Genomic DNA, 288,358 nt, shown 5'->3' on the forward strand with positions numbered 1-288,358 from the left:
TTCAGACAGCTGTTGAAATCTGAGTAATGAACGGTTATGCTGTCTATAACAGTTATATTGCAGAGTTGAGTGTAACACTGTCTACATGAGAAGACTTAAAAATCAGTTGGAATATGTATGGAGAAATGCAGAACAACAAGGACTTGAGGCATGTGATTTCATTTCAACTTGAACTTGATTTAATTTTGCAAAACAGGCCAGAATGATTCATGTTTGTGTTCAGTTGCTCTTTGAAATGCAGTAGCAGTTTGGTTTTCTGCAATGATGTTTTTCTGTTTGTGAAATCATGGCATTACTAATCAGAGTGCTAATGTAAAACCACAATAACAATCATGTGTCAGTGGCACATGCCACCAGATAGTGAGGGATGGCCGAGAGAGAGAGAGAGAGAGAGAGAGAGAGGCAGGGTGGGAGGGATTGAGATGCAATAGGAAAAGAGACTGGCATCGCTCTTGAGTTATCGGCATTCTGTCAGCCTGTTTACAGTCAAGACGTCTGATAAGGTAAGTCTGATCTTTTTGGCAACTATACATATGCCAAGTGACATTCGTGAGGTTAAGAAGTGCCATAATGTTTATCTGGCATGTCAATTTATTTTGAGTGAAAATTAAGTTTAGATTTTTCACTGCTATTTTCCTTATTTAATATATTTTTGATTTTATTAATAAATATTCATTTATCAGATATTAGATTTTTTTATTTTATATTATGTGCAAGTAGTTTATAGACAAATAAGTGATAAACACCTATTATTACTTTATCTAACTTTGTGAAATCTTTTTTCCCCTTTTTTTTTTTTTTTTTCAATCACAAAAGCTGCTTAGTTGTTTGGTTATTGTTGCTGTACAATATATCAGAGCATCAAATGTGATGACACTGTAGACATGGAACAAAAGTTAATGCCTTTCTTTCTTTCTTTATTTATTTTTTTTACCAAGGCAGAAATAATCATGTATCCTAACCAGTGAAATGCATAATGATCCAATGTTTTTGCTCATACAACTCAAAATGATTTTTTCATAGAGTAGGATTATAATGTTGGCCAGTTCCTCTCTTGGTTATGTGCCAGTGAATCAAACCCCACTGTGGATGAATGTCCAATAGTTTTTGGAGATGTGAAGTGTGCTGTCATCTGGCATTTGCACTTGTCCAAGTGCACAATATTAACTGTATGACCTATTATTCAGTGCCAGCTGCCTCATTGGCAACTTCTAGTTAGTGTGTTTGTTTGTGCACTTCAGTTCAGTAAATTACATTTTATTAAACTGTATTTGCTTTGGACATTTTTTGATGCTTAACCCACACTTAAAAGTGTACCAGTGTCATTGTAGTAGATAACACAATTTCTAACCAAATGTCATTTACTTTAAATAATTTGGCACAAACAAGCTAAACATTTAACAAAGAATTTGTCAGGGTTTTAAATGATAAAATTAACGATCTTACTGTTCAAAATGAAGTATTGTGACACTTCTTGGTTGTCAAACTTTAGTGGCTCATGTTCTTGATGTGATTCTTTACACCTGTGTGAACTGACTTCATGGCTGCATCTGAAAACATAAAGGCCCACTGAAGTGTCTTGGAAAGCGCAGCATTATTCAATGTGTTGAAGTAATAGAGTACCTCAGAGATGACGTGTTTTTGTAAGCCAACCCGGAAGTTAGCGGCGCACGGGTTCCCTCGATCGAAAGCCAATGAATTTTTCCCATAGACTTTTGGAAAATCGCAAAAAATAAGCTCTGTGTTTAACAAAGGGTTATGACACTTACACGTTTTGTCTATCAAGATAATCTTTACAAGTTAACACAACATTTATACATTTTGAAGCCTAAATAAAGTGGTCAGATATAAAAAGCTAACAGTAGGCTATAAACGCACTACAGCACACCATGGTCGCGGATCAACGTCACCACCACCAAGCTTCCTCAAACATTATTTAGAAAACAACTTTATTTAAAAACATGCTCGCTGATTATGATCTGCGCTGTGTATGAATACTTATCCACTTTTTCATGAGAAATGCTGTCCAAATGTTCTGTTTGTCATGATGACGTCTAAAGTTCCCGCCAAAGGAAGTAGTCCCTTTTAGCAATTTGTTAGCAACCGCCGTTTTTAAGACACAATAAAGGTTTAAAAAAAATCACAAGCGGGTTATAACTGGTGTGTTTTATGTCATAGATCAAAACGTGAAAATATTTAGAGTTAACAACAGACCTTATTTCAGGCGATTTAGCAAAAACCCATTGACTTCGGGGCGATGGAACCGGAAATCCTAAAATGCTAACTCGCTTCCGGGTTTTGCCTACAAAAACACGTCATCCCTGAGGTACTCTATCTATTTCAAATGAAACAGGAGGACAGAGCAGGATATATCGAACAGCCTCGCCTCTTTTTTAAAAATAGCCAATAGCGTTTCGTTTATATCACAGCTCGGCCAGAGCGGCTGAGCTTGGTAAAGCTTTGGCTTCCTTCTAATTTCTAACCGTTTCTCCTCCATATTGCTTTAAAATATAGCATTGTTTGTAGAATTCAAATGTGTCCGAACGTTTTGTGGTCTGCGCCGACTCGTGCGTATGATCCGCTCTGTGCTCTCGTGTCTGTGGACCAGAGCAGACTGTGCTCGCGCTGCGGCGGTCACGTGACACTAACGCGAAAACGGACTTTATTCGCGTCAATGGAAAGCATATTTACACTGTCTGAATCGCTCCTTTTCCTCTATTTAGTTCACTATGTGCCGTTCACCATACAGAAACTACTAAATGTGTTAACAAATTACCTTTTTCAGCCACAGCTTCTGCATCAGTTTATAGTGTAGGAGGGGGCGGTACTTCAGACTCTAGAGAGCATTTGATTGGACAGAAGATCTGATGAGAAGCTGAAGTGCGCTGTGATATGAAAATCCGTGATCCATTTTAGAGGCAGTGAGAGACTGTAAGTAACTCCTAAATGCCAATTTTGTCATTGTTTTGGAACACACCAGCTTATTCTTAACCTTAAGGCTAACATATTCATACTAAAAGCTAAAAAAAACGTTAATTTTGAATTCACAGGGACTTTAAGACATTTCCCTGCATCCCAATGTGCATTCTATCCACCCGGCCTAAATAGTATTGAATATTACTAATGTCACATACTATTTAGGATTGATAGCATGCACATTGAGACGCAGGAATTGTTTTTTACACGTACGCTAGTGTACGCGCACAGTCAAGCATACAGCCTTGCAAAGCATACTTCATTCGACTCGTACACATACACAGGCGTTCGACGCATACGCAGTTTTGAACAATCTCTCGCCACGAGTTACAACCCGTAAACATCTTTGTATTCTTTCATGCTAGAGTTGTACAAATTAGGGTACTTCTAACCTTTTCGCACAATCCCTCGTCGCTGTAGCTTGCATGTGTTCCATTCTGTTCTGTTTATGCAGTTTTTCTTTGACTACCTTGTGAATCGATGCCCCTAGGGCACAGTTGCCACCTTGTGGATAGGTGAATTACTACAAAAACAATTAAATGAGCATGTACGACCTGCGCGTACAAAGTCCGGCGGTGCACGTACAGTATGCACATACTCTTCTGATGACGAAATTCGCGTCACGCTCACTGTGCGCTGACCCTTGCGTGCGCGTAAAAAGTGAACTATACTTTGGGCTTTAGGCAGCTGACTTGTTGCCTCGCATGAAGGTATTGGAAAGTCTTCTGAGGCAGAGTAACAGTTTACAGTAAAATAGAAAGAGCTTTGGTGAAAACTAAGCAAATGTTTAATTAATACAATATTAAATTATTGGTACAAATTACATTAGAAGTGTAAAACGTTGGTCAAAAATGTACAATTGCACACAAACTGACCAGCAACTTTCAGACGCCATCTTTATTTTTAGCTCAACTGTCACAGAATGGAAACAAAGTCCCTTTCAAGGAAAGCTTGGCAAACTCACAATTAAATAACATATTTCAAATCAGCAAAAAAATCTAACATGAACGTGAACCATAACGCTGGGTTTGCGTTTCAGTATAAACGGACCAAAACGGGGACTTTTGAAAACGATGGCGTGGCTACCCACATTCGCTCTGCGTATCCTTGATGACCGTGTAAAGAATAACATGGAGACTGAACTGCAATTTTTTGCTGACTTTGTTGTAATTTTTAGCACACATTGTGTAGTTAAACGCAGCAATTTTTAGTACTGTAGCTACATGCCCAAGAGGCAACTGTTTACACTTGTACGTGCATGAACGGTGTGCGTTTTTCGGAGATCATTTCTGAAACGCTGTGAAAATGCCAGTGTAAATGATGATCGTTTTCATTTTAAAATTAAAATGCACTAGTGTAAATGGGACCTTAAAGCCTGTACACACCGGTACGAATATTGCACGCGCTTATCGCCAGCGTTTTTCGAGACGTTTTTTGTGTTCATACCCAAGCGATTTTCACTGGCGATGCGCAGTGAACATGCAAATTCACTCCCTGACAGTATATGGCGCTTGTGCTTAACGGTAGTGCAAATAAACATATTTATGATATTAATAAAGTTAAAGAGGATAAAACGCAGATAAAATGGCATATATATATGACATATGAGAGATGGTAGTCAGAAACGGTAGTGCAAATAAACATATTTATGAAATAGACATTCTCAACTATATTTCTTGAATGTAAAAGAAAAAAAAAAACAGTAAAAATACAGAAATAATACACATCTATTGGTGTGGCCAAGAACTGGCAGAACACCCATCAGCTCCCTAGTTCAGTAATCAGGGCACTGATCAGGGAGTCGACCACATTTATTTACACGGTATACTGAGTTAAGTATAGTTAGTTGTGTGGGATATTAAAGGCAGTGAAGGCTACATCTATGCTGCCTCCTTCAAAAATCAATCAGATGAAGGTATCTCTGGAACAACTGGATTCGGACAAGCCTTGATGCCATCCTACCTTGGAATACATCCTCCAAAGACAGCATTTTTAAGTTTACGGTTGCAGCCCATAGCTGCTTCCAAAAATTTAGGCAGCTGACTTGTTGCCTCGCTGCCCTATCAGGCAATGCCTTTTCAGGCAGCGTTTCAGGCAGGTACCTCACGAAACTGATTTCAGACAGACTTCTGAGGCAGCATAACTGTTAAATGATCTACATCAAAATAGAGCCAGCTTTGGTGAGGGAATATGTAATTACTATAATTGTAACTTCTTGCCAGGAATGACATTAAGTGGAAAACATTGGTCAAAAACATTTATTTACACACAAACTGAGCAGCAACTGCAACTTTTAGATGCCATCTTTATTTTTTAGCTGTCACAGAATGGAACGCACAGGACTGTGGGATATCAGAGGAAGTGAAGGATACATCTATGCTGCCTTCAAAAATAGATCAGATGAAGATATCTCAGGAGACAGGAAGTAAGGCTAACACTGGATTTGGACGTGCCTTGATGCCTTCCTACCTTTGAATGCATCCTCCGAAGCCAGCATTTTTAAGCTTTCAGACAGCCCATAAATACACTAAAAATTGGACCATTTGGCTACAAGTGACTCAGGAAGGTTATTTCGGTCCACATTTATTTGCAGATGCCACTTGGTTTGATACGCAATATCTTTTTTAAGTGTGGCTTCAGTGTCCAAATATGTTTCGAGTCACTTTGCTTATCCATAATGAGTATTATATTAGAATTATATGGAACAAAATGCATCTATTCATTTTAGACAAGTCTTGGTTGTCAACGCAGTCGGTTTTTTCTCTGCAGATTATGACAATCTGGCTGTTACTCAACAGTATATATAGTCACTGTTTCCTGCTGTGTTTTTTCTCTGTTGATTTGAGTAAAAAAATATTCATCTTCATCTGCCATCCTTGTCTTTGCTGGACAGTTGTTTTAGGTCTCTTATTCTGACACTGTTTCAGACAGGAGTCATTAATTACCGTCAGAGTCACCCTGTTCCATGACCCCTCGTGTCCTGTTCTCCTCTACCTTTCCGTCGTGCCACAAACCATCTATACTGTCTGTCTTCCCAAAGACAAAAGGAGGACAATGGATCCTTTTTCGTCCTAGCGCTGAGTGCCCTCACCCCATATCTACAGCAAGGCAAGAGCTCAGTCCTCCAGGCACGCTGACCTCATGGCTCAAACCAGAGGCCTGCTGTAGGACGGTGTGTGTGTGTGACTGGTATAGTGAGTATGATCATAGATGCAGCAGTAATGGGGAAAAGCCTGACTCATGTGGGTGTTAGAGCACCCTGTTGGAGAGAAAGAGAGGCGGTGTTGGGGAGGCAGGGTCAGTGGGATGTATCTGCAATGCTTTAATGATGTTATATATTGGTGAACCCCCTGTTGCAGGAGGATGTTGCCTGCTTAATTTAATAATAAAATATATATTTTTATTTTTAATATTTAAAAATGATAATGCGGTAACCATCATTGTGTTCGTGCTTACGCCTGTTAATCGTGACTATGTACTATTTACAGTGCAGCACGTTAGTGCTTAATTATGACTGTAACATCCACGAGAGAAAGACAGTGAAATGGGAAGAGTGAATGGGTGATTGTTGTGATTTTTAAGACAATTAGCTGTGCGCTTCGACTTCCCTGTGTTGTGTGGTGTCAGGCTCCAGCCTGGCCGTTCTGTTCTCTCCTCGGGACGGCCTAAACAATAGGCACTATGTACAGAAGCACAAGGGGCAGGAGTGTGTGTGTGGTGTTTGTCGAGGCTCTGGAGCATTTACGCCTATGCTGATTGACTTATTTCTCTGGTGTGGTGTGTTGTAACTGGAATAACTGGAACAGTGTGTTTTCATCAAGACAGTTGGTTACAAAGCTGTTCATTTAATCACTTTGTTTGGAAATGACAACTAGATAGACCTATGTCTTTTAGATAGTCCTTAGTGGCACCTCAGTTGTGTTTGTTTCTGTTATGTTAGATTTTACTTCAACCACATTTTTTTTTTTTTTTTCAAGATTTTTGGTGATGTGCAGTGGTTAGTGTTTTGGCATAGAGACTTCTTATATATCTTTGTGTATAAAAATCAAGGTTCCTGTTAGAACCAAAAAGTTTGCAAAGCCAGATTCCATTGAAAAATCTTTACAATTCCACAAAGAACTTTTGATTTTCTAGTTCTTTAGAAAACCATCTATGCACTGGTGCTTTTAAGAACTTATAAGCCAATATGTTAATTAGAATAACTTAAAATGTGACCATTTTTCAAATCAAGAACGTCCAAGGAACTATCTTCTACATTGATTCTCTGAAGTGCCTTCACTTCTTATTAGGAGACATTTTTGCTTTAAAGTGTTCTTGATTTATGTACAGTATACAGTGTTTTGGAGATAGAAAACATTCTTGATGTTATATTAAACATTTGTTTGAAGGTATTAAGGTTCATTAAAGGTATTAAAGGTTCTAAAGCAGCAACATTTTGGGTTCCCCAAAGAACCTTTCAGTGAACAGTTCTAAAATAACCATTTTTTCTTAGTATAAAGACCATTTTATTAATCTGAAGAACATTTCTCCATTATAAAGAACCTTATGTGCTCTGGAATTGTTTCATGCACTCTTAAAAAATAAAGGTTCCAAAAGGAGGTTTTTCAGCGATGCCGTAGAAGATCCTTTTGGTTCCCAAAGTGAACAGTTCTTAAAGGAACCATTTTTTTTTCTTAGTGCAAGGAACATTTTAATAATCTGAAGAACCTGTGTCCACTCTAAAGAACTTTTGTGCAATGGAAAGTTTCCATGGATGTTAAAGGTTCTTCACGGAGCCATCGATACCATTAAAGAATCTTTCATTTTAAGAGTGTAGATGTTATAAAGGTTCTTCATGGAAACAGATGCTAATAAAGAACCTAAACTATGGAAAAGTTCTTTGTTCTTCTATAACATTATAGGTTATAAAACCCTATCAATTTTCAGTGTATAGCTAACCCATGAAAAGCATGATTTTTTTGTTGTTGTTGTTGTTGTTGTTGTTGGACACAATGTGCTTCAAAATAACCTCTGAAGAACCTTTCATTTTAAGAGCACTTTCTCTCTCTTTGTGTCACAGCAACACCCTCCATGCAGCTGTCTAATGAAAATGCTTGCATTCCTCTCATGTCATCCAGCGTAAATGATGCATACTAGTGTGCGGGGGCATCTTGATTCTTGGTTGCATTGACCTAGGTTGTGAACGCAGCCACATCCATGTGCTCTAGGCCGGGAGGAACAGTGCAGTGCATTGTGGGTTGAGTAGAGTGGGTGTCTGTTTATGAATGGCCTGAGTGGATGGAACAATGCTCCCTGCTCTGAGCCTCTGACATTTTCATACAGAACTGAGGAGTTGAAAGGAGGAGAGAAACAAGCCCACCTCCTCCTCCTGCCCCCATCCTGCCCGCCCCGCCTGGTACAGAAGGTGGCAAGAGAGGCCTCCATCCGTATGTGTGCATGTCATTGTGAGTGTTTGTCATGCCACGGTTTTTCTCTGCTGATTAATGCTTGATTTGAGCTAAGGACGTCTGGAACCTTTTGACTGGTGAGTCTTATTGCATTTTAGATTTGTTTTTTTATTCATTAATTACATTAAGGGTTACATTAGGGCTTTTTAAGTTTACTTTTATGTATTTCAAATGTGTTTGGCTGCACAGATAAGCTTAAAAGCGTGTATTTGATGTATAACAAAACTAGAGAAGTAAATCAAGTCATTGCTGCTGCTGTTGGTTGTTAGTTAAACTAAATGTGTTTTCATGCCGTTGTTGTCATTAAATGAATTGTGTATGGACTGAGAAAAGACACTGTCACGAGAATAAGATAAAAAAAAGAAAAGGATGTAAAGAGAGAGAGATGTTCAGGTACAGAAGGGAAGGGAATGGTGGTTTAGTCATGCATAGTTATGTGTCATGCAGTGCCAACATATTCCTGCCAAACTCCTCAATCACTCACTTGAACAACATAGTAGGGCTTCATCACATCCCACTTTAGGTTAGCAGCTGAGTGGCGTGATGTTGGATCTTTTCCGGATTACTCATGAACATTCTTTGCCACAGAACAGCAGCTTTTGTTTGTAATCATTGGCGCTGATAATTTTAGCAGATCTGAATTTTGGTTAGTGTTACATGCTGTAATTGTTACAAGGATTAGTTCACCCAAAAATTAAAATTCTGTAATTAATTACTCACCCTCATGTCGTTCTACACATTCGTTCATCTTCAGAACACGAATTAAGGTATTTTTAATGAAATATGATGGCTCAGTGAGGCCTGCATTGCCAGCAAGATTAACACTTTCAGTGCCCAGAAAGCTACTAAAGATGTATTTAAAACAGTTCATGTGACTACAGTGGTTCAACCTTAATATCATAAAGCGACAAGAATATTTTTTGTGTGCAAAAAAAACCAACAAAATAACGACTTTATTCAACAATATCTAGTGATGGCCGACTTCAAAACACTGGCTCATGAAGCTCCAAAATTTTACAAATCTTTTGTTTCGAATCAGCTGTTCGGATCGCATGTCAAACTGCCAAACTGCTGAAATCACGTGACTTTGCAGCGCTCCGAACCATTTAAGTATTCTTGTCGCTTTATAATATTAAGGTAGAACCACTGTAATCAAATTGGAAATTAACTTGCTGGCAATAGAGGCCTCACTGAGCCATCGGATTTCATCAAAGGTCTTGCGGGTGTAGAATGACATGAGGGTGAGTAATAAATGACATTATTTTCATTTTTGGATGAACTAACTCTTTAAATTCATGGGGCAATCAGCAAGCTATTGATCAATCAAATTGCCAATGACCCCCAAATGATGAAATAATAACAAGTAGTTAAAGATGTTCCCATAGTCATGGTTCTGAGTAAAGCCTGTTGCATAGTTTCATGCCTCATAGCTCAAAAATTCTAATAATCTATTCCATATAGTGTTACTCTCTATCCTAGCTGTTCCTAACAGATTTTCTGGGTAGCAGTATTCTTCGGGACTTGTTTTTTCAAATTAATTGCGTTACATTGTAGCATGAAATGCATGTAAAATTTGGCACTAGCTGGGAATCAAAAACGGTTTTCAAAATGAGGAGTAACTTCAAAAGGATTAGCATGGATTCTCCCCCAAGAGGTGGGACGGGCCTAGCCTTACTAAATTGGACCTGGGCCTCTGAAATGTGGACAGGAAGCTGCTATGTAGTGAAGGTAGACTACTGAGACTGCCATCTGCCCCTATGGAATGCTGAATATAGCAGGTTGTGGAATATTTCAGCCTAGAAAGCACAATTGTTATGTTTATATGCGCAAGAGTATATAATCTATTAATATATTCTTCTATTAACTTAAAATAAAAATAATGTATTTATAAAATTAAAGTTTACAGTATAGTTTTAGTTCATTTCAAAATAAAACCATGTAATATTTATATTTATTTATATAATGATAATAATAAAATAATATTATTTAATATATAATATGCACTTATAGTACATTTAAAAATATTTTTATTCTTGAATAGAAGATCTTCCCATTTTTGCATTTTGTGGATGGAAGCAATTCTGACTGATTCAGGGAAATTTAATAACGCAACAGGATATTGTTTCAAGCGGTAGACATTTTGACAATTAGCATCCCCCGTCCTGGCAGCGTGTTTGTGGGTCCCGGTTGTGGGTGGGCTTCTTCATGAAACTTTACACATGCCCGGATCAGATCATTTTGAATCCGAGCGATGTTTACAATCTGACTCATCGATGGATTGCAGCTCACATTAGCCCTTTATCCATTATTGCCTTGCTAATTTGAGTTCTGTTCTGAGATTTGCCAACATTTCTGCTTTATTAATCACCCCAAAGTTGTTACTCCATCCATGCTGAAATTACCTCCTGGTGATGATGCTGATAGTTTTTATCTTAGTATGCTGTGTGTTTTGACTCACAGGCATTTGTAATCCCTCCTACCAAAATTATGCAAGCCACTGAGAATATGCCCTACCAAGAGCACATTCATAAACACTCTCAGTCATAGTCGCTTATACAGCAAACAGTGTGGGAGGGCCAGCAGTCGTGTTTTTTACCACCATCTGCTCCTCTGGTAAATTTAGAGGGTGCCCAGGCTTATGGACGCAGGGCGCGTCACATGCTGACAGTAAAGCATGCTGTGAACAGACCTGTTCTGAAGAAAAAATCTATAGCACAAGGTACACATTTATACAGAACCTATTGAAAGATGTGCATGCACAACACAGACGTACTTAAGTAATGTTTAAAGGTGCAGTTGTTAATTTTCCCCTCATTTAAATTAATTGCACACAATTAATTGTTAATTACCTCAGTTATGCATAAACAGATGTTTAAAATGATTATATAAATCCTCCAGTCATATCAGTAGTGTTTTATTTTACATGGAGCAGGTTGGCTCATGGGGGCAGCCATTTTGCGAACACATGACCTGCTGAATAATACTTGATTTACTTCTGTAATCTCCCTGTTATAGAGTGATGCAGACATGACAAAGCGAGTTTTGTCACTTCTGGTTCCATCGTCTTGAAGTCGATGGGTTTTATTAATGGGATTTTGGTTAAATGGCTGAAATAAGGTCTGTGGGGAACATAAGCTCAAGACACTTTCACGTTTTATTGTACGACGTAAAATACATCAGTATTACCGCACTCATGATTTTTTTGAAGCTGTTATGTGTCTTGAAAAAGGCGGTTGCTAACAATCGGCTAAATGGGACTACAAAGGCTGTCCCTGTTGAAAAAAACAACATGCTGGTAAGGTATGTTTTGAAGCATGGCAGCTGGTTTGAGCTAGTTTAAACTGGTCCTTAGTTGGTCCTTAGCTGGTCATGAGCTGGTTTAAGCTGGTCAAGTGCTGGTCCTAAGATGGTCTTAAGCAACTAGCTCATGACCAACTAAGGACCAGCATAAACCAGCTCAAACCAGCTGCCATGCTTCAAAACATACCTCACCATGCTTTTTTTCAACAGGGGTCACGGACATTAAACGTCATCACACCGAACAGGTAAACTCAGTCTTCTTTTACAGCCTCATTATGCTTATAATTGTGCTCTTATAAACTATTATAACCATTATGGGAAAATGTTTTAGATAAAAAATGAAAGGGTTGTCGGAAGGTTAGTGATGGTGATGATGAATTAGTGTGACCATGGTGTAGTTCGCTTATAGCCTAACTTTAGCTTTTTGCTTCTGGCGACTGTATTTCAGGCTTCAAAATTCATAAAGTTGTGTTCATCTGTGAAAATTATCTTGATGGACAAAATGTGTTAGTATCATAAACATTTGTTGATCATAGAGCTTGTTTTTTTGCGATAATCCAAAAGCCTATGGAAAAATCCTATTGTGTTTTTGTCGAGGGAACCAGTGTGATGCTAACTGCTGATTGGCCTACAAAGTTACGTCAAGGGTGTAGGAGTCAAAAAAACCTTTTTTTGTAACTCACTTATGCGTCATCTTAACGAGACAATCAAGAAGGCGCCTTCGTCGCACATTTTGTACGGTGGTTGACCCCCCAAAAACACGCCCTGAACAATGAGTAGATTGTGCAATGTTAGTTTATTTATTTATTTTCAGTTTATCGCACCATATTGTATATTGTGTCTATGTATTTGAATGTTTGAATGGACTGATAAAGGTAGCTGTAAAGTATTTTTGTTGAAGTACAATGTTGTTTTGACCATAATAATGCAATGAATCTAACTCATATACAGTAGTATAGAAAAAAAATGCAAACATTTATAGATAAAATCGAACTCCGAGCCTCCTGTACCCATTCTGTGATGCCAAACAACTTCCCTGTGCAAAGGATCATGGGGGCCCGAAGTGTCCATCAGTTGTACCCTTCGAAATCCTTCATTCCGAAGGGCCCTTTGAAGTGGCCATTTTTGAACACTTTGGTTTGGAACTACCCTTCAGCATGGCAGCCATGATTGTTTTCACTCCGAAGTGCCCTTCGGAGGGTGATATATGCTGTTTGGAATGCACCGTGTATATATCAAAGCCACTTGAAGGCAAGCCTGCAAGGTTAGCAAAAAAATAAAGAAATAAATGGTGCGGTACTCAGGGAAGGAGACCAGAGGCCTTACTGGAGGTTAATGGAGGAGAGGCTTCAATACATTAAATAAACTGATTTGTGGGAAAACTTCTTATCATTTAGTGAATCGACAGCCTATCAGCTAATCTTCAACATGTTTGCTCTTTATTTTTAGAGCTTACACCGAAAAAAAAATACTTCTCATTCATTTCTATGGTATCCGCAAACAGTGATTGACTGTTGCTTATTAATGTTGTTGTATAGTCAATCTGAATGAGAAAAAAATACAGGCTTTCCTTCTTTTTTTTTTTTTTTGTCTTTAGCCGCATTGGCTGATAGCTGTTTCCAACACCCACTTGATTTACAAGCAGCCCATTAAAAGTATGAGACAGTACAGTATGGTTCCAGTATGGTTTTGGATAAACAAACTGCTCTTTAATATTAGACAGATTTCTCATTCCCTCACACACAGACACTCAAACACAAACTTTTCATTGAGTGAAGGATGCGGATTCAGAAGTGTAAGATTATTTTAATCTCTGTTTATTTTCCCTGTGCCTCATTCTCAGTTTGTCTTTTTCACTTATTGAATGACTATGGGAAAAGAGTCATGAACATGAAGCCAATCCGTTCACTAAACCTTCTCAACTTTTACTTCTGTACGTGGCTTTTATACATGTTCAGGGGGTGGTGTAGCAACTGTAACAACTGTCCAATGAAAATATACATTACATCATTATAGAATGCGAGACATACACTATATTGCCAAAAGTATTGGGACACCCCTCCACATTATTGAATTCAGGTGTTCCAATCACTTCCATGGCCACAGGTGTATAAAATCAAGCACCTAGGCATGCAGACTGCTTCTACAAACATTTGTGAAAGAATGGTACCGTGATAGGTTTCCCGTGATAGATAAGTCCGTTCGTGAAATTTCCTCACTACTAAATATTCCACGGTCAACTGTTAGTGGTGTCATAACAAAGTGGAAGCAATTGGGAACAACATCAACTCAGCCACGAAGTGGTAGGCCACGTAAAATCACAGAGCGGGTCAGCACATGCTGAGGCGCACAGTGCGCAGAAGTTGCCAACTTTCTCAATAGTCAATAGTTACAGACCTCCAAACTTCGTGTGGTCTTCAGATTAGCTCAAGAACAGTGTGTAGAGAGCTTCATGGAATGGGTTTCCATGGCCGAGCAGCTGATCCAAGCCTTACATCACCAAGTGCAATGCAAAGCGTCGGATGCAGTGGTGTAAAGCACACCGCCACTGGACTCTAGAGCAGTGGAGACGTGTTCTCTGGAGTGACAAATCATGCTTCTCTGTCTGGCAATCCGATGGACGAGTCTGGGTTTGGCAGTTGCCAGGAGAACGGTACTTACCTGACTGCATTGTGCCAAGTGTAAAGTTTGGTGGAGAGGGGATTATGGTGTGGGGTTGTTTTTCAGGGGTTGGGCTTGGCCCCTCAGTTCCAGTGAAAGGAACTCTTAATGCTTCAGCATACTAAGACATTTTGGACAATTTCATGCTCCCAACTTTGTGGGAACAGTTTGGGGATGGCCCCTTCCTGTTCCAACATGACTGCGCACCAGTGCACAAAGCAAGGTCCATAAAGACATGGATGAGCGAGTTTGCTGTGGAGGAACTTGACTGACCTGCACAGAGTCCTGACCTCAACCCGTTAGAATACCTTTGGGATGAATTAGAGCGGAGACGTCCAACATCAGTGCCTGACCTCACAAATGTGCTTCTAGAAGAATGATCAAAAATTCCCATAAACACACTCCTAAACCTTGTGGAAAGCCTTCCCAGAAGAGTTGAAGCTGTAATAGCTGCAAACGGTGGGCCAACTCCATATTAAACCCTATGGATTAAGAATGGGATATCATTAAAGTTCATGTGCATTTAAAGGCAGGTGTCCAAAAACTTTTGGCGATATAGTGTAGAATAATAAGTCTGTATATGGTCAGTTTCCGGCTGAAGCAACAGTCTTCCCGGAGCAGCCTTTAGGCCCTTTCTCCTAGACAAAGGAACAGGGACACTTTCTAGGCTACTTTCCAAGAAACACACACACACATACATAGAGCATACATTAAAACAGATGTGTGATGAAACAAGAACAACTCTCCTCTCACCCTTGCAACCTTAAAGTCCAGAAGAGAGAAAATAGGGAGAAACAGAGAAAGAAAGTCAGGCTGATAAGATTTATCTTACAAGAAGCATATAAAAGTTCATTTGGCAGCATTACTGATGTAATACACACATTGCAATGTGAGTGTGTTGGCATGTGCTGCACTATTCTTTTGTGTGGTGGTGCTTTACGGTACGTGTGTTGCAGCATGTGTGTGGGGTGCTGTGGCATGTTGTACGTCTTGATTTTACACAGACTCCCTGTTGTGTATTTGTTCCACACAGCCCCCTTCATCAACTTTGGGAGTCCCTATGTCAACTGCCCATCATAAATAGTATTTTGATTTATAATACTGATATACAAAATTTGATGACGTTGATTCAGAGGAAGAGCAAGCCATTACAATTTGATGAAAGATTACAAAGACTTACATTTTTATTTTATTTGGAATAACATGCACTGATGAATCATTCACAATAAGACAAGGAATATGCATTTAAAAATGAAAAAGGGTCCATTATGATTTCATGTTTAGTTAAAATGAACCACAACTGAGACAAAAAATATTTCACAGATTTATCTCATAAGGCGAGTCATGCATCAAAGAACAATTTCAGCAGATTTACTCAGTCTCAACTCATGCTCAACTGTGTCATCTGATCCCTAGCAGAAGTATACTTAAAAACCATGAGGAACAGTGATATCCAGACAGGCTGGAACAAGAGAGGTTGACCAGGGTAGAAAGGAGAGATGTCATGGAGAGGAATGTACGATGTGGGCTAGAGAAGAAGAATGCACTGAGGGAAATGTCTGCATATTCAAGGCTGCCCACGGCACACATTTGCCCATGCTGCTTAGCTAAAATCTCTATCCTCTCCTCTCCCTATCTGTCTATCTCCGTCGCCCTCCCTCTTTGTCTTTTCCCCCCATTCCTGCATCTCTGAGGAAGGACGAAGAGCAGGAGGACTTTGAAGAACCAGAACCGCAGGAGCAGAGAGACCAGTTCTTCCCCTTCAGGAGAGCCCAAGAGTGGAATCTGGATCTGGTATGAGGCAAGTGTCCTGGATGGTGCAAGGCTTGTTTGTGGAGTATGAATGGTCTGTTTGTTTGGCTTGGGAATGGCTTCATGCTTTCTAACGCGTGCTGCCAGGGGTTCAGCTCCAAGCAACAGCAGTTTGCTGCCTCTTAGATCTTGTGTGATGGGCATATAAATTAGTTCTGTTTTTCTGGAACAGCTGGTGTCATTATAATCATTTGGTTATGATTAACAAGAATAAAAAGGCTGCTTGGGATGTTTGTGTAATGAGCCATTTCTGTAGGGTTTCAATTGTAACAATATGCGCTGTAAAAGATTGTCAGGATTGACAAGATTCAACATTCATTATAATGAAATACTGTGAAATAGGGGAATGAAGCCTAGTTGTAAGACCATTTTTACAAGTTTTACAAGTTTTACAAAAAATGCTGTAAAAAAATAAACGTATTGTGCTGGATGGTGGGATAATATTATGTGTAAGTAGGCATATTATGAATTAATCTACTTTTAACTAACTGTTTGCTTAATATTTAAATATTAATGCATAGTTATTTAATCTTAAAGGGATAGTTTATCACAAAAAATTAAAATTATATCATGATTTACTCACCCTCATGTCATTCCAAACCATATGATCTTTCTTCTGTGGAACACAAAAGTCATTTTGAAGAATATTTCATTAAATATTTTATTAAACAACTGTATTATTTATTTATGTGTATTACTGTATTATTTAATTAAAATAAACTACTGCCGAAAAATTACTGTGAAAGAATGGCAACAAGTTGCTAGGAATATACTGTAGGCTTAAATTTAGGCTGTGTGAAGTATTTGTCGACATTCTTGACTGTTTTTATATATTAAAGGGTTATAACCGAACCACTGATTCAAAACAAATAATTCGTAAAGCTTCAAAGCTTCATGAAGCAGTGTTTTGAAATCGCCCATCACTAGATATTGTTGAATAAAGTCGCTATTTTGTTATTTTTGGCGCACAAAAAGTATTCTAGTCGCTTTATAATATTAAGGTTGAACCACTGTAGTCACATGAACTGCTTTAAATATGTTTTTAGTAGCTTACTGGGCATTGAAAAAGGAAGTGTTATTGCTGGCGATGCAGGCCTTACTGAGCCATCGGATTTTATCACAAATATCCTAATTTGTGTTCTGAAGATGAACGAAGGTCTTACGGGTGTGGAACGACATGAGTGTGAGTAATTAATTACATAATTTTCATTTTTGGGTGAACTAACCCTTTAAGAGTCCTGTCAGGCCTCTGTCATCTCGCAAAGTTTATTCGTTCGATAACTGCGTCAAACTCGTGAGCTATCAGGGGAATCTGCTAATATAATAATCGTGTTGATTTTAAGAACAATCCATTTATCAGCCACCATCTGTACTCTCCGTCTGCTCTAAAGTCTTGAGGAGATGCTCGCGCGTGTAAAGCGCACACACCGCTGACACGCGAGCGGAGCGCGTGAATAAAGTCAACAGAGGCAGCTGGGTGACGCTGTGTGAGCGTGGATGAATGTGCTATGGATGATGTGTCATATCATGAACAGTGATGTCTGTATGCCTGCCAAACACGCAAGGGCTGACGTCGTACACTCATAATGAGCAATTCTCCTCTCCCACACACTGCGGCCCTGTACGGCATGTAAGAGTGTGTGTCTGTGTGCGTTAAGAGAGCTAATGCTGCTTCTTGATACTGATGTCATTTTTTGTTGTTGTTTTAAGACAAATCAGAAGGGAAGCTGAGTTGATGTGCTGTGAGAGAACGCCCCCTTGTTTGTGAGGGAAGAACAGCAGCGGCTAGTACACCGTTGGAGAGGGGAATTAAAGTTAGTTGCGGTTCAGCACACTCTGCCAGCAGTTCAAGGTATGCCCCAAAGGTTGAAAACAAACACAAACAGTCAATCTATCCTATCTATACACACATACATATAAGCTCTCTCTCTCCCTCTTTATATATATATATATACAAACCAAAAATTATTCAGACATTTTTGATATATTTTTACTAGTGGGTGCAGGACACTGTAGATCATTTATGTAAGTGAGGATAGCAAAATAAAGTAAACTGTGACATATTATACCCAAAATTTCTTCATACAGTGGACTACCAGTAAAACCGATAAAAATTTGGGACCAAAAATTATTCAGACACTTTGACCTGACTATGTTTTGCTTAAGTGTTATCTGACATAATTAAGATAAAAAATTTTCTGACACAGTTTAACTCTGAGATCTTTTATTACCATTTTTTTTTTAACAATAGCGAATGAACTGTATTAATGAATGAAATGTTCAAGGTGTCTGAATAAATTTTGGTTTGACTGTATATATATATATATATATATATATATATATAGTGTTGGCTTCTTACAGTAATTCACCCCGTGACACTCCACCACCCCAATTCCACCTTTATTTTCTAATATTTATATCACATAATAGGGTGAATCTCACATAAAAACTTGTTTATGTCACATTTTACCCTAATATAAATTTTTAAAAAAGGAAAGAAATATTATATTTAGCATTTTTTCTTCAAATTGTCATTACTGTAATTTTGCATATTTGTATCTACGCATTTTAATGTGTTTTTGAAAATTCTTAAAGGTGACTGTTATTACTATAATATAGAAAGAAATAAACATGTTACAGTAAAAAATAAGATGAAAAAAAAATGTTTTTTTTCTTATTTAAATCAGCATACATTAAAGGCATTACAACAATTATTTATCCTTAAAATAGGATTAAATTTCTTTATAATAAAATAAATTTTGAATTCTTGATTCTGAGGTGAAATATGGCAAAAGCAAGTAGTTAAAACTTGTATGCAACACAACAATTTTTTTTTTACAGGAAGGCTCATGTCATATCCTGAATCTTCACGGCTTTTATCACCATCTGTTTTGTTTTATGAATGATAAAAATGCCAACAGATAAATAAATAAAACACTTACACAACTTATATTTGTAATTTAAACAACTTCATATTTTATTAATAACACTTTTTTTTAGAGTGAAACTACAAAAATGAGAGAGCTACAAGCTCTGTTGTATTAGTAGATGTCTGTTTGTCTTGCTGATGCATGTGCTGGTTTTGTAACAGAGGTCTATGGTCCAGATTTAAACTGAGACCATGAAAGGCTTGGAGCTGCTGCTGTTGCCTCTGCTGCTTTTTTTGAAAGGTAAGAACTTGTTCTAAATCAAACATGCTATTACATGCTATTACAAATATATTATATTTGGTTCCTTTTGTTATTGTTAAGATACTATGGTGCATGTCCAAAAACATTTTTTTTATTAGTGTTAAAAGATTAGGATTATTTTAATTACATTTCCTGCACTCTTCTGTTTTTCTCTGGACAGATGTTAGGGCTCAGTGGAATGTGTGGATGCCCAGAGACATTTCAGCCATGACAAACTCCTGTGTGGTTATACCTTGTTCATTCACATACCCCTCGGGTATCAGGCCTTACAGGGGGGTCCACGGGATCTGGTATTTCGGCCACCCCTACCCCCAGCTTTTCCCCCCAGTGGTGTACAAGTCACGCACAGATATTGTTCACGAAAGTTATAAGGGACGGACCAGGCTACTGGGTGACCTGACACAAAAAAACTGCACACTGTTGATAAGCAACGTCGGCGTGGAACATTCTGGGAGGTATTACTTCCGTGCTGACCTGGGCGGAGCGAACATCTACACTTTTCCTGACTTCACAAAACTACAGGTGTTGGGTAAGTATGCAGGCCAGAGTATGAAAAAAACATTATTTAATTATACTTTTTTATGTCTTCCAGTAATAATATTTAGATCTGCCAAATCTTTACCTGTGTTCAAAGCCATTTTAAAATCACATTTGCTCAACTCTGCCTGTAAGTTTTAATGATGGAGTTTGATTTTTATTGTGTGTATGTTTTCTTTAAGGTTATATGTTTGTTTATATCGTTTTATTATTTTTTTCCTTTAGTTTTTTTGGGGGGATTGTGAAGCACTTTGGACAACCAACGTTGTATTAAATTGTGCTATATAAATAAATAAACATAAACATAATATCCCAAAATCCTTAAAAAAGATAACTTGAGAAGCAACACCTGCATAAGATTAATATTAAAGGAGTGAAACATCTCTGATCATTTACTCACCCTCATGTAATTCCAAACCTGTAAGAAGATCTCTTAAGAAAAGTCACTGGGTGTCCAGTGTTGTTTTGGACAACATTGACGTGTCTTGTTTTCATAAATTGTATATTGAACATAAGTGTATTTTGTCTTACTACACTGGCAGACCTTTTCACTTTTTTGCTTCTGAAGTGTCTTAAATTAATTGAAAGGGTTTTTAGATATTTAATTACACTAAAATACCTAAGAATATAATTAAGAATGTTTTTTTTTTTTTCAGTGTGGTTACTGAAACATTGTTGGTCTAGCATTTGAAGTTGACATGAAACAGCATTTTAAACAACAACCAATTTTACTTTTGTAATAAGATGTATTTCTGGATCAAACAGCATATTTAATTAGTAAAATGTAGGGCGAGACTTTGGACTGTTAAAAGTGGGTGTTGTATAGAAGAATAGAGCCAGGTCTAAATGCAGGTTTGCTAAATCCATGCATAAATAGTTATTTGGCTTGAGTAAAGTATTAGGTAAAAAGGTCTATTTTGACTTATATGTCTCTCCCTGCTCTAGATCAGCCCAACATCGATGTTCCAGAGGAGATTGTTAGTGACCAAAGCCTGGACTTGACCTGTTATGTCCCAGACAATTGTCCAGACATGAGTCCAGAAATCCACTGGATGTACACGGACTACCTGCCCGACCCTGTTTTCACCCCTGACACTGTTGAGGACAGCAACACTGCTGTACTGTCCAGCACCCTCACCTTCACACCCAAACCTATGCACAACGGCCAGATGCTGGGCTGCCGGGTCCACTACCAAAACACCACCTTCGTCTATGAACGCCTCATTTCTCTGGACATCAAGTGTAAGTTCCGCCATTTTCTCAAACTTTTAGCTGCATAACTTTCATCAAAACTGATGCATAATTTTCTCAGACAATATCTACGGACTTATCCTGTAATCTGTAGACGCCCCTCGAACTGTGTGGGTGAACGTGTCTCAAGAGGTGATGGAGGGAAGCTCGGTGGTCCTGCACTGTGATGTGGACAGTAATCCAGTCCCCACGATAACTTGGTATTTTGGAGACAAAGAGCTGATGTCGGAAACAGCCTCAAATTCTTCACTGCCCCTGGAAAACTTGACCCCAGACGAGGAAGGTGTCTACACCTGCGTTGGTGACAATGGCTACGGCAGCATGAACACATCCATGTATCTGGCAGTAAATTGTAAGTAAAAGTTCATGCACCCCTGTGGATTTAAATATAAATCTCTTAAAGTTGCTGTAAGCAATTGTTTAGGGAACAGGGAGTGATTTTGGATACAGATTAATGGCTAAAGTTTTTTGCATTTTTGATTCAAGTTTGTGTTAATAAAGCCGTGTTTCCACCGCAGGAACTTTCCCCAGGGACTAGGGACTTTGGGGTGGTACTCTGTGTTTTAACAACAGGGACCAGGGTTTAAATGAAGTTACGAATACAAATTTCCCCCTCAGAAAGTCCCTGTTCACAAGGTAGTACTTTTTCAAAGTTCAGGAACTTTCGGGGGTGGGACATGGGCGCTGAACATGCTGATTGGTTGAGTTCACGCTGCATTTTGATTTGTTGACTCCACGCAGCATTTTATTTCAACCACCAAGTCTGTTGCGGTGCATAGAGTAAGAGTTTGCTATTTGAATCAACAATGGAGTTTTAAAAAATTCGACCGATGGACCGACAACGAGGTTCAGGCTTTATTAAGCTTATATGGGGGGATGAAATCCAGACTACGTCACCGGACTAATCTTCACGGTACTTTAGACCGTGATGGAAATGCAGACAGCAACAGGTCTGGGGGAAAAAAGTTCCTGGGACAAATTGTTCCGGGAAAAGTGGCTCAAGTCATATGGCAGCATAAGCCGTATGCTAGCATTCCATTATCCATCCGAACATTAATCAGGAAATCAGGTTTTCTTCTTTCTTTTCTTTCAAACTGGAAGATCCTCCACGGGAGCCATGGATCAATGAATCTCTGACCGTGATAGAAGGAACTTCAGTTGCTCTACAGTGCATCAGCAAGGGTAATCCAATGCCCACGTTGACCTGGCTGAAGGATGGGGAGCTGGTGGGCACCATCACAGCGGAGGAGGGGTCCGTGCTTGAGCTGCACGAGATCACACCGCAGGCCGATGGAGTCTACCGCTGTCTAGCTGAGAACGAACACGGACGGGCCAGCAGCTCACTTAACATTACAGTAGAATGTAAGTCGCTGTAAGAGTTTGACCAGTTTTGGTGCAGTAGATATTGAGCCAGTAGACTGTAATTATGCTCAGGGACCATTTATGAAGATTTTTCTCCAAAGAAAAGTTGGTTTTGGTTTGCGTTCAGCCTTAAGATGGCAAGATGTTACTGTTGTAGTATTCGAGTCCGGACAAGTCCAAATGTTCCTGAATCCTGGTCTTGGAGTCAGAGTCTGGTCTTGTCCGGAATGAAGTACTACAACACTGAAAGATGTGGTTTTTGAAAATTTCTTCTCAATTTTCCCAGTTGCCCCTATCCTTCTTGACGACTCTAAGTGCACTATAGTCCGTGAGGGCGTTCAGTGTGTGTGCATTGCCTCGGGAAACCCTGAGCCTGCGATCGAATTCTACCTGCCTGACCTCAACATTACCATCAATAGCTCCAACAACCGTTTCAACTACTACACTCACTCGGATGGGTACACATCCACGGGAATCATCAAGCTCCAGGACAAGGGTGAAAGGGGAAACAATGGTGATACCGCTGTCCATGTGCACTGCAGTATCAGCAACATGTACGGCTCCGATACCATCCGCTTGGAACTGCAGCAGGAGAGTAAGTAGACTTTCACTGAAACCACATGTGCAACCATTAATGTGATTTTGAGGTATCATCAGTTAACTCTACGCTCTCTTTCAGAAAAGTACATGATGGCCGTCATAGTGGGGACTATTGGAGGTGTGGCGGTCATCGCCTTCATCATCGCAGCTGTGAGATACGTGGGTCAGAACAATAAAAAGTGAGTATCCTTCACAAGAAAGACTGGGAGAAGAACATTTTGGTGGAGTTTGTGGGTTGGGACCGGGGTTTGTAGGTATCAAAACACCCAAGCCTAGTCATCCATGTTCAGTTTTGTTTTGTTTTTTTTGGCATTTGGTTTTCAAGTCATAACCCACTCACAGATGATCCAATTTGATTGCTTGGTAAGATGGTAAACATGCCACATTGTGCATGAAACTGCAGACTAACAAAACTATTGCAGGTTCAATTGCCCCATGCCATTGCTTTTCAGCCTCAAAACCGCTGAGCTCTGCAGCAAACATCCTGCTCCTATCTCATTTTGCAAGAAAAAATAAAACATCCCATTGGAAATCAAAATGAAACGATCCCAAACTTGACACTGTGGCACAATGCCGTTTTTATTTAGGGGTTGCAATGATCCCCTTGTGTTAAAATGGATGCCCAGGCTTAAAGGAATAGTTGACCTAAAAATTACAATTCTGTCTTTTACTCCCCGTATGGTTTTCTTTCTTCAGAGGAACAAAAGCAAAGATATTTTTTTCTGAATGTCTAAGCGGTTCTTTTCCATACAATGAAAAAGAATGTGGACTGTCAACTTCCCGAAAGTGACCAAAAATGTTCTATATGATTTTGTACATTAAGTTTCCTGCAGGCATACAATTCAGGAATATAGTTATTCACTGAAAATGTCTCACGATGTCACATACTAGCTTGTCTTGATAATCCAGATTCAAAGAGGCTTGACACAGATGAACGTTGAAATCACATTTAATAAACATGAGGAACTATACATAGAAACATCAGCATGAAACATTAACACAAGACCAAGAACAGAAAATATCGGAGGTTATAAATACACAGGATGATGAGGAACAGGTGAGACACTAATCAATGAAACAATACGGAACAAATATGGCAAACTGGAACTAAACACACAGGAACTGAACACACATGTCAAAATACTTTCAGAATAAAAGTTCATGAACAAGTGGCATATCATTAGTGAAGCTCAACCCCAGTCTCCATTCATTTCAATTGTATGGAAAAGAGCAGCTTAGACATTGTGCAAAATATCTGGGTATGGTTCCACTGTAAAAAAGGAAGTCATACAGGTTTTCAATGTCATGAGGGTGAGTAAGCAATGATAGAAGTTTGATTTTTGGGTCAACTATCCCTTTAAAGTGTTGCCGCAAGCCAGTTAGTTTACAGTATGGTTGAGTGTGAGACAGAGTCTGATTCTCTGACTCCACCCCCCAGAGAGAATGGTAACCCTGGGCAGGACGTGGGATCTAAAGTGGAGAATCCCTCAATGTTCTACAGCGCAGTCAAGAAGGACAAACAGAGTCTCAGGAAAAAAGTGGTGAGATATTACAATGATAAATAAATCACCTACACAGCATATACAGTACTTGCACACAGTGATAATACAAAATAAAAGCGAACAATAAAATAAACAACATTCTATGGTCTTTTCCATGCATAGATGTGGCAAATGATATTGTATACTGGCTCTTCTCTTGTTGTAATTAGTTTTCCACACTTAGCATTAACATTAAACCAATCAGGAACCACATATGAAAAAGAATGGCTTAATTTTGCTAATTGCTACATATTCAGTACTAAGTTTTTAAAGAATGATTTGAAGAAGGGAAAAAGTGCAGTTTTGCTATATAATGTTACACAGAACTGACAGAATCATCTGCTACGTTCAGAACGGTATGCTACTCACTAAATACTGCATAGTATACACTTTATGCTACTATTTTTAAAAAAAAATAGTAAGTGGAAATTGAGGCACTATTTCAGAATAAAGTTTTCAAGCAGACTTATGCTGTCACATATTTGTCACATGACCTTATCATGTTGCATGTAGATATCATCCAGTTATCATCTTGTAAATAAACAGTAATTTTCATTTTTCCAATTTTGTCTAAAAAGTCCAATGAAAAATGTTGTTTAATAATCACGCTAGAAATGGAAGGCCAAGTGAAAGACATTGCATTGTGGGATACAGTGCGCTGTGTTTTATACTGCATATTTTGGCAAATTAACTATAGTAGATCATCTATGCATATATAAAAAGTGGCATACTGTGCACAGTATACATACTAGATTGTGCAGAAATGGTAGTATGCTAGTGTACTATTCTGAATATAGCCACTGTCACAAAGCCAAGTGTGGATGGCACGTCACAACTGAGAGTCCCAGTGTGGCCTATGCTTAGAGCATTTCCTGACCTCTTTTCTCTCCTCCTTCATTGCTTCTCTGCATTCTCTGTCTCTTTTTCTTCCCCTAACATAGCTTAAGACTGAGCTCCTGGGCTCAAAGTTTAACTCCATCCTAGAGGAAGGCACGGTAAGGCTGAAATTTAAGATGAGCATGTAAACAAATGGGTGGAGGTGAAACGAACTGGCACTAGACAACAATAAGAGCATAATATGGAATATTTTTTAGAAAAAAAAAATCCAATTCTGACAATAAATAATTTATTGCTGTTTTTAACACTGCTGCCTGGAAGCTAATAGTTCATGCGCTGTGCTACCTCATTCTGTTTAGCAGCTAATTGCTAACAGTGCTTTTGAGTGTCTTGTTGAGAACTTTTATTTTGACATTACCAAAGTTTTCCTGCTCTGCCCCCCAAATTTGGGTTTAAATGTCTTTCCTACATTATCTTGACAGGGAGACGACGGTGATTACCAATCTGTGGGCCCAATGGCAGGCATGGAGAGGCAAGAGCTGAATTACGCCGCCCTAGAGTTTCTCCATGGACGACACCGGGAGGGTGGCTTCAGGAGGGCTGATGGTGACGGCAGCGATTATACTGAAATTAAGGCCAAATGAACCGCGATTCTTCCCTGATGCCTCGGCCAAACGGGACACAGTGGCCACTAGGGCCCAATCATCCCCCCTGCCCCACAAATTTTCTATTTCATCCATATTAAATGTGGCCTTTTCAGGGGAAAACGGTCTTAAACAGCTAGCGGACAATGTGCAGTTATTGTACAAGGTTTTTGAGCTCTCTTACGTCTCTGAGGTTCTGGGAATGACACTTTCCCTTACCTGTAAAAGATACATTAGAGTTTCTTTATATATTTATTAGTTTTTTGGTTATTTATACCCATTCTTGTTTGTAACCATTACCAGATATTTGTCTCTTAATCAGAAATGAGAGGGTTTCTCTTGGTTTAAAAGACAAAACTTTCCAAAAGTTTCCAAGAGTTACAGCAGAGACTTTCTCATAGTTTGAAGCAAGCTTAAGGGGATCGGTATGGTTTAGGGAGAGTCCCAGTCACTAGTGGTCCTTTTCACTGTGTCCGCTGTAAGTCGAAGCATCAGGGAACGAGGTGCTATGTGCGCCTCGACATACAGAATAAGCACTATCCCCAACTCTGGGTTTGTCCAGAAAGACTAATATTCTTTCAAATACAGCCAGACTACATGTACATTGATACTTTTATCACATACCCAGAAGTGATTGTTCAGGGGATAATTCACCCAAAAAATGAAAATTAACTCACCCTCATTTCATTCCAACTGCATGTTGCAAGAATCTCTATTCAATTCTTACCATACAACAATAGTTCATAGTGACCACATCTGTCAAACTTTAGAAAGGCAAAAAACATAATAAAAGTACCATTGCATGCTATTTTCCAAGCGTTTTGAAGACATTATTGACATCAATTATGCCAAAACTTCAGAAAGTGATGCCATTTTTTAATTCTGGACTCAAACGTGGACTAAATTTTGGAGTTTGTGATGGCTGAACTATTGCTTTGGATTCTTTAGATACTTTAGTATTTTCATATGAATTTGGAACAAAATGGAGGTGAAAATAACAGAATTTTCAGATTTGGGTGAAGTGTTCCTTAATTTTGGCTTAAATTTGTACTGTTTTTTCATTTCACTTTATACTGTATCTTAATTATTTGTATTTGTAAGTGAAAACATGCCAGTAACTGAATTCAAAACTGGTTTATTGAATGGTTGCTGGATTTTGTTTGTCCCAACTACTTTGTGCCCTTTTATTCAGATATATATTTATTTTAAATATGTTCCAAATACATTGAGGAGCAAAATCACCCTGTTAATAATTCAGCCAATCTGGTAGGAAGTAGTATATGATAATGCCTGATGGCCATCCCTGCCCCAAAACACACTGCAATCCAAAAGGGTTAAGCTGACATTTGATATCAATAGAAAGTCATATTTAATAATGGATGATTGTAGCTCATCCTTTGAAACTGAATAAGAAATAACCACCGTTTGGAACATATAGTAAGGTATCTCTTTACCTAAGGTGCTTGAAATAAATGTAATGTTTTATGTAATCATATAATCCTCTGGTAAGTTTGTGTCCAGTAGATGTTTGTTAAATGGTCAGTATATGCAATTAGCCCTTGAAATGCAATTTGACTAACAGATTAATGAGTCATTATGATATTAAATTAATTGCATCTTACATTCATAAAGCATTCAATGCACCTTGGTAGGATACCGATGTATGTAAATACTCTGCATGATATATAGTTCTTTGTGAAGCTTTGACTCCACAACAAGAACATACATTGTGCAACAATGGTGTATATTTTGCAGAAAATCACACACACACACAAATTGACATTATATGTGCATATACAATTAGTAACACAGACAGTCCATGTTTGAAGATAAATACACAGATATTTATTTGTAAGCAGAAAGATTTGGGGGCGCATTTCACTTTGAGTGTTGTAAAGAATATTTGTATGTATCTGACTGTGTGATGGCAATAATAATGAACAAAGTAATGTTTCCTAATTGACATAATAATGCAGAACAGAAAATCTCCAATCGTCATTTAAATAATAATTTACATGATGTTCTTTGCTTGTGTTCTTTTTATTTAATAAAAGTCTCCAGCCACAAATGATGCCATTCTTCTTTAAAAAAAAAAAAAAAAAAAAAAGTAAACAAAATTTTAAAAAAAAAGGGAGTTAATTTGCTTTATTTGTACATGTTTGCCATTACTTGGAGAAACTGCTTTTCCAAAAACATCAAAATTTATTTATTTAGAAAAATAATCCATCTGTGAGTCGAAGGCTGTGTCCAAAATCGCATACTCTCGAGTAGGTACTTATTTTGAATAATTACTTCACGGCCGCTAAAAATACCTAACCCAAGTAAGGCTATCTCGGCTGCCACGTAAACAAGCACCACTGAAGTCCATCTCAATTTGAAGGATCCTTGGAAGGCATTCAGCTCATTCTGAAGAATGCAACGAGTATATCCTTTACGTTCTTCAATCACCCACAATCCTGTGCACACATTCCAACTCACGAAAAAGAACTGGCAGAAAACGAGTCGGCACTGAGCTTGTCTGAGTTCATTATGAAATGTAAGACAAAAATAATGTTTTCGGGGATGAAGGCATACACGTTATCTTTTGTTTTGGTGTAGGCTAAATTAATCCCTTAAAGTACCCCTGTGGTGAAAATCAAGTTGTTGTTTATAGTTAATGTTGTTTACATGTGGTGTTTTTAATATTCTTTAAGACAAACCATGTGCAAATTCATAAGCCAACACCATTGCTGAGTATTTTCTCTTTAAAACTGCAGTAAACCAAAGACCCGCGGTTTGAAATCGCTGGTGTTTCTGACTTCACAAACGACTTTGTAACCAATCACGTCAAAGTGCTGGCGGACTTTAGCATATCATTAACTGACCGTGCAAGGGAGTCTCAAAAGATTTTTCTGTTGTTCGTGTAGATTGGCGGGTGTATGATGCATATTACCAAAGTTCCTTTCAAGGAAAGTCTGTTCACTTGGTGGCTGTATTTGCAACGCCTCCAGGCAGCTATTTCGGGCATCCAAGACCAAGTCCATTTGAATGGGGGAATCCTGAAATCTCAAAAACTGCTTTGCGAACTCACAATTCACTAACATTTCAAATAAGCAACAAAATCTGACATGAACCGTCCCATAAATGTTGTTTCTTATGCTCAAATAGCATTAAAAAAGCTTATTTTTCAGGCTAGACGAGCCAATGCGCATGTGCAGTCCTAAGCGAGAGTCTCGTGTTTCTATGGGAACCGGAGCCTCTAACGGCAGCTGCAGTAACGAAATGACTTTTATCAATCAGCGCTGTGTGAACGGATCCGCACTGGACAACTAGTTGTCTTTCACGTCATACAATGCGAGAGAGTGTGTGTTTTGTGTGTGGTTTCGCTTTCCGTAACTTACAGCAACAGAGATACGAGCTGTGTGTCATCTGAAGGTGTTAGATCCAGTCACTGTTCTCCACCGGAGCGGCTCCCGTCAGTTTTGTGTTTCTTTTCCAAATTCAAATACCGTGACATGCGCGAGACGTCTCAAAGTACGTGACACGCGAGTGCAACGGTTAAAGACTCAGGCCAGCGCGTGTTTACATGCTGCTGTTGGATAATGAAGTTTTGATGGACGAACTTGCGGTTCAGTTAGTCTCTTGTCATGTCAAAAATGATAATACTTTTCAGTTTTATAGACGTCGCCATCTTTAATATTACGTTGGTCACTGTCGTTATGGTTACTAGTAAGAATACAGGCTTGGCACTCGTTACAGACAGTGTTCCAGAAGCTACTGTAAGTTACTGTGTGAACGGGACATTTCGAGACTCACACCTGTAAGTACAGTAAATGCAGTTGTCAATTCCAAAAACTGACTGTGTGAACGTGGCCTTAGAAGGTGGGAGGTATGATTACGTGTTGCAGTTTCTCCCATTCAGAACTAATAGGAGTGAACCGTCTTTCTGTATCTAGTCTTTGATATTACGATGATGAACTATATAACGTTACCTTTCTCCACTGACATTCTGAGTTGTTCAAAGTATTTCTAAGGATACTGATTGTTAAGGCAGCTGTCTGACTGGTAAATGTGAACATGATTTGTGTAACATTAGCAACACATCATTAGCTGTTTGACATAGTCAAACAAAACGCTAATCATATTAATTACCGTCATGTGTCCGACGTTGTAAAAAAGCAATACCATTGTGCAGCGTTTAGTAACCCGTTTAGTGCCACACAGTGATTGGCTGATGGGGGAGGAGTCAGAAATTTAATCATAGAAATATTGTAGAATGAGGTGTCATGCTTCCATATTAAAATAAGGGTTTTAAAATACAAATGTTGCCATATTCAAATAAAGGTTTTAAAATGTAGGCTAAGTGTCACTAATTAAACTAGCATATACAGTTAATTGTCCGCCTCTTGGATGTCTGCATCTCGAGAGATTGCAGAATTCAAGCGACAAATTATGTTTTATAATTCAAACGATCTTTCTAATCAGCACGAGAAGAGGAATAAATACACAGACGAGAGCAAACTCGCATAGTTATCTTGACAGTTTTCTGCATCCCTCCGCCAACCCGCTCCTCCCTCTCGGCTGGGGATATGGGGAGAACTTTGGGTTTGGGGTAACTTCCAAGCTCGGAGCCCTCGATCCCCTTGGACAATACACCAAATCCGCTTATTATATATTTTATTACTCTATTCAATCATTTGTAAGTGTGAACTCATGAAAACCACTGCCACAGGTAATCGGACAATATTTATTTATTTGTTAAAGATTTATTTTTGGCACCTCATCATAGATTGGAATAAATCAAAATGTATTGCATTTATGAAGAAAAAGTTCAGCACCTAAGGCTCTATCGCTATTGCCTCAGTGGTGTACAGTGTCTGGGTGGATTAGGACTGTTTGTGATTTGGTCTTAGTGACTTAGGAGTCCTCTTGACTAGGCCTACTCCTAACGTTTCACAGATTTAGGAGCTAATTTTAGCACTAAAATGCTTTCTGAAGTACTCTTAGAGCAAAAATTTAGGACTCCTAAAATTAGGACTGACACGCCCATTATTTTTAAGAGTTTCTACTTTTAGCCTTAAGATGTTTTGTGAATACGGCCCCAGATGTGAAATCATTAAATCGCAAATGATCTTGAACTTGCATGCAGCTGAATGGTTTCAGTTCTCCGCATTTTAAACGACACCTAATTAATGTAATTTACATACAGTTGCAAGAAAAAGTATGTGAACCACTTGCAGATTCTGTGAAAATGTGCAAAATTTTAACAAAATAAGAGAGATCATACAAAATGCATGTTATTTTTTATTTAGTACTGTCCTGAGTAAAATATTTTACATAAAAGATGTTTACATATAATCCATAAGACAAAAAATAGCTGTATTTATTAAAATGACCCAGTTCAAAAGTTTGTGAACCATTGATTCTTAACACTGTTTGTGGTTACCTGGATGATCTACGACTGTTTTTTTGTTTTGTGATGGTTGTTCATGAGTCCCTTGTTTGTTCTGAGCAGTTAAACTGAGCTCTGTTCTTCAGAAAAATCCTCCAGGTCCCAAAAATTCTTCAGTTTTCCACCATCTTTCGAATATTTGAACCCTTTACAACAGTGACTGAATGATTTTGAGATCCGTCTTTTCACACCGAGGACAATTGAGGGACTCAAACACAACTATTACAAAAGGTTCAAACATTCACTGATGCATTAAGAGTCGGGGGGTGAAAAATTTTGAACAGGATGAAGAGGTCCAAATTTTTCTTATTTTGCTTGAATATCTTTTTTTTTTCATTTAGTACTGCCCTTCGGAAGCAACAGAAGATACTTGCATGTTTCCCGGAAGACAAATTAAATACAATTTACCTTGATCTTCAAATTCCAAATGTTTTCATCCCCCCATCTATTAATGCATCATGTTTTTTTCTGGAGCATCAGTGAATGTTTGAAATTTTTTAAAAATTGTGTTTGAGTCCCTCAGTTGTCCTCAGTGTGAAAAGACGGATCTCAAAATCATTCAGTCACTGCTGTAAAGGGTTCAAATATGCAAAAAATGCTGGAAAACTGAAGAATCTGCAGGACCTGGAGGATATTTCTGAAGAACAGAGCTCAGTTTAACTGTTCAGGACAAACAAGAGACTCATGAACAACCATCACACAACATAAAAACAGTCGTAGATCATCCAGGTAACCACACATAGTGTTATGAATCAATGGTTCACATACTTATGAATGGGTTTATTTTAATAAATTCAGCTATTTTTTTTGTCTTGTGGATTATATGTGAACATCTTTTATGTAAAATATCTTACTCAGGACAGTACCAAATAAAAAATAACATGCATTTTGTATTATCTCCCTTATTTTGTTAAAATTATTAACATTTTCACAGATTCTGCAAGTGGTTCACATACTTTTTCTTGCAACTGTATAAAAGATCACCAGTCATTGTCCAAATTAGCAAGCTGCAAGAATAGCTTAGATTTTCAAAAATTTGCAGTAATCTGACCAGGAAAAGTGCGTACGTCTGCTCAGACCCTCACGTGGCTCTAAGCACTTTTCCACGTCAAAGACCGTTTTTATAAATATGAGCGTTGGCGTGGATTTAAGCGTACGCACAATCTAAGATCAAATCTGTGCGTACGCACGCTTTATACATGAGGCCCCTGGGGTGTCGCTAGAACCTTGTGAAATACACACTGTGCCTCATAAAATATTACTGATAAATTCCTCTCTGATGTTGGAGACTTTATTCTGACCCAAGAATATTTTTTTCTGATCATGTCCTTTGTGTTTTCTATCAGCTGTTTAGAATCAGAACTAGCAATGCCAGAATAGTAAATGGATCACTATTGATCTAATCAGTCAAACAGGTTTAGAAAATTCGTTCAGACAGTTCATTCAATCACTGATTCGTTTGCAGAGGGTTCTGACATAAAATAATGGGATATTTTATTAGACAGAAAAGAAAAAGAGCCCTGGATGAGGTCCATATTTGCTTACAACCCATTGTAGGAAACAAACATGCAAATGTCTTCTGTTTGTCAATGATGAAGCAGCTGTGTGCAGCTTAAACCCCTCCCCTGATGATGACATCAATTAATGTCATTCTAATAACCTCAAACCGTACTACACAATACACTTATACTTTTATATAAATGAATTTGATTGTCCACAATGCACATGATTTACCTTATCAATGGTTTTATTAGTTTGAGGAGTGTTTCAAAATATTGAGAAGAGATTAAAGTTTAGAAGAGGTTTTATTTCAGAATAACATTTTTGTAAAAATAAGATCAGAAAAAGTAAATGTAGTTCAATCAAAGTAACTGTGGAACAGGATGACTGCAAATGATCTCACAGGTCCTTAACACATAAATAGCTCTTTAAGATTGAACAGGGCGCATCATTCCAGCAACGGTTAGCTGTAGGGTGGAATAATGAAATACGTTATTCTGATCATCATAGCGGTGTTAGAATAAAAATAATATAGAATGTTCAACTTAAGGCAAAAATCCACATGAGCCATTTCATGTTACTGTATGATAAGAAATTATAGTATTGTAAATTATAATTGAAAGTATTCAAAAAACAGACTGCATTCTTACAGGTCCAGTTGATCTCCAAACAGTTCTCGGGACGCTGATTGTTAGGTTCTCCAGAGCACCAGTTGGTATATAAAAATGGAGTTCCATCACTCCAAAACCACTGTCCTTCCTGAAGAGTGAAGAGAGTGAATACAAAGAGTGCGTTACTGTAGTCAGACTTAGAAAGATCTAATAAAGTGTTTAAAGCAGAAATTTCAGTTTACACAAACAAATAGGTCTCTTTAGGACACACAATTTAACTTACTTGTACACCATCATGAGCACCAACCCAAGAACGTGTGACAGAAGTAGGCAACAGACTCAGCAGGAAATTATTTTCCAGTTTATTACGCACAGATGCGAGATTCGCACCAAGACTTTGACAGTTTCTCTAAAGAGTATACAAAATACATCATCTAATTTGTTTAGTAAAAAGCATAAGTTTAGCATAAAGCATAAGACTTTTTAAACATTTTAGACATTTGCAAACAAAGTCTGCTCTGATTGATTATTTGCTCAGTATCAGTTTTCTTTATTATTTCTTTGCAGAAAAGAAAATTTTATCTATCTATCTATCTAGATGTAGTTAAAGGCACCTATAATAAAGTGTGACCAAATCACCTTGTTGTAACTAACACATTACCTCTGCTGTGATCCAGTTAGCCGGCTGAGAGATGTACTTGTAGCATCGGAGTCCAAAACTTGTCCATCCAACATGGCATTTTTTAGCTAAATAGGCTGCATCCAGTACATAAACATTAGGGTTCTTGTAATATTCACATTTATTTTTAATCTATGTAGCTTATTTTATGTTTGTGTGATTATGTAGTGAAAACATGTGTCCTTTAGACACTGTAAACCCCTCATTAATCATGCAAATATTAGTCAATGGAATATTGTACATTTCCAAAATGTTTTTAAATAGCAAGGGTTTTTACAAATAAGTCTTGTTTACCTTGTGCGTTCCCCATGGAGAAGATGACGAAAAGAAGCAGAAAACTTCTCAGAATTGCCATGATGAATCTGAAATGAATAAGCAGGTAAAGTTAGATGTCTGAATGCACTCATATGCTGCACACTGGGGATTCTCCAATGCATTAAAAGACAAAGAACAAAAATACTTTAGGTAGAAAATGTATTCAGTAGGTCTTTATTCCAAAAAACTCACCTTGGTTTCCAAACTGTTGCCTTCAGAATCTCAGAGGAAGATTTTGTGGAGTTCCAGAAACAGCTGTGCTTTTATAATATGTCAAGTGTGTACAGGCTAAGTGTTAGATTAATTTTCAGGTAGAATATCTGAATCCTCAATGCTATCAGTCATCAGTTGAAAACAGGCGCCTCAACCCCTGTGATGTGTGGCAACAGCAGCAGTGCGAGATATCTAGGGAGAATGATCAAGCCGACACGGAGCTTGTGTACCATAACATTCGCATATTTTTTGAAGGAAGATGTGTCATATTTATACACACAAGATCAGGCAATAAAATCCAGGATGTCCAGGGCAACCAATCATACTCAAAGATCAAACTTTAACATATATGGCATATTAAGAATTATAGTAACAATTAAGAGAGATCAAATGTTCAAATGTATGTGCTTATCTTGAGTTCCTGTTTGTACCTGAGTGTATCAGTGTTCAAGGTCTTCTTCACTGAAAAAAACACTAAGTAAAATTTTCTTAATTTTTCTTTTGCAAGTTTTTGCACTAATATTTTAAAGTAAATTTCACATGTATGGAATTTACTAAGTTAAATAAAATTAACAAAGAGAATAAGTAAATTTAACTTGGCCAATTTACTTACTCATTTAAAGTTTACTTTGTAATATTCTGTTTCAAGAACATTTTACTCACTCTTTGTTTGTAAATTTTACTCAACCAATGTAGCACTGAAATAAGACATACTTTTAAAGTGTATGGTTTACTTATAACAGTTAAGTAAACAACACAGTAGACTTTGTGTTACACTTTGTAAGACAAACATATCTACAGAATATATGTGATGAGGTACCCAACTGAACACAGACACCTCAATACATGGTACACAACACACAACAGTGACAGTGACACTCAAAAGGACCCATTTATTCAAAAATCCACTGTTTGTTACCACTTATAATAAATGGGTCATTTTGAGTAGAACATTAATTCCATATGTCATGAAACAGGCTGACAGAAGACTGTTAATAGAGTCTTGAGGTACCAGACAAGACTTTGACAGGTTTGCTGGGTTGCACACACAAACGGATATCTTTTGACAAGATCCGGTGTCCGGGGCTGGATTTGATATTTCTGATGTGGAGATTCCATCCAATCTAAACTACTTATTTATGCCAATCATTTTATAACACACCTCTCCATGATATGAAAGTTTTTGATCTTATTTTCACTTTAAGTAAAGTGCTACCATTTTTACTTTTCTACTGGCCAGTGACTATATCCCTTACGAAAAAGAAGTTTATTCAAATGTGCTATTAGTATACTTCTTTTAAAGTGGTCATGAATTGAGAAATCAACTTTTCCTTGAGCTTTTGATATATAAGAGGTCATTGTACTATAATAATTTCCTGTACATTTCAGAACGAAAAACTTCCTTGTTAGTACAATAAAAGCTTTTATTGACACCAGGCCCAGCGAACGACTGATCCTGAACGTGCCTATCCATAGATGTCATATCTATGTCACGTTCTTCTTAGAAATATACTTAAAATTGCACTTAAGTATACTTGACTTGTACTGACAGAAAGGTCTAAATATTTGGACTATACTGTACATGTACTCGATATACTTAAAAATATGATTAAGTTTTCTAAGTATACTTGGCTTGTAGTTGTGTGTAATCTTTTGATTGAGTAGCCCATTAAATACCTTTAACATAGTTTTAACTTACATTGTTTGAAAATACTGATTTATAAAGAAAACAATTCTTCCCCCAACACTGACTGAATTTTCCAGCTATCCATGTTTTCACTGTTATATGGGGCGCTATTACGCATCTTCCAGTACAGAATTTCTGGATCAAAACACAGGTGAAGAAGAAGCAGAAACAAATGATAGAAGATTGCTTACAGAAATGTAAAGTAACGCAATCATCAAACATTAAACAGCATATAAGAATGAAATGTTGAACCCATGAAGAGGAAACAACTGTGAAGCTTAGGAGGTGTTGATGGACTTGATCTACTCCATCTGTGTTTTGATCATCATTCTGAATCCCATCCAGACGTAGTCTTTGACAAAAATGCGATTTTCTCAGCTTTTTGTTTAAATTGTTGCTTTTTTAAATGAAAATTATCCACATTCAAGTGTTGATAAAAAAAAGGATGCGCAAAGCTTGAATAAAATGATTTTAAAAGGCAAGAGTTCATGGAAAGTATAGTTAAAGGTATATTTCAAGTATAAAAAATTAATACATAAATAGGAGCATACTTAAAGTGCAAAAATAATATATAAATAAATTATAAGTGTTATGTTATGTTCACTTAAAGAAAACTTACAAGCATACTTGCAGTATAATACTACTAAACTAGTAGTTTACTGAGAGATACTTCAAAATGTACTTTCATAAACAAAAACAATTACTAAAATTAAAATAGAAACTACTTGTATACTTATAAGTACACTCGTAGTACAGATGCAGTACAAATGAGAAATGTAGTTGTGAACTTTTACTAATGTTACACCAATAGTACACTTAAATATACAGTGGGTACGGAAAGTATTCAGACCCCCTTAAATTTTTCACTCTTTGTTATATTGCAGCCATTTGCTAAAATCATTTAAGTTCATTTTTTTTCCTCATTAATGTACACACAGCACCCCATATTGACAGAAAAACACAGAATTGTTGACATTTTTGCAGATTTATTAAAAAAGAAAAACTGAAATATCACATGGTCCTAAGTATTCAGACCCTTTGCTGTGACACTCATATATTTAATTCAGGTGCCGTCCATTTCTTCTGATCATCCTTGAGATGGTTCTACACCTTCATTTGAGTCCAGCTGTGTTTGATTATACCGATTGGACTTGATTAGGAAAGCCACACACCTGTCTATATAAGACCTTACAGCTCACAGTGCATGTCAGAGCAAATGAGAATCATGAGGTCAAAGGAACTGCCTGAAGAGCTCAGAGACAGAATTGTGGCAAGGCACAGATCTGGCCAAGCTTACAAAAAAATTCTGCTGCACTTAAGGTTCCTAAGAGCACAGTGGCCTCCATAATCCTTAAATGGAAGACATTTGGGACGACCAGAACCCTTCCTAGAGCTGGCCGTCCGGCCAAACTGAGCTATCGGGGGAGAAGAGCCTTGATGAGAGACGTAAAGAAGAACCCAAAGATCACTGTGGCTGAGCTCCAGAGATGCAGTCGGGAGATGGGAGAAAGTTGTAGAAAGTCAACCATCACGGAAGCCTCTCCTCAGTGCAAGACACATGAAAGCCCGCATGGAGGACTCCAAGATGGTGAGAAATAAGATTCTCTGGTCTGATGAGACCAAGATAGAACTTTTTGGCCTTAATTCTAAGCGGTATGTGTGGAGAAAACCAGGCACTGCTCATCACCTGTCCAATACAGTCCCAACAGTGAAGCATGGTGGTGGTGGCAGCATCATGCTGTGGGGGTGTTTTTCAGCTGCAGGGACAGGACGACTGGTTGCAATCGAGGGAAAGATGAATGCGGCCAAGTACAGGGATATCCTGGACGAAAACCTTCTCCAGAGTGCTCAGGACCTCCGACTGGGCCGAAGGTTTACCTTCCAACAAGACAATGACCCTAAGCACACAGCTAAAATAACGAAGGAGTGGCTTCACAACAACTCCGTGACTGTTCTTGAATGGCCCAGCCAGAGCCCTGATTTAAACCCAATTGAGCATCTCTGGAGAGACGTAAAAATGGCTGTCCACCAACGTTTACCATCCAACTTGACAGAACTGGAGAGGATCTGCAAGGAGGAATGGCAGAGGATCCCCAAATCCAGGTGTGAAAAACTTGTTGCATCTTTCCCAAAAAGACTCATGGCTGTATTAGATCAAAAGGGTGCTTCTACTAAATACTGAGCAAAGGGTCTGAATACTTAGGACCATGTGATATTTCAGTTTTTCTTTTTTAATAAATCTGCAAAAATGTCAACAATTCTGTGTTTTTCTGTCAATATGGGGTGCTGTGTGTACATTAATGAGGAAAAAAAAAAGAACTTAAATGATTTAACAAATGGCTGCAATATAACAAAGAGTGAAAAATTTAAGGGGGTCTGAATACTTTCTGTACCCACTGTATCTCAGATTGTGTTCGTCTGAAAGTAGATAGTCATATACACTTAGGATGGCTTGAGGGTGAGTAAATCATGGGATAATTTTCATTTTTGGGTGAACTATCCCTTTAAAAGTTGTTTGTGGTAATCATTTGGATGAGTTTGAGATTTTTTGTTTCTTGTTAGAGCCATGATTGTGACTGTTTGTTTTTTTTGATACTCCAGGGGGGAGTACTACAAAAGTGTGTCTGGCTCAGTACATTCAAATCAACTTTTATATTTTCCAGGGGTTTAATTCGCAGTCTGAAGTTTTTTGTTAGTTAATGTTAGTTAACACATTAACTAATGTTAACAAATGAGACCTTATTCTAAAGTTACCGATATTTTAAACTGCTGCATGAACTCTGGCAACAACATTTATTAAACCTATGCACTTAAAAAACTGTAATGCTTAAAGAGGTCATGAAATTGATTTTTTTTTGTAATTTTTTTTTTTTATAATGTTTTGTGAGGTGCACTTATAATGTTAATATGATTTTTACACCAAATAACTCATAATTTAGAAATTAATGCTGTTTTATACACTGATTTTAGCCCTCTGTTTTGGCAGGTCGCACTGCCACTTCCGGTGGCATCCCCAGATGCTACCCCAGGTGAAAAAAAGTACACTTCCATAATGTACTTAAAGTACTCTATTTTCACGCACCAATTTTGTACTTAATATAGGCCTACTAAAAATTCATCTTTAGTATTTCTTAAAATAATCTTAAGAACATCTAAGTGTACTCAACTGTGCTATTTTGAGACACCATGAATATGAATTAAAATGTGCTTTTAATATATTATCTCTGTATTTAAAAAAATGTATTTAGTTACCACTTGTAGTACACTATTGTAACGCAGCTGGACTCAGGCAGGGATCCATTTGCAAGCTTTATTATAAAAGGACGTGGTCGTACAGGCAGGGCCAAACGGGAACAAACAGGAACAGCAAGGGACAGGCAGAATCGTATTCAGGATACAGGCAATGGTCAGGACAGGCAGATATCACTTACAAAACAGAATACCAGGCAAGGATCTCAGGAACAAACGGTGATCGTGACAACTATGGGTTCAAATGTACTATAAGTGGTATCTAAATACATTTTAAATACATTTTAGAAGTTGCATAGACCCCATTAGTCTATTTCATAAGAGAATATGCCAGTTATGCCATGCTATATGCCAGTGACCATCAGCAGACCCTCGACTTGTCAGTGGTGGGTGTGTTTTTTTCTTAGTTTTGCTTGGCTTTCACAACAGGGCAATTCTACCAGGCCATAGAGAGGTTCTTCATTTGGGTCCACTTTGCCATCTGGACTGGCACCAAGGTTTGAATGAAGACACCACAAGGAAGAACATTAACGTCAAAGGTCTCAGCATAGCAGCGAAGAACCTCTGGCTCAAGATTCTGACCTCACATAAGCTACTCCATAGAACTTGCTTGCTTAACAAAACATGTATTTCTTGCACTACATTGTAATCTGATTTGCACATCATTATTTTTTTACATTAATTATTAACTCTTGTCAAAATAAAACTTTTGAAGAATGAGTTGTTTTCCTTATAGGTGGGACCTATGCCAGGCCTGCTGTTTACTTGTGCATGTAAGGGCAGCTAGAACATTTTTGGTTCTTCTGTGATTTTGTAACATAATCATATTTTTAAACATGTAATATCACCCACTAAATTGATGATTTAAGTCTACAGCTGATATGGTATTTTTTATTTATTTGCCTTCATAGTTTTGTATATAAAATAGCAAAATTTCAAGTCAAATTCACTGTAAAGATTTACATTTCTCAGTTTCATTCATGGTGATAACACGAAAAAAATGTGCCATAGTCTAGTGGAACACTGCTGCCATCTATTGGAAGACAACACCTTAAAATAATTTCAACTAAAGCCATTTAAAATCGGACATCATTCCAGTTTATTTGTTTATTTTGTAGGTATAGATATGGTAGGAGCTTAGTCATCAAGTGTCATGCCATTTAAATGAAAGGAACTTTTGTTTTTAGTTTAAGCAAACATAATTTGAGGTCCTGAAATACATACCGAACACTGCAGAAGTGTTAAAATGACCATTACTATATAATACAAAAGATAGGTCAGTAGGCACAGAACAGCATTTTTAATCACATGCTATGTTATATTAATCCTAACCGCAGAGGGTGCTGTTAATAAGCTATATATCTAATGCTGCTATAGACACTGAGACAACTAATGGTAACACTTTACAATATTCACCTGAATTAATAGTTACTTCAAAATGAACTCATGATTAATGAAGATATGAACTAATCATGAACCAGTGAAGAGCTATCCTTAACTACGACAGGAGTCATAAGGATTCATGCATGAAAACAGCAGCCTTAACTACGCTAATACATGTTTGATAATTAATGCATTAAACTAAACTAAATCAAACACTCTCCATGAGAAGGAATAAGAAATATTTGTACTTTAAAATAAATAAAAACAATTTATTATTGTCATAATTTAAACTACTGACATCAGCAGCTTCGTTATAAACATTACTGAAAGGCACAGGATTAGTTTGTCATTATTTTCACTGATCCTCCTTATATCAAACATATAAAATACTAAATCCACTAATAATTTATCTTAAAAGGTCTTCATCTGTTTTGTGATATTCTTTCCCATCAAACTAAACCTACTGTGACTTACAACAGTTCCTGAGGAATCGGTCAGGGAACGTTTGCTGGGATCAGATTCAGTATTCACTCTCCATCCAGTCGCAGGCCATAATGATACGGCACAAAAAGCATTCTTGTCACTTTATAATATTAAGATTATAAGAACCTCTGAACTCACATGAACTGTTTCAAATATGTTTTTAGTACCTTTATGGACCTTGAGAGTTTCAATGGCTTTGCTCTCAATAGAGGCCTCACTGAGCCATCGGATTCATCAAAAATATCTTAATTTGTGTTCTGAAGATGAACAAAGGTCTTACAGGTTTAGAACATGAGGGTGAGTAATAAATGACATTATTTTCATTTTTGGGTGAACTAACCCTTTAACAGTGAATTAATTATGATGTACCCCCTCAAGTAAAGTCTCAAGTAAAGACAGAGAACATTGTTTAGACTTGCACTGATTATCAGGGTAATGATATTTTCTGTCACCTAACCCAACCATTCTCCCTAAACTTGCTTATCATAGAAATGTGCATAACACTAGATTTAAATAAAAAAACATGTTTTTAACAAGTGAGGACCAGTAAAATGTGCTCACTAGTCAGCTGTCATAATATTTCACTATATAAGTGAGCATCGAAAGCATATGCCGCTATGTGGAGCCGTCTGATATCAAATCACTCTCGCAGTACTTTGATGTTATACTAGGATAGCATGAGGGTGAGTAAATGATGACAGAATTGTAATTTTTGGGTGGACTATGCCCTTAACATAAGCAAAAAATAGAGTCCAAAATATTTGTAAAAAAGAAAAGGTTTTGTTATTTCAGCTGTAATGTGCTGCTGAGCAAAGCACTAATATCTCTCTGAAGACATTTTGATTGTCTCATACGCAGATTCCTCTCTTGCCATTGAAGTCATGTAGACATGGTTGTCATCTTTTGGTTTCTTAAGTTTTTCTCTCCTTCTGTCAAAATGGTAATGATAAAATGTGTGGCATTAGTGACCGATGCAAACATTTAACACTATAGAAATGGCCAGCCAACATCTATTTCTTGAGTTTATGAAGTTCTTACCGTAGGACGACAGTCAAACAGGAAGCAAAGATGACATTTACAACAGCTGAAAGGGTAAAGAATATCCAAGGGGTGGACAAACTCCAACTTACTAAAAGATGATAAGAAGAAATTAGAGAACAATGAAGATTTTTGGTAACACCTTAGTTACAATGAGGTCTCATCTGTTAACATTAGTTAATGCATTAATTTGAACTAACAATGAGCAATATATTTTTTACAGTATTGATTACCCTTGTTAATGTTAGTTAATAAAAATGTTAATGTTCATGTTAGTTCACAGTGCATTAATATTAACAGATATAACTTTTGATTTTAATAATATATTAGTAAATGTTGAAATTAACATTAACTAAGAACAATAAATGCTGTAGAAGTATTGTTAGTTCATCTTAACTAGTGCAGTTAACTAATGTTAACAAATGAAACCTTATTGTAAAGTGTTACCAGCTTTTCATAGAAGTGATTTGATGATTTGAATACTTTACATAAATATCCACATAATAGTTGTGTCCTGCCTACCTTTGGGTTTTCCAATATGACTCTGGACCTGAATTTGCATTTTTGCCATACCCATGAGATTCTTACTGACACATTCAACAGTAGCGTTGATGTTACTGAAAACAGGAATGGAGACGTTGCTGATACTGATGGTGTTCTCTGCTGAAACAGTGTAGCATTTATTGATACCATCTAATATCGGCCAGTATATCTGTGGTAACGGCACACCACTGCTGACACACATGCAGGTCAATTCATCACCCCACACCAAACAACGGGAGCTATTCAAGATTTTAGGAGCATCTGAAGAAAAATGATAAGTTTATTGCAAAAGATGGTCTTTATCACCTTACTTCAAATTTGAATTTATGTGTCATAAGTGAAATGATACATACATCTTACTTCAAGGATCACAGTACTTTCAGTCTGTATGCTTTTTTGATAAATGACTGTGCAGGTGAGCTTAGTATTGTGATGTTCAGGCTCAGGATGGAAAGTCATTACTGAATACTCCTGTACACTGCCAGGCACTGCACTAACAACAGTTTTAATTTCATCAGGCTCAATCCCTGTCCAAACAATATCTACCGATGGATTCGTGCAATCCCCTGGAACTTTGCAGGATATCTTTGCCTTCTCTCCTGCTGTGAGTTGTGGGACGTTTATAGTTGGTTTCTGGGTGAGCTCTAAAACACAATTATTTATTGGAATCAGAAATGCTATGAACTAATTTGGATTTATATGTTTCTCTGTTAAGAGCATATAAACACACCTTTCACAGTAATATTCACTGTCTGAGAAAAGATATGCACTTTCCCTTGTCCCCACTCCAGTTTCAGTCTGTATTCACCATCAGATTCGCCCTGAACCAAGTTGTTTAGCATAAAGCTGCACTCTATCTCATTGCCCAAATATATATTAAGTATGTTAACACAAGGAACTTCAACAGTTGGGTTTTGTGGATCTCCTTTGAACCATGTTCTCCTAATGGGTTTTGAGACACTTTGAGGGACAGTGAAAGAACAGAACGCTCTGATGCACAAACCGGCCTCTCCAGTGAAGTTGTCTTGTACTCTGATGGAGAAGTTAGTCGTCCCATCAAGTTCTGAAAACCACAATCAAAGTAAGAGATCAGGCAGACTTAAGTTTAATTGTTTATCTTCTAAATTTTCTAAGTGTCTTAACTACAAATTTATCAATTTTATATCAACAAATTTTTGTGGTAATGCTTATACACAATTTTTATCTTTTCATCCAGAACAAATGAAAACAGGCAGCTTCTGTTCACTCGACTTTCCTCGTTTTGACTAAACTTGTATACAAAATCTACAAAGTTGTATTTTTAGTAGCTTGTGTAAATTTGATTGTAGTCATTGGTGAGAAATGTTGAAAACTACAATAAAAATTGTACTGGTTCAAATGGAGTAATGGACTCTTTTCACATTTCTGGGTTTCTCAGAAGGGGAAGTTGGGTAGAGATGGGTAAACTTCTATAGTGGTGAATGTGAGACGACAGCAAATATAATTTTTGTATTCCCATTTGCTTTAATAGCAATAGAAAAAAAATCCATGATAGCATTTTCACGAATTACCAAAAGAGGAAAAAAATATTGAGAGATTGATTAGAGTCTGAAGAGAGACTGACTGTCTCTCATTAGCCCCTTGTCATCTAGTGTTTTTATATCCCCAGATATCTTCTGTTCAGTCTTGTGTTCACACAGCAGCAGAGTACGGTTGTCAGTCCTGTATTTGGGTCCTTAATATGGTTACATTCTCACACACTACGGTTATTTACGGGAGTGACAACCGCATTTTATAACCGAACTCACACCCGTAAATTTTCATGACTCACAACCGCATTCTCAGAAAATCTGTGTTGTGTGAACAGAACCGCACTGTTGTCTGTCATGTCACACAGGGTGAGAGAGCCGCTCTGCTAAGGTGTTTTGTGTGTGGTTTCGCTTTCGGTAACGTAGAGCGACAGAGATATGAGCTGTGCGTCATCTTAAGGTGTTAGATCTAGTTATTGTTCTCCACCGGAGCGGCTCCCGTCAGTTTTGTGTAAAATTCAAATGCCGTGTCATGCGCGAGACGCTGCGAAGGACATGACACGCGTGTGCAACCAGCGGCCAGCGCGTGTTTACGTGCTGCTGTTTGTTAGTTTTGATGGATGAACTCACGGTTCAATTAGTCTCTTGTCATGTCAGAAGTAGACATGTGCCGATATTCGATAATTATGGAATCCCAAATCTGCCAAAATTAAAAATAAATAAATACATAAATAAATATACAAAGAAATGTAAACAAGCAAAAATATATAAATATACATAGAAAAGCAAAAAATAAATAAAAATAAATAATTATTTATACATTTATTTCCTTATTTATGTATATATTTATTTTTTTCCACATTTATTTATTTTTTCTTTTATTTATACATTTATTCATTTCGATTTTTATTTATTTCCACATTTATTTATTTCCATATTTGTTCATTTCCACATTTATTAATTTCTACATTTCTTTATTTTTACATTTATGTATTTTTACATTTCTTTGTCCGTAGGGTAATGAGGAGGGCGTGGTTTACTTCAGACATAGCAATCGAGCTCAGAGTAGGTGAGAGCGAAGTGTTGAGGCCACAGTGACACCTTGTGGTGTGCCCGAAATAGTGTAGCCTACTGACCTACCACAAGGTGTCACTGTGGCCAACCCCGCAAACAAAGCAGCTGCACTACTACAGTATTTAAAATGCTTCAAACAGACATTCATTTTTTTTTTTGTATTTGCAATGCTGTTCATCACAGCACCAAATACTTAATACTTAAAAATTTAATAGGCTATTTATTTTCAAACTTAAACATTTTTATATTTTAATCTGGACTACAACAAGCCCTATAATGATTGAAAATGTTCTGATTATTTGTTACCCCCGTACCTTATTTTACAAGGTAGGCCTAATATAACACAAAGAATCGCATTATAAATATATATAAATTAACTTTTTTTTTTTTTTACATGAAAATATGAAAATCTTTACTACATTTGCAATGTTGATAAAATGCATCATCACAGTCTGTGAAAAGGGTCCATCATATTTATAACAAGACATAATATAAATGTTAGCACTCACGTATATTCTCGCAGCTTGTCATTTTAATGACAGTCAAGATGAACAACAGCTTTTGGAGCATCCTAGACTAAAGTGATAAAACAAATACAGTCACTGGAAACCATACTGTCTACTTTTATTATTGTCATATTTGTCCTACAAGTTGAGGGCCATTCTTATATGATGCTCAACTGATGAATCAATTATTTGGGAAAAAAAGACTGTATGATCTTTATTTCTAGAACTGGTAAAATGATGTTGAAATAAAATGATTGCTTACCCAATATTTGAAGCTCTCATATAACCAGCAGTTTTTCTTCTTATCAGATTGGTGCTGTTTTTCTTGATCTAACCAATTTTATGCAGTTTTAGCAACTTATCACTACGAGCGGAAGTGATGTCTGCTGTTGCACGGTACTTGCGTGACACCACCATGCTTAACAGTAACCACACTAAACTAACACAGAAATGTGTGATTTGTGTGTGTGTGTTTGTTTAGGTTAGTTATGTGTTCGCGATTTAGTTAAATAAACTTTTGTGCACATTCTTGAGAGTTGATTGTGGTCTGCTTATAAATCAATGTCAATTTAACGATTGTGATCACAGCTACATGCTAAGAAAGAGTTATTTTTCTGTGGCCATGAAAAATATCCTTTCTGAAGAGTTGATAGACGATCAGTACTGTTGGCTGTAGGGTTTCCAATTGTGGTGTGATTTTCACAATCCAGCGCTGATTCAACTCAAATTTTTTGCGACTATTGGCTTCCAAGGTCAATATAAATAAGTGAAGAAACAAATCCATTCCTGCTCTGTTCTGTCCTTGTCGTATTAGATCAGGCGCGCTGCCATTTTTAAAAGTGTTGTGTTAATTTGTGGTGAATCATGGGTCAGACTCCAACTAAGCCAAAACCAGGGCAAAACCCTGTTAATTAGATTTATAAAATAAATAGGACATATATGTGCAACTGTTTTTAGTCAACAGACTTTCATGAGATTTGATTTATGTTCTGGCTCAGACGGATTAAAGACTATACATGAACTTGAGGAGCGGGAGCTCGAAAAGTGCAAAACTGATAAATGAATATAAAATAAAATATTAACTGCATGTCAACAAAGATATTGCTCTGTACTATTTTTTAAACTAAAATAACCTGTGCATTGCCAACAAGATTGGTTGACTAGGTTAAACAGAAGTCTTGAAAAGACATTTTACAGGAACCTTGATATCTTAATAAAATGAGTCTAAGATATTAAGATAAAAGAATTCTTTGATGTTGGTTAATGTTGTGCACCATTACTAGAGATGTGCATAGGCAGATTATGAATGGAGTCTGAATTTTATGATACCATACATAATGCTGATGTATTTGTAATATTATCATTGTAATATAGCTAATTAAGTAGTAGTTTACAGCTGTTTCCTCCATTCCGCAAAGAACTTGCTTTATTTAAACAGAATGAGGAACTATTGTAAAACAGACGAGACTCCTGAAATTAAGGGAGAGTTGAAAGAGATGATTAAAATGCAGAGCAGTTTGCTCATATACAACTGTGGTCACAATTTATAGGGTCAGTTGGATTCATGCTGTTCTCTGAGTGTTCAATTTCTAGATAAGACCATATGGCTTTTTGGACGGCTGCCTTGATGTAACTGAGAGCGACTAGACTGTGCAACAAGTGAGGGAGAGAGATGCAAAGAAGAGGCATTAGTTGACATGCCTTCAGCTTGCCCACAAAGAGGAAGTTCTTCTGAGGGGACGGAAAGACTTGAGTTAATGCAGAAATGACAAAGAAAACAAGCTGCCATTAGAAGCAGAGAAACACCTGTATCCAGAGTCAAACTCCTATGCTCAATGCAATGGGTAGAGACACTAAAACACTCAAACTTGTTCAACTGACTGATGATAAGCAGGAGGACTTCCATCTCTTCCCTCATGTGCAGGTACTGCATATTAAATAATCACAAAGAGACAGCTTCAAATTTTGTTGATTCATCATATATTTTGTTAAACTAACAATGCTCTATCTGCATTCTTTTGATTGGCATCAGTCTAACCCTATAAAAGAAATTAAAGGATTATTTCATTTTAGAATGAAAATTTCCTGATAATCTACTCACCCCCATGTCATCCAACGTGTTCATGTCTTTCTTTCTTCAGTCGAAAAGAAATTAAGGTTTTTGAGGAAAACATTCCAGGATTTTTCTCCATATAGTGGACTTCACTGGGGTTCAACGGGTTGAAGGTCCAGCTTCAAAGGGCTCTACACGATCCCAGACGAGGAATAAGGGTCTAGCGAAACGATCTGTCATTTTTTAAAAATAAAAATGTATATACTTTTTAACCACAAATGCTCATCTTGCACTGCTCTGTGATCCGCCACGCATTACGTTGAAAGGTCACGCGTGACGTAGGCGAAAGTACTGCGGTAGGGCGAAAAACTATCAAATTTTCTCCTCCAACTTCAAAATCGTCCGATATCGTTGTTTTACCTTTTTTTTGTAAAGGGCGTTTGGCTTAATCTTTGCACGCTGGCTATGTAGACACTGGATCTGTACTTTCACCTACGTGACGCATGGCCTTTGTAATGTGATTACATCATGCGTGGCAGATCACAGAGCTAGTGCAAGATGAGCATTTGTGGTTAAAAAGTATATAAATTTTTATTTTTAAAAAATGACAGATCATTTCGCTAGACCCTTATTCCTCGTCTGGGATAGGAATAAGGAATAATCAGCGAGCATGTTTTTAAATAAAGTTGTTTTTTAAATAAAGTTTGAGGAAGCTTGGTGGTGGTGACGTTGATCCGCGACCATGGTGTGCTGTAGTCCGTTTATAGTCTACTGTTAGCTTTTTATATCTGACCACTTTATTTAGGCTTCAAAATGTATAAATGTTGTGTTAACTTGTAAAGATTATCTTGATAAACAAAACGTGTAAGTGTCATAACCCTTTGTTAAACACAGAGCTTATTTTTTTGCGATTTTCCAAAAGTCTATGGGAAAAATGCATTGGCTTTCCATCGAGGGAACCTGTGCTAACTTCCGGGTTGGCCTACAAAAACACGTCATCTCTGAGGTACTCTATAAATGGAAACTGGATCTCAGGTGAGGTGGGTGGGTATGGTGGGTGGGACGATGTGTAGAGAGCAATTGGACACTCTCTTACAGCTGGAGTGGGCTTGGATTGGGCTGATCACCCTGATAGACAGGTCTCTAGTTACAGTGCGCCATAGAATAGGAGCGCACAGCTGACACAGCGCTGGAAAATCATCAGTCATCAACCAGGATCGTATTACTTGTTACTTATTCTATGTAATTATAAATATGTTTATGCTTTGTTGTGGCGTTTACACATATAAGTAGTTCTTATGATCAGTAAAACACTCAGATCTCTTGTTTGGAGAGTTTTTTTTTTTTTTTACTTTTGATAAAAAGACTACCTTGGTTCCAAATGCTGTAACTTTTGATTGCTTTGAGATATCAACACAAAATTTGACAGATGTAGTTGACATGATTGTGCACAAGTGCAAACTTGATTTTATGAGCTTCCATATATATTTTTTAATAGTCATCATGTCAATCATCAATAATAACAAAATAAATCAATAAATTGCATCACTTTTTCTGAGGTTCCCTTTCAGTCGGTCACGTTCAACGTATGTCTGTAGTGACCGACGAATTGGGATATCGCTAGAGAGCCTTATCAGCTTCGAGTAAACTACAACAGGCCAATGGAATTGGCATGCAATATTTGCATAATGCACACCGCCCCCGCCAGGTGGTATAAATAGGGAAGCAGGTGCAATCGCACTCTGTCTTTCGCTTCAGAGCCAACCTTGTGTTCCTAGAGCTTCTAAGAAGACTGAGAGTGAAACTCTGCAAGCCTTTGAAGAGCAGCGGCCTTTGTGTTGGTGTGACGGCACGTTGCAGCAAGGTCGCGAGCTTCAGAGGAGCCTGAGCTCTTTATTAGCTCTCAACTGCTGTTCTTACAGCATTGTTTTGCTCGTGCTTTGACGGTTGCGATTTGGACCGGTTCCTCTGTGTATGTGATCAGGGAGTGGTGTACCTGATCACATCGCGGCTGTTCCCTGTGTGCTTCGGCACAGAGATCAGAGCTGAATTTCCCCTTCTAAAAGAGCTTCACAGACGAACCCTGCGTCTTTTTCAAGATGTCATTTCGTCTGTGCGTTACAGGATGCGGTCGTTCCCTGGTCCCCGCTGACGGTCACAATTGCTGCATCACATGCCTGGGCGTTCAGCATGCTGAAGCAGCTTTTGTGGATAGTTCATGTTCTCACTGCAGGAACATGACTATCTCAGTGTTGAGATCCAGACTCTCGTTCCTTGGTTCTCAGGGAGCGGGGGTCCCCTCCCCGTGCAGCCGTTTTCTCTGGCTTCGGCCGGGGTGATGGTGCGTCGGCGTGTAGGCAGGGTGATCTGAGGATAACGGTCAGGGCTTCCCCGCCGAGCGCTGCTCCGCGGGCCCCTGCCCCCTCTACAACACTGCAGCCTGTGGTGTTGTTAATGGATCGTCCTGGTCCCTCTACGGAGCGACCAGTCGTGTCCTTCGGTGCGCCTGCGGACGACCAGATGTTGATTGCGGTATCGGAAGGTGAGCAAGAGTCCTTGGGAGATGAAGACTCGGCTGCGTTGCCTCCCTCCGGGATGGTAGCGTTGCCCGAGGCCGATCCTGAGTTGACGGCTATGCTTTCCCGGGCCGCCGAGAGGGTCAGGCTCATCTGGAATCCTCCACCGCGTCCCGAACCCTCTCAGCTGGATGATTGGTATCTCGGGGCGGCCCGTGCTGGTCCTCAGCGCCCCGCCCCAGTGCCATTCTTCCCGGAAGTGCATGAGGAGGTGACCAATTCTTGGAGAACGCCGTATAGCGTTCGTGCCAGGCCTGGCCCCTCCTCCGCCTTCACCACCCTGGATGGCGGGGAGGCCAAGGGGTACGCTGGGATCCCCCCAGTCGAGCGGTCCGTTGCGATGCAGTTGTGTCCGACAGCCGCCGGCTGGCGTGGTGAACCGCGTCTCCCATCCCGGGCCTGTAAATTCTCATCCAACCTGAATGAGAAAACTTACAAAGCCTGTGGACAGGCCACCTCCGCCCTGCATGCCATGGCCCTTTTGCAGGTCTATCAGGCCAAAGCGCTTATGGACATGCCCCAGGGTGGTCTTGACCAACAGCTTCTGGCGGAGTTGCGCTCCGCCACTGACCTCGCCCTCCGGGCGACTAAGGTGATGGCACGGTCCGTTGGTCAGGCGATGGCTACTTTGGTAGTCCAGCAACGCCACCTATGGTTGACCTTGGCTGATATGAGGGAGACCGATAAATATCAGTTCCTGGACTCCCCCATATCTCAGGTCGGCCTATTCGGTGACACGGTCGAGAGCTTTGCCCAGCAGTTCTCGGCCGCACAGAAGCAGGCTGAGGCGATCAAACACGTGCTGCACCCACGTCCCGACCTGTGGAAACTCCATGTGTGGTCCCCTGGACGGGACGCGGAGGTTCTAAGTGATCTCCCCCAGTCGGTTGTAGACACTATCACTTCCGCTAGAGCTCCTTCCACTAGGAAGCTCTATGCGTTGAAGTTGAACCTGTTCGTCGAATGGTGTTTCTCTCACCGAGAGGACCCCCGATCATGTTCGGTCAGGTCTGTGCTTTCCTTCCTGCAAGAGGGCTTGGAGCAAAGGCTGTTTCCCTCCACCCTCAAGGTGTATGTTGCCGCTATTGCCGCACATCACGATGCAGTTGAAGGTAAGTCGCTGGGGAAGCACAACCTGATCGTCAGGTTCCTAAGGGGGGCGAGAAGACTGAATCCACCTCGCCCTTCCTCTATACCCTCTTGGGATCTCTCCCTGGAACTTACATCTCTCCGGGGTCATCCCTTCGAGCCTTTGCAGTCAGTATAGTTAAAAGTACTGTCCCTTAAGACTGTCTTCCTGGTTGCATTGGCCTCGGTGAAGAGGGTAGGGGACCTGCACGCATTTTCGGTCGACAAATCGTGCCTGGAATTCGGGCCTGCTGACTCTCACTTTATCTTGAGACCCCGGCCTGGATATGTGCCCAAGGTTCCTACCACTCCCTTCAGAGATCAGGTATTGAACCTGGGCGCTGGCGCACGGCGCCTCGCTGACAGATATCTGTAGAGCTGCGGGCTGGGCGACACCCAACACGTTCACTAGATTTTATAGCCTTCGTGTGGAACCGGTATCTTCCCGTGTACTCACTTCCAGTAGCCGGTAAATGCGGAGAACCCATTCTAGTGTTGGCTTGCAATGCCATTCCCGCCCCCTGGGCCGGATATGTGCATTCATTACTCCAGTAGAGTTCCCCGCTTGGCGAACCCTGACGAGTTCCAGGCCAAACGTCCGTCACCGACGTTGATGTTTGGCTGGGTGCCATATGTCGTGACCCCTCCATGTGAGTGGTCCCATATGTGTATTGTCCATAGTCAACTCCCCACGGTGAGCCCGTGTCTTTCCCTTAGCAGATCCAGCTCTGCTGTCACCTGTCAGATGAGTCTCCCCCTATCTCTAGGCTGGAGCCATCCCAGGGACTCCATATGCATACTGCCCACGGCCAGTCCATATGTGTATCTCCACGTAAATTCCTCCCCTGCAGGGTAGGTTGTGGCCTCCACAGCGTCCCCTACGGGTTCGCTTCCCCAGTGTTGTCTAAGTCTTACTGTAGTGGGTCTTGCGGAACAGCAGTAGACTCTCTCAGTGTAAGCTTGCCCCCTTCTCCGCCCCCCCTGGTGCGCCAGGTGGCTAGAGCTTGCTTTGGGCGCTGGAAGGGGTCTGTAACTGTGGCGTTTTATTTGGGATCCCAATTCGTCAGTCACTACTGATGTACGTCGAACGTGACCAACTAAAAGGGAATGTCTCGGTTACGTATGTAACCCTCGTTCCCTGAAGGAGGGAACGGAGATGTACGTCCCGTCGCCACAGTTCCTGTGCCCTCACTGCAGTGCAGACCTAGGTTGTCTCCTCAGCTAAAAACAGAGTGCCATTGCACCTGCTTCCCTATTTATACCACCTGGCGGGGGTGGTGCGCATTATGCAAATATCGCACGCCAATTCCATTGGCCTGTTGTAGTTTACTCGAAGCTGATAGGGCTCTCTAGCGATATCCAAATTCGTCGGTCACTACATACATAACCAAGATGTTTTCTCAGCAGTGATGTAACATAAGAACCTCCAAACATGATACAAATCTATTTTTTTCAAAATTTGAAAGGTTTTCTATCAAATGAGACCATGCACTTGTTTATATCTTGTTTTTTTGTAGAGTTATAAGCCATTACTTTTAAGTGTGCCACTTAGACATGAAATCCATAAAAAACGCCTTCAGGGTGTAAGTGGTTAATGACAGAATTTTCATTTTTGGTTGAACTAACCCTTTAAACAGTACCCTTGCCAGGGATGTGCACAGACATTTTGGGGGGCAGGGGCTCAAGTGGGAAAAAAGGGCACTTCTCATAATTATTTATTTAAAAAAAATAATAAAAGGCCTTTGTTAAACACAGAGCTTATTTTTTGCGATTTTCCAAAAGTCTATGGGAAAAATGCACAGGGTTTCGATCAAGGGAACCTGTGTGTCGCTAACTTCCAGGGTTGGCCTACAAAAACACGTCATCCCTGAGTTACTCTATAGTGCGTTTCATGGTTTCGCATCCATTCCGGTATTCCGGTATTGACAGCCCTACAGATATCTTTACCATGGTTCAAAACACAATGCATAGGACATTAAAGTAATTGAAATTATATTATGACATAAATTGCATTAGTATCAAATCAAGCATATGCGTTGCTGTGGTCAAATTATTAACGTGGCGTTAAACGTATAGAAATAATCTCACCCTTAAATAGCCAAAAATTTCATATGTTTGTAAACGTACATAAGCTACCTGAAAAAGATGCACGAGATTCATCTAGGGCTTTTTCTTTTTTGCTTCTCATTGCCAGACAGCTGTTGTCTTTTCCCGGGCATAGTTGTCAGAAGTTGTCAGCCAGCAGCAAACACGAGGTGGGGCGGGGCGCGCGTGCGTGCGGGAATGAATGACGTGTCGTAGAGGGAAGGCATCTGAACTTGACAAAGCCAACCTGGACCTGATATATAGTATTGTTTTATTCAGTAAATATATTTTTTTGACAGGGAAGCTGTGCGCAAACAGGAATATATATTTATTTATTTTAAAAAGAGAAAGAAGTAAAAAGCACTTTCTCTCGTGGAAGAAAAAGGGCAGGCGCTCAAGCCCCCTTTTATGTCTATGTGTGCAAGTGCCTGACCTTTGCAGACAAATCTTCCTGGAACCAGGGCTAACTCAACTTTGTTGTCCATCAGAGCAAATCTAAACGGGTCTTCCGGAGGGATAACTGAAGATTTTTCACAGCTACCTGACAAATATAAATATTTTTATAGAGCAAAGTTTAGGGGGGGAAAATCACTTATAAATTCTTTTTTTTTTTTTTTTTTTCTTTACACATGCCAAGATCTAGACTGTTTTTTTCAGACAGCTTTCTCTGAATACTCTCCTTGCCTTCTATTTGCCTGCAAAACTAATAGTCCCTCCTTAAACGCAAGCGTTTAGTTGAGCCAAAGTTGCTGTGTCGGGCTGAAAACAAACGTTTTGCATGCGCAGTCACTGTTTGTTACATCTATTTGCAGAAATCAACTCACAAATGACTTTTTTGTAGTTGACTCTGCATATTATGAGACTAAAGAAAGTATTTTAACATTAATAGGATCTAAAAATGAAATTGGTTTGTTTTTAACATTTGCATTTATCTCAGATTGAAAAACACCCTTTTGATTAAGATCATGGGACATCTTTATATTACTCTCCAACATTGCGAAAAGTGATCTGACGAACAGATTCAAAGAGGAAATTTGAAAGTAGACCTGAGAGAATCAGCCAAAATACTCTTTTACAGTTTGAGTTTTGTCTCAAACTTTTTATCTTAAAGATCATTTTTTGCTGTATTGAAACAATCAAAAGAAAATGTAAGACCTTTGACTACAATCACAGTTTTTATTTTATTAAAATATATTAACATAAGGATTACAAACCTCTTCTAAAACACTGATAATAATACACAGAGTGTGAAAAAGCATTTTTTCATTTTTCTGGCATGAAGTATAAAAGACACACATATTAAAAACAACTGTTGTTCAGTTTGGAGTTTTAGGACATTAGCATGTGCTAATAAGCATGCTAACTGTTCCACTTTATGCTGATGTGTAAGAAAAGCCACTTGACATATAATCTCAACAAAACCTTCATTTAGCCTAAGCTGTAATGTGTCGATCAAAGCACTAAGATCTCTCTGAAGACATTTTAATTGTCTCATACACAGATTCCTCTCTCTTCATTGAAGTCATGTAGACATGGTTGTCATCATTTGGTTGCTTTTGTGTTTCTCTCCTGTCAAAATGGTAATGGTAGAATGTGTGGCATTAGTGACTAATACAAACATTTAATGCTATAGAAATGGCCAGCCAACATCTTGAGTTTATGAAGTTCTTACCGTAGGACGACAGTCAAACAGGAAGCAAAGATGACATTTACAACAGCTGAAAGGGTAAAGAATATCCAAGAGGTGGACAAACTCCAACTTACTAAAAGATGAGAAAAATTAGAGCAGAATAAAGGACATTTTCATATAAGAATCCATCTCCAGAATGATAGTGAATTCATACAGATGTTTGACATATGGGCACTATGGCAGAAAATGTAAAATGCTAAAACACATGATTGTGTCCTACCTTTGGGTTTCTCAGCATGATTGTGCACTTGGATTTTCATTTCTGTCCAACCAACGAGATTCTCACTGACACATTCAACAGTAGCGTTGATGTTCCTGAAACTAGCAATGGAGACGGTGATGATACTGATGGTGTTCTCTGCTGAAAAGACACTGTAATATTCACCATCCAGAATCGACCAGTATATCTGGGGTAACGGCACACCACTGCTGACACACATGCAGGTCAATTCATCACCCCACACCAAACAACGAGAGCTATTCAGGATTTTAGGAGCATCTGAAGAAAAATTATAAGTTAATTAAAAAGATGGTCTTCATCAATTTACGTAAAATTTGAATTTATAATGTGTTATGGGTGAAATAATACATACGTCTTACTTCAAGGATCACAGTACTTTCAGTCTGTATGCTTTTTTGATAAATGACTGTGCAGGTGAGCTTAGTATTGTGATGTTCAGGCTCAGGATGGAAAGTCATTACTGAATACTGCTGTACCCTGCCAATCACTGCATGAGCTCCACGTCTAGTTTCATCAGGTTTAATCCCTGTCCAAACAATATCTACCGATGGATTCGTGCAATCCCCTGGAACTTTGCAGGATATCTCGGCCTTCTCTCCTGCTGTGAGCTGTGGGACGTTTATAGTTGGTTTCTGGGTGAGCTCTAAAACACAATTATTTATTGGAATCAGAAATGCTATAAACTAATCTGAATCTGTATGCTTTCTCTGTTAAAAATGCATACATACAAACACACAACCAACCTTTTACAGTAATATTCACTGTCTGAGAAAAGATATGCACTTTCCCTTGTCCCCACTCCAGTTTCAGTCTGTATTCACCATCAGATTCGCCCTGAACCAAGTTGTTTAGCATAAAGCTGCACTCTATCTCATTGCCCAAATATATATCAAGTATGTTAACACAAGGAACTTCAACAGATGGTTTTTGTGGATCTCCTTTGAACCAGGTTCTCCTAATGGGTTTTGAGACACTTTGAGGGACAGTGAAAGAACAGAACACTCTGATGCACAAACCGGCCTCTTCAGTGAAGTTGTCTTGTACTCTGATGGAGAAGTTAGTCGGTTCATCAGGGTCTAAAATGAAAAAACAAAATCAAAGCAAGATATCAGAATACGGAAGCCCTGAACCGCATGGTGAAAAAAAAAAATGGTGGGGAGGGAAAAAAAATTAAAACTTATCTCGTTATTTCAACATATTAAGTCATTATTTCGAGATATTAAGTCGTTATTTCAACATAATAAGTCGTTATTACGACATAATATCTCGTTATTTCAAGATATTAAGTCGTTATTTCAACGTAATTCCAGGTTGCTATGGTAGCGCAGGTTGTTTACACATTTAACTCGTGGCCATGAGAAATAGATGTCGTTCCCTCAATATAATGAAGTCGTGGCCACGAGAAAAATATATCGTTCCCTCACCATATGATCTCGAGGCCACGACTTTACATCGCGTGGCCACGACATAAGGATGTCGTTACCTCGACAAAACGATCTCGTGGCCACGACTTATTATCACCAAAGACTATAGAATAACACAAGACATGTCACTCGTATTGTTTTGAATGGGAGAAAGTGTAACGCACAATATGGCGGAATAAGTCCCGCCTTCAAAATAAGAGCCAATCGCCGACCTGTAAAGTCATCGCGTCACTGCAGCGGCCGTTAGAAGCACCGGTTTCTATAGAAACAGTCAGACGCGTGCCTCAGAAATGAGGCAAAAGAGACGCGCATTTAGGTCTGCGCATGCGCATTAGCTTGATCCAGCCTAAATACTGTTTTTTTGTCATGATTCGAGCATTTAGAAACAAAATTTATGAGACAGTTGTTGTCAGATTTCATTGGTGATTTCAAATATGAAATTTAATCGAAAGCTTGGCAAACAGCTTTGGAGAATTTGATGTTTCCCCATTCAAAGAGATAGGAGCTGCATGATGCCCAGGATGCCCGAGAGGCGTTTCAAAGATGGTCGCCGATTGAAATGACTTGTCTTAAAGGGACTTTGTTATCACATTCCCACGAATTAATATCTTGACATATTATCACGTTCCCACGAGTTTATATGTCGTGGCCACGACAAAACTAAGTGAACCGAACATGTCCCCTCCCGGTCACCATATTAAACAAAAAAAATATGTATAGCTCTTTGATATTAGAGGCAAACACACTGCATTTTTATCATAATCCCAACAAAGATGTTATGCAAATGAGCATGAGCAGTTGTTTTTAATTTAAATTATTGAATAATTTCAAGATTAACAGCAAAAACTAGGTCTGGTCTGACTTTAGCTTTGTGAAATTATGCTACATAACAAAACAAAATCAGCAGACGGACTGAATGAAAATGGAACAGCAGTGATACAGCGTTTCCATGGTTACCGCTATACACACAGCAGTGCTTTTCGATAAATACAGGCTAATACTACTACTTTATATGGAGATAAGAGGAAAAGCCATCAAAACTTTTCTGAAGACAGTTCCCTTCAGAGATACATTCATATCAATCACACTGTAATATTTATATTATTCTTCCTATATTTCGTGAACAGTGAGCTTGTGCATGGTGCAGTTTTTTGTCTGCTGGCGCGTCTGTTCTCCTCTTTGTGTCCGTGTTCAGCGTGTGCCTGTGTTAAAGTCTTGTTTACAGACTTCGTAAATACACAAATGAAATTTTGGGAAATTATTACAAAGCAGTTTGTTTGCAAACCCGGAATAAAAAACGCTTAAAAAGGTTTTTGGCCCCTGGACTAGAGCATCTCTATGTTTTATTATAGTTCAAATCAGATTGGACAACGGGCCGTAAGTTTGACACCCCTGATATACAGCTATTTGCACTGTAAATTGTTTTATTTACTATGGGCTATTGGCTAATAAATTTAACCTCAATGTTAGCCTGGAATGAATGCAAATTCCAATGATAACCCTCTGGGATTTTGGAGCACCAACTTGTAACAGTAGGTCAACATAACTATTGCATTCTTTAATTGATTCCCTGTCTTATTCTGCCCTCTACCCAGATAGCACACATACATCTGCAAGATGTCTGTTAAAGATCACTTCATCTGGAAAACATCTGCTGTTTACAAACATCTGATAGACATCTTTAAGATGTCAGTTTTAGATACATTCTAAATCATAAACATCTTAAAGACATCTTCTAAACGTCTATTTGACATCTGACAGGAAACGTCCTATAGACGTATTGCAGATGAGCAAACGCTCTAAAAAATACGTCTTCCAGACATAAACACACACCTCAAATAGACGTCTCCGAGATGTACGTGTGCTATCAGGGTAGTGGCTAATATCGAAAGAGAACATGCTGCTAAACCTGCCCAATAAATGTTATTAAACACTCGTTAGGCAGGTTATTTCCACTTTTAGAACATTATTTTCATTTTTTTTTTAAATAAATGCCTTTCTGATATATGATGTGAAAATAGAGAAGAGCAAACTCGGCAAAAGGCGCCCTTTATCATACTTGATATACAATAACGATATATTATGTCGTAATAACGACTTACGTTGAAATAACGACTTAATATCTTGAAATAACGAGATATTATGTTGAAATAACGAGATATTATGTCGTAATAACGACTTAATATCTTGAAATAACGACTTAATATCTTGAAACGAGATATTATGTCGTAATAACGACTTAATATCTTGAAATAACGACTTAATATCTTGAAATAACGAGATATTATGTTGAAATAACGACTTAATATCTTGAAATAACGAGATATTATGTCGTAATAACGACTTATTATGTTGAAATAATGACTTAACGACTTAATATGTTGAAATAACGAGATAAGTTTTTATTTTTTTTCCCTCCCCACCAATTTTTTTTTTTTTTTTTTTTTTTTTTTTTTCACCATGCGGTTCAGGGCTTCCGTATCAGAAAGACTGTGGACTTAAGTTTATATCAGCAAAGTTTTACGGAAATGCATAGGCCCTATACATAGTTTTTATCTAACATTGTCATCCAGAGCTCAAAACTCACTTTTATGAGAAATGTCTAAAACAACCCAAAATATCCAGACACTAGTTTTGTACACTACACTAAAGGAAAACATGCAGCTTCTGCTCACTCGATCTCATTTTGCCTACTTCAAAATGTACAATGTTGTATTTTTAGTAACTTATGTAACTTTGATCATAGTAGAAAAAAATAAATAAAAAAAAAATAAAACTAAAACAACTGGCTGAACTGGAGCAGTCAAATTTAAAGCAAGAAATAATATAAAAGTTAGCACTCACGTGAAATCTCACAGTTTTTCATTCTGACGACAGTCAAGATGAACAGCAGCGTTTGCAGCATCTCAGACTAATGTGATGAAACGAGCACAGTCGCTGGAAACCAGGTCTGGTTATATTTAGCACAAATATTATGACAATAATAAAAGTATGTTGAGGGCTATTTTTATTTGACATACAGCTGAAGAAAATGAGAAAATTTGTATTTTGGTAATAACATTTTTGAGAAATTGGTGTAAAATCATTCATAGCAAAGAAAAAAAGACATGATGATAAAATGATATTGAAATAAATGATCACTTACCCGATATTTGAAGAGCTCGTATAACCTGATGTGACAGCAGTTTTAATTGTGATCAGATTGGTGCTGTTTTTCTTGATCTAGATGTCTCCAGTTTCAGCAGCTCATCACTACGTGCAGCGAGATGTCTGTTGTTGCACAATACTTGTGCTACACCACCTATCCTTATGGGGTTATTTTTTGTTCCATTTTCATTGAATGTGTCAGTGAGAATCTCATTGGTTGGACAGAAATGAAAATCCAAGTGCAGAGTCATGTTGAGAAACCCAAAGGTAGGCAGGACACAATCATTTTACAAGCATTTTACATTTTCTGCCATATACTGTATGTCAAACATCTGTATGACTTCACTATCATTCTGGAGATGGCTTCTTATATGAAAATTTCCTTTATTGTTCTCTAATTTTTCTCATCTTTTGTCCCCCCTTGGATATTCTTTACCCTTTCAGCTATTGTAAATGTCATCTGGGTCATTCCGTGTCAAATCAACCAAAGGTCCCCGGCTCAAATTTTTGAATTTGTTAATATTTTTTTCTGTAGTAAGACAAACATAAATAGTGATGAAAGCCAAAATATTAAATGTCACAGATGTATATTTACTGAGTAATCCACTACTTTGTAGAGGGGGGTCAAAATAAAAAGTACACAATTAAAAGTTTATTTAAGTTTATTTTATGTATAAGAATGAGAATCTAGAAGGATATTAAGATATTTTGAATACTTTTAGAGTTACAAGCCCACTACGTTGGAAAAAGAATATTTATGGCACTTAGACAGGTATGCCCTGCAATTGAGCTGATAGAAAAAAAAAGAGATACATTTCTAGTTTCAACATTATTTGTTCTTCAGATATTCCTCTTTAGAAAAAAAAAAGGTATCAGTTGTATGCAAAGTGACCCACATTTGGTTTTTGACCACTGAAAGTGTGTACAAATTACCAATTTACTAAAGGAGCCACATTAACATGTCCATATCTCTGAGATTGAACCATTGAGGCCCTTTAAAATGAAGATACTGTGATAGAAATATAGTTTATGTCAACATGAAATGTACAGAAAATGCAAACAAAGGATGCTCAGGTCAATGACCATGTACCCAAAAAGTGCTTAACACAAGAGAACTAACAGTCATATGATTAGCTTAGATCATTACGAACCAATCACCAGAACAAATCACAGTGAAGAAGACATTGATTTTTACTCAACTGTAAGACTTAAATGTGCTTGTATCTTTCTATTCATTGAGACTCACTCGGTTGTTGTGACCAGTGATCTCCCGGCCGTAAATAAAACTTCATTTCTGCAAAGAGCAACTTGGAAGTTGTGTCAGGTATATGCTGCGCAGCTAAGGAATACTAAAGATCCTACGCTCAAAAGACAACAAAAGTAACAGCTAAAGTGTGATTGAGGCAGTGAAAGTAGCTTCTTGATGGGACTCCGTCACCATACTTCGGGGAAGTATTAGATTGTATTGTAAGTATTCAGGAATTCAGTGAATTACCCTGAGATACTGTAGTATTACATTAACAACTAGGAGTTGCTTAAATTGTCCGTGGTGAAGTCAGATTCGTATTGAGAATTTCCACGACAATACCAAAAGGAAAGTTTGTTAAGAACCATAATATAAAAGGATATTAAGATATCTTTAATACTTCTTGAGTTCCAGGCATGCAAACTTGAGGCAAAAAACACAAGAAGTGCTTTTTGCCATTTTTTAACTGTCACCGCATACAATGAAACAATAAGTCAAAAGAGTTTACTAATAGACTTACCAGTCTATGTGTACAAATAAAATAATGATGCTGCCATCTTTCTAAAGTCATTTTTACACCCCTGTAAATCGGCTCCAAATCTCAGGTGAAAATTGTCATTTTGACCTCCTCTACAAAATAGTGGATTACTCAGTAAATATACATCTGTGACATTTAATATTTTGGCTTTCATCACTATTTATGTTTGTCTTTCTACAGAAAAAAAAAAAAAATTAACAAAATCAAACATTTGAGCCTGGGAAGTGTCTGAAATTTGGTTGATTTGACACGGAATGACCTATCTTTGCTTCCTGTTTGACTGTTGTCCTACAGTAAGAACATCATAAACTCAAGAAATAGATTTTGGCTGGTCATTTCTATAGTGTTAAATGTGCGTATTAACCCTTGTGTACTGTTGCGGGTCAATCTGACCCGTTTTGATATTTGAGTTGTCAGAAACATCAGTTAACCTATGTTTTTTTTTCTTGAAATTTTGTGACTTTTTCTCATTTAGGCCTATGAACATGCATGTAAAGTTTTAACACGCTGATGTGTTTTGACATATACACATCTAAATTTTACACACAGCTGTGTGCAGCTTAAACCCCTCCCCTGATGATGACATCAATTAATGTCATTCTAATAACCTCAAACCGTACTACACAATACACTTATACTTTTATATAAATGAATTTGATTGTCCACAATGCACATGATTTACCTTATCAATGGTTTTATTAATTTGAGGAGTGTTTCAAGATATTGAGAAGAGATTAAAGTTTAGAAGAGGTTTTATTTCAGAATAACATTTTTGTAAAGATAAGATCAGAAAAAGTAAATGTAGTTCAATCAAAGTAACTGTGGAGCAGGATGACTGCAAATGATCTCACAGGTCCTTAACACATAAAGAGCTCTTTAAGATTGAACAGGGTGCATCATTCCAGCAAGGGTTAGCTGTAGGGTGGAATAATGAAATAAGTTACTCTGATCATCATAGTGGTGTTAGAATAAAAATAAAATAAAATGTTCAACTTAAGGCAAAAAACCAAATGAGTCATTTCATGTTACTGTATGATAAGAAATTATAGTATTGTAAATTATAACTGAAAGTATTCAAAAAACAGATTGCATTCTTACAGGAGGTGCTGATCTCCAAACAGTGTTCGGATCGGTAATTGTTAGGTTCTCCAGGGCACCAGTTGGTATATAAAAATGTAGTTCCATCACTCCACAACCAATGTCCTTCCTAAAGAGTGAAGAGAGTGAATACAAAGAGTTCGCTACTGTAGTCAGACTTCAGAAAGATCTAATAAAGTTCTAGTTAAGTCAAACCATCTTCATTGGAAACTTTGCCTTTACTGTTTAAAACAGAAATTTCAGTTCAGACAAACAAATAGATCTCTTTAGGGCACAGTTAAACTTACTTGTACAGCATCATGAGCACCAAGCCAAGAATGAGTGGAAGTAGGCAACAGACTCAGCAGGAAATTTTTTTCCAGTTTATTACGCACAGATGCGAGATTCGCATCAAGACTTTGACAGTTTCTCTAAAGAGAGAGATTTTTTTATTGTCAATACAAAATCTAATTTGTTTAGTAAAAAGCATAAGTTTTGCATAAAGCATAAGACTTTTTAAACATTTTAGACATTTGCAAACAAAGTCTGCTTTGATTGATTTATTTGCTCAGTATCAGTTTTATTTATTATTTATTTGCAGAAAAGAAAGTTTTACTATAAAAAAACTCACCATTCCCTTTATATTAAGTGTCTATAACCAATATGTACTAACATTTAAACATTTAGATCTGTCTATCTATGGTTAAAGACACCTAATATAAAGTGTGACCAAATCAAATAACACATTACCTCTGCTGTGATCCAGTTAGCCGGCTGAGAGATGTACTTGTAGCATCGGAGTCCAAAATTTGTCCATCCAACGGGGCATGTTTTGGCTAAATCAGCTGCATGCAGTACATAAATGTTAAGGTTCTTGTAATAATCACAGCAAAGAATGTTTTTATTTTTATTTATGTAGCTTATTTTATGTTTGTGTGATTATGTGCTGTGTACTGTAAACCCTTCATTAATCATGCAAATATTAGTCAATGGAATGTTGTACATTTCCAAAATGTTTTTAAATAGCAAGGGTTTTTACAAATAAATGTCTTGGTTACCTCCTGCATTCTCCATGGAGAAGATCGTGAAAAGAAGCAGAAAACTTCTCAGCATTGCCATGATGAACCTGAAATGAATAAGCAGGTAAAGTTAGATGTCTGAATGCACTCATATGCTGCACACTGGGGATTCTCCAATGCAGTAAAAGACAAAGAACAAAAATACTTTAGGTAGAAAATGTATTCAGTAGGTCTTTATTCCAAAAACTCACCTTGGATTTCAAACTGTTGCCTTCAGAATCTCAGAGGAAAATTTTGTGAAGTTCCAGAAACAGCTGTGCTTTTATAATAGTGTGTACAGGCTAAGAATAATTAATGTTAGAATAATTTTCAGGTAGACTATCTGAATCCTGAATGCTATCAGTCATTAGTTTAAAACAAGCGCCTCAACCCCTGTGATGTGTGGCAGCAGCAGCAGTGCGAGATATCTAGGGAGAATGATCAAGCCGACACGGAGTTTGTGTACCATAACATTCGCATATTTTTTGAAGGAAGATGTGTCATATTTATACACACAAGATCAGGCAATAAAATCCAGGATGTCCAGGGCAACCAATCATACTCAAAGATCAAACTTTAACATATATGGCATATTAAGAATTATAGTAACAATTAAGAGAGATCAAATGTTCAAATGTATGTGCGTCTTGAGTTCCTGTTTGTATGCGAGTGTATCAGTGTTCAAGGTCTTCTTCACTGAAAAAAAACAATAAGTAAAATTTTCTTAATTTTTCTTTGAAGTTTTTGCACTTATATTTTAAAGTAAATTTCACATGTAAGGAATTTACTAAGTTAAATAAAATTAACAAAGAGAATAAGTAAATTTAACGTTACTCAATTTACTTGCTCATTTGAAGTTTACTTTGCAATACTCTGTTTCAAGAACATTTTACTCACTCTTTGTAAATTTTACTCAAACAATGTAGCACTGAAATAAGACATGCTTTTAAAGTGTATGGTTTACTTAAAACAGTTAAGTAAACAACACAGTAGACTTTGTGTTACACTTTATAAGACAAACATATCTACAGAATATAGGTAATGAGGTACCCAACTGAACACAGACACCTCAATACATGGTACACAACACACAACAGTGACGGTGACACTCAAAAGGACCCATTTATTCAAAAATCCACTGTTTGTTACCACTTATAATAAATGGGTCATTTTGAGTAGAACATTAATTCCATATGTCATGAAACAGGCTGATAGAAGACTGTGAATAGAATCCAGACAAGACTTTTTGTTGACAGGTTTGCTGGGTTGCACACACAAACGGATATCTTTTGACAGGATCCGGTGTCCGGGGCTGGATTTGATATTTCTGACATGGAGATTCCATCCAATCTAACACTATATTTATTTATGCCAAACATTTTATAACACACCTCTCCATGATATGAAAGTTTTTGATCTTATTTTCACTTTAAGTAAAGTGCTACCATTTTTACTTTTCTACTGGCCAGTGACTATATTCCTTACGAAAAAGACGTTTATTCAAGTGTGCTATTGGTATACTTCTTTTAAAGAGGTCATGAATTGAGAAATCAACTTTTCCTTGAGCTTTTGATATATAAGAGGTCATTGTACTATAATAATTTCCTGTAAGTTTCAGAACGAAAAACTTCCTTGTTAGTACAATAAAAGCTTTTATTGACACCAGACCCAGCGAACGACTGATCCTGAACGTGCCTATCCATAGATGTCATATCTATGTCACGTTCTTCTTAGAAATATACTTAAAATTGCACTTAAGTATACTTGACATGTACTGACAGAAAGGTCTAAATATTTGGACTATACTGTACATGTACTCGATATACTTAAAAATATGGTTAAGTTTTCTAAGTATACTTGGCTTGTAGTTGTGTGTAATCTTTTGATTGAGTAGCCCATTAAATACCCTTTTCCACATAGTTTTAACTTACATTGTTTGAAAATATTGATTTATAAAGAAAACCGATATTTTCCTTATATCTAAATTTTTGTTGGCTAGTCCACTGGTCGTGTACATAGGAATTTACTTCAGATCTACTTTACTCTTTCCCCAACACTGACTGAATTTTCCAGCTATCCATGTTTTCACTGTTATATGGGGCGCTATTACGCATCTTCTAGTACAGAATTTCTGGATCAAAACACAGGTGAAGAAGAAGCAGAAACAAATGATAGAAGATTGCTTACACAAATGTAAAATAACATAATCATCAAACATTAAACAACATATAAGTTTAAAACTGCCTGACTTTACTAAATGAAATGTTGAACCCATGAAGAGGAAACAACTGTGAAGCTTAGGAGGTGTTGATGGACTTGATCTACTCCATCTGTGTTTTGATCATCATTCTGAATCCCATCCAGACGTAGTCTTTGACAAAAATGCGATTTTCTCAGCTTTTTGTTTAAATTGTTGCTTTTTTTAAATGAAAATTACCCACATTCAAGTGTTGATAAAAAAAAGGATGCACAAAGCTTGAATTAAATTTTTTTTTTAAATGCAAGAGTTCATGGAAAGTATAGTTAAAGGTATATTTCAAGTATAAAAAATTAATACATAAATAGGAACATACTTAAAGTGCAAAAATAATATATAAATAAATTATAAGTGTTATGTTATGTTCACTTAAAGAAAACTTGCAAGTATACTTGCAGTATAATACTACTAAACTAGTAGTTTACTGAGAGATACTTCAAAATGTACTTTCATAAACAAAAAAATTACTAAAATTAAAATAGAAACTACTCGTAGTACAGATGCAGTACAAATGAGAAATGTAGTTGTGAACTTTTAATAATGTTACACCAATAGTACACTTAAACGTATACTTTTATATACTAAAAAATGGGCCAATTTAGTCCCAAGCTGTATCGAAATAGTACACTTAGTAGTACACAATAGTACACAAGTTTACTACTAGTGCATTGATATTAGTATACTTACTACATAAATTATACTTAAAAATATACTTAAACTTTACTTAAGTATACTTCATAAAATGAATTGGAAGTATATTTATTTTTCGTATGGGTATACTACATTATAATATATAAGCCTGTATACTATGACTCTCAGGCTGATAGAAGACTGTAAATAGAGTCCAGACAAGACTTTCTGTTGACAGGTTTGCTGGGTTGCACACACAAACGGATATCTTTTGACATGATCCGGCGTCCGGGGCTGGATTTGATATTTCTGATGTGGAGATTCCATCCAATCTAACACTACTTATTTATGCCAAACATTGTATAACACACCTCTCCATGATATGAAAGTTTTTGATCTTATTTTCACTTTAAGTAAAGTGCTACCATTTTTACTTTTCTGCTGGCCAGTGACTATATGCCCTTACGAAAAAGAAGTTTATTCAAGTGTGCTATTAGTATACTTCTTTTAAAGGAGTCATGAATTGAGAAATCAACTGTAAGGGTGGACCTCCTACAGGGGTTCAGGCTGTAGGGTTGCCGAGCGACTAAAGAAACGTTATCAGCAAGATGGTAGAAAACTGTACATTTCTTAATGTTAAGTGAAATGGACACGTGAAACTGCCGGTATTACCAGAATTCCTGGACTGACCTTATCATTTATATTTTTCTCATATTGTTTTTTTTCTCTTTCTTTCTCTGAGTTTAAAATTGTGATTTGTTGTGAGAAATGCTGATTTTCTCCCCTGATTACTATTTTTGCAAATATATTCTATTGATCTGCATCCAGTGTTATGTTATGATTTAAAGTGGTGTGTTTTCCTTAATTTTATGTAACTGGTGGTATATTTTGTACCTTTTTGTGATAGGATTCAACCGATCTGGCGCCCGAATTTAACTTACTTAAACTAAAAGATTATTTTGGACGGGCCACCACCGTCACAATGGGAAGGCTCCATCGAATGGTGTTGCACCGTTATGCAAATCGTCCATCGAACACTTCACACCTCCACAAGAATCAGGCATTGATAATGGTAGAACTCAGTTGTCCCTCTTTTGAGACGAGACACAGGATTTGAACTTTGGCAGCAGGGATCCTGTGATTTAAAAGAACATATAGCACAACAAACAGCAAAAGCATACATATGGCATTTGTCATTGGTCAGAGGTTTGATGTGGTCAGATTAAAATAGTCTCTGGCAATAAGCCAGAGTATTAATGTTAATTAATTAATTTGTATTAATGACAATACAAATTTTGTGCTTAGGTAGAATGAGAAATACTAACATACATTTTGATATTTAACTTGGTGAGACAAATGGTAACTAAGTGATGTAGTAAATCCAAAGAAAAAACAAAACAAGCAATAACTGGATGAAATTCACAGTTATAGTACAGTCTATATGTAAAGACTTAATAATATTATATGCATACATTTTGTGAGGCATATGTAGATTTGACTGTGTGTGAAGTTCAAATCTATGTGGCTGCATTTCACTGTGGCTATGTGTAAATGCAATCATGCTCCAAACAAAGGTGGGTTTAACAATCGTGATGCAAATTTGGTCCTGCTGTTGTAACAGGGAGCCAGCAGGAGAATGTGGGTATGAGGTGTGATCTGGCTCAAAATCTTTCAACACCAATGTTTTTGTTAAGAAGCATGATGAAGTGCAAAGTTCAGAGTTACTAAATCCTGTTGTGAGGAAAGCATTTTCATGGTTAATGCAATTGTGAATCACATTGTAGCCACATGGCAATTCTGTGCTCCTGTACATGGTTTTACTCCAGCTATATGGAAAATAGCTGAGTTTTCCACTTAGGAGACAAACAAATTCAACATAGTCACACATGCAACTAGAAATTGCAATACAATTCCAGTACTACACTTATTATTCCAATTTACACAAGATACATGGCCTAGAATGCATAACATCTACAACCTTTAACCTAAGTGTTTCAAACAACACTTACAGTAAAGCAATCATGTGTTTTAAAGAATAAACTCAGCTAATCTATGTGTACATATAGTATCACAAACAACTTTAATGTGTGTTCTATGCACACAATGTGTTTAGCACAATTATAAATTTGAAAATACAAACAGGATCATTGCTATTGGGCTGCTAATCCACTAGCAAGTGAAGTCAATAGCTGGAGGACTTGCATAAACAATGCAGTTAACTCACTTAGAGTTTTACCTGCAAATGAGCACTGATCTTTGCCCTTAGAATGTGGTTTCCTGTTTTTCTGAAAATAAGGTGGAGGTCTACCCCTACCCAGTGACCAGCATTTTTTCTCTGTAGGGCCTATTTTCTGACAGGAACTACAAAACCTGTTCTCTTTGCCACAGGGTTGTTTGCTGTGTTCTCCTGGAGTTTGAGGATTTTCATGCCTCTCTAATGCTTGTACACCATGCGTTCTGGTACAGGACTCTGCGCTATTCCGGTGCTGCATCACCTTAAGAACTGAAACAGGCACATTTTCTTGAGCAGTGGCCTCTGAACAAAACATTCCAGATTCATTACAGCAAGTCACCTCATCTAAGAAGTGAACATGCTTTTTAGCCCCATCGCTGTTGGGAGACTTTTGAGCATTTAGCTTAGCCTTGAGATCTGCAATGGTCTCTTTGTGTTTTTTACACTTTTCAGTCAGGGCTAACTGTTCAGCTAGTAATGTATCTAGCTGTGTTTGAAGATCCTGAATCTTTAACTCTGACTTTTGTGCCTCTGCACTTTTAGAATGCACTTCTTTACATTTAGCATCTATACTTGAAAATAGATGTGTTGTCACATCACGTAGCCATGCACAACTTATGAAGTTTAAAGCCTCAATTATTTCACCACGTTTTGATTTCTTTTGGTGTTTGCCAATTATGTCCCACCATTTGAGCATTTCATCTTCTGAACATTTAATCCCAATATATTGTTTCTTGAGTTTGCACAAGGTAGGCTCAAATCTTTTGCTCCATAAAGCAAACAATACGTCATTCTTTTCAGAAATTTTCCCTTCCATCCCTGAGGAGATCTGAATATCATACCATTAAACAATTAAAACAGACTTACCCATTCCTTGGTGAGAAGGTCAGCTTTAATCCATTCACAAGATCAACTGTGAAAAAATGTCCTCATTCTGACGACCGATCAAAGTAGATTTCAGAAAACTCACTGCAAGGGATCCCGGGTTTCGGCACCATCTGTAAGGGTGGACCTCCTACAGGGGTTCAGGCTGTAGGGTTGCAGAGCGACTAAAGAAACGTTATCAGCAAGATGGTAGAAAACTGTACATTTCTTGTCTATTACCACCCACTGCTACTTATACCAATGATGGAAATAAGTGCAGTCACAATAGCAAAATATGTAGGAGAGCGTTGCTATAGTGTGACAATATTGTATTGCAGTAGGTAGCACTTCAAAGTTAATACCAAATCAAAACTAGTTAGCACATCATTTGTAATAGAAAGAGTTTAATGACAATATCTGATTATGGTTACACTTAAAATAATTACAAAAGAGATGTATGAGATGATAAAATCATATACCATTAATCGTACCCAGCATGTATGTAAAAAGTTACCTGAGAGATGGAGAGAGAGAGAGAGAGAGAGAGGGGCCAGAGAGTGCCCAAGAAAAGAAGCGGAGAATAAAAAGACCCAGAGCAACAGTTACAATCTTCTTTTATCCCTTCCTTGACCATGTGACTGAAACCCAAATATGAGACATTCAAACTGACCAATCAGGAAATTAAAACTTCCCTCACTGTGCTAAAGGTGTGACAGTTCATAGACCCCCAATGTATATACATTTTGGCCTACAGGGCTTGATCACTATCAACACCTTTGAGCCTTCCAAATGGCCCTTGTAGCAAGAGAGAGGGGGTTGAAACAGTAAAGCAAATGTCTTTGTTCATTTTAAAATATCCTTTAGATATAAATTTTACACAACTTTTCCTTGAGCTTTTGATATATGAGGTCATCATACTATAATAATTTCCTGTAAGTTTCAGAACTAAAAACTTCCTTGTTAGTACAATAAAAGCTTTTATTGGCACCAGGCCCAGCGAACGTGCCTATCCATAGATGTCATATCTATGTCACGTTCTTCTCAGAAATATACTTAAAATTGCACTTAAGTATACTTGACTTGATAAAATTTACCCATGGCTGTTTTTCATATGTAGCCTACATAACAGATTTTCAATAAAATATCCAAGTCTCCCAGTCATTGACTTTTACTAATATTGTGCTATTTATAATCACCTGTTGTTAAAAATTGTTTAGATGAAACCCGATTTAAAAACAGGGCATTTCATACCTAAAACTGCCAGCAGGTCAAATATACCGATATACAGTATAATTCTTTTGTTTTTGCGCTGTGTTTGAGCAATGTGTAGGCTTACTGTCAACGGTCACACAATACATGTTCAGATAAAGATGTCTTAACCTACTCATAAATGTTCAACTTTGGATTAATTATTAATTTTTGTTTTGTTTTTATCATGTATTGTTTGCTACTGTGTTGCCATTTATTCAAGTTGGCCCATTTCCTAAAAAGAAATAGGCCTATTTCTGATCTATGATGTAATGAGTAAAACAATTTTTATGATTAGCCTACCCCAAGTTTATTGGTGTTGTTCTCTTATTCAAATTATAATTGATATAACTAAACAAATTAATAATCATTGTATCATACATCCTACGGTGGATTATTATTGTGCATTATTGTCTATGTAGGGTATTTTATACTTTAAATAACATGGATTAGCTTAATATTGTTAAGGGTTGGCTCCAAGGAAGACGAAGACAGTAGATACGAGTAACACGACGAAGTTTAATCTCATGGAATGGAATAACAGGCGACAGCAAACACATGTAACATTAAACAATACCGGACACTGAACGGAACACAGGCAGGAACTTAAATACACAATGCAAATGGCAAACAGCTGTGAGGGTAATCAGTGTCCATGGTGAATGATGAGTGGCGGGAACTGAAAACAAAGAAGCATGTGACAATCAAAACAAACAGAACGAGACGGTGATTGTGACATTAGCCCCCCCCACCCCCCGCGCCGTAAATGGCCGGAGGGGGTTCTGGAGGTGGACAGAGTGACAGTGATGGAGTGGTGAAAGGAGGACAACGATCCCCTGACGGCGTAGATGGTGGATGGTGGATGGCCGATGGCGCAGACCCAGAGCTCCCCAGAGCCAACAGTGGACTGACGGCATCTGGGGGACGACCGACGGAGACTCAGCAGGTGGATTCCAGGGCGCAGACGGAGAGACGGCGAGCTCCCGCGAGGTCGCTGGCCTGGGAGACCTTGGCGACGACAGAGGTGGAACAGGAGATCCCGAAGGCTGAGGTGATGCCGGTGCGACGGAGGACAGAGGCGACCTTGAGGGGAAGGAGGAACCCCCTGTAGCCGAAGGGGTGGAGGGACGGAGTGGAATGGACGGCCCGTAAGTCCATGGCGGAAGAGGAGGGACGACTGACCAAGGGGGAGCCGGCCGGACGAGGGAGACCGGAGGAGCCGTCAGTCGGAGGGTCTCCGGTGGAACCGTAGATGAGAGGAGCCTGGACGGAGCCAGCAGGTCGACGGGCCGAGATGGAGCAAAGAGGTCGGCGGCGGGAGGCGAAGCCACAGGATCCTCTTGCCTGGGTGCTGCTGGTGGATGTACGACCTGCGGCTCAACGTCACAGGGATTCCCCGGAGACGGCGCAGGGCTGTTGACATCCGGCATTTCATTCCGAATTTCAGCCTCCTTTAACCTTCTCTAATAGGTGCTCAAACTTCATTGGCCGATGGCGGCCATGTTTTTTGAGATACGCCAATGTCCTCATAGACTATCATTGGTTTGCAAGATCAGATGTCGATTGCTGCATCAGAGTGTGAACCAACTCTATCTGGGGATAACGATTCGGCTGCATTGTCTGGGTTGTGCGATGTCCACGCTTGTGGTCCAGGAATGCCATCTCTAGCTGTGTCTGGCGGACATCCGGGTTGCCGACAAGATTCGGTTTCTAAATTCCCTTGTCTCCCAGACCGGCCTCTTCGGTGACGCAATTGAGAGTTTTGCCCAGCAGTTCTCGGCTGCCCAAAAGCAGATGGAGGCTATCAAACATATCCTGCCCTGGTGTAGAGGTGTACAAAGAGGACCCGAGGACCTGGGACCCATACGGGTCTATATTTTAAATGGTCAGCCGGGTCCGGATCGGGTTTCGAATCTATTACTTCAGGTCCCAGGTCTGTTTAACATTGTGTGTAATAGCCGAGTCGATCGGAGAACATCCGGCCGTGTTCAGAGTCAGTCAGCGCTGTGTGTGTGTTTTGTAACTTGCAAAGTGTGAACTGGAAAATAAGGTGAAAAAAACACGAGCGACCCCAGCCGTCGGCAGAGCGGGCAGAGTTAATGTAAAACATGAGTTTTCCTGTTCCTCTTGTGTGCAACAGTAATGCAAACAAACTTCAAATCTCAAAAACTGCTTGCAGCCTTGCACACTCAAATTTAAATCACATATTTTGAAATCAGCAACAAAATCTGAGATGAACTGTCACGTAAATGTTTTCTTTGACGCTCAAATTGTGTTAAAAAGCTTATATTTCAGGTTTCCCCAGCTAACGCGCATGTGCAATCTCAAGCATGCACACTTTCTTTCTCCTATTTTTATAATAAAATTATGAATGAATCATCTTGTTATATCTAAAATTTTGGTCAGACTCTGGCGAGCACAGAAATTATAAAAAATAAGTAATTCTAACGTCAGCAGCCAAGCAATCGTTATTGTAGTTCAAAAGTGCAAACAGTCGAAGTTTCAAAATAATAGGTGAGTCCGGGTTGGTTCCGTGTAGCACATTTACGGGTCTCTTCGGGTATGAATTTTTGGACCCGTGAAGACCTCTACCCCGGTGATCAGCTGCTGCCAAGAAGCCACCGCCTGCAGCACCCCAAGGGCGCCTCCCTGCGTCCGCCCCGATGTCCGCCTCATAAAGAGAGCCCCCCCGAACTGGATCCCTGTGTTCCACCTTGCTGGCCCACTGGAGGTATGCCTGTGGTCCCTTTGGTCCCACTTGTACGGCCTCTGTGAGCCTGGCTAGCGCTCCCCAGTCCATCTCGCTGGCTCATTCGGACCATCAGGCTCGGCTATGCGATTCAGTTCGCCCGGCGTCCCCCCAAGTTCAGAGGCATCCAATTCACTTCTGTGAAAGCTGGCGATGCCCATGTCTTGTGAGCGGAGATCGCAGTCCTACTGGCGAAGGGCGCAATAGAGCTAGTTTCTCCAACTGATATGAAGTCAGGGTTTTACAGCCCCTACTTCATCGTACCCAAGAAAGGCAGTGGGTTGCGACCAATTTTGGATCTGCGAGTTTTGAACAGAGCCTTACACATGCTACTGTTCAAAATGTTCATGCAGAAACACATTTTTGAATACATCCGTCCCTGAGATTGGTTTGCAGCGATAGACCTAAAGGATGTGTGCTTTCATGTCTCAATTCTCCCTTGACACAGGCCGTTCCTGCGCTTTGCGTTTGAGGGTTAAGCATATCAGTACAAAGTCCTGCCTTTTGGGCTGTCCCTGTCGCCCCATATCTTCACGAAAGTTCCTATGAGAGAACACGGCGTTCACATCCTCAACTATTTTGATGACTGGCTCATACTAGCACAGTCCTGAGATCAGTTATGCGAACACAGGGAACTGGTGCTCAGTCACCTCAGCCAGTTGTGTCTTCAACTGAGAAAGAGGAAACTCTTGCCTGTGCAGAGGATCTCTTTTCTTGGTATGGAGTTGGATTCAGTTGAACAGACAGCACGCCTCACAGAGGAACGTGCTCAGTCGATGCTGAACTGCTTGAATATGTTCAAAGGCAAGACAGCAGTCCTACTGAAATTATTTCAGAGGCTCCTGGGGCATATGGCAGCCACAGCGGCAGTAACACCGCATGGTTTGCTTCATATGAGACTTCATGGACGAGTCCCGAGATGGGAGTGGCAACGCAGCACTCACTGGGTGGAAGTCACACAGGTCTGTCGCCAAACCTTCAGCCCGTGGTATCTGGGCATGAGTGCCCCTAGAACAAGTGTCCAGGCATGCTGTGGGATTCACGAGTGTGGGGCGGAGTTTGGCGATGTTCCTCAGGTGGAATAAAGAGGTCTTGCACAGATATTTGATGTGAGTCTTAAAGGTCAGATGAGAGTCCATTTTAACACCCAGGTTGGTAACTGATGTTGAAACTGGAATATCCTGGTCAGAGAAGGTAATGCTGGTAATGACAGATGCCTGGACCTGGTTTGGAGTGCCAACTAGGATGGCTTCAGTCTTGGAGCTGTTTAGCTGCAAGAAGTTTTGCTTCATCCACGCCTTTATCTCCTCCAGGCAGGTGGTCACAGTGAATGATGGCAGGGCAGCAGACAGGGTTGAGTTGGTCCTAAGGTAAAGTTGAGTGTCATCAGCATAGCAATAAAAAGAAATTCCATGCCGGCTGATGACATGACCGAGGGTGAGCATGTAAAGGATAAACAGGGTGGGGCCGAGCACTGAGCCTTGAGGGACACCACAGGTGACATTGTGTATCAAGGATTTAACCTCTCCCAAGGTGGCATGCTCAGTTCTCCCGGTGAGGTAGGATGAGAACCAGTTGTACACAGGATCAGAGAGAACGATGGTGGAGTGTAGACGATGAAGAGAATGTTTTGGTCCACAGTGTCAAGGGGACCACTTAGTGATCAGGGGACTTATAACACAGAGGTTAGATTTTTACCAAGGCTGTGGGAAAGGGGTCCAGGGCACAGGTGGATGGTTTCATCTTTCTAATTTATGTTCTCAACCTCTTGCTGTGAGATGTTAGAGGAACAGCAGAGAGGTTGGGAAATCCCAGGCTGTGGGTCGACAGTCGGGACAGGCAGGACAGGGGAGCTGGATAGGAGGGAGCGAATGTTTTCTACTTTGAAAAGTTTGATCAGGGCTGTGCTTTTCTTTCTGCAGCATGGGTAGGAGCAAAGGCTTTCTCCCTCCACCCTCAAAGTGTACGTTGCTGCCATTTCTGCACATCATGACCCTACAGGAGGTAAGTTGGTAGGGAAGCACAACTTGGTCGTCAGGTTCCTTAGGGGGGCAAGATGGTTAAATCCTCCTCGACCTTCCTCCATACCCTCTTGGGACCTCACTCTGGTGCTTAGAGCACTTCAGAATGTCCCATTCGAGCCTTTGCAGTCAGTAGATCTACAGATTCTGTCTATGAAGACTTTGTTTCTAGTTGCATTGGCCTCCATCAAGAGGGTAGGGGACCTGCAGGCACTTTCGATTGACAAATCATGCCTAGAGTTTGGGCCGGGTGATGCCCACGTGGTACTGAGACCCCAGCCTGGCTACGTGCCCAAGGTTCCTACAACTCCTTTCAAAGGCCAGGTGGTAAACCTGCAACCCAGCCCTAGCTTTGCTTTGTCCCGTCCGTGCATTATGAATGTACGTTGACTGGACTCAAAGCTTTAGGACCTCAGACCGGCTCTTTGTCTGTTATGGAGGCCAGCAGAAGGGAAAGGCTGTCTCCAAGCAGAGGATGGCCCACTGGATAGTGGATGCCATCACCTTGGCTTACCAAGCACAAGGCGTGTTCTGCCCGCTTAGGTTGCGAGCTCACTCTAATAGAAGTGTTGCATCCTCCTGGGTACTGGCAGATATTTGACAGATATTTGTAGAGCTGTAGGCTGGGCGACACCTAACACGTTCGCTAGATTCTATAGCCTTTGTGTGGAGCCGGTCTCCTCCTGTGTTTTCACCTCAACCGGTCAGAGACACCAAGAGGCCCTGGCCTAGTGTCGGCTTGCTGCGCCAATATGTGCGCTTATTGCTCCAGAGAGTCCCTACAGGCAGACCCTGTTGAGTCCTCCATCACCCCCGTCAGCCAGACTTGGCAGAGTGTCTGTTGCAGGGGCGTTTCCTCCGAGGAGGCAAGGGAGGCAGTGCCTCCTCAAAAAAACTGGATGAGAAAATAATCGATATTACAAAAATAAAACAACGCAAATGTAACAAAATTTGACATTAAAAAGTGTAAAAGTCACTCGTTTTTCTAAAGAAACACTGTCAAACAGCGACACCTGCAGGTGAAGTTACAGCAGGAAGTCCGCGTCTCTGTGCCTCCCTTCAGCCCATAGAAACAAAGCAGAGCCCCCAAAGCGTGTGGTGGGTTTAGTGGGGGGTAATTGAGAATGAATGGGGAAATGTCACGTGAGAGGATACAGTGCCTCCATCGTGCTATGATTGGATATGATCATGATTGGTTCGTGCGATAAATCCAGCCTCTTGTTTTTGTGCACGTTCTCGTCGAATCGGCCTGAATGAAGACAGTGATGGTGTTAATGGGAAGACTAATTAACTCGAAATGGCCTGAAAACATGATGACTGCGGGGGGTTTTAGTGAACAATCAGTGTGGTGAAATTAAAGGTACATCTTTGTGTCTGTGAGTGAGTGACCAGTGTGTACAAGCTTGATGACTGCTGAAAATAAATTGACTATTAAAAAGAAAAGCTTAATATTAGTTTATAAATAATATATATTGTTTAAATTTTGTTACTGCCTTTAGTTATTATTTTGGAATAAATGTAAAAATGTGTAAAAACATTAACTTGATGAAATTTATACTTGGTTTTAATAAATAGAACATTACATAGTGTAAAAATACAAAATAGAATTGTATTTGGTCTCTCTTTTTATGTAATGTTAAATTAACCAGGAAAATTGTGTAATAGGGACATAAATGAGGACGTTGCCTCCTCATTTTAAAACACCACTGCACACCACTGGTCTGTTGTATCCATGTGAACCAGTTCTAGGCTGGGTGCCCATATGTGCAAATATTGCATGCCAATGTGCATTGGCTTGTTTTACTTACACTCTAAGTAGATTGGACTCTTTAGTGAGATCCCAGTTTGTCAGTCACAACGTGATGTCTCCATTCCCTCCTTCAGGGAATGAGGGTACATACCTAATGGAGACATTCTGTGTAAATGGCTCCTAAAGATAAACAGCGCATTCTTAAAGGGGGGGTATCACACACAGTTTCTGCCAATCTCATGTTAATCTTGAGTAGTAGTGCATCCTTCATATCTCCAAAAAGTCTTTAGTTTGATCATATTTATAAAAGATACATACGCTGTACCAAGTATTTCTGAAAACAGCCGAGCGCCTGGAGGCGTGCCGTGTGAGAGGAGCTAAAGAGTGACGAGCATGCGCAGCTTTTAAGTAGCAATCGTCTGCAAGCTATCAATGATCAGCAAAACAACTGTATTTAAACACACACAATACACCATCGCATTATCCCTGGATAACTTTTGAATCACTATAATGAATATAGCGTATAGTGAATGATGAATAATGAATTTATGAATTAATTAATTTGCATTAATTTGCTTCAAAATAGCCCTTCTGAGCTCTCATGTCAAATTAATGCACCACATCCTCAGCTCTTTTTGAGCTATATCCGATCATAATAGCTGCTTTTTTTGTGGGGTCATGAGTGGTCTTCAAGGAACAAAGAATTCCACTGCAATAATCTGGCCACTGTTCACTGCATAAACAAAGGCCGTTCAAATTCGCCAGAAATCATGCACCACTTAAGACGCCTCACCTGGTTATCTTCCTGTAAACAGTTCATCTTCAAAGCTGTTCATATTCCAGGCCACCGAAACCAAATTGCTGATGCACTGTCTCGTTTTCTGTTTCAGAAATTCAGAGTATTAGCCCCGGAGGTGGACCCAGACCCAACCCCAGTACTTCCCTATTCATATTCCTGTAACTCACCCACTTAAACATCTCCAAACCTTATCTCTGGACTCAATATTCCACGCCATCTCACCCAGAACACTACAATCCTACTGGACAGTATGGAGAACTTTTAAACAATTCCATTCCTCCTACAACAGCCTCTTCCCAATTTTTCCCTCCTTTCAATTTCTTCATTCATCACTTCATTCATCTCAACCAGGTGAAGTCCATCCAACCCAGTACCATCAAAGTCTATCTTAGCAGCATTCAATTTTTCTTTAAAATAATCTATGGCCATCCATGTCCATCAAAGGAATTCAAAAAACCAACCCCACTCACCCCAATTGATCTTTTAGCTAAATGCCTGACCTTCCTCCATTCTGGTCATTTGCCCCTGGATACAGCAAGAACTCTGGATGTTATGTTTACCCTAGCTTTTTCGGATTCCTCAGAGTTTCTGAAATCACAACCTATTCCAAATTCAACCCAGCCATCCACCCAACCTTCTCCGACCTCCAAGTTTTAGACAAGGACACCATCTGTTTCCTCATTAAACGTAGCAAAACCGATCAATTAAAAAATGTCCATTTCATCCATATTTTTAATCTTCCAACCCCCATCCAGCCATATCAATCTCTTTCATTCTTCCTTGCACACAGGAAGGTTTAGATCTCCTCCCTTCTCGACCCGCTTTTCATTGACGATGAGAACAACCTTCCAGTCACAAGGCATTTGTTCAATAAAAGACTTAAATACATCCTCACCCACTCTGGTATCCAAGCTCACTTGCACTCGGATCGCATGTCAAACCACCAAACTGCTGAAATCACGTGACTTTGGTGCTCCGAACCGCTGATTCGACACGCTGATTCATAACGCTCCGAAGCTTCCTAACGCAGTGTTTTGAAATCGGCCATCACTAAATAAGTCGTTATTTTGTTTTGTTTTTTTGGCGCACCAAAAATATTCTCGTCGCTTTATAATATTAATATTGAACCGCTGTACTCACATGAACTGATTTAAATATGTTTTTAGTACATTAATGGATCTTGAGAGAGGAAATGTCATTGCTGGCTATGCAGGCCTCACTGAGCCATTGGATTTCAACAAAAATATCTTAATTTGTGTTCCGAAGATTAACGAAGGTCTTACGGGTGTGGAACGACATGAGGGTGAGTAATAAATGACATTATTTTCATTTTTGGTTGAACTGACCCTTTAACTTGATACTGTCACTGCAGTGCTTCGCTTAATTTGATACAGCCGCGGCAGTACTTTGCTTAATTTAAAGGGATAGTTCACCGAAAAATATCCCATGATTTACTCACCCTCAAGCCATCCTAGGTGTATATGACTATCTTCTTTCAGACGAACACAATCTGAGATATATTTAAAAATATCCTTAGTCCTCTAAGGTTTATAATGGTTGTGAATGGGGGGCCACATTTAAAAAAAAATATTATTATTATTATTTTTTAAATATGCATCCATCCATAATCAAAGTAATCCGTATGGCCCCAGAGGGTTAATATAGGCCTTTTGAAGCAAAGGGATGCGTTTTTGTAAGAAAAATATCCATATTTAAAACTTTATCAATTCAAATACCTAGCTTCCGGAGGATGACGGTATGTATACTGTGCAAGTCGACTTGCGCCAAATGAGTAACCCAAATTAATGCTGTTTTATACATTGATTTTAGCCCTCTGATTTGGCAGGTCGCAGTGCCACTTCCGGTGGCATCCCCAGGTGAAAAAAAAAAAAAAACACTTCCATAATGTACTTAAAGTGCTCTATTTTCACGCACTAATTTTGTAAAAATTCTTCTTTAGTACTTCTTAAAATAATCTTAAGAACATCTAAGTGTACTCAACTGTGCTATTTTGAGACACCATGAATATGAATTAAAATGTGCTTTTAATATACTATCTCTGTATTTAAAAAAATGTATTTAGTTACCACTTGTAGTACACTATGGGTTCAAATGTACTATAAGTGGTATCTAAATACATTTTAAATACATTTTAGAAGTTGCATAGACCCCATTAGTCTATTTCATAAGAGAATATGCCAGTTATGCCATGCTATATGCCAGTGACCATCAGCAGACCCTCGACTTGTCAGTGGTGGGTGTGTTTTTTTCTTAGTTTTGCTTGGCCCCCAAAAAACACAGTTTGTGATGCCTATCCAATGGCTTTCACAACAGGGCAATTCTACCAGGCCATAGGGAGGTTCTTCATTTGGGTCCACTTTGCCATCTGGACTGGCACCAAGGTTTGAATGAAGACACCACAAGGAAGAACGTCAAAGGTCTCAGCATAGCAGCGAAGAACCTCTGGCTCAAGATTCTGACCTCACATAAGCTACTCCATAGAACTTGCTTGCTTAACAAAACATGTATTTCTTGCACTACATTGTAATCTGATTTGCACATCATGCACTTTTTGGTTCTTCTGTGATTTTGTAACATAATCATATTTTTAAACATGTAATATCACCCACTTAACTGATGTTTTAAGTCTACAGGTGGTATTTTTTTAATTTATTTGCCTTGATAGTTTTGTATAAGTGTTTATAAAATAACAAAATTTCAAGTCAAATTCACTGTAAAGATTTACATTTCTCAGTTTCATTCATGGTGATAACACGAAAAAAATGTGCCATAGTCTAGTGGAACACTGCTGCCATCTATTGGAAGACAACACCTTAAAATAATTTCAACTAAAGCCATTTAGAATCGGACATCATTCCAGTTTATTTATTTATTTTGTAGGTATAGATATGGTAGGAGCTTAGTCATCAAGTGTCATGCCATTTAAATGAAAGGAACTTTTGTTTTTAGTTTAAGCAAACATAATTTGAGGTCCTGAAATACATACCGAACACTGCAGAAGTGTTAAAATGACCATTACTATATAATACAAAAGATAGGTCAGTAGGCACAGAACAGCATTTTTAATCACATGCTATGTTATATTAATCCTAACCGCAGAGGGTGCTGTTAATAAGCTATATATCTAATGCTGCTATAGACACTGAGACAACTAATGGTAACACTTTACAGTACATGAATAATCATGTACTAATACCTGAATTAATAGTTACTTCAACAAGAACTCATGATTAATGAAGATATGAACTAATCATGAACCAGTGAAGAGCTATCCTTAACTACGACAGGAGTCATAAGGATTCATGCATGAAAACAGCAGCCTTAACTACTTGTTTTGACAATTAATGCATTAATTAACATTTAGGGGTAAACTAAATCAAACACTCTCTATGAGAAGGAATAAGAAATATTTGTACTTTGAAATAAATGTAAACAATTTATTATTGTCATAATTTAAACTACTGACATCAGCAGCTTCGTTATAAACATTACTGAAAGGCACAGGATTAGTTTTTCGTTATTTTCAACGATCCTCCTTATATCAAACATATAAAATACTAAATCCACTAATAATTTATGTTAAAAGGTCTTAATCTGTTTTGTGATATTCTTTCCCATCAAACTAAACCTACTGTGACTTACAACAGTTCCTGAGGAATCGGTCAGGGAACGTTTGCTGGGATCAGATTCAGTACAGTTCACTCTCCATCCAGTCGTACTCCATCCATCCAGTCATTACCAGCCGTAATGATTCTGTAGCCTACCTCCATTCTCTGACTTTTTGAAAAGCCGCACATCTCTTCACTGGGCTCGTTGTACTAGTACATGTGTATTTGATAGTAAGTTAGAATTTGGTAAGTAGTTAACAGTCAATTAATTATGATGTGCCCCCTCAAGCCAAGTCATGACAAAACTATGCATTAACAAATCATGAGCTAATATATGAATAAACATCCTTATTCCTTTACACCCTGGTACAAAAAACAAAGATAAAAATTTTTGTATTTTTATTTTGTCTTTATTTTTATCTATATAATTAAACATATATGGACTTAAAAGCAAGCCATAAACATACCTGTAAAGACACATAAGGCACATTTAGGGCGCGTCCACAAGCTTATACTAATCGAAGCATATACATTTAAACGACATAAAATACAAATAGTTAATAACTGTACAAAACCTCCTGAAAAATCCCAATAAAACATACATGTAAACATGTCTTTAATTATTAATTTGGTTTACCAAAGCAATTTATTAGTGATAGTTATTAGTGTCAGGGTTTGTGGCATATAGGAAGCGCACAATGAAGGAGATCCTTGATTAGAACTTTTAATATAGTAACCAACACGAATAGGATAATAACTAGGGAAAAACACAATCAAAATAACATCAACGCAAGACAAGGACTAGACAGAAACTGAGGGCTTAAATACAAGGTGAACAAAGGACCAAACGAGATTAATTAACAAGAAACAGCTGAACTGAGGACACTAATCAAATGAGTAACCTAGGATACAAACAAGTAGCAGGAAACAAGGAACAAAGGAGAACATGTGACGAATTGAACAAGTTTAAAACAGACAGACGTGACAATTAGTCTATTTTCCACGTTTGATTAGACAGATCTATATAATTAATGGCTAAATAATCATGTGCCATTCTAATTATTTGTCACAAAGCTGCAGATGGCAGATTATGATTTACAGTTTTTCAAATTCAGAGTACATCTTATTTACTCTTACAGAGCCTGATTTATTTAGTTTACCCCTAAATGTTAATTAATGCATTAATTTTCAAACATGTATTAACGTGTAGTTAAGGCCGCTGTGTTCATGCATGAATCCTTATGACTCCTGTCATAGTTAAGGATTCATTAGTTCATGAATAGTTCATATCTTCACTAATCATGAGTTCATGTTGAAGTTACTGTTAATTCAGGTATTAGTAGCTACATGATTATTCATGTTGTAGCCTACTGTTATTGTAAAGTGTTCCCCTTCAAGCTGATGTGGTTTCTCATGCTTTCTTATTGATCTATAACACCTGGACCTAATTACTATTTTCCCTGCGATAATATTTAAAGTTAGTTTGATAATTAGAGAGGACATTGTTTAATTGCATTGATTATCAGGTTAATGATATTTTCTATCACTTAACCCAACCATTCCCCCTAAACTTACTTATCATAGAAATGTGCAAACGTTAGATTTAAATAAAAAACATGTCTTTAACAAGTGAGGACCAGTAAAATGTGCTCAATAGTCAGTTGACTATATGCACAGAGTGTTCTTTAGAAAAATATAAGTCAGCTGGAAAACTTCCGGTGAGATGTCACTTGCTGGTGTGTTGAGCATCAATAGGGTAATACTTAGTTTATAATCAGAATATAGTCACTTAAATAGTCAGGCATCAGTGGAGGTTCTACACTGAATTACATCCTGGGCGAGACACCCTATTTTCACCTAATAATGGCTTAATTTCTCATAATAATGAGAAAGTTTCTCGTAATAATGACTTAACATCTCATAATAACGAGAAACTTCTTCATATTACTTATATCTCATAATAATGTGAAACTTTCTCCTAATAATGACTTTGTTTCTCCTAATAATGAGAAACGTCTACGGAGCAGAAGGGCGTGGCACGCTAGCGACACACCGCGACTTCGGGTCTCGCTGGGCGAGCGTCTGCACTGCACTCCATGGCAGTGCTACAGGTGTATCAAGCTAAGCTCCTTCGCGCCATGGACGAAGCTGGACATGACTCGGCCACATTCAAGGAGCTGCGCAGCGCCACGGACCTGGCCCTGTGCGTCACCAAGACCACGGCTCAGGCTATTGGTCGTTTGATGGCCAGCCTGGTGGTGCTAGAGCACCACCAGACTCCAAAGTCATCCTGAAACCAAGACACGGATACGTTCCTAAGGTTCTCTCCACTCCGTTCAGGGCGCAGGTTGTCATTCTCTCTGTACTTCCTCCTTCTCAGGATGATCAGGAGTTGAACTTACTCTGCCCTGTTAGGGCCCTAAGGACCTACATTGACCGTTCCACCTCATTTCGTCATTTGGAACAGCTCTTTGTGTGCTTCAGAAGCCGCACCAAAGGTCACCCGGTCACAAAGCCTACGCTATCCAGACGGATAGTTGATGCGATAGCACTCGCCTACTCCTCTTTAGGGCTGCAATGTCCTATAGGTGTTAGAGCACATTTCATGAGAGGCATGGCCTCCTCTTGGGCATGGTCCAGTGGTGTGTCTATCACGGAAATTTGTGTGGCGGCCAGCTGGGCCTCGCCGTCCAAATTTGTCAGGTTTTATAACCTGGACGTCTCTGCGTTACAGACACAGGTTCTCTCTGCATAAGCCTCACCATGATGATCGGCTTTTCTTAGACTCCTGCCTAAGACCCCGACTACATCTGGGCTCTTGGCTCTGTGGTAGATTTTACCCTACGCACCTGACTTAAATTAAACCGGGTGTCCCAGACACCTATGAATTTATACTCTACTAGCGTACTTCAATACCTGTTCGATGTCGGCCGACGTCTCGGCCTGTTTGAGCACTATCACCTGGTAATAAGATCTTTAGTGCTCCACTAAACACTATCACTTATAGAAATAAGAAATAAGATTATGTAGTGTCTAGTCTGCTGCGCAGCCTAAAAACCAAACAGACTCCAGACTATGCCTTAGAATATGCTTTTATCACGGCCGGAGGACCCTTTTAGTGCTCTGGGCGAATACTCGGTCATCCCTCCTTCATAGCACGGCACGATTGTGTCTCAGCCTAAACGGCTTGACGCATTGGGGACAATACAATCGGTTCCCTTAGATACGGAATGAGTACTGCGTACTTTGCTGTGCTATTCACAGGACGCCTCATGTCGTCGCTGCAGTCGAATTAAATCAGTCAGCCTAGGTGAGATGCCCGTTTATATATAGCCTGATACCCCGCCCACCATAGGCTCACCATAGGCTCGCACGGCTCTGCCAGGCCGTCATTGGTTCGTTTTATTTAACTCCACGAACCAATGGCCATGCAGTTTCACTGCGTGATTGAAAAAGGCTTCAGAAATCGGAGAAAATCCCCCAATGCGTCTCAGCCTAAACAAGTGTAGTATCTAAGGGAACCGAGGTTACGTTAGTAACCGAGAACGTTTTCTATCAAATATTGACTTTCCTACATTTTGAAATGTTCAGTTTTACAAATGGGGACAATCTCAGAAGGATGACCAAGTAATTTTTGTGGTCATCACATTAAAAATAACATTTGAAGTGCTGGAAAAAATAATGCGTGTGCGTGTCTAATTACAGACACGACATTTCTTAAACGGTCCCAATAGCTTCGTCTTTATTGCAATCAATAAAACTGGTTTATTGGCAAATGAGGTAAATGTGATAACTGCATTAAAATATGAATACAACATTAAAAAGTCAACCACTGATGGTTTTGTGTCGATGTACAGCGAGTACAGAATGATCAGCTAACAGTTCACCGGAAATGCCCAAGCTGGCCTAAGGACAACCAGGAAGTAACCGTGCATATAGTCAGTTGTCATAATATTTCACTATATAAGTGAGCATCGAAAGCATGCTATGCGCAGCCGTCTGATCTCAAATCACTCTCGCGGTACTTTGATGCTATACTGGGATAGCATGAGGGTGAGTAAATGATGACAGAATTGTAATTTTTGGGTGGACTTTGCCCTTAACATAAGCAAAAAATAGAGTCCAAAATATATGTAAAAAATATATAAATAGAAAGTTTTGTTATTTCAGCTGTAATGTGCTGCTGATCAAACCACTAATATCTCTCTGAAGACATTTTGATTGTCTCATACGCAGATTCCTCTCTTGCCATTGAAGTCATGTAGACATGGTTGTCATCTTTTGGTTTCTTAAGTTTTTCTCTCCTTCTGTCAAAATGGTAATGATAAAATGTGTGGTATTAGTGACCGATGCAAACATTTAACACTATAGAAATGGCCAGCCAACATCTATTTCTTGAGTTTATGAAGTTCTTACCGTAAGACGACAGTCAAACAGCAAGCGAAAATGACATTTACAACAGATGAAAGGGTAAAGAATATCCAAGGGGTGGACAAACTCCAACTTACTAAAAGATGATAAGAAGAAATTAGAGAACAATGAAGATTTTTGGTAACACCTTAGTTACAATGAGGTCTCATCTGTTAACATTAGTTAATGCATTAATGTGAACTAACAATGAGCAATATATTTTTAAAGCATTTATTACCCTTGTTAATGTTAGATAATAAAAATATTAACGTTCATGTTAGTTCACTGTGCATTAATATTAACAGAAAACTTTTTTTAACAATAATATTTTAAGATTTTAATAATATATTAGTAAATGTTGAAATTAACATTAACTAAGAACAATAAATGCTGTAGAAGTATTGTTAGTTCATCTTAACTAGTGCAGTTAACTAATGTTAACAAATGAAACCTTATTGTAAAGTGTTACCAGCTTTTCATAGAAGTGATTTGATGGTTTGTATACTTGTACAAATACACATAATAGTTGTGTCCTGCCTACCTTTGGGTCTTTCAATATGACTCTGGACCTGAATTTGCATTTTTGCCATACCCATGAGATTCTTACTGACACATTCAACAGTAGCGTTGATGTTACTGAAAACAGTAATGGAGACGTTGCTGATACTGATGGTGTTCTCTGCTGAAACAGTACTGTAATATTTATTGATACCATCTAATATCGGCCAGAATATCTGGGGTAACGGCACACCACTGCTGACACACATGCAGGTCAATTCATCACCCCACACCAAACAACGAGAGCTATTCAGGATTTTAGGAGCATCTGAAGAAAAATTATAAGTTTATTGCAAAGATGGTATTAATCACCTTCAAATTTGAATTTATGTGTCATAAGTGAAATGATACATACATCTTACTTCAAGGATCACAGTACTTTCAGTCTGTATGCTTTTTTGATAAATGACTGTGCAGGTGAGCTTAGTATTGTGATGTTCAGGCTCAGTATGGAAAGTCATTACTGAATACCGCTGTACACTGCCAGGCACTGCACTAACAACAGTTTTAATTTCATCAGGCTCAATCCCTGTCCAAACAATATCTACCGATGGATTCGTGCAATCCCCTGGAACTTTGCAGGATATCTCGGCCTTCTCTCCTGCTGTGAGTTGTGGGACGTTTATAGTTGGTTTCTGGGTGAGCTCTAAAACACAATTATTTATTGGAATCAGAAATGCTATAAACTAATCTGAATCTGTATGCTTTCTCTGTTAAAAATGCATACATACAAACACACAACCAACCTTTCACAGTAATATTCACTGTCTGAGAAAAGATATGCACTTTCCCTTGTCCCCACTCCAGTTTCAGTCTGTATTCACCATCAGATTCGCCCTGAACCAAGTTGTTTAGCATAAAGCTGCACTCTATCTCATTGCCCAAATATATATTAAGTATGTTAACACAAGGAACTTCAACAGTTGGTTTTTGTGGATCTCCTTTGAACCAGGTTCTCCTAATGGGTTCTGAGAAACTTTGAGGGACAGTGAAAGAACAGAACGCTATGATGCACAAACCGGCCTCTCCAGTGAAGTTGTCTTGTACTTTGATGGAGAAGTTAGTCGTCCCATCAAGTTCTGAAAACCACAATCATAGTAAGAGATCAGACAGAGTTTAATTGTTTATCTTCTACATTGTCTAAGTGTCTTAACTACAAATTTCAATTATTTTATATCAATGAAGTTTTGCAGTAATGCGTATACACAATTTTTATCTTACATTTTCATCCAGAGCTTTTATTATAAATCTTTTTATTATAAAAAAAAAAAATATCTATTTTATTATAAATGTCTTATAACAAAATATCCAGACACTAGTCTTGTTAAAGTACACTACACTAAAGGAAAACAGGCAGCTTCTGTTCACTTGACTTTCCTCGTTTTGGCTATTTGTATCTATACAAAATCTACAATGTTGTATTTTTAGTAACTTTTGTAAATTTGATTGTAGTCATGGGTGAGAAATGTTGAAAACTCGGAAGGGGAAGTTGGGTAGAGTTGGGTAAACTTCTATAGTGGTGAATGTGAGATGATTGTATTCCCATTTGCTTTAATAGCAAAAGAAAAAATCCATGATTGCATTTTCACGACATACCAAAAGAGGAAAAAAATATTTAGAGTTTGATTAGTGTTGGAAGAGAGATTGATATGTGCCGTCTGTCATGTTTACTGTGTGTCTTTGTTCATGTCATTTTTGTAATTTACTGCCAAGGTAATATAACACGAAGTAAAGCATTATAAATATATGTACATTTTTAAAAATGAAAATACAATCATTTTACAACACTTCAGCTTGTGATTCTTATTAAGTGGGGGTCATTTTTTAGGATTCTTTACCTAAATTACTTCTGGAGACTCCAGGTAGGTTGCAGTTCTGAAAAATGGTGCTGGAGACTAAAGGGTTCCTGACGGTTTCACGCTTAATTATTCACCTTAATTCTTTTGCAGTTAACATGTGTCTTTTCTTCTCTACTTGTTTTTGTCTGACCCTGTTGAACCACTGAGCATTTTGCTGTCCAATGGTCATGCCTTAACTTTGCAATTTCTAGTATTGCATCAGTATTGCATCCTTCTCATGAGCATTTAATAATTTTTGACTTTTTAGTCTGAGTTAAATATCTTTTTTAAATCTCTTTTTTGCCTGTAAAAGAAAACCTGCCTAATAATTCTGCACACCTGAATATAAGGCGTTTTTCATTTCCAGCCTTCATGAATTACATCTCACTTATAAATGATTAAATGCAAAATTAATAGTAGTTATTAAGATTGATGTGGTTTGGAATTGGTAAAATGTGCTTGGAAAAAAAAATATGATCAGAAAATCAACGTACCTAATAATTCTGCACACAGTGTAGTCTTTGTTAAAGTACACTACACTAAAGGAAAACAGGCAGCTTCTGTTCATTTGACTTATCTCATTTTGCCTACTTTAAAATATACAATGTATGTATATTTTAATGATCATAGTAGAGAAATGAAAAAAAAAAAAAGTTAACAAAAACAAGTGGCTGAATTGGAGTAATCAAATTTAAAATAAGAGTATAAAAGCACTCACGTAAAATCTCACAGTTTTTCATTCTGACGACAATCAAGATGAACAGCAGCGTTTGCAGCATCTCAGACTAATGTGATGAAACAAGCACAGTTGCTGGAAACCAGGTCTGGTTAACCACAAATATTATGACAATAATATAAGTACACAAGTATGTTGAGGGCTATTTTTATTTGACATACAGCTGAAGAAAATTAGAAAATGAGCATTTTGGTAATAACATTTTTGAGGAAGGTGCAAAATCATTCATAGCAAAGAAAAAAAGACTATATGATTTTTATTTCTAGAAATGTTAAAATGATATTGAAATAAATGATAACTTATCCGATATTTGAAGAGCTCGTATAACCTGATGTGACAGCAGTTTTAATTGTGATCAGATTGGTGTTGTTTTTCTTGATCTAGATCTGCCTCCAGTTTCAGCAACTCATTGCTACGTGCAGCGGGTTGTCTGTTGTTGCACAATACTTGTGCTACACCACCTTTTTGGGGTTATTTTTTGTTCCATTATTCATTGAATGTGTCAGCGAGAATCTCATTGGCTGGACAGAAATGATTGTCATGTCATGTTGAGAAACCCAAATGTAGGCAGGACACAATCATTTTACAAGCATTTTACATTTTCTGCCATATACTGTATGTCAAACATCTGTATGACTTCACTATCATTCTGGAGATGGCTTCTTATATGAAAATTTCCTCTACTGTTCTCTAATTTTTCTCATCTTTTGTTTTACAAAAATGAATAAAATTCACAAATAAGTAAAATGAAATTTGCAGATTAAAAATATACATATTTACAAATGTGTTTTATGTCGCAACTCTGCGTGGCATTCATTTGTGAATCGCTTTCTGTGCATTTGTGGATCACAGCACGCATTTGTGGATTTTGAAACACTTCTAGCGTCAAGACTTGCAGACTGCAGACAAATCCACAAGTAGGCAGACTCCACCCACCGTTTACTCGAGCCAGTCAGATGAAGGCCACATTGCACTGGCCAATCGTAGCACACTACACCCAGAGTACTTATTTAACGGCTCTGGCTACACCCAATCACGTTTTGCTTTACAGGCGGGGCTGAAGTGTTTGGTGAAAAACACCCAGTTTCCAAAAGAGTTTATATTTCCATCATGATCAGTGAATTAATTTAAACTCAAGGATTATACACAAATTATGATCATTCATAGATCCCGAGCATCATGATCAGTAACACTCTCTCTACACCTGACGCAAGTGGCGTGACACAGCTTGTCAAAAGCAAATAGGCCTATAGTCTTTGGGCCTAGTCAGGGCTTATGCTGCCTTCACATGCTATGGGAAATTTGATAATTCCCACTTCTGAAATCGTGATTGCGAGCCCATCGCATTCAAGTTTCGAAATGGGAGGGCGTTCATATGCAATTTTTACCTAGAAAACTAGGCATTTATAATAATTCCGTGAGCATGTGAAGGTAACATTAAATTGGGATTATTTGAGGATTGTTGTGAGTGGATAATTACACAAACTCACACGTGGTTATTCATTAGTCAGCTACTTATTGAAGCTTTTCTGTTCTATCTTGAATAACATGACGCTTCCATAACACGTTGTTCCCATAACTGAGATGTAAAGTGCTGTTTCTCTGCCATTTTCAAAGGCTCATAAAATATAATACTGTGGCTTGGCTTGATACGGTCTAATGGTCTATCGAAATCCAAATTTTAAACATCTTTTACTGTACCAATTTTATGGGCCTTATATTTTCAATTTGAGCCAATGCACACAAATAAGCTAAGTTATTTCATGGCTGGACCACGCTGGTTGTAAAGCAAAATGTTATTGGTTGGAGTGAGAACGTGCTATGATTAGTTAGCAATATGGCTGTTATCTGATTGGCTTAAGTAGACGGTGAGTGGAGTCCACTTTTTTGTGTATTTGTGTGCGTCGAGATGCTAGAAATGTTTTATAATCCACAGATGCGCACAGCGATCCACAAATGTACAGAAAGCGATTCACAAATAAATGAATGCCAGGTAAAGTTGTGTTTGTGACATAAAAACATTTGTGGATACTTTTTATTGGCATATTTCATATTATTTATTTTTAAATCTAATTCATTTTTGTGAAACTCCTGCATATATCTGTGGATCTCATTCAATTTAATTGTGAATTAGTTTAATTTTTGTGATTCTCTTTACATTTATTTGTGCATCAATATCTTTTTATCTGAAAATATGCAACAATTATAACCCTAACTAACACAAACATTTCTAGCAGTGAAATGATTTTATTATTTACATTTTTAGAAGAAACTTCCTAGCAGATCTAAATTTAATAGTTTGAGTTTTGTCAACAAACTTTATATCTTAAGTCATTTCAAAAGGCATGAAATGTTGTATTGAATCTATCAAAAGAAAACACAAGACCTTTGAATACAATTGCAAATTTTAATTAAAGTCTTAACATAAAGATTACAAATATTTTCTAAAACAGTGGAATAAGAAACTGTTTTTTTAAAAAAAAAGAAAAAAGAAAGAACAAAAAAGGCATTTTGATGGCATAAAGTATAAAAGACACACATATTATAAACAAATGTTTAATTTGGAGATTTAGCAATAAGCATGCTAACTGTTTCACTTTATGCTAATGTGTAAGAAAAGCCACTTGATGTATAAACTCAACAAAAAGCTTCATTTCAGCTGTAATGTGTTGATCAACGCACTAAGATCTCTCTGAAGACATTTTAACAGTCTCATACACAGATTCCTCTCTCTTCAATGAAGTCATGTAGACATGGTTGTCATCATTTGGTTTTGTACGTTTTTCTCTGCTTTCAAAATAGTAATGATAAAATGTGTGGTATTAGTGACCGATACAAACATTTAACATTATTGAAATGGCCAGCCAACATCTATTTCTTGAGTTTATGAAGTTCTTACCGTAGGACGACAGTCAAACAGGAAGCAAAGATGACATTTACAACAGCTGAAAGGGTAAAGAATATCCAAGGGGTGGACAAACTCCAACTTACTAAAAGATGATAAAAATGAGAGCAGAATAAAGGACATTTTCATACAAGAATCCAGAATGATAGTGAATTTAGATGTCTGACATATGGGCACTATGGCAAATAATGTAAAATGCTAAAACACATGATTGTGTCCTACCTTTGGGTTTCCCAGCATGATTGTGCACCTGAATTTCCATTTCTGCCCAACCAACGAGATTCTTACTGACACATTTAATGGCAGCGTTGATGTTCCTGAAACTAGCAATGGAGACAGTGATGATACTGATGGTGTTCTCTGCTGAAAAGGCACTGTAATATTCACCATCCAGAATCAGCCAGTATATCTGTGGTAACGGCAAACCACTGCTGACACACATGCAGGTCAATTCATCACCCCACACCAAACAACGAGAGCTATTCAGGATTTTAGGAGCATCTGAAATGAAATTATCAATGAATATCATTTAATGGTAATAACTGCTATTAGGGCAATTTGCCACAACACTTTATAAACACTTCATGATGTGTTATAAGTGAAATGATACATACGTCTTACTTTGAGGATCACGGTACTTTCAGTCCAAATGTTTTCTTGAAAAATTACCCTGCAGGTGAGGTTAGTATTGTGATGTTCAGGCTCAGGATGGAAAGTGAATACTGAAAGTGTCTTACTTTGCACCATCCTTGGAACTTCATCAGGCTCAATCCCTTTAAATACAATATCTGCTTTGAGATTTACACAATCCCCTGGAGCTTTACAGGATATCTCTGCCTTCTCTCCTGCTGTGAGCTGTGGGACTTCTATTGTTGGCTTCTGGGTGAGCTCTTAAAACACAATGATTTATTGAAATCAGAAATTCTATCATTTATATAACTAATAATTTGTATTATTCTATCATTTTAAATAGTTTTATGCACACTGAGTAAGTGTTATTTTCCTGCTTATACCATGGTCACTTGCCAGTATGGACAAGTTGTTTGCAGCGAAATATTGCAAATAAAAATAATGGTTAATTTTATCTGCAGGTCATTAGATCTAAAATTCTGAAAAAAAAAAAAAAAAAAAAAATGCAGCATGGTAAAATAACTTTTATTTCAATGAATTTGAACTTGTAATACCTGTGCATTAAACACTGTTAACGCATGCATTCCAACTAGAGGTGCACCGATACTAAATTTCTCTGCCGATACCGATAGCCGATTATTCAGAATGATATCGGCCAATGCGGATACCGATAGTTTGGTTTTTCTTAAGGAAAAAAAATCTCTACCAAATAATGTTGCAAACTATACAGGGAACCCTCTCATTTGGTACGCTACAATATTAGAGGTTACAAATAACAGCAGAAGTTTTATATTCAGCTGCTGTTTATTTTCAGATATAATAATTACACTAAAATAAAAACTGAAATGTTTGTATAAAACTTAGTATCACATAAGGTAGTTTTCATAAGCACTTGTTGTCTTCATGGCAAATTTACACAAACCTAATTAACAGTAAATAAGCTCCTCTCTATTGTTATTGTATACACATATACATATATATATAGATAGATAGATAGCTAAGGAACTGTGAACATTGGAAAACATTCCTGAGGTAAATGTGACATAATGTGACATATTGTTCACACTGTTTCATTGACGTCTTTCCGCGGTTGAAGCACAAATAAAGTGATTACATGAGACGTGATACATTCTGGTGAGTTGTACTAGGCTATATCTTTCAACATACCTCTGATGATCATGCATGTTTTTCGAGATATAACTTGTAGCCACTGAAGAGGAAGAAAAGACTCGCGCTCCGAGCTGAACTGAGGCGTTACAGTGATCTGACACGTCACATTTAAGAGCGTCAAAACGCCATTTATTGTTTGAATTTCATGATAAAATGGACAGAATTTGAAAACTTAAACTTTTATTCTTATCAGAAGTAACAAAGCACAAAGCCTTTATTGGATGGGAGGCGCTACAAATAAAAACGCAGACCTGGCAACCCTGGCTTGAAATACTGGTGATTCACAGGGTCAAAAAGAGCCTGCTTTAGCGTCACTATTTTTAAACTGTTAATGCGTTAAAATTCAACACAAAAGCTGGTTTGCCAACCGCCAAGAAGAAGAAATTCAACACCAGAGTTATTTTCTTCACACAAAGTATGTATGAGTTGCAGTCTGAACACGTTTTTACGCACCCTTTTGATTGACAGGATATAATCGGCCCTGATCATCGGCCGTTTTTAAACAATCGGCCGATGGCCGATAGTGATAATAATAGCTTTTATCGGCTGATACCGATTGTTGGCCGATACATCGGTGCATCTCTAATTCCAACCCATCAGAATTGAACATTCGACAGACAATGTACATAATAATAATACTTTTATATATATATATATATATATATATATATATATATTGGATTTGTTGGATTTCTGTTTCTTAAAAAAACATACAAACACACAACCAACCTTTTACAGTAATTTTTACTGTCTCAGGAAAGATATACACTTTCCCTTGTCCCCATTCCAGTTTGAAGCTGTATTCACCATCAGATTCACCCTGAACCAAGTTTTCCAGCACAAAGCTGCATTCTCTCTCATTGCCTTTATCTCCAAAAATGTGAACACAGGAAACTTCAACAGATGGTTTTTGTGGATCTCCTTTGAACCAGGTTCTCCTAATGGGTTCTGAGACACTTTGAGGGACAGTGAAAGTACAGAACACTCTGATGCACAAACCGGCCTCTTCAATGAAGTTCTCTGTTACTAAGATGGAGAAGTTAATTGGTTCACCATGGTCTGAAATGAAAAACAGAAATCAAAAATCTTCACAATACTGTAGTTTTATTAAATGTATTATTTTCATATTTTTCAAAGTTTTACAACATGGTGATAAAACCAATGACATAAATACTTATATTTATCACACCTAGTTATATTTCTTAATCTGGAAAAACAAAATAAGTAATAAATAAATAAATGTCATAGAAGTGCAGCAGATGATGAGGTTTTCAGGCACTTAAGTTCAGAAAAATGTGTAAAACAATACAGAGTCAAACCATTTAATCAGACTTCAAAACAGGTTATATTAGAATGATGCCTTTTATATAGTGATTCTTGAATATTTGAAATGTTTTCATGACTAAAAACTCAAAGGAAAATGTTGAAATGGACTATGATGAAGTTACAATACAGAAGTTAACACTCACCAAAACCATAACAGTCTGTCATTTGAACAACAGTTAAGATGAACAGCAATGTTTGCAGCATCTCAGACTAATATAATGAGAGAGAAATATGGAAATCATGCCTGATTAAAGCACAATTATGACAATAATAGAAATACACACATAGTATTACTTGACATTATTAGTTATGAAAAAAGACAACAACTGCACCTTTATTTTCAGAACTGTTAACATGGTCGCTTACCTAATATGTGAAGAGCTCAAAAGAACTATTGTGACAGCAGTTTTTCTTCCGATCCGTTTCGTGCTTTTCCTTGATCTGACTGATTTTGTCATGTTTCAGAAATTTCTTATCATTACCATAGAGATGTGTGTACTTGATACCCCTCCCATGATTAACAGTAGAACTGAACTAATACAGAAACCAGTATTGTTAGCACTGAAATTATTTTCTAAAAAACTGATATTATCTTTACACTTCATTATTTGTTCATTTCTGTATAATGAATTATGATGATTACATTATTATTTTTATTATAAACCATCAATTCATGTTTGAAGACTAGAGCCAAGTAACTTAGGATCATCTTTTTTATTTGTATTTATTTTTTAATTTTGAAGACATTTTATCAAAACATCTCCTTCAATGGGCTGTGTGCAACAAACAGATTCTAAGAGCAAACATCCCAGTAGAGATTTTTAAAGACATTAGAAGTTGTGTTGAAACCATCAAAATGATTTAAAGGAAACTCTTCTTTCAAAACACCATTAACTATACTAGGCCCTTTCACCGTACATGAGCTCTGTTCAGAAGTTGTGAATAACGACAGGCTGACGTAGCTGATGGCAGATCACCTCATCTATATACAGAGAGTTGGTCTTCACTTGGATCTCCTCCTCCAGGCTCAGCTGGCTACTTGCTAAAGCTTTCAGTTCCATCTCTGAAAGTTCAAGCGCCTCGGCCAGTCTAAGAAGCCATAGAGGGGAAATTACTAGAATACGGGACATGTAATAAATGTTATATGTTTGTTAACATCCAAATCCTTTTATTTACCTCTCGATGTGGTTAGCGAGCTCCTTGACCTCTGCCAGCAGTCGGATTTGAGCCGGGTCATGGCAGAGCTCAACGTTGGGCCTTTGGCTGCGAGCAGACAGTCGAGTCTGAGCCACTTTCAGTGGAGCTTCTTTCTCTGCGATAGCCACTTTTAGAGCCTCCAGATTCTTTTCTTGATTTGCTATCTCTGCTAGCAGCTTTGAGAGAGCATAGGGACATACAAAACTAGTCAAATTATATATATATATATATTATATATAAAAGAATAAAACCCTATACATAAGAAATGATCGAAACTTAATAATGAGTAAATTAATAAATTAATGTTATTCTTAACATATACATGTAAATGGATATAGTTCACCCAAAAATTCTCTCATCATTTACTCATCTTCATGCCATCCCCATATGACTTTCTTTCTTCAGATAAACACAAACAAAGATTTTTAGGTAAATTATCCATCTCTGTGCATCCATATAATGCAAGTGAATGGGTGCCGCTCGGATGACGCTTGAAAAACCACACACAGTGATTGTAGCACAGAAGTAACACAGAAGCACAGAGGACCACCAGTTCTCACGCGAGAAAAGTACCCGAATTACCTACTACTTCCTTGAGATTGTGGAGTGCACATTCGATAGACGCTTCATTGTCCCATGAGGCCACTGGAGAGGATTTATGAATGTAGGTGAAGCGACGCAACTGATGATGGTAGGTCATGTGACAGTAACAACATGACAGATGTAATACATCTGAATTTTATTTATATTACCCATATTCATACTATATAGAACCTACTTTTTAATGGTCACAAAGTAAGTTCAAATTCAAATGTAGTACCTACTCAGATAGAATGCGATTTCTAGGTCTATTTTTGTGTGTGTGTGGTTTTTCAAGCGTCAACTGAGCAACACCCATTCAATGGCATTATATGGACTCACAGAGATTTTATGCCACAAGTGCAACTCACCTTATTGAGCTGGTTCTCAAGCTGGGTTTTGGCAGTTTTGGTCTCCTGTATGCGCAGTTCAAATGCCCTTCCCGTAGCCTCATACTGTCTGCGCATGTCTGCAGCCGTCTGCTCTAGCAAGCTTGCCACAAGAGCTCTCAAAGAAAAAGAGTTATTCTTCTCCTTCTCAGCTTTGCTAATGTTTAAGTTGCAGAGGCTCTCCCATTCCTCAGGAGTCACTGCAAATCTGGAAATGGTAAAGGAAATAGATTTGCAAAGGGAAGACGTTGGAAAATCTAAATCTGTTAACATTTGAATAGTCTGATTTGATATTCAAATGCCTTCATATAACAAAATTAGATTTCAAATACTGTATCGTAAACATTATCTTACCCAACGCTTGTAAAGTTTGAATTCCCTCCGTTTAAATCAGGCGATGTGTTAGTGAGAAGAGAGCAGAAATCATCGATGCGCTCGGCCTGAAATTTGTCCTGCAAGTCCTTTTCCAGATAGTACTTCACTGAACGAATGAGCCTGAAAAGAGCCACAGGAAAAATTTCTAACCTAAAATTTAGTTTTGAGCAAATTAATGTTTATATAACTAGAGAGAATTTTATTGAACACCACAATATACCAATAATTCATGGATTACTCACCAATTGCTATGTATTAATTCATTTAATTTGCAATTAAATTTAAAGCAGCCATATCATACACATTTTTTATTATTTGAAACTAAATATTGTTTTAAAGGGGACTATAATGCCCCTTTCACAAGATGTAATATAAGTCTCTGGTGTCCCCAGAATGTGTCTGAAGTTTCAGCTCAAAATACCCAACATATCATTTAATATAGCTTATCAAATTTGCCCCTATTAGAGTGTGAAAAAAACATGCTATTTTTGTGTGTGTTCCTTTAAATGCAAATGAGCTGCTGCTCCCAGACAGCTTTCCAGAAGAGGGCGGAGCTTTAACAGCTCATGCTTCGGTTGCTCAACAACAAAGCTGGAGAATCTCACGCAGCCAAAATGAGGATTGTCAGTAACGGTGTTCAGCCTTACATTGTTCAAACCGGAGTCGGACACTGATGGAGAGACTCAGGAAGAAGTTACAACTTTTAGAATGAAACTGGACGTTTCTGAATGGTTAGTGGATAAATTTATGTAGTTGCTGTGGAGTTGATTCAACTCATCGACTAGCATGTGCCGTCATGTTAATCTTTTGTGCAAAATAAATTCCTGTATGAACGCCCATTATACATAGAGTACCTGTTTGCCAAACAGAGCCATACACACCAGGCTAGCGTTTAAGATTGCTATCAGTATCAAATGCTGTGAATGGCCTAATATTTTTTCCAAAATATCGCTCCTTTTTTAGCAATCAAGCTTGCCAGGGTCAACTTGCAAGCTATCCAAAGACTCTAAATAGTGTTCTGTGCTCGTCTGTGGAGCCAGCGACAGAACAGTTAGCATGCTTTGCTCGAACTTTTGCAATGGCGTTAGAACTGGTACACCATTGTCGCTTGTGAAAACAAAGTGACGGCGCCGTGGCTGGAAAGGTGCAGATTAATGGACGGTAATATTATAATAAGATCCGCTTCCTACGTCACAAGGGGAGCGAAATCTGAGCAGCTCATTTTTTCACATGCTTGCAGAGAAAGGCTTGCCAAAACAAAGTTACTGGGTTGTCCGTTTTCTGGGTTGGTAGATGCACCGGGGACCCGATTATAGCACTTAAACACAGAAAAAGTCAGATTTTCATGATATGTCCACTTTAATAAATTATTTACTGAATTATTATTATTATTGAAAAATATATTGTTTTATAATATTATTTGTGACATTTACAGGTTTGACAGACTTTCTCATAGGAAATATTAAGGCCAATTTAATTCCTTCCAAGTTAGTCCTTGGAGTTTTGTCACTGTCCCACCAACCTGATCTGCTCATTGATCTGCTCCAGTGTTCGCTGTAGCAGGACCATCACTCCCTCGATCACCTCCTTCTCCTTCAACAGTTCCTCTTCCACCTCATCATGCACCAGGTCAATCGCCACACGCTTCTCTCTGAGGATGTCCCATACATATCACATGATTAGGCTACTGATGAGATTTTTTGTTAAAGGTTTGATGATGTCGGTCTAATCCAAATTGGGGTGGTTAATTTGGCTTATAACTTACACTACCATTCAAAAGTCTGTGGTCGCTAACATTTGTTAATGTTTTTGAAACTCTTATGCTCAAGGTTGCATTTATTTGATCAAAAATAAAGTTAAATATTATTACAATTCAAAATAACGGATTTCTATTTTTAATATACTTTAAAATGTAATTTATTCTTGTGACAGCAAAGCTGAATTTTCAGCATCATTACTCCAGTCTTTAGTGTCACATGATCCTTCGTAAATCATTCTGATATGCTGATTTGCTGCTATTATCAGTGTTCAAAACAATATTTTTGTGGAAACCGTGATACTTTTTACAGGACTCATTTATTTGAAATATATATATTTTGTAATAAGTAAAAGCCTTTGGTCATGTAGTTCAATACTTGATTTTAGCAAAGACTATAGAATATCACAAGACACGTCACTCGTATTGTTTTGAATGGGAGAAAGTACAACGCGCAATATGGCGGAATAAGTCCCACCTTCTAAATAAGAGCACTGCAAATAGAGTACCTCAGGGATGACGTGTTTTTGTAGGCAAAACCCGGAAGCGAGTTAGCATTTTAGGACTTCCAGTTCCATCGCCCCGAAGTCAATGGGTTTTTGCTAAATCGCCTGAAATAAGGTTAACAAAGCCTCTAAATATTTCCACGTTTTGATCTATGACATAAAACACACCAGTTATAACCCGCTTGTGATTTTTTTTAAACTTTATTGTGTCTTAAAAACGGCGGTTGCTAACTAAATTGCTAAAAGGGACTACTTCCTTTGGCGGGGACTTTAGACGTCATCATGACACACAGGACATTTGGACAGCATTTCTCATGAAAAAGTGGATAAGTATTCATACACAGCGCAGATCATAATCAGCGAGCATGTTTTTAAATAAAGTTGTTTTCTAAATAAAGTTTGAGGAAGCTTGGTGGTGGTGACGTTGATCCACGACCATGGTGTGTTGTAGTGTGTTTATAGCCTACTGTTAGCTTTTTATATCTGACCACTTTATTTAGGCTTCAAAATGTATAAATGTAAAGATTATCTTGATAGACAACACGTGTAAGTGTCATAACCCTTTGTTAAACACATAGCTTATTTTTTGCAATTTTCCAAAAGTCTATGGGAAAAATGCGTCGATCGAGGGAACCCGTGCGCCTCTAACTTCCAGGTTGGCCTACAAAAACACGTCATCTCTGAGGTACTCTAGAAGTCACTGCAGCGGCTGTTAGAAGCTCAGGTTCCTACAGAAACAGTCAGATGCGCGCCTCCAAAATGAGGCACAAAACGCACATTTAGGACTGCGCATGTGCATTAGCTTGATCCAGCCTGAAAAAATACAGTTTTTTGAGCGTTTAGAAGCAAAATTTATGAGACAGTTGTTGTCAGATTTCATTGGCGATTTCAAATATGAAATTTAATCGAAAGCTTGGCAAACAGCTTTGGAGAATTTGATGTTTCCCCCGTTTAAAGGCGTTTCAAAGATGGCCACCGAGTGAAATGACTTATCTTAAAGGGACTCTGATTTTAGTAATGACCTCTGGTTGCGCTCTAAAGTGAGAAGTACCTCTCAGTCAGACATTGCAGAGTCACTTGAAGAGGCTCAGAGCAGCTCTCCAAGGCTTTTTCCACACGGCTCTTGAAGATGACGAGCATCTCGATCTCCTGCACCATCTCCTCAAACTTCTTCTCCAGTTCCTGCCTCCAGAATTTGATATCCTGGATTCTCTGCTCTGAAGAAGAGGTGCAAGACTCATGGGAGAATATAAAGACTAAGTAGACCAGAACAGTTTATTAACTACATGTCTTATCAAGGAAATCAATAACCCTATCTGAAATGACTTCCTCTTTTCATCATTTCTACCACTAATCTTTAAAAGGTTAACTTAAGTGTCATCATTACACATCCAGCATTACTGCACATCTCATGCAAGGCCATTGACCTTCTCTGCATCCTGACACAGGCATTTTGCATACCCAGCCTCTTTTGTGCATCCTGTTGCATGTGTTTGGTATATTTGTTGCTCTCCTCTATGAGTCTTTGACACTCTGCAGCCAGTCTCTCTGAGTGCGCCCGTTCTGCCTCCGAACTCCTGAAATGCACCTGGTTTGCATGCTTCCACTCAGATGGTAGAAACTTATCAGGGGGTCCCATCAGCCTAGACATCTTTCTAATGAGAAAGAAAGTTATTCTTTGGTTTGGAAATAATTTAGGTCAATGATTACTAGACTATATGATAACTAATTTCAAATATGTAGTTATTTTATTGTTTTAAACACTTGAATCAAAGACATACCATTGCCAAAAAAACCAACTAAAATGACATTATAATACAAAATACTAACCATTCAGATATACAACTATGTCAGGATATCAGTTACCTGTTGTAAAACAAACATTTTTCTCCATAAACTCGTGTCTTAAACAATCTATTCAGTGTTTTAAACAAGATAAACATTAAATAATTAGAATTAAAACATTAAACTTCGATAAAATATCTTACCTGTCAGACCTAAAAGCCTATCCTGAAACACGACCGATGACGCTCTGCCGGCGAGTAAACACACGGTTACTATAGTAACATAACCCTTCCAACGCTAGGGGGTGGTAAATGCCATATTATTTTTCGTGAATGAAGCTTTGAGTGGATTGTATCAGAGATGGTTTTATTACTGCTGCTGTGTATCTAAATGTCGACCAACAATGACAAAACAATTTAAAAAACATATTCCCCAAACTTTCCCATCTGACAAAATACTCAAAAAAATTTTTTTTTTTGTAAATTAGACATAAAACAGGACCTCTATATGTTTATCCCTCACAACCTCGTTTTTTTATTATTAAATTTTATTTTAAATAGCATTTATTTCATGTCAACAGTATGCATTTGTAGTTGTTTAGAAAATAAAAACTTTTGTTTACAGAGAAATTTTGTTTCTTACAGTATTTTACCTTTTATACAGTATAATCTGATACAAATATATTCTATTTATACATTAGCATTAGTCAAACATTAAATAAACACATTCTTAAGCCAAAAGAGGGAATATCTGTTTACCGTTTAAACATTCTGTACAGTCTGTTTATACTTAAAATGAAAGTAATATCAAATTGTACTGACCACAAAAATAGAATTGGTCAAACTATTTCAGAACATCCTTCAGTTATTCACGCTCAATTTCAGTGAGACACAAACAATATAATAATACCACTTCAGTATGAGTTACAGTCATAAATAGATCCACATAAAGTAAACAAGTGCCATAAAAGTACTCAATTAAATTGTGCAAATGCAGCCTTTTCTTAACAGTGTAACGGTCTGCATTAAGTTTGAATGAAATGGAAACAAAGACAACATAAGCAGTAACAGTAAACATTGAAATTTTGACAAATAACAAAACATTTTTTTGAAAAAGTTAAACGCAGACTGAATGATTTAAGAGAATGTGGTAATAGTAAGGCTGTGGTGTGAATTAATTAATCAAATAATTAAATAAATTACATTACTGGTATGCTTTTCTTAATTTGTAACATCTGTTTTTGATTTAAATATGCTTACTTAGAATACCACAATCTATTTGGGACAGGTCCCACCAACTGGCTACAATTTAAAATATACTGGATGTGATTTATAATATTTCCTGGTTAAAAGAGGAAAAAAAAAGAAAAAAAACAATACTGTATCACATACAAATAAAAGCCCAATTTTGGATTAAAATTGCACTTGCTTAAATCCACAGGTATGTTTGGTTTGACATCTTTGTCTTGGTCTTAACTGGCAACTGTTTCATCAAGTCCATTGATATTTTCAGGCACTAAACCCTCTTCAATCGCCGCTCTGGATTCCTGCACCTAAAGTGAACATTCATTTGATTTTTATACCCTACTACATATAAAACACTGAAGCCAACTGAAAATATGCCTTTCAAAACATACAGCCATAACAGTATTTAAAACTAATTATTTACATAAAAACTGGACTGGTCATATGTTACCACAAATAAAATTAAAGCATTTAAATTATGTACAGTTTTGGGTGTAATGCATTACTAAGCAATTAATTACTGTAATTTACTTTTCCCTTGAAAAAGCAAAGTAAGGGATTACTCTTAAAGGCACAATATGTAATTTTTCACCGCTAGAGGTCGCATATTCAAAACAAAGACGTAGCTTGATGACGCCTTGATTTCGCGGAATCTTGGGAGGTGTTGTCTTCACGTCCACAGCTGGTGGAAAAGAATCCGACGGGACTCGGGCAGAAATATTCATGGATGAGCTAATGTATTGATGAAGCAGGGTGTGGCTAAAGCCGTTGGAGTGGAACGAGGCCGCTGGAGCGATTGCTAATGAGAGACGAGCATGACACACGGCTCGTGAGCAGTGGGACTTTTATTATGCCGCAGACGACCGCTTCCGCTTCTTCCGGTCATGTGTATGTGGAGTAACACAGCGCTGTTTATCATATTAGACACATTTGTGTGTTGAAAGTTGCTATAGTGCTACTCTGCGTTCACTCGGCGGCTGCTATGAGACACTTGTTGCACACTGCAATAAGCTAGATCAATATTAGTCATGGTAAAACATGGTACTCGCGGTAAATCAAGAAAACGAGATTTAAACAATAAGACTTGCTGTGTTGAGCTTTATAACATTAATTAGTTTTTTGTTGATGAATGTATCCAAACAGTTGCTCACATAATATATTAAAGCATCATTGGTGTTTCCATGGTTTCTACAAAATAAACCCGGAAATCGAGGGTAACGCGGGTATAATGTCACTGATAGGCGACGCATGGTCACGGCCCGTGTCCTGGATAAAATAGCTTATTTCTCTGGATTTAAACATTCTTGGAAACATTTGGGATAATATAAGTACACAAGTCAATAAAATATATAACAGTGTTCTAGTGGTTTTTGGATATTTTAATCCAAAATCTTACATATTGTGCCTTTAATCTTGTAATTAATTACAGTTACTTCTGATGTAATTTCATTAAATACTGTACAGATATAGAACAACTCTATATAAAACAATAATGGGTTTAACATCACAATTTTATGTCTAATGATAAAATGTATGTTTTTAATGTAACCTTCTCCCTTTAAATACTTTGGTCAGTTTAAGAATAATTTATGCAGTTTTATATTATTTATTTGAACGAATTAAAAGTGCAGTTTTAATGTCTATCCTTGTATTGTTCAACTTTTCGAGGTTGATATGAGTTTTAGAAAGTAATTAGTAATAAGTAATCCTATACTTTTTAGAGAGTAATTAGAACAGTAATCTAATTAAACTGATGTTATCAGTAGCTAGTAATTAATTACTTTTTTAGAGTAACTTACCCAACACTAATGTACATACAAAATACAGAAGTAAAAGTTTACTCACCTTGAAAGGCTGACTAATACCCACAATGCAATGCAGGTTGCTGCTGTAATAGCACAGCACACATTCTCCCCCAAGAACTGGAATTTCATCTTTGTTCACATAAACCTGTGAAAAAAGACAATATAATTAGCTAAATCTACTTAGTTGATTATGTGAAAGAAAAAAAAAAACTTTATCTAACATGAAATGCAGAGAGCAAATGTTGCAAACCTGAAAGAGCTCATCATTGACAGACACCTGGTCATCCTTCACCCAAGTGTACGTGATATAGTCCGAAACACTTTTAAAACCAACCTATGAAGTGACAAACACAAGTTCTATATTAAAGAAACCCCGGTTCACAATATTTTATTATTACTATTGTCACCATACACAATAATATACTATATATTCTAATTTATTATTTGCATTTACCATTACCATTATTTATTTTACCTGCAGTCTGTGACCCCATCGGGACAGAGCACATTTTGGGAACCTCTCTCACCTTATATAAACCGATCCAGTCCCAGGCACTGGAGGGAAAGGACTGAAGAAGTCTGTAGGTTATGAGGGCGTCGAAGTCGGCACTCCACTCTCCTTCAGCACAGACCTGCACCAGTGGCGTCTCGTACATCTTTCTCAACTGATAACAGATTAACAAATGGTCATTCTTGTAGTATTTTATGACACAATGGGTTAACGACAATTGTTTTAGCCAAACTCGGTGATGCCCCACCTCCAAGCGGAAGATGCCAATGACAGGTTTATGGTCGCTAACGCCATACTCCATTTTACTTGTGTAATAGTCCTGGGTCATTTTCAGAGGGAACTCATCCTCAAGTTCCCCCTCCAGTTGTTTCTTTGGATCCTCTTCATTGTGACCGTCTTCATCAATATCCTCCGGCGGCAAGGACTTGGGCTTCACTCGCCAGAGGATCCTGTCACACCACGCAGGCTTGCGTTTCTTACCACTAGCCAAACACAGAGAGAGGAAAGCAAGATTAAATCAAATTAAAAGTGGGGGGGGGGGGGAAAAATAAATCTGCATTGTTTATCCTTTTGATCTTTAATTCATAAAATTAGCAAAAATCTAACCTTTCATTGAAGGAAAAGAATTAAAAGTGGGGGGGGGGGGGGGGAAATCACATTATGAAATAAATGTTTTTCTCCAAAACACGTTGGCCACAATTATTGGCACCCTTTTATTCAATACTTTTTGCAACCTCCTTTTGCCAAGATAACAGCTCTGAGTCTTCACCTATAATGCCTGATGAGTTTGGAGAACACCTGACAAGAGATCAGAGACCATTCCTTCATGCAGAATCTCTCCAGATCCTTCAGATTCCCAGATCCATGTTGGTGCTTCTTCTCTTCAGTTCACTCCACTCATTTTCAATAGGGTTCAGGTCAGAGGACTGGGATGGCCATGGCAGAAGCTTCATTTTGTGCTCATTGACACATTTTTTTGTTGGTTTTGATGTTTGTTTTGGATCATTGTCCCGATGGAAGATCCAACTACGGCCCATTATAAGATTTCTAGCAGAAGCCGTCAGGTTTTTTTATCTGTTGGTATTTGATAGAATCCATGATACCAAGTATCTGAACAAAATGTCCAGGACCTCCAGCAGAAAAATAGGCCCACAACATTAAAGATCCAGCAGTATATTTAACCGTGGGCATGGGGTACTGTTTATCCATGTGTGCACCAAACCCATCTGGTGGGTTTGCTGCCAAAAAGCTCTTTTTTTAGTTTCATCTGACCATGTTTGAAGTTCCAGTCGTGTCTGTCAACTGAATATGCTGGAGATTGTTTCTGGATGAGAGCAGAGGATTTTTCTTGTATCCCTCCTGAACAACTTGTGGGGATGTAGGTGCTGTTTGATAATTTTTTTCTGAGACTCAAGACTCAACTAATCTCTGCAATTCTCCAGCTGTGATCCTTGGAGAGTCTTTGTCCACTCAAACTTTCCTCCTCACCGTGCATTAGGACGATTTAGACACACGTCCTCTTCCAGGCAGATTTGTAACATCTTTAGTTGATTGGAACTTCTTAATTATTGATCTGATGGTGAAAATGGGGATTTTCAATGCTTTAGCTTTTTTCTTACAGCCACTTTCTATTTTGTGAAGCTCAACAATCTTTTGCTGCACATCAGAACTATATTCTTTGGTTTTACTCATTGTAATGAATGATTAAGGGAATTTGGCCTTTGTGTTTCCTCATGTTTATACTCCTGTGGAACAGGAAGTCATGGATGGACAATTTCATGTTCATGATCACCCTGGTGTGATAAATAAATGTAAATATGAATGGGAATATACTTCAGAGATATTTTACTCATAAAAAATTCTAGGGGTGCCAATAATTGTGGCCAACATGTTTTGGAGAAAAACATTTATTTCATAATGTGATTTTCCCCCCACTTTCAATTCTTTTGGAGAAAAACATTTATTTCATAATGTGATTTTCCCCCCACTAATATATATATATTTATACACACACACTTTTTTTTATTTTTTTTTTTTACACCATAAATACATCCTGTAGGTCAAAAAGCATTTTCACTAAGTGAGCCGAGTCGTCCACATGCTTTATGACCGTGTATGTTGCAAAGATTTGAACAGCTACTAGAAACGACAACATAGGAACACAGATGACTAATACTTAAACACTTAAACTCTTTGCAACACACAACACCAACACCAAGTCCAAACACAGGCCGGATGTATATGGATGTTAATGGTTTATTTCTGGTGGTTCATTTCAGCAGTAGATGAATGGGTGTTACAGGACGGGATGGCCGGCACACAATGCATTGGTCTGTATTAAAGTGTGGATGAGGTCTGTCAGCTTTAGGGCAAAAAGAAAGTCTTTCAGGTCTTTGACGGAAATGCTACAATTAGGGAAAAATTCAAGGAATGCTGGCAGAAGGCTAGACAAGCAGGGGAGGAAGGTTCAAGTTAAGAAGCACATGGGAAATTTAAAGCTTACTTAAAACCAAACCATGTCTTCTGTACCCTGCAGGGGTGAAAAGAAAGCACGGGTCAACATCTGACAGGCAAAAACAGTCCTGGCAGTGGAGCTGAGGGTGTTTTAGGATATTATAGTGATTACTGTTTCCTTCACAGCTATTCGGGAAATGTAATTAAAGTCAACATGAAATCCATTTTAAAGGGTTAGTTCACCCAAAAATGAAAATTCTGTCATTAATTACTCACCCTCACCCGTAAGACCTTCGTTCATCTTCAGAACACAAATTAAGATATTTTTGATAAAATCCGATGAGGCCTCCATTGCCACTAAAGGTACTAAAGACATATTTAAAACAGTTCATGTGACTACAGTGTTAGCCTACAGTGGTTCAACCTTAATGTTATGAAGCGACAAGAATACTTTTTGTGCGCCAAAAAAAACCCCAAAAAACCTTTATTTGACTTTATTCAACAATATCTAGTGATGGGTGATTTCAAAACACTGCTTCATGAAGCTTCAAAGCTTTACGAATCTTTTGTTTCTGTCTTTCAGTAAACAAGGCTTCGTTACGTCATAAGTGTTTCGAAATTTCAATGGTTCACCACTGGGGGGCGTGACTTTGGCAGTTTGATATGCGCTCCGAACCACTGATTGGAAACAAAAGATTCGTAAAGCTTCGAAGCTTCATGAAGCAGTGTTTTGAAATCACCCATCATTAGATATTGTTGAAGTCGTTATTTTGTTTTTTTGGCGCACAAAAAGTATTCTCGTCGCTTCATAACATTAAGGTTGAACCACTGTAGGCTAACACTGTAGTCACATGAACTGTTTTAAATATGTTTTTAGTAGCTTTCTGGGCATCTGAAAGTGTTAATTGTCTTGCTGGCAATGCAGGCCTCACTGAGCCATCGGATTTCATCAAAAATATCTTTATTTGTGTTCCAAAGATGAACGAAGGTCTTACGGGTGTGGAACGACATGAGGGTGAGTAATTAATGACAGAATTTTCATTTTTGGGTGAACTAACCCTTTAAAAATCAAAATCTATTTCTGAGTCAAACAAAATATTTGACTGCATTATGAAAAGTGGTCTCTAATTGACATGTGGTTGGAATGGAGAGAATGAAAAATAATAATAAAAAAAAAAAGAAGCAAGTTATTAAATTTTAATTAAAATATTTTTTTTCAAATAACATACAATAATAAAAATAATTTACATTTTGACCAGGAATGTGCATTAAGAAATTTTAATTTCATGCTGACCTTAAAAACCAATGACTCTCAAAAATAATGACAATGTAAGTACAATACACTGCAATCATGAATTTTGTGCTGACTATTGATTGTCATTCAAATAATAGCGATTAAAGATTTAATTCTGTTTTGTTTATGTCACTTTTATGTCACTGTGAAAGCCTAATATTTTTTTTTACTTGGAATTGTATATAATAATACAAAATCTAATAATATATGCCCACATGATTTACTTTAATGTTTACTTTAATACTTGTTATTGTATTATATTATATTATATTATATTATATTATATTATATTATATTATATTACAGTCTGATTAAACACACAAGCCTTCATTTCATATGAAGGAAGACCTTCGACAATCTTTGTGTACTTTATAACAGTGCTTTTTTATTTTCTTGATTCTGTACTTTATTCTTTACTTTTCTAAATTTAATTTACAAAATGTAATTGAAATTTGAACAAATTATTGTGGTTATCTCAAATAATTTCAATTAGATAGAATAATCACGATCGTACAATTAATCAATCGTGCCAGCCCTATATACTGCAGGATATATTGTAAGAAGTTGTGTCATTTACCTTGTGTCGTAGTTATCCGAGCGCAAGTCAAATTTATAGGTGGGCTGAAAGTCGAGAGGTCCCTCTTCAAACTTCTGCAAAGTAGCTTCCTTCTGTTTCATCATGGTGAGCTGGTGAGATATTGACATGCACAGATGCAAACATACATTATGGCACAAATTAAGCGAGTTACTAATTCTGGAACTGCGAATAAATTATTCATACATTAATGCCTTTTTTTTATTTAAATGTATAGACATTGTTACTACATCTAATATAGAGTGACATAATTTATGTCACTAATAAAGATTCGAGAGTGATCAGTACCTGATCTTTAGGCCAAAGTAGACTGAAACGCTGGCTGGTGATGCAGTTCCTTACAAAGAGCATACCATGGTCCTCGATACGAAAATTCAAATCCCCAAACCAGAACACAACCCTAGAGAATGAGGTGAGAGAATTCATATGCAATAAAGAGCAATATAGATAAATGATAAGGAATAATGCTAATCAGTAAAATTGATAATAAGAACATAATCAATAAAAGAATATGCAAGAAAGTAAAGCTAAAGAAATATACAGTATGCTTTTTATGTGGTAATTATTCATAAAATATCGTCATGGACTGACTTGTGGTCCAAAATGTGCGGTGAGTTTTTGGTGTCAAAGGTCTGAGCATCCAGAATATACTCAAACTCATCCACCCTCTGAGAGGCGTAGTTCATGTGGGCGCTGAGGTGACAGTTCAGGAAGCAGAGCATGTGACCGTAGAGGGACAGACGGATAGACACGCCTCCTTTATTACCCTTTAATTTTAAGAAAATTAAGATAAATTTTCCCGCACTGCAATTTTTCAGTAAGTATATCAAGAGCTGCTCGCTTAAGTATTTGTATTTCAATAGTCTTACCCAGTAACCGTACAGCCCTGTGCGGGTGTAAGTGACCTGAGTGTCTCTGATAAAGGGGATGTGTTCCAGCTTGGAAAAGAAAAGCAAGAGTAGACCCTGCATCCGTATTGAGGACACCTGAATGGGCCACAATAAAACAGGAAATAAGACAACATAATTATAAAGTGTGCACTATTTTCTATGCTAAAATTATTCCTATATATATTATAAATATAATTTCTATCCTTCACACACTAATTGTCAATTGTTAATGGAAATCCAAACTGATTTTCAGTTCCATATTTTTGCCAACAGTTAAAATGATCTAAATTATATTTAATTATATGAATTATAATATAATTTTTATTAAATATATAAATAAAGATATAAACAGTTAATTGTAGCTATTAATTAATTAATTACAAATTTATGATAATTGTAATTATATAAGTGTGTGTGTGTGTGTGTGTGTGTGTGCATATATATATGAATTATAATATAATTTATATTAAATAAAAAAATAAAAAATTATATAAATATATATAAACAGTTAATTGTATTTATAAACTATATTTATTAATTTATTATGAATTCATAATTGTAATTATATAATTCAATATAATTAAAGTGTTTATATAATTTTTATTATATGAATTATGTTTTATATTAAATATGTAATTTTTAATTTAAATATTGTAATTGTAATGTATATATATATTATATATATATATTAAAATATTATATATATATAAACAGTTAATTGTAGTTATAAATTATATTTATTAATTTATTATGAATTCATTATAATTAAAGTGTGTTTATATAATTTTTATTATTTTGTTTTATATTAAATATGTAATTTTTAATTTAAATATTGTAATTGTAATGTGTTATATATATACAAATTAAAATATAATTTATATTAAATATATATATATATATATATATATATAAACAGTTAATTGTAGTTGTAAATTATATTTATTATTAATTCATAATTGTAATTATATAATTCAATATATAATTTAGTGTTTATATAATTTTTATTATATTTATATTAAATATATTTTACATTTAAATATTGTAATTATTGTAATGTGTATATATATATATATACACATACATACATACATACATGTATATACACACCATTATCATGAATTTATAATCAATTAATAAATATGTATGTTTGTATTAAATCACCTAAAATTTCCCATGCAAAATTTCCCTGTCTGAGCAGCTCTATATATATAAACCAATGAATAAAGAAACCAATCGTCCACTAGTTCACAGTGAATCACATGATTAGCATATGAACAAAAGCATGTTAGTATAAGGCAGACAGAATCAGCACCTTGATATAACCCAAAGGGGCCAGAGTGTTCATGAAGAGATGACTCCAGGAGTCCTCGAAGGCCAGATCTGTGACAAACTTGAGAGGTGCAGCCTTCACCTCCTGCAGACTGAACCAGAGCAGCATCACAGACATTCAGACCACATATTTCATTCATCATTATTTACTTTATGGTGTGTCTGAGAGACCTTAAGATATCAAAACTCACCCTATCACATAGATGTCGGGTTTCTTCGGGGAGCTGAGCTGAAGCAGAGAGTTCACATCTTCAGGAGGCTCAGCTGTGCCCACATTCCACGTGACAACATACAGCCTGTGGGTATATGAAAGAAAGATTTATTCAGTTCAATAATATAATTGTTCATTCCCCCTCCTTGTGTAATTCATTTGGAAAAACTGCAAGTAAATCTCCAGGTTGTTCTCACATAACTGCTCAGATTAACAATAACACCATTTCAACTAATTGGTCCAAGAAATTGTAAGCATATCAAACTGCAGATTAGCATCTTAAACAGCTCAATCCATTAAGAACTACAGACTAACATCTAAGGTTCAAAACATCTCATCCTCTAAAGATCATTGACTCAAACAAGATCTCTCTGGAAAAACAGAGAAAAGGTGTTCAGTCACCACAAAACCAGACTAGAAACTAGACACGACAACAAGAGAAGTGAAAGACAAAACCTGAACTGGTCTTTCTTATGTGGGGCCGCAATCTGCCTGCAGACGAGAAAAGCCCCATCTAACGTTTTAACTACCTGCGCGTCCAGTTTATCGTCAGGGTCCAGATCGTCCACGCAGGTCATGAGCATCGCCAGACGCTGTCGCACATGCAGACGGCTGCTAGTGGACTGTGTGCCGGTGCTGGCCATGCTGTCGGAGCGTGCTCGCATCTTTTCGTTAAAATATTCAGCTATTTCTTCCATGTTGCTCGACAATGGCTGGACACGTGAAAATAGCACTCAATTGTCTTGACAGATATTTCGTCCCGACCGTCAGGGAAGCAAAGGCAGTTATTCCAGAAATTATTAATGCAGTAAAGTGTGTGATATAGGCTGTAGGGGGAGTAGAAGGAGGTGGAAGCGTAGGCGGACCTTTAGATTTAAAGATTAAACCCCTAATCTGGTTTATGAAGGGCTTACATGGCCCACCCAACACATTCAATTTAAACTGTACAAGAGGAAACCTTAATACTGCATTTACCCAATGCAATGGACATTTTGTTGCTAATACATTTCTCTGACATCAATTTCTGATCTTTTAATGTTATTTATACTTACATATATATAATTTACATATACAGTGCTGCTTGAAAGTTTGTGAACCCCTTGTAGAATCTGCAAAACACTAACTATTTAAAAAAAAAAAAGAGGGATCATACAAAATGCATGTTATTTTTTATTTAGTACTGTCCTGAATAAGATATAATAAGATACAACTGTTTTTTGGTGTTGTTGTTGTTTTTTTTGTCCTGTGGACTATATGTAAACATATTTTATGTTAAATATCTTATTCAGGACAGTACTAAATAAAAAATAACATGCATTTTGTATGATCCCTCTTATTTTGTTACAATTATTAAAATTTTGCAGATTCTGTAAGGGGTATGTAAACTTTTGAGCAAGACTGTATATATGCATACACATAATTTATATAATACACATAAATATATATGTGACAAAAAAATGTAGAAAAAAAACATATATATATAACATATGGACTCGACTGGACTCGATGATGGTGGGATCAGATCTCTGTGTGGAGCATAGTGGCTGTTGTCAGACTTGTTATGCATACAAAAATCACTGGATTATTACAAATAATGGCAAAAGGAATGTTTGGAAATGTAAACTGATATTTCCTAGTGACACACTACAGAAAAAGATATAAATAGTTGGCTTAAAATTGCCTAGTTATATATATATATATATATATATATATTCGTATTAGGGAAACTGGTGGCCAAAATTAGGAATTGTATAACATTTTGGTTGAAACCTCCCACATGAACAGAAAACTTGACTCTATATATTATATAAATTATATTTATAATACATACACTATATATAGTATGGAAACGAGTGGCCAACTTATGGACCCGTAAAACAGTTTGGTTTTGCATAAACAAATGAAACCCCCCACATGTAAAACCGAAGTGTGTTGTGAAAGCTAATCCTAATGTGCTTATCCCTGCTTTATTCTTTCACCATTTCCGCAAACAAGAGACTAAACTGTTCACCTTGTGTGAGAATTCTGGATGTTGAAACATAAAAAGAGCTTGAGGTCTTTAATCGATAACCTTGTGACGAAATTACAACATCTAAAATTATTACAATGCGTGTTTGTGCTGAAACTCTGAATGGATCATTGTTTACCGATATCTGTGCATTGACGTAATGAGAATATATGTTAAAAGTATAATTTTGTGGTGCTAAAAGAATTATGCTAGAAATCCAAAGGTTGCATAAACCTCAAGATAGGGTGATTCTTGATCACTAGTGTGTCCTTGAACAAGCCACTTGCAATAGTAAAATATACAATACAATAACTTATAAGAAAGCATATGCTAAATGAAGAATAAGATGGAATATTTACCCAAAAGTGTCCCATTTGATGTCTGTAGGCTCCAGGCTGACAGAATTCAAAGCACTTGACAAATCTTCCTCCATCCTCGCCAACCTGTCAATCGTAAGAGCACGTTTTCTCTTGAACCTGTTCTGCATCTCATGTGCATCAAAATGCATCGTAATATAATATTTACTTTATATTTTTAAGCGAAGAGTAAGACGTCAATGTCAAATGTTGCATAAAATAATACAGACTCACTACATGCAGCACTTCTTATATCACTGTACATGCTTAAATATCTAAAATGCAATATATTAGTGACAAAATCAAGAGTGAATATGTTTAAAACAGTATTCAAACTACCTCGTACAATCTTCGTTTGTCTTCGCTTCCGCAGTCTCACAGTCTCTGTGGTGTTAAACAATTAGTGGAGACAAAAATATCCTGTAACATCACGAACTGTGCACTGTATTTACATGAGAGAGGGTATGTGAAACGACACACAAACATTACCCAAGCATCGATGGCTGCTGGAAAGTTAAAATAAAAGTCCTAAAGAGGCGCCACACATGTGAGGTACTACAGTTAAAGTGCATTTAATTGTTTAACTTTTAAATTATTTAAATTTAGCATGGTCTTATTAAAATGCACATTTGCAACAAATTTTTGTACTTCACAGAAAATACACAACTTGTGTTTCGTGAACAGCTCAATAGATTGTTATATATTTAATAAAATAATAAAATATTTCATTTTATAAATAGAATACATTGAATAATAAACATGCTTCATGCACGCATTTTTTTTTTTTTTTAACCCTCTGGCCCTCTTCAGTCATTTTTGACCGAAAAAAATTATATTTTGAAATGTTAAAAATCGTAGCTTCATCAGAATGAGATGACACTTGGTGACTTTTGTCGCATTAGCAATATGAACACACAAAAACATCAAGGACATGATTCGGACATGTTAAAGGGTCGTAAAAAAAAAAATAGTCACACTTACCTTCTTTACAGTCAAAACTGACATAGGAAATGAATGGGAAAAAATACGACAACTCAGAGAATATTTTGTTGGTACAAACTACAAATCAGACACTGTGCAGAAAAAAAGTGCACAGCAATGAAGGGGTGACACTCTAAATGTAAAGAGTGCAAAATAGACACACACCCCACACACACACACATATATATGAACTAGCACGACTATAACACAAAGCAAGTTTATGCAAATATGTGAAATAAAATCAATAATTCAGCCACAAAGCAGTAAAAAAAAATGAACAGCAAGAAAGAGGTTACACACTAAAACATTGAGAGTACAAAACAGAAACACCCACCTCACTTACACACATTCACAGACACACACACACACAACACACCATTATACACACACAAATGAACCGGTTTGGCTGTATCAATATGGTAAAATTGAGCTAAAACTCAAATAAGAGGTTGAAATCAGATCAGACCCAGATTTATTAAGCTGTAATAAAACATTCCCATTCATTTTTGTTATATTTTTATTGACTTTTGATGTTATGTGTGACAAAATGCCCTCCTCTGTGTTCAGGTTTGACTGTAGTAAAATTAATGCAAAAACCGACACTTCAAATCAACATTTCAAACCAAAAAATATTCTAAACCTTGACAAAAAGTAGTCTTTGAGAATGTCTAAGTATAAGTCCATATGCAAAACTTAATAAAAATAAGTATTTGTGTCTAAAAACCACTACAGAATTTATAAGCCACTTTATATAGAACTACAGGTGCTGGTCATATAATTAGAATATCATCAAAAAGTTGATTTATTTCACTAATTCCATTCAAAAAGTGAAACTTGTATATTATATTCATTCATTACACACAGACTGATATATTTCAAATGTTTATTTCTTTTAATTTTGATGATTATAACTGACAACTAAGGAAAATCCCAAATTCAGTATCTCAGAAAATTAGAATATTGTGAAAAGGTTCAATATTGAAGACACCTGGTGCCACACTCTAATCAGCTAATTAACTCAAAACACATGCAAAGGCCTTTAAATTGTCTCTCAGTCTAGTTCTGTAGGCTACACAATCATGGGGAAGACTGCTGACTTGACAGTTGTCCAAAAGACGACCATTGACACCTTGCACAAGGAGGGCAAGACACAAAAGGTCATTGCAAAAGAGGCTGGCTGTTCACAGAGCTCTGTGTCCAAGCACATTAATAGAGAGGCGAAGGGAAGGAAAAGATGTGGTAGAAAAAAGTGTACAAGCAATAGGGATAACTGCACCCTGGAGAGGATTGTGAAACAAAACCCATTCAAAAATGTGGGGGAGATTCACAAAGAGTGGACTGCAGCTGGAGTCAGTGCTTCAAGAACCACTACGCACAGACGTATGCAAGACATGGGTTTCAGCTGTCGCATTCCTTGTGTCAAGCCACTCTTGAACAACAGACAGAGTCAGAATCGTCTTGCCTGGGCTAAAGACAAAATGGACTGGACTGCTGCTGAGTGGTCCAAAGTTATGTTCTCTGATGAAAGTAAATTTTGCATTTCCTTTGGAAATCAGGATCCCAGAGTCTGGAAGAAGAGAGGAGAGGCACACAATCCACGTTTGCATGAGGTCCAGTGTAAAGTTTCCACAGTCAGTGATGGTTTGGGGTGCCATGTCATCTGCTGTGTTTTCTGAGGTCCAAGGTCAACGCAGCCGTATACCAGGAAGTTTTAGAGCACTTCATGCTTCCTGCTGCTGACCAACTTTATGGAGATGCAGATTTCATTTTCCAACAGGACTTGGCACCTGCACACAGTGCCAAAGCTACCAGTACCTGGTTTAAGGACCATGGTATCCCTGTTCTTAATTGGCCAGCAAACTCGCCTGACCTTAACCCCATAAAAAATCTATGGGGTATTGTGAAGAGGAAGATGCGATATGCCAGACCCAACAATGCAGAAGAGCTGAAGGCCACTATCAGAGCAACCTGGGCTCTAATAACACCTGAGCAGTGCCACAGACTGATCGACTCCATGCCACGCCGCATTGCTGCAGTAATTCAGGCAAAAGGAGCCCCAACTAAGTATTGAGTGCTGTACATGCTCATACTTTTCATGTTCATACTTCTCAGTTCGCCAAGATTTCTAAAAATCCTTTCTTTGTATTGGTCTTAAGTAATATTCTAATTTTCTGAGATACTGAATTTGGGATTTTCCTTAGTTGTCAGTTATAATCATCAAAATTAAAAGAAATAAACATTTGAAATATATCAGTCTGTGTGTTATGAATGAATATAATATACAAGTTTCACTTCTTGAATGGAATTAGTGAAATAAATCAACTTTTTGATGATATTCTAATTATATGACTAGCACCTGTATATAGGAATCTAGTGGTTACACCGTGGCATTGCATAAGTTTTTCTTGTTTTACTCCCACCAGATGGCACTAATCTACCTTCAAAAAAATGGATTTTAAATGCCTTGTCTCTATTTTAACATGGAATACTGCTTTAATTGAAAAATAATTTAAAAATATATTAGAAAAAAATTGTGTATTTTTGGGGAAAAATAGCTAATAAAATTTTTTAGAAATATTGCATAGTATAATCAAAACATATTAATGAACAAAAATATATTACATTATGGTTTTCCTGAAAAACAAAAAAGTTACTTTTAAAGGCTTCGGTCACTTCTGACCGTCAAGAAGGCAAGTGTGACTCCTAAACGAAGAGGGCCAGAGGGTTAAAAAAAATGCTAAAGGAAAATGTAAGGAGCCAAATGTAAAATTAAGGGTCTGTTGCTTTTATGAAAGACAAGACTGGTTTGGTAGCAAAATGTCCCTTCAAGAACAATTGTAAGATACAACTGGTAACATTTTTGTTTAAACAATTTTAATTTTGTTTAAAGTTTTGTGCTAAATAATAGGCCTATCTGGCCTATATATATATATATATATATATTATAAAAATAAGCCAATATTAAACTAAATATTTTCTGGTGTTCTGGGAGCCCCTAGGGGGCTGCAAGGGAGTGCTAGGGGTCCATGGAAATATTTGAAGAAAAACAGTGTAATAAAGAGATAAATAAAAATATTTTAATTCAAATTTAAATACAAAATAGGTTATAACAAACAAATAAAAATTTGATTAAAATAAGAATTTTAATTAAAATTATTAAAATAAGAAATTAAGTAAATAAATGAGTAAATAATACATCTAATATTACAGTACTAGTAGAAAAAAAAATGTAATATTTTCCAAATTATATTTAGATGTAATTATATTTTTAATTTTTCACAATATAAATTGGCCCTTTATACAAAAATAAATAAATAAATAAATAGATGCCTTTAAAATTTTAGGATGGGATCCCTCGCATGAGGATGATCATATTTTTGGGGTCCGTAGCATCTAAAAGATTGAAAACCCTGATCTAGACAATTGTTGTCATTAGGTCAGTTTAATCCAGCAAATGACACTCTAATCACAAGTAGGTGGTTACTTAACATTCAGTAGTAGCAGCTGTTCTCCTGACATCAGCTTCTTCATATATCTTCCTGGCAGATGTGGGACATGATCCGCATTATACATCTGGGAAATTCCCTGTGGCCTCATTCTGACATGATTCACACTCATTCAGCATGTTTGCATTTGTTCACAGTGTTGCTATATAACTCCTGCTCCCTTTTCAACAGTTCCAAGGTTGCCATAATTTTCATGGCTAATTTTGAAAAGCGTATTTATTGCTCATCATTGACACCCCCACACAGTGTAATTTTTTCACTCAAACCACTGCTGCCGCCTCTGCTTCTTATTGCTTTTAGAGGGAAAAGCTGCCCATAACTGCTGGTCTAGGATCTGTTTTCTTCGTAATAATAGCACATTATTATTATTAGCGAAAAAGAGTTGGCAAATGATCCAGAGAGTGTCTGTAGTGTTTGACCGTATGGTTTGAGCCTAAAATGATTCAATTTCCAACACGTTTTTGCTTCGGTGAGCAATGTTGTCAATCACAGACACATTTGTTGATTTTTTGAGTTCTGCACGCTCACAAAGTGTAGCCATTATGTAAATAAGAGATTCATTGACAACTGACACAGTGATAATCATAGGCTTTAGGACGAGAAATACCCTCACTAATTTCAGAAACACCCATTTGGTTCTGGAACCAGGCCGAGTCCAAACGCAGGATTTTGCTGCATAGTTAAGGCAATTGTATTTTATTATATGTCTGCCATGCCAAATCAAAGAGTATGCTTGCTTTTCAGTTAAAATTAACAGTGGTTTGTGAACATAGATGCTTTAATAATTCAGTGGCTCAAGTGATGAAGTGTTACACTTTAATCATGGAGTCCTTAGTTCAAATCCCACTAAGGGGAGTTGTGGCCTAATGGTTAGAGAGTCGGCCTTGTAACCTGAAGGTTGTGGGTTTGAGTCTCATTGTATGGCAGGAAATGTAGATGAATTAACAGTGCTCTTTTCCATTACCCACAACTGAGGTGCCCTTGAGCAAGGCACCTAACCCCCAATCTCGTGTGTGTGTGCGTACTTGGATGGGTGTAAAGCAGAACACAAATTATGGGACACCATACTTGGCCAAACATTCTCTGTCCTGGTGCTGGGCCTGCATCATGACATTTACACCCACAGTTTTTAGAAATAGAGAGTATCATAATGCATTCTTAGTCTTTTACAATAAGGATTGAGAGGACAGATTTATATAGACCTCTTTCGCCTCGCTACAGGACATGAGGATATTTACACTAATTGAAGGATCTGATCTCAGTTCTGGATTTGACTGGTGCCCATCATCATCAGTTTCTGAGAAAGCATAGGAGTTCATTACATCTCCTTTGTTGAAATAGAGCCTGGAGGGTTTTGGCCCCAGGTTATGAATTACATCCATCACCTTCTACTTAGTCAGTGTTTTTACATGTCTCTGCTTGCTTCTTTCTAAAACAGATGAACAAAGAAATTTTGAATCATTATGGCACTGAAAAAATACCTTGCACAGTATCTGAGACAGCATGGTCTTCTAAAAGACCTTCGTTCATCTTCGGAACACAAATTCAGATTATTTTTGATGAAATCCGATGGCTCAGTGAGACCTCCATTGCCAGCAATGTCACTGAACCTCTTAAGATCCGGAAAGCTACTAAAGACATATTTAAAACAGTTCATGTGAGTTCAGTGGTTCTACCTTAATATTATAAAGTGACGAGAATACTTTTTGTGCGCCAAAAAAAACCCCCAAAATAACAACTTTTCAACTTTTCATCTAGTTTAGGGGGCGATTTCAAAACACTGTTTCATGAAGCTTCGAAACTTTACTAATCTTTTGATTCTAATCAGTGGTTCGGAGTGCCAAAGTCACGTGATTTCAGTAAACAAGGCTTTGTTACATCATAAGTGTTTGAAATTTCAATAGCTCACATGACTTTGGCAGTTTGATTCGTGATCTGAACCACTGATTCGAAACAAAAGATTCATAAAGCTTCGAAGCTTCGTTAAGCAGTGTTTTGAAATCGGCCATCAATAGATATTTCTAGCTTTCTGGATCTTGAGAGGTTCAGTGACATTGCTAGCAATAGAGGCCTCACTGAGCCATCGGATTTCATCAGCAATATCTTAATTTGTGTTCCGAAGATGAACAAAGGTCTCACGGGTGTGGAACAAGATGACATAATAAATGACATAATTTTCATTTTTTGGGTGAAATAACCCTTTAAAGGGGACCTAAAATGCCCCTTTTACATGATGTAATATAAGTCTCTGGTGTCCCCAGAATGTGTCTGTGAAGTTTCAGATTAAAATACCCCACAGATCATTTATTATAGCTTGTCAAATTTGCCCCTATTTGGGTGTGAGCAAAAACACGCCACTTTTGTATGTGTCCCTTTAAATGCAAATGAGTTGCTGCTCCTGGCCCGCCTCCTGAAGAGGGCGGAGCTTTAACAGCACTTCCGTTGCTCGACAACAACAGGGCCGTAACCACCATAGACATTGAGGGGGACAAGTCCCCCCCAATAATTAGAAATGGCTAAATCGTCCCCCCCCAATATTTGAAATTCTTGCTCCCTGCTCTTGATATACAACCATTGATGGACATCTTTGATTTTAATGAGACAAAAAAAGAAAGCTATGCCAGGGTGGATTAGAACATGCAACCTTTGATACTGTTAACAAAAAATCTCTACTAGACCACTAGGGAATTTGAAATTTTTTTTCTATAATTGTTATTGTACATATCTGATATAGCATTGTATTAGCAGCAATTTCAAGTTTTGTTTCTTTATGCTTTATTAAAAAAAAAAAAAAGATCCCCCCCAATGTTCAAGACATGGTTACGGCCTTGAACAACAACAAAGCTGGAGAATCTCACGCAGCCAAAATGATGATTGTCATTAACGGTGTTCAGCCTTACATTGTTCAAACCGGAGTCGACACTGATGGAGAGACTCAGGAAGAAGTTACAACTTTTAGAATGCATCTGGACGTTTCTGAATGGTTAGTGGATAAATTTATGTTGCTGTGGAGTTGATTCAACTCATCGACTAGCATGTGCCGTCATGTTAATCTTTTGTGCAAATCCAGCGTAGCATTGACCCTCATTTGTGAAGCAGTCCGGCGTAAAATGACGGCATGATAACAACACTCTACTACAACAACTCTTCTTCTTCTCTAAAGCAGCCCAACATGGCCTCACCCCCTTTGTTGTGTGTTCTCAGGGGCAGGGTTTTTGTAATATTAGGGCTAGCGATGTCACTAACCCAGGAAGAAGCTCCCTACCAGCCATTTGTTGTAGTCCTTAAACAGAATTCTTTAAAAGAAAATATCTCCCTTTGCATTGAACTTTAAGCATCGTAACTTTCAGACATTGTTCATGCTCTAACAGCAACATATCACACTAACTAAAGTTAAAAAAAAGTAAAATCATAATCAATCACCCCTTTAATATATATTTATATTTCCACCGTTGCCCAAGATATTATTCTCTTGCGTAACTGGCAGACAAAACATCAGATGATATAATGCACAGACAGAGATCTGGTGCTGAGGGTGCTGCTGACTCAAGAATTTCAAGAATTCTGTCACTCCATTATACTGCGTTATATGGGAGACAGCTGCCATTAACAGGACATGCCTACACTTGCAGCCCTGAAAATATTTTGCTCTTTAAAACTTTGGACTTAATAATATATCTTAATTTTTAATTTTAATTTAATTTTTTTTGGAAATATCTAATATCAACAGTCATTCACAACAGTGTCCTTTCCTTGCTCCTTTTAAATGGGTTCAAGGGTTTGCACCACACAAAACCAACAGACTGTTTTTCATGTGATGACGCTGCAAAGCTGCAAAAAAGCCCCTAACAGCTGTGCAAAACATGCAGAGCATTTTGTTTTTGATCATACACTACCATTCAAAAGTTTGTGGTCGGTAAGATTTTTAACGTTCTTGAAAGAAGTCTCTTATGCTCACCAAGTCTGCATTTATTTGATCAAAAATACAGTAAAAAACAGTGAAATATTACTACAATTTAAAAGAGCTGTTTTCTATTTTAATATACTTTAAAATGTAATTTATTCCTGTGATGGCAAAGCTGAATTTTCAGCATTGTTACTTCAGTCTTTGGTGTCACATGATCCTCACTCTAATATGATGATTTGATGCTCAAGAAACATTATTATTACAACCCGAATTCCGGAAATGTTGGGACATAAAATGAAAACTAAAAGACTTTCAAATCACATGAGCCAATATTTTATTCACAATAGAACATAGAACATAAATTTTTCACTTTTACACAGCTCATTTCAAATTTGATGCCTGCTACAGGTCTCAAAGAAGTTGGCACGGGGGCAACAAATGGCTGAAAAATCTAGAAATTTTGAAAAGATTCAGTTGGGAGAACATCTAGCAACTAATTAAGTTAATTGATATCAGGTTTGTAACATGATTAGCTATAAAAGGGATGTCTTAGAGAGGCAGAGTCTCTCAGAAGTAAAGATGGGCAGAGCTGTGAAAGAGTGCGTAAAGAGATTATGGAATACTTTAAAAACAATGTTCCTCAACGTCAAATTGCAAAGGCTTTGCAAATCTCATCATCTACAGTGCAGAACATTATCAAAAGATTCATAGAAACTGGAGAAATCTCTGTGCGTAAGGGACAAGACCGAAGAGCTTTATTGGATGCCCGTGGTCTTCGGGCCCTCAGACGACACTGCATCACTCATCGGCATGATTGTGTCAATGACATTACTAAATGGGCCCAGGAATACTTCCAGAAACCACTGTCGGTAAACACAATCCGCCGTGCCATCTGCAGATGCCAGCTAAAGCTCTATCATACAAAAAAGAAGCCATATGTGAACATGGTCCAGAAGCGACGTCGTGTCCTGTGGGGCAAGGCTCGTTTAAAATGGACTGTTTCAAAGTGGAAAAGTGTTCTATGGTCAGACGAGTCCAAATTTGACGTTCTTGTTGGAAATTTGACATTCTTGTTGGAAATCACGGACGCCGTGCCCTCCGGGCTTTCATCTATCTTTCACCTATAGTGAAAAATACGTCAAAGAAGACCACAAACTCTTCAGCAGCTGGAAACCTATATCAGGCAAGAATGGGACTAAATTTCAACACCAAAACTCCAGAAACTCATAACCTCATAACCTGTTTTAAAAAGAAGAGGAGATGCTACACCATGGTAAACATGCCCCCGTCCCAACTATTTTGAGACCTGTAGCAGGCATCAAATTTGAAAGGAGGTCATTTTGTGCATAAAATTGTAAAATTTCTCAGTTTAAACATTTGTTATGTTATCTATGTTCTATTTTGAATAAAATATTGGCTCATGTGATTTGAAAGTCTTTTGGTTTTTATTTTATTCAAATTTAAAAAAACGTCCCAACATTTCCGGAATTCAGGTTGTATTATCAATGTTGAAAACAGTTGTGCTGCTTAATACTGTTGTGGAAACCGTGATACATTTTGTTATTTGATGGATATAAGATCAGCATTTATTTGAAATAGAAGTCTTTTGTAACAACATGTCTTTATTGTCACTTTTGATCAATTTAATTGATTGGTAAATGTGCAGTGAAAGATGTTGACTACATCCTTTGGTGTCTAGACTCTAAATATCTAAAATATTAGCTGCTAAATTTCCTCTTGTCTTATCATCTGTACAGGTTTAGAAGTCATATGCCAGGTCTTAGTCAAAACTGAATGGCTATGATTCATTATCCTTTCCAGCAGTCTGGAAATATTAATAGCCATTTTTAAAATGAAGTTGGCATAGCGTTTTGCCATCATTCAGGCCTTAAAATAGATTTCTTGTGTATTTTTTAAATCACACATGAGCAAGTCTGAGAGGTATGTACTATTAGGGCTTCAAAACTCTAAAATCACAAAAAACTATCAAAACAAGAAGCACCAACATGACTTTATATCCTTTCATTACTCATGTCCTTTACCAAAATGAGTCAACAAATCACTTGCAGCTAAAAGTAGTGGCGCAGCAGTGATATCATTGCTCACTCAGGTGTCCTAAAAGCAGTTTTTTTAAACCACATTCTGCTGGCTGTGCGGTTTGAGGAAGTGGTAGATTGGCCAAGGTACTTTTTACATGAATCACAAACAATTTTTGACAGGAGAGAGCACTATAAAGGACCCCGTCAGACCAAGCAGAACATCATCCGGTCAACATGGAGCGCACAGCTGTGGTATTGTTGTTGATCGCTGCACACGCTTTAGCAAAACCTATTTCAACTGAAGAGAAAGACGAGGTGTTGTTAGCTGAGGTATGAGAGCATTATTTTTCTTTAAAATGTGAGTTTTATGCTTTGCTTGTTGATTTTCTGTTCTTGAAATTGTATTTATTTAATTTTTTTAGAGATATCTTCGAAGGTACTATGGCATGCCGGCTGGTCTCCAGGGAGAAAGAAAAACATCTGATGTCATGTACGAGAAAATTCGAGACATGCAAAAGTTTTTTAGGTTGGAAGTGACGGGAAAGCTGGACGACGATACTTTGGAGATAATGGAAATGGCTCGCTGCGGAGTTCCAGATGTGGCCGGATATAATCACTTTCCACAAGACCTCAAATGGAAAACCACAGATGTGACCTTCAGGTTTGTTTTTATACATTAAATAGGTGAATACGATAAAAAGGTGAAAAAAGGTGATAAAAAGGTGAATACCGTTTATTTCCAAAATATGTGTTTTATTCACTTTCAGGATTCTGAACTACACTCCTGACCTGAAGAAGAAGGATGTGGACAGAGCCCTTCGAAACGCTTTTAACGTTTGGAGCAGGGTGACTCCACTGAAGTTTAAGAAACTGTATGAGGGAAATGCTGACATCATGATCAGCTTTGGAGCAAAAGGTACCACCATTTTTATTATTCATTGAAGTGGGAATTAAATGAAAGATATTTCTTCTATCAATCTCTATTCTTGTTTTGTATGCAAATGACAGAACATGGAGACTTCAACCCGTTTGATGGACCAGACGGGCTTCTTGCTCATGCTTACCCCCCTGGAAATGGCATTGGTGGTGATACACACTTTGATGAGGATGAAACATGGACCAAAGACTTTCACGGTACAAAAAAAAAAATACCCACATTTAGGCAGTAGCTGTAACACTGTTCAAAAGTTTGGGGTCGGTAGGATTTTTTAAATACCTCATGCTCATCAATGCAGCATTTATTTGATCAAAAATACAGTAAAAACAGTGATATTGTGAAATATTATTACATTTTAAAAGTCTGATTTCTTATCTTATCTTTATATGTTCTTTGCAGCATTCAATCTCTTCTTGGTTGCGGCCCATGAGTTTGGTCATGCTCTCGGTATGGCCCATTCCTCTGACCCTGGGTCACTGATGTACCCGGTGTACACCTACGGCAAGGGTTACCCTCTCTCTGAGGATGACATTAAGGGGATCCAATCTCTCTATGGTGAGTAATATACCATTTTGACCAATAGATCATTCTTGAAGTCTTCATAGTCCTGATTCAACCTATGCTTTTGGGTTATTCGAAGGCGAAAACCCAAACCACAGAAGAGTCAACCCCAAACCTGACGCTCCAAGCAAGTGTGACCCTGAACTGAGTTTTGATGCCGTCACTGAACTTCGTGGAGAGACAATAATTTTCAAAGACAGGTGCAAAAACAGTCCACAGTTCATTGTTGTGATAAAACTGTCCCTGGCTGCACTCGCACATTTTTAAACTCTTGTATAATGTGTTATATCCTAATATGGTTCATTTTTTTGTGATATTGTTGTTGGCAGGTTTTACTGGCGGCTACATGCACAAATGCCTGAGCCTGAACTAAACCTCATTAAAAATACCTGGCCTGATATACCAAACAAAGTAGATGCTGCCTATGAGAACCCAGAGAAAGATATCGTCATCATATTCAGTGGTTAGTTTTGACATTCAATTGTCAAATGATAAGTCATGTTATTTTATCTTTATATTGCTCAACGTATTGTGAATGTTTTCTTTATCAACACTTAGTAATTTTGTTGTGCTTTTGTCATTTTATTTGTTTTTTTTAAATAATTTTTAATATTTTTTTGTTCAATTTTAGTAAATTCAGTCTTTCAACTTAAAGTTATTTTATTTCAGTTAGTTGTTTATTTTATTTTATTTCAGCTTCAATTAACAAAAACACTTTTTTAAAATAGTTTAGCCCTTTTTTAGTTAACAATAACATCACTGCAACACTTACAGATGCATTTTTTTTTTAGTTAGATTTAATTAACCCGCATTAATATTTTTATGATTGAAAAATATTACAGGTATCAAAATGTGGGCTCTCAATGGCTACAATCTAGTTGATGGCTATCCAAAATACATCCACAAACTGGGTCTCCCGAAAACTGTCCGCAAAATAGATGCAGCTGTTAACATCCGAGATACGGGCAAGACTCTACTTTTCGTAGATGAAGAATACTGGAGGTATGTTACAATCTTGTGGGAAAAAAAATGAATCCTAAAATATATATATATATATATATATATATATATATATATATATATAATATTTATTGAGTATTCTGATCCCAGAAGCAAATCCAACAGTCAACAGAATGCTAAAAAGCTAATGTAAGCTGCATCTCTTCTCCAGTTATGATGAGCAGACAGGCACCATGGATAGTGAATCCCCACGATCCATTGAGGAAGACTTTCCCGGAATTGGAGATGAAGTGGATGCTGCTGCTTATCATTATGGTACGTGTTAATTAGTAATGTTATATAACTTTCTTATTGTGTCAGTAAATGTATTTGAACTAAGGCATGAATGACTGAATGAAAAGATTTGTTGTTTCTCTTTTTTAACAGGATATTTGTACTTCTACCATGACCATTTGCAGTTTGAATACAGTTTCGCCTCACGGAAAGTCATGCGCATCATGAGGTCCAACTCTATTCTCAGTTGTTGAGCACTTACAATGTGGATGTGCCATAAATTGTCAACTGCTGTGAAAATTAGCATTCCTTTTTATGTGTTTTCAACTACTGAGCTGGTAAATCAGTAGAAAGTCTCCATTATTTTCTAATTTATTTATAAACCATGATTCTGAAATCATGTCTGGGATATTTTGGTAAAATTAACTTCTGTGTAATTATTTTTATGCATCCAATGTAGAGCAAAGAAACTGAAATAAACATTGACTGAGCTGAAAACTGTAAATGTGTTATGTCTCTACAATACCACTGTCAAAAAAATAAACAGATACATATGAAAATGTTCATGGTGAGTTATTAGTATGAATTTGTTACTTAAGTGTTAATGTTATTTCTTTTTGGGCTATGTCTACAGAGAATGCATAAGTAAATGAATACAGTGAATAAACAATAAATACTGGACATTTAAATGAATATTAAAGTGAAGGAAGTAGAAAGTGAATTGAAGTGATCTGACTTTAAAATCAGCAAAAAACAAAAAAACAAAACAAAAAAAAACATGCAAATTATACATAATAAAAAAGAAGAAGAAAAAAAAGATATGCTTGTAATCACAAATTACATGCTATCCAAAGAGGATTGTTTGTCTCTGTCATGACTAATAAACATATATGAAAACCTTGAGTCCCTTCATGAACGTATGTTTGTTTTTATTCTCATTTCCATCTGACCCTGTCTATGACCTGGTCGCACTGCTTTTGGCAGTGAGATGACTGAAAACATTCTCAAAAGCTGCTCTGAATTACTTTTACCAGTCATGGTGTTTGGCTGCCTCAAGTGTTTATAGGGGATTTCAGTTAAAACCCACAATTTACCAAACATGTTTGCTTACGTGCCTGGTGTACTGTGGCAAACTTATCCTGTTGTGAGTTGGGGATTTATAGGAAAACTCAGTTTTGAGAAGTGTATGTTTTGCAATATTTGTGTATACATATTTTCAGTGTTTAGTGAATAGGTGGGTATTTCTGCTAGCAGCTATATGGCTCAATAAAACAGCCTTTGTAATTTTAAAAGTTTTTTTTTAAAGGAATAAAAAGATAAAATAGCATCTGTGTTTGATAATACCACAGTATAGTCTATATATAGGAATTAACCCCAAACAAGAAAGGATTCAAATGCACTCACTCAAAGGCAGTTTTGGTTTACCAGCAGTCTCTACTACAGGAGGATATGAAGATTCCACTTCCTTATGTGTATTTTGTGTAGGTCATTCTTCAAAACAAAATATGGTTTTGGCAATAAATTCAAGTTAGGCTGCAAAGAGCGCTAACTGTGTGAACTCAAACTTCACATTTCTTCACAGAAGAGGATCTAAGTGGTTACTGACACATTCTGTGGTTTAACTGGAGTAGCACATTGAGTTTTCACTTCTATTTTGAGGGAAATTTGCACTTTTTGTTGACAATAGCCTACCAGTCCTTCCACCCACAATGAAACATAAACACTTATATAAATTACAACATAATGAGCTATATATTATATTCACATTAACGGTATTTTATATCACATACACTACAGTTGAAAAGATTGGGGTAAGAATGATGGGGGAAAAAAAAACAATATAACAAAAAGGTTTTTAAACGGTACATTTTATGAGTACATACATTTGTACATTTAAAATATTTATTTTATTTTTAAGCGACTTTTATTTTGAAACCTTTTTGTTTCCTCTTTGTGGTGTTGTGTGTCAGGCGGCTGTCTTCCGTTTATGTTACTACCAGATATGTACGTCGATAATCGAAACATTTAATTAACCTTTGTGCTTACAAGTTTTGTCAACACGTCAGGTAAAGTTTTTCAGCGCAATTTTAGCGATTTCACAAAAGATCATTCGTAGAATACATAGTTATTGAAACATGAACCTGATTATCGAAACTGCTTCTGTGTCGTTTTAAGTAGTATTTTTGAAAATAGTAAAAGATGGTTGTCAAGCAGACAGATATAAACGTCTATACATTATTATGACTAATCTAATTCGTCTTTGTATAATCAATGAATCTATGAATGTACACAATATTGCTTTATTATGTGCTTTTGTAAGTCTTTTTTTGTAAGTCGGTTTTATTATTCTTTATAGATGCCAAATGTGAACACCAGTAAGTCTACTTATCCACCTGATGGTGGAAATGTAGAGGAACCATATAAAACCACACCACAAATTTGCTCAGATGGTGTCAGAGTGACTCCAGTGTCTAAATCATCCAAAAACCAGGCGATTAATCACACTGAATTTGCTTATTTACCTGATGAAAGTCATTTCAAGACACAACTGGATCCTTCAAGACAAATACAAACAGATGCTAATGTGAAAGAAGTTAACACAAACCAAACAGACAGAGATCGTGTCATTAGAGAGTTGGGTGTCACTAGTACTGCATTTATTGGGCCTACTTGTCGCCCCGATCCTTCTATCGAGCAGGAGCTTTGTGAATTTTACAAAGAGCTTGAGGAAGTAGATAAGGTTGATGGCGATGCCAACACCAAATCGGTTGAAGAGCATGGCCGGCATTCATCCAGCAAGTCCAAAAGCAACCTACCAAACAGGACGGACAGTCCTGTTGTCGTAACTGATCACGGCAGAGCGTACAGACCCTACCCGGGTCCACATGAACGCAACCAAAAAGATCCAAAGGGATGGAGACATCGCTTACAATGGAATATGGATGACTTTGGTGGAGGAGGACATCCGGAGCCATTGTATCCACCTCCACCATGGGTTCAGTTCATCCCTCCCCCAACGTCTGGAGGTCCAATCATGTATCCTCCAGACATGAGACCTCAGGAGAACTTCCATGGTTACAATAACAGCAGGGGCCCGTGGGAAGGGCCACCATTACCTTCAAACAGATGGCATGAACGTAGCAGTTTCCAGTCACATGAGCGTCCTGGATTCTCTGAGGAATATGATACACCTTTATCACACTGGCAGCAGCACAATCATGAAAAAGACCAATATCAACATTTAGAGCTCATATTGTTGAGGGGAGTCCCGGGATCTGGAAAATCCTCTTTGGCCAGGTGAGTAAAACTATGTAGAGAAAAGACCTCATTGTTTTTTCTACACTAAATCAGTGGCCAAATGTTTGATTAAATACTAAAGGCATATTACAAGTAATACTTGTATTGATTGGTTAAAGGATTAGTTCACTTTCAAATGAAAATTACCCCAAGCTTTACTCACCCTCAAGCCATCCTTGATGACTTTCTTCTCTCTGATGAACACAGTCGGAGATATATTAATAAATCTCCTGACGCATCTGAGCTTTATAATGGCAGTGAGTGGGATCAACGAGTATGAGTTTGAGAAGAAAGTGCTTCCATCCACATCCATCCACCATAAACGTACTCCATGCGGCTCCGGGGATTAATAAAGGCCCTCTGAAGCGATGCGTTTGTGTAAAAAAAATTCTGTATTTAACAAGTTATGAAGTAAAATAAAGCTTCCGCCAGACCATATTCTACTTACGAAGAAAGTGTAAAACTCTCACAGCTCAAAACGCTTATGCTACGTCCTATGCCTTCCTTATTCAACTTACGGAAAAAGCTTAACTGACGCGATGCCAGTTCCGTTTTTTTCGTAAGTTGAATACAGAAGGCAGTCTGGTGGAAGCTAGATATTTTACTTGTTAACTTGTTAAATATGGATATTTTTTTTACACAAATGCATCGCTTCGCTTCAGAGGGCCTTTATTAACCCCCCGGAGCCGTGTGGAGTACGTTTATGATGGATGAATGTGGATGGAGACACTTTCTTCAGCTTCATACTCGTTGGTCCTGTTCACTGCCATTATAAAGCTCAGATGCATCAGGATATTTATTAATATATCTCCAATTGTGTTCATCAGAAAGAAGAAAGTCACCTAGAATAGCTTGGGGTAATTTTCATTTGAAAGTGAACTAATCCTTTAAGTTCTGCTAACATTGTCTCAACAGAATGTTTTGATTAGTTTAGGTATGCAGAGAATTTAAGCTCAACTGATTTTTTTAATATTACACTATATGTCTCTCAGAGAGCTCCTGTCCATTGGTCCCGATGGAGTAATATTGAGCACAGATGACTACTTTTTCCAAGACAACAGATATGTTTTCGATTCTGCTCTGCTCGGGGACGCGCACGACTGGAATCAGAAGAGAGGTGAGGACTATATGTTTCATCTTTTTATACACTGGACACTGAAGCATTTTCATCCTACAGTTTAATACTTTTTAATCACCTATTATATTATATTTAAAATAAGTAATTTAAGTTTTTTAAATAAATAAAATGGATAAGTTTTATTTGGGTGACTATTATGAAAATATATCCAGGTGTGTATATATATATATATAAAATATACATACTCACCGGCCACCGAACAGCCCATTTGAGTAGGGCTGCTTGATTATGGCAAAAATCATAATTACGATTATTTTTGGTCAATATTAAAATCACGATTATTGGTGGGCGATATGATCAAAGTCTTATTTCACGATATGAGTAATTTTAAATATCAGTGAAATTTCTCAATTATCAATACTTCAGCAAAAACTAATACTAGGTTAAATAATGTAAGAAAAGGGTCATCAAAACAATTACACAAGACAAGTATACAGTCGACAATATAATTAGAACAAAGAAAGTAATTACAAACAAAACGAACACATAAATTCAACAGAATGAAAATACAAATTAAATAAAGAATTTTTTTTTTTTAAGTTTGTCAGGAAGATGTACTAACAGTGGTATTCAGATAAGTAATAGCCTACAACCAAAAATTGAATAATCATACGGCCTATAACACTGCATAGTCTTACTTTACACATTAAATATAGATAAATTATAGATTAAAGCTACTTAAGTTATTCAGTCAAAATCAGTGAGTGATTTTCCTTTGTCATTTGTTGTTTGATTGTCATTAATGACAGACTGCAGCAGGTGTATTAGGCCGCTGTCACTATTGCATGGATCCAATATACTGTTACACATGCATTTTAATTCTCAACTGTGTGTTTTCTTAAGACTAGTGCTGTCAATGTTAACGCATTAATGCATGCAATTAATTTTTTCCAGTTTAACACGCTAAAAATATTTAACGCAATTAACGCAGCATCCGTTTTTTCTGTCATCCTTTGTCTAGCATTACAATATATAATCACGCTCTTATTCATGCAAATGCTTTTAAACCATTTAAGCACACCAAAAGAGAAAAAGAGAACGCGCTGTCTGTGAATGTCCTGTCACACCCAAAACGCATGGACGGCGCGCCAGCATTGAGTTCTCTGTCATGCTTGAACGAACAATAACACACACAATAATGCCAAAAATGTCCGTTTTGTTGAATATCCTCATAAGAGCAGCCTTGAATGAGTTAAATAAAGTCTTAAACGAAAGTAAAAAGTTGTGAGAAAGTGGGACGCGTGTGAGATCCGTGTCGTGCTGCGGTGGCAGCTCTCAAAGTGACAGCAACCAAAGTCAATGAAGATGATGAAAGAACAAACATAACAGAGAAAATCACTCACTGCTTTTGACTAAAGAACTTTTGTAGCTTTAATAATGATTAATCTATATTTAATTTAGGCTATAAATCATGCAGTGCAGACTGTTTGGTAACTTTATTTAATTTCTGTATTTTTCCTATGACAAATAAATATGACATTTATTATGGGTTTATGTGAGGATTGTTCTAAGTTCACTTATATTAAAAGTTGTTATATTTTTGAAAGCTAATAAATGTAAAAAAAAAAAAATATATATATATATATAGTATAGTAATATATTATATATATGTATATATATATATATATATATGTATATATATATGTATATATATATATATATATATATATGTATATATATATGTATATATATTTCAATTACACTGTAATGTTGAATGGCTATAATTCATGTTTAAAATTGGGGGGAAAAAATCAATTTCATGGAGACTTCAGTAGCTGTAGGCTATTAGTATCAGTAATACTGGCCTTCATTCATAAAAAGATGCCATTAAACAAGTATTTAAAATATATTGTCTTTGTGTCGTTTTAATTTGGAGATTAACTGTGAAATTATTACATTATAAAATATATTAAAAGTGTATATAAAAACTTAAGTGTTTTTAATTGCGATTAATCACAGAAAAAATGTGTGATTAATCGAGTTATTTTTTTTAATCGATTTACAGAATTACTTAAGACATAATCCACTGTGTTTACATGAAGGCATTCTCCAAAAAGTTCTTTTGGTATTTTTGCTTGTAGGCATGTATCCGAAGCCCATTTGCTTATCTGTGTTCACAGTAGCAGTATTAACATTAAGAGGCGTGGCATCTTATCCACAGAAGCCATTGGCACACGCCGCTGTGCTTATTGGCACATCCAGTTGTCATTGGCATGTGCCATGTGCCACTAAAACTTGTGACGTGCTGATTAATTGTATCCTGCAAAAAAACGTCCTAATATAGCCTTCATGCAAAATATAATTTCTTTTTCTTTTGCTTTTGGGGTCAAATATGACCAGGACATTTTTGTGAGATTCGCCTGTTTAATTTCAAGAATGGAAACTTTTGCAAATTTAATGTTTTGAGAAAGAGCATGAAGTGTTGTTTTTTTAATTGTTTATGTCTTTGTCATTTCTAAGCTGAACAGGCGATGTTGGAGGGCTGCTCACCTGTTATCATCGACAACACTAATGTCAAAGCCTGGGAGATGAAGCCTTATGTTGAAATGGTGAGTTGGTGTCAGAAATGCCTGGGATTGGAGTGAAAATATTTTTGTAAAACACAAGTTAGGCTTTAAACTGGCTCTGGAAACTGTCTGAAACACAACCAACCCCTGTCTGTAACTTTTATTTGAGGAGTGCTTTAAAACATTTCCATATGTTTGAATCCAGAGTTCTTGTATTACATTAAATTACATTTCTCAGGCTATTTGCTAAATTAACTATAAACTAGTAACATATTTAAATTCATTTGTTTTATTTCACACAGGCTTTAAAGAACGGATACAGAGTGGACTTTTTTGAGCCAGATACCCACTGGAAATATGATCCTGCCGAGTTAGAAAAGTAAGTCTGTTAATAGTTTTGGTTCTCATGTCAAGCAAGGAACACTGGCTTTTATTAATCACTGAATGAGAAACATTATTGACTTTGGATCAGGTTTTGGCTTACAGTACAGAGGTTCGGAATTCAGTTGTGTTTAAGTGGATAAAATGTTTTATAGTCCAGGATCAGTGAGTATCTTTCATATCCTCGTGAATAAGACCAGCTGACTCTGGTCGGATTAAGAGACATTGTTACTTTATTTTATTTGTTTCATTTACGACAGGTTTTGTATAGCAGTCTACTAGAGTTTGGATATCCTGGTAATTTCCTGTCTATTAATTTAATCAACAGGAGGAACAAGCACGGAGTCCCTCGAGAAACAATAGCAAAGATGCTGGATGGTTTCGAGTGGCCGATGAATGTTGACATTGTGATGAATTCTGTGGTGCCTCCCCATAAAAACAAAGGCCATTAACAGAGAACTGATGCCATTTAGCAAAGAGAAACATTTTCATTTTATTTTTTAGAATATAATAGGTTTATTTTCTTAGTTTTAATATAATTGATGCAGCTAAAGGTGTTTTAATGACTGTGGTGATTTTAATGTTTTAATGAAAATTGAGAACACTGCAGAATTTCAAAAATGCTCTGTTTTTTTAGATCAAGAATGTCTTTTTAAATAGTATCACTTCCTTTTGTCTCTTTTGTACTTATGCTTTAGTGTGCATATGAAAATGTTCTTTGCTGTCCTAGATTTGCCCATTGTAATATAAAAATGCAAATCGTCTAAATCATCACATTGATAAGTGTCGACCATTGGTAAGATAAGACCATTAGAGTCTGATAAAGCCTTTGACCTTTACACAGTCTGGCACATACAATTAGTGCTGAGCTTCCAGATACATTCCAAGGCAGAATAAATAAAAAAACAATATTATCTGTAGTGACATGCTGAATTAGGAACAGCACATACAGTGTATGTATTTTTAATTATTCTGTTATTTCTCCACCTTGGAATTATAAGGTTCAATCTGCATTCTGAGCAGTTTTGAGATATTAAGTTTTTGCATTTCATACGCTTCTGTAGATAGAGCCTTTTTGTTTTCTAAAAAAATGTACACAACTTAAAAAAAATCACATAATGTAAATAAGTTGTCACAGAATAAGAATATGTGAATAACTCAATTTTGAGAAAAATGTCCGAACCTTATAATTTCAAGGTGACGATTTTTCAAAAGACCAGCAGCTTAATCTACTAGACACTCAGGGTTTACATTTTATGGTGTTTTACATAGTTGATGGCTTATGTACAGAACAAGATATCTTTTTCTTAAATGCTTGTTATTTTTGTAAATAAATGATGTTTTCTTATATGATGCCAATAATTCATTTTTTAAAAGGAATGCACATGGGACATTGCAGATAATTGCATGCTTGTCCACTCAATATTAGTTGTGGCATTTTTAATGTGGATTTTTCAAAAAGATTCATATTACACAGCTTTGAGTTTAAAACTCATTTTATATATTTGAATATTTTGGGTTATTTTTACTCTTTTTTTTTTTTTTTTTCTATGTTCCCATAGCAGCATTTAAACATCTTTCAGAAATTAAGTGCCCAAACCGTTAGATTTCTACATTATATTCAAACAAGTAAATATCTATGATTGCTTCCCACTCTCAGGGTCAGAAACAGTGGTGTTATTATCAGCTAAATCTAAAACTATTAAAAATCATTTTCATTAATTGAAATAAAGCCGAAGTAGACGAAAAACTAAAAGTTAAAAAATGTAAAATATCATAAATGTGACCTTGGCAATAATGTAGATACATAAAGAATTGTGTACTGTTCACGTCGCACCCCTGTTTTACTGTATTTTTGTGTAAAGTGTATTGTATAGTGTATCCTTGTTATGCATTGCTGCTAGGATCTATGCACAAAAGATTTTCATTTCTTGTACACTTGTGTTAATGATGTGACAAAAACAATAAAGTAGGTAGCTGAGCATAAAACATTTTTTACATCATAACTTTTTGTGATGAAACCTTGACTCCTAAAAAGCTATGATTCAATTTTTAAATATCAAAGCTAAGAATTACCCCCAGTGCAGAATTATTTTAGCATTATTTACTATTACACAGTATTTATTAATTTTATATTTTCAGCTTTAATTTTAGTTTTTAATCATTTTATGTTCTTTTGTCCTTATATATATATATATATATGTATAGCTTTAATTTTATTTCAGTTTTAGCTTTAATATTTTTCTTCTTTAGTCTTTTTAGTAGGCGTCTTCAACTTTGGTTAGTTGCAAGGTAGCATTTTTGATTTTCTAAGTTTAATTTTTCATTTAATATTTATATTATGTTTTATCTCAGCTTTATTTGAATTACCAAAACCGATTTTTAATAATTTTGTCAACAATAACAGCACTGGTGCAGTGCATTGCCGTATCCATCCATTGTAGCTGTCATAAATGTGTATGAAGGCGGAGACTGACTGCTGTCCTCCTCGTGACCTATAGATGTCGCTGTTACACCACACTCCGACCTGCTAAGCGACTCGAACGCTCGTTTATGCACTGGCCATTTACATTACTATAATAGTAGTTTATTTATTTTTCCAAACAAATACCGCGAATATAGCCACAAAAAACACAGCCATGCCCTTAAATAAATAAGCTCGAGTGGAGGAGGGGAGTGAAGGGTCTGTATTGAGCGGAGCTGCACTGACTGTTGCAGATAGGGACAAATTGGCGCCATTTTGAAGCCGACAGGAGGATCACAGTGGTGGGAGAAGCGAGTGGAGCGCGCACTTTTTCCAAAAAGGTAAACGACTATTTGAATTTAAATCGCACGCGAGTGGAATCGACCTCTGCCGATTGGAGTCTGTTAATGGGAATTGTCATTTCGTTGCTGTTTTAGTAGGTGCTTTTTCCTTTTCGGCGGTTGGTTGTCTATTCTTCTGTTAACCCATGAGAGGACATCTGACTCTCACTGTCTTTCCCCTCAAATATGTTCAGTCTTAACTAAAAATCCAAATTTCTCTGACAGTTGTTGTTGGTTTATGTGTAACGTATGCTATCGTGGTCGTTTTCATTGCAGAAGAGGGCCGTGCACTTTTCTGATGCCTCGTGTATGTGTGCATGCATATGAGTGTTTGTGTTTTAGCTCTGTTAGCTTAGCTTAGCTGCTCGTAAACCGTTTCAGCCTCTATTTAAATCCGATTCATAACCTATTTCAGATTGTACTACTGCAGTTTGTATTCATTTTTGATATGGGTTAATATCGTCAATTGCATGTTGAGATCGGACGTGCTGTTATGCATTGGATCTAGATAGTAACGGAGGAGCTGTAGTAGTGTGCAATGAATTTTAGCCTGTAAACACCCCCTTAGGGGTGTTATCTGGGTTTGCACGGGATAAACCACTGTCAAAGGAATGGAAATGACAGTTATGTGATCAAAACTGTATTTTGTCCTGGTTGTGGCTGTAGAAAAAGCAGTGAAGGAGCACAAAGACATCAGCCGAGAAAGTCAACCTGCTGTCAGAGTGTAAGCCTCTCTTTTTTCCGTGCAAAATCATTGTAAGGCTGTAATTGTGTCTGTAAATGTGTTGCATTGTTTACTAATTGCATGCATAGAAGTGTTGTGAAATGCGTTTGCTGTTTGCAGGGAGTGTGAAATACTTACACTGTCTTGATCCTCCCTAGAAATGACAGCTATTTTCACTTCAGCTTGCATTATTAATTTCTTGCATAATTGTGCTGTTATAACTTCATGGATCGCTCTTAGGGGAATGCAAAGTACTCATAATGCATTTATTTGCATTTTGATTAATTTATTCGTACTGTTTATTTAAAGACTCATTTATTTAAAGATATGTTGTGTGTGTTTTTTGTTTGTTAGTCAGAACATTTATAACAATTAAATTTTTTATATATTTCCAGCTATCATTGCAGAATGAAAGTACATTTATTATTGTAATTGTTTTGTAAAGATAAGTAATTTTTTTGTAGAGGTTAAATTTTAAAGTCCGCATGAATGAAAATCTATCGCTACTTCTGTTTAATTTTGTATATATATATATATATATATATCTATTTTTATTTTTTGGGGGGCTGTAAATATTGTAAATTGTTTTATAGCAGATTTAAGATAACACATTTTAAATTGACAGTCATTTTCTCTTGGAAAAAGTGTACCAAAATAATAACTCTTCTTGCACTGTATATTTTTGGCCAATCAAATGCTTTCTAGAATGAGAATGCCCCTCCCCATAATGCCAGCTAGTTCTGTTCTGAATATCAATAGCCAGGTTTCCATCTGAGGTTTTTTTTTTTTTTTTTTTTTTTTTTGCAAAAAAAGGTTACTCAATGGTTTCTCTTTTTTTTTGGTTAACTTTAGTGCATAAATTCTATATCGATACTTCAAATGTTGCAAGAATTATTTTGGAAATACTTTTTCGAGAAAAAGGGCTTTAGCGCAAATAAATGTGGTGTCACACAGGACAGAATTTGCTTACACACACACACTGTAAAAAATCAAAAGTTGAGAAAACTTAAATGTTTAAGGCAACAAACTTCAGCAGATTTGAGTTTTCTCAACTTGTTGTATTCAGTTTATACAACAAAGTTGAGAACTCAAATCTACAAAAACAAGTTGAGAACTCAAAAATCTGCTGAAGCTTGTTGCCTTAAACTTTTAAGTTTTCTCAACTTTTGATTTTTTTTTTTTTTTTTTACAGTGCAGCATCTGCATTTGTGATGTTGATCACTGTTTCTCTGTAATGTTCAAAGTTGCATTAAATCTATTCATATTATTAAATTGTATATAAACTTATTTTATTTCTATTGGTATTTGGTAAGAAATTTTGTACTTTTTTTTTTTTTTTTTTTTTTTTTTTGGATTACACATCTTAATTTAATGTTATTTTTATTCCAAGTTAAATCCAGGAAAGTTATTCTAACGCACATTTTTAAGTTGTGATAGCTAATTGCAACAATATTTTTACAGTGTATAAATAGGTAGTTGTTTCTCACATTTTAAAAAGAATAGGCAATCAGAAAAAATAATACCTGAATATTAGGGCTGGGTAAACAATATCGATTTTCTCGATTTTAATCGATTCTCATTTTTACGAACCGATATCGATTCTTAAATCCCAAGAATCGATTAGTCTAGTCTGTTTTTAGTTGATGAATTAACAGAACATGTAGCGCACCTCCCATCCGATAAATCGCAATAATCTTTGTGCTTTGTTACTTTTGATATGAAGCAAAGTCTCAGATTTCAAATGACGTCCATCTTATTATGAAATTCAAAAAATAAGTACCGTTTTGGCGCTGTTTAATGTGGCGTGACAGATCGCTTTAGCGCCTCAGTTAAAGAGAAGCGGCAGCACGGAGCGCATGTGAACATCCTCTCCTCCGCTTTAATACCAGTTACAGCGCGAAATAAACATGACTAAACATCTGAAGGTATGTTAAAATATACAGTACAACTTACAGAAATCCGTATCATGTCTCGTGTAATAGCGCAATCAGTGTTTCAACATCGGAAAGACGTCAATTAAACAGCTTGTAAACAATGTCATGTAACGTCGCATTTACGTCAGAAAAACATTCAGTGACCATAAACTCATTAGTCAGCTAGAAAAGTGCCATTACCATTGTACCATTACATATTCGTTGTAATGTTCTTCAATATTTAATGCATGTTTGAATAAATCAGTTATGACAGCCATGATTTAAATGTTTATATTTAAAAAAAAAAAAAAAAAAAAAAAAAAACGCAGACAAAATAAAGGTAAAATACACAAATAATATGTTAGTTTTGTATCTGAATAAACAAAATTATGCAAATTCGATCGTGTATTTTGATTTCATGGTCAAGAGCTAGCATCATGACAAATGAAAATCACAAACATGACAATTGTAAATAAAATAATTGTATAAATACAATTTATTAATATGTAATGTAGTTTTATCTTAAACAAATGAGGAAAACAAAGTGGGTTGAATCCAAAAAGCTCTAAACAAATTTTAACATTGTTTTGTGAGAATAAAACAGTTAAGCGTATCAGAAAAAAAGGAAAAAAAAACAGCGACTTGATGTTTTTGATCAAACTGATAATCAAACGAATAACTTTCTTTGCTGTGAATGATCTGAATTAGGCTACATGCGTCTGCATCAAACCGCGACTGGCTTGCATGTTCAAGTGTAGCTTACGTTAAAGATTGCAGCTATATGCAAAGAGGGAATATTTCACTGTACCAATCTTTTTTATGAACACTACATTTTTTTTAAATGTTAAAATTTGTGTCCAAAGTAGGCTTCGTCACATAAAGCCAGTTACATGCAGTCCTGTCATACAATCTTCGCTGTCGTCATCTGATATTTCCTAATATTTAATTATTTAATAATATAATTTGTGAAAATAGTAAGCCGTAAACTAGCAAATTTTGAATTGTCTCACTCTGTAGATTTTACAAATATTTGAGATGCGAAAGATATGATATAATTTTTGATACGTGAAATTATGTATGGAAACGGCTCAAGGGCAGATTTTTTTTTTAGTGATACAACAAAACATGCGACAATGCATTTTTTTTTTTATGGATGATGTCATTACGCACACCTTTTTGTTGGTAAAAGGCCAATTGAATGGAAACAGGCTGGAGACGGCAGGTTTCGCAAAACTTTTTATAACACATTTACTTTGTCCATAACAAAACAGAGCAAAAACTGGATAGAAACTTGGGTAATGACAAGTAAAGCATAGTTCATTTTTGTGATGTAAAGAGTATTGACCTTTTAAAAAATTACAAGCAATGCATCTTTCTTCAACTCCTTGTTACAAAAATAAAAACTTGGCTTGACGAAGCATTTCATAGTGTCTTTTCTTATTTAATCTTAACTCTTCATTAAGCCAGTAGGCTTAATTGTGCTGTTATCCCCAACACTTATGTAGTTGTATTCATTTTTGACTTGTCTATTTAGATTAGACTGCTTGGTGTTATAATTCATATGTGGGTGTAGTGTTTTAGTTGGATAATCTGCAAAACCTCTGTGCACACCAGCTTGAATTGAAAGTGTAGCATTTCTTTGAATTTAAATGTCTCCGTGGCAATGAAATGCATGAGACTGCTCTTTCTAAAATGGCTTTTTTAGAGCCGTCAATATTTAACTATCCACAGGAGGTGAGGTTTAGGCCAGCATCCAGCAATTTTCTAAAAAACAAAACAAAAAACAAACTGGTTCTGCCTTATGTTTTATTTTTTTTTGGGAGGGGATGTGGTCAAAGTCAAATCTTTATACAGAATCCATTAGATCATTTCTTAAATGGCACATTCTTTTCCAAAAGAGTAATTGATGGAAATTCCCTGTTCATTTATAAGCGTTCTGTGGGCTGACAAATTCATGTCCTTTTTTTTTCTTTTCTTTTTTGACACGTTTGCAGCGATCACTGATTGGAGAGCATGGCTCACTCCAAGAATCGAGCCACGGACGGCAAAATCACCTACCCGCCGGGGGTGAAGGAGATCTCCGATAAGATCTCCAAGGAGGAGATGGTTCGGAGACTGAAGGTGAGGAACAATTTGTCATTCATAAAAGTGGAAACAGTTTGATTACTGGGGAAAATATATATATTTTTCCCCTAATGTAATTACAATGAATAATGGCTACTAAAGCCTGTCTGTACCACTCTTCGGTTAGATATACAATGGATATATATGTATTTGGGGGGCAACGGTTCAAATTACTCACGGTTCAGTGTGTATCACGGTTTTAGGGTCACGGTTTTGGTACGATTCGGTATGTGCTGTGTTCAGGGAAAAAAGGACTGCTGTCAAATAAAAATAAAGAAAATAAGAACAAATCAAACTACAAGCAACAGCACAAATCAATACAATAGAGCAAAGATTCAAATAAAATAAACAGTGCTTTTCAGGTATCTAACAGTAGTTTTCAGGTACAGAAAATGAATAAAATAATCAAATATAAAATAACACTGCATATTATCTTAACTGTATAAATTAAAGATTAATCATTATTTAGTTACAAAAGCTATTCAGTCAAAAGCAGTGAGTGATTTCTTTGTCATTTGTTGTTTGATTAACATTAAAAACACAGAAAGCTGGAATATTAGGCTTCTTTCCCTCTAAGACATAATGCACGATCCAGTACATATACTGTTACACATGCGTTGTCTTCGATTTGAAATCGGCCACCACTAGATATTGTTGAAAAGTCGCTATTTTGTTTTTTTGGCACACAAAAAGTATTCTCATCGCTTTATAATATTAAGGTTGAACCACTGTACTCACATGACTGAATAGCTTTTGTAATTAAATGATGATTAATCTTTATTTAATTTATACAGTTAAGATAATACTCGAATATTCGAAGCTTCTGCAGGAGGGGGCTGAAGATATTGTTCTCTCTAATAAAGGCATGTGTAACGAATAGAAATATGGTGTGGCCCCTTTAAGAGCTGCGCGCTCTCGGTTGAAGTGTCTCGAACGACTTGAGCGCCGCATATATGCGGGTTATTTTTGTTTTTCTGTTGCTCATTTAAAGTTATTTTAAAGTATAACATTTGCGACGAACAGTCACACGTGTTTCATTGGGAATAAAGCGCCAGTTGTGAAATGTCAATCGCTTCTGTGAAGTCTGTCTGGTATCAATAACTCAAGCTAAGTGAGCTAACGTTATCCCTATTTGCTCTGTACACAACGCGTTACAGCAGGAATCTCTGTGTGTCTGTGTGCCTGTTTGCATTTTAATTATGTTGAGAACACATTCAGAATGAATAAACTTTTAATAAACTACAGAGCAGCGCGAGCCGGAAACGGCACGCCTCACGCGGGTACGAGAACGGACACTGCACTAGTGATATAAAACACAGGTCTGTTAAGAGCAATACTTTTAATAAGGTAGCCTAACATTTTTCTGACAAACAAATCACTCCCAAATCAGAAATTAGCAGCACAGTACTTACTGACACAGTAAAGGGTAGGCTATTTAATAAAAGATGAATGAAAAATAAATGAACGAACGGTAATAAATAAAGAAAAATCTCACGTTTGAGTTTTAACAACTATATTTCGCAGTAGATTCATTTAGACTAATAATAACGGGTAAAAAGGCTAATACATTTTGTTTCTATTCTATTTTCCACAATGTCAAAGCAGTGCAGCTTACCTCAAAATACTAGCTCATGCAGTTGGGCGCTTCAGGCAGAAAACTCCAGTTGCAGGGAACACTTTAGTAGGCTAAAAAGCAAATATAATTATTAAGTATAACAAGGTTGGGCTCCTTAAACTGTCCATCATATTAAAAACGGCTAGGCTATATAAGATAATTGTTAAAAAAAAGAAAAAAAAAAAAGAGTATTGTATTCCGCCAGATTTTGTAGTGTAAACATATTCAAGCGCAAATGAAAACCGTTTTGCGAGGGGGATGCCAGATGTGCCAAAAAAGCAAAAACAATATTCGAATCCCAAAATTGAAAATCGAATACCAACCTACCAAACGAATATTCGAGTAATCGAATATTCTGGTCCAGCCCTAATATTTATAACGCAATCTAATCGACAAGCCTTTATCACTGTATAGAATACTATGATGCTAGAATAATATGTTGTGTGCCGTATTCTGTGCAAGAAGCCACATCATCTCACAGAAGGATTCATTTCAAACTCTCAGCTGACGTTATGAATTGAATTTGGTGTAAAAACATGTTATTGAATGTTGTCTTTTGTTGGATAACAGGTTCATAAATTCTTCTCATGTTTGGAAAGATGTTTGAAGCATGTTGCTTTTTCATAATCAAAAGCCAAATTAGTGATTTCGGGGTAAATATGATTAATTGTGCAGCCCTAATTTTTACTAATTGTTAGTTTTAGTTAACAATATCAACACTGCCAGTAATCAGAATAATTAATAATTGTTATTAATTTGAAATTCTCATTAGGAATTTTGGTGAGTTGTTCCAGATTCCTTGCCAGAGATGTTTTTCCTTGGATATTTTAGCAGAAATATTTTGTGCAGATCTTTTCATGTTCAGATTTGTTCATCTTGAAACCTCAGCTGAAATTTTATCAGACAGAATGAAATGATAATTTTCCTGCTCGTATTTCAAGACGTTTTACAGCTTGTAGATACAGTTTCCTCCCTTTGTGGCTTTGTCGCTTATGTCTATTTTTAAGTAGGACTGCCAAGTGAAAGTGTGTTTCCCATTAGATTGTCTTACATCACACTTTTATTTGGATGAGTGGTTGACACGCGGCTCATTGGTGTTTTTCAACCTCAGATGGTGGTGAAAACCTTCATGGACATGGACCAGGACTCAGAGGAGGAGAAGGAACTCTATCTGAACTTGGCCTTGCATCTCGCCTCAGACTTTTTCCTCAAACACCCAGACAAAGATGTCAGACTGCTCGTGGCCTGCTGTCTTGCAGATATATTTCGCATCTATGCCCCCGAGGCACCGTACACATCACCCGATAAACTTAAGGTTGGAAAACTCAGTCTATTGAATGCCATGCTAGTTCTTGCATATGTCAGTGAAGAACTATAATTGTTTATGTCTATAATTACATTTTATTTTCCCACCATGGTGGCTGCCAAATTTGGGGTTTATTTTGGGAAAGAAATATTTGATTGTACTGGTATGCATTAAAACTCTTTTTGAGGGTGATATTGAGGGTGTGTGCGTGTGTCTGTTTTTCTTCACCTCAAACAAAAGACAGCAACGGATCGAGTTGTTCTGCAGAAAATACTAAAATAACACTGCGGTCTCTCATGCATTGTGAAGTCTTGCCTTTGCAGGTGCTTAAAATATTAAAACTGTCTACTCTTCTTTTCCACTCAGGATATTTTCATGTTCATAACTCGACAGCTGAAAGGGTTGGAGGACACTAAGAGTGCCCAGTTTAATCGATATTTTTATCTACTGGAGGTATGGCACCCAACTAATATACTCTGAAGCAAGGTTTTAATGGTTTTTCAACCAGTATTTGACCTTGTCTTTCCCCCTCTGGCTCCTTAGAACATCGCTTGGGTGAAGTCCTACAACATCTGCTTTGAATTGGAGGACAGTAATGAGATCTTTACTCAGCTCTATAGGACGCTGTTTCAAGTGATCAAGTGAGTCTGTTGTTCATGTCTATCCACTGAAGCATTCTGTAGAGTAAAAATATATCTCAGTATTTTTCTTTGTGTTTGGGTATATATGGGTTTTTGTCTCATATTTATATCAGATGATATAGTTAAGCAATGTCACACAAGTAACGAGTAAATATCACACGAGTGCTGTTTTTATCCTGAATAGCACGATTGCAAATGTGATATTGATTTTTATACAACAGTTCAATACATAAAAAGTTAATATTGTGTTAAATTTAAGGTACAATATTGTCTGTTTATGCTGAATTTTGCCAACAAAAATATTATCTATAAAGCCACAGCAGAACTGTTGTGCGTCTCTGAGCAACACACAGCGTGTTTTATTTTTGAATGAATCCACGTTTTGAATGAATCAGTTGAAGCGATGATTCAATGGCCCATTCATAAAGAGAGCCATTTACTTTGTTCCTGAATAAATCAGCCGTTTGACTAATCGAATGAATGACTCAGTGGCTGCGTCTTGTTGCCTCGCTGCCTTAACAGGCACTGACTTTGCAGGCAGCATTTGCGCATGAAGCTACCTCGTGAAACTGATTTCAGACAGTCTTCTGAGGCAGCATAATGGTTTAATGATCACAGCAAAATAGAGCTTTGGTGAAAACTAAGCAAATATTTAATTACTACAATAGTAATTTCTCATTAGAAATGACATCAGAAGTTAAAACTTTGGTCAAAAATGAACATTTACACAGAAACTGACCACCAACTGCAACTTTTAGATGCCATCTTTATTTTTAGCTCAACTGTCACGGAATGGAACGCACAGGATTGTGGGATATGAAACGTAGCGAAGGATGCATTTATGCTGCCTTTAAAAATCAATCAGGAGACAGAAAGTGCCTTGATGCCCTCCTACACTGGAATGCATTCTCTTGAAGGCAGCATTTTTCAGCTTTCAGACACAGCCAATGACTTCCTAATTAAAAACTAAAACTGCCACATTCTTAGAAACTAAAACTGCCACATTCTGCAGTTTTAGTTTCTTATTTAGAGTATCATTTCCTCATGTCATTTCAAATCTCTGACTTTTTCTTTTGTGGAACATAAAAGAAAATGCTTTTAAAGGATGTTAACTGACTGTTTTGGTTACCATTGACTTCCATTATATGAATGAAAATATACTGAGATATTTCTCAAATTATCTTCTTTTATGTTCCACAGAAGAAAGAAAGTCATACAGGTTTGAAATGACAAAAGGGAGAGTAAATGACAGAATTTTAATTTTTGGGTGAACTAATCCATCCCTTTAATAGGTTTTTTATTATGAGTAATGAGCGCAATATCACGAGTGCTGTTTTTGTCCTGAAAAGCACGAGTGCACTAATAGCCATTTAACACCCATTAATCTCATGGCATTATTTATGCAATTGTAATCGCAGTGTAAATGCATTCATGCCACCTCTGAGCTGCAATAAACAGTCTGTAAATATATCTAAATGCCAATTCATCTTCTGAAAAAAAAAAAAAAAAATATATATATATATATATATATAATATAATGTGTGTGTGTGTGTATGTGATGTGATCTGCGAAAACCCATCACATGGTGAAATTTTACCTATCATAGCTTTTTACCTTTCATAGCTTGTCTAACAAAAGTTATGGTTATCTGAAGTCGGCTGATCGCTCTGATTTTTGGGAACGGAATTTTGAGAAAAACAGGTTTTAATAACTGTCACCCACCATTTTTCGCACAGACATGAAAATGCACTATCCAAACTTAAATGGTTGTAATTCAAGAATGCTTTGGAATATAGACCTAAGGTTGGTCTTGTTTTAAAGAAGACACTAGTCAGATTATTGTAAAAGTGAAATAAATTATGAAAGTGAAATGAAAAAAAAAAAAAAGTTTAAGTTTATGAAAATGTAAAAATATAATTGTATATTTTATAATAATATATTACAAAGTATGTTTTACTCTTAAACTGCAAGAAAATAAAAGCCAAAAATGACAACATTCCAAATTTTAGGTTGAAATATAAAAAAAAATGAGCTTTCAGTAAGATTTTGTTTGGACGCAGTACCAAACTTTTTCACTAGATGACACCCAAGCTCCATATCTGACCATTTAAGGGCGCCTCCATTTATTTGAGTGGTCTGAACCATATATTTCCATATTTTCATACATTTTATGAAGTAGACATCCTATTCAGAAGTTGTATGGGCGGTTTGGCAGTATTTGATTTGAATTCAACCTCTAATAAACACATAATTAGAACACGTGTGTTCATTATAGCTCCGTTGTTCTCTTGTGCTCCGCCTTCTCACGATAACGTTGTATTAGGGGAAAAAAAAACTTTGCGTGCCGTAGTTTATACAGGACTGGCGAGAAATTTGCATTAATACACCTTCATCATTCTACATGTTATGTGGTTTATTTTGATAGGTGAACTGTCTTTGTAGCATTAAGAGAGGGACCGCTATGGCTGTTTTTTTTTTTTCTTTTCTTTTCTTTTTTTTTTTTTTTTTTTAACCTCCGTTGGGTGTGTTCTTAAACAGTAACGTTAGAGAAAGACAGCCTTGCCTCTATAAATCGCTATTTTTCTGCACTTAACGGGCAAATTTTGCCAAGATATTTTCAGAGATGATAGACAAGATGTAATAGAATGATAATTTAAAGAGAACCCAATTTTGACAAAAAAAAAAAAAAAAAAATGACATTCGACCTATTTTTTTGACTTTACTGAAAACGGTTTTAGGGTATTAGGGTTGGCTCGATATCACAATTTTGGCTTTGGTACGGTACCACAATCTAATACCAGAGTATCGAGTATCGGCGCGGGATTGCGAGTATTGCGCATAATTTTACTAATCCCTGCATGTTTCGCATTTATAATGCGGGAAATTACACAAACATTTTTTAGTAAATCAATCAACACAGATTATCACATCAGATCAGTAATTTGAAAACTTTGTGAGAAGTAATTTCTAGGGATGTTAAAGGGTTAGTTCACCAAAAATGAAAATGTAATTTATTACTCACCCTCATGCCGTTCCACACCCGTAAGACCTTCATTAATCTTCGGAACACAAATTAAGATATTTTTGTTTAAATCCGATGGCTCAGTGAGGCCTGCATATCCAGCAATGACATTTCCTCTCTCAAGATCCATTAATGTACTAAAAACATATTTAAATCAGTTCATGTGAGTACAGTGGTTCAATATTAATATTATAAAGTGACGAGAATATTTTTGGTGCGGCAAAAAAAACAAAATAATGACTTATATAGTGATGGGCCGATTTCAAAACACTGCTTCAGGAAGCTTCGGAGCGTTGTGAATCAGCGTGTCGAATCAGCGGTTCGGAGCGGCAAAGTCACGTGATTTCAGTAGTTTGGCGGTTTGACGTGATCCGAATCATGATTCGACACGCTGATTTATAATGCTCCGAAGCTTCGTGAAGCAGTGTTTTGAAATTAATAATAAATGACAGAATTTTCATTTTTGGGTTAACTAACCCTTTAACGATTAATCGATGCAGTTTGGGCAGCACACTGCCGCCTAGTGGTGAACAACGGAACAGCCAGCATATCAAGTACCGAAATGAGCAAAATCATGATGTCATATCGTTTTAAATAAAATATATGCCTGTATTTTCCCAGTACCGGTGTACCGTGCAACCCTAATTCAAATATATTATATATAATTTCCTTTTTTTTTTTTTTTTTTTTTTTTTTCACACAGCAAAAACAATAAAAATCTAGTTACATAGTAACATTTTACAATATAAACATTAAGGGTGAATATTAAATTTTAATATACAAAATTATATTAAAAAAAGGATAAATTATGAAAAATACATAGTCATATGAACATACATATTTACCAACATATATTTTAGACTTCTAAGAAACTTTTGAGTGATGTTTTCAGTGATATTTGCTAATTTTATATTATTGAGGATGAATTATATGACCTAGTACTTTTTGTAATCCTGTAATAGTGCTGCCATTTGGTTAGAGAGTGCAACACTGAATCTTGTAGTAACGTGTCATGATACAGTAAAGCACCTCCTTATTTTGCTGTTTTCTGTTTGAGATTTAAATGTGAAGCTGCAGCCTATTTGTTATGTCCTAATGGGCTGTCAGCTTCCTGCTTGCGATATTATTTCCCTGCGTTCGGTCAGATGACAATGATGCGTGCGAATCCCAGGTGGAAACCCTTCATTGCATGTGTGCTATAAAGGCTGCATATGGGGGCGATTCAACTCAGCCACTGATGTTCACTCAGTCGGAAATGTCCTCTATTCGCGGGACACTGCAGCACTCTGCTCTCATGTGTAAATGGAAAAACCTTGAAGTGTTTCTGTTTTCTTTGCCCCATTGAGCTTGCTTCCCATCTTGCAGTCCTCCACTTTGATTGCCTGGTGCACCTGATTTTAGGTCAATTCTTGTGTTTACCGTGATGTTTTTCTTTTAGCAATGGACACAACCAAAAAGTCCACATGCATATGGTGGATCTCATGAGCTCAATTGTCTGCGAGGGCGACTCTGTCTCACAGGAACTCCTGGATACTGTTCTGGTTAACCTGGTCCCAGCACACAAGGTAACTTGAATCTAACACATATGTACATATGTAGAGAGACAGAGCAGTATATTGTTTATATGTGTTGCACTTTAAGCTTAGCCTATAATTGCATGTCTATAATGCTGTATTAAAGGGATAGTTCACCCAAAAATGAAAATTTGATGTTTATCTGCTTACCCCCAGGGCATCCAAGATGTAGGTGACTTTGTTTCTTCAGTAGAACACAAATGATGATTTTTAACTCCAACCGTTGCGGTCTGTCAGACGTATAATGCATGTCAATGGGAACTCCATCTATAAGAGTCAAAAAAACATGCACAGACAAATCCAAATTAAACCCTGCGGCTCGTGACGACACATTGATGTCCTAAGACACGAAACGATCAGTTTGTGCGAGAAACAGTATTTATATCATTTTTTACCTCTAATACACCACTATGTCCAACTGCCTTGAGCACGCGCACGGCATCAGGTGCGTGAGGTGTGTACGTGCTCTGGCGTAGTTTAAAGGATTAGTCCACTTTCAAATAAAAATTTCCTGATAATTTACTTACCCCCATGTCATCCAAGATGTTCATGTCTTTCTTTCTTTCTTCGGTCGAAAAGAAATAAAGATTTTTGATGAAAACATTCCAGGATTATTCTCCTTATAGTGGACTTCAATAGACTTCCAAATGGTTGAAGGTCAAAATTACAGTTTCAGTGCAGCTTCAAAGGGCTTTAAACAATACCAGACGAGGAATAAGGGTCTTATCTAGCGAAACGATCGGTCATTTTCTTAAAAAATACAAATGTATATGCTTTATAAACACAAATGATCGCCTTGCACATGCTTCCGCTTTCCGTATTCTTCAAAAAGCTTACGCTGTATGTCCTACGCCTTCCTTATTCAACTTACGGAATGAACGCAGCGCCAGTTCCTTTTTTTCCGTAAGTAGAATAGGGAAGGCGTAGGACGTACAGTGTAAGCTTTTTGAAGAATACGGAAAGCAGAAGCATGTGCAAGGCAATCATTTGTGTTTCGTTTCGCTAGACAAGACCCTTATTCCTCGTGTTATTGTTTAAAGCCCTTTGAAGCTGCACTGAAACTGTAATTTTGACCTTCAAAATTCGATTCGTTTGGAGAGACCATTGAAGTCCACTATGAGGAGAATAATCCTGGAATGTTTTCATCAAAAACCTTAATTTCTTTTCGACTGAAGAAAGAAAGACATGAACATCTTGGATGACATGGGGGGTGAGTCAATTATCAGAGAAAATTTTATTTGAAAGTGGACTAATCCTTTAAACTACACCAGAGCGCATACACACCTCACGCACCGGATGCTGTGCTCAAGGCACACCTGGACAGTGGTGTATTAGAGGTAAAAAATGATATAAATACTGTTCGGTTTCTCACACAAACCTATCGTTTTGTGTCTTAGGACATCAATGTGTCGTCACGAGCCGCAGGGTTTAATTTGGATTTGTCTGTGCATGTTTTTTTTTACTCTCATAGATTTTGTTCCCATTGACAAGCATTATACGACTGACAGACTGCAACGGTTGGAGTTAAAAATCATCATTTGTGTTCTACTGAAGAAACAAAGTCACCTACATCTTGGATGCCCTGGGGGTAAGCAGATAAACATCAAATTTTCATTTTTGGGTGAACTATCCCTTTAATGTGTTTACATAATTTGTTGCATGCATTGCAAAGCCATTTAAAAAGTCATTATATATGAACAGAGAATGTACTTTTACATTACATTTTAATTTTACATAATGAATTTTACTGTGGATGACACAATGATGCTTTTAGCAGAACTTAAGCTTCTTGGTTTTAGTTTTGTTTGAAGTTTAACTTTATATTGTTTTTGTTTAATGCATATTTAAATAACATGTTAATGTGTGATGTAAATTAAATATTTTTATATCATGTTGGTGTTTGTTTTTACTGTCTTTAATTTTATAATGATATTTACGTAAAGAAAATGGAGCTTATTAAATAATTTCCATGTCAATTAAGCACACTTTACCCTAAATAGTTTTCAAAGTTGATTTGATTATCTTTTTACTTTAAAACAGTAATTCTGAAATTTATTAATTAAAGTCAGTACAAAAATACTACCATAATGTGTTATTACTTTACAATATAGATTATATTGTTGTTGTTTTTTTTGACAGTACGATAATTTGAGAGAGGAAATCTTAATGACACTTAAAATGGGTTTCTATTTTTAATCAAAACATGAAATATTTATTTACAGAAAAATGAGAAGGAAAAAAAAAACATTGCAAGATATAAAATAATCTTAATCTTAAATTTTCTTTTATTCATATATTTGTGTGTTTTTGGGATAAAATAAGGCCAGAACAGGTTCTTGACAGGTTTCATGAGATTGACACACACCCCTGTCATTATAGGTAATCGTTAATTATTAATTTCCTCTATCTTGTCTTGCAGAATCTCAACAAGCAAGCGTACGATCTGGCCAAAGCATTGCTGAAGAGAACCGCTCAGGCCATAGAGCCATACATTACCAACGTGAGTAAACGTGATTTATAATGGTTAACTTTGCATAGAACGTATGCCCTACCTCTTGTCGGCTGTGCCAAAATCATGCTGACTTACAAGGGTGCGAGAAAGTTCTTCTCATTTATTTAAATTGTGAATAATCCCTAATGAACATCCATGATTTGACTCCAGCCCTTTCGCTTTCAAAAACTCGTTGAGGCTTGCAACATTAACCGGAGATCAAGAGTGCCTCTCCACGCTCAAACAGCATGTTGAGCTTAACCACATTCATCAGTAACACCCGCAGGAGCATGCAGCGCTGTTATGCTGTGAACCTTATTCCCTGCAGTGCTCATTAAAAGTGCCAGAGATAGTGAGAATAAGTGTGGAGGTCCTTAACAGAGAAGAATCCTTCTCAATAACTCTCTAATAGATCTGAAAGGACGGATATTCTTTCTATTCCGTACATCTGCGCTCTGTTGGAGATAGCCCTTCCTGCCCAAAGATGAAGCCACTTACTTTTTTGTTTTGATCTAATACCAGCTTCCTCAAACTAATCTCTAATCAACGCCATGTTAAGAGCTGCTGCCAAACGGATATGCAGTGAGTTTAAAGGGGTGCCGTTTTCCAGTGCAGCATGTTAGACATTGATGGATGCGAGTGTGTGATGTGCAGGTTGGTGTCTCAGTTTTTTAACCAGGTGCTGATGCTGGGGAAGACTTCAGTCAGTGATCTGTCAGAACATGTCTTCGACCTAATCCTGGAGCTCTACAACATCGACAGCCATCTACTGCTGTCCGTCCTGCCACAGCTCGAGTTCAAGCTCAAGGTAAGATGGCTTGTTAATGATACATGGCATTATGCCTTTTTTGGGGATCTCGGATAAAACTGTCTGTCTGTGCCTTGAGGTATTTTTGCTTGTGTATAAAAATGTATAATTGATTTGTTTGTGCTGACAGACTGACATAGACTGATATTTGGCCATTTTGAGTTTTTCAAAAGTTCCAAAGTCTGATGACAGCCGTTATAAATGTATAATGCCTTTTTTTCTGTTTTTGGATTTCATTTATTATTATTATTATTATTATTATTATTATTATTAATTTACTTACTGTAAAATTATTAAACATTATATTAGACAGTGCCCCCTCTGATTTCTTAATACTGGCATTAACCATTGAAGAAAAAAAAAAAAAAAATTTTTGGGCTTAGTGTGTGGTTTTATTTTGTTTATTATTGTTGTTGTTACTATTATTAATATTTTTTTTATTATTATTATTATTAGTAGTAGTAGTAGTAGTAGTAGTTAGTAGTAAATTATTTATTTTAAAAAGTCTTACATATATTCTATCAGCTATTGGCCCTTCTGCTTTCTCGTTGTTGGCCATTGAAAAAAAAAAACACCTAATGATATTAGATAAGATAAAGTTATAATCTGGCTTCATTTAAAAACTGAGTGTGCTATCAATGTTAATATGTCAAGAGCAGTGTGGCTGATGGCTTATATACACATAATACAGTAGCTAATATATATGCAAACTTGCTGCTCAATTTTTACATACAAACACATTTTACTCTATTTACTAAAGTAGGGCTGCAACTAACAATTATTTTGATAACTAGTTGGCTGATTATTTTTTATTTATTTATTTTTTTTCGATTAATCATCCTGCCCAATGTACTTTAAACAAAAGTGCCAATTGAATGTTATAAAAACATACAGTGCTTAATTTATTAGACTACCTGTCATAATAAAGAGAGAACACAAATATTTTAGGACGCTATCAAAAACTTGTTTAAAACTAAAAATGTTATTGCCATTTATTAGACAAATAACAAATTGAAACAACTAAATAGTTCTTTAAAAAAGTAAAATCGAAAATTCATGGATAACAACAATAATTATATTGTAGCTTTAGAAATACTGCTGTAACTAAAGAGCTTACACATACTGGTGGATTAACCATTACAGAAACATGAAAAATTATTTTAATAATCACCAATATTGATAATTTAGGACAGCTGTAGCACAAACCTTACATTGGGTGGCAGAGGTCTAAAAAATTTAAGCACTGTATATAGTGAATATAGTTTAAATCTCTACATTAAATTTAGATGTTAATAAAGATAATGAAAAACAAAAACAATGTCAGTGTTAACCAACAGGATAAATGCTAAGATAAACACACATTAACTCTGGACACAATCACCTCTTACTGTCATGTCTTTATCCTGTATCCTGTCTTACATTTATATTCAATTACATGTTGTTACAGTTACTACTCTCATAAAATGCTTGGATGACATGTTGACTTTTAAATCTAAATTTAACTTTAACTCTACTGCGTTCCGTCTGTCTGACGCGGGTGCGCGCACCGGCGCTCATTCAGTAAAGTTTGAAGTTTAACACAGACTGTCAGGACGTGCCTTTATGCAAAATGGAAATGCTCACATGAATTAATAACATTTACAGATAAGGACATAGCCGTAGAATGAACGTTTTGCGCTGAGGACCCACATGCATCTGTCGAAGCGCCTGACAGGGATTAAAATAAAGAATTATCATGTTTTGGGCAGCTTGGATCACGTACCTTTCCTGCAGCAGCTCACACTGCTTCATCCACTATTTTTATATGTATTTATGTCCATAGAAATGTGTTATTCAGTGCTGTAATTTGACGCGACTGGCAGAAATTTTCTGTGAACTAATCGATAATGAGAATCGTTGTCGATTATCGGTTATTATTGATTTTATCGAATAGTTGTTGCAGCCCTACTAAAAACTGACAAATATTTGAAACCATAACATGGATATAATTTATTAGGGGTGTAGTGATACATCGTTATATCAAGATATTGTGATATTTTATCCCAGGCTCATCTTACTGTATTTAAAAGGTATAGTTCACCCAAAAATGTAAATTCTGCCATTTACTCACCCTCATGTCGTTTCAAACCTGTAAGATTTTCATTCAACTTCCAAACACAAATTAAGATATTTTTTATGAAACCTGGGAGATTTCTCTCCCTCCATTAAAAGTTCGCTAAAACTTAAAAGATCCAAAAAATGTCATAAAGGCATCGTAAAAAAATAATCAATTGAGTGATCTAATCCAAATCCAAGTCTTCTGAGTAGACGCGATGGCTTTATGTGATGAACAGATTTACAAAGACACACATACTGTAGTAAACACTGGCGTTCAAATGCTTGTGTGATGCGCGAAAACAACATGAGAATGAGTAAATGCAGAATTTAAATTTTTGAATGAATAACCATTTCCAGTTTGGCAATAGTCATTTTGACATGCTTTCTTGCGATTAGAACATTGATCCATGAGATTGCATTGATCATCTGAAGTGCATAAACTCCTCAAAGTGAAAGCACAAACATCATTTAAATCACCATATTACATTTAGTTTTAGTAGTATGATTGTTATTCAAAGTGTTTTAGATGGTTCATACTTATATGTATAGTGCATTAGTGGCGGGAGAGGTTGGACATAGCGAGCACCGGGAGAGTCTGTGTGTGCGCTGCTTGTCTGTGTTAAGCCCAAAGTATACTTCGGACAACCGCACAACAGATATGGCTGGGCAACAAACTCAAGCTCCTCTTATATCAAAATCCTCTGACATTTCTCTTTAAAAATTTTTGTATTAGACTTCTAATTCGTGACCAGTGTTTTGTTTTGCTCTATCCTCTGCGCTTCCGCGTTCGTCATTGCGTCGGGTCAGAGGTTGCTCTTCCACCGGAAATTGAGGCGTACAGCCATCTGTCGGAAGCTAATTATTATAGTTAATAAAGTTTTTTAAATGTGGATAATTTTCTTACAAAAACCAATTGCTTCACTTCAGAAGACCTTTATTATCCCACTGGAGAGCCGTATGTATTACTTTTATTATGGATGGATGCATTTTTGGGGAGGGCTTCAAAATGTGTCCCCCCATTCACAACTATCATAAAGCTTGGGGGAGCAAGGATATTTTTAAATATATTGTCTGAAAGAAGATAGTCATATACACCTAGGATGGCTTGAGGGTGAGTAAATCATGAGATAATTTTCATTTTTGGGTGAACTAACCCTTTAAGTAGTAATAATAATAATAATAATAATAATAATAAAAAATCTCTTCTTTATTTTGGCTTAAAATATCGTGATAGTATCATATTGTGAGTTCAGTATCGCGATTGGTATCGAATTGTGACATGAGTGTATCGTTACACCCCTATTATTTATTGACAGTCTTGTTAGATTAGGACAAAGTTGAACTAAATCTAAAATCTACTAAATCTTTCTTTCCCCTTCTAATGTCGGGCTGGTTATTGGTCTAGTTTTGGATGGATATTTGGCTGCTGCTAAGAATGCATGGTACCCCCGTAATGAGACCTTTATTGAGCCTTTTGGACATCTTTGATAGCTCATGATTTACATCTCACAACACCATGGAAGCAGTACCTTGTTTATGACTTTTCTTGTGGCCTGTGGGAGTAAAAAAAAAAAAAAAAAAATTTTTCAAAACCTTGTGTATTAACTGATGACATATGGAGAAGTGTTTTAATTGGCAAAAAATTTCTGCCTTCAGTGGCTAACCTGAGAATAAGTGTGTTATTCTCACAAATGGGAAAACTCTGCTCAGTTGTTTGTGAGTTAACTGGAAGTTAATAGAAACCAACAACCTTTAATCATTAAAATCCACATCTAATAAATGGATATGACATTCCCGAGCGAAAAGATGCTGACATGCTGCGTGAAAATGATTACGCTTCAGCCGAGTCAACGATCCTTTCTTTAATTTTCTTTCACATGAGGTTTAATCCAGCGTGGCCTGAAAGCACAGCATTTTTCAAAAACTAGCAAAGGCGATTACTTTCTTTTGTGTTGGCCATGTTATTAAACTTGTATACATTGACAAAAGCAGGCTGAGTTTGTGATTAGCGTTTGAATGAATTTTATCGGTCTGTTAGGAGCTTGTTGTTCCATGTACCGTATTTGACGTAATGCCTTTATTCTTTTGTTTTTATGCAAAGCACAATGACGACAAGGCTAAATGGGTTCATTCATTTTTTTTTTAATTAATGGCCACGGGCCTCGCTTTCTGCAGTTATATCACCGGGAAACCCTCATGTGTGTTTTGTAGAGCAACGATAACGACGAACGCCTGCAAGTTGTGAAGCTCCTGGCCAAGATGTTTGGTGCGAAGGATTCAGAGCTCGCTTCACAGAACAAACCTCTCTGGCAGTGCTACCTTGGGAGGTACTGCTCACGCACCACACATCCAATTACCTGCTTCTTTCTCTACACAAACTGATAAACATTTCAACAGCAAGACGAAGCTGAACGATTTTTACCATCTGTGTTTCCTTAGGTTTAATGACATCCACGTCCCTGTTCGACTGGAATGCGTGAAGTTTGCCAGCCATTGCTTGATGAACCATCCAGACCTGGCAAAAGATCTCACTGGTACAAACTGTTCCTGAACTAACTTTCACTTTTTCTTTTATTTCACAAATGAGCATAAAAGCAAACATGAATCCAAAATGGAACCCCTTTAATATAAAACATTTTGCATGATTCATCAGTGCATGTTGTTCGAAAGAAAGAAAGAAAATAAATAAATTAAAATATAATAAAAAAAATCCACTGCAGTCATTTTACAATATATTGAATATATTTAACATATTTTTATTTAAAGTTTTATCTATCTAGAGTTTTTTAAATATATTTTAATAAATATTTTAATACATTATAATAAATATATAAGTGTGTGTATATTTGTTCCATTTAATTTCTTTTAAATTTCACTTAAATGTATTGAAATATATTTTATTATATTGAATGCATCACACAATGCAAGGACAATTATGCAAATGCACATTAAACCAAATTGTGCATGTCATTTTTTCTTCTGTAGAGTATTTGAAAGTAAGGTCACATGACCCAGAGGAGGCAATTCGACATGACGTCATTGTGTCCATTGTGACTGCTTCCAAAAAGGACCTCTCTCTCGTCAATGATCACCTGCTGAACTTTGTGAGGGAGAGGACTTTAGATAAGCGGGTAAGTGCCAGGCTGTCTTTGTGCTTGTTTGTTTGCTGTCTCCTAAACATTCTTTATTAGTGCTGCAGTCATTTTATTTCATGCATAATATCCGAGGGCCTTTTCTCCCATTAGTACCCCAAATGAACCAGAGACATTGACATCACTGCATTCAGGGCAGAGCCGAGCTGGAATACATTAGCTTCTTGTTTCTTTCCAGACACACTCCATTTCTTCTCCCTATAATTTAATCAGCAGTCTCCTTTAGCCACCCGAGCTGGAGGGGACCGAATGATATAAATTGGACTATAACTCACATATAACCATTCCTCAGACTTTTCAAAATGCTTTCAGGGAGGAATTTAATTGAAGAGCCCTCTGTGTTCCTGGACAAATGACACCGCAGTAGTCAAGGCGTATCTCCATCACATCCTATTACACCTCGTTTACTTCTGTAGCTTGCCATACATAAACTGTGGCTTTATGCAGGAACAGTAATATTGGGCTTTTCAGCTTCAGCTGTGGCTAAATGGATGTTTTGTCACTTTTATGTCTTGGTAAAACCTCAAAAGCAGTCATTTCTCTAACATATTCATGCTGAGGCAAAATGTGACTAGATTAAATATGATTTCTGTTTGTTTATGTATTTATTTTTGTTTTACTGTAGACCTGTTCCAAAATGTAGTAAGCTGTCTACCAAGGCAACATTTTGTAATCATAATTGGCATGCTAGAGATGCTTTATGAATTCCAGATGGTTCGAAAGTTTGGGGTCAGTAAAAGTTTTTGATGATGTAAATGATCACCAAATCAGCATATTAGAATGATTTCTGAAGGATCATGTGACACTGAAGACTGAAGTAATGATGCTGAAAAATCAGCTTTGCCATCACAGGAATAAATTACATTTTAAAATATATCAAAATAGAAAACTCTTTTAATTTTTTAACATTAATTAAACATTTAAACATTTTAATTTTTTGATAGTTCACAATATTGCTGTTTTTACTGTATTTTTTGATGCAGCCTTGGTAAGCATAAGAGACTTCTTTTAAAACATAATTTTTTACAGACCCTAAACTCTTGAATGGTAGTGTTGTATGTTTTATTTACTATGGGAAATATGTATTCTGCCTTAAATGGGCTGCTGACCAAGGCGTTTTTATTGCTGTTGGCTCTAAGGGTATGATTCTCACACTAGAGTAGAATAATCTCACTAAAGTAGAGTTTCTCATTGTGTGATATCTTGCAGTGGCGGGTCCGTAAGGAGGCTATGATGGGCCTGGCTCAGATCTATAAGAAGTACTCCTTACAGGCGGAGGCCGGCAAAGAGGCAGCCAAGCAGATCTCCTGGATCAAAGACAAACTGCTCCACATTTACTACCAGAACAGCATCGACGACCGGTGAGCAAAGATAAGCTGGTGGTCTCTTAATATTTGTATGAGTATTTTAAATTCAAGTAAGTTTATATATGTCAGTGGTGAATGCTGCTTCCATTCAATACTTGGCAATCAAGTCTTAATTTGTTTGGTTCTTAAATCTTAAAGAGGCTATATGTAGAATTCAGAAACCCTTGTTATTAGCGACACCAGTTGCTGATAAGTGAACTGCAGCCAGCAACTTATTGCTCGTACTCGTGCACACGTAACGTACAAGAGTCTGAACGTGATTTGTGGTCCTAATGTACTCACGGCAAAGTCCTTTTTCGTTCTTTGCTTAAAAGTAGAAAGTTGGAAGTACCTTTGCAGCGAAAGGTGTATAGGGAGCGGCAGTACTGTCTGCACATTTTACAAGACAAGACATTTGTCAGTGACGCTCAGGATATGTTGCACACCAAATCCTCCGCCATCGTCCTGTCAGTCATCTCTCCTTACTCTTGTCATGTGATAAGTGAAGTCTGACTCCTGCTGCACTGTTTTCAGTTTATAATTGTAGCATCCATTGTACAACTGAACGAATTGGTTTTTATTTGCTATAAAATAGCAAAAGGACAGTGGGGGCAGTGTAATCTGTGTACAACGAACACCGTGTAACACCCACTACTGCAGCAAGCCTACTGTAAGAGCTTGTTATAAAACTGAATCTCCTGTATGAAGGAGCTCTGTTAGGTAATTGGATTTTATAAGGTTGTTCACAAGCTGTTGGAATTTCCACTGTTGGACAGAGGGTTTGAGATGGTGCGGTTTACAGAGAAAGCTCTACGATGGTACTGATGCCATGACACATCGCCTCCTTGACATTAAAAATCCAGTCATGTTTTTAAGGCTTGAGGCGACTTTTAGATGTATTGACAGCCAGTGGGCTTGTTTTTCAATTGAGAACATAGATAAATGACCTCTGAAAGCCTCTGTGCTTTGCCAGAAAACAAGAGAACTGTGAAAATCCTCAGCTGAACCTGTGTTGAGTGATTCTGCAGAGCTCCCTGAAGACAGGGCCACTCATAAAGAAAGAACAGTGATGTCACCAGACAGACGTTTGCTAACGCGGATTCAGTAACGTTTTGCTTGGTGCCTGTTTATATAATGCATTATAAAGCTGTCAAATTGCACATTACACATTTGTAATGTATTATATCTTTATATAAGTGGGTTTAATCGCTGTTGTAAATACATTATCAGGGTTTGCAGTTTTTTTTTTTTTTCTTCTGCTGGCTAATTATGCTGCCTATTTTTATTGGCCTGGCCAAAAATATAAAAATAAAATATATATATGTGTATAAATTGTTAATTTTGTTACAGTACAGCACTTAAAGGGTTAGTTCACCCAAAAATGAAATTTGTCATTAACTATTCACCCTCATGCCGTTCCAAACCTGTAAGACCTTCGTTCATCTTCGGAAGACAAATTAAGATATTTTTGATGAAATCCAGGAAGTTTTTTTTTTATCCCCTGTAAAAAGCAATACGCCTGTCATTCACCTACCTTGTTGTCGCAGTTCAATGCATCCATGTTTATGTCCAAACGCCGGCTCAGTATTGCCCGGCTCCTGCGTCAGCATCACACGCATGCATCGTGGTGCTCATGTGAACGGCATTGGCCAATACTAACGCGCCATTGAGACGTAAACATGGAAGCGTTGCACTGTGTCAGCTGCGTAGGAGATTGACAGGCAAGAGAAGAGATTGTTGAATAAAGTCATTATTTTAGTTTTGTTTCTTCACTCAAGAAGTATTCCCGTTGCTTCATAACATTTAAGGTTGAACCACTGTAGTCACGTTGACTATTTTAACAATGTTTTTACTACTTCTCTGGACATTGAATGACGGTAATTACGTTGCTTTCTATGGGGGATAAAGAACCTCTCGGATTTTTATCAAAAATATCTTAGTTTGTGTTCCAAAGATGAACAAAGGTGTTAAGGGTTTGGAACGACATGAGGGTGAGTAATTAATGACAGAAATTTCAGATACTTAATGCCAGTTACTTGACTTTACCTTGAAGACATGGGGTTAAGATTTTTGCGATTCTATACTATCACGATACTTGGGTGCCGATACGATATGTATTGCGATTTTTAAGAATTGCTATTCTACAAGTATTGCGATTCGATATTGCTAAGTATTGCAATTTTGTTTGCTTTTTTTAACTCTAGATCATGGGGAAAATTTGAATGATACACTTTTACATAATGGTGCAGGTCGTATATCTGTAAATGTTTCTCTGTCTGCCATTTTCGCTTTTCTCGTGTACACTGGTAAGAGATATGTCATGTAATATTCACAGATACAACACATATCGCCCTCTGCTGAAATAAGGGGTAACTTTCCTCTGCCTCGTCTGTAAGCAAGGACTTAACCCTTAATCAGACCTTGGGGTCCAGCTGACCCCCTTGAAAGATTCCTTCATTTTTAAAAAGTGTTCCCTTCATCTCAGGGGCATGAGACTCTGTGACTTTTCCTAAATATTCTATCTAAACACAAAAAATCTGGGCTTGATTCGGTTGTTCTAAAGGTGTGTAAAAAAAAAAAAAAAATTACCGTTAAAGGTTTAAAAATAGATTTTTTATTTATTTAAAAAAAAAAAAAAAATCCAGTATAAATCTGAATTTCTACATTTAAATAAAGGTCTCTCATACACACACTAGAGTTGGACCAGAATATTCAAATATTCGTTTGGTAGGTTGGTATTCGATTTTGGGATTCGAATTTTGTGTTTTTTTTTTTTTTTTTTGTTTTTTTTTTTTTTTGCACATCTGGCCTCCCCCTCGCGAAACGGTTCTCATTCGTGTTTGAATGTTTACACTATAAAATTTGGTGAAATGCAGTACTCTTTACTTTACTCTAGTACTACAGTACTTTTTTTTTTTTTTTTTTTTTTTTTTTTTTTTTACAATTATCTTGTATAACCTAGCCGTTTTTAATATGATGGACAGTTTAAGGAACCCAACCTTGTCCTTAAATATATTTGCTTCTTAGCCTACTAATGTGTTCCCTGCAACTGGAGTATTCTCTGTCTGAAGTGTACAACTGCATGAACTCATGTTTTGGGTTAAGCTGCACTGCTTTGTCATAGAAACTAAATATATTAGCCTTTTTACCCATTATTATCGGTCTAAATGAATCTACTGCGAAAAATAGGAGCTTGTTAAAACTCAAGCGTGAGATTTTACTGGGACGGCGTGTTCTTTATCTATTACCGCTCGTTCATTTATTTTTCGTTCTTCTTTTATTTAAATTGCCTACCCTTTACTGTGTCAGTAATTTCTGATTTGGGAGTGATTTGTTTGTCAGAAAAATGTTAGGCTACTTTATTAAAAGTATTGCTCTTAACAGACCTGTGTTTTATATCACTAGTGCAGTGTCTGTTCTCGGAGCATATTAGCCCTGCCCACGTGAGGCGCACCGCTTCCGTGTTTACTCTCTCTCTCTCACACAGACACAGACACACACACACACACACACACAGATGTCTGGGGCATTTTTTAGATTTTGGCAAATAAAATCAGACAAATGCACAACAGTGTGAAGGGGTAGATGTAACACTCCACACACGCACACGGACACATTCGCACACGCACACATTCGTACATGCACACACACATTCGCACACGTGCACACACACACACACACGCAAACACACAGAAAGAGAGGGAAAAGGGCAGATAAAAGAAAGATGAAAGGCAGCTAACCTTTTGCATTACTGTTTATTGGTGCTTTTGTTTTGTTTTGTATTATGTTGGTTTTATTTACTTTTTAAAATTCATCTCTTGTTCTAAAAAAATTAATCATTTGTGATAAATAATTTTCTGAAATAGTATGTGATTACAGTCATGTCTTTTAGTAGTGACTTGTAACATTTATGCAAATTTATGTATAATATTTTGCAAACGCAAACAATGAAAAATATATCAGACAACAGCAAAAATAAATACAAAAATTCAGATTTTGAATGTATTTTAAAATGTTTAAATATATATTCACAAAATATATATCATAAAATTGTGAGAAGTTGAAGCATCAAGAAAAATGAAGTGAAAACTAAATGAGTCCCTATCGACCTCTACTGGATATATGTGGTCATTGCACTTTCGTCTTTAACTATAATTCCTAAAGTTTATCCACAAACCTGTAGATGGCTGTATTCTATCCCTAATGCATAGAGCAATGTCCAAATACAATTTAGATTTAATTAAGATCATCATGAAAGTGATTTTTTTTTTTTTTTCATTAAAAATCAATTTTTCATAAGCCAATTAATGGTGTAGTTTAGTAATTGTGCAGTAAATAGGTAAAAAACTACCAAATGTCCACAAAAACACAGCATAAATGCATAGTTGAAAAGTAAATAAATAAAAAATAAAAAAATTATATACAGTTTATCATATAAAAAAATGTATATTTCTTTATGCAATCGCTCTACCTGACCCCAAGGGACTAAAACGTAACTCTGCTTAAGGGACAATTAAGGGTTAAATAAAGCAATTTAATAAGAATTAATATCAGTTTTGGAATTTTTTTTTAAAAAAAATCTAATTCTTAAATCATAAAAAAAAAAAAAATATGATTTGTGATAATTAGGTGAATCGATCCCCCCCCCCCCCCCCCCCCCTTATTATTATCAATGTTGAAAAAAAGTTGTGCTGCTTAATATTTTTGTAGAAACTTTTTTTTTTTTTTTTTTTTTTTTTTTTTTTCTCAGGATTCTTTGATGAATAGAAAGGTCAAAAGAACAGCATTTATTTGAAATAATTTTTTTTGTAACTAATTTCAATTTAACATGTTTTTGCTGAATAAAAGTTATAAGCCTTTACTTTTAAATATGCCACTTAGACATGAAATCATTAAAAATGCCTTCAGGGCGTTGTAAGGGGTTAACGGTGACAGTCAGAGAGCTTATATATCACTTATATAAAGATTGGATGAACTGTATCGGCCGATCTTGATGACATGAAATCTGTAGTAGGGATCAGCTGCAAAAATCCTGATCGGAGCATCCCTAGTGACCATAGATTCTCTTCGCACTGAACCCAGAATGGAGCCAAAGGATAAACTGCAGAGATGGTTGCAGTTTGGCTCACAACCTCTTTCACTTCAAATTTAAATACACATGCCGAGTTAATTTGCGGTCATTGTTTGAAACATGAATCGGTATCCCGCCTTGTAATCATTTCTGACCTTGTTGGTGTTTTTGTGCTCTGCAACCAAAGTACTTTTCATTTGCAAGCCTTCATGGTGTGTTGCATGCAGCTTGTTCAGATTATCCATTAGAACTCCTCACTGATGAGTTGGTTTATAATGTTATTGCATTATTAAAGCATGTGATGACAACTGTGTGCAAATGCAATTTCATGCTATGATTGGGTCATCAGTGTGAGATTTGAGCTCACTTGAATGCTGTCTAAGCTCATTTAAATTTGGGTAACAATGTCAAAGAAAATAATGTGCAATTTTAAAAGAAATGTAAATTAAATAAAAAATATCAAATCACATTTGATTTTTCCACTAGGTTGCTTGTGGAGAGGATCTTCGCCCAATATCTTGTGCCTCACAATCTAGAGACTACAGAGCGAATGAAGTGTCTGTATTACTTGTACGCCACATTGGATGGAAATGCTGTCAAGTAGGTGCAGTAATTCTTGTTTTATTCATCTAAAACGTCTGCTTGTGCAGAAATTGAGTAGCTGATTTTGAATCATGCAACCTGTAACCAAAAAAAGTCCCATTCTGTTAAATATTGTTCCATTTACAAATTTCATGTTATGGAAGTAAAATTGTTTCATGTTTTTAATGAAAAAAATGGTTTTATAAGGTGATTGTGGGTCTGAAAAGAGTTTATTGGACCTATAAAGATGTAATTGCAGACATGGAATGTTGATTGTGGTTGTTGTGGTCCATCTTTCTTTTAGAGCTCTGAATGAAATGTGGAAGTGTCAGAACATGCTGAGACACCATGTCAAAGATCTTCTGGATCTTGTAAAACAGCCAAAAGTTGGTTTTTCCTCTCATAGTTGTTTCATTTTGGTTATAGCTTTTCTGATTTCTCTATATTATGTTGTACTTCTTTTGGAACATTCTTGAATAGTTTTTTTCTTTAATCCCCTAGTCTGACTCTTACAACAAGGCCGTGTTCTCAAAGGTCATGGTTATCACAAGTAAGTCGTGTTTGTTCTCTGCAGTTCTGTTAAATTAATCTCCTGTCAAATACAATTAGCTTTTTGTGTAAAAAAAAAAAAAAAAAAAAAAAACAACATTCACTGAGGGAGAAACATCTCTCCATCTCTGTGTTAAAGGAAACCTGCCAGACCCGGGCAAGACGCAGGACTTTGTGAAGAAGCTCGCTCAGGTTCTAGAGGAGGACGAGAAGATCAGAAAGCAGCTGGAGACTCTCGTGAGCCCATCCTGCTCGTGTAAGCAGGCTGAGGTCTGCGTGGTAAGAACCGTATTGCTTCACCTCGAAGAAAAATCACACAAAATTGCCCACATTATCAACATAACATTAACAGTATCACAACATATATTCATGTTACAGATTGTACGAAACCAAGAAACAAGAAGTAAAAAATTTAATAAAAGTAAAGAACAAGTAGATGTAATCACAAGTTAAAAAAGTATGTATACAAATGTAAACACGACAAGAAACAAAAAGGTCACAGCATTTTAGAGCAGTCTTTACATAGGAAATAAAAGGAAATTAAAGGAAGATGAACATACAGAACTGCTTTTAACAAGAGAGCTCTTTTATATATTCCCAAAAGGGAGACAATATCAGCCAGAATTTGTCAGATTTTTGATGTTTATCGTGGGTGAGCTTTTCAAGTGGCAACCATGCAGCAATCTGTGATATCCACATTTTAAAAGAAGGAACCTGTGATGCAGACCAAAGTAACAGAATGCATTTCTTAGCTAAATATACCAGGACAATGAATAACTGTATTGCATCTTTTTTAAACAGACTGTTCACATTAAAATTCAATAAATACAAAGCTGGGGTCATATCAAAGTTTAGTCCAAGAAGATCTTTCATTACACTATGTATTTTCTTCCAATATAAAAAAATCCTGTTTTTAACCTTTTGTATTTTAAGTTGTCTCAGTTTGTGGCTGTGTTTACACTCCACAGAAAGAAATCACCAAAAAACTGGGCAGCCCTAAACAGCCCAGCAACCCTTTCCTAGAGATGGTGAAGTTTTTATTGGAGCGGATAGCACCCGTTCATATCGACACAGAATCTATCAGGTACATTAAGACTTTTAAATACCGGTAATAAATGTACCATCATTTGCTCACAGTCTCTCTGCTTCCTCTCTTTCTGCAGTGCACTTATCAAACAGGTAAACAAATCAATAGAAGGAACTGCTGATGATGAAGATGAGGGAGTCCCGACCGAGCAAGCGATCAGAGCCGGCCTGGAGCTGCTGAAGGTAAATAAACCTCTAGACCCGTTACTAGGGGTGTGACGAGATCCCATGCCATGAGATCTCTTGATATTAAAATGTGACAAGATTTCTCATTGAGGTGAAAAGCTGTCTCACGATCTCACCATGATGGAGCGTGAGGGTGAACTTAGCATAGAATATGCCACCGTAATTGTAAAAGTCTGCTTTGCTCATTCAGCACAAGCTGCAGAGTCACACACAGTGCAGCAGGAATCACAGTTCACTGATCACGTGACGAGAGTAAGGCGAGATGACTGACAAGACCATGGCGGAGGATTCGTTGTGCAACAGAGCCTAAAGTGTCTGATAAATGTCTTATCTTGTAGAATGTGTGCTTAGCACCGCCGCTCCCTTACACAGAGTATGTGTGATCGCGAATTTGAAAGCGAAAGTAAAACGCGAGCTCCCTGATTCGCTCAAATTAGGCTACATACAATAGCCTGTCTCCCAATATCAGACCTCTTTTAGGCTGCCCTGTGTAGTTGTAACTACCTCTTAGCTCTGGTCTGTTTTGGTCTCTGTTTGCACTTTGAATATTGAGAGAGTACTTTGATTATGGTTGCACTTATTAGGCTTCATTCATGAAACTTTCACAAGTATGTGAGTAAATTCAGAGTAATTTGCGCATAAAACGGACCTTCCTGAAAACACACCCCTACCCCTATCCCTATCTGTGCTGGTGTTAAATCCTATTAGGACAGAAATGAAACTATGAATAAACAAAAACATCTGGTGGTAACAATACATAAATGGGTGAATCAAGTTTTGAATCGGTTCATTGAAACAGTTAGCACAGTTGCATGGCAATGAGTTAAACTTGCCAATACTATAGCATTTTTACTACTGCATTTTAAATCAGAGACTCGAATCTTATTTGCCCAATAAAATGCCAGCGGACAATATCACTAAGCCTTTAATATACATATTTAATAGAATGTAACCTTTTTATTATAAGTTTGTTGGTATGTGTTCATAGCTGTACTGAAGTGTCTTTACGCCTCTCAGGTCCTGTCCTTCACCCACCCTGTGTCGTTCCACTCTGCCGAGACCTTCGAGTCTTTGCTGGGCTGCCTGAGGATGGACGATGAGAAGGTTGCAGAGGCCGCACTGCAGATCTTCAAAAACACTGGCAGCAAACTGGAGGAGAGCTTCCCACACATCAAATCGTAAGTTTGTCTCATGGACTGGTCTGTTCAGAAGAGCGCGTCTGGGTTTGTTCTAGAAGAGCGATGCTGCTTGATTTGTTCCACCAATTCAGATGTTTTAAACATGCTTACGTTTATTGAAGACTGTTATTTATTTTTGTGATTTCTGAGATGCTCTGTGCTGTACAGTCATCCATAAAGTGGACGGTGCTGTTCACTTTGCCTGTTTTACTTCTTTTTGCCCCCTAGAATCCTGTTACCAGTACTGCAGCAGAAAGCAAAGAAGGGTCCTCCTCGCCAGGCCAAATATGCCATCCACTGTATCCATGCCATGTTCACCAACAGAGACACACACTTTGCACAGATATTTGAGGTAAGATTAGTGTCTTAAAAAATATCTGGAATAATGTTTTTGTAATTTTGCTGTTTCTCTGAAATGACTTTCCTTTTCGGCTAACATAACCGAGACCTTCACACATTTACTTTAAACTTTTCCCTGGATGCCTGACATGCTAACCAATTGCTTTCTATCTACCACAGCCTCTGCATAAGAGTCTAGACACAGACAACATGGAACAGCTCATCACCCCTTTAACGACGCTGGGACACCTGGCTATGCTGGCCCCAGAACAGTTTGCAGCTCCGCTCAAATCTTTAGTGGCCAATTTCATCGTTAAAGACCTGCTAATGAACGACCGGGTAAATTCTTTCTTTCTTTCTTTTAATAAACTTTTGTGTATTTTTGGCCATATATATAATAGAAAAAAAAAAAAAAATATATATATATATATATATATATATATATTAGGGGTGGGACAGTTCGCTGTAAAAAAAATCGAACCGTTCGGTTCTCCACCCATGGTCGGCATGTGCTTGCACTGTGGTTCATCCCAAATCTGACGATGCATCTATAATATGGTTTGTTGAAAACAACGTGCAAAACAGATTCGGCTAATGTCTGTTTTAGTCGATGCATTCTGGTTTCCCAATACATTACAACAGCGATGATAAAAATTGACAAAACAGTCACTCGTTGTAAACAAATGTTCAATGACGTGCCGAATGCTCTATGACCAGTCATTTACGCTGTCATCACCCGGGTGTTGATAGGGCGCAACACGAGCGCAGGCGAGACCTGAACATCTCATGTCGCTATCTGTGTTTAAACTAAACTCATTTAAACCTTGCCAATTTAAACATTCATCTGTAGGACGCGAAAGAACTCGCACGTGCTGTGAGGAGATTTGTGTGTACTCATCCGAAGCGCGTACATAGAGAGCCGCGTTACAGCGCGCAAATACTCTCGTGCAAATTCTCTTTCAAGTCTTGCACCTAAATGGACAAATTCACACAAAAATTATGTCAACATGCCCATCTTAGCGAGTATCCTAACAAACATAGTAGATTATGTCTTAGGAGAAAAACGAGACAGACAACGCATGTGTGTCAGTATCAGTGTACTGGATCTTTGAATTATGTCTTAAAGGGACAGCAGTCTAATATTCCTGCTCTCTGTTTTAATGTTAATCAAACGACAAAAGACGAAGAAATCACTCTTGACTGAATAGCTTTTGAAATCTGAACCGTCCCACCCCTAAAAAAAAAAAAATAAAAAAAAAAAATATATATATATATATATATATATATATATAATAGAAATAAAAAGTAAATAGAAATAAAAAGTTAATAAATTATATTTAAATAAGCAAATAAATTGTAGTAAATATATTTTGGACTTGCAATGTATAATATTCCAATATTAATAACAATATATTCCAATATCATAATGCCAATAATAAATATGGCTGCACGATTTATTGCACGATACGAAAAATAACATTGAAAGGCTACGATTTATTATTTTATTTATTTATTTATTTTTTAATAAAGCTTATCATTGAAGTATGGCTCCAAATGCTAATCCATCTGAAAGCACTGCGAGTTTGAATCGCTTATAATGTTGCATTTGAAAAAGCAACACGCGTCAAACATCTTTCCAGACATGAAAAGCGTTTATTAACATCTTGTCCAACAAAAGACAACATTTAATAACGTTTTTACTCCAAACTCACTTCATAATGACAGTTGAGCGTCCTTCTGTGAGATGAATTGGCTTCTTACACAGAATAAGGCAGTCGTGTGTTTATTAGTCATGTTTAATCAATCAAAGCATTTAAATCTTCTGTTTATTCAGCTACAGCGCTGTGATGTGTGTTATCTTCTTCTGCGGCAGGGCATATTTTGAGTTTCTGTGCAAGAGCGCCCTCTGGCTCTCAGATGGAGAAGCATTTACTACTGATAACAGAGCCGTACAGCTCTGACAAGCTGTGCATTAAATAACCGCAGCCTTTGCCAAATCGTGTGCTGTTTAATTGCGATAAATCGTACAGCCCTAGCATTGTGTGTGTGTGTGTGTGTGTGTATAATATATATATATATATATATATATCTATCTTATAAACATTTTTAATATAGTTTGTGTACTTTTATTTAAATATATTTTGTTACTGTTCACGTGTAAAATATTTCAGTTATTAACAATACATGCCAATATCTTAATGCCAAAAATAATAAATAGAACATTAATTTGATTAAAATATTATTTAAAATATAATTTAAAAATGATTAAATGTTAATATTTGTCCATAAAGCCTCAAAGGAAGTACAATACAAATAATGACTTTGTTCTTATATAACACAAACATTAGACATTAAATCACCATTATTAGTATAACCATTAATCATCAGCCAAAGTTTCGTGATCGTGACAGCCCTGCTGATAATGAATATCGTAGCTGGTCGAGAGAACAGCATTAAATATGCATGTGTTGTTTATTTGCCTGTAGCATGAACTAATTTAGACTTATTGAATTAATGTGATTTTATGGGGATGTGCTTGCTTAAGGCTTAAATCAGCCCAGTATAATTATGAGGGTAAATGGCTGAGAAAGTTCAGAACGTATCAAACAGATGAGATCCCGTTTACTGATCTCATTTGATTGACCTTGTGGGCACAGTTTTATTTCATTTTGCAGTGGTTTTAAATCAAGTTTTGTGCTTTAATACACATAGACGTATGACACATCATTTGTCTCCTCGCCTCTATTACAAGAAATGTGCTTATTTTTAGTTGTAACCTTGTTAACAAACTTTCAGACCAAGCAATAAAGGATTCTCCTCTCTCTTGGGTTTTTGAGGCATCTGATACTGATCTAGATTTTCTGTTTGCTGCAAAGATTCCTGGCAAGAAAACCACCAAGCTGTGGGTCCCAGATGATGAAGTCTCTCCTGAAACATTGGCTAAGGTGAGACGCTCCGTAAATAAATGACAACTTCAGCTAAGATTTGTCTTTTGCCATTTATTATTCCATTTATTGAAGAAAGTACCAGAGTGATTCACATCTCAGCCTGTATTGCATTGATTCCCAACCGATATGGCTAGACAGGTTCTTTTCTTCTGTTAATTTTTTTTTTTCTCTTTATAAATAAATGATACCTGAACTTACAGTCACAGGTGATGACGCTAGCGAGTAAGGTATGAGTTCAATGTTCCTCTGTCTCTGTGTATTTCAGATTCAGGGTCTGAAACTGATGGTCAGGTGGCTGCTCGGTGTGAAGAACAACCAGAGTAAATCTGGCAACTCCACTCTGAGAATGCTGACGGCTATCCTGAGCAGCGATGGCGATCTGACGGAGCAGGGCAAGATGGGGTGAGTGGCACTTTGAGTCAGACACACATGCCCTAAATGCATAGTTCCAAATCCTTCAGTAGTGACTATTGTGAGCTGTGGTGTAAAAAAAAATAATAAAAATAAACAAACATAAAAAATTTGAGGTCAATTCCATGATTTTAAGAGCCCTCAAAAACAATGCTTAATCAGACAAATAAATACTACCGTTTAAAAGTTTGTAAATATCCGCAAGATCATCTTGTGGTCACCAAGGCTGCATTTATTTGATCAAAATACAGTAATATTGTGAAATTATTAGAATGTAACATAACTGTAATCATTCGAATGTGCTGATTTTGGGCTCAAGAAACTTTTATCAGTGTTGAAAAATGTTTTTATGCAAACTATTATACATTTTTCAGCATTATTTAGTGAATAGAAAAACAGCATTTGTTTGAAATAGAAACATTTTGTACATTTATAAGTTTCTTTACTGTCACTTTTGATCAATTGACCCTTCGCCGGGAGTTTGATGGGCGATCTAACCAATCATAACCGAATCCACCGTTATGTCCGCCAAAGCAGTCAGGGGATTTAGTAGATTAACGTCGGTGGACTTGAACTTGAAAAATGGTGTGTACTGACGTCTTTCCGCGGTTGAAACAACATACCTTCTGATGTTCATTCATGTTTTTTTGATGCTATAAATTAACTAGTAGGAAGAGATGATCGGTTCATGAGCCGCTTGAACTGAGGCGCTACAGTGATCTGTCACGACACATTAAAGAGCCACAAAACGGTTATTGTTTAAACTTCTTTAAAAATTACAAAATTTTGAAATTTGATACTTTCATATCAAAAGTAACCTGCTCTGTCTTGTCTGTCGACGTGTTGTCAGTGTCCTCTTTGATCCGCGATGTATATTTTTAACTGTGTGAGAACATGATGTGTGGCGTGAGAATGACATGGCTTGTCGGACATAGCAACAGTAACTAAAGAGGGCGGGTATTTGTGAACGGTCAATTGAATACATTCTTTCTGAATAAAAGTATTGAAGGGTTAGTTCACCCAAAAATGAAAATTATCCCATGATTTACTCACCCTCAAGCCACCCTTGGTGTATATGACTTTTGCTGGAAAGTGATGGCGTACATGCTAAAACATTACTGATGCTTTTATTTGTATGTTGTGATATGGGAGTGATTTTATGTGCTGACTTTCTGTGTGTGGGTGTGCAGGAAGCCGGACATGTCTCGTCTGCGGCTGGCAGCCGGCTGTGCGATTCTTCGTCTTGCTCAGGAGCCGTGCTATCATGAGATCATCACCCTGGAGCAGTACCAGCTCTGCGCCCTCGTCATCAACGTAAGACCCATCACCGGCTCTTTATCTGACTGCATATTGGCCTGATGGAATTATCTATAATCTTAATGTAAAAAAAAAAAAAAGATCATAACATTGTTTTAATGGTTTGCTCTGACTACCAGGCTCGATTCGCTATATTCCATCACCTGTCACGCTTTGAAGTCTTATCTGATGTTCACATTATGACCAGCATATCTTTGAGGAATCCTCACTTAACTGTTGGCTGCAAACCGATTGTTAAAATCAGAAGTCCGCTTCAGTGCCCTTAATTAAATCTCTTGAAAAGAAAAAAAAATTAAAAATAGGGTGGGAATTAACTGGATTGTTGAAAGTGGGCTTTTCAAATTAAAATGAAGCCAGACCAAATGTATGTTTGCAAAACCAATGCTTAATCAGGCTGTGCAGGCTGTTGGATAATTTTAACTGACAGCCAAAAAGTGACATCAGAAGAAAAATAAAGTGGTTTCAGAGGAAGAAACAGATCTGTCTTTCACAGTAAGTCTAAATATGTGCATTAAGAAATTAAATGGGGTCCATTTTGATTTCGCGTTGATCTGTACAGGAAACAAAAACGTTGTAGGTTCAAACCACGCAGGAATGGACAGCGTTGCGAAAACCTGATGGCGGCACTTAACCTTAGGTCACTCCAGGGTTATTGTTCCTGGAGTGTTTTGTAAACCGTTGATCAAAAGCATCAGCTAAATGACTCATTAGGAACTAATGAGTCCTCTTGTCTTTTTCAGGACGAGTGCTACCAGGTGCGTCAGGCCTTCGCCCAGAAGCTGCACAAAGGTCTGTGCAGATTGCGTCTGCCACTGGAGTACCTGGCCGTGTTCACGTTGTGTGCCAAAGACCCGGTGAAGGAGCGCAGGGCGCATGCCCGTCAGTGCCTGGTCAAAAACATCAACTTGCGCAGGGAATACCTGAAACAGCATGCAGCAGTCAGTGGTAAGGAGAGTTTGTCTAAATCTTGCTCTAAAGGCAAGGGCTAGAATCAAAAAACAGCTCTTATTCAGTATCACTTATTTGGTTTATTTAGATTTTTTTTTTTTGTTTTTGTTTTTTTTTTTAAATACAGAGATACTATGAGTAAATGTTTTCTATAATGTTGATGGGAGTTGACAACGCATCTTTGTTATGTTACATGCAATAACAAACATGCAGCACCACTGATCAGTCAGTTTTTTGAACAAATGACTCTTCCGAGTTGGTTCTTTTAATGAATCTGTACAAAAAGATTAATTGCTGCCCAGCTTGAGCTATACCTGCATTTCTATTTGATTTTAGAGTCACAATCGGACTCCAAAATGATTTTCAAAATAATTTTTACTTTTTTTTTTTTTTTTTTTTTTTTTTTTTGTTGTAGTAGTAGTAGTAGTAGTAGTAGTAAGCAGTTTTTGATTGAAGTGTGCTGTTTATTACCATGTTTTCAGTTGAGTTGTATTGACTTTAAATGAATCAGTACAAAAAGATTCATTCTCATCAAACTCAAGCCACTACTGCATTATAGGGATGGAAATCTTTAGGCACCTCACGATTCATTTAGATTTGATACAGGTAGTCACAATGCCATTCCAAAATGATTCTTATTGCACCTTAATCTCTTCAGCAACATCATTTGTTAATTATTAATGTAAAAATTGCTTTTTTGGGGGGGGTTGATCCACCTTCCAAAAAGAATTACAATGAATAAATCGGTTTGTTAAGATATGAATGGTGAAGGTTCTTTTAAATACTAAAGAATCATTCAGGAATCAGAAGCAGAATCAAATTCCCTATTAAATTGTGCTAATGATCTTTATTAGTTAATATTCATGCTTTCAGCACAGTGAAATGTTTAGATGCTCAGCTGAACTGTTCATCAGGGTCATTATGCAGAAGATGCTGTTGTTAGGTCTGTCCTGTCAGGTGAATTTGTCGGTCCTTTGCATTGGTTTCTTCTGTTGCTTTTGGAATTAATTCATTGCACGTCAGCATTTTTTGATTTGTTAGTTTCAGACCCTTGGAGAATATGAACCTTTTCCAATTGTAATTCATATTTATGAACCACAGTACAAACCCATGCTATTGTAAAATATTGTGGGCCCTGGAAAGTGCCCAGGATTTTATAACACTCACATTATCATAATGTGTGTGTGCTGCAGAGAAGCTGATATCACTCCTGCCGGAGTATGTGGTGCCATATGCAATTCACCTTTTGGTCCACGACCCAGACTATGTGAAAGTCCAGGACATTGAGCAGCTCAAAGACATCAAAGAGTGAGTCCACACGAGCTCCATCAGCTTCTCTTCCGTCTTTAATCTGAGAATGTTTATCTCTTCATTAGGTTGTTATTTCATGCTCTGATAATGTCATATGCATAATTTGGATGAGATATTCTTTACCAATATGTTGCCCTTCAAATTTTCATAAACACTGCAGTTTGTTAGATGTTTGGCTGGCTGCCGAAAACACTGATAAATGGTGTTCCAGAGCTGCCATCTGCCTTTAATCTTGAAAATGATGTTTCTCTCTCCCTTCCTCTCTCTCTCATATCTTCCCCTTTCCTTCAGGGCTTTATGGTTTGTTTTGGAAATCCTAATGGCCAAAAATGAAAACAACAGCCATGCGTTTATCCGGAAAATGGTGGAAAACATAAAACAGACAAAAGATGGACAGTGTCCGGACGATGCCAAGATCAATGAGGTCCGTCTTGTTACAGGGATGCTGTGCTTTTCTCATATGGCTATTCAAAAGTTGTTCTAACATTGAAAACCTTGGAAATTCCTTGGAAATATAAAGGAATTTTAAATGTAAATGATTTTCAGAACTGGCCATTCATGAAGTACTAACAAAACATGTAAATGTCTAACAGTTATGAATATTTTCCTAAGACATTAATCTGTCTATTTAAAAGTTTATTATAGGCATTTCTACACTGAGAATAGTCATCTAAATGAATCAATTAACGATTGGAAAACATGCATACATTTTTTTTATATATATATATATATATATATTTATTTATTTTTGGTCAAGGATGCATTAAATTTATCAATTTCTTTTGAACTTTCTATTCATCAAAGATTCTTGGAAAAAGATGTTTAGTTTTCCACAAAAAAATATTAAGCAGCACAACTGTTTGAGCAGCAAATCAGCATATTAGAATGATTTCTGAAGGATCATGTGATACTGAATACTGGAGTGATGCTGAAAATTCAGCTTTGACATCACAAGAATAAATTACATTTTCAATGACATTTTAAAATATATTAGAATATAAAATATTTCACAATATTACTCTTTTTACTGTATTTTTGAAATAATTACAGCCTTCTTTCAAAAACATTTTAAAACTGACCCCAAACTTTTGAAAGGTAAACATAAAGGACTGGAAGTCATTTACATGCATTGTTAAAAAAATTGTTGGAACCTTGTTTTTAATTTACAATACCTTGTACTTGCTGTTGACTTCTGGTAGTATCCATTGACATTTTTGTAAGACAATATTTAGCATCTTTGTACTCTGTAAACATGGTTATTTATAAATGTCAGGGTGGGCGATATGACAAATCTTATCATGATATAAGTAATTTATTTCACAATAATGATATATATCACTATATAGTTATTTTTGATTTAAATAAGGTTTTTATGAAATCAGAATTTTTCATACCAATGATATTTCATAATTCCTCTCACCAATTTGAATGTTCAAGCCCAATAAGGCAGCAAAAAGAACTCAGTTTAGTACTCGTGCTCTGTGAGCAGTGACTTCATGTGTCTCTCAGACAGTGCGCGCATATACTGAAATTAGTTCTCTTTCGCTGCTTATTGTGCTTCAATGGTTTAAAATCACTTGCTCTTAAACAGCAATTCTTAAAGACACATGCAAATGATTCTTTCATGACTCTGCAGCATGGCAGCATTGAGACGATAGTCTAAAATCTCTACTGGTTGACACATTTCTACTGGTTTTGTCTACCGGTATATCGCCCACGCCTATATAAATGTATTTATTTACACTGTTCTCAGTTCTTACTTCTCTCTCTCCTCTTTAGAAACTGTACACGGTGTGCGATGTAGCCATGAACATCGTCATCTCCAAGAGCACCACATACAGTCTAGAGTCGCCTAAAGATCCTGTACTGCCTGCACGCTACTTCACACAACCTGACAAGGTGCTTAACTGCTGCAGGACTTACAGTTTTCGAAATATCAGGGATTTTGGGGGGGGGGACTACAGGAATTTTTTTGCTGAAAAAGGGACAGGAAAGAGGATGAGAGAGCTAGTATGGGATTGTGACTGGATTTGAACCCATATCTCCCATAAACAGCAGCTCTTTATTTATGTACTACATTTCTCTGGAAAAGTCAGAAATTTATGAAATCTTAAAGAGTAATTGAAATTTCTGTAGTGTATATCTGTAGTGTAATCTCAAAAATAAAATAAAATACATTTAACACATTTATCTAGTCAGAAGTCATAGAAGTTTATTGGTCAGCAGGTGTGGAAGCCCTGCTGCTGGTACAAACTTTAAATCGGTTTGCAGGTTAAATCTGAATTTCAAAATAACGTCTGTTCAAATTGATTTTTCTCCCACTCGATGGCTTTATCTTTCAATGTTCTTGCTGCCTTTCAGAATTTCAGTAACACGAAAAACTATCTGCCTCCCGAGATGAAGTCGTTCTTCACCCCAGGAAAGGTACATATTTGCCTTTTATTCTGTGCTTTTAACCTTCTTCAGTCCAATAGGACTGTGAGATTGACTGCCTGATTCTCTTTGCAGCCTAAGGCAGCAAATGTGCTGGGCGCCGTGAACAAACCCCTGTCCGCCACAGGAAAACTGCAGACCAAACTCTCACGCATGGAGACCATCAGCAACGCCAGCAGCAACTCCAACCCCAGCTCCCCCGGCCGCAGTAAAGGACGGTTAGTGTCACAAACATGTGAGATAACTGATATACAGTACTGTTCAAAAGTTTGGGATAAGAAAGATTTTTTTACTTTTTAAAATTAAATTTTTATTCAGCAAGGATGCATTAAATTTACTAAAAGTAAACACATTTATGTTACAAAAGATTTGTATTTCAAATAAATGCTGTTCTTTTGAACTTTCTATTCATCAAAGAAAATGGTCAAGGTTTCCACAAAAATATTAAGCCGCACAACTGTTTTTAACATTAATAATAAATGTTTCCCTTCATCAATGATGATTTGTGCTCATATTAGAATGATTTCTGAAGGATTCATGTGACACTGAAGACTGGAGTAATGATGCTGAAAATTCAGCTTTGATCACAGGAATAAATTACATTTTAAAAGATATTACATAGAAAACAGTTATTATAATAATTCTTCAGCATTTTACTGTGTGAGCATATAAGAGACTACTTTCAAAAACTACTCGACCTCAAGCTTTTGAACAGTAGACTATATGGTTGATTATTCTGTGTTTTTGTTGAGGAGGAAAATAAGGCAGCACTCGGGTCTATGAAAGATTGTCCTTTCTACTTTAGTTGGGAAGTCTTTCATTTTTAGCAGTTGAGTTCATTCGGATTGTTGTTGTTTATTTAGCAATTCAAGAAAATGATTCTCCAGTTTACATTTGCATGTAAATTTTACAAAAGTAGTAGTTACATGTTCTTTTTTTTTTTTTTTTTTTTTTTTTTTTGTAGTAAACTATTTTCGTTTCAAATATACTTTTCATCGCCAAGTTTTAGGGTAGTTACATAAAATTCTACGTTATATTAAAAAAGTTTACGAATGCTTTGCAGTTTGGTTAAATCAATTAATTGACAACCAACGTAAAGACAGTTTGTTCATAATCTGACCTCACTATAGGTTGTAGGGGAAAACACCATGTCATGGCTAGAGATGGCTTTTGCTCTGAATGCAAGAAACAACCCATCTGACTGGCGATTTTGTAGTTTAGAACGTCCTTAAAACTACATATTTGTTGCGTGATCTGTTCAGTTGCATAAATTTGTTCTAGATGTCCCTTAAAAAAATCAATGGAGGTGTGCATAAATACACAAGCATTATAAATAACATGTGACACACTCCCTCTCCTAAATCTATAATATTGTTATAAACTCTGAGCTGCCTGCAGTTTGATCTCAAGCCTCATCTGATCCATTTTAGATGTTAAACCTTTTTTTTTTTTTTTTATACTGCAAAATCTGGCTGTGGTATTAACATCCTGCTGTGGACTAAACAAGCTCTATTGATGTCATGGTGCTTGGTAATCATACCGCCTTTCAGCATCCACACGAGTGAAAGCAGGATGGGTAGGCGTGTGGTGGCTGTCTCCAGTCACTCGGTTATTGAATAGGTGTCATTTGAGATTCTTTTGAATGGAGTGTTTTATGGATCTGCGTCACGAAGGCACAGTAATTGCTGTTTCCTTTTACCTGTGCTACACTGAAAGAGCACTCTGGGGATGTACTGCTCAATGGCATTGAGATGACTCATGTCGTCCCTCAGGATTTACAATGGCCAAACTCGTAGGTGTCTTTATAATGTGACCAAGACAAACAGATGAGAAATGCCTTGAAGTTTGTCTTTAATTATTGGTTTCTTCACTTTCTTTAATTAGTAGCTCATGGCCTTTTACAAGATTTATAAAAAATTCAAAGAGTAACTTGTCTCGCACTGTATGTGCATTACTTTTCTCACCCCAGACTGGACTCGGCTGATGTGGACCACAGTGAGAATGAAGACATTTCAATGAAGAGCCCATCTGAGACAGAAAAGCCCAGCAGGGGGCGCAAGCGAGGCGCTGCAGCCAACCAAGACGACAAGGGCCAGGAGTCCAAACCCAAGCGGGGCCGGAAGAAAGCAGCCAACACGAGCACTGATGATGCTGAGGACCAGTGGGGCGAGGACAGCAGCATGGCAGAGACGACCATGGAGACCGAAGACGAACAGAACAGCCCACCCAAGAGGGGGCGGCGAGGACGGCCCCCCAAATCAGCAGCCGCAAAGGATGAGACACCCGGCAAGGGCAGGAGGGGTCGCAGGAAGACTGCTCCACCTGTAGATGAGGAGAATGAGGAAGAGCAGCAAGAGGAAGAGGAGGAGGATGAGGAGGATGCAGGAAGTGAGAATATGGAGGTGAAGCCCAAAGGCAGGCGAGGACGGAAACCAAGGTGAGTGGCTGCCTGTATGCACTTCTATTCTTCTTTATCTTATTATTATTATTATTATTATTATTTATCATATATATGATAAACAAGTGTCAGTTGCTTTTGAACAATGGGAGAAGACATGAAGATATTTAATGAGAATTGAAGGTTTCATAGCCTTCAACCTAATATGGTGAAGGTTTCGATCATAAATATTACCAGGTTTTTATTGGTTGCTCCATGAATGTTACAAAGCAACATCAACATGTAGGCCTGTGCCCCACTGGCAGCGGTGTACCAAAACACTTTTTTTTTTTTGTATGTGAATGCTGTTTTCCGTGAATATTACATCACGAGTAGAGCACAAAGCTTTGTTTACAAAAGAAAAAAGTCGCAACCATGGAAACTTTTGGATTTGTGCTGAATGAGAGAGGTGCATGAGCCCATACATTTAAGCCATTTTTTGGCTTTGTTTTGTGATCTGGTCACCCCATTTTCCATTAATTTAACAATATTCCATGAGTTATTCTACTGAACATAAAAATCTCTTGTTTTTCCCACAAAATCTCTACTCATGTCTCACTCATTTTCGCAGTGAATTATAAACGTTTCTTCCTTTTTGTTCACTTTTAATGACTATTCACACCTTAACTGTTTCAAAGTAGAAAAAGGCTGTAGGACAGATACCTTTTTACTTGCACATCAAATTCTATTTAAAAGTTTGTGCTTGTTAGACTTCAAGTTTATCAAGTTTACTGGGCACATCCAGTTTATTTGTATAGCTCATTTCACACACACCTGTAATTTAGTTTTGCTTTCTCTGGCAGCACAACATCAAATATAGCTTAAATGCCTTGAAAATAAAATTAGCTCTTCAAACCTTTACAAGTTTCACTTGCTTTGGAATTTTGGGAGAAGACATGAAGATATTAGACAAGAGATGGTCTCTGTCCTGCTTGTGTCCCACATCTGTCTCCATACCTGCAAACTAGTCGCTTTTCGGCGTAATTCGCCGTTTCGAATCAAAATATATCATTTATGTGAATCGTGTAGCGAAGAGTTTTTTTTTTTTTTTTTTTTTCAGGGGTGGGGGGTGTCCGGGTGAGTTTACAGGCACAATTAATTTGAAAATGGGCTACTTTCCCATAGACTGAAGTGAGACCATAGACGTCTCTCGAGCTGTCGTAATCTTTTTTGGCGCTCTGTGGTGTGACTGACACATCGCTGTAGCGCTTCAGTTCAAACAGAGGCAGAGCGCACGTGAACCGATCATCTCTTCCGCTTTACAGCACGAAATAAACATGAATGGATGTAGGATGAATGAATACCGAAGGTATGTTGAAAGATACAGTACAACTTACTGAAATCTGTATCATGTCATATGTAATGTTAATCGATCAATCATTGTTTCAACCACGGAAAAGCGCCAATAAAATAGCTTGTAAAAACATCACATTTACCGTAGGTCTGTCACGATAACCGCAGTATCGTAATACCGCAGCAACCGCGATATTTGCATGTTTATTTTTTGAAAGGTTATTTTTTGAAAGCCTTCTCATGTTACACTTCATGCATGTGTACTAAATATTAAATAAGTTAATAATGATAGCATAATGTGTGCCATGGAAATTTGTACAGAGGCTTCGTAGATTTTCACTAAACAAGCCTAAACAGACATTAAATCTGAGCGAGATCGACTGAGCACGTGCGATTACCTGCGTCTGTCCTTCAGGCCGAGACATATATTCGTGAAAAAAGGTTGTCGTGTCCAAGGATAGCGAAATCTCTGGCTTAGCATCGACGCATTACTGGTCAGCTGAGCCTTATAAAGTGGCACTCAAAGTTAAAATGATTTTAACAGCTTGTTTCATTACATCTCTCTTTAAATGAATCGGCGTTTTTGAACGTGCAGTTGAATAAATGGTTTAAAGACTCAAAGACATTCCCTTGCTGCCACCTTGTGGCACAACAATGTAACTGCACTGACTGACAGCCCATCTAGAACGCGCAGAGACGGGTGGTTGTAGTTCTGCTTATTTATACTCGTGAAATATCAGCAGAAAGTCTCTTGTTTAGTCAGATTCGAGGATCGGAACTAACTATTATACATATAACAATAGCCCTACGATCTTGATCAGGTTTATGTTCTGTTATGTAGACCCTTATTTTGACATTCTCTTCTGTTATTTACTTCCTGTTTCAACGCTCTCTTTAGTTTCGTTATTGAATATGACCACATTACACAGATGGCGGTAAAATCGCATATTGCACTGTTGAGCCACTCAGAAATACCGCAAGGGAAATTCCTTAACCGTGACAGCCCTAATTTACCGTAACATTTACCTCAGAAAAGCCGTTCAATGTCAGCTACAAAAATGAACTTAGAGAGGAGCATTTTGATATATATCCACTGTGACTATAGGCCATTGCATATTCATGTACTTAACATGTGCTTCAATACTGAATGTATAAAACAGTTTTATGACGGCCACCATTTAAATGTTTAGGCCGATATTAAAAACGAATAGAAACATAGTATTAAAAACGAGTAGAAACATAATTATGTCTTTAAAAATGTATTATACCGTTATTATAAAAACTTCTTTATGTGTAATTTATATGTAAGTACAATCAATTAATTTTAACCTTTAATATTGTAATGATGTACCAGCTGTGGTTCCCTGTATAGTTTATAGCATTAGTTGAGAGAGATTTTTTCTTTGAGGAAATTTGCCATGTACTGTACCTGATGGGCCCCAAATTAATCATTATTGAATTGAAGGTGATCAAATTGAAATCAAATTGCAAGCTTCTGAATCAAAATCAAATTCAATTGTGAAATTTGTGTCAATATCTAGCCCTACTGTCAATAAATGTTTGAGTGCACCAGAATGCTTAATTTACATGTTAAAATCACAAAAATGTATATAAAACATAGAATTAGTACAGAAATGTAATAATCAAATGTAAAAATAAAGGTAACACTTTACAATAAGGTTCATTAGTTAAGCATTAGTTAATGTATTAACTAACATGAACTAACCATGAGCAATACATTTGTTACTGTATTTACTAATCTTCGTTAACGTTAGTTAATGAAAATACAGTTGTTCATTGTTTGTTCATGTTAGTTCACAGTGCATTAACTAATGTTAACAAGATTTTAATAATGTATTGTTGAAATTAACATTAACAAAGATTAAATAAATGCTGTAGAAGTGCAGATCATTATTAGTTCATGTTAACTAATGAACCTTATTGTAAAGTGTTACCAAAATAAAACATTGCATAGTTTTTCCATCAAGAGCAGTAAGTTGTTTTCTCTTTAGTTTGATTCACATTAATGACACAGAGCAGCAGTATATTCGGCTGCTGTCACTTTAAGACCAAATGCATGGATCCATTATATTGATACACATCCGGTTTACACCCAACTAATTACATTCACTTGAGACGTAACCGGCTGTGTTTACATGAATACTCCACACGATGGGCATTTTGACATAATTGCATGTATTCGACCATACATGCACACTAAGATGTGAAAGAGGCCTGAATTCAAGATCGCATGCTGAGAGACACAGCTTTGTGCGCGCGCTTACGCTGTGTGTCAGCACTGCATTATTATTTTTCTCAGCTTATTGTGCTTAACATTTAACATCAAGCATGTCCCAAATTCACAACCGCCTTCTAAGAGGCAGCTTTCTGTGCACGCACTTTAGCAGTGTGTCAGTCATCATGAGCACCACTTTTCAGGATATATTGCGATTATAACTCTTTTTAACATCCAAGCACGTCCCGCTCTTTATATTCTTATTTTTGCATTTCATCACTCTGAAGTGTCAATTCTATATATTTACATACCGCGATATACAAACTATAGCAAAATCTCGAAAAATAGACATATTATACCATGGTAACGATATATATTGATATATAACGATCTTTCTATGCAGAGCGGAGGTATCAGAGGCCGCCAGCGATTCTGTGGAATCCACACCTCAGAAAAGGAGAGGACGACCTCCAAAGTCACTGACAGCAGCTAGGAAAGCCAGGTACACAGACCCATGTTGCTTAAAGCTCTCGACACTTAGGGGCTGTTTACACAACACCGTTTAACTTAAAACTGAAAACTTTTTCTGCTTTTTGGCCGTAAAAATGGTGATGGCATGCACATGCGTATTGTTTAGTCTATCCACCTTTTTTTTCAACGCTGAAATAAGGCGAGTGCTCTGTAAAAGAATGCATATATGCACAGGCATATAGTCTTTCTTTACAAAGTGACATCGCCAGCTATTTGTCTGGCATGAGTAATGCAGCGTGTTTAGTTGTTGCCGTGGATCAGTGTGAACGGTGATAGTTTTGATAACGTTGTCATCTGTACAAAGAAAGAACTTTTCCTTTTTTTTTTTTGGTACATTGTTGTCATGTAAAAGTACCCTTATGGCACTTTTCCACTGCATGGGTACGGCTCGATAGAATCGTCACTACCAGCGTCATTGGATTTGAAACACGAGACGCCAAACCCACTAGATTTAAATAGTCAGTAACAGCCACCACAGTATCATTTGTTCATGAAACGACTTGCTTTAAACGACTGTCGCACGCAACTTGAAAAAAGAAATGGCTGTATCGTGGTCAGTAGACGAGGTGCAGACTCATTGGTAGACGAGCAGATCTACGGCAGTAGAGGCGGCACAACTATAAAGATCAGTCTATAATCCCACCCACTTTGAAGCGGCACTAACTGCAATGGAAAAGCAAACCGAAAGTAAAGCCGATCCGTGCCGTGCCGTGCCGAGTCGAGTAGTAACACGCAGTGGAAAAGTGCCATTCGTCTGCGTGTGTCTAGGTCTGCTTCATGGGTTTTATTTGACTCGTACAATCTATTTCAGTGGTGGGAGATCAAGAGCTGCCGCCAACCAGGAAGAGGAGTCTGACGAGGAGATGGACACAGCCCAACAGAGTGAAGAGGAAGAGGATGAGTCAGTGGACGCTTCACCTAAAGTGAGTTCCCTTTCTCCTGAATTCCCACGGTCACGGAAAGCCCAATTAGCTTATTTTAAAAGTTGTTGAATTTAAATTCATTGTTCAGAAACATTGAAACTTGAGAATATGTACTAATGACATGTTTTATAGGTGCGACGGAAGGTTGGAAGAAGGGACCGAAGATGAGAGCTTACAGAGACAAAATGCAAGATTGATTGGAGATTTACTATACGTGAGGAAAAAGTCCCAAAAAGAGGAATGAACTTCTGGAAAGTTTGGACTTTTTGGAGCCATGCATTTGCTTCAGCTGTATTTTGCCGTCTTTTTCTGCCGTATGCTTCTGCCCCACCTATCCACCATGACTCGTGGTTCGTTTTCCATTTGTTATGTGTGCCGACCATGTGATCTTAATCTTATGAGAAAGAAAGTGTAAATAGTTTTTGGGCTCTTACTTTACCCCCACCCAAGGTTAGGGAGGCAACTTGTATAGCTTTTACCTCCAGCTTTAAATATATTGCACCAGCTGATCTGTCCAAGTAAAAGAAAAAAAAATCTGAAAAACTTTTAGCAGTACTGTATGTGTCCTGTGTGTCTTCTGTATATCATTCTGTACTGTGCTACACAAATAACCATTTTGTAGTTCCTTTTTTTTTTTTATTTGTTCGTCATTTTATCCTTTCCTTTTTTAACCCTACTCATTTGTGTAATTCTTGTGTGCATATGGTTGTGCATGTGCAAATGTGCCTCTGCAGATAAAAGAAACACTGGTCTGACGATAAATTCATGTATTTGTTACATTTTACAGCCCAGTATTGATTTTATCAGTGTTTGAAAGGGGGAGGAGATGGTACAGAGCATTGGTTTTAATATTGGCTGTGTTGGGAAACATTTGAAGATTCTTCCCCCCCCACCACCAAAATCAGTTTTTCAGTCTGCTGAACCAATAAAATATTCTGTATAAATAACTTGCGTTTTTGTTTATTGGTAAGTGTTCATTTAGGCTGGAGTTTTCAATGTTTTTATGCCACAGACATCAAAATATTATGATTCACTTTTGAAGAATCCTCTTTCTAGAATATAAAGTCAGCTATATAAGTATATGCTTTGTATACTGTGAAAAAGATTTATATTCAGTAAAATATCTGGGAAATATATTTTTTTTCTTATAGTACTATTAGATTTAAAAGTGGGGTAAGCTATATTTCAAAAACACTGTTTGGAAGTTAGTTGGACCGACACCAACAACAAACGTGCAGCCAATCAGCATTAGGGGGCGTATGACAGTCGAGGAGAGAGAATGAGCAAGAGGGAGATTTGAAGAAAAACTGCAGAAAGAGAGATGAGACACAATACAAAAGAGCTCAAAAGAATATCACTGGAATGAAGGTTTATGACTGGGCAAGCATTTTCGGACCCGCGTTTATAATAGAAAAGCTTTCCAGCGCTGGAGAGAGCTAAGCGGGAAAACCTGAAAACAGACGCGGAGGCTGCTTTGATTCTGCTTCACATGTAAGTAACACTGGGTTTGAGGGTCATTGATTGTCTGGAGCTGCTGTGCTGTTTGCGACTAACAACGAATTCTTGTTTGTATTTACACTTGTGTACTGTACGTTAATTTTTTGTGCTTCCTTGTCATTCGTTCATCATCTGCGCTTTATTTTTCGTGAAGCATTATTTTGTAGCGCGTCAGCTGGGATAAACAGACATCCACTCTCGCATTGTGTGTGTAACAGAGGCCAGATAGTGAGAGTTTTGCTGTTAAACCACTGCACACTGATGACCGCTAGAGAATGAGGTGTTTAGAGTCATTGTTAGTGCACTCGGCGAACGGTGCAGGGTGGTTAGGATTGGAGGGTGAGTTTTGGAGGCGGAGAAATGAAGAGAGGGGTGTGTTTGTTTGGATTGATTTCAAATATCAACAATGTCCAACAGCGTTTTTAAAGGGTATGTAAGATTTTTACTTTAATAAAGCATAAAAATACCCCAATATGTTTGCAGATATTTAGGAAACATGCTAAGTTCACCTACTTGTTTCTCAGAAAAACAATGCTACAAGCCAGATATTCTACTTCGAAATGCGCGTTCCGTGTCGGAATGTCTCTTTGTTTTGGTCTGTGCTAAACCGCGTGCTGCCAGTTTATCCAATAGTATTTCGACATCACAGGTTGCTAGTTGGCGGAAAACACCGCGTATTGCAGCCATGGAAACCAGCAAACAAACTGGGTCAGAGAATCATAAATTCATAAAGTCATTTCACTCGGCAGCCATCTTTGAAACGTATCCTCTCGGGCATCCAAGTGCAGCTCCTATCTTTTTGAATGGGCAAACATCAAATTCTCCAAAGATGTTTGCCAAGCTTTCGATTAAATTTAATATTTGTAATCACGAATGAATTCTGACAACAACTGTCTCATAATTTGTTTTCTAAACGCTCGAATCATGACAAAAAACGGTATTTTTTAGGCTGGATTAAGCTAATGCGCATGCGCAGACCTAAATGCGCGTCTCTTGCGCCTAATTTCGGAGGCGCGCGTCTGACTGTTTCTATAGAAACCGGAGCTTCTAACGGCCGCTGCAGTGACGCGTGACTTTACCAGTCGGCGATTGGCTCTTATTTAGAAGGCGGGACTTATTCGCGTTGCACTTTCTTCCATTCAAAACAATACGACTGACACGTCTTGTGTTATTCTATAGTCTTTGCTAAAAATCCCTATGAACGACAGCATTTTAAAACACAGATAAATAAACTCATCATCTTACAGTGTGTAAGTCTCCTCATCTTTCATTGTCAATTGCGCTCCCTCTTGATGAGTGTCCTCAAGATGGCCATCCGCGTCTTTGAAGGAGGGGGCGGGGCAAACAATATTTTGAATTTGGACTGCAGTACCTATTTCGACCACTGGGTTTCATTCCTACATAGAGCCCCTTTAATCTCAGATGCAAAACTATGGCTGTCAATGGAATAAATGAATTATGATTAATGTCATGTTTTTAACCAGTCTTTAAAGATAACTCTAACACCAACACACGATAACGTTCTGTTCATTATAAGCACGTGCTGCAGTTTTGTGGTCTGTCGCTTTAAATGCTCGAACTCTTTAAAGCAGGGTGAATTCTGATTGGCTGTCAATGTTTTTATCGTTCATCAGCTGGAGAAAAAAAAAAAAATTCTTTTAAATTTAGAACGAAGTGAACATCTGTCCAGAATATCCAGCTGCACTTGTGTCTTAAAAAATGTTGATTGATGCAATTCAAATAAATGAAAACATCAGAAGGTCGAACAGAATCTACCGAGTTGTTCGGTCACTGAAACTTATATGGCAAAAAACTGTTTAAATCCATCATGTCAAATGATATAATGACTGCATATAAACCTTGTGCTGTCAACTGCATTATTGTTGCTCTGTAAGTCTGCTTACATATAATTTTTGAGCATTTTGTTAAAAATGAACAGTTAGAACATGTTTTTGTAAGAGGTAGCAAAAATTATTTTTCATTCACCCTCTTTGAGTCCACCATCTGCTGACCAGCTGCTGTGTGGCATTTACTTTAAAACTGGAAATCTATTAGATTACATTTAACTGAGCAGCATGTAGCCGTTCTGTACTATTATAACAGCTTTGTGCAATTTGCATGCATTTATAGGCCTACACACCCACACTATGTAGGAACTCTACTTACTGCCAACTGCAATTAAGGAAATAAGACAAAAAATTCAGTGTTTATATAAGCAAAGGCTATTTACACATTGTTAGCGGTCTTTGAGTGAGGAACTAAACACAGACATTTTTTTATTTAAATTAAGCGAATCGACATCACTCCAGACTAGGGTCTGTCTGTCTGTCTATCTATCTATCTATATCTTTTTCAGCTTTTAGTATGTACAAATCAGTTTTTTTGCTGTTTAATTATTAACTATTTACACAGCTACTCTTTTGTCTCGTATAACACGCTCTAGTAAAAGTATGAATCATCATTAAGTAAATGAAAATCCTGCTTAGCCTCAATCGTTTGCCATGTGTCACAGTGTACGTGTTTGTTATGTTGGGGTCACGTGACTGTGCTAACCAATCGGAGTCGCGGATGTTACGCCGCGCACTAGTCCTGTGTTCCCTGCGCTCTCATCAAATTCACTCATCCGTCTTGTTACACGGGGATGTCCGATTCATTTAAGCGAGTCGATTCGTTCGGACGGCTTGCTGAAACGATTCAATTCGTTTGATTCAACACAATGCTCCCTGTCTCACAAGTGATATTTACAATTAAATGCTTCTGTGTATTATTACGTTTTTGACTGAGTTTAATAATTAGCTTGTAGTTTTGTAGGCTATTTGTGCGATCCAGTTACCTTCTTGAGTAATATTATGCCGAAATTTGCATCAACATTTTAGTCAGTCACCCATTTTATTCACACACAATGTAAACTTCCAAGATACTCCGGAGAAAAAATCAGGAACTTTACATGAAAGAGATCATTTGATAATCGGTTCGACTGAATCATTAAAAAGAACCGGTTCATATGAATTAATCGTTCGCGAATAGGACATCACTCCAGACTAGGGGTCGAGTGTAGTGAGCATGTATTTATTAACACATCTCCAGTGTGCACCCTGAGCCGGTCGGTTGCACACAGTCGGTGTGGGGTGTCGATGTTTTATCATTGTGCTTTACTTTCACGGAAATATTATGTCGCGAACGACCCGTCGGTTTTGATGTCTCTGCGACTGCAGCCTTGAGAGGGGAAAGGTAGGTTTGATTCAGAGGATGTATACGGCGCTGAATCTTCTGTTGCAAATGTACATGGGGTAAAACTTTCAACTGGAACAAATGCATTGATTTGTATCACTTCACGCTGAATGACGGTTTTCTGTAGTTTGCGCATGAAGATAAACAGAAATGCCAGTGTGTGAAATGCATGTTTATTTAATGAAGATTACCTCTCTGAAGAAGCTCTTTTTTTGGCGTTTAAACTTTATAGAGTCATACAGGTTCGTCAGGGATCAACACGATGATGTGTCTCATAGTGTAATGATTCCTAAACATGAATGAATGAACAAGTTCCTGATTTCCTGTTATTTAACTGAGATCATGTAACGTTACATTTGTGTGCGCACGTGTGTTATATATGCCTGATGCAGATATGTTATGTGCATCAATTGCTTATATATAATACATACCACACACACACACACACAGACAATTATGTAAATCAAGCACTTGTATATATATATGCGTGTTATATGTAAGTGTGTGATGGTACTATAGACTAAATAATGTTTATCTTATGTTGTTTTATCCTATATATATTTTTTTTTGCTTTGTGACAGTTACGCATGTTGATAATTAAGCACACACATACATACCTACATTTTATATATATAAACATATACACACACACACACACACACACACATGTATATATATATATATATATATATATATTAGTTTTAAAAATTAATCATTTTAATACAAAATTATAATATTTTACTTTTTTTTTTTTTTTTTTAAAAACATGACATTTTTTGAAAGAAAAAATATTATTATTATTATTAATTATTATTATTATTATTATTATTATATTATACAATTATTTGCCTTAACATCAACAAAAAAGCCATGTTTTTTGATACCATGGTATTACCATCTGGTAATAGTCCATTTTCCACAGTACTTTTTTTGTGATGTATTCATGATATTCAATGTAAATACAGAAATATTAAATGTGGCATGTATTTGCATACTCAGGCTAGTATCTATACTGCTCTGCTGTATATTATACTACTATTATATTCTTATTTTATAAGAAAAAGCAATGCTTAGATTTATCTTAAGGCCTTAACAGAGCTATTTAAGTTCTAAGGCATCAGTTATGGGAAACTTGCATGAAGTAAGGAGTAAATCTATCAGCGTATATATTACAGAACAATGAATTTCTTTATCGTTCATTCCATGTTTCCATTAGTATTGCTGAGCCAGACCCGCTGTTTCTCTGTAAGAGAATAGTGGTCTGGCGGGTATTGCCTGTTTCTAAATTTAGATGCTGCTGTTCAGTATGCTCACAACATCCAGCTTGCAGCTGCTTAAATAATGCCTGTCGAGTTGAGAATTTTAATGATTTGAAGGGACAATCGGATGCAATCTGAGTCTCTTCAGGGCTGTGCAAAGTGATGACTCCGTAACGCTCCTCTCCCATCCTTCTGTCAGCGGGTGTGATCTTAAAATAGGCTCGTAATGAGGGACCCTCAGAGTGCTCTACAGTACGCAGGGTCCTAAGGGAGGTGAAATCGTAATGCTCAAAACGGAAGGGCTTGAGAAAGTCACGGAAACAATTTTGCTTTGATGGAGGTTTGATATTTTCCAAAGGTGTGTTGGAGCAACACCAGTTGACATCTTTCAGTTAGGTGACATTTAAGGTGGCCGTCTACTATCTCTTTATTTGATGCGGTGTGTGCTGGAAGACCTTTAATATTGCTTGCTTGTTGACAAGACTCTCAAGGCCAGAGAGATAGCGCAGTGTAAATGACTGCTTAGAAAAAAATTGTCATGCGGATATTTTGCCATGAAGAGAGAATCTATGTAAATGCAGCCTTTTTAGTTAATATTGTGTTTCTATTAAAGTGCCCCTATTATGCTATTTTAAAGGCTCCTAATTTTGTTTTGGAGGTCTCCTACAATAGGTTTAGATGCATTCAAGGTCAAAAATCACTTTAATTTTTTCATAATATACATTGCAGCATCACCTCTTTTCTCACAGTATCTGAAACGGTTCGATCAAGGATTCGGTCTCTTCAAGCCCCTCCTTTCTGAGAGCCTGCTCTGCTCTGATTGGCCAGTCTGTTTTGATTGGTCTACCGCTTACTGCGCATCTCGGAAATGAAACACCCATTACCGTATCTGAATTTCCGCTCAGGAGCTTCCTCAGCACTTATATATTTTTTTTAAACTTTGCAGATTTTTTACATCCACAAACAGCTATATTACACACTACATGGAAGATAATATCCGAAAAAGCATAATAGGGAACATTTTGTGACTACAAATGAGCATAATAACTAAAGATTAAAAAAAAAAAAAAATTCTGTAGAAAATGTGAGTGATGCTTACCTGTGCCTTTGGTTACATACACACTGTAAAGTTTCAGGAGTGACAAGCGTCAAGTGTTTTGTTTATGCTTGTAGGCTGCTTCACAGAGTGCGCTCTTGCAGTGTTGTCATGTCCACTTATTATAAATGTTTTTGGGCTTGTTGTTTAAGCTTGGCACATAAAGCGATCAAGTTTATGGAGTTATTAAAGTGAGCAGGTACGGGTCCTGGGTTTTTGTCTTATTTTCAGCATATTTCAGTTTATTATTTGCTGTTTTTCTAGCAAAATCTGGCAACAAGAATGAGTCAAGGTTTGTACCACTTTTCTTGTGAATTTTTTTCAGCTGTGGAGTTTCCCCTTTAGGGCAGCTTGTGATTCAACCGAAGAGCCTTTCTGTTTTTATATAACAGTCGCCAGACTACACCAAACCACTGAGGCGTTATGAAATAAGATAATCTTGTTTTCATTAAAGGGGGGGTCTAATGCTATTTCATGCATTCTGACTTATTTACACTGTTAAAGAGTTGCATTCTCATGTTAAACATGGCCAAAGTTTCAAAACACGAGTTGGACAAATGGAGTATTTCTGTGCCAAATCCGGTACAGGAGTTTTTTTCGAGTGTGTCCTGTATGACATCAAAAGAGAGCAGAATTCCTTGTATAGGCACTTCTCCCTGATAAGCGTGCACACACACATCAACAAGAGCAAGAGCACGCCCATCAACGCGCTTCGTTCGGGATACGGAAGCCGAGAGATTTTTCAACAATGGCTGTGTCCCAATTCAGTGGCTGCACCCTTTGTAGGCTGCATACATCATCGAGGCAGTCTCATTTACGAAAGACAACCGTTAGATTGCAATGTAAGAAAGAAATTACAGTATTTTACACCTCACAGTGAATATCAGTCAATTTTATTATGGTTACTTTTCTTAAATACATCCTTGATGAAGTATTCAGCCTTCAAATGCGACCTCCGAAATGAGATGCAGCTCTTGTAAACAAAGGAGTCCCGGTTCGGCACTGGATTTGCAGATCGGGGGCGGTGAGTAAAGCTGCATCAGATGTCTGTGTTTTGTTGGCAATCGGCGCGTATATAATGTAAACAACATGAACGTTTTTGTTCCCTTTTTATTTATAATGATGTCGCAGCTAGCATGCGATCTCTATGCAGAAGCTGTGCACGCTCGTGACTCTTTAGCTCCGCCCACAGCACTTGACGGCAGGCACACCTCCATCTCGGCTTTTTTCGGAAAGACTCGGTTTAGCGTATATATCTTTTGTAAATACGACAAAACTAAAGACTTTTTGGAGATATGAAGGATGCATTGTTACTCTATAGGTACTCAAAATTAACATGAGATTGGCAGAAACTGTGTGTGATACCCCCCCCCCCCTTAAAATTTCCCAAAAGGTCAATTGCCTATTCACCATGGCTTTGTTATACAATCAAAAAAACACCCTTTTTAAATTCTGGTCATTTGTTTATCCTATTTTCAGAATTACTAAAACCTTCATTCGCTCTATGCAGACCTCTCTTAACCCTTCTGGCGGCCCACATGAAGGTCTTATCAGTTTGCTCGCCAGAGCATGTGATTATTGACTGAACCTTGCCAATTGAAATGCCGAAGAGCAGATAAGCATCGAATGTGGATTTGCTTTGAAATGTTCTTTTATTGATCCGTGACTTCACTTCTCAACTCTCAACAACTCAACCAGCTGAAAGGCAGTTAGTCTAGTTTTACAGCTGAGCATATCTCTTTTTCAAATGTATCTGATGTTATAACATATTTGACAATAAATAAACCAAAAGCTGATGCGTTTAGTTTCAGGAGTATTGGTTATGTAACAGCCAAGGCTTTGAAAACCGATCAGAGGTGGTAGCGCAGTTTGAAAAGCGGCACCGAATCTGCATCTCAATTACAGGATATGATAGGAGCACAGAAATCTCTGACCGTTTCTGCTTCAAAGCTTTGATTGAAATGTCCTTGTCGAGGAAGGTGTATTGCGTGTTTGGAGGTGAGGAAGTGATAAACAGCCATGTGTTGATTGTGAAGCATGATGCTGTTGTACTGGACATCTGCTAACTGATTTGCAGCTGAAGAGGCGACATTCGCATCTGTATGTGCTGGTGCAGTCAAGTGGCAGAAGAACAAAATGATTTGACCTGAAAAGGGGGAAAATAAAGAATTAATCAGAAACGTTTCAGTTAAATTTCACAGACTTATCAAAATCAGAAAACTTTATCATTAGTTTTCATTTATCATTTAGTGCTCATTGTGAATATATAGCCTACATTTTATTTCCTTGAGATTGCTTAGATTCTATCTATCTATCATCTATCTATCATCTATCTATCTCGGAACACACCAAGCCAACGGTGTTTACTAAGTTTTCTCAGTGTGTTCCTGAAGTTGGTTCTCGATGACTTTTTTTTTTGGCCGATTCGACATGTTGAATCAGCGTCGGAGCTTGTCGGGCCATCTGATCATTCTGATTGGCTGTTCAGCTACTGCCACCTGCTGGTACAGAAAGGCATTTCTTCTTACGCAGGCGCAGAATGGACGTGCTACTTGGCCGTCGGGTGTCGAGCGTCGGTTTGGTGTGTCAGGGCAACTTTGGACCCAGACACTGCTGACGTGAGCCAACCCCGCAGTCTGTTTTCGTTGCCACTAGTTCGTCGGCATCGGCTTGGTGTGTTCCGGGCTTTAGGGGTGTAATGATATTCAAACCGAACCGAAAAACCGTGATACACTACCCACGGTACGTACCGCGATGCCCAGCCCTGGCCCATTGGATCTACAAGACGAATACAACGTTGTAACCTAACCACCAAATATCGCAATAAGCTCTGTGTTTTGTTACTTTGGATAATAAACAAAGTGTCATCTTTCAAATTCTGTTAATTTTATCACAAAATTCAAACAAAAACTGACGCTCTTTAATTGGCATGACAGATCACTGTACAGGCGCCTCATTTCAAGCGCAACCGCAGAGTGCCAATGAATGCGATCATCTCTTCCTTTTTGATACTAGTTACAGAAAATACATGAATGAACATCTGAAGGTATGTTGAAAGATACAGTACAACTTACTGAAACACATATCTCGTGTAATCTTTCAATCAGTGTTTCAATGGTGGTAAGACGTCAATAAAACAGCTTGTAGACACTGAGTCACATAGCATTTACCTCAGGTGAGTCCACAGCTTCTTAGTTTGCCAGAGAAATTAACTCTTTCGCTAAATGCATGCACTATATTAGCCTATATATTCATTAGGGCCTTTGTTTTACTTAACTTGTTAGTGATGTCTTGATTATTTAATGTATGTTTAACTAAATCTGTCATGAAAATGACAGCGACTGTGTAAATTATTATATTTCAACAACTAATTGGATTAAAAACTAAAAGTTTTAGATTTAAATTTTAAATTTATGTTGTTTTATGTGCACTTTACAAATTTGTATACTATTTTTTTATTTTTTTATTTTTTACAGTTTTCATGTAAAAAAATATAAGCTTGTGTTGCTGTATAGAAGCAACCAATCAAAGTGGCATATTGGATTCATTTTTTGTTTTTAGAAATAGCTGCAGAAACAAAGCATTAAACACAGGGCGGCTCAATCTTTTGGTCTCATTTCGTGTCTCGCCTCCTTCCTCTCTGTTCCTGTGTCTGTCTGGCTAATAAGTGGTGAAGATGCTCTGTGGGGTTTAATAGAGAGCAGCATGGACGAGGCTGCCAGCCAACTGGAGAGAGACCATGTTCACAGCGTGTACGAGAGGATCGCACCCTACTTCAACGACAGCCGCTACAAAGCTTGGCCCAAGGTCAAACAGTTCCTGTTAGAGCAGGAGCCCGGCAGCATCGTGGCTGACGTTGGTAAGGCTTCGTGTTCGATCTTTAATGTCTTTCAAACGAGAACTAAAACTCTCAGAAGAGCAAGATCAATGTGTTTTTACTTGTGTTACAGTCACGCTTTCTTTGTAAACGACCGTTGTCACATTTTTATCTGATGATTTGCACTCATACTGCTGAAGGAAACCCATTTAATCTTGTCCTTATAATTTTGCTTGGAAAAAAACTCTGTATGAGTAATGGCCTGTTATATCACAGAGACTTTGTCAACAGCTTTTACTTCACCATTGTCTGAAAGGAAATGCAATTATTCATATTAAAGTTTAATAAGGATGAATGGGCACCAAAGTTATTACACTATGATACTGGGATAAACAGCCCAGTGAATCATCCATGAGGAACTATTATATGATTTTGATTCATTTTATGAGTTTGTTATAATTTGTACTCATTTCATTTTTTAATCATTACAGGATGTGGAAATGGCAAATATCTGCACATCAATGAGGAAATCTTCAAGTTGGGCTGTGACGTGTGTCGTCCGTTGGTGGACTGTGCGTGGAGTCAAGGTCACGAGGTGCAGCTCTGCGATGGCCTGCGTTTACCCTACAGAGATGGCTGTTTTGACGCAGTGCTCTCCATTGCAGGTAATGCATCAACATAATTATCCTAGAACATTCAGTTGGGTTCATTCTGGTTCTTATTTTGATTCCACTTAATGATTCAGTTCACCCTGCGTAACACATGAGAATGAACCTCATTGGTTCTCGTACACGTCAAGCAAGCGTGCTTGAGCTTCCGTTTACCACAACTGATCTGCGAGTTGATTAATGTTTATATATGAATAAAAGCCTAAATTAAATCTGTTCATTATATAAAGCGATTGTGTTTCTTCAGAAAATTTGGACTTATACAGCTCAATTCATGTGGATTGGTTTTACAATCTCTTAATGAACTTTTTAAGGCGTCAAAGTGGTAGTTGCATAACTGTCAATGGAGAGACAGAAATCTCTCAGATTTCATCAAAATGATCTTCATTTGGGTTCCGAAGATGAACAAAAGTCTTACAGGTTTGGAACGACATGAGGGTGAGTGATTAATGACAGAACTAATGACATTTTTGGGTGAACTAACCTTTTAATACATTCAGGTGGATTGCGTCTGGTTCTGATTCAGATTCCACTTAACACTTTATTAAACACTTTATTAGTTGGACAATTGACTTTCAGTTCAGTGAGTAAGTGAAGAACGGTTTGGATTGATTCAATAAATCATTAGAATGATTCAGCCTGACAAATCATATGTTTAAGAGTTTAAGAGATATATATATATATATATTTCTTATACAAGAATCAACTCATAAAAGTCACTGGTTGTGTTTTTTGTTGTTGTGTGCAACCACCAAGGAGCATTAACAGAACTTAAAAACATTCAGTTCCATATTTTATTCTTTTAAAATGGTTAAAATTCCCATCCCAGTTATTGTAAAAATTATTAAATTGTTAAATTATTTCTAATTTTATGAATGTCGCATTTAATTAAAAGGAAAAAAACTTTTGCACATCCATGTTTTATTTTAGTGCAGAATGTACTGAAACTGTAAAAGGCCATGCTGCTTTAAAAGGAACATCTAGTGCGGACATCTTGGCTCTGATATGAGATCATTAGCATAATGATCAGTGAGAATTTATGTTCATAGGAGCACATTTCATGTGATAAACCCAAATTAACATTTCCATGATCAAACTATTTAATTTCAATCTGCTGGTAATGCTGCCATTCATTTGAAATGGAGCGGATATATAGGTTTATTTAGGCTTTATGAGGTATATGAAACAAGAGGTGTTACTAGGCTACAGGAGATAAGTGGTTCTTGGAAGAGGCCTGGGAGTATTTGTTGTCAGGCTGTACCGCTGGGTCACCTGGCAACCTCTCGTCAATCCCCAGAGAGAAGATTCATGTGGCCATTGATGATATCAGAGTCTCATAATGGTTTAAACACTCTGAAAGCCCATTCTAAACACATGAAACGGCCCACTGCTATGAACTGGACTTTCTGTATTGATTTTGGTTTTACATTGTTCTGATATGTTCTTCATAGTGACACTATCTTTTTTTAAATGGTTAGTTCGCCCAAAATTGAAAATAGTCCTATTTTATTTAGTCACTGTAATGTTGTTCCAAATTCCAAACCTCTATTTATTTGTTCGTTGATAAACAAATTGTATTTATTTTCTTAGAGTAAATTTATAATACTGCTCTTTTCCATATTGGTATAATTTGATCATGTCAGTTTGGTCATGATTTTTAAAAAAAAAAAAATTTTTTATCTATGTATTTTGAATATGAATTTAATAAAAACACTATATTTTGTTTGGATCAAATTCAATAATAATAATAATAGGCATCAGTATTGAGACAATATTGACTCACTGAATCAATATATTAGTAAATAATATATTTAAATGTAATATATAATTGAACATAAAAACTGAAATTACCTTTTCACTATTTAAAAAAGATGATGATGATAATAAAATGATACATTTAAATTAAATTATATTTTTAGATGGAATTGATTTACTGAATCAATATTATATAATATATTTAAAATAAAATCTAATTGAAAATTTAAAACTGACATAATGACACCACTATTTATAATAATTTCAAAGTTTTCAATTTAATTAGCTTAAAATATATTATTATTATTATTTTTATTATTGTTATTAATCATCATAATAAATACTAATACTAAGACAGAAATGTAATATCAACAGACTTGTAATTAATTCTCTATTTTGTAAAACCCAACAGTTACATTTTACATTAAAAAGATATTTATGTCCTCTTTTTAAATTTTTGACTAAATAACACATTATTTCATAAGAGTTATTACATGCATGCCAAAAATATTTAGTAAAAAAGTAACAAAATAAATTTTTTGGGGTGAGCTTTTCTTTGAAATCACTAGACTGTATATCCAACGCTATCTCACATATTTTATGAGGTGGCTAATTCGTACAACCTCACTCATATGAATTCATACAATTTGTCTTAACCCCAGTGATGGGTAGGTTTAGGGGTGGGGTTAGGGGTAGGTAATTCGTACGAATTCATGAAAAAACATATGAATTTGTACAAGCGAGGTCATACGAATTCGTACAAATTAGCCACCTCGTAAAATACATATGAATTGCCGCGAGTTAATTACTTATGAATACAATTTTGATTATTATTATTGAATACTAACTATAAGTAACTCTGCAACTACATGTCAACTTAATATCTGCTAATTCTTCATTTTGATGGTCCCCAAACAGACATTCTAATGACTGTAAGTAACTTTGCAACTACATCAACTTATTCTACTAACCCAAACCCTAACCTAACAGTCTACCACAGACTACTAATACTCTGACTGAAGTTGACATGTAGTTGCAAAGTTACTTACAGTCAGCAGAATGTCTAAAGTGGACCATCGAAATAGTGTAACCACGGTTTCTTTCAACTGTTTAGTCATCCACCACATGTCCACCAAAGAACGGCGCATCCGAGCAATTAAAGAGATGGCACGCACCCTGCGTTTGGGAGGGCGGATCATGATTTACGTTTGGGCCATGGAGCAGAAGAGACGCAAGTTTGAGAAGCAGGACATCTTCGTTCCCTGGAACCCCAATCCCCCTTCATCTCCTGCCCTCAGAGTAGCCGGCCGAACCCGACAGCGAGGCACCGGAACCCAAAGCATCAGCGACGACGACGCTTCCAGCGACAAGCACAGGAAAGTGAAAAGCACATCCTCCATGGTGGATGAGGGCGACTTGATCAGCCCCAGTCAGCCGAAACAACAGAGGCTTTGGTTCTTCTCCAGATCTTTGGATTCAGTGCTGGACTTCGGCAGCCTGACCATGTCCCGCTCCTCTTCCAGCTCTTTACAAACTCCTGTCGATGAAGCGACAGAAAGCAGAAGCCGACGAGCTAGTAGAGGCCTCATCAGGCAGATGTCCAGCCTCTTTTCATCCTCTTCCAGAACCAGTCTAGAAGAAGACGTCTTCATCTCAGAACCTCATGAACAGGTCCATAAATTCGACAACAGAAGTGCTGGGAATGGAAATGAGACTGTTCCTGTGGAGCTTGTCCATGATTGTTCCTCAGTTCCACTGCCCGACTTGGTGTCCTACCAGAGGGATCAGTCGAATCTTGAAGGACACGAGGATGGAAAATCAAGCCTACAAGAGCCCTTGCAGAGGCAGGAAAGCTCAGCTTCTCTTCTGGAAACTGAGGGGATGAATGGACGGAGCAGCGAACAGATGAAGGACTCTTGTCTGCGGTACTACCACGTATTCAGGGAAGGAGAACTGACGCAGTTGATCCAAAACCACGTTGATGACCTCCATGTTCTGCACACTTACTTGGACCACGCCAATTGGTGCGTGGTGGCTGAGAAGGTCCAAGTCTGGAAGGTTTAAATCTCATTTTATACATGTATTTTAAATTATAATACCCGTTTTGATGTCTTTTAACGTTTTAGTTTGAGATTTTAAGTATTGGGACCAGAGAGCTAATATTAAGCATTAGCTGTTCAGTATCAATGGCAATAACAAGCGAGGTATTGATGCTCTTACGAGACCAGTGTTGGTCCAAATTGTAACACTGAGGCTAGTCGTACTATGAAAACTGCTATATTAAATTTAGCATTAGCCTAGTTTTGTTGCATTCATTTTAAAGTTACAAATAATCGACTTGCACTGATTTTAATGGTGTATCACTGTTAACTGTCTTAAGCAATGCCTGCCTGAAACAGAAAGCATAGCACATCATTTTTTCTGAACCAAACAATGTGAGCACATAACTAGAGTTTTCTTATGAACACTCTTCGTTGGTTTGTCTGTGTAGGTGTTGTTGTGATGTTAGTATTACCATAAAGCAGTTGTGTTTTAGTCTGAAGCTTTTAAACAAGATTTTGGCTGCTTGTTAATTGACTGCACATGAATTCCCATCTTGAAAACTTGAACAATTGAAACATGTTTGTGCCGTGTTGTTGTGAATTGTGTGTTTGTATTTGTGTAACTTAATCATGTTATTGTCACAACAAAGGTCTTTAATTTTCCTTTAAACTTGAACCATTTTTATGTGTATTTTTGACTTAAATATAATAAATGCAGAATATTTTGTTTTTATCTGACCTATTGGCTTCTTTTGTCTTTTTAGTGAAAGGTAATTTTTTCCCAGTTGCTTGAAATATTTTAAATATTCTTCTTAGTAATAATGAGCCAAAAAGTAATTACCCCTAAAAGAAATTCTCTACTTTGTAAAATACAATTTATAAGAATATATATCCAAAACATACAAATATATTTCTCCAAAACATGTTGGCCACAGTTATTGGCACCCCTAGAATTTTTTTGAGTAAAATATCTCTGAAGTATATTCCCGTTCATATTTACATTTATTTAGCACACCAGGGTGATCATGAACATAAAATTGTCCAGCCATGACTTCCTGTTCCACAGGAGCATAAACATGAGGAAACACAAAGGCCAAATTCCCTTAATCATTCATCACAATGAGTAAAACCAAAGAATATAGTTCTGATGTGCAGCAAAAGATTGTTGAGCTTCACAAAATAGAAAGTGGCTGTAAGAAAATAGCTAAAACATTGAAAATCCCCAAAACATTGAAAATCCCCATTTCCACCATCAGGGCAATAATTAAGAAGTTCCAATCAAGTAAAGATGTTACAAATCTGCCTGGAAGAGGACGTGTGTCTAAATCGTCCTAATGCGTGGTGAGGAGGAGAGTTTGAGTGGCCAAAGACTCTCCAAGGATCACAGCTGGAGAATTGCAGAGATTAGTTGAATCTTGAGTCTCAGAAAGCCTAAATAAAATTATCAAACAGCACCTACATCCCCACAAGTTGTTCGAGAGGGTTTCAAGAAAAATCCTCTGCTCTCATCCAGAAACAATCTCCAGCATATTCAGTTGTCAGACACGACTGGAACTTCAAACGGGACCGGCTTCTATGGACAGATGAAACCAAAAAAGGAGCTTTTTGGCAGCAAACCCACCAGATGGGTTTGATGCACACATGGATAAAAAGTACCCCATGCCCACGGTTAAATATACTGCTGGATCTTTAATGTTGTGGGCCTATTTTTCTGGAGGTCCTGGACATCTTGTTCAGATACATGGTATCATGGATTCTATCAAATACCAACAGATAAAAAATCAAAACCTGACCGCTTCTGCTAGAAATCCAATAATGGGCCGTGGTTGGATCTTCCATCAGGACAATGATCCAAAACAAACATCAAAACCAACACAAAAATGTGTCACTGAGCACAAAATGAAGCTTCTGCCATGGCCATCCCAGTCCCCTGACCTGAACCCTAAAGAAAATGAATGGAGTGAACTGAAGAGAAGAAGCACCAACATGGAGCTGGGAAACTGAAGGATCTGGAGAGATTCTGCATGAAGGAATGGTCTCTGATCTCTTGTCAGGTGTTCTCCAAACTCATCAGGCATTATAGGTGAAGACTCAGAGTTGTTATCTTGGCAAAAAGGAGGTTGCAAAAAGTATTGAATAAAAGGGTGCCAATAATTGTGGCCAATGTGTTTTGGAGAAAAACATTTATTTCATAATGTGATTTTTTCCCCCCACTTTTAATTCTTTTCCTTCAATGAAAGGTTAGATTTTTGCTAATTTTATGAATTAAAGAGCAAAAGGATAAACAATGCAGATTTATTTTTACTATATACAGGTGCTGGTCATATAATTAGAATATCATCAAAAAGTTCATTTTTTTATTATAAATTATTTTTAAAAATGAAACTTTCATATATTCTAGATTCCCTACATGTAAAGTAAAACATTTCAAAAGTTTTTTTTTTTTTTTAATTTTGATGATTAGAGCGTACAGCTCATGAAAGTCCAAAATCCAGTATTTCAAAATATTAGAATATTTCCTAAGATCAATCAAAAAATGGATTTGCAAAACAGAAAAGTTCAAGTTCTTTAAAGTATGTTCTTTTGTGCACTCAATACTTGATCGGCAGGACATATTACAGCAAATGACTTGCTCCTAGCACAAATTACTGCATCAGTGAAGTGTGGCATGGAAGTGATCAGCCTGTGGCACTGCTGAGGCACTATTGAGCCTTCAGATCATCTGTATATTGTTGGATCGACTGTTTCTCATCTTTCTCTTGAAAATATCCCATAGATTCAGGTCAGGCATATTGGCTGGCCAATAAAGCACAGTAATATCATGCTCAGCAAACCACTTGGAAGTGGTTTTTGCACTGTGGGCAGGTGCTAAAGTCCTGCTGGAAAAGGAAATCAGCATCTCCATAAAGGTTGTCAGCAGATGGAAACATAAAGTGCTCCAAAATCTCCTGGAAGATGGCTGCATTGACTTTGCACTTGATAAAACACAATGGACCAACACCAGCAGACGTCACGGCCCCCCCAAATCATTATTGACTTCAGAAACTTCACACTAGACTTCAAGCAGCTTGGATTCTGTGCCTCTCCAGTCTTCCTTCAGACTCTGGGACCATGATTTCAACATGAAATGCAAAATTTACTTTTATCTGAAAAGAGGACTTTTGACCACTGTTCACTGTCCAGTTCTTTTTCTCCTTAGCCCAGGTAAGATGCTTCTGACGTTGTCTCTGGTTCAGAAGTGGCTTGGTAGTCCTTTTCCTGAAGATGTCTGAGTGTGGTGACTCTTGATGCGCTGACTCCGGCTTCATTCTACTCATTGTGAAGCTCTCCCAAGTGTTTGAATTGGCTTTACTTGACAGTATTCTCAAGCTTGCGGTCATCCCTGTTGCTTGTGCACCTTTGCCTACCCAATTTCTTCCTTCCAGTCAACTTTGCATTTAATATGCTTTGATACATCACTCTGTAAACAGCCACCCCATTCAGTAATGACCTTCTGTGACTTACTCTCATTGTGGAGGGTGTCAATGATTGTCTCCTGGACCATTGCCAAGTCAGCAGTCTTCCCCATTAGTGTGGTTTCAAAGAACAAAAGATACCCGGAATTTATACTGTAGGGATGGTCATTTAATGAAACTCAAATGTAAATATTCTAATATTTTGAGATACTGGATTTTGGACTTTCATGAGCTGTACGCTCTAATCAACAAATTAAAAAAAAAAAACTTTTGAAATGTTTTACTTTACATGTAGGGAATCTAGAATATATGAAAGTTTCATTTTTAAAAATAATTTATAATAAAAAAATGAACTTTTTGATGATATTCTAATTATATGACCAGCACCTGTATATAAGAAAATCACTTTTGTTTTTATCTGACCCACTGGCTCAAATTGATGTCTAGTGAAAAGGTATTTTAAAAGTATTTTATTAAATAATTTATAAAAAAGCTTATAAGAAAATACATTAAGAATTATTTTTATTATTAAAAAATAATAATAAAAGCACTGTTTTTACCCACTGGCTAAAATTAAGATATAATTACTTCATTAATAATATTTAATTAAAAATAAATAATTTTATAATAATATTGAGCAAAAATTTAGTTTTAGCAGACAAGTACAAATTTTTTGTAAACTTTGTAAAACCAAACCATTTATAAATAAAAAGTACATTACTAAAAGAAGACCAACATCGTTTATCACTTGAATAAATATGGCATTTTTATTCATGAGATCTATTGCAACCAATAGCAATGGCACAAGAGAATGTTTGGTAACATTTTAGTTTGGGGACAAATTCTCACTATTAACTAGTTGCTTATTACTATCATATTGGCTGTTTATTAGTACTTCTAAAGCACATATTAATGCGTTATTTTTCGTGACCATATTTACATCACTTAATCCTACCCAATACCTTAACTTAACCACTACAACAACTACCTTAAAAACTATTAATAAGCAGTAAATTAGGAGTATATTAAGGCAAAAGTCATAGTTAATAGTGAATATTCATTCCCCAAACTAAAGTGTGACCAAATGTTCATATGGTCCCTCTTAGTACCCAATGATTTTAGTTTGTTTAGCATCTGCTGTCCATTTCCATCCTGGAGTTAAAGTCCATATTCTCTCCAAACCTAAGAGCAGAAATATGAACCATTAAAAGCATATTAACCTCTGACACTGCTGTTTACACTTTTGTGATTAAAAAGGACAGAAAGCAATTCTATGAAAGTGTTGAGCAAAAACTGCTTCATAATAACATCCACACGAAAAACAGCAACATAGCATGTGCTGTTTTTCCGTTGCTTTTTTTTTTTAAGAAGAAAAAAAAATACACAGTTTTCTCACAATCAAGAGAAAAACAACTGTCAAAACAAATAGCAATAATATTTTTTTAAAAAGGTAAATAAATTGAATAAATATATAAATTGGAAAAAGGCACCGATAATATCCATGTTCATTTCACTCAGGTCCATGAAATAACATGTTACATTCATTATGGATTCTGCGACCTCACCTTTGAAGCAGCTCTGTGAATTATTGAGTGCCTGCGTGCCAGTTGATCAATATCTCTTGAATAGCCTCCTCCAATGACAGTGGCCACAGGAATGCCCTTTTTAATGACTGTCTGAAGTACATAAAGATCCCTCTGGTAAAGTCCTAAGTTGGGTAAAATGGACAGACATTAAATGGTCAATTACATTATATACTGCTTTGATTATTATGATATCTTGATACATGTGCGAATGGAATAGAGTGGAATGATTCACCTTCATCTGTGAGACGAAGTCTTCCAAGTTCATCCTCCCAGTGTGGATCCACTCCAGAATCATACAGGACCAGATCCGGGTGGAATGTCTCCAGTAACCAAGGGAGTTGTGCCTGGACTGCACAGGAAATGACTTTATGCATTTTACCACAGTACCACAGATGGGCTTAATTAGATAGAGATATATGAAAATGTATTAAAATTTATGTAAAAGTCAAAACTGAAATGCTTATGTTTTGTGTAGGTGCAAAGTGAGTGAGAGTGAAATAAATAGTACCTTTGGAAAGATACTCTTTGTCTTCAGTGCCATCTTCTAAACTGACATCTAGGTCACTCTGCTGCTTTCGCAAAGGAAAGTTTTTCCCACAATGCACCGAGAAGGTAAAAACATTGGGTTCCTCCTTAAAAATGAATGCTGTGCCATCACCCTAGTGAATGCAGGAAAGGAAAACATCTGCTAAAATCAGGAAAACAACAGCACACACACACACACACAAAAAAACTGTTGGCCTCCTCATGTCTTTTCTTCCCTATTGTGATGTATATCTGAGTGAAACAGCTTCTTGAACAAGAAAAATGTAGGACGGGACTTGATTTTGTTCATCAGGGATTTATTGGTTGGTTGGATGGTTGTGGTTTGCTATTGGTCGATCTCATGTGAGTGACAGGTTGTCCTGCCTTTGCGCCAGTAAACATCATCAGAGAATAGAGCTGCGTGATTACAGATAAATTGAGAATCAGCTGGTTAAACTTAGAAATGTAAGTTCACCTGCTGCCTTCAAAATGTGAGTTAACTCAACTTGAAGATAATCTTTGTTTCAACTCACAAATAGTCAAGACAATGCAATACTTTAAAGTAATGTGTTGTCTTAACTATTTTTGAGTTGAAACAAAGCTTATCTTCAAGTTGAGTTAACTCACATTTTGAAGGCAGCAGGTGAACTTACATTTCTAAGTTTAACCAGCTGAAAAAGTTTTACAGTGTATTTCTTGTTTTGTTTTGTTTCAAATAGAGATCACGATTCTGAACAGAACTAAAAAAATAAGATGTAATTTACTAGAGGTTCTGACAAAAAGGTTAATTGCTGCAGTCTATTTAAAAAATGTTGAATTATTTTGAATGAATTGTTTATAAAAAAAAAAAAATCGGTTTGATGAAAGATTTAATGACTCTGATTATACATTTAATAATTAGCGTTTTTGAACAAATCTCTTGAATGAATGATTCAATGACAAACACATTTTTTAACAGTCACTTGTCGCCACCTGGTGGTGTAACAATGTAATCGATACAATCGTAATTTGAAGCGCCATGTTACTTTCAGAAGGTGATTTACTCTATATTGATCGCTACAGTAGACATAAGTGTTTATATCCGAATTATAAACTTTTATCTCAGTACTTCTGCGATAACTTGAATTATTGTAACACAGAAATAGTGATACTGTGTGGATAAAAAGACTGTTTGTGAAGCTGCTTCATACATAAACTTGACAACTGCTTTCTCTGGCTCAGCACCAACACAGATTTGAATGTTCCGGTGTGATTTTGTCAAAGGTTTAATAGACACAGTCGAATCGTTGTCATTTATGAGTAAGATGTTTCAATAGAGATTACGAACTTTTAACGATTAATCATGCAGTTCTATCAGAGAAGAGATGTCACTGCAAGAGGGAGGGGAAGTTATTTTGATTAAAGATTATGATGGCACATGAATTAAAAAAATGTGCATAGATGAATAATTTATAATAAATACTGCAATGTTACATAAAAATATGAATTGGCAATTTTATTTTATGGTGACAAAAAATTCTTCCTCAAAAAAAAAAAAGAATTATTCAAAAAGTCTTGTACCTGATGTACATCCAGATCCACGATGAGAATCTTCCTCTTGGATGCGGACTCACCCATCAAGTGTTTGGCGGCCACAGCCAAGTCATTGAGGAGGCAGAAGCCTGCGCCGTAGCCTGGAAAGGCATGATGGGTCCCTCCGGCTGTACTGCACGCCAGTCCCCTCTGCAGGGCGATCTCTCCTGCCAGCACAGTGCCACCTGGACCACAACTCAGATGAGAGAAATGCATTACATGAGACGACAAATGGACAATATACAGTAGTTTTACAATCTAGTACTGACTTCAGTATGCAATATTAAAACGTATTAAATGATTAAACAATTAACACACAGTGCTGAAGACTCATAAAGACAAAAAAAATTCAAACATTTTTCCAATATTTCACCCTTAAAGCTACAATATGTAATTTTTCGCCACTAGAGGTCGCTCATTCAAAACACAGGCGCAGCTTGATGACGCCTTGATTTAACGGAATCATGGGAGGTGTTGTCTTCACATCTACAGCCGGTGGAAAAGAATCTGGACGGGACTCAGAAATCATGTTCATGGATGAGATCATTAACGTTACTGTATGAAGCAGAGCCGCTGGATAAACGAGGCCGCTGGAGCGATTGCTAATGAGAGACGAGCGCGACACACGGCTCGAGAGCAGCAGAACTTTTATTATGCCACAGTCACCATTTCCGCTTCTTCCGGTCATGCGTATGTGGTGTAAAGCAATGCTGTTTTATCATAATAGATATATTTGTGTGTTGAAAGTTGTTATAATGCTACTCTGCATTCACTCGGCGGCTGCTATAAGACACTTGTTGCACACTGCAGTAAGCTAGATCGATATTAGGCATGTTAAAACATGGTACTCGCGGTAAATCAAGAAAATGAGATTTAAACAATTTTAGCAATATAACATGATTAGTTTTCTGTCGATGAATGTATTCATCTAAACAGTTGCTCACCTGTCTAATAAAACATAACATATTAAAGCGTCTTTGATGTTTCCATGATTTCTACAAAATAAAACCCGGGGGTAACGCGGGTATGATGTCATTGATAAGCGACGCACAGACACGTCCCGAGTCCTAGGTTAAAACTGCTTATTTCTCTGGATTTAAACATTCTTGGAAACAATGGGTATAATGTAAGTACACAAGTCAACAAAATATATAACACTGTTCTAGTGGTTTTTGGATATTTTAATCCAAAAAATTTTCATATTGTGCCTTTAATCAAAAGGGAAAAAGAAGGAATAGTTTTGCATAAGAAAATGAAGACTTTTCCCATTTTTATAACAAAAAGGGTCTGTACTGTAATGCAAAAATATAAAATGACCCAGACATTAATGAGGTTCACTCCACAGCTTTGAGTTTCAGCACATACTAAATGACATACCCGTTTCATATCTGCAGCGTTGAACTAAACCAGAACTCCAAGGAAATCCAGTCCGTCTCTGATCTTTCTCACTGATTTTTCCACTGATAAAGTTGGACAGGTACTCCTCAGTATGCACACATCCCAGAAGCCCTTTGGAGGCAATCTTAGGGGCCCACACCTATTAATATTACACAAGTATATTAAATCAAGTTTTGTTAAATGTGTGGTAATGCAAGTAACATATTCAAGAAACATGTCCAACCTGTTTTTCTGTTATGACTTGATCTCTGAGCAGACTCTCCAGGACTTTGGGGAACTTTCCCATTGGAAACCTGTGGTTTTCAGGGAGGTCACATATGTACTTGACATGATGAACTAAAGGAAGTGCTCTTGATTCAAGGCAAGTCTGAGAAAAACAGATGCAAATGAGTTGCAGCAATTCACTGCAATGAACTGTTAGTAAATGTCATGTCTAGGCTAGTTTTACACTCTGGGGGTTTGAATGTGATAATATTGAGGAAGCATTACATGTTCAGCGTTGAAAGACCTCCTCCATACCCCATGCATTGGGTTTCGTTTCAGAAATGTTTCATTTTGGACCACATGTTTGCATTTAATAGTTGCTCTATATGTAGATGTCTGACATAATAAATGAAACATTGCTGCCATTCAATCATACATAACAACTGCGTGTTTACAAATTGGGTGCAGTTACACAATCAGCAATATGAAATAACGATCGACAGATACATGACATTTTTAAAACGCTTTCTGAATCAGATTGGATGTTGTTGAAGATACGCACGTAAGAACACAAAGTACATCAACGATCATCAGCCCGACCAGATATATGCGTGTGTGCACTAGACTGCTCGTTTTTTCTTGTTGTAAAGGAAGTGTGCTACTGCCACCCTCTGTTGAGGAGCGAGAGAGCTGCAGACAGGACATCAAATGTGGTGCAGTCATTTTGTCATAGTGCAAACATTTTTGTTTGTTTGTTTTCTACATTTATTTAAGAGGATATTGTCCACTTGAATGAGAGAATGGGCACAATAAACAAACAAACAAACAAACAAGTAAGTGTGTCCTAAATATATAGTACCGACAATTTAAAGCTGAGGGGTCTTGTACCGGCTGTACATAACTAACTAAAACTAACTAAATAATTAAATAAATAAATAAATAAATAAACATACATACATACATACATGCCTAAATGTAGGCTCTATAGGCTAGGCCTACATGAAATATTGGCTTAAGTTATTTTTTAATTATTACTGTGCCTGGTATGAGCTGTCGGTACAGTCACAATGTCATAAACTGTGCTTTTTTCCCTAGCATGCTGTAATCTGTCGGCAGAAAAAAAAAAAAAAAAAAAAACTGAATGTACTATCACGAAAAATAAATGTGTAAAAGACATGGAAACATATTGCCAGGAAGAAATAGAATGCCTGCAATAAATGATATAAAAGCATGGCTGGCATCTCGTGAAGCACAATTTATTATTATTATTATTTTTAAAATGTAGTCTCTTAAAAAAATGTATTTACTAAATGGAAGACTGCAGATTCTTACACTGTTTGGAGAAGACTAGGTCCATTCATTTATTATGACTGATTTAGCAACAATACCTGTAGTTATATAATTATATTAATTACAATTTTGGCAACTTTATGATATGGATCCTTTCCCAGAACCCAAACCAATGAATGTCAGATCAAGGAAGATTATATGATTTCAATATGGCTCAGCCCCTTAATGAGGGTATGATTAAAAAAAAAAAAAAAAAAAATTATATATATATATATTATTTATTTTTTTTTTTTATTTATTGTTTGTATACTAGCATAGGCAGGAACAATACATACAATACTACTTACAGTACCTACAGTTGCAAGAAAAAGTATGTGAACCACTTGCAGAATGTGTGAAAATGTGAATAATTTAAACAAAATAAGAGAGATCATACAAAATGCATGTTATTTTTTATTTAGTACTGTCCTGAGTAAGATATTTTACATAAAAGATGTTTACATATAATCCACAAGACAAAAAAATAGCTGAATTTATTAAAATGACCCTGTTCAAAAGTTTGTGAACCACTGATTCTTAATACTGTGTGTGGTTACCTGGATGATCTACAACTGTTTTTTTGTTGTGTGATGGTTGTTCATGAGTCTCTTGTTTATTCTAAGCAGTTAAACTGAGCTCTGTTCTTCAGAAAAATCAGATTCTTCAGTTTTTGAGGATTTTTTGCATATTTGAACCCTTTCCAGCAGTGACTGAATGATTTTGAGATCCATGTTTTCACACTGAGGACAACTGAGGGACTCAAACACAACTATTAAAAAAGGTTCAAACATTCACTGATGCTCCAGAAGGAAACACGATGCATTAAGAGTCGGGGGGTGAAAACTTTTGAATAGGATGAAGATGTACAAATTTGTCTTATTTCATTTAAATATAAATTTTTTTCATTTAGTACTGCCCTTCGGAAGCAACAGAAGATACTTTCATGTTTCCCAATAGACAAATTAAGTACAATTTACCTTGATCTTCAAATTCAAAATGTTTTCACCCCCCGGCTCTTAATGCATCGTGTTTCCTTCTGAAGCATCAGTGAATGTTTGAACCTTTTTTAATAGTTGTGTTTGAGTCCCTCAGTTGTCCTCAGTGTGAAAAGATGGATCTCAAAATCATACAGTCACTGCTGGAAAGGGTTCAAATATACAAAAAATCCTCGAAAACGAAAGAATCTGCAGGACCTGGAGGATTTTCTCTGAAGAACAGAGCTCAGTTTAACTGCTCAGGACAAACAAGAGACTCATAAACAACCATCACAAAACAAAAAAACAGTTGTAGATCATCCAGGTAACCACACACAGTATTACAGAATCAGTGGTTCACATACTTTTGAATGGGGTAATTTTAATAAATTCAGCTATTTTTTTGTCTTAAGGATTATATTTAAACATCTTTTATGTAAAATATCTTACTTGGGACAGTACTAAATAAAAAATAACATGCATTTTGTATGATCTCTCTTATTTTGTTAAAATTTTGCACATTTTCACAAATTCTGCAAGTGGTTCACATACTTTTTCTTCCAACTGTATCTATACCTATCAAGTCAACCACTGAATAATTATTTTAAATCATTTTAACTAACAAGATCAAATTCATTAATATTCATTTAGAATATAGACAACCTTTATATTACTGTAACTGTCTAGATTGGCAGTAATATGCCTTATATTATACCATCCCTTTTTGTTTTCTATTAAAAAAAGAAGAACAGCACATGAATCTATCAATTTGCCACAACCACAAATCCCTTTACTCTAAGGCTATGCATGTCACAATCAGCTGAGCTTAGCGACGGCCGTGTTTTCCACTATTCTGAATTTTGTTAAAAACAATCTTCAGTAACACTTTACGGTAACACTTTATTTTATGTCCTTGTTACCGGTGTTGGGTGTAATGTTACTAAGTAAAACGTTACTGTAATTAAATTACTTATCCACTGAAAAAGTAAGGGATTACTGTTCATTTATAATGTACTTGCGTTACATACTGTAAATTAGTTCAACAGTTCTGTATAAATCAATATTGAATTTAAAATCTAAACTTGTCGTCTAAAGGTAAAAGTGAACGCTGCCTCTTTAAAATCGTTAGCTATAGTGCAAAATCGTTAGTGTGAGTTCGCAACTTCGAACCAGTTGGCTGTCTGAAGATGTCGGCAGAAGCAAGTGCTGTTTTGCCGAATGGAAATATTCCAATTACTTCACTTTTTTGACACAGGTAGTGATGCAAAAACTTGAGGCAATGAGATCCAGGCAGTCCAGCAATGATTATGTCAGAGATCAAATTTGAATAGATAAGGGAATTTTGCAGATCTTGCATTATGACATGTCTGCAGAAATAGAAACGGACATATTTTGATATAAAGTTACATCAAGTTCAAATGAGCAACTAATTCTGAAAACATCAATTGCTTCTGCAGTACTTGGGAGGCGTCCAATATCTAACCACAAACGTGTGAACATGACCTGTCCCATTGGGATACTTGAAGATCAATTGAATATAGCACACATACGTACTCTTAAAGATAAAAGAAGAATAACCATAAATGAGTACATTAAAGAGTAAATACTTGAAAATATGATGAGGATTAATATATGCAGTAGTACATGAATATATGAAATCAAAAGTAATATTGATAAATCATAAGCCATAAATGATTATCCTGAAATATGAATAAAATGCATGAATATGAATATTGACCATTTTGGATCCACCAATAGGCTATTTATTTTCAAACTTTTTAATCTAGACTACAACATGCCCTATAATGATTGAAAATGTTCTGATTATTTGTTATTGTTCGGTAACACTTCGGCTTCATTACTAAACATGTTAATTCATTATTACCAAACTGACAATGAAAAATACTTAAAAAGCAATTATTAATGTTAATTTCTTAGTTAAAGTTTAATAACATTACTAAAATCAAAAGTTGTAATTATTAATGGACCTGAGCTAAAACTAACAATGATCAGATGTATTTTTTAACTCACATTAATAAAAAATCATATCTTCTGTAACAAATGTAGCTACTGCTCAGTCTTAATCTTAGTTAACGCATTAACTAACATTAAATAATGAGACCTTATTGTAAAGCGTTACCTGTTGTTCTTTATTATTCTTTTGCACATTTTACTTTAGAATTTTTGTGTGTGTGTGTATTGTGTTATTGTATTTAAATGTTCAGAGTTCTTTCTGTTATAAGAAAAATAATTCTTAAACCTGTTATAGTATGACAACACTTTTTTTGCAACTTATTTCAATATCGTGATAATACCGTATACCGTGATACAAGCTTCAGCAATTATTGCAACATGAAAATTCGATACCGTCACATGTGTACTACATATACGTATATTTTTATACATAAATTTGATTATCCACAATGCACAATTTGCTTTAGCAATGCTTTTATTAATTTGAGGAGTGTTGCAGAGAAGATATTGAGAAGAGATTAAAGTTTAGAAGAAATTTTACTTCAGAATATCATTTTTGTAAAGATAAGATCAGAAAAAGTAAATATAGTTAAGTACTTTATAGTAAAGTAACTGTGGAACAGGATGACTGCATATGATCTCACATGACACAAATATAGTTCTTTAATTTTGAACAGGTCGCATCATTCCAGCAACGGTTAGCTGTAGGGAGGAATAATGAAACAAGTTATTCTGACCATCATAGTGGTGTTAGAATCAAAATAATACAATGTTCAACTTAAGGCACAAATCCAAATGAGTCATTTCATGTTACTGTATGAGATATGAAATTATATTATTGTAAATTATATTTGAAATTATTTAAAAAACAGACTGCATTCTTACAGGTCTAGTTGATCTCCAAACAGTTCTCACGACGCTGATTGTTAGGTTCTCCAGGGCACCAGTTGGCATAAAAAAACGGCATTCCATCACTCCAAAACCACTGTCCTTCCTAGTGAGTGAAGAGAGTGAAGAGTGCACTACTGTAGTCAGACTTCAGTAAGAAGCTAATAACATTCTAGTTAAGTCAAACCATCTTCATAAGAAACTTTGCAATTACGGTTTAAATCAGAAAATGCAGTTTAGACAAACAAATTGGTTTCATATGACACACAATTTAACTTGTACACTATCATGACCACCACCCCAAGATTGTGTGGAAGGAGAAGGCAACAGACTCAGCATGAAACCATTTTCCCTATTATTACGCACAGATACCAGATTCGCACCAAGACTTCGACAGTTTTTCTAAAGAGACAGATTTTTTGTCAATACAAAATCTGATCTTTTTAGCATAAAGCATAATTGACTTTTTAAACATTTTAGACATTTGCAAACAAAGTCTGCTCTGATTAATTATTTGCTCAGTATCAGTTTGCTGTATTATTTGTCTATTTATATTAGTCTAATATGTACTAACATTTAAATTAATAATTTGATATAATGCATTTATTGTCTACATACATGTTTTACATTGTACTTCTATCTATCCATCTATCTATCTGTCTGTCTGTCTAGATGTATATTTAAAGACACCTGATATAAAGTGTCTTAATATCAATTTAAAAAAAAAAAAAGTGTCGTAATCAAATAAATGTCTTGATTACCTAATGCATTCTCCATGGAGAAGATCATGAAAAGAAGCAGAAAACTTCTCAGCATTGCCATGATGAACCTGAAATGAATAAGCAGGTAAAGTTAGATGTCTGAATGCACTCATATGCTGCACACTGGGGATTCTCCAATGCAGTAAAAGACAACGAACAAAAATACTTTAGGTAGAAAATGTATTCAGTAGGTCTTTATTCCAAAAAACTCACTTTGGTTTTCAAACTGTTGCCTTCAGAATCACAGAGGAAGATTTTCCAGAAACAGTCCTGCTTTTATAATTTTCAGGTAGACTATCTGAATCCTCAGTGCTATCAGTCAGATCAAGAATGATCAAGCAGACACAGAGCCTGTGTAATACCAGATTTATTGAAGGAAGATGTGTCATATTTATACACACAAGATCGGGCAATAACATCCAGGATGACCTGAGCAACCAATCATACTCAAAGATCAAACCTTACCTTATATGACATATTAAAAATTACAAGAGAGGTCAAATGTTCAAATGTATTTGCGTATCTTGAGTTCCCGTTTGCATGCGAGTGTACCAGTGTTCAAGTTCTTGTTTTGTCTACACTAAAAAAAAAAAAAAGTGTACTTAAAAATTTACTTAATTTTTCTTTTGTAAGTTTTTGCACTACTATTTTTAGTAAATTTCACACGGAATTAATTAAGTAAAATTAACAAAGAATATAATTAACTTTAACTTGACCAGTAAAAGTTTGAATTTACTTTATTCCAAGTACATTTTACTCAAACAACAAAACACTGAACTAAAGCATGCTTTTAAAGTGCATGCTTTACTTAGAAACATCCAAGTAAATAATACAATAAATATTGTGTAGACAACATATCTACATAATAAATGAAGCGGTACCCACCTGAACACAGAGACCTCAATACTTGCTACCCAATACACAATGACGGTAACATGGATTGTTTTTGAGTATGAATGTGTCATTTTCAGTAGAAAATAAACTCCAGATGTCACAAAAGTTTTGTGACAAAACGGCAAGTTACTAAACCTAACAACAAAAACAATGATAAAACAGTGTAAATACAGCTGGAAAACAACAAAAACCTTATTAATTATTCATGCCCCAGTGCATGATGGGAACACCAGTATCAAAAAAGTTGAGTAGGTTTTACTTAATTTTATAACATCGATATTTACACTTTAATTTCTACTAATTTTTGAGTATGAATGGGTCATTTTAAGTAGAAAATTAACTCCAAATGTCATGAAACCGAAAGATACTAAACCTAAAAAAAAATTATCAGAAAGCTGATTATGTTTTACTTAATTTTATAACTTTGATACTTTCTTAAAGAATCACTGTAAACAAACAATTCCAAGTAAAATATACTTATAAGTTCCAGCTTTAATTTCTACAAGCTTGAATTGAGTACTAATATAGTATTTTCTTGTTTTAATTCTTGCCTGAACTAACTTTTTAATGTAGAAATTACATTTGTTTTTTTCTGTAGTAATTATTTCACCACAGAATCGTTTTTAATCAGTGTGTCCACGATGTGCACATAACGCAATGAAGTTACCCAAGAACAGTCAAAAGTGAAGCTTAAAAAATAAGAAAATATTAACACTAAGTCACTGTCATGATGTTCCAGTCTTGTGTTTAAGGACTTTAATGTTGAATTGTTTCTGTTCCCAATGATTCCGTTTTCTATTCCTGTGTTCAGTTCCTGTTTCCCTTGTTGTCTTGCCTGCCTTGCTTGTTGCTGTAGCTACCCTTGTTAGTTGCCATGACAACATCACCTTCACCGGTCTGTTGTCAGCACCTTGTTATCTTGTGTATTTAATACCCAGAGTTTCTCTATTTTTTTCCACTTTGCTGCTTTTAAACCCATCTGATATGCTGACAAAATTACGGCTTTATGGCTGCGGCCTACAATTGTAGGCCAACAGTAGGCTACTTTGTTACTGGAACTGTATTTAACCTGGCCAATATACCGTTCAACGACTGAACGAGTCTGCAAGTGAATGTAAGCCAGTGGCATAACTTTGTTTTAAAAAGTGGGTGGGTCAGAATTATTGGCACCCTTGATAAATATGATCAAAGATGACTAAAAAATAAATCTGCATCGTTTATCCTTTTGATCTTTAATTCATAAAATTAGCAAAAATCTAAACTTGCATTGAAGGAAAATAATTGAAAGTGGGGGGAAAATCACAGTATGAAATAAATGGTTTTCTCCAAAACATGTTGGCCACAATTATTGGCACCCTTTTATTCAATACTTTTTGCAACCTCCTTTTGCCAAGATAACAACTCTGAGTTTTCACCTCTAATGCCTGATGAGTTTGGAGAACACCTGACAAGAGATCAGAGACCATTCCTTCATGCAGAATCTCTCCAGATCCTTCAGATTCCCAGCTCCATGTTGGTGCTTCTTCTCTTCAGTTCACTCCACTCATTTTCTTTAGGATTCAGGTCAGAGGACTGGGATGGCCATGGCAGAAGCTTCATTTTGTGCTCAAAGACACATTTTTGTGTTGGTTTTGATGTTTGTTTTGGATCATTGTCCTGATGGAAGATCCAACCACGGCCCATTATTGGATTTCTAGCAGAAGCGGTCAGGTTTTGATTTTTTATCTGTTGGTATTTGATAGAATCCATGATACCATGAATCTGAACAAGATGTCCAGGACCTCCAGCAGAAAAATAGGCCCACAGCATTAAAGATCCAGCAGTATATTTAACCGTGGGCATGGGGTACTTTTTATCCATCTGTGCACCAAACCCATCTGGTGGGTTTGCTGCCAAAAAGCTATTGTTTTTTTTAGTTTCATCTGACCATAGAAGCTGGTCCCGTTTGAAGTTCCAGTCTTGTCTGACAACTGAATATGCTGGAGATTGTTTCTGGATGAGAGCAGAGGAGTTTTCTTGAAACCCTCCCGAACAACTTGTGGGGATGTAGGTGCTGTTTGTTAATTTTTTTTAGGCTTTCTGAGACTCAAGACTCAACTAATCTCTGCAATTCTCCAGCTGTGATCCTTGGAGAGTCTTTGTCCACTCAAACTTTCCTCCTCACCGTGTATTAGGGCGATTTAGACACACGTCCTCTTCCAGGCAGATTTGTAACATCTTTACTTGATTGGAACTTCTTAATTATTGCCCTGATGGTGGAAATGGGGATTTTCAATTCTTTAGCTTTTTTCTTACAGCCACTTTCTATTTTGTGAAGCTCAACAATCTTTTGCTGCACATCAGAACTATATTCTTTGGTTTTACTCATTGTGATGAATGATTACGGGAATTTGGCCTTTGTGTTTCCTCATGTTTATACTCCTGTAGAACAGGAAGTCATGGCTGGACAATTTCATGTTCATGATCACCCTGGTGTGCTAAATAAATGTAAATATGAATGGGAATATACTTCAGAGATATTTTACTCATTAAAAAATTCTAGGGGTGCCAATAATTGTGGCCAACATGTTTTGGAGAAAAACATTTATTTCATAATGTGATTTTCCCCCCACTTTCAATTCTTTTCCTTCAATGAAAGACTAGATTTTTGCTTATTTTATGAATTAAAGATAAAAAGGATAAACAATGCAGATTTATTTTTACAGTCATCTTTGATCATATTTACCAAGGGTGCCAATAATTCTGACCACAACTGTATATATACACCCACAAATTATGCCTTTAATGATGTAAGCCAATCAGCTCCCTAGTTCAATAGTCAGGACACTGATCAGGAAGTCGGCCATTTTAAGGGCTGTCTCAATCGCAAAATCCTCCCAGTGCACCATAAAAACCAGGGAGCATCGATGCTCAATGTTACCTTAACAGAAATTCTGAAGCTCGAAACAATCACGTTAGCCAACTCAATACACATCATGACATGCGAAAGATGTTTTTTTTTTTTTTTTAAGACAATTATTTAATTATGTTTCAGCATAATCATACACAGCTAGACAGGTAATGAACATAATCTAGTATGATATATATGTAACACCTCTACCCATGTCCTACTCGCCCCGCTCTGCGCGGGCCTCGAACCCGGGTCTCTGGCGTGGGATTTGGACGCTCTAACAAGGAGGCTAAAGGCTGCAACCCCTAGCGTCAGTCGCTAGAGCATCTCTTGAGATCAGAGGAGTGAGGTTTACTCGCACAGCGACTGCTAGCTGGCCTCCATTACATATAAACATTTATAATTAATTTACGGCAGAAATGATGCATGTATATTTAACAATCAAAGTATTTATCCTAATGTACTTTTAAATAATAAACAAATATTGGCAGAAAGATATCTGTGCAGCTGTTGTTCATAAATGCCAGTAGTGACATTGTATAAAAAGGACGTTGTTGCCGGTGTTGGGGAAATTTTGAGTTTCTGCATAATTTCCATATGATTTACTTATATGCTTATGGTTAAATGATTTTGTTTTTCTCAGAAGTGTTTAAGTATGCATTCTTTGGGTGACCAGTGGAAAACACCGAAGTTGTAAACATGTTCCTAATATGGTAAAAGGACAGAGGCTTCGGCCTTGGAGGTTAGAGATATAAAAGTGAGGGGAAGCTTTCATTCTTTGTCTTACACTCTGCAGCTACTTGTGTTTCTGTATGACTGTCTGACCTTTCTTGCAAGAAATAAAACTTCCAAAAGACAATTGGATGTGTGTCTCTTATGCAGTAAGAGTCAGTTGATTTTTGCCACAACAATTTGGTGTCAGAAGAGTGGGATTCCTTGGATGTGCCTTTTGGACCCGAGAGCGGACGGTGACTGATCATCCTGGACTTAGTAGTCTCAGCCCTACCCCGAATAGATTGAGGGATGAGGGGCCGACCGCCAGGGTCCAGAAGGGGACTGGAGTCAGAAAACGAACCCAGGTGGCATCACGACTCTCTGGTAAGAGATAAATCAAAATTTTATGGGGAACTGAAGTTTTAAAAATTTGTGATTAAGAGTGATTTAAGAGTAAAATTTGGGTAATGTGAATTGGGTAAAAGATTAGGAAAATACGGGACAAACCATATTGGTTGGTCTGGCTGACTCTGTGGTCGTGGTTAAGGGGTTTCTCAGGGGAATTGAGATCACGTGGGCAAAAGCAACATAGTTAATTTTTAAGTGAAATTCAGGCTGCATCACACAGCTAAAGCAAATCTCTGGGGAATCCAGCTGTAGTCAGGGGACTACAGAAAATTTGTGGGTTCAGGGGAAGCCTGAAACTGAGGCTGTGTGACACAGTTTAGACAAAACTTTGTGGGCGAAGGCAGCGTGATCAAGACGTTCCCGGAAACTGAAACATGTTAGGACAGTTAAGACGTTTCCAAGGGGAGGTTTCTGGAAGGGAAATCTAAGCTGCATCACACACTCAAGCAAATTTATACTGAGGGTCTAAATTTAAACACTGTCATCTATGTGTGGTCGGAATGCTAAACGTAAAATGTTGTAGACTTGACGGCAGAGAAACAGCGACACACTGGCAATCAAAATTATCCAGAGAGCCCAGTAACATTCACAGTATAAAGGACTGGTGGGAGAAAAAGGGAAGACGGGAAGGAACATCATTGTTGTTTGACTATCCTTGATCAGGCCTGTACACCATGACCTGACCTGCTAGACAAACCACTTGATAACTGTGAGGATGTGTTGTTTGTAGATGGCTCTGCCTTCAGAGACAAAACAACAGGCCTGAATTGCGAAGGATAAGTTGCGTCCATGGAATGTGAAGTCTTAGTTTCAGAGCCGCTGTCCTCTAATTATTTGGCATAAGCAGATGAGCTTGTGACCCTCACTAGAGCGGGTAAACTGATGACTGAAAAAAAAAAAATTGTGACTATCTACACAGACTCCCGTTATTGGTTCGGGGTGGTAGACGATTTTTGAGGTGCTGTGGTTTGAATTCCTGTTTGTGCTGACAAAACTAATGTAAAAGTCTCTGTTTCTGTAGGAAGTGCTGGAGCAGACACAGGAGACTGTGTGTAATCTGTTATCTGAAAATAACCATGATTCTTCTAACTCTTTACAGAGCATGCTCAGAGGCAGAGAAAGCTGGAGAAAATCTGTTTGCAGAATAAAAGATGGCATGAAAATAAAAATAAAAATAAAATAAAGTTGGCATGAAAAAAGATCATTTTTTGCACACAGAATGTGATTTCTGCAATTTAGAACACAATTCAAAGCAGCCGGGTGACTACATGCATTTGTAAAAAAAAGTACAAAAAACATTTGTAATGTTGGTTCCCTTTGTGTTCTGCTACTTATATTTATATTTGCACATGTATATGTAACATTTGTCATTCCCGATGTGGCCTTAACACATCCCGCACAACCGTCACAAACTTTGAATGGATGACGCACACAAGACTCTGCCTGTCTGTTCTTTCTTTAATTCTCCACAGCAACAATCTTGTCTGAGAAATACATCAAAATCTACTATTTAGACAGGGTGAAAAACACTGCAGACTTAAACCACTGAAATAAGAAAAACATAAAATGAACAAACTCTCTAATTAAGGGTAACGGTGTGTTTTCCATTTAGCCATCTGATGCTACATCAGCAGCAGCACATGTTAATTTCACTGTATGAGTCACGAGGTACAACGATAATTATTCAACAAAGTTTCCATTTTTTAACACAATAAACAGGAGAGAAGAGAAACACGCTTACCCGCAGAAGTGTCAGCCATTTTCTGCTGAACTACGGTAGGCGCAAAAGGACAAAATAATGAATGTCTGCAATGCATTAACCACTAGGGGGCACATCATTTGTCTCAATCAGCTCCCTAGTTCAGTATTCAGGGCACTGACTAGGGAGTCGGCCATTTTAAGGGCTGTCTCAATCGCAGAATCCTTCCAGGACACTGGAACATTCGCTCCCTAAAAAGTCCCACAATGCAACGTGAAAACCAGGGAGCATCGATGCTATATGCTTCCTTAACGGAAGTTCTGAAGCGCGAAACTTGAATCACGTGAGCCAACTCACTACACATAACGACGCACGATAGATGTTTTTAAAAATACAAACCATTATTTTATTATATTTCAACATAAACATACATCGCTAGACAGGTAATGAACATAATCTAGCTAACATTTATCATTTACTTACGGCTGAAATGTTGCATGTATATGTACCAAGCAAATAATTTATCATAATGTACTTTAAATAACATTACAAGTAATGCCAGAAAATATCAGCTCTGCTGTTCATAAATACCAGTAGTGATGCTGTACAATGAGGACGTTGTCACGTCGCCGGAAATAGAGTCATAAGTGTCCCAATGTGTAGTGAACCGGCATCCTTTACTGTCCTTACCAGTGCCCGAATTCGTGTACACGATATACTGATTCATGAGCTCGGGAGCTGATTGAGACACACCCTTTGTTTATCCTCTAATTTCATGTAATTCAACACCATGAATATCATTAGAATCAGGGCCGTAACCACCATAGACATTGAGGGGGACAATTCCCCCCAATAATTAGAAATGGTCAAATCGTCCCCCCCAATATTTGAAATTCTTGCACTGCTCTGCTGCACTTCATTACAGCATTCTGCATGTTGATGACAAAAAGGATTAAAAGTTACATTTTTAGTCTGGTCTGCCTCAGCGGTCTAAGAAGGCTCGTCAATGTCAAAATGATTGAGATGGCCAATCAAATTAAAAAGTAGGCGGGGTTTACGTTCTCTTTTTGCTCGTGCACACAGTCTCAGCACAGACGGGCGCGTTAATCGATCGCTTAACGCCGTTGCGGAGGTTCTATTTTTCCGGTAAAATCACAAAACAAATGCACACAAACATGTCCCTGCTCTTGATATACAACCATTGATGGACATCTTTGATTTTAATGAGGGGGGGAAAAAACTAAGCGAGGGCGGATTAGAACATGCAACCTTTGATACTGTTAACAAAAATTCTACCACTAGACTACTAAGTCGAACATGCGTGTGTTTTTGCCACATTGTTTTAAAGATCAAAGTGCATAAATAAATAAAGTAATTTTCTCCTTAAAGAATGAATTGATTCTGAACTGCTGAAATGAGTCGTCAGCAATTCCAGTCTCACTTCCTGTTACAAACCTACATAACAATGTAAAAATTAGCATAATGGCAGCCGATGGTCTTCATTGGTTGCTCACGAACAACATCTATTTTGACCCGCCTTCAAACACTGTTGTAGCTGAGACTGGAAGAGTTTGGTTTGTGTTGAGAAGATTTTTTTCTGTTTTTTTTTTTTATGGTGCGAAAGCAAATCCACTTGGCATGCACTTCCAAAAGACAAGGACTCGCACTGGAATTGATACGGTAAAACTGACGCCATTGATACTGTTCGAATCGTGTGCTAAGGAAGCCTCCGAAAATGCAGATATGGTCATTTCTTTGGTTTCCGACATGCGCTGTAAGCGGTAGACCAGTCACAACAGACTGGGCCATCTGACCAATCAGAGCAGAGGAGATTCTCGGAAAGGAGGGGTTTAGAGAGACTGACCCTGCATCCCAATGTGCCTGCTATCCACCCTAATGATTGGCCTGTTGAACTCACCTGACGTAGCTCCTCGCTTTGAATTCCTAATAATAGATGAGTTGATGTCATAATAACATCTTGAGAATATGACATTTTGGCTTGCTTAGTTGGGGACACTTGACATTTGACTTGACATTTGATATTCAACAGTGCTTTGATCTGCCTGCATTGACACTATTCTTTTAAGAGCTGCTGTGCAGCCAAATAATGTACCAGTTATCAATGTAAAGCTGCTTTGACACAATCTACATTGTAAAAAGCGCTATATAAATAAAGGTGACTTGACTTGACTTGACATATATGAGCTTTTTAAACTTTACCAGTGACAAATAAGTATGTAGAACGCTCTTTTTCAAAGCTGTCATAGTAAAACAACAACAACAACAACAACAAAAACAATGGCAGAAGAAAGACTTATTCTGACAATATGTCAATCGAAAGTGTCGTAGTGAGGGAGTAGAACTTTTCCGACGTCATAAGGGATTTTGTGTCCTGAAAAAGCTTAAGCAAACATTTGTAAGTTAGCCCCCATGATCTGATTACATTTTCAGCATGATAAAAAAGCATTCAGAAAGGAACATTTTTGTATATTTTCATATGAAATTATAAAACCAAGTGAAATGTTGTATATGAGAGCTTTATTGCATTTATTTCTGAAAAGCAAAGGCTAATTTGATAGGAAGAAGTAGTTGACGTAAGCAGTAGTTCTAAGCAGTGGCTCCTGCAGCCATACGGCTGTCCGCACGATGAGAGGGCGCTAATTAATGCCGTTTTTATTTTTTACATTTTTTTTTTTAATTGGTTAATAAAAATATATCTGCCTACATTTATGACATATTAAGAAAGCAAGAGAAAATGAGAATAAATAGCTAAAGGTGTGAGTTTGTGTGTTGTAATGTAAAATGTGTATGTGCATGGGGCGTGGGGGATATGTCTGAAAAGAAATCTGATTGGCTAGTTTAGTTTCGTCGATTTTTCCACACATGAACAATGACATTACAGATAGTTAATGTTTAAAAACGGGCTCAAAATGAGTAAACGTTCTCTAAAACAGCTAAATTTGATTGAAACTTTTGCAAAAGGCCCAAAACTATTGAGTAGGGGTGGAGAAATGAAGCCTCTTAAATCTTTGAAGCTTTTCTCTAAATGTTTCGTGAAAAGTTTCATTGCATCAAGAGTGTTGAAAACAGTGCCATCTTGTGGCAGCTAAAATTTACAGCTGCCATAAACCTGAGTGCGCAGCTCCGTTGTTTAATCCATCAGCAAAAAATTAACAACAAAAACAATAATTATAATAATACTATAATCTACTAAGTTGTTTGAGGCAAGTATGTAAACTGTTATTTTATTGTTTTTATTCTGTTTTATAATCTTTATATGGCTATGGCTACAGGCTTAGCTATATATTTAAAATGTTAGAAAATGGACTTGAACTTCCATATAGACCTTATGTAGCCCCGCCCCTTTTCAGCGCTGCGCTCGTTGCGGTTTGTATTTCCACAGCGATCTTACGTATTTATGAATTAACTGCTCGTTTTAAAATCTTCTGGGTCTACTGACATTTGTTAAGACATCTGCTTTAAACATTACAATGCTCACGATAACTTTAATTAACTCTACAACAAGTAAATCCACTTCACCAGCTAATTATTTTTCAACAGCGATGCCATAGAAATATACAGAGCTACCGCAAAAACGGAAGTTCAAAGACAATATTATAAGTGCGTGAACAGGAAAGAGACAGTCGATCAGTCGATTTGTACAGCATTAGACGGGGGCGGGGGTGCTAGTGTCGTGAGAAAGCAAACTGTATCGTCCTGCAGCAGACATAAATAAGCTTCACTTTTGACTGTTCTTGGGTAAGACTGCCCTTGTGCAACTTTGTGCACGTCGTGGACACACTGATAAAAAACGATTCTGTGGTGAAATACATAGCCTACTACAGAAAGAACAAATGTAATTTCTACATTAAAAAAGTTAGTTCAGGCTAGAATTAAAACAAGTAAATTCTATATTAGTACTCAATTCAAGCTTGTAGAAATTTGTAAAAATGAAATTTTCAAATGATACCGTGTGCAGAATTATTAGGCAAGTTCGTTTTCTGATCATATTTTTTTTCAGGCACATTTTACCAATTCCAAACCACATTAATCTTAATAACTACTATTAATTTCGTATTTAATCATTTGTAAGTAATTTATAATTGTTCATGAAGGCTGGAAATGAAAAATGCCTTATATTCAGGTGTGCAGAATTATTAAGCAGGTTTTCTTTTACAGATAAAATGAGCCAAAAAAGAGATTTAACTCAGGCACTGGAGACTAAAGGGTTCCTGATGGTTTCACACTTAATTCTTCACTTTGATTCTTAATTCTTTTGTAGTTAACGTGTGTCTTTTCTTGTCCACCTGTTTTTGTCTGACCCTGCTGACCCAATGAGCATTTCACTGTCTAATGCTGCAATTTCTAGAATTGCATTGGAATTGCATCCTTCTCATGAGCATTTCATAATTTTTGACTTTCCAGTCTGAGTTAAATCTCTTTTTTGGCTCATTTTAGCTGTAAAAGAAAACCTGCTTAATAATTCTGCACACCTGAATATAAGGCGTTTTTCATTTCAAGCCTTAATGAACAATTATATATCACTTACAAATAATTAAATACAAAATTAATAGTAGGCCTAGTTATTATGATTGATGTGGTTTGGAATTGGTGCTTGGAAAAAAATATAATCCGAAAATGAACTTGCCTAATAATTCTGCACATAGTGTATATGTAACGGAGTTAAAAAGAACATTAATTCTAATGATATTCATGGTGTTGAATTACATGAAATTAGAGGATAAACAAAGGGTGTGTCTCAATCAGCTCCCGAGCTCATGATATCGTGTACACGTAAGGACAGTAAAGGATGCTGGTTCACTACACATTGGGACACTTATGACTCTATTTCCGGCGACGTGACAACGTCCTCATTGTACAGCATCACTACTGGTATTTATGAACAACAGAGCTGATATTTTCTGGCATTACTTGTAATGTTATTTAAAGTACATTATGATAAATTATTTGCTTGGTACATATACATGCAACATTTCAGCCATAAAAAATAAATGATAAATGTTAGCTACATTATGTTGTGGGATTACAAATTTAAGAATCTGTTTAAGATCTGCTGATCCTACATCCTGACATAACCTCACATGAAATATTAAGGTGAAGTATATTGTATTTAACATTTTGAGGTAAAGATAATGACAATTTAAGGAGATCAAGGCAGGCAGCCCAGGTGTCTGTAACATTAACCTTTTGTCTTCATGCACTTCCTAACCATTTGGCTCAAGATACAGCTGTGCCTTTGTCTCTATGATAATGTAAAGGTATGGGCCATACTGTCAGACTGAGTGGATTAACACCTATGCATTTGAATGACACCGTTATGCTGATTAGATCATGGCTGGGAAATGTAGGGAATGGGCTGATTCCTGCACTGCATTTGCATGCTTTGTTTAGATTGTCTCCACCTCTACTCTATGTATCCCTCCCCCTTGAATGTATATGAACTACCAAGTACACTGCCTTGGTTAGACTTGGATGACTACAGCGACCCACAGCACGTTTCTCAATAAAGAGTAACTTCTGCTTGAAAGATATCAAGTCTCCTGGTCTCTGCTTCGACGAGGAAAAAGTTTCCTACAGTTTTGGTGCCGTGACCCGGATAGAGCTTCTCACCTCAATCCTGATTGAAACTTCAAGCACAAGAAAGATCTGATCCAAAAGAAGATCCAAGCTGAATTTTCCTGTACACCCAAGGGTTGGTGAGTGATACTCTATCCAAAAGAACCATTAAGACCAGTACCAAGTTGTTATCCTCTGCGCTGTCAGAGAAGAGTTAACAGACAGCTGTAGGGTTTGGTTAACTAAGTTACCCTCTAAAAATGTTCTTTTAGAGATGAAGTTTACCCTCTGTTTAGGCAGGGAAGATTAGCATTACATGCTAATATTGGTATCCTCTGTTTAATCAGGGAAGATTAGCATTATGTGCTAATATTGGTATCCTTTGCTCAGGCAGGGAAGATTGGCATCACGTGCTAATATTGGTTTATCCTCTGTAAAGTTAGGGAAGTTTTATCTTCTGCTTTATAAGGGAAGGTTGTTTATCCTCTGTTTAATCAGGGAAGGTGGTGTGTTAACAGAATAGTCATTCTCTACTTTGCTAGAGAAGAAGGTTCATCCTCTGTTAATTCAGGGAAGGTTACAACTGTTACAGTGTGTAAGCAAGTTGGTTCTACTCTGCTCACCAGAGAAGGTTGAATATATTACGATGTGTATTAACTAGGGTAACCTCTGCTCTGTCAGGGAAGTGTTGAAGTGTATTGTTGTGCCAGAAAGACATTACAAAATGTTGAGAAAGAACGCTAGACTAATTCCAACAACTGAGAAAGGTGGACTAGCTACCCCTTTATGGACAGATAGTGAGTTCTAATCATTGTTAGGAAAGCACATGGACTCAATAGTGACTGAGTCAGTCAGATTGGATTTGACAAAGAAATTTGGGATTCATCCAGAAAAAGTTTGGTCTATTGAAGAATGCAAAAAGGTACTTGGTGCTTGTATTCGGAAGAAAAATATGAAGGGCATTATCTGCTGCCACAGAGAATTTACTCTATCCATTGCACAAGAACAAATCCAACGTATTGCTAAGTTAGAAAAGCAGAACAAACAGTTGCACACTCGAGTGTCTCGTCTCACGCAGAAGTTTGGCCTTAACAAAGCCTCAACCAAATGTGACTCAAAAGACCAACAGTCAGATGAAAGCTATCCTGACTTAGAGTCTTTCTGTAGACTAGAGGGCAATAGCAATACTGGATTCATGGATAAAGATGTAAATGCAGTTGAAGTGTGTGGAGCGAGACAAAAGGCTCAGAGTAGGGTAAAAGGTGTTGACACAGTTACATCTGTAACCCCCATACTCCAGTTACAAGCAGTCAGTACAGCTCTAGGTCCTGAAGACATAGAAAGACTTGCTGAGAGTTTGCCATCAGTGCAGAGAAATTTTTCTGAGTTTAGGACAGAGTTGTCCAGGAAAATGAAGCTCTATGATATGTCCCTATCTGATGTCACCCAGCTAATGTCACAAATCCTGAAAGAATCAGAGTTCAGTGATTTTGAAAGTGCTGTAAATAATTCTGAGTTTCAGCATTCCACCAAAGGTGAATTGAGAGAAGGAGTTCTGAGAGTGTTACAGAACCTTGTTGGACCAAAGGTGGACTGGTCAAAGATCACTAGTTGTGTACAGAAGAAGGATGAAACTGTAAGTGAGTACACTGAAAGATTTTGTCAGTCAGCTGCAGCATACAGTGGAATAGCAGACACTCCAGAGAAGGTGTTAAAGGATAATGGACCACTGGTCCGCATGTGGTTTGATGGGCTCTCATCAGAATACAAAAATGCATTGCCTTTCATAGACCTCACATGGTCCAATGGAACTCTGCAAAACAACTTAGATCGGTTAGCTATTTGGGAAAGAGACTCAGATGTCAAGACAAGAGTAAAGATTGCAGCAGCATCCTTTAAGGTCAACACAGAGAATCGACAGAAACGTAAATGTCCTAAGAGAGAAGGCAGTTGCCATTACTGTGGTAAACCTGGACATTGGATGAAAGAGTGTAGGAAAAACAAAAAGACATTTAAAGAAATGAACAGCTTTACTCAGCTCCTACTCAGTCTACTTGCTACACTGAAACTGCCCCTCCCCTCTTCTCCAAACTCTTGGAGCAACAGCTTACTGACATGCTAACCATTTGGGCTGTGAGTGCTTAATTTCCCCAGTAATCTACAAGAAAGCTGAAAGACTCATTCTGAACAAAAGAAAGTTGACTGTCACTTCCACCATTTGGGGTACACTGGTTAAGTACACTCACAGCCTTAAATGTTATGCTACAGCACACTCCATTCACTTATCCATCCTCTATGGGTTATGATGTCTGCTATGACTGATGTTTCATTGGAAGATGGAGATGTAGCACAGTAAAGTTTACAAATTAACTACAGGGAGAGAATAGGACACACAGACCAGTGAGGAGCCCAGGGAAGAACCGAAGTGCAACAGGCCTCGGGGGCCAACCCTGTGGTGAAGACTTCCTCATAGGTTTCCCCCTCTCAGTAGTTTATCCCCACCTTACTGGTCTATAGGTGTCAAATTGATTAAGACTAGGTTAAAAAAAAAAAAAATAGGAACAAAACCACTATACGATCACTAGAAGTTTATTATGATCAGAGTTAGACAGAAAAACTATACGATCATCAGAGGTCTAACGTACTAAAGTCTATGCATGAATACTGCTGGTCTGCTGTTTCTTTGTTTTCTTGTGTTGCAGGTATGTGTATATGCCATGATGGCTCATAAGCAGCACCTGGTGTAAAGCATCACCTCAGATATCCATGAACAACCTTCATGAAGACAGAGTCATCTGAGCAACTCGGAGTTGCACAACGACAAACAATATCTGAGCAACTTAGAACAGACATGGAAATGCATTGGAAATGGACTCTACAGGGAACAGACTCCACAGCTATTCAGGCGCCATGGACTTTTAGGACTTCCACGCTTATGCTACATGGTTTTCTGTGTCATCATGTAGTTACAACATATTACCACCCTGCGTTGTATATGTGTGTCAACAGTATACTCAAGTTAAAGAACAACACCTATGTAAATGTTGGACACGACATAGAATAAGATGTATGTGCCTGTATCTGTTACAAGTTACATGACTGGAAGATGGGACTTATGTTAACAAACATAGGTTAAAGAAGGGATTTAAGAAGGTTTAAATTTGTATTATGTGAGAGTTATTAGAACTCTCAAAGGGGGGACTGTGGGATTACAAATTTAAGAATCTGTTTAAGATCTGCTGATCCTACATCCTGACATAACCTCACATGAAATATTAAGGTGAAGTATATTGTATTTAACATTTTGAGGTAAAGATAATGACAATTTAAGGAGATCAAGGCAGGCAGCCCAGGTGTCTGTAACATTAACCTTTTGTCTTCATGCACTTCCTAACCATTTGGCTCAAGATACAGCTGTGCCTTTGTCTCTATGATAATGTAAAGGTATGGGCCATACTGTCAGACTGAGTGGATTAACACCTATGCATTTGAATGACACCGTTATGCTGATTAGATCATGGCTGGGAAATGTAGGGAATGGGCTGATTCCTGCACTGCATTTGCATGCTTTGTTTAGATTGTCTCCACCTCTACTCTATGTATCCCTCCCCCTTGAATGTATATGAACTACCAAGTACACTGCCTTGGTTAGACTTGGATGACTACAGCGACCCACAGCACGTTTCTCAATAAAGAGTAACTTCTGCTTGAAAGATATCAAGTCTCCTGGTCTCTGCTTCGACGAGGAAAAAGTTTCCTACAATGTTCATTACCTGTCTAGCGATGTATGTTTATGTTGAAATATAATAAAATAATGGTTTGTATTTTTAAAAACATCTATCGTGCGTCGTTATGTGTAGTGAGTTGGCTCACGTGATTCAAGTTTCGCGCTTCAGAACTTCCGTTAAGGAAGCATAGCATCGATGCTCCCTGGTTTTCACGTTGCATTGTGGGACTTTTTAGGGAGCGAATGTTCCAGTGTCCTGGAAGGATTCTGCGATTGAGACAGCCCTTAAAATGGTCGACTCCCTGGTCAGTGCCCTGAATAGACCCTTTTCACATGACGTCACACAGCTTCCGTTTGGACTCGAAGCAGTGCATCCTCACTTCCGTCAGCAAAGTGGAATACTAGCGCCGCTCGAATGAAGCGCACCCAATAGTTGTACATTTGCCACAAATGTGGTTAGAGGATGACTGTAGTCGCCTAATTTCATGTAAATTCAAGGCGAGGTGTTTGGCAGATCTCGAACTTACCGATCAGCAAGATTTGCTGCTTGAAGTCAGAGGAGGAGTTGAATACGGAGCACTGAAGCCGTTCTGCTGCCCGCAGTAACATGCAAACTTTGCTGTCTTTATTGCAGATAAAGCTGTTTATGTGTTTGTCAGTATTTGTGAAATAAACGCACGTTTTCCGATATTTACATGCAGAAAAAACTTTTCATTCAATGTTTAATGCACTACTTATTTCAGTGCCTGTATGTACAATGAATATCAACATAAGCTTATTCTTTTTAAATATCAAAACGTCTATTTTTTCAGTTTTATTTTGATAAATATGACATACATACATAATAAAAATTCTGTTTAATATAATACTATTTCTACATGAAGACTGTTAATGTTGTAAAAACTGACTCCATGGTAAAAAACACGTTAATTATTTATTTACTTTTATTAGTAAAAAAACATCATCATTCATCTCTTTATTGTAGAACAAGAGTTTTTGTATGCAACATACAAAAATATACAGAGGATTTACAGTACTCATTGTTATAGCAGCATTAAATGAATTAAATAAAATTATTTCTCCAGGGAATAACATTAAATGAACACATACTTCCGTTTTGTATTTTCAATACACTTCTTACAAATTATACAATCTTAATATATTGCACCAGTTCAGTTTAAACTGATATGATGTAAAATGATCTAAAATCTTCCCACCATTAATTCTTCGGAGTATTATATGTGGATATGCACTTTCAGGTGTCCATTACTCATGAACAAATCTCACAAGAAACAATACCGTAATCATAGCCTACCAATTTCTAAAAATAAAGACAATTAAAGACAATTTTTAAAGACAATATTCTTGTTATTCCAAATAGGCTAACAGATTTGTGTGGACACACAATCATTGTGATAAAACTCTGACAGCAATTCAAGGACACAACATTGCTAAAGTTTCTGCTCGCAGAAACCCTAAGCAAGGCAGTTACAGAAAGGAAATAATAAATAACGTTACCAAAAGAAGCCGACTGTGTAAATTCTTGGTATAAACAGTTCGCATTTGAAGTTGAAGAAGCATTTTCCCGAGACGTCGCCAGCGCGAAGGTAAGACGGAACAACAGATCCACTGCTTTGCGGATAGGTGAAAGTTAACTGAGGTCATTGTGAAAAGGGCCTATACTGAACTAGGGAGCTGGTTAATTCATTGCAGACATTCATTTTTTTGTCCTTTTGCGCCTACCGTAGTTCAGCAGAAAATGGCTGACACTTCTACGGGTAAGCGTGTTTCTCTTCTCTCCTGTTTATTGTGTTAAAAAATGGAAACTTTGTTGAATAATTATCGTTGTACCTCGTGACTCATACAGTGAAATTAACATGTGCTGCTGCTGATGTAGCATCAGATGGCTAAATGGAAAACACACCGTTACCCTTAATTAGAGAGTTTGTTCATTTTATGTTTTTCTTATTTCAGTGGTTTAAGTCTGCAGTGTTTTTCACCCTGTCTAAATAGTAGATTTTGATGTATTTCTCAGACAAGATTGTTGCTGTGGAGAATTAAAGAAAGAACAGACAGGCAGAGTCTTGCGTGCGTCATCCATTCAAAGTTTGTGACGGTTGTGCGGGATGTGTTAAGGCCACATCGGGCATGACAAATGTTACATATACATGTGCAAATATAAATATAAGTAGCACAGCACAAAGGGAACCAACATTACAAATGTTTTTTTGTACTTTAGGCTACAAATGCATGTAGTCACCCGGCTGCTTTGAATTGTGTTCCTCATTCGGCTCCGTAGGTCATGAATTTGAGCACTGGTATTGACCCTTACTCACTACACATTGGGACACTGATGGATGTTTCCGGCAACAACGTCCTTTTTGTACAATGTCACTACTGTCACTCACAGATATCTTTCTGCCAATATTATTATTTAAAAGTACATTAGGATAAATACTTTGATTGTTAAATATCCCTGCAACATTTCTGCCATAAATTAATTATAAATGTTTATATGTAACGGAGGCCAGCTAGCAGTCGCTGTGTGAGTAAACCTCACTCCTCTGATCTCAAGAGATGCTTTAGCGACTGATGCTAGGGGTTGCAGCCTTTAGCCTCCTTGTAAAAAGCGTCCGACCCGCACAGAGCATAATTAAATAATGATTTGTTTGTTTTTTAGAAAAAAAGCATATTTCACATTTCATAATGTGTATTGAGTTGGCTAACATGATTGTTTCGAGCTTCAGAATTTTTGTTAAGGTAACATTGAGCATCGATGCTCCCTGGTTTTTATGGTGCATTGTGGGACTTTTTAGATAGTGAACATTTCAGTGCACTGGAAGGATTTGGCGATTGAGACAGCCTTTAAAATGTCCGACTCCCTGATCAGTGTAATGACTACTGAACTAGGGAGCTGATGCACTCTTGGCTTACATCATAAAGGCGTAATTTGTGGGTGTTGTAGGAAACTTTTTCCTCGTCGAAGCAGAGACCAGGAGACGTTGGGATATCTTTTCAAGCAGAAGTTACTCTTTATTGAGAAACGCGCTGTGCGTCGCTGTAGTCATCCAAGTCTAACTAAGGCAGTGTACTTGGTAGTTCATATACATTCAAGGGGGAGGGATACATAGAGTAGAGGTGGAGACAATCTAAACAAAGCATGCAAATGCAGTGCAGGAATCAGCCCATTCCCTACATTTCCCAGCCATGATCTAATCAGCATAACGGTGTCATTCAAATGCATAGGTGCTAATCCACTCAGTCTGACAGTATGGCCCATACATTTACATTATCATAGAGACAAAGGCACAGCTGTATCTTGAGCCAAATGGTTAGGAAGTGCATGAAGACAAAAGGTTAATGTTACAGACACCTGGGCTGCCTGCCTTGATCTCCTTAAATTGTCATTATCTTTACCTCAAAATGTTAAATACAATATACTTCACCTTAATATTTCATGTGAGGTTATGTCAGGATGTAGGATCAGCAGATCTTAAACAGATTCTTAAATTTGTAATCCCACAGTGTATATATACAGTTGTGGTCAGAATTATTGGCACCGTTGGTAAATATGATCAAAGATGACTATAAAAATAAATCTGCATTGTTTATCCTTTTTATCTTTAATTCATAAAATAAGTAAAAATCTAACCTTTCATTGAAGGAAAAGAATTGAAAGTGGGGGGAAAAAAAAATCACATAATGAAAAGTTTTTCTCCAAAACACGTTGGCCACAATTATTGGCACCCCTTGAATTTTTCATGAGTAAAATATCTCTGAAGTATATTCCCATTCATATTTTTACTTTTTTTTTTTTTTTTTTTTTTTTTAGCACACCAGGGTGATCATGAACATGAAATTGTCCAGCCATGACTTCCTGTTCCACAGGAGTATAAACATGAGGAAACACAAAGGCCAAATTCCCTTAATCATTCATCACAATGAGTAAAACCAAAGAATATAGTTCTGATGTGCAGCAAAAGATTGTTGAGCTTCACAAAATAGAAAGTGGCTGTAAGAAAATAGCTAAAGCATTGAAAATCCCCATTTCCACCATCAGGGCAATAATTAAGTTCCAATCAAGTAAAGATGTTACAAATCTGCCTGGAAGAGGACGTGTGTCAAAATCGTCCTAATGCGTGGTGAGGAGGAGAGTTTGAGTGGACAAAGACTCTCCAAGGATCACAGCTGGAGAATTGCAGAGATTAGTTGAGTCTTGAGTCTCAGAAAGCCTAAATAAAATTATCAAACAGCACCTACATCCCCACAAGTTGTTCGGGAGGGTTTCAAGAAAAATCCTCTGCTCTCATCCAAAAACATTCTCCAGAATATTCAGTTGTCAGACGAGACTGAAACTTCAAATGGGACCGGCTTCTATGGTCAGATGAAACTTAAAAAAAAGAGCTTTTTGGCAGCAAACCCACCAGATGGGTTTGGTGCACAGATGGATAAAAAGTACCCCATGCCCACGGTTAAATATACTGCTGGATCTTTAATGCTGTGGGCCTATTTTTCTGCTGGAGGTCCTGGACATCTTGTTCAGATACATGGTATCATGGATTCTATCAAATACCAACAGATAAAAAATCAAAACCTGACCGCTTCTGCTAGAAATCCAATAATGGGCCGTGGTTGGATCTTCCATCAGGATAATGATCCAAAACAAACATCAAAACCAACACAAAAATGTGTCTTTGAGCACAAAATGAAGCTTTTGCCATGGCCATCCCAGTCCTCTGACCTGAACCCTAAAGAAAATGAGTGGAGTGAACTGAAGAGAAGAAGCACCAACATGGAGCTGGGAATCTGAAGGATCTGGAGAGATTCTGCATGAAGGAATGGTCTCTGATCTCTTGTCAGCTGTTCTCCAAACTCATCAGGCAGAAGACTCAGAGCTGTTATCTTGGCAAAAAGAGGTTGCAAAAAGTATTGAATAAAAGGGTGCCAATAATTGTGACCAACGTGTTTTGGAGAAAAACATTTATTTCATAATGTGATTTTCCCCCCACTTTCAATTCTTTTCCTTCAATGAAAGGTTAGATTTTTGCTAATTTTATGAATTAAAGAGCAAAAGGATAAACAACGCAGATTAATTTTTAGTCATCTTTGATCATATTTATCAAGGGTGCCAATAATTCTGACCCACCCACTTTTTAAAACAAAGTTATGCCACTGGCTTACATACACTTGCAGACTCGTTCAGTCGTTGAACGGTATATTGGCCAGGTTAAATACAGTTCCCGTAACAAAGTAGCCTACTGTTGGCCTACAATTGTAGGCCGCAGCCATAAAGCCGTAATTTTGTCAGCATATCAGATGGGTTTAAAAGTAGCAAAGTGAGAAAAATAAAATAGAGAAACTCTGGGTATTAAATACACAAGATAACAAGGTGCTGACAACAGACAGGTGAAGGTGATGTTGTCATGGCAACTAACAAGGGTAGCTACAGCAACAAACAAGGCAGGCAAGACAACAAGGGAAACAGGAACTGAACACAGGAATAGAAAACGGAATCATAATAAAAAAAAAAACCATTCAACATTAAAGTCCTTAAACACAAGACTGGAACATCATGACAGTGACTTAGTGTTAATATTTTCTTATTTTTTAAGCTTCACTTTTGACTGTTCTTGGGTAAGACTGCCCTTGTGTAACTTCATTGCGTTATGTGCACATCGTGGACACACTGATTAAAATGATTCTGTGGTGAAATAAAACAAATGTAATTTCTACATTAAAAAGTTAGTTCAGGCGAGAATTAAAACAAGAAAATACTATATTAGTACTCAGTTCAAGCTTGTAGAAATTAAAGCTTGAACTTATAAGTATATTTTACTTGGAATTGTTTGTTTACAGTGATTCTTTAAGAAAGTATCAAAGTTATAAAATTAAGTAAAACATACTCAGCTTTCTGATAAAATTTTTTAGGTTTAGTAACTTTCGGTTTCATGACATTTGGAGTTAATTTTCTACTTAAAATGACCCATTCATACTCAAAAATTAGTAGAAATTAAAGTGTAAATATCAATGTTATAAAATTAAGTAAAACCTACTCAGCTTTTCTGATACTGGTGTTCCCATCATGCACTGGGGCATGAATAATTAATAAGGTTTTTGCTGTTTTCCAGCTGTATTTACACTGTTTTATCATTGTTTTTGTTGTTAGGTTTAGTAACTTGCCGTTTTGTCACAAAACTTTTGTGACATCTGGAGTTTATTTTCTACTGAAAATGACACATTCATACTCAAAAACAATCCATGTTACCGTCATTGTGTATTGTGTAGCAAGTATTGAGGTCTCTGTGTTCAGGTGGGTACCGCTTCATTTATTATGTAGATATGTTGTCTACACAATATCTATTGTATTATTTACTTGGATGTTTCTAAGTAAAGCATGCACTTTAAAAGCTTTAGTTTTGTTGTTTGAGTAAAATGTACTTGGAATAAAGTAAATTCAAACTTTTACTGGTCAAGTTAAAGTTAATTATATTCTTTGTTAATTTTACTTAACTTAGTTAATTCCGTGTGAAATTTACTAAAAATAGTAGTGCAAAAACTTACAAAAGAAATTAAGTAAATTTTACTTTTTTTTTTTTATTTTTTAAATCTGAAGTCAAGTCAAGTCACCTTTATTTATATAGCGCTTTTTACAATGTAGATTGTGTCAAAGCAGCTTTACATTGATAACTGGTACATTGTTTGGCTGCACAGCAGCTCTTAAAGAATAGTGTCAATGCAGGCAGATCAAAAGCACTGTTGAATATCAAAATGTCAAGTCAAGTGTCCCCAACTAAGCAAGCCAGAGGCGACAGCGGCAAGGAACCCAAACTCCATCAGGTGACATCAGGTGGCAGACAAGTGGCAAATTGGTGTTAAAATGGAGAAAAAAACCTTGGGAGAAACCAGGCTTAGTCGGGGTGCCAGTTCTCCTCTGGCCAACAGTGCTTTGTTACAATTCAGGTTGCTATCATAAGTCCAATAGGATCGCAACATTAAAAGTATTTATTTCAGTTCCATCCAATTGAGGATCGTATTCATCACGCCGGTATGGACGGTTGTTGAGGAACTGTGTCGTGGCTGTCGTGTCGATGAGGCCTTCACAGGGGATGATCTAGTTGACTCAATCTCTGCTGATACTTCAGGGCTGCGTTGTGGTCGTGTCAAGGTGCAGGTCCTTGGTCTCACCTGGATACGGCCCGGATCCGGTTGACTACGGTGAACCTCGGGATAAACAGAAAGACTAATATTAGCGTAGATGCCATTCTTCTTCTGATGTAACGAGTACATCAGGTGTTATAGGAAGTGTTCCCGGTTCCGGCTGACCTAATTTATGCAGCCTAATAATCCTTTAACGGATTTGGAAATATAAATTGGTAATGTGTTATGTGTATGCCAGGTTAAAGAGATGCGTTTTTAGTCTAGATTTAAACTGACAGAGTGTGTCTGCTTCCCGAACAATGCTAGGAAGATTGTTCCAGAGTTTAGGTGCCAAATAGGAGAAGGATCTACCACCTGCAGTTGATTTTGATATTCTAGGTATTATCAGCTGGCCTGAATTCTGAGATCGCAATAGACGTGAAGGACTATAATGAATTAGGAGCTCGCTCAGGTACTGGGGAGCTAAACCATTTAGTGCTTTGTAAGTAATTAGCAAGATTTTAAAATCTATACGATGTTTAACAGGAAGCCAATGCAGTGTTGACAGAACTGGGCTAATATGGTCATACTTCCTGGTTCTAGTAAGAACTCTAGCTGCTGCATTTTGTACGAGCTGTAGTTTATTTATCAGGCGAGCAGAACAACCACCCAGTAGAGCGTTACAGTAATCTAGCCTTGAGGTCATGAACGCATGAACTAACTGTTCTGCATTTTTCATTGAGAGCATATGTCGTAGTTTAGATATATTTTTAAGATGGAAGAATGCGGTTTTACAGATGCTAGTAACATGGCCTTCAAATGAAAGATTGGTATCAAAGAGCACACCTAGGTTCCTAACTGACGACGAAGACTTAACAGAGCAGCCATCAAGTGTTAGACAATATTCTAGGTTATTACGTGAAGAAGTTTTTGGTCCAAAAATTAGAATCTCTGTTTTTTCTGAATTTAGTAGTAGGAAATTACTGGTCATCCAATTTTTTATATCAGCTATGCACTCCGTTAATTTTGTGAATTGGTAAGTTTCGTCAGGGCGCGAAGAAATATAGAGCTGAGTATCATCAGCGTAACAGTGAAAACTAACGCCATGCTTCCTAATGATATCTCCCAAGGGTAGCATGTACAGAGTGAACAGTAACGGTCCTAGTACTGAGCCTTGTGGTACTTCATATTGAACTTGTGATCGATATGACATGTCTTCGTTTACTACTACAAACTGATAACGGTCAGATAAGTATGATTTGAACCATGACAATGCAATTCCACTAATGCCAACATAATTTTCGAGTCTATTTAAAAGAATATTGTGATCAATAGTGTCAAATGCTGCACTAAGATCCAGTAACACTAATAGAGAGATACAACCACGATCTGATGATAAGAGCAAATCATTAGTAACTCTAATGAGAGCAGTCTCAGTACTATGGTACGGTCTAAATCCTGACTGGAAATCCTCACAGATACCATTTCTTTCTAAAAAGGAACATAGCTGTGATGATACTGCCTTTTCTAGTATTTTTGACAGAAAAGTGAGATTTGAGATCGGCCTGTAATTGACTAATTCTCTAGGATCAAGTTGTGGTTTTTTAATAAGAGGTTTAATAATAGCCAGCTTAAAAGTTTTTGGTACGTATCCTAATGATAAAGATGAATTGACGATATTGAGAAGAGGGTCTATGACCTCTGGAAGCATTTCTTTCAATAGCTTAGTCGGTATAGGGTCTAACATACATGTTGTTGATTTTGATGATTTAACAAGTTTAGACAATTCTTCCTCTCCTAAAGCAGTAAATGAATTGAATTTTTCCTCAGGGACACTACAATGCACTATCTGACACGATACTGTAGTAGACGGTTGCATGGTTATTATTTTTTCTCTAATATTATCAATCTTGCAAGTAAAGAAGTTCATAAAGTCATTACTGCTGTGCTCTTTGGAAACATCAGAAGTTGAAGCTTTATTTCTTGTTAATTTAGCCACTGTATCAAATAAATACCTAGGGTTGTGTTTATTTTCTTCTAAGAGTTTTGAAAAATAGGCAGATCTAGCAGATTTTAAGGCCTTTCTGTACTCAATCATTCTCTCTCTCCACGAAATACGAAATACTTCTAGTTTTGATTTCTTCCAGCTGCGCTCCATTTTTCTGGCTGCTAACTTTAGGGCCCGAGTGTGGTCATTGTACCATGGCATTGGATTAATTTCCTTAATCTTTTTTAAACGCAAAGGAGCAACTGAGTCTAATGTGCTGGAAAAGACAGAGGCAATAGTTTCTGTTGCAACATCGAGGTCTTCTAAGCTGTCTGGTATGCTAAGGCGATGAAAATGATCAGGAAGATTATTTATAAAGCAATCTTTAGTGGTAGAAGTGATGGTTCTACCATATTTATGGCATGGAGGCAGTTTAGCCGCCTTGACTAAATGTAGTATACACGAGACTAGATAATGATCTGAGATGTCGTCACTCTGCTGCAGAATTTCAACAGCATCAATATCGATTCCATGTGACAATATTAGATCTAAAGTATGATTATGACAATGAGTGGGTCCTGACACATGTTGTCTAACACCAATAGAGTTTAGAATATCTGCAAATGCCAATCCTAATGCGTCTTTTTTATTATCTACATGAATATTAAAATCACCAACAACAAGGACTTTACCTACAGCTAGTACTAACTCTGATAGAAAGTCAGCAAATTCTTTGATAAAGTCTGTATTGTGTCCTGGTGGCCTGTATACAGTAGCCAGCACAAATGTCAACTTACATAATGTTACGTAAAGTACCATAGTTTCGAAGGAATTATATTTGAAAGACTTCTGACTAATACTGTAAATATTACTATAGATTACAGCAACACCTCCCCCTTTGCCTTTCTGACGGGCATTGTGTCGATAATCATAACCTTGAGGACTAGACTCATTTAAAGTAATGTAATCGTCCGGTTTTAGCCAAGTTTCTGTCAAACACAGCACATCTAGATTATTATCTTTGATAATATCATTAACAATAAGTGATTTTGAAGAAAGGGATCTAATATTTAACAACCCGAGTTTTATCATTTGTTTAGCATTATTATCTCTATTTTTTATTTGTTGAACATCAATTAAATTTTTACCATTAAATGGGTTTGGAAGTTTTTTGTTTTTACTAATTCGGGGTACAGACACAGTCTCTATTTGAAAATATCTAGGTGTAAGAGTTTCTATGTGTTGAGAGTTATCTGAATTTTCTGACTTCTGTAACGTGAGGCAGCTAGCAGACGGTCGGTTTAGCCAGTTTGTCTGCTGCTTTCTGACCTGGGCCCCAGTTTGTCATGTTTCAGTTCTAAGACTATGTGCCATATTACTAGAGAGAAGAGCAGCACCATCCCGGGAGGGATGAATACCATCTCTTTTTAACAGGTCAGGTCTGCTCCAAAAACTTTTCCAATTATCTATGAAACCTATATTATTTTGCGGACACCACTTAGACAGCCAGCCATTGAGTGATGATAATCTGCTAACTATCTCATCACTCCGACGAACAGGAAGGGGGCCAGAGCAAATTACTTCTCCTGACATTGTACTTGCGAGTTCACACACCTCTTTAATGTTAATTTTAGTGATCTCCGACTGGCGAAGTCGAACATCATTAGTGCCGACGTGAATAATAATCTTAGAGTATTTACGATTAGCATTAGCCAGCACTTTTAAATTTGCTTTGATGTCAGGTGCTCTGGCTCCCGGCAAACATGTGACTATGGTGGCTGGTGTCTCTATTTTCACGTTCCGTGTAATAGAATCGCCAATAACTAGGGCACTTTCAACAGGATTCTCAGTGGGTGTATCACTGAGTGGGGAGAACCTGTTTGATGTTCTTATTGGAACGGAAGAGTGGTGTTTTTCGCGGCTAGGCCGCCTCACCGTTACCCAAGTGCCCTGCTGCACGGGCTCTACAGCCGGAACCAAACAATGTACAGAGTTCACTAAGCTAGTCGCATCCAAAACAGTATCTGAAGCCCTTGCATTCTTACTATCCTCGATTAAAGTTTGGATGCGTGTCTCTAATTCTGAGATTCTCTCTGTCAGCCTGACTATTTCCCTACATTTATGACATGTAAATCCCTCATCACTGACAGAGAGAGCTATGGTAAACATGTGGCAAATGGAACAGGTAGCAATGCTGGGAGAGGATGACATGACTCACCGTGTTTGTAGACTGATCCGACTTACCACAGCTGTTTGAAGAACGCGTTGAAAAAGGAGCGCGCGAGCGACTGTTAACAAGTTGACAAGCTAGCGCTGCAAATGCAAATGCGTTGTAACAGCGATTTAGATTCAAATATTACAAGCTAGCGACGTCAGATTAGTGTGGTAGGCAATATTACATATACGGTAATAAAAAAATAAGCAACAATGAATAAAAGTAAGAGATTCAAAACAAAGCTATACGGAGTTACAGACGCAAACCAATCTGAGCAGCGAGGCAGACAGGAGCCTTGAATGCACTGTTAGTTACTTTGAATAATGAATAAGCAAATGATAGCTTGGTGTTCAATAGTTCAATAGTTAAGTTGTGATGCACTTGTCCTTCCAGGTACAGAGTGATGGAGTATAAACTGGTGTCATTTCAACTTAATATTACGCAACTGGTTTAGTTTATCTTTATTTTTTAGTTTATTTGATAGGAACACACCAAATCCTTCTCTGATACGAACCTATACGAATATATCTTTCCACCTGTAGTCTCCAATGGCCTAACATGGTCGACATTGCAGAAAAACTACCATGTCAAGAACCTTTTGACTAAAATGTTTATTAGTTTCAGTAACATTTATTCATTCTTATATAGTTTTTATTTAATTTTACTCAACAAACTGTTTATGGGAAGGTTACAACTTTGATGTTCACCATATTGTTGAAATGCAAACAATTAAAGATACTTAAATTTCAACTTCATTTGGTTGATTTTATGTTGTTTAATTTAGCTTTAAAAAAAAAAAAGAAATACTCAAAATGACACATTCATACTCAAAAACAATCCATGTTTCCAGCATTGTGTAGCAAGTTTTTTTTTTTTTTTTTTAGTGTAGACAAAACAAGAACTTGAACACTGGTACACTCGCATGCAAACGGGAACTCAGATACGCAAATACATATGAACATTTGACCTCTCTTGTAATTTTTAATATGTCATATAAGGTAAGGTTTGATCTTTGAGTATGATTGGTTGCTCAGGTCATCCTGGATGTTATTGCCTGATCTTGTGTGTATAAATATGACACATCTTCCTTCAATAAATCTGGTATTACACAGGCTCTGTGTCTGCTTGATCATTCTTGATCTGACTGATAGCACTGAGGATTCAGATAGTCTACCTGAAAATTATAAAAGCAGGACTGTTTCTGGAAAATCTTCCTCTGTGATTCTGAAGGCAACAGTTTGAAAACCAAAGGTGAGTTTTTGGAATAAAGACCTACTGAATACATTTTCTACCTAAAGTATTTTTGTTCGTTGTCTTTTACTGCATTGGAGAATCCCCAGTGTGCAGCATATGAGTGCATGCAGACATCTAACTTTACCTGCTTATTCATTTCAGATTCATCATGGCAATGCTGAGAAGTTTTCTGCTTCTTTTCATGATCTTCTCCATGGAGAATGCAGGAGGTAACCAAGACATTTATTTGTAAAAACCCTTGCTATTTAAAAACATTTTGGAAATGTACAATGTCTGGACATATTTGTATGATTAATGAGGGGTTTACAGTGTCTAAAAGTACACATATTTTCAGCACATTTTACATTTTTTTTTAAGTACAATGTAAAACATGTGTGTACACCATAAATGCATTATATCAAATTATTAATTTAAATGTTAATACATATTAGACACTTAAAGGGTTAGTTCACCCAAAAATGAAAATAATGTCATTACTCACCCTCATGCCGTTCCACACCCGTAAGACCTTTCGTTCATCTTCAGAACACAAATTAAGATATTTTTGTTGAAATCCGATGGCTCAGTGAGGCCTGCATAGCCAGCAATGACATTTCCTCTCTCAAGATCCATTAATGTACTAAAAACATATTTAAATCAGTTCATGTGACTACAGCGGTTCAATATTAATATTATAACGCGACGAGAATATTTTTGGTGCGCCAAAAAAAAAAAAAAAGGGTGAGGGTGAGTAATGAATGACATTATTTTCATTTTTGGGTGAACTAACCCTTTAATATAAAGTGGGAATGGTGATTTTTATTTTTTTAAATAGTAAAATAATACAGAAAACTGATACTGAGCAAATAATTAATCAGAGCAGACTTTGTTTGCAAATGTTTAAAATGTTTAAAAAGTCAATTATGCTTTATGCTAAAAAGATCAGATTTTGTATTGACAAAAAATCTGTCTCTTTAGAAAAACTGTCGAAGTCTTGGTGCGAATCTGGTATCTGTGCGTAATAATAGGGAAAATGGTTTCGTGCTGAGTCTGTTGCCTTCTCCTTCCACACAATCTTGGGGTGGTGGTCATGATAGTGTACAAGTAAGTTAAATTGTGTGTCATATGAAACCAATTTGTTTGTCTAAACTGCATTTTCTGATTTAAACAGTAATTGCAAAGTTTCTTATGAAGATGGTTTGACTTAACTAGAATGTTATTAGCTTCTTACTGAAGTCTGACTACAGTAGTGCACTCTTCACTCTCTTCACTCACTAGGAAGGACAGTGGTTGTGGAGTGATGGAACGCCGTTTTTTTTATGCCAACTGGTGCCCTGGAGAACCTAACAATCAGCGTCGTGAGAACTGTTTGGAGATCAACTAGACCTGTAAGAATGCAGTCTGTTTTTTAAATAATTTCAAATATAATTTACAATAATATAATTTCATATCTCATACAGTAACATGAAATGACTCATTTGGATTTGTGCCTTAAGTTGAACATTGTATTATTTTGATTCTAACACCACTATAATGGTCAGAATAACTTGTTTCATTATTCCTCCCTACAGCTAACCGTTGCTGGAATGATGCGACCTGTTCAAAATTAAAGAACTATATTTGTGTCATGTGAGATCATATGCAGTCATCCTGTTCCACAGTTACTTTACTATAAAGTACTTAACTATATTTACTTTTTCTGATCTTATCTTTACAAAAATGATATTCTGAAGTAAAATTTCTTCTAAACTTTAATCTCTTCTCAATATCTTCTCTGCAACACTCCTCAAATTAATAAAAGCATTGATAAAGCAAATTGTGCATTGTGGATAATCAAATTTATGTATAAAAATATACATATATGTAGTAGGCATGTGACGGTATCAAATTTTCATGTTGCAATAATTGCTGAAGCTTTTATCACGGTATACGGTATTATCACAATATTGAAATAAGTTGCAAAAAAGTGTTGTCATACTATAACAGGTTTAAGAATTATTTTTCTTATAACAGAAAGAACTCTGAACATTTAAATACAATAACACAATACACACACACACACACAAAAATTCTAAAGTAAAATGTGCAAAAGAATAATAAAGAACAACAGGTAACGCTTTACAATAAGGTCTCATTATTTAATGTTAGTTAATGCATTAACTAAGATTAAGACTGAGCAATAGCTACATTTGTTACAGAAGGTATGATTTTTTTTATTAATGTGAGTTAAAAAAATACATCTGATCATTGTTAGTTTTAGCTCAGGTCCATTAATAATTACAACTTTTGATTTTAGTAATGTTATTAAACTTTAACTAAGAAATTAACATTAATAATTGCTTTATAAGTATATTTTTCATTGTCAGTTTGGTAATAATGAATTAACATGTTTAGTAATGAAGCCTTAGGTCATCAAGTGTTACTGAACAATAACAAATAATCAGAACATTTTCAATCATTATAGGGCATGTTGTAGTCCAGATTAAAATATAAAAATGGTTTAAGTTTGAAAGTAAATAGCCTATTGGTGGATCCAAAATGGTCAATATTCATATTCATGCATTTTATTCATTTTTCAGGTTAATCATTTATGGCTTATGATTTATCAATATTACTTTTGATTTCATATATTTATGTACTCCTACTCCATATATTAATCCTCATCATATTTTCAAGTATTTACTCTTTATTGTACTCATTTATGGTTATTCTTCTTTTATCTTTAAGAGTACGTATGTGTGCTATATTCAATTGTTCAAGTGTCCCAATGGGACAGGTCATGTTGACACGTTTGTGGTTAGATATTGGACGCCTGCCAAGTACTGCAGAAGCAATTGATGTTTTCAGAATTAGTTGCTCATTTGAACTTGATGTAACTTTATATCAAAATATGTCAGTTTCTATTTCTGCAGACATGTCATATTGCAAGATCTGCAAAATTCCCTTATCTATTTTTCATCTATCATTGATATTTGACCAGTCACTCTGACCTAGCTGTTACACCAACTATGACATAATGGGTAAATCTGTTTGACCTTTTCTTATTAGACCAAAACATAAGTTTGAGTGGGATGTAAGTTTTCCTATGCTTATGGTATAAAATGGACTGGGTCTTTGATAGTTTATCTTTCCTTTGCTCTTTTTCCTTCTCGCATCTCTTCTGCATCTTCTGCTTCTCTTCTACCTCTCATTTCATTCTGCAAATGTCTTAATTTTGTTCCTTCTTTCTCTATATTCTGATCTTCATCTTCATCTATTAGATACAATACTCTAGGTTTTGTTATTAACTATTAATTACTTATTTTAGTTTGTCTCTATAATTTTTAATTAATAACTTTGTTATTCCTTATTCAAATTTGATCTCTGACATAATCATTTCTGGACTGCCTGGATCTCATTTATCTCAAGTTTTTGCATCACCTATTAACTCTTAAAGTATTAAATATTTGGTGCTGTGATGAACAACATTGCGAATACAAAAAATTGAATGGCTGTTTGAAGCATTTTAATTACTGTTCAGTAGCGCAGCTGCTTTGTTTCCGGGGTAACCGCTGCACTTCTGCTGTTCCATCAGCACCCTCTGCTGTCAGAGAGTGAATGTGCACTTTTATTCAGCGCGTCTCCTTCACTCGTTCCGCCATGTGCTTCATATGCATGTCAGGCTTGTTTACATCTGAGTGCGCATGTTCTTTTGACGCAGCATACAGCGGTGTTGTGCATTTTATACGGTTGATGGGTAAAGTATTCTTAAAATGTATTCCTACAATGGATTGTAAGCAAATATGGACCCCATTTTTTGTTTTCTGTCTTATAAAATATCTCGGTGTGTAAACGGATCAGTGATTGAGTGAACTGTCTGAACTGTCATAAAAAAATTTGTTTCTTGAGTCGGAATAAAGTAATCTCCAACATCAGAGAAGGATTTATCAGTAATATTTTACTGGGGCACTGTGTGTATTTCACTAGTGTGTATTTCAAAAGGGTCTAGCGACGCCCTTGGCCAGATTTGGCATCAATTTTTTTTTTTTAAATGATCTGATGATAGGCTAATCATTTTATTTCAGCGATCTGCATCAAAATGCCATTTTCAAGATAACAAATTGGTTTTAATTGATTTTTATTTTAATAACGTAGACTACTTCATTTTATTTGTACATGGTTATCAATTAGTTTTGCATGCACAATTATTTCGCCAATTTATTTTTTTTGAAATGCGGGCGATTTCAGTGAGCCAAAATATGAGTTGCATGGAAGTAAATCAGCGAATCGATTTCTGGATCCAAAAACACATTTGTTCATGAACCAAACACTTGGCATCAGCATGCCAACTACTACTGTCCTAAGGACGCCCCACAGGTCGACAGCTGTCTCAGAGGAGAGTAGTAAAATAAAGGTAGGAGACATCAAGATCATTGTTAGTTTTAGCTCAGGTCCATTAATAATTACAACTTTTGATTTTAGTAATGTTATTAAACTTTAACTAAGAAATTAACATTAATCATTGCTTTATAAGTATTTTTCATTGTCAGTTTGGTAATAATGAATTAACATGTTTAGTAATGAAGCCTTAGGTCATCAAGTGTTACTGAACAATAACAAATAATCAGAACATTTTCAATCATTATAGGGCATGTTGTAGTCCAGATTAAAATATAAAAATGTTTAAGTTTGAAAGTAAATAGCCTATTGGTGGATCCAAAATGGTCAATATTCATATTCATGCATTTTATTCATATTTCAGGATAATCATTTATGGCTTATGATTTATCAATATTACTTTTGATTTCATATATTCATGTACTCCTACTCCATATATTAATCCTCATCATATTTTCAAGTATTTACTCTTTAATGTACTCATTTATGGTTATTCTTCTTTTATCTTTAAGAGTACGTATGTGTGCTATATTCAATTGTTCTTCAAGTGTCCCAATGGGACAGGTCCTGTTGACACGTTTGTGGTTAGATATTGGACGCCTGCCAAGTAATGTTTTCAGAATTAGTTGCTCATTTGAACTTGATGTACCTTTTTATGAAAATATGTCCGTTTCTCTTTCTGCAGACGTGATAATTTAAGAGAGTAGTAAAATAAAGATAGGAGACATCAAAAGACATAAGCGTATTAAACCAGTTTCCTCTATAAAATATTTTAATCCAAAAACACATGACTGAATGGTGTGAGGCACCTACCTTTTATTTCATGCAAGTTTTTAATCATCCTCAGTCACTACCTCTGCCTCAACGTTTTCTTATTTTGGTTCATTTATTCAAATTTGTCTAGTCTTGCCTTAAGAGCTTGTACAAAATTTGCTTTTAACCCCTATTTTTGCTGTTGTGCATTGATGTGTCACGGCAGTGCACTAGTGCTTGTCAATGATTTCCCTTTAGTGTTATTGCACTTGTAACCCCTTTTCCCAGTGCTGGTTATAGTACTGTAGGTAGCTAAACTACTGTACTAAACTACTGTCTTCACATTTTTTATGAGAGGATCAAGATCTTGGGCTTTCTTCAACTGCTGAGGTCTTGGATGCTCAAGAGAACCCAACTCCAAATGGGTGGGAAATGCATATGCATCTGGAATAACAACGGATGACACTCCAAGCTGGTCTACCATTCGTGGAGAAACTTCAGGTGGCAACAACAGATTGACTTTGACACACAGCTTTAATTCCTGACAAAGGAATTTCTTTCCACTTTTCCAGTGACTCCGTGGAACGGTTTCTCGACAAAAGATCAGCATCAATGTTTTGGCGTCCTGGACGGTACTGGATGGTGAAATCATATGTTGCCAGAGCAGCAAGCCACCGATGTCCAGTAGCATTGAGTTTTGCTGTTGTTAGCACATAAGTCAAAGGGTTGTTATCTGTCCTTACAGTGAATCTGACGCCATAGAGGAAATCATGAAATTTATCTACCACAGACCATTTAAGTGCCAAAAACTCTAACTGATTGGACAGGATACGCTGCTCTGAAGGACTCAGCTTCCTACAGGCAAAGGCTACTGGTCTTAAACCTTCTGGATGCTCTTGATTTAACACTGCTCCCAATCCATTCCTGCTGGCATCTACATGTAATATATATGGTTTGGTTGGGTCCGCAAAAGCTAGAACAGGAGCATTTGTCAGACAGTGGAGTAACCTATTAAATGCCTCAGAGCATGCGTGATCCCACCTGGCACCAAAAGGCTCGGACTCTTTGAAATAACATGGTGACTTGTCTGTTGCAGGTTTTCTGTTACGTTGGGTGGGTGGGGTAAGCTTTTGTAAGCTCTGTCAAAGGTCTCACAATAGCAGCATAATTGGCAATAAATCTGCAGTAATACCCACAAAAACCAAGAAAGGATCTCAAAGATTTAAGATCCGTTGGCTGCTTCCAGCGTTTCACCGCCTCAACCTTTTCCAGATCTGTGGCAATGCCAGCTTCAGACACAATATGCCCTACATACCTCACTTGAGGTTGGCAAAACTGACATTTGTCTATGAAGATCTTCAAGCCAACCTCCTCTAATCGGTCAAGAACCTTCAGAAGGCATTCTTTGTGTTCTTCCAAGCTCTTGCCGAAGACGATTATGTCATCCAAATAGACAATGACTTGAAGAAGATGCATATCCCCCACGGCTTTCTCCATAAGCCTCTGAAACGTAGCAGGGGCCCCAGTAATTGGAAAAACCTAACGGGACATATAAAAGCTGTCTTCTCCTTTTTTTCTGCCATCACTATTTGGTAATATCCACTTCGGAGATTGAGGACAGAGAACCATTTATTTCCTGATAAGCACTTTAGGGCATCCTCAATCCGTGGCATCGTATACTGATCAGGAACGGTGCGTTTGTTTAACGTGCGATAATCAACGCACATAGGAACACTGCCATTTTTCTTCCTTGCTATGACAATAGGAGAGGCATATGGACTGCGAGACTCCTTCACAACACCAGTTGCCATTAGCTCTTGAATGTGGCGGCGTACGTCATCAATGTCAGCTGGGGTTAACCAATGCGATCTCTCCCTGAATGGACAAGTGTCGCTGAGCCGGATTTGATGTTCGACACCTTTAGCCAGACCTACGTCCCATTCATGAAGAGAAAAAAACACTGCGTCGCTCTGCCAGCTTATGACTCAGTCTCGTTTTCCATTCCTCAGAAATGGGTGAGTCACCAAAGTTGAAGAGCTTGGGGTCCAGAAAACAGTCTTTGTATCATCCTTCTGTGCCACAGTTACTGTATCAGTAGCATACGAGCAAGGACAGTGCCCACAGGCAGGGAGATTTCTTTTATAGACTTATTCTGCATCAACACAGGGAACTTTTTCTCATCCACCCAGGAGGAAGGAAGTACAAAGGACTGCACTAACATACCAGCTGGCAATGCAAGAGAGCTAGGTGCCTCAACAAGAAGGATATCTTTGTCTGTCTGGGAAAATTTTTCCACTTTCCAGGTGGCCAAACACTCTTTCCTAGGAGCCATGGTGAGTGGACCCGGGCCTAGCCATTTCACTTGTCCTACAGCATCATCTTTTACTTTCTCCTGGACGGATAGTTGTTTCTGTTGAAGAACTTGCGAAATTATGGGCTGTAGCTTAAGACATTGAGCAGACATGGTATCTGGTATCTACTGACAGAGATCAGCTAGCCGTTTGAACAAGTTGGCATTCATTTCAATGATAACAGGAACTTGGTCTGAGTTGCAAGGTTCTGGACATACCAAGGCAAGTACTGACAAAGACCCTGAAATGCCTAGGTCTTTGGGAAACTCAAGGTATACCACAACATATCCTTTGTATGGGTAGCTTGACTCACTCAGTCCCCAGATGGCCAAGCCATGAACTGAATGGATTGGTACATCTGACAGATGTTTGGAGTACCACTTCTCAAAAATAATTGTGACTTGCGAGCCACTATCAAGCAGAGCTTCACAAGGATGTCCACAAATCTTAATATCTATGGTAGATGATGGCCCTACTAGTCCCTTGGGAATGTTAGATTCTGGTTTCAAGTGTTTCACTGTGCTCCTCTTCACATAACAGTTTCTCGTTGACTTACTCTGTGTGGATTTGTTTTCTTCTTTAAGTCTTCAAGGCTTTTGTTGGGTTCTCTGAAGCACTACATCTGGTAGCAATATGCCCATCTTGACCACAACGATAACAAAAGAAGTCATCAGTATCCTTAAAAGATGAGCTTCTCGCTTGTATAGCTGAGTTACTAGAAGTGTCCATAGATTGTGTCTTGGGCTCTTTCAACTCATTAGCAGACTTTACTGCCATAGTGGTCAATTGAGTCTGGAGCTCTTTCACTTGCTTTCTCAGGGTTTACAATTCACTATTCTGATCTGCTCTATCTGACTTCTTTGCCGTAGTAATACTACTACTGTTTACAAGAGCAGTTGGCGTAGAGCGCCCTTGGATAGACAACTCTCTTACCATTGACCACAAATTCTTTATTTCAGTGCATAAATCAGAGTTCTGATTGTTCCGATTTTACATCCTGACTGATCTGCGCAGTTCGAACATGCTGTCTCTTCACAGGTGCACTGAGCTTTCTTTACCTCAGTCTTAAAAGCAACAACAGAATATCTGATTCGGTAGCCCCTCTGATGAGCTGCTCAACCCGCGCTTTGTCAGCTAACATAGAATCTAGGCCTCCTTTCTGCAGTACTTTGGTAAGAGATCGCTCCACCCTTCTCAAAAAAGCAGATAACAGCTTACCAGGATTCTGGCGCAGCAGTCGAAAAGCGAAGTACAGATCTTCACCTGACTCAGCTGTTCCAAATGCACTTTCTAAAGCCTCTATGTATTCCATAGGACTTGCGTCTGGATGGGCCATTCTCACAGCTTGAATGATCTCTAAGGCTGGACCCTTTAGACTTTCTACAATCCTTCTCCTCTTTTCTTTGTTTGAGCAGTCACACTCTTCTATCATGAGTCTGGCCTGATTGCTCCAGCTGTCTAACATCTCTTCCCCTACAGGAGTAGCGCTTACACCTGATAAGGTTCTAAGGCGACGTTCAGAAATCATTGCAGTACACGCTGTGCCAGCCATGGCTACTCTGCTTTTCCTCAAACAAATCTCAGATCTTCATCTTACATCAATAGCACAAAAAAAAAAAAAGAAAAAAAAAAAGAAGAAGATCCCAGTGGTGCCTCCATTTATGCAACCCCTTTTCCCAGTGCTGGTTATAGTACTGTAAGTAGCTAAACTACTGTAGTAAATGTAACATGGGATGGGGACCTGTGTTGGTTTCAAAATAAATACTAATAAAACAAATAACTCAGATGTTACGTTTCTTTTCATAACTATTTGTTTTAACTGAAACTTATTGGCGGTGCCTCCATTTATGTAGTAATTTTACGTTTAATTCCAATTATCCCACTAAAATGTGACCTTTTAATTAATTGTTGTAAATTCAAATAACAAAATGTGACTGGGAAAAATTATATACAACTTACTGAAGTATACTTGAAATTAAAGTATTCAGTATAGACAATTAAATATGTATGAAATAAGAGCAAATAGGAAAACAATATACAATATGGAAAAGAAACAGTTCAAATATAAACCTCTATTCAACTGACACCAAGATAAATGAAATTTAAAATCAGTAGAACGTCTATAACAAATTAAGTGGGCCCACACACACACACCTGTCTCTCATTCACTCAGCCGTAAATAAAATAAATCGTTGCAGGCCTGGGACGTGGCTTGAGAGCGTGGTGGCCAACAAAAACAAAACTGGCCGCTTCACTTTAAAAGCAACACAAAAAATTATTTAGCTGCACGTACTTTGTAGTACTCATGACCTGAGAGGCTGTATGTAGTCCAGTTGCCACGAACGACAGGCATACCTGTACAGAGCGGCAAGTTCAGGCAGCGAACAGTTCGGCAGATACGGGATCCCGTGAAGAATATTCGACGCCACGACTCATCAGAGAGAAAGTCTTTTCCCATGGACTAGGAGATTATCCCGGTCAATAAACAACTGGCTAAAGAAACAACTGTCCGTTTCCTGTGTGAAATATTATATTATTAGTCCAAGAAACTTATTAAATAAATTACAGAATAATACTAACATTACTGGAGAAGATAACACCATGTACAAACAATTTAACAATCACTAACTGTAGGCTAATATGCTATTCGCGATTAGCATTTTCCCAGCGTTATGTTGTATTAAATACACACGGTAGAAAACAAGAAACAGATAATTTACCTTCAAACAAGAAGATAAGCATCCCAGAAGAGCACAACGATTTGTCATCCACATTACTGGGTGTCCTTTATCATATTTTTAGAGAACTAACACGGATTGCAAGTTACTTTCATTTTCCCCTCGCAAGCTGGAAGTGCTGCGTACATCTAAGCCCCGCCCACTCATGAACAGTCAACATTGATCATAACCTCATACACCCTAAATAAGTTAGGGTGTATGAGCACATGCAATTTTTAGTAGCTTAAAACCAAACTTATTAACCCTTTGCAGGCTGTATTTCTATATGCATATAAATAAAATCCCATCTGGGCTACACCCTGTAGTATTATTTATATTCTATTATAGCATTTAATACCTTATTTATATTATTATAGCTGTAGGGTGAATTTTATGAAGAAATGTCTGTCATATTCTACCCTAAAATTAATTAAATAAACAAATAAGAATGAAAATGAACCCTATTTGTTTGGACCATTATTGTTTTAGTATATAGTATTATAGTATTTATTAATATTTTTTATTTTTATACTTTTAGTTTTAATTTTTTTAATATTAGTTTAAGTTAACCCTCCTGATGACGAAAATTTCACGATGCGGACGGTACACAAAGTATACTTTGGGGTTAAGCCCGTAATAGCGGGCCCCCAATCCGCCCGGGCCCATATGCACATGCATACCTTGCATGCCCAGACGCTACGCCACTGATCCTGACGCATCCAAGCTTTATAATGGCAGTGAACGGGAAACAACGAGTATGATATTGTGCAGCGTCTCTCACAAATGTCTCCATGGTTGCAAGGTACGCTCCCTGTGCAAACAGGGGGTCACAGCCACTGCGTAAATATCATTGCGCCTGCTGCACCCATGGTACGGCAGCAAAATTCCTTGATTATTACGCCGGAATGAGAGTATAGTTCCTAGCCATATCGGCCTAGAATATCGCAACTTTTCATTTTCCGTCGGTCTTAGTACACAATGTAACTACGGAAGAGTCAAGTTTTAAATAAGAAAAATATCGAAACTCTTTGGTCATTTTTGAGCGAGATGCTAACGGTCTAATCAGATTCAATGAACTATGCTAAGCTATGCTAAAAGTGGTACCGCCAGACGCGGAGATAGGCTGAATGGATTTGAAAATGGTAAAACTCAATTGTTTAACTCTAGGGGAGTTAGGGGAAAATGAGCCTATTTTCAAAAAAAGTGGAGTGTTCCTTTAAACTTCACTTTAGACCGTTTTTGTGTAAGACTGCTCTTGTGTAACTTCTTTCTGTTATGTTATGTGCACATCGTGGACACACCTTTACTGATAAGAATGATTCTGTGCTGAATTAAATACTACAGAAAAAAACATGTAATTTCTACATTAAAAAAGTTAGTTCAGTATTTTGTCATTTTAAATAGTTCTTGTTTTTTAAAAAAATTTTCATTTAGCTTTAATTAATTTAATTTTAGTAATTATTTAGGGGGTAGTCCCAGATTTTAAGCTTGGCCATCTGATGGAAAATACACTGGTTGCAGCTCAGGATGGTGTGTCTCACTTTACCACCACCAACTGGAAAAATAAAATATACTGACCCTTGACCTTCAGGGCATCGAACATTTCGGTACATTGTTGGGTCCCAACCATCCTGGATCTTACTTCTGTCTGAATGATCCTGACCTTTTCTTTATACCAGCTGGCCTTCCTGCAGGGACATATGACATACCTTAGAATAATTTGTGAGGGCACACTGAGCTGCAGCCTTCTGGAGACGAGCTCTGGCATTGCTGAAAATCTAGATTATCCCGATGGTCAACCATCCAGTCAATGTTTGTTTGACCATAGTCATCCAATCCTAGCATAAAATCTAGCTCCAAGACCTCTGGTTGTTAAAGGATATGTTCTTGTGATGTTGGTGGCTGCTTACAGTCCCAGTAAACCATGAACCTTTCTATAACAGGGCTGGCTTCCTGCAACACACCATCATTCTTTTTCAACGGTCTAGGAAAGACAGATATACTGGGAATCTGAAGGATCTGGAGAGATTCTGCATGAAGGAATGGTCACTGATCTCTTGTCAGGTGTTCTCCAAACTCATCAGGCATTATAGAAGAAGACTCAGAGCTGCTATCTCGGCAAAAGGAGGTTGCAAAAAGTATTGAATAAAAAGGTGCCAATCATTTTGGCCAACGTGTTTTGGAGAAAAACATTTATTTCATAATGTGATTTTTCCCCCACTTTCAATTCTTTTCCTTCAATGAAAGGTTAGATTTTTGCTAACTTTATTAATTAAAGATCAAAAGGATAAACAATGCAGATTAATTTTGACAGTCATCTTTGATCATATTTATCAAGGGTGCCAATAATTCTGACCACAACTGTAAGATATCGAGGTGCTGACAAGGGACAGGTAAAGGTGATTTGTTGTCATGGCAACTGACAAGGGTAGCTTTAGCAACAAACAAGGATGGCAAGGCAACAAGGGAAACTGAACACGGGAATAGAAAACGGAATCACTGGGAACAGAAACACACTTCAACATAAGTCCTTAATGGATTATTTCACTTTCAAATGAAAATTACCCCAAGCTTTACTCACCCTCAAGCCATCGTAAGTGTATATGACTTTCTTATTTCTGATGTACACAATCAGAGATATATTAATATCCTGACCAGTGGTGAAGCAAGTCAGCCTCGGGCCCATATGTAAAAAAATTTTTACGGGCCCCCCTTGGTTTTGCTGGGGGGTGGAGGGGATGTGCGTCTTATGCGAATGAGTCCTAGGACTTAAATATGAATACGATATTATCACTAACATGCAGACAAAAAAAAAAAAAAAAAAACCATTTCTAGGAATGACAACAACAGCACTATATGCGCTCCTCTATCATTTTGACTTTGCATTGTGGATCTATTTCAAAAATGTAAAAAAAAAAAAGAAAAAAAAAAGGCTTTTCAACACAGTCTACGTTTGAGTTCAACCGATTCGACTCTGGCTTTGAAATTTTAGAATGAAACTGCACACTATCTAGTGGACCTTTGTTTTCAAGCACTCAATTCACTCTCGCATGGGCTGTTGTACAGTACACACACTGTCCGTGCCATCACAAAAATTGGGCTGGACACGGTCGGGGAGTGCGGACATCCGCGAACCCTCCTGATGACGAAAATTTCACGATGCGGACGGTACACAAAGTATACTTTGGGGTTAAGCCTGTAATAGCGGGCCCCCAATCCGCCCGGGCCCATATGCACATGCATACCTTGCATGCCCAGACGCTACGCCACTGATCCTGACGCATCCAAGCTTTATAATGGCAGTGAACGGGAAACAACGAGTATGATATTGTGCAGCGTCTCTCACAAATGTCTCCATGGTTGCAAGGTACGCTCCCTGTGCAAACAGGGGGTCACAGCCACTGCGTAAATATCATTGCGCCTGCTGCACCCATGGTACGGCAGCAAAATTCCTTGATTATTACGCCGGAATGAGAGTATAGTTCCTAGCCATATCGGCCTAGAATATCGCAACTTTTCATTTCCGTCGGTCTTAGTACACGATGTAACTACGGAAGAGTCAAGTTTTAAATAAGAAAAATATCGAAACTCTTTGGTCATTTTTGAGCGAGATGCTAACGGTCTAATCAGATTCAATGAACTATGCTAAGCTATGCTAAAAGTGGTACCGCCAGACGCGGAGATAGGCTGAATGGATTTGAAAATGGTAAAACTCAATTGTTTAACTCTAGGGGAGTTAGGGGAAAATGAGCCTATTTTCAAAAAAAGTGGAGTGTTCCTTTAAACTTCACTTTAGACCGTTTTTGTGTAAGACTGCTCTTGTGTAACTTCTTTCCGTTATGTTATGTGCACATCATGGACACACCTTTACTGATAAGAATGATTCTGTGCTGAATTAAATACTACAGAAAAAACATGTAATTTCTACATTAAAAAAGTTAGTTCAGGCAAGAATTAAAAAAAAAAAAGTAAATTCTATTTTAGAACTCAATTCAAGCTTGTAGAAATTAAAGCTTGAAGTTGTAAGTATATTTTACTTGAAACTGTTTATGTTTACAAAGATTATTTAAGTAAGTATCAAAGTTACTTTCTGATAAAAGTTTTTACTGGTCAAGTTGTATTCTTTGATAATTTTATTTACCTTAGTTAAGTAGATTTGACTTAATTCCATATGTGAAATTTGCTTAAAAATCTGCTTGCAAAAACTTGCAATAGAAAATTTACTTATTGTTTTTTTCAGTGTACTTGAAAGCGTTGCAAAGTAAACTTCAAATGAGTAAGTAGAAATGAACTCTAACTGGCCAAGTTAAATTTACTTATTCTCTTTGTTAATTTTACTTAACTTAGTTAATTCCATACATGTGAAATTGGCTTTTAAAAATGAGTGCAAAAATTTGCAAAATTAAGTAAATTTTACTCTTTTTTTTTTCTCCATGTAGACAAAACAAGAACTAGACCTTGAACACTGGCACACTCGCATGCAAACAGGAACACAAGACACACATACATTTGAACATTTGATCTCTCCTTACTATAATTCTTAATATGCCATATATGGTAAGGTTTGATCTTTGAGTATGATTGGTTGCCCAGGTCATCCTGGATGTTATTGCCTGATCTTGTGTGTATAAATATGATCCATCTTCCTTCAGTAAATCTGAGAATCTTAGCTGCTCTGTGTCAGCTTGATCATTTTTGATTCTGAAGGCAACAGTTTGAAATCCAAGGTGAGTTTTTGGAATAAAGACCTACTGAATACATTTTCTACCTAAAGTATTTTTGTTCTTTGTCTTTTAATGCATTGGAGAATCCCCAGTGTGCAGCATATGAGTGCATGCAGACATCTAACTTTTCCTGCTTATTCATTTTAGATTCATCATGGCAATGCTGAGAAGTTTTCTGCTTCTTTTCATCATCTTCTCTATGGGGAATGTACAAGGTAACCAAGACATTTATTTGTAAAAAAAAAAAAAAAAAAAAAAAAAGTACAATATTCTACTGACTAATATGTGCTTGATTAATGAGGGGTTTACAGTGTCTAAAGTACACAGCACATAATCACACAAACATAAAATAAGCTACATAATTTAAAATAAATACTTTTCTTGATGTGAATATTACAAGAACCCTAATGTTTATGTACTGGATGCTGTTCATTTAGGCCAAAAATGCCCCCTTGGATGGACAAGTTTTGGACTCCGATGCTACAAGTACATCTCTCAGCCGGCTAACTGGATCAGAGCAGAGGTAATGTGTTAGTTACAACAAGGTGATTTGGTCACACTTTATATTAGGTGTCTTTAACTACATCTAGACAGACAGACAGATGGACATATATAGATAGATATATAGTTATTCTAAGGTGTCAAGTGATTAATTTAAATGTTAGTACATATTAGTTAAAGGCACTTAATATAAAGTGAGAATGTTTTTTTTTTTTTTATAGTAAAACTTTCTTTTCGCAAAAATACAGAAAACTGATACTGAGCAAATAATCAGAGCAGACATTGTTTGCAAATGTATAAAATGTTGTTTAAAAAGTCTTATGCTTTTATGCTAAAAAGATTAGATTTTGTATTGACAAAAAAATCTCTCTCTTTAGAGAAACTGTCAAAGTCTTGGTGCGAATCTCGCATTTGTGCGTAATAAACTGGAAAATAATTTCCTGCTGAGTCTGTTGCCTACTCCTTCCACACGTTCTTGGGTTGGTGCTCATGAAGGTGTACAAGTAAGTTAAATTGTGTGTCATATGAGACCTATTTGTTTGTGTAAACTGAAATTTCTGCTTTAAACACTTTCTAATGAAGATGGTTTGACTTCAAAGATGAACTTTATTAGCTTTTTCTAAGTCTGACTACAGTAGCGAACTCTTTGTATTCACTCTCTTCACTCATTAGGACGGACAGTGGTTGTGGAGTGATGGAACTCCATTTTTATATACCAACTGGTGCTCTGGAGAACCTAACAATCACAAAAGTGCCGAGAACTGTTTGGAGATCAACTTTCCCCGTAAGAATGCAGTCTGTTTTTTGAATACTTTCAATTATAATTTACAATACTATAATTTCATATCATACAGTAACATGAAATGACTCATTTGGATTTCACAAAGTGCCTGAAGTTGAACATTCTATTTTATTTTTATTCTAACACCGCTATGATGATCAGAATAACGTATTTCATTATTCCTCCCTACAGCTAACCGTTGCTGGAATGATGCGCCCTGTTCAGTCTTAAAGAGCTCTATATGTGTTAAGAGGGTTGGTTATGCACTTCGACAGTGATTTGATTTAACTACATTTACTTTTTCTGATCTTATCTTTACAAAAATGTTATTCTGAAATCAAGTCTCTTCTAAACTTTAATCTCTTCTCAATATCTTCTCTGAAACTCTCCTCAAGTTAATAAAAGCATTGATAAGGCAAATCATGTGCAATCTAATTCATGAATGTAAAAATGTATGTAAAAATATAAGTGTATTGTGTAGCACGGTTTGAGGATTTGTTTATTAGAATGGCAATTTGCATGTTTGTTTCCTACAATGGATTGTAAGCAAATATGGACCTCATCCAGGGCTCTTTTTGTTTTCTGTCTTATAAAATATCCCATTACTATTTCGGTGTGAGAAACCTCTGAACTGTCTGAACGAATCAAACTGAATCACAAGCAATTTCAGACCATTTTCTAAACCTGTTTGACCGATTAGTTCCCTTTCAGTTGGTCACGTTCGACGTACGTCAGTAGTGACTGGCGAATTGGGATATCGCCAGAGAGCCCTATCAGCTTCGAGTGAACTAAAACAAGCCAATGGAATTGACGTGTGATATTTGCATAATGCCCACCGCCTCCGACAGGTGGTATAAATAGGAAGCACATGCAATCAGTGGTGTAGTCTACGTGATACGCAGGAATACGCCGTATACCCACTAGGAATGTTCAAGGATTTCCATATACCCACTTAAAAAAGCGCGAGGATACGTAACCATCCAATAAATCACAAAATATGATTTGTGGTTTGTTGCTTTTGACATGAAACAAAGTCTCATATTTGTCAAAGTCTCAAGTTTCATATTTTGCCCATTTTACTTCGGAATAATAAAAAAATAAATAAATACTGTTTTGGCGCTCTTTAATGTAGTTCAAGAGAAGCGGCAGCCTGACGCGCATGTGAACTGATCCTCTCCTTCGCTTTAATACCAGTTACAGCGCGAAATAAACATGAAGAAACATCTCAAGGCATGATAAAAGATACAGTACAACTTAACGAAATCCGTATCATGTCTCATATAATCGCTTAATCAGTGTTTCAACCTCGGAAAGACGTTAATAAAACAGCTTGTAAACAATGTAACGTAACGTCACATTTACCTCAGAAAAACATATTCAGTGACCATAAACTCGTTAGTCAACTAGAAAAATGAACTCTAGAGAGGAGCATTTAGCTAAATATATACACCATATTACATATAATTATATTTTTTAATGTTCTTCAATAGCCTATATTATGCATGTTTGAATAAATCCATCAAGTTGACAGCCACCATTTTAATGTTTATTTCAAAAAACAAAAAAACAAACAAAAACGAATTGGAGTAGAAATAAATTTAGATAGGCCTATTATAACCTTATTATAAAAATATAACTATATTTCCTTAAGTGTAATTTAAGCAATTAAATTAAGCAATTTAAACAAACCTAGTGATTGGGTTGTTTTAACCCAGCAATTGGGTTAAATGTTTGCTCAATCTGCTGGGTAGTTTTATTTAACCCAACTATTGTTTAAAAATGACTATACATATGTCTGACTTAAAATGAACCCAAAATAGGTTGGAAATTAAAAATCAGACACATAATTACTAGAGGCAACAATAATAATCAAAAGGTGATCATTTATTAATAAACAATTTAATAAAAGTTTATTGCTTAACTGTTATATTTAATATTTAATATTAATAAATGTTAATTTCCAACATATTTTGGGTTCATTTTAAGCAAGAAATAGAGCAATTTTTACATAATAGTTGGGTTAAATAAAACTACCCAGCAGGTTGGGCAAACATTTAACCCAACCGCTGGGTTAAAACAACCCAATTGCTGGGTTTGTCCATTTTCAACCCAACTTGGGTTGTTTTTAACCAAACATTTTTTAGAGTAATAATAGTTGCACTCTTAAATGTGCATTGAAACTTGCCAGCTGTTAAAGTTTTTTGTTGATTATAACAGTCATTCTGTCTGTGCGTTTCTGGAGGCGGTCGTTTCCTATCCTCACTGACAGCCACAATCACTTTCTCTCATGTCTGCTTAGCGTGCTGAGACTGTATTTGTAAGTGGTTCATATTCTCTTGTGAGAGCATGCCCACGTCGGCACGTTGTTCGTCTTGCCTTTCTCGTAAGGGCTTGAGCGCTCAGCGCGGCGTGTGCCGTCGAGCTGCCGGCTGACAGCGCACGTTGCCATGGCAGCCCAGCGCGTTGTTCGGTGCTCTAGATGCGTGGATGAGACTCGAGCGCCTCAAATGAGGTGGAGTCCCCTCACCTATTCCCCGATCTAGTTTCTTTTACTGAATCAGAAAAGTACTACTTTTGGTGAATAAGCCAGGGTGACCAGAGGATCACAGTGGGGCAAAAACCCGCCGAGCCAATCTCTGTGGGCCCCTCACTCCTCTAGTGCATCGCAAACATGTTGTAACTGTGTTCGTGGGTGGTTTATGTTTAGTAACAACATGGCCATGTCGGCGCTCAGCGCGCCGTGTGTCGTCCAGTTAGACGGCCACGTTCACTGTCCCACGTGGCTGGTAGCTTCTGGGTGGATTGCTGGTCCTTCTCATGGGGGACCTAGCGTCTTAGTCAGGGCTCCAGCAGAGGATCAGATGTCGCCTGCTAAATTGGAGAGAGGGTTGTTGGGCTCTGGACATGAAGATGAGGCTGAGCGTCCCACGGTTGTGATGTGCTCATGCTGAATCAGATTTAGAGTTAATGACCATGCTTTCCCGGGCCCCTGGGGGCGTGGTGCGACACATTCTCGCCTTGCCCCGCCCCCTGTCTTTAGCCCGGACGTGCATGAAAAACTTGGTAGTTTGGAAGCCTTTTTTGGTGCCAAATATGGAATGCCAAAAGGGCCATAATCTGCACTAAAAGTTTTTTCTCTCTCACTACCCTCTATGGTGGGGTGGTAGTGCTACGGGCACACCACCTCTGCCCTGCATGGGTCTTGGCCCCCGGCAAGTCTGTGGAAGGCCAAAGCACTCATTGCATATGGGTAGTTCTGAGTCGGGGTTGAGCTGCGCATGATGCAAGTCATAGCGCAGACCCCTGGCCAGACAATGTCCACCATGGTGGTCCGGAAACACCCCTGGCTAGCCTTGCAGAGGTGTGTCGTCGTCAAAGTACGCTTTCTCGATGCTCTCATCTCACAAGCTGGCCTAAAACCCAGCCCGCTCAGCCCGCAGCCAAGCCAGTTAGCTAGCGAGAAGCGGTCCTGGAGAAACGGGCGACCTGGAGCTGAGGTAAACAGTTCTTCGGGAGATGATGCCCGCATCGCTCCCTTCCTGGAGGAGGGCCGGGTGGAGAATTTTGGTCTGTTCCGCCGCTGGCTCTCCGGAGTCCAGCGGTACCCACGAAGTAGAACTATTTTCTAATCCTCCAGGTCCCAAGAAGGCGCGGCTGGCAGTCCACTTCGCCAGCAGGTCCCAGTGTGTTGGTCGAGGCCACCTTCCATGTGCCGTCTCCCATACACGCTGCCACCTTGCAGAGTCTTACCCCACTTTGGGCCGCTATGCCGTCCGAGTCGGGTCCCAGCACTCTACCTCGCTGCCCCACGCCCGGTACGTCTGTGGTGCATTTGGTCCCGCTGGCTCAGTGTCTAGAAGCCTGGCTAGCGCTTCCCAGCCCGTCCCGCTGGCTCATTCGTACCATCAGACTCGGCTATGCGATTCAGTTCGCCCGGTGTCCCCCAGTGTTCAAGGGTGTCCATTACACTCGTGTGTCCCTGGACAATGCACCTTTTCTCTGGGTGGGGATTGCTGTCTTCCTTGCGAAGGATGCAATCAAGCCGGTCCCTCCAGCCGATATGGAGTCAGGGTTCTCCAGCCACTACTTCGTTGTACCCAAGAAGGGCGGTGGGCTACGGCCAATCCTGGATCTGCGTGTCCTGAATCGGTCCCTTCACAGGCTGCCGTTCAAGATACTTACGCAGAGGCGCATTTTCGAATGCATCCGTCCGCAGGATTGGTTTGCAGCGATCAACCTGAAGGACGCGTACTTTCATGTCTCGATTCTGCCTTGACACAGACCCTTTCTACGGTTTGCGTTCGAGGGTTGGGCATATCAGTACAAGGTCCTACCCTTCGGGCTGGCCCTGTCGCCCCGCGTCTTTACGAAGGTTGCGGAGGCAGCCATTGTTCCGCTCAAGGAACAGGCCGTTCGCATTCTCAACTACCTCGACGACTGGCTCATCCTGGCCAGCTCGCGAGAGCAGTTGTGCGAACACAGGAACGTGGTGTTAGCTCACCTCAGCCAGTTAGGTCTTCGGGTCAACTGGGACAAGAGCAAACTCACCCCCGGGTAGAGGATCTCTTCTCTCAGTATGGATCTGGACTCGGTCGCCCGGACAGCGCGCCTCACAGAGGAGCACGTCCAATCAGTGTTGAACTGCCTGAGTACGCTCAAGCGCAGGACAGCGGCCCCACTGAAACTTTTTCAGAGGTTCCTGGGGCATATGGCATCCGCAGCCGCAGTCACGCTGCTCGGAATGCTTCACATGAGGCCGCTTCAACACTGGCTCCATGGCCGGGTCCCGAGATGGTCATGGCAGCGCGGCACGTTTCGTGTCCCCGTGACACCGAACTGCCGTCGCACTCTCACCAAGTGGTCAGACCCTTCATTCTTGCGGGCTGGAGTTCCCCTCGAACAAGTGTCCAGGCACGCTTTGGTCCACACAGATGCCTCTGCCACCGGGTGGGGTGCCACGTACAACGGGCATGCAGTGTCAGGTCTGTGGACGGGGCCTCAACTGCAGTGGCATATCAATTGCCTCGAGTTGCTAGCAGTACGTCTTGCACTGAGCCGCTTCAAGGAGCTGTTGACAAACAAGCACGTACTGGTCTGCTCGGACAGCACTGCGGCCTTTGCGTACATCAACCATCAGGGTGGTCTACGCTCCCGCCGCATGTCGCAACTCGCCCGCCATCTCTTGCTATGGAGTCAGAAGCATCTGAGGTCGCTTCGTGACATTCATCACATACCAGGCGTGCTCAACCGTGCAGCCGACGAGGTCTCACGGCAGCCTCCGCTTCCGGGCGAATGGAGACTCCATCCCCAGGTGGTCCAGCTGATTTGGCAGCGCTTTGGCGTGGCACAGATAGATCTGTTTGCCTTCCCGGACACTGCTAACTGCCAGTTGTTCTATTCCCTGACCGGCGGCATGCTTGACACGGATGCTCTGGCACACAGCTGGCCCCGGGGCCTACGCTAATATGCGTTTCCCCCAGTGAGCCTTCTCGCACAGCTCCTGTGCAAAGTCAGGGAGAACGAGGAGCAGGTCTTGCTAGTGGCTCCGTATTGGCCCACTCGGACCTGGTTTTCGGATCCGACGCTCCTCGCGACAGCATCTCCTTGGCCCATTCCTCTGAGGAAGGACCTTCTGACTCAGAGACGGGGCACCCTCTGGCACCCGCGTCCCGACCTGTGGAAACTCCATGTGTGGTCCCTGGACGGGACGCGGAGGTTCTAAGTGATCTCCCCCAGTCGGTTGTAGACACTATCACTTCTGCTAGAGCTCCTTCTACGAGGAACCTCTATGCGTTGAAGTGGAACCTGTTCGTCGAATGGTGTTCCTCTCACCGAGAGGACCCCCGATTATGTTCGGTCAGGTCTGTGCCTCCTTCCTGCAAGAGGGCTTAAAGCGAAGGCTGTCTCCCTCCACCCTCAAGGTGTATGTTGCCGCCATTGCTGCATATCACGATGCAGTTGAAGGTAAGTCGTTGGAAGCACGACCTGATCGTCAGGTTCCTGAGGGGGGCGAGGAGACTGAATCCACCTCGCCCTTCCTCTATATCCTCTTGGAATCTCTCCCTGGTACTTACATCTCTCCGGGGTCATCCCTTCGAGCCTTTGCAGTCAGCTGAGTTAAAAGTACTGTCCCTTAGATCGTCCTCCTGGTTGCATTGGCCTCGATGAAGAGGGTAGGGGACCTGCACGCATTTTCGGTCGATGAATCGTGCCTGGAATTCAGGCCCGGTGACTCATGTTATCCTGAGACTCCGGCCTGGATATGTGCCCAAGGTTCCTACCACTCTCTTCAGAGATCAGGTAGTGAACCTGCAAGCGCTGCCTTCGGAGGAGGCATACCCAGCCCTGGCTTTGCTCTGTCCCGTCCGCGCTCTGCGCCTGTACGTGGATAGAACGTGAAGCTTTAGGACCTCAGATCAGCTTATTGTCTGTTACGGAGGCCAGCAGAAGGGAAAGGCTGTCTCCAAACAGAGGATGGCCCACTGGGTAGTGGACGCCATCGCCTTGGCTTATTAGTCCCAAGGCATGCCTTGCCCGCTCGGGTTGAGAGCCCACTCCACCAGAGGAGTGGCCTCTTCCTGGGCGCTGGCGCATGGCACCTCGCTGACAGATATCTGTAGAGCTGTGGGCTGGGCGACACCCAACACGTTCACTAGATTCTATAGCCTTCGTGTGGAACCGGTATCTTCCAGTGTACTCGCTTCCAGTAGCCGGTAGGCGCGAAGAGCCCCTTCTAGTGTCGGCTTGCAATGCCACTCCCGCCCCCTGGGCCAGATACGTGCATCCATTTACTCCAGTAGAGTTCCCCGCTTGGCGAACCCTGTCGAGTTCCTCCGCCTCCCCTTGCGGCTCGGACATTGCGGAGTGTCTGATGCCAGGCCAAACGTCCGTCACCGACGTTGATGTTTGGCTGGGTGCCATATGTCATGACCCCTCCATGTGAGTGGTCCCATATGTGTATTGTCCACGGTTAACTCCCCACGGTGAGCCCATGTCTTTCCCTTAGCAGAGCCAGCTCTGCTGTCACCTGTCAGATGAGTCTCCCCCTATCTCTAGGCTGAAGCCATCCCAGGGACTCCATATGCGTACTGCCCACGGCCAGTCCATATGTGTATTCTCCACGTAAATTCCTCCCCTGCAGGGTAGGTTGTGGTCTCCGCAGCGTCCCCTCCGGGTTCGCTTCCCCAGTGTTGTCTAAGTCTCCTGTAGTGGGTCTTGCGGAACAGCAGTAGACTCTCTCAGTGTAAGCTCGCCCCCTTCTCCGCCCCACTGGTGCACCGGGTGGCTAGAGCTTGTGCTGGGCGCTGGAAGGGGTCTGTAACTGTGGCGTTTTATTTTGGATCCCAATTCGTCGGTCACTACTGACGTACGTCGAACGTGACCAACTGAAAGGGAACGTCTTAGTTACGCATGTAACCCTCGTTCCCTGAAGGAGGGAACGGAGACGTACGTTACAATGAGTTACATTGAAGTGAATTAGTGAATCTATTCTTAGATCCAAAAACGTTCATTCACGACCACTTGGTGTCAGCAGCAGCATGCTAACATTACAATTGTTCAAAGGATGCCCTACAGGTAATCGACAGTATGTATCAGAGGACTAGATTCAAAAGAAAGGTACGAGACATCAAAGAATATTATAAGCATATTAAACCATCTTAATCCAAAACCACATGACTGAATTGACTTCAACTGAGTGAGGCACCTCACTCAGTTGAGTGCACCTCACTTACACTTTCAGGTAAGTTTTATCATCCTTGGTTACTACCTCTGCCTCAACATTTTCTTATTATGGTTTGATTTAGCCTTTAAGTCCTGTCTTGGGAGCTTGTACAAAATTTGTACAATGTACGACATGCATGTAGACTGTACGATGATGACACCTATTGACTCGTAGGCTACAATGCAAGTTTCTATAGAAGAATAAAACGTCATCAGCATGCGCTAGTGGTAAACAAAAAGATCATGTTGAATCACACTTTGGCAGTTGTAGTTTTTATGTGTGCTGAAAAAAAAAGGAAGCGGCGAAAGAAGAAGGGAAAAGAGCTTGAGGTAAGCAGTTTTAAGTTTTAGCGCCATGTCGCGTTGATTTCATGTTGCATTTTCATTGGCTGGTCATTAGACGTAGGTCGTAGCAGCAAACACACTCCCTGCGTCCATTCGGAAGGACTCATCCCTATGCCCTAATCCCTTCAAAGGGTTTACCCTCTGAGGTGAGAGCTTTGAAGGGATGAAGGGTGTAGGGGTCCAAAAAAAAACAAAAAAAAAAACTTTTTTTGGAACGCACTTCTGCGTCATCTAAACGAAACAATCAAGGAGGCGCCATGCGTCTTTTTCCCCCTGGTGTACTCTTTGTATTAATACGCTTTCATTTACTGTAGTAATATTATAAGATACTGCCGGTCTTATACGATAAATATAATGTATATTGTGTCTATGTATTTGAAACACTTGAATGGACTGATAAAGGGAGCTGTAAAATATTTTTGTTTAAGTATAATGCTATTTTGACCATAATGATGTACCAAATCTAGCTCGTATAAATATTACAGTAGTATAGAAAAATACTATACATACATTTATCCACCTTATTCCGACGCCCCATGACGCTTTGCGCGAATTATGGGTGTAACTTCCGTTAAGCTGTAAACAGTCAGTGAAAGGGTCGAAAGGATATGAACGCAATAATACGTTTTATTTTTAAACTGGGTACAATGAGATGACATTATTCTACTCAGGGCTGGTTCTAGACATTTGGTTAGACAGGTAGGAAATATATAGTAATTGAATAAATTTATCAAACACTTTATGCAGTCTTCACTGCATAAATTATAAATTAAACATAAGCCTTATTAAAGCAATTGTCTCTGTTGCCTTTGTTCTTTGATGAACATTAATGACAGACATCACAGCAACTGGTTTATTAGGCTGCTGTCACTTTAAGAGCTGCCGCTGCATGACGCGGATCTGACGCGCATCTCATTTTCTCTCAACTCTTTAAGTTAATTTAAGACGTTATTTAACTCTTAAGACTGCTCTGATGAAGATACTCGACAAAAAGGGCATAATTCTGTGTGTTATTGTTTGTTCAAGAGTGAAAGGGAACTTGATATTGGTGCGCATCTTTCTGTCTTCTTTTCTGAGTCGCGTGTGTCAAATGCAGTGCACGTTATTAAAAAAGTAATTAGTTATAGTTACTAGTTACTTCTCACATATAGTAACTGAGTTAATAACGGAGTTACATTATTATAAATGTAACTAATTACCAGGGAAAGTAACTATTGTTTTACTTTTTTTAAATTTTAAAAATTAAAAAAAAAAAAAAAAAGTTTTATTAAATATGTTAAATGAAATGGACATGAAATTTCTCTGTACTGTTCTATACGTGTTGGTAGCCATTAAAGAAAACGTATTTAGTTTAATATTTATTTTTAAATAGGCCTATTATGTTATTTTTTAAATTTGATCTATTTGATTATGAAAAGTGAACAGCATGAGTAAGATAGAATACATCATAAGATGCGCAATATATCTGGAGACATGGAGTGGGTCAGACATGATTTTAAACACTTCATTAAGTTTTGTTTTGTAGAAAGCCTTTCTTTAAAGTGAATTTCGTTTTGTATGAATTGTATCTTCATTTTAATCAATGTTTAATCAACTAATTGCCTGGATTTAATAAATAAGAAGAAAATATAGCAGACAATGTAATCATAACATGGAGGCGCGGGCGCGATCTCTTTCACGTGAACTGGAGCGCGTATTAAATGAACCGAAACTCATACGTAACTTTCAAAGACACAAAACGTACATTTTTGTACGCTTAGAAAGGTGCTAAAACGTACAATATTGACGTAATTATGGCACTAAAACGTAAAAATACTTACGTTTTTACAGCGAAAAAACGTAAAATATTTACGAATCTTATCATGTCTTAAAGATATATGTATAATTTCCCTTTTATCGTTTTGTAGATAAATGTAAGATCCCTAAACCCCATCCCTAAACCTACCCATTTTATACAGAATGTTAAAAGAATAAAACATAATGTGCAGAAATGTGTAGGAAAATGACAATTTTAGTAAAAATATAACATTAAAACGATATTTTGAGCCACTAATCCTACACCTACCCATAACCATTTATTTAAACTACCTACTAATATAAATAAAAGAATGACAGACAAAAGTGTCAAAAGTGGTACCAAAAGTACTTCAAATGATGATGAGTTCCAGTCACAGTCCTCTCTGGCGGTAATAGTTTTTTATAGGGTACAGAGCAGAATTTAACTTATTAATCCATGAAAATATGACGAATCCGGCTTCTCTCCTGAAGGCGCGACACTCATTTCAAATGTCAATCCACTGAAACACGGCATGTCGTAATCTGTGACGAAGCAGGGGAGAACCAATGAGAGTTCGATTTCAGTGCCGTAAACCATGTCGTAACACTTCTCGAGGGTGGCGCTACTTTCAAATTTGAATCATAACGAGCGCGAGCTTTGACTGTGATGGTCGCTGTTGCTGAGAATCAAAATGAAGATTGATGGATAAAGGGCTGAATTTGGATCTGTTCCTTACAAACATATGGATTCTAAAGATTTGGAGTACAGCGAACAAATAAAATTGATGTGATTTGTGAATTTATGTTGTGTTGTTTTGGTGTATCTTATGGTTGTATTGTCAGTCGCTGCATAGGAGAAAACGCCTTCTGTGTCGCACAGCAAACGAACTAAATATTACAAAATGTTTAAACAATTACAGAAAATGTATTCATAAGGTTTTAAATTGTAGTCTTGTTTAACATTATGCAATCCTCCGAAACGAGCAGCACAAGTCACGAACAGAACTGTTATTTCATATTAAGTAGATGAGTAAACTGCTTTCAATAAATTCGACTAAAAACAACATTAAATCATTAAAGCCACGATTTTAATATTAATACATGGGAATTCATATACATTCACATTTTACGTTACATGATTTACGTTTTTATTGCTGTTAATACGCAAGTATTTTTACGTTTTAGTCCTCTAAATACGTCAATGTTGTACGTTTTTGTGTGTATGAAAACTAAGTAAATGTACGTGTGGTAGAACCACAATTTACGTAAAAATACACACGTATTCTCATGAGATCACGTTGGTCTCACAGACATGAGAAATATATCTATAGAAAGCTTGAAATGTCTACTTTTAAACGAAATAATTCAAAAAAAAAGAAAAAGAAAAGATGATTATGATCATCCGAATGAAAAGTGCATTCTTTCTCTAGACTCGTCCACGGAGATGATGAGAGTCAGCAATGTCAACTTCATCTTCGCAGCCGACACTGATTCAGAAAACACTAGTTTATTAATAAACAATTAAAATGTCTCCTTGCTGTTTTTGTCGCATTCATAATCATTACTTTTGCAGGCTTTTTATGGCAAGCTTAGCATTTTGCTTCGCATCACCCACAGGATGTGTTCGATTTGGCGAGATCGGACCCACTCTGACAAGGCGACATTAATTGGTTCGACATTAAGTGACAATTCAACTATATCCAATGAACAAAGAAGCTAGCATTTTGCTCCACTCTTGACTGGTGGACTAGCGTCCAGGGGATGTTGCGGTTATGGAGGCCTCTCCTCAAAACCCGAGGCCCTAGGCAATTGCCTGCTCTGCCTATAGGTAGCGCCGGCCCTGATTCTACTCACCCTTCAACCAACGAAAATTAAAAGGACATTTAAGCATCAAGTTACTTTCAACAGGCCATGAAAAAGCGCGATTCTTTCCACAACTGGTTTATTAGGCTGCTGTCACTTTAAGAGCTGCCGCTGCATGACGCGGATCTGACGCGCATCTCATTTTCTCACAACTCTAAGTTCATTTAAGACGTTATTTAACTCTTTTAAGACTGCTCTGATGAAGATACTCGACAAAAAGGGCATAATTCTGTGTGTTATTGTTTGTTCAAGAGTGAAAGGGAACTTGATATTGGTGCGCATCTTTCTGTCTTCTTTTCTGTGAGTCGCGTGTGTCAAATGCAGTGCACGTTATTAAAAAAGTAATTAGTTATAGTTACTAGTTACTTCTCACATATAGTAACTGAGTTAATAACGGAGTTACATTATTATAAATGTAACTAATTACCAGGGAAAGTAACTATTGTTTTACTTTTTTTAAATTTTAAAAATTTAAAATTTATTCTTTTCACAACAATAACGGACGGGTTAAATATAATTATGATATATCTGTTTTGTGTAATATACGTTACTTGCCTTAATAAAAAATGTTCATGAACTTCAGCATTGCGTGATACTATTTCAAAGTGATTTACATCATTTTTACAGATAATAAATTGTATTTACCTGTGAAAACAAACCTGGAAAGACGTGAGGCTTTGAGGAGAAAAACGAGAGATTCTTCGTTCATTCCAGTGAATTATTAATGGGATATATCGTAAATTATATCGGGAGACCAGACCACAAATGTGCAGTATATGTTGTCCTTTTTCATACTATTACAGCGGTATGCAAAGGGACAAAAGAAAATAATCACGAGGATAGAAAGCAGCGACTGAAAAAAGCTCTTGCCATAGATATTCTTGTTATGACATGTTATGTTAAAATACCAAGCGTTACGTTATTCTCATGATGTCTGAATATAAAACATGAAAGAAAAATTGACAGCTCATTCAGTCAAACTGACGGATAAGCTTTATTTGTAGGGCAACCTTATGATTTAAAACGATTCGTTTCAGTCTTTTTAAATGGAAGTTCCCCAAACCGGAAGTACAACCCATAATTCGAACCCATTCTGTGACGTCAAACAACTTCCCTGTGCAAAGGATCATGGGGGCCCAAAGTGTCCATCAGTTGTAGCCTTCATAATCCTTCATTCCGAAGGGCACTTTGAAGTGGCCAGTTTTGAGCACTTCGGTTTGGAACGACCCTTCAATATGGCGGCTATGATTGTTTTCACTCGGAAGTGCCCTTCGGAGGGCGATATATCCTGTTTGGAACGCACCGACTGTGCGTTGATCATGCTGAATTTCTGACACTGTCAGAAAATGATCGTAGGCTATCTTTGGTTAAAAGACCGGAAAGGCGTCGGCGTTAATGCTTCTCGTTTACTTTGAATGGGTGACGTTATGCGTTGCCGAACTGAATTGTGGGTTCCGTCGCGTCGCTTCACTCGCGTTGCAAGCGGCAGAAGTTGAAGATTCCTCAACTTTTCAAGCGCCAACGCAGGAGTCAGCCAATCAGATCGCCTTATGCAAACACTCTAGAGCAGTTGCTAGCCAATTGCGTTCACGCAGCACCGGAAAGTAATGTGATTGGCTGTTATCACTATAACGGTCGCGTCACCACAAGCTTCAGATATGCCCTCCGTAGCGCATTGGAAAGGAAAAATGCGTTCTGTGTGAACGACCCCTAAGGCTGTTGATTTAAATCCAAATACCATTCTTCAGATACTTCTGCCATTATATCATACAGCAAGTCTATGTCATGCATCTGTTCAAGCAGGCTGGCTTAATAGTGTATGCCACCACGCAACGCTTTACATAAAGGATCCTTCAAATGAACAACCAGTCAACACCGACACATGAGCGCAGCTGTGTGATGAGAGAGAAGACCAGGTTCATTCACTTACTGTAAATGTAAACTTACTGCAGCATCTCTCAATGAATTTGAGTTGCAAAGGATTTGCTACTTACAATATCCCAAATGTTTCCAACTATTTGTAGATCGTGAGAAAATTGCAATTTTAACCAAGGCTCCGGGACGTGTGAGGAGTCGCCTGTCAATTGCGTCATACCCGCGTTACCCTCGGTTTCCGGATTAATTTTGTAGAAACCATGGAAACACCAAAGACGCTTTAATATTTACATGTTTTAGTAGACAAGGGAACAACTGTTTTGATACACTTGTAGACAAAATGATTGTTATATAGCTCAACATGTTTAGTCTTATTGTTTAAATCTAATTTTCTTGATTTTTTGCGAGTACCGTGCTTTACCATGCCTCAGAGAAAAACACTATTTTGTCAAGTAGCTAACATAGCATAATCAGATGCAGCTTTATTTTTAGTAACAGTAATACAGCATGTTCATCATACAATATGTTTTAAAATTAATTGCATGCCATTTATCAACACAAGTCATCCAGCATTTAATATGATATTCTAAAATCGATCTAGTTTACTGCAGTGAGCAACAAGCGTCTCACAGCAGCTGCCGAGCTAACGCACAGAGAAACGTTATAACATCATTTTCAAGGTGAGGTGAAGACCACATGTCCCAAGATTCTGCGCTCAAACTTGGCGTCATCAAGCTACGCCTTTGTTTTGAATAGGTCTCTAGCGACCTCTAGCGGACAGAAAATATTTCATATTGCACCTTTAATGAAATTATTTTGACATAACACAAAATTAAGTTAATATTATTAATAATAAATGGATTATTTAAAATGAATGTATTTTAATTAATTAAATCAGATTTTAAGTATAAATAACAGACAGACGAGCAATGAGAATTCTGTTAAGGCGACCTATATGGCATAATACATCAGCTTCAGTTTGGATCCAGCCCCTTATGAAGACCTCAGATGACCAACACCTTTGAAGAGACGGCGCCAACTCCTGCGATGACTTCAGATGACGCAACATCTGGATCAACATGCACATTCCCAAATTTCTATATATTCTAATTATTGTTAATATGTAATTCATTATTTCCAAGAGCTCATTGCTTCTACCTTCAATTAAACTGCTAACAGTGATTGTAAATTAAATTGCCTAAATTATTACTTTGTTAGCTAACTGCATGATTATATATACATTTCTGAAACCACATATATTGGACAGTCACCTCCGATACCAGATTCTCTAAATTGTAATGTTGACATGCATTCTCTGTAAAGCTGCTTTGAAACGATATGTATCGTGAAAAGCGCTATACAAATAAATGTGAATTGAATTGAATAATGCAAGTAAAATGTTTGTGAGTGCAGGAGTTAACACTTTTCAAGCTGTATTACAAAATCTAAGTATAAATGTATTTGCCGGCTAAATGTTTCCAAAAATGAGATTGTGGGCTTATCAAATATAAGGGTCAGTACTACATTGTAACACTCAGCCTTCAAAAGTTCACACAAATAAAGATTATTCCAGGCCCTGGAATGGTGATGACATGGACCAAGATTGGCCTGAATTTAAATAAAGCATTGAGGAGATAGAGCCTTACGTCTACATGTAGTTAAAAACACTTAAAATCAAACATAAAAAAAAACAAAGATTAAAATATAAAACTTAACTCAGTTCAGAGATTTAATTAAAATCAATACCTATATATATAGGTCTGCTTAATTCTCTGAAACATTTTTTTCAAAAGGGCACTAAAACAAAAACAAATGTTAAGACTAGGTAAACTCACTGTAACCATCATAAATCACAACCCTTACCTTCACAATTTAATTCTCTACTGCACATTAATCAACTTGTCTTTTCATCTGCTCTTGACAAAATGCCACACAGCTTCCACACCACATGGTACCTTAAAGAGGAAGCCCACAAAATTAGATTTCCTTTTATAGCATCTTAACCTGTGGGATTTATAGTCCATCTAATTTGTAGTCCTTGTATCTCCTACCCCATTACGTAAGTAGAAACTCTAACAGGCCAAGTTAAAATTACTTATTTTCTTTGTTCATTTTACTTAACTTAGTTAATTCCGTTACATTTAAAATTTGAAAAGTCCAAAAACTTGCAAAAGAGAAAATTAGGTACATTTTACTTATTGTTTTTTTCATTGTAGACAAAAGAACTAGACCTTGAACTCTGCTACACTTACGTGCAAACGGGAACTCAAGACACACACATTTGAACATTTGACCTCTCTTACTTGTTACTTAAGTAACAAGTAAGATTTAGTCTTAACATTTGTATTCTTACTTGTTACTATAATAGTTCACCCAAAAATGAAAATAATGTAATTTATTACTCACCTTCATGCCGTTCCACACCCGTAAGACCTTCGTTCATCTTCGGAACACAAATTAAGATATTTTTGTTGAAATCCGATGGCTCAGTGAGGCCTGCATAGCCAGCAATGACTCTTCCTCTCTCAAGATCCATTAATGTACTAAACGTACTAAAAAATACTGAATCTTTTGTGTCGAATCATGATTCGGATCGCGTGTCAAACCGCCAAACTGCTGAAATCATGTGACTTTGCCGCTCTGAACCGCTGATTCGACACGCTGATTCATAACGCTCTGAAGCTTCATGAAGCAGTATTTTGAAATTGGCCATCACTATATAAGTCGTTATTTTGTTTTTTTGGCGCACCAAAAATATTCTTGTCACTTTTATAATATTAATATTGTACCACTGTACTCACATGAACTGATTTAAATATGTTTTTAGTACATTAATGGATCTTGAGAGAGGAAATGTCATTGATGGCTATGCAATCTTCACTAAGCCATCGGATTTCAACAAAAATATCTTAATATGCATTCTGAAGATGAACGAAGGTCTTACGGGTGTGGAACGGCATGAAGGTGAGTAATAAATGACATTATTTTCATTTTTGGTTGAACTTACCCTTTAATATGCCATATATGGTAAGGTTTGATCTTTGAGTATGATTGGTTGCCCAGGATATCCTGGATGTTATTGCCTGACCTTGTGTGTATAAATATGACCCATCTTCCTTTAATAAATATGAGAATGTTATGGTATTACACAGGCTCTGTGTCTGCTTGATCATTCTTGATTCTGAAGGCAACAGTTTGAAAACCAAGGTGAGTTTTTGGAATAAAGACCTACTGAATACATTTTCTACCTAAAGTATTTTTGTGCTTTGTCTTTTACTGCATTGGAGAATCCCCAGTGTGCAGCATATGAGTGCATGCAGACATCTAACTTTTCCTGCTTATTCATTTCAGGTTCATCATGGCAATGCTGAGAAGTTTTCTGCTTCTTTTCGTGATCTTCTCCATGGGGAATGCAGGAGGTAACCAAGACATTTATTTGTAAAACAACAACAACAACAACAACAACAAAAAAACGACAACAGAAAATGTACAATATTCCATTGATTAATATTTGCATGATTAATGAGCGGTTTACAGTGTCTAAAGTACACATATTTTGACCACATAATCACACAAACATAAAATAAACTACATAAATAAAAATAAAAACATTCTTTGCTGTGAATATTACAAGAACCCTAACATTTATGTATTGGATGCAGTTGATTTATTCCTAAAATGCCCCGCTGGATGGACAATTTTTGGACTCCGATGCTACAAGTACTTCTCTCAGTCGGCTAACTGGATCACAGCAGAGGTAATGTGTTAGTTACAACAAGGTGATTTGGTCTTTATATTATATTTGGACTTTATATTAGGTGTCTTTAACTACATCTATAGATAGATAGACAGACAGTGTCATGGAAATTGTAATATTCAGTTATTTATGGTGAGTCTGCAATAAACAGTTAGACCAAACAGTGTCTTTTTCATCTTTTATTCTTGCAAGATGGCCATTCACAACAGCCAGAGTCTCTGCCCACACCTCACCCTGCTGTTTTCTGTTTTAATTTAGTTAAAAAGATCTATATCATATAAGGACACTAAAACATCTCTCTACATCTTGACCTCTCAGAAAGAAGGAACTGCTTCTAAGAAAACTGAAAAGTGTGAGGCACAAATAACACCTTTTGTTACAAAGACACTTTCAGCTGTTTCAGCTGACATTTCGAAACAGCACACAGTAATTTTCCACTTAGATCAGTTATTTGTTGTCATTCAAGCACATACATTACCTAAAATAAATAAAGTAAAATTAATTTTTCTACTACACTCCACCCTTTTGATTATTCATTATTCATCAGACATGTTAATCCTTTAGGTTCAAAACATATCACCACTCTTTAGAAAGAAGAAATGCAATCTGCTGTTTTTCTGTGTTTCAGAAAAGCTTACAAACATAAAATTCTTTCAAAATATTCCCTTTCTTTGTATGCCATCTCGTAACACGGATGGCCTCTGCTTTCAACCCTCTTTACATTTCATCATCCTCAGAATAATGGTTGTCACTAGTTTCTCTGTCATGGGGCCCTTCTTGCACCCATGGTGGTCTTGGAAATAGATCATGATAATCATCTTTTACATTGTTATCAACCTTTACCATCTTCTGCCAACATTATCCAAAGCTATTCTGTTTTCAGAATGCACAACAAAAGGATTCAATCATTTTTACAGATTTTAAATCTTGCCTCCAAACAATAGAAAAGTAAAAAACGTCTCTGTTACATATATAACCCTCGTTCCCTGAAGGAGGGAACAGAGATTTTTCTGACGAATGGGGTCTCGCCTAAGCTGACTGACTGGGCATGCACACAGGTGCCAGGCACCAACAGTGCTGGAGGAACCCAGGGTTCTGAAATGTGGAACTCACCTGAGGAAAATAGCGCACGCATCCCGTCCATGGATTGGAATGGTGCAGCAAGAGAGATTGACACCAAGCAGGTCCTGGCCAGAAGGGGCGAGTATAGGGGGGGACACAGACTCTACACGGAGATTATAAAATCTCGCAAATGTGTTAGGTGTCGCCCAGCCCACAGCTCTTCAAATATCTTTGCTAGGCATCATGTGCCAATGCCCAGGAGAAAGCAACACTCCTGGTTGAGTGAGCTCTCACCCCTAGGGGGCATGGCAGGTATTGAGCCTGGAAAGCCAAGACTATAGCATCCACTATCCAGTAGGATAAGCTCTGCTTGGAGACAGCCTTTCCCTTCTGCTGGCCTCTGTAACAGACAAAGAGCTGAACTGAGGTCCTAAAGCACTGAGTTCTGTCTACGTAAGCACGGAGAGTGGGTACTGGACAGAGCAGCGCCAGGACTGGGTCTGCCTCCTCCAAGGGCAGTGCTTACAAGTTCACCACCTGATCTCTGAAGGGAGTGGTGGGAACTTTGGGCACATATCCAGGCCGGGGTCTCAGGATCATGTAAAAGTTGGCCGGCCTGAATTCCAGACACGCTTAGTCAATTAATAATGCCTGCAGGTCCCTGACCCCCTTAACAGATGCCAAAGCCATTAGGAGTGCCATTTTCAAAGAAAGGAACTTCAGCTCCACTGAATGCAACGGCTTGAAGGGTGTGCTCAAAACCACTGTGAGATCCCAAGAGGGTACCTACTGGGGGCAAGGTGGATTACGCCTTCTAGCCCCTCTCAAGAACCTGATGACCAGGTCGTGCTTCCCCACAGGTTTAGTATCAATTAGATCAAGGTGCACTGAAATGGCAGCCACATAGACCTTCAGGGTGGAAGGAGACAGCCTTCATTCCAACCCTTCTTGAAGGAAGGAGAGCACTGACCCGATCTGGAATTTCCAGGGGTCTTCTTGACGAGAGAATCACCATCATCGAATCCATCTGTGATTACATGAAGAAACTGAGACAAAATAAATCCAGAAGAACTGTGACCATGTCTCCAAGACGCTTGAAGAAACCGACCTGCAAAGATACAGTACTGTGAAGAGTTTTAGGCATTTGTGTAAAAATGCTGTGAAGTGAGGATGCTTTCAAAAGTACTGTCATAAAAAGATTTTATTTATCAATTAAGTTCTATTAACTAAATTAAATAAATTTTTGGTGTGACCACCCTTTGTGTTTAAAACAGCTTTTGTCCAGGTACACTTGCGCATTGTTTTTCAGGCAGCTTTGCAGGAAGGGTTCTTCAAGCGGCCACAGTTTCATCTGTTTCTTCATGTAATCACAGACGGATTCGATGATGGTGAGATCAGATCTCCGTGTAGAGCACTGGCTGTTGTCAGACTCCTTGTGCATTTCTAGATCCCATATTTTCTGTGCCGCTTAACCTCGGACGTCCCTTACCTTCCACCCTGTGGTCGTCACCTCAGTGTGTCTTTACATGGGCTCAGCAAAGAATCAACTTTCTGCATGACTCGAGAGACACTTCCTCCCTCTCCCTTTTGAGTCAGTACTTTGACCCAACCTGCTATTTGTAGTGCTTCAGAAATAGTCACCTACACATACTCGAAAGTCAGAGAGAGAGAGGGAGTGCAGCACAGAAACACGCGTCTAAAAATGCCAAACAATATAACGTGGTTTCAAAACAGACTCACCCGGCAAATATGCCTTCAGTTTCCCTTAGGATTCTTTGAGATTCCGGTGGCGAAACTCTGGGCTCTCAGACGTTTGTCCCTCCTCCCTAAAGACTTAGAGGTAGGGAACCAGTCATTGGAAACCAGGATGATCAGCCTCAAACATAGTCAGATCCAGACGAATCATGCGCGGAATCTCACTTCTGACGCTATTTGTCATGGAAATTTTAATATTCAGTTATTTATGGTGAGTCTAAACCAGTTAGACCAAACAGTGTCTTTTTCAGCTTTTATTCTTGCAAGAAGGCCATTCACAACAGACAGAGTCTTTGCAGTGAAAAGGGCAACCCTGCCTACTGCAGATTGTCTTATATACATCACTCACACCTCACGTTGCTGTTTTCCTGTTATGTTAATTTAGTTAAAAAGACCTATAAGGATACAAAAACATCTCTCTACATCTTGACCTCTCAGAAAGAATGAACTGCTTCTAAGAAACACAAAAGTGTGAGGTACACACAATACCTTTTGTTGCAAAGACATTTTCAGCACAAAGTAATTTTCCACTAAGATCAGTTTTTGTTGTCATGCAAGCACATTAACTAAAGTAAATAAAGTAAAATAATTTTTTCTACTACGATAGATAGATAGATAGATAGATAGATAGATTACTAATGTGTTGATGTAAACACTTTTGCCACTATTGAGGTTGGATACGGGTAAGGTTAGGGACAGGTTTGGTGGTTAGGTTTAAGGGTTGGTTAAAGGATTAGTTCACTTTCAAATAAAAATTTCCTGATAATTTACTCACCCCCATGTCATCCAAGATGTTCATGTCCTTCTTTCTTCAGTCGAAAAGAAATTAAGGTTTTTGATGAAAACATTTCAGGATTATTCTCCTTATAGTGGACTTCAGTGGTCTCCAAACGGTTGAAGGTCAAAATTATAGTTTCAGTGCAGCTTCAAAGGGCTTTAAACGATACCAGACGAGGAATAAGGGTCTTATCTAGCAAAACGATCAGTCATTTTCTAAAAAAAAAAAAATTCCAAATGTATATGCTTTATAAACACAAATGATCTCCTTGCAAGTGCTTCCGCCAGACTGCCTTCCATATTCTACAAAAAGCTTACGCTGTATGTCCTATGCCTTCCCTATTCTACTTACGGAAAAAACGGAACAGGCACTGCGTTAGTTCCGTAAGTTGAATAGGAAAGGCGTAGGACATACAGCGTAAGCTTTTTGAAGAATACAGAAGGCGGAATGGCGGAAGCACAAACATTGTTTGTGTTTATAAAGCAAAGTTTATAAACCTTCATTTCTTCTTGACTGAAGAAAGAAGGACATGGACATCTTGGATGACATGGGGGGGTGAGTAAATTATCAGGAAAATTTTATTTGAAAGTGAACTAATCCTTTAAGGGGTAAGGGAAGGTCAACAGTGTAATCATAGATCTAATTAAATTAATTAATTACACCTGTAATTACATGCAAAAACATGTATGTACACAATTGTGTAAGTGCATTGTGTCAAATTATTAATTTAAATGATAGTACATATTAGTTAAAGACACTTAATATAAAGTGGGAATGGTGATTTGTTTTTTTCTTTTCTGCAAATAAATAATACAAAACTGATACTGAGCAAATAATCAGTCAGAGCAGATTTTGTTTGCAAATGTCTAAAATATTGTTTAAAAAGTCACTTATGCTTTATGATTAAAAGATTAGATTGTATTGACAATAAAAAAATCTGTCTCTTTAGAGAAACTGTCAAAGACTTGGTGCGAATCTCGCATCTGTGCATAATAAAGTGGAAAATGATTTCCTGCTGAGTCTGTTGCCTTCTTCTTCCACTCATTCTTGGGGTGGTGGTCATGATGGTGAACAAGTAAGTTAAATTGTGTCCTATAGAGACCAATTTGTTTGTGTTAATTGAAAATTCTGCTTTAAACACTTTCTAATGAAGATGGTTTGACTTCAAAGTCTGACTACAGTAGTGCACTCTTTACTCTCTTCACTCTTTAGGAAGGACAGTGGTTGTGGAGTGATGGAACTGCATATGACTATACCAACTGGTGCTCTGGAGAACCTAACAATCACCGTCGTCCCGAGAACTGTTTGGAGATCAACCGATTCTGTGAGAATGCAGTCCGTTTTTTGAATACTTTCAATTATAATTTACAATACTATAATTTCATATAATATGGTAACATGAAATGACTCATGTGGATTTCACAAAGTGCCTTTTTTCTATTTTCTATTCTACATTCTATTTTATTTCGAATAACGTATTTCATTATTCCACCCTACAGCTAAACGTTGCTGGAACGATGTGCCATGTTCAGTCTCAAAGAACTATGTTTGTGTTAAGGACCTGTGAGATCATTTGCAGTCATCCTGCTCCACAGTTACTTTGATTGAACTATTTACTTTTTCTGATCTTATCTTTACACAAATGTTATTCTGAAATCAAATTTCTTCTCAACTTTAATCTCTTCTCAATATCTTCTCTGAAACACACATTAATAAAAGCATTGATAAAGCAAATCATGTGCATTGTGTACAATAAAATTAATGTACATAAAAATGTAAGTATATTGTGTAGCGAGGTTTGAGGATATGGTTATTAGAATGGCATTAAATTATGTCATCATCAGGGGAGGAGTTTAAGTAAGCTGCACACATGACTGAATGGATTGAGGCACCTGCCTTTTGTTTCAGCAGGTTTTATCATCCTCAGTCACTACCTCTGCCTCAACATTTTCTTATTTTGGTTCATTTACTCAAATTTGTCAAGTCCTGTCTTGAGAGCTTGTACAAAATTTGTGTTTAACGCCTATTTTTGCTGTTGTGCAAGAATTGTGTCACATAGGGCTGTGACCTATTTATTTATATTATTATAGCTGTGTGGTGAATCTTATACAGAAATGTCTGTTATAGTCTACCCAAAAATGAATGAATTAATGAATTAAATAAACAAATAATAACAAAAATTAATCGAATTGTTTGGACCATCAACAAAGATTACAATATGTATAATGTTATTTTAGTATTATTTATATAATATTATAGTATTTATTAATATTTTACGTTAACTTTTTTTTAATATTTTAAGTTTCATTATTTTTGTCATTTTTAATAATTCTTTTTTTATTTTTTAAATATATTTATTTAGCTTTAATTAACTTAATTTTAGTCTTAGTAATTTGCCAGTGTAACGTTTCTAATTCTTATTTGATTTTTTAAAAAGTTTTTTTTAATCTAATATTTATATTTTAATTTTATTTCTGCTTTATTTCAATTAACAAAATTATTTCTAATAGTTTTAGGAGTCAAAACTAGACATAGACAGGACAAAGGAACTCGGGAAGGAAACACAGGACTATAAATACTAAATCAAACAAAGGACCATTAGGCTAATTAATTAGACAACAGGTGAACAGAATGATTAATCAGACACACAGGGAAACTATAGGTCAGCTTAAGGGTACGTTTACACGACAATGATGTAAAAAATTGAATTTTTTTTTCTTTGCATAGATGACAACGCTGTTAAAATGATCCCCGTTCAAACGGATCCGCAAAAACGACTAAAAATGCTATATTATGCGTGGCATGTCAGTAGTTGGCAATGTCACTTCGTAAAGAAAGACTATGTGGCTGCGCACATATGCAATCTTTTACAGAGCACTCAGAGGCTGAACTCGTAATACGCATGTGCATGCCTTCACCATTTCCACAGATCTGCATTTTTGTTGTTTACACAGTAATGATAATGGTATCATTTTCAAAATTTCGCATTTTCTGGCCCACAGAATGCCAAATTAATGAATGCTTAATTAATGAGTGGCACCTGTATACTCTCATTTACTTAATTATTCAATTAACTGTGCAGTCCATACAGACATCTCCTGTATCTCTTCTCAATCGTCAGACTTATAAGTCAATCATCCACTCACTCTCGAGGAGGTATATATCTCAAATTCTTGTATTCTATAATTTCCCCGGAAATGTTATGTTTGGAAAGCGTGAGATCCGTAATGCGCTGCTTTCACCATACCTAAAATACTGATATTCTCAATCACAAAAGAAATGAATGTGCGTCCTCTTTTCACAGCTCTTCTTGTGGCATTATCTCTGCGTTGTCTGGAGTGGGTGCCTTATGTTTACAGAAAAACCTCAAGATGTTCCTGTGCCTTGCCTAAGGCTGTTGATTTAAATCCAAATACCATTCTTCAGATACTTCTGCCATTATATCATACAGCAAGTCTATGTCGTGCATCTGTTCAAGCAGGCTGGCTGAATAGTGTATGCCACCACGCAACGCTTACATAAAGGATCCTTCAAATGAACAACGAGTCAACAACGACACATGAGCGCAGCTGTGTGATGAGAGAGAAGACCAGGTTCATTCACTTAATGTAAATGTAAACTTACTGCAGCATCTTTCAGTGAATTTGTTGAGTTGCAAAGGATTTGCTTGGTATTTGTGAACTGTTCCACAGTCAGCTTTAATAATGAAAATCGTTTAGTCACCCTCATGTTTTTCCAAACCTGTAAGGCGTTCTTTCTTGTTTAGGAGATGCTTAGGAGAATGTTTAAGCTGCTCTTTTCCATGAAATGAAAGTGAATGGTGACCAAGCTCCGAAACCAACAAAAACGCAATGTAAGGGCATCATAAAAGTAATTCATATGACTCATAAGCAGTATTCCAATTCTCTCGGAAGCCTTCATGTGAGGAAAATGCAATTCCACTGAAGAAAATAAGTTAGATGGGTTTGGAGCGACGTGAGTAGATGATGATGTAGTTTTCATCAATGTTATTTGACATTTCAGTTCAGCAAAAGTACAAAAGGTTAGTGAAAGCTTAATGTTCAAAGATTTGACCTGGTAACCCAAAGGTTGTAGGTTCAAAGCCTGAAAGGTGTGATGCATGAACCAAGAGTTACGCCACTGTCCTTGAGCAAAATGCTTAACCCTTAGTTTTTTTTTTCTTTTCTTTTTTTCTGGGGCCTGTTCCTGTTCTAAGCGTGCTGGTGGTTCCTTTAGATAAGAAGGTGTCTTCTCAGTGACAAATTGCATTTTAAGTATATTAGGTCCCTAAGTCAAGCCGCCTGGAAATCTCTTTAGATGTGTTGAGGATGAGCTGTCACAGCTCAGTCCCTCCAGCACATACATCAAGGTATGTATCAGCTACATGTTGAAACGTTGCCCTGTTTGCTCAAAGCGTGCTCTGGAATGATTGTCCACTGAACAGATCATGTTATGTTAATTTTCACTACGGCACCATCTTAGAATCTTTTCATAGTCTTTCACTGCCAATTGAGATGCAGCTGGTTTCCACGACACCATATTCAGGATCTATAAGAAAAGACACTGTATTTATTCAAATATTAAAGTCCATTAATTTACATGAGCAAATATTCAAACTCTTTTTTTTTTTTGCAATACATATTATTATTATTATTTTACATAACTATCCATTATTGTATTTGTTTAGAATCAGCTGAATAATGTAAGGTGATTAAAAATAATGTACTAAACAAATAATAGAAAATACTTTTACTTAGACTGAGACTTCTAACAGAACTGATCAAACTTTGCAATCCAAAAACTTTTAATCATTTTTTTTTAGCTAAATGACATTGAAAAGATGATATGATATGATAGCCTCTTTCCACCTCAGAGTAAAAAATAAATAAATAAATAAAAAGATTATTGTCAGAAATAAGTCACAATGCAAGATAAAAAGTCACATTGTAATATATAAAATCACAATTTTAAATTAAAGCTGCAAGCAGTGATGAGAGGGCCCTCGCACCCAGGGCCACCGCCACCCGTTGGCCTTAGGAAAACAGTGAATAGTGGTTGACATGCATGTAAGCGAGCGAATACAGGAAAAATATGGCAAAGTCATTTTGACGTGCCACACTTCCTGCTGCCAACAGGTGGCGCTTTG

At 37.3% G+C, this 288,358-nt stretch overlaps 14 protein-coding genes and 2 long non-coding RNA genes across 38 annotated transcripts; 8 read left to right on the plus strand and 8 right to left on the minus strand.

Moving 5' to 3' along the window:
* The first annotated feature begins 372 nt into the window (after window positions 1-372).
* Window positions 373-28,227, plus strand: mag (myelin associated glycoprotein). Of its 10 annotated transcripts, none has more exons than XM_051862640.1 (13): window positions 373-503; window positions 16,083-16,185; window positions 17,907-18,048; window positions 19,288-19,366; window positions 19,548-19,916; window positions 20,870-21,166; window positions 21,270-21,527; window positions 22,277-22,537; window positions 22,824-23,132; window positions 23,217-23,316; window positions 24,576-24,678; window positions 25,620-25,673; window positions 25,998-28,227. In XM_051862640.1, exons 4-13 carry the CDS (start codon window positions 19,318-19,320, stop codon window positions 26,157-26,159), a joined length of 1,962 nt encoding a protein of 653 aa, XP_051718600.1. In that variant the 5' UTR covers window positions 373-503; window positions 16,083-16,185; window positions 17,907-18,048; window positions 19,288-19,317; the 3' UTR covers window positions 26,160-28,227. The 10 variants fall into 10 exon arrangements, with proteins under 10 accessions (XP_051718600.1, XP_051718605.1, XP_051718601.1 ...); XM_051862645.1 differs by having other exon boundaries at window positions 16,083-16,178; XM_051862641.1 differs by lacking the exon at window positions 373-503 and adding an exon at window positions 8,199-8,500 and having other exon boundaries at window positions 16,079-16,185.
* Window positions 28,228-33,315: 5,088 nt separating this feature from the next.
* LOC127495706 (galactose-specific lectin nattectin-like) lies at window positions 33,316-66,408 on the minus strand. Of its 3 annotated transcripts, none has more exons than XM_051862694.1 (6): window positions 34,888-35,277; window positions 34,675-34,742; window positions 34,363-34,457; window positions 33,985-34,110; window positions 33,741-33,849; window positions 33,316-33,557 (listed from the first exon to the last, which is right to left on the minus strand). In XM_051862694.1, exons 2-6 carry the CDS (start codon window positions 34,733-34,735, stop codon window positions 33,490-33,492), a joined length of 459 nt encoding a protein of 152 aa, XP_051718654.1. In that variant the 5' UTR covers window positions 34,736-34,742; window positions 34,888-35,277; the 3' UTR covers window positions 33,316-33,489. The 3 variants fall into 3 exon arrangements, 2 of the variants coding, with proteins under 2 accessions (XP_051718654.1, XP_051718653.1); XM_051862693.1 differs by lacking the exons at window positions 34,363-34,457; window positions 34,675-34,742; window positions 34,888-35,277 and adding exons at window positions 64,335-64,429; window positions 64,643-64,710; window positions 64,855-66,408 and having other exon boundaries at window positions 33,339-33,557; XR_007925168.1 differs by lacking the exons at window positions 33,316-33,557; window positions 33,741-33,849; window positions 33,985-34,110; ... (1 more) ...; window positions 34,675-34,742; window positions 34,888-35,277 and adding exons at window positions 63,182-63,422; window positions 63,606-63,714; window positions 63,893-64,015; window positions 64,335-64,429; window positions 64,643-64,694.
* On the minus strand, window positions 40,920-46,449 carry LOC127495695 (sialic acid-binding Ig-like lectin 5). The gene is made up of 6 exons (XM_051862681.1): window positions 46,383-46,449; window positions 44,022-44,354; window positions 43,645-43,935; window positions 43,271-43,552; window positions 42,749-42,839; window positions 40,920-42,639 (listed from the first exon to the last, which is right to left on the minus strand). Exons 1-6 carry the CDS (start codon window positions 46,441-46,443, stop codon window positions 42,528-42,530), a joined length of 1,170 nt encoding a protein of 389 aa, XP_051718641.1. The 5' UTR covers window positions 46,444-46,449; the 3' UTR covers window positions 40,920-42,527.
* Window positions 55,394-60,868, minus strand: LOC127495696 (sialic acid-binding Ig-like lectin 5). The gene is made up of 7 exons (XM_051862682.1): window positions 60,722-60,868; window positions 60,421-60,526; window positions 56,896-57,228; window positions 56,505-56,795; window positions 56,132-56,410; window positions 55,894-55,984; window positions 55,394-55,790 (listed from the first exon to the last, which is right to left on the minus strand). Exons 2-7 carry the CDS (start codon window positions 60,479-60,481, stop codon window positions 55,682-55,684), a joined length of 1,164 nt encoding a protein of 387 aa, XP_051718642.1. The 5' UTR covers window positions 60,482-60,526; window positions 60,722-60,868; the 3' UTR covers window positions 55,394-55,681.
* A 16,796-nt stretch (window positions 66,409-83,204) lies between the features above and the next one.
* On the minus strand, window positions 83,205-96,900 carry LOC127495694 (sialic acid-binding Ig-like lectin 14). Of its 6 annotated transcripts, none has more exons than XM_051862677.1 (7): window positions 96,762-96,900; window positions 96,539-96,605; window positions 95,799-96,128; window positions 93,884-94,159; window positions 87,774-88,058; window positions 87,239-87,329; window positions 83,205-87,129 (listed from the first exon to the last, which is right to left on the minus strand). In XM_051862677.1, the coding sequence occupies exons 2-7, from the start codon at window positions 96,597-96,599 to the stop codon at window positions 87,018-87,020; spliced, it is 1,155 nt and encodes a 384-aa protein (XP_051718637.1). In that variant the 5' UTR covers window positions 96,600-96,605; window positions 96,762-96,900; the 3' UTR covers window positions 83,205-87,017. The 6 variants fall into 6 exon arrangements, with proteins under 6 accessions (XP_051718637.1, XP_051718634.1, XP_051718636.1 ...); XM_051862674.1 differs by lacking the exons at window positions 93,884-94,159; window positions 95,799-96,128; window positions 96,539-96,605; window positions 96,762-96,900 and adding exons at window positions 88,146-88,436; window positions 88,537-88,869; window positions 90,347-90,451; window positions 90,667-90,772; XM_051862676.1 differs by lacking the exon at window positions 96,762-96,900 and having other exon boundaries at window positions 96,539-96,755.
* A 194-nt stretch (window positions 96,901-97,094) lies between these two features.
* On the minus strand, window positions 97,095-103,374 carry tekt1 (tektin 1). 2 transcript variants are annotated; one of them, XM_051862672.1, is made up of 9 exons: window positions 103,186-103,342; window positions 103,028-103,063; window positions 102,659-102,852; window positions 102,249-102,414; window positions 100,458-100,586; window positions 98,915-99,055; window positions 98,543-98,768; window positions 97,572-97,768; window positions 97,095-97,484 (listed from the first exon to the last, which is right to left on the minus strand). In XM_051862672.1, exons 3-9 carry the CDS (start codon window positions 102,846-102,848, stop codon window positions 97,325-97,327), a joined length of 1,209 nt encoding a protein of 402 aa, XP_051718632.1. In that variant the 5' UTR covers window positions 102,849-102,852; window positions 103,028-103,063; window positions 103,186-103,342; the 3' UTR covers window positions 97,095-97,324. The 2 variants fall into 2 exon arrangements, with proteins under 2 accessions (XP_051718632.1, XP_051718633.1); XM_051862673.1 differs by lacking the exon at window positions 103,028-103,063 and having other exon boundaries at window positions 103,186-103,374.
* A 118-nt stretch (window positions 103,375-103,492) lies between these two features.
* inpp5ka (inositol polyphosphate-5-phosphatase Ka) lies at window positions 103,493-116,191 on the minus strand. Of its 3 annotated transcripts, XM_051862665.1 has the most exons (14): window positions 116,019-116,191; window positions 115,683-115,766; window positions 113,296-113,400; window positions 113,088-113,196; window positions 111,755-111,871; window positions 111,477-111,652; window positions 111,174-111,285; window positions 110,868-110,977; window positions 109,046-109,072; window positions 106,790-107,024; window positions 106,559-106,696; window positions 106,282-106,365; window positions 106,072-106,176; window positions 103,493-104,534 (listed from the first exon to the last, which is right to left on the minus strand). In XM_051862665.1, exons 2-14 carry the CDS (start codon window positions 115,754-115,756, stop codon window positions 104,454-104,456), a joined length of 1,473 nt encoding a protein of 490 aa, XP_051718625.1. In that variant the 5' UTR covers window positions 115,757-115,766; window positions 116,019-116,191; the 3' UTR covers window positions 103,493-104,453. The 3 variants fall into 3 exon arrangements, with proteins under 3 accessions (XP_051718625.1, XP_051718626.1, XP_051718628.1); XM_051862666.1 differs by lacking the exon at window positions 109,046-109,072; XM_051862668.1 differs by lacking the exons at window positions 109,046-109,072; window positions 115,683-115,766; window positions 116,019-116,191 and adding an exon at window positions 113,772-114,407.
* A 10,086-nt stretch (window positions 116,192-126,277) lies between these two features.
* mmp13b (matrix metallopeptidase 13b) lies at window positions 126,278-129,746 on the plus strand. Its single transcript, XM_051863977.1, has 10 exons — window positions 126,278-126,442; window positions 126,535-126,773; window positions 126,880-127,028; window positions 127,121-127,246; window positions 127,449-127,604; window positions 127,690-127,810; window positions 127,940-128,073; window positions 128,453-128,612; window positions 128,782-128,885; window positions 128,997-129,746. Exons 1-10 carry the CDS (start codon window positions 126,347-126,349, stop codon window positions 129,095-129,097), a joined length of 1,386 nt encoding a protein of 461 aa, XP_051719937.1. The 5' UTR covers window positions 126,278-126,346; the 3' UTR covers window positions 129,098-129,746.
* Window positions 129,747-130,766: 1,020 nt separating this feature from the next.
* On the plus strand, window positions 130,767-137,514 carry n4bp2l2 (NEDD4 binding protein 2-like 2). The gene is made up of 6 exons (XM_051863451.1): window positions 130,767-130,909; window positions 131,200-132,140; window positions 133,133-133,257; window positions 135,739-135,827; window positions 136,088-136,164; window positions 136,495-137,514. Exons 2-6 carry the CDS (start codon window positions 131,200-131,202, stop codon window positions 136,616-136,618), a joined length of 1,356 nt encoding a protein of 451 aa, XP_051719411.1. The 5' UTR covers window positions 130,767-130,909; the 3' UTR covers window positions 136,619-137,514.
* A 1,167-nt stretch (window positions 137,515-138,681) lies between these two features.
* Window positions 138,682-188,510, plus strand: pds5b (PDS5 cohesin associated factor B). 2 transcript variants are annotated; one of them, XM_051862222.1, is made up of 35 exons: window positions 138,682-138,971; window positions 139,638-139,695; window positions 143,603-143,729; window positions 146,459-146,662; window positions 147,020-147,106; window positions 147,197-147,294; window positions 151,755-151,881; window positions 154,310-154,390; window positions 155,049-155,189; window positions 159,498-159,613; window positions 159,726-159,820; window positions 160,272-160,417; window positions 161,648-161,799; window positions 167,342-167,455; window positions 167,742-167,823; window positions 167,939-167,987; window positions 168,126-168,265; window positions 168,955-169,070; window positions 169,150-169,255; window positions 170,276-170,436; window positions 170,665-170,788; window positions 170,956-171,114; window positions 173,652-173,720; window positions 173,989-174,125; window positions 175,325-175,448; window positions 176,192-176,396; window positions 177,593-177,707; window positions 178,002-178,134; window positions 179,490-179,609; window positions 180,072-180,134; window positions 180,219-180,361; window positions 182,113-182,580; window positions 186,513-186,611; window positions 187,452-187,563; window positions 187,696-188,510. In XM_051862222.1, the coding sequence occupies exons 3-35, from the start codon at window positions 143,622-143,624 to the stop codon at window positions 187,729-187,731; spliced, it is 4,230 nt and encodes a 1,409-aa protein (XP_051718182.1). In that variant the 5' UTR covers window positions 138,682-138,971; window positions 139,638-139,695; window positions 143,603-143,621; the 3' UTR covers window positions 187,732-188,510. The 2 variants fall into 2 exon arrangements, with proteins under 2 accessions (XP_051718182.1, XP_051718181.1); XM_051862221.1 differs by lacking the exon at window positions 139,638-139,695.
* Window positions 188,511-192,088: 3,578 nt separating this feature from the next.
* On the plus strand, window positions 192,089-203,666 carry trmt9b (tRNA methyltransferase 9B). Its single transcript, XM_051861999.1, has 4 exons — window positions 192,089-192,291; window positions 198,315-198,505; window positions 198,955-199,128; window positions 202,001-203,666. Exons 2-4 carry the CDS (start codon window positions 198,352-198,354, stop codon window positions 202,948-202,950), a joined length of 1,278 nt encoding a protein of 425 aa, XP_051717959.1. The 5' UTR covers window positions 192,089-192,291; window positions 198,315-198,351; the 3' UTR covers window positions 202,951-203,666.
* A 3,457-nt stretch (window positions 203,667-207,123) lies between these two features.
* On the minus strand, window positions 207,124-212,321 carry hdac12 (histone deacetylase 12). 3 transcript variants are annotated; one of them, XM_051862003.1, is made up of 8 exons: window positions 212,231-212,321; window positions 211,688-211,831; window positions 211,444-211,603; window positions 210,055-210,251; window positions 208,478-208,628; window positions 208,202-208,366; window positions 207,949-208,091; window positions 207,124-207,565 (listed from the first exon to the last, which is right to left on the minus strand). In XM_051862003.1, the coding sequence occupies exons 2-8, from the start codon at window positions 211,748-211,750 to the stop codon at window positions 207,542-207,544; spliced, it is 903 nt and encodes a 300-aa protein (XP_051717963.1). In that variant the 5' UTR covers window positions 211,751-211,831; window positions 212,231-212,321; the 3' UTR covers window positions 207,124-207,541. The 3 variants fall into 3 exon arrangements, with proteins under 3 accessions (XP_051717963.1, XP_051717960.1, XP_051717962.1); XM_051862000.1 differs by having other exon boundaries at window positions 211,954-212,309; XM_051862002.1 differs by having other exon boundaries at window positions 208,202-208,318; window positions 211,954-212,308.
* Window positions 212,322-216,428: 4,107 nt separating this feature from the next.
* Window positions 216,429-217,216, minus strand: LOC127495285 (uncharacterized). The gene is made up of 3 exons (XR_007925098.1): window positions 217,110-217,216; window positions 216,831-216,939; window positions 216,429-216,647 (listed from the first exon to the last, which is right to left on the minus strand). It is a non-coding gene; the product is annotated as an uncharacterized LOC127495285 (long non-coding RNA).
* Window positions 217,217-245,252: 28,036 nt separating this feature from the next.
* LOC127495286 (uncharacterized) lies at window positions 245,253-255,336 on the plus strand. The gene is made up of 5 exons (XR_007925099.1): window positions 245,253-246,093; window positions 246,238-246,305; window positions 247,054-247,179; window positions 247,354-247,463; window positions 247,647-255,336. It is a non-coding gene; the product is annotated as an uncharacterized LOC127495286 (long non-coding RNA).
* Window positions 255,337-260,908: 5,572 nt separating this feature from the next.
* Window positions 260,909-262,699, plus strand: LOC127496207 (galactose-specific lectin nattectin-like). The gene is made up of 6 exons (XM_051863932.1): window positions 260,909-261,000; window positions 261,145-261,212; window positions 261,435-261,520; window positions 261,876-262,001; window positions 262,171-262,282; window positions 262,472-262,699. The coding sequence occupies exons 2-6, from the start codon at window positions 261,152-261,154 to the stop codon at window positions 262,555-262,557; spliced, it is 471 nt and encodes a 156-aa protein (XP_051719892.1). The 5' UTR covers window positions 260,909-261,000; window positions 261,145-261,151; the 3' UTR covers window positions 262,558-262,699.
* A 16,266-nt stretch (window positions 262,700-278,965) lies between these two features.
* Window positions 278,966-284,946, plus strand: LOC127496173 (galactose-specific lectin nattectin-like). Its single transcript, XM_051863859.1, has 6 exons — window positions 278,966-279,067; window positions 279,212-279,279; window positions 279,523-279,617; window positions 284,162-284,287; window positions 284,425-284,536; window positions 284,712-284,946. Exons 2-6 carry the CDS (start codon window positions 279,219-279,221, stop codon window positions 284,777-284,779), a joined length of 462 nt encoding a protein of 153 aa, XP_051719819.1. The 5' UTR covers window positions 278,966-279,067; window positions 279,212-279,218; the 3' UTR covers window positions 284,780-284,946.
* The last annotated feature ends 3,412 nt before the right edge of the window (window positions 284,947-288,358 follow it).

Source organism: Ctenopharyngodon idella, chromosome 15, assembly GCF_019924925.1.
Source record: "Ctenopharyngodon idella isolate HZGC_01 chromosome 15, HZGC01, whole genome shotgun sequence".
NCBI classification, from domain to species: domain Eukaryota; kingdom Metazoa; phylum Chordata; class Actinopteri; order Cypriniformes; family Xenocyprididae; genus Ctenopharyngodon; species Ctenopharyngodon idella.

Excerpts from the sequence above, each read along its gene's own strand:
- LOC127495696 (XM_051862682.1), bottom strand. The coding sequence starts at position 60,481 with ATGCTGCAAACGCTGCTGTTCATCTTGACTGTCGTCAGAATGAAAAAC. Across the intron at positions 56,796-56,895 it reads AGTGAATATTACTGTAAAAG|AGCTCACCCAGAAACCAACT; the intron begins GTTGGTTGTGTG and ends ATTGTGTTTTAG. Across the intron at positions 55,985-56,131 it reads TCATGCTGAGAAACCCAAAG|TAAGTTGGAGTTTGTCCACC; the intron begins GTAGGACACAAT and ends CTCATCTTTTAG.
- tekt1 (XM_051862673.1), bottom strand. The coding sequence starts at position 102,848 with ATGTCTAGGCTGATGGGACCCCCTGATAAGTTTCTACCATCTGAGTGG. Across the intron at positions 102,415-102,658 it reads GGATGCACAAAAGAGGCTGG|AGCAGAGAATCCAGGATATC; the intron begins GTATGCAAAATG and ends CCTCTTCTTCAG. Across the intron at positions 97,769-98,542 it reads TTGAGAACCAGCTCAATAAG|CTGCTAGCAGAGATAGCAAA; the intron begins GTGAGTTGCACT and ends GCTCTCTCAAAG.
- hdac12 (XM_051862000.1), bottom strand. The coding sequence starts at position 212,094 with ATGGCAGCAATGTTTCATTTATTATGTCAGACATCTACATATAGAGCA. Across the intron at positions 208,629-210,054 it reads TGGATCTGGATGTACATCAG|GGTGATGGCACAGCATTCAT; the intron begins GTACAAGACTTT and ends TGCATTCACTAG. Across the intron at positions 208,092-208,201 it reads ACTTCGTCTCACAGATGAAG|GACTTTACCAGAGGGATCTT; the intron begins GTGAATCATTCC and ends TACCCAACTTAG.
- LOC127495695 (XM_051862681.1), bottom strand. The coding sequence starts at position 46,443 with ATGCTCCAAAAGCTGTTGTTCATCTTGACTGTCATTAAAATGACAAGC. Across the intron at positions 44,355-46,382 it reads GACAAGCTGCGAGAATATAC|AACTTGATGGGACGACTAAC; the intron begins GTGAGTGCTAAC and ends TGTGGTTTTCAG. Across the intron at positions 42,840-43,270 it reads TCATATTGGAAAACCCAAAG|TAAGTTGGAGTTTGTCCACC; the intron begins GTAGGCAGGACA and ends ATCATCTTTTAG.
- mag (XM_051862640.1), top strand. The coding sequence starts at position 19,318 with ATGAAAGGCTTGGAGCTGCTGCTGTTGCCTCTGCTGCTTTTTTTGAAA. Across the intron at positions 23,133-23,216 it reads CTTGGAACTGCAGCAGGAGA|AAAAGTACATGATGGCCGTC; the intron begins GTAAGTAGACTT and ends GCTCTCTTTCAG. Across the intron at positions 23,317-24,575 it reads GTGGGTCAGAACAATAAAAA|AGAGAATGGTAACCCTGGGC; the intron begins GTGAGTATCCTT and ends TCCACCCCCCAG.
- pds5b (XM_051862222.1), top strand. The coding sequence starts at position 143,622 with ATGGCTCACTCCAAGAATCGAGCCACGGACGGCAAAATCACCTACCCG. Across the intron at positions 169,256-170,275 it reads CCGGCCTGGAGCTGCTGAAG|GTCCTGTCCTTCACCCACCC; the intron begins GTAAATAAACCT and ends TACGCCTCTCAG. Across the intron at positions 180,362-182,112 it reads CCCGGCCGCAGTAAAGGACG|ACTGGACTCGGCTGATGTGG; the intron begins GTTAGTGTCACA and ends TTCTCACCCCAG.
- mmp13b (XM_051863977.1), top strand. The coding sequence starts at position 126,347 with ATGGAGCGCACAGCTGTGGTATTGTTGTTGATCGCTGCACACGCTTTA. Across the intron at positions 126,443-126,534 it reads ACGAGGTGTTGTTAGCTGAG|AGATATCTTCGAAGGTACTA; the intron begins GTATGAGAGCAT and ends TAATTTTTTTAG. Across the intron at positions 126,774-126,879 it reads ACCACAGATGTGACCTTCAG|GATTCTGAACTACACTCCTG; the intron begins GTTTGTTTTTAT and ends ATTCACTTTCAG.
- LOC127495706 (XM_051862694.1), bottom strand. The coding sequence starts at position 34,735 with ATGGCAATTCTGAGAAGTTTTCTGCTTCTTTTCGTCATCTTCTCCATG. Across the intron at positions 34,111-34,362 it reads CTAACTGGATCACAGCAGAG|AGAAACTGTCAAAGTCTTGG; the intron begins GTAATGTGTTAG and ends TATACTCTTTAG. Across the intron at positions 33,558-33,740 it reads TTTGGAGATCAACTGGACCT|CTAACCGTTGCTGGAATGAT; the intron begins GTAAGAATGCAG and ends TCCACCCTACAG.
- LOC127495694 (XM_051862674.1), bottom strand. The coding sequence starts at position 90,407 with ATGCTGCAAACGCTGCTGTTCATCTTGATTGTCGTCAGAATGAAAAAC. Across the intron at positions 88,437-88,536 it reads AGTGAATATTACTGTGAAAG|AGCTCACCCAGAAACCAACT; the intron begins GTTGGTTGTGTG and ends ATTGTGTTTTAG. Across the intron at positions 87,130-87,238 it reads TGTTTGACTGTCGTCTTACG|AAGGAGAGAAAAACTTAAGA; the intron begins GTAAGAACTTCA and ends CCATTTTGACAG.
- n4bp2l2 (XM_051863451.1), top strand. The coding sequence starts at position 131,200 with ATGCCAAATGTGAACACCAGTAAGTCTACTTATCCACCTGATGGTGGA. Across the intron at positions 132,141-133,132 it reads GGAAAATCCTCTTTGGCCAG|AGAGCTCCTGTCCATTGGTC; the intron begins GTGAGTAAAACT and ends TATGTCTCTCAG. Across the intron at positions 133,258-135,738 it reads CGACTGGAATCAGAAGAGAG|CTGAACAGGCGATGTTGGAG; the intron begins GTGAGGACTATA and ends GTCATTTCTAAG.
- trmt9b (XM_051861999.1), top strand. The coding sequence starts at position 198,352 with ATGGACGAGGCTGCCAGCCAACTGGAGAGAGACCATGTTCACAGCGTG. Across the intron at positions 198,506-198,954 it reads CAGCATCGTGGCTGACGTTG|GATGTGGAAATGGCAAATAT; the intron begins GTAAGGCTTCGT and ends TAATCATTACAG. Across the intron at positions 199,129-202,000 it reads CGCAGTGCTCTCCATTGCAG|TCATCCACCACATGTCCACC; the intron begins GTAATGCATCAA and ends TCAACTGTTTAG.
- LOC127496207 (XM_051863932.1), top strand. The coding sequence starts at position 261,152 with ATGGCAATGCTGAGAAGTTTTCTGCTTCTTTTCATCATCTTCTCTATG. Across the intron at positions 261,213-261,434 it reads CTCTATGGGGAATGTACAAG|GCCAAAAATGCCCCCTTGGA; the intron begins GTAACCAAGACA and ends CTGTTCATTTAG. Across the intron at positions 261,521-261,875 it reads CTAACTGGATCAGAGCAGAG|AGAAACTGTCAAAGTCTTGG; the intron begins GTAATGTGTTAG and ends CTCTCTCTTTAG.
- LOC127496173 (XM_051863859.1), top strand. The coding sequence starts at position 279,219 with ATGGCAATGCTGAGAAGTTTTCTGCTTCTTTTCGTGATCTTCTCCATG. Across the intron at positions 279,280-279,522 it reads CTCCATGGGGAATGCAGGAG|TTGATTTATTCCTAAAATGC; the intron begins GTAACCAAGACA and ends TATTGGATGCAG. Across the intron at positions 279,618-284,161 it reads CTAACTGGATCACAGCAGAG|AGAAACTGTCAAAGACTTGG; the intron begins GTAATGTGTTAG and ends CTGTCTCTTTAG.
- inpp5ka (XM_051862668.1), bottom strand. The coding sequence starts at position 114,013 with ATGGAAGAAATAGCTGAATATTTTAACGAAAAGATGCGAGCACGCTCC. Across the intron at positions 111,653-111,754 it reads CAGGGCTGTACGGTTACTGG|GGTAATAAAGGAGGCGTGTC; the intron begins GTAAGACTATTG and ends TTAAAATTAAAG. Across the intron at positions 111,286-111,476 it reads CCGCACATTTTGGACCACAA|GGTTGTGTTCTGGTTTGGGG; the intron begins GTCAGTCCATGA and ends CTCATTCTCTAG.